Below are 288,358 nucleotides of genomic sequence, written 5' to 3'. Positions count from 1 at the left end.
TCCCCTGCTTCAAGTCTCTCCCCACTTCATTTCATTTTCCTTATCACTGCCAAAGTGATTTTCATTACCATAGATCTGACCATGTAACTCCCCTAGTCAATCAACTCCAATGAGTTCCTCTTGCATCTGAGATAAACGTAAACTTCTCTCTTTAGCTTTTCAAGTCCCTCACCACCTGGCCCCCCAACCCACTTTCCAGAGTCACTAGACATCACTTGCCTTCCTGTACTCTGGGATTCAGCCAAACTGGCTTTCTCTCTGTTCCTCACACACAACTCTCCTCTTGTCTTTTCTCTATGACCAGATGAAGACAGATACTCTCTCACCTCCTCCTCCTCCCAAGTCTTCTCTTCCCCAACTTGAATCATTGAATCTCCCTAATGATTTGAATCAATTTATAGATAATTTGACCTCCAACAACTTTCTCATCCCTGGCAATTTCCTTTTGCCCCATTATCTGTTTCCTTTGTAAAATGTGACCAGAATTAAATACAGTCCTCTAGATGTGGGCTGATTCCTGAAACTGGACCCTGTATCACTTAATATATTACAAGATAGCATGAATTTTAGGGAATTACTTTATCACATGGTTGATTCCCATTAGAATGGCAGACCACTGGAAATCTCAGATCTTTTTTATCTGAATTGCCACCTAGCAATCTCTCTTCCTTCTTATACTTGTAAAATTTATTTTTTAAGGTTTTTTTATTTTAATTTTTATGTATTTATTTTTCTTTGCTTGTTAGAGTATAAAGGGCTAGAACTGGGATGAGGAAATCCTGTGTTCAGTTCCAGTTTTTATAGCTCTATGCCCCAGGACAAGTCACTTAATCTTACAATACCTCAGATTCCAAGGGTAGCTAAGTGGCACAGTAGTTAGAACTCCAAACCTGGAGTCAGAAAGACCTGAGTTCAAATCCATTGTGATACTGGGCAAGTCACTTAAGCTTGTTTGCTTCAGTTTGCTCATCTGTAAAATGAACTGGAGAAGGGAATGGCAAAGCACTCCAGTATCTTTTCCAAGAAAATCCCAAATGAGGTCAGGAAGAATCAGAAATGACTGAACGGCAACTGGAATTATTATTTTTTATGTATGGGTGTGTGATAGACCCATTAGGCAATCCAGTGAAGCCTGCGGTTCAGTGCGAGGATCAGCAAATAGGCAGGTAGGGCTATATTACAGAGTAGAAAGAGCAGAAAGAAGGGAGGGAGGCAGATTGTGAAGAGATTTAAGGGCCAGAATATTTTCTATTTGATTCTGGGGGTTATAATAGGGACTCATTGAGGTTTATTGAATAGTGAAATAACATGGTTAGACCTATGCTTTAGAAAAACTTCTTTGCAACTAAGTTGAAAATGGAGTAAAATGAATAGCTACTTAAAACAATATCTTCTATTCCACCTAACTTAATGTCATATGCAAATTTCATAAATATGGTATCTATCCCTTTATTGGCAGAATACGGCAGACCCTTGGGGGCATTTCCCTGAAGATCACACTCCCAGATGACTTAACACTCTCTTTGAATTTGGCCTCTTAACCGGGCCTGAACTACCTAAATATAGGGTCATCTAGTCCATATTTCTCCATCTTATCTACAAGAATAGAATTTGAGACTTTGTCAGATCCTTTACTAGAATCTAGGTAAACTACAACTTGGCATTTCCTTGATCTAGCTTAGCATTACTTATTCTTGATGAAGTCTTTTTGACTCCAGGTGATCAACACTTTCTTTTCTAGATTTTTACTAAGCCTTCCTTTAATAGTAGATCCAAGAAGTTTTCCAGGAACTAAAGACAAGTTCACCACCCAATAGGTTGCAGCTCCATTCCCTTCTTTTTGGAAACCTTAATGTTCCATATAAATGTTAATATTATGAGTAATGAGAGAATATCATTATCTGCCAACTCCCTAAGGAGGATTTATCAGGGGACATGGATAGGAGCCCATCAGCAAGTGAGGAAATGGAAGGAGATAGACTCTACATGATTGGGAAAGGTACACAGGGATGAAATCATAGATTCCTTCAAGTATTCACTGTACTGAGATAGTAACAATTTATTACCTGAATGTGAAGTGGCACTCTTTCATTGGCTTCACCCCTCAAGGCAACAGTAGCCCCCCATACTCATGGATTTCTTTTTCATATGTAAGTGGGTAATGGTTTAGAAGAATGACTAACCCAATGAGGACCACATCTAAATAGTCAAGTCCTCCCATTATATACACACCATCACCACTAGTCCTGTTTCCTATACTGACAGACCACAAAGTTTAGATGGTTCTGGAAGAAGCAATGAGAAGGATGTCTTGGCACAACATTCCCCTCATTTTAGTCAACATAATGCATGTCATGCCATCAATCAATTATGTCATGGTCTTCCCTGATTATGAAGGACAACAACATGATTGCAATGGGCTGTACAAAATGATGACTATAGTGGCTATCAAGAAGCGTGAGAAGACTTATATGTACAGACACAGGGTGAAGGAAACAGAACTGGAAAAACCATATCCACAAAGACCACAACAATGTAAATCAAAAGATAAAAATAAGGGAATTATTGAAATTGGATGCTGGGAAAAAAAATGTGATGACTTGGCCCCAGAAAAAAGAAAGGTCGAGATCTCCTCCTACATCCAGGGCGATCCTCAGTCATCTTGATCCATATGTGTCACTGGACCTAGATAGCTCTGGAGGAGAAAGTGAAGCCAGTGACCTAGCACCCCCCTCCCTCTTCTAGGATTCAGTCCACTTGCATAAGGCATCACCCCCTTGGCATCATGATCCTCTTCCAGAAGGGGACAAACAACAACAAAGGAATTAGACACTGTATCATGCCAGACTTTTCCAATGTATTGATTATTCTTGCTCAATTAATTTTCCTCTCTTTTTTCTTTTTTGTCAATCCAATAATATGTATTAAGTATGTATTAAAAGTTAGACACCATGTTAAGTACTGGGTATACAATTAATAACAAGGCAGTCCCTACTCTCAAGAAACCTTCAGTCTAATGAGAGGAGACAATCCACTAAAGGAGGCAGGGAAGCAGGGAATGGGGGATGCCCAGGCGCATCTTGTTCTAGAATGGAGTGAGTCAAAGAGTTCAGGCAATGGGAGGAGAACAGATGACATAAAAACAAGCTATAATAAAATAAAAATTTCTGTCTAAAGCAATCTATAATTTTATCTATATATATGCATCCATATATTTATCTAGGCAGTTACTATTTTATGTGTAGGCAGATAAATGTGTACATGTATGTCACTATATGTGTGCATGTGCATGTATTGTGTGTGTGTGTATGTGTGTGTGTGTGTGTGTGTGTGCATGTGCAGTCACTATTCTTCTTCCCAGGGCAGGCCATGTCCCATCTCCACTCAGCCCCTCCCCCTTGGCCTCAGACACCTCTCCCCAGCCTCCACCATCAATCCTGCCTCTACAAACAAGACTCCCTGAGTTTCCAGAGCTATCAACTCCAATCCTCTGTTCCCAACGGCAGGGTAGGGGGTGGGGGGTGGGGGTGGGGATGTGGACTAAGGAAGGTCCCACATAAAATCAGAGTTCCATAAAGGCTATAGGACTGAACTGTTTAAAATATCATAAACACAGAGTGAGGATGAGGCAGGGAGACAGTTCAAAACTGGAAAATGTAAAAAAAAAAAAGTCTACTTTTTTTTTAGTAAATAAAATATAGGCACATGCTTGTGGAGGGATGTGTATAAATCTAGGGAACCATAACTTGGCATTCTTCAAGGACCCCATTTGAAGGGGATGGGAAGAATGAAATACAGAAATCACAAATATCTTAGGCCTCTAGTTCAAAGCTACCAGAAGGACAGAAAGCTTCCCATCTCTTGGCTAACTATGGATCTGTGTTGCTAAGAGCTTTGAACTTTGCAGCTCCATGTCTTCTAATGGTATCACACTGGTTGCCCCCTTGTAATTGCAGCTCTGGATAGAAGGTGATGTAGAAGCAACATCCTAACTCTCTACTCCCTTTACCACCTTCATGCAAGGTATACTACTGTTTCTTTAAATGTTATGGAAAAGGAAAACATAACCAAGATCATGGAGAAAAAGCAGGCACTTACCCAAGCTTCCCCAACTTCTCTTCCAAACAATTTTTAAAAAATGCCTCAAAAGGAATTCTGGAGCAGTAGAACCCACAAAAAGATAGCATAATAATTTTCCAGCTCAAGGTAACTTAGGTCAGTAGGAAAGATCTGGCACATTGGGATGAGAGTGTAGCATAATCCAATGCAGATAGTGCCCTGGCAAGGGAGCAGCAGTTCTTAGGGGCAAATGAATTATCAGCAATAGTGGCTTCCAGTGGTCTCAGCTCAGAGATGACAAGGGGTGGACAACTGGTCAGAAAGAGGTTATGGGGTCCCTTGTCTGACCCTGGATACAAGGCTCTGCTGCATTACCCATATGCATATCCAGGTCCCAGTCCTGAGACCCAGTCCCAAGGCAAGGAGGAGGGCTAACACACAGAAGATTGCAGCTACAGAGTAGAGGACCCTAGTCACAGTTCTAGGGTGGAAAATGTTCTTGCAGTTATTCACAGAATAAAGTACAGGTCGGAAAAGTAGTAAATACAGCTCTCTTTAGAGGGGTGAGGACCCTCCAACCCAGGGGCTGTAGTTGTGCCGGTGGGATTTGAAATTCAATAAATCTAGTAGTTTCTTAGGGGTGAATTAAATATTGGCCAAATATAGTCCTCAAATGATATTATAATTATTCAAATGGCCCTTGGCTGAAAAATGTTCCCAACTTCCCTAGACTCCCAGAAAGTAACTACACGCAAATAGCTCAAAAACAGCTGCACAAAAGCCCAGATAATGCCCTTTCCACCCCAGGAGCAGAGTCCAGCTTTAACACAAAGTTGAAAGTCAAGAAGAAATGTTAGAAAAAAATAGCAAAAAAGAACAAAAAATTTTTGACCAAAGAAAGTTACTTCATTGATAAGGAAAGACCAAAAACATACTCAGAAGTAGATAACGAAGTCAAAACTGCTACATCCAAAGCCTCACAGAAAAATGTGAATTGGCCTCAGGTCCACAAAGAATTCCAGGAAGTTCTTCAAAAAGAATTTTCAAAATCAAATAAGACAGGTAGAGGAAAAGTTGAGAAAACAATTGAGAATAATGCAAGAAAATGATGGCAAAATAGTCAACTACTTGGAAAGGAGGAACAAAGAATGCCAAAGAAAACAGTACCTTAAAAATAAAATAAGCCAAAAAGCACTAAAAGAGAATCCACTGAAGAGAAGAGCTCCTTTAAAAAAGCAGAATTGGCCAAACAGGGGGAAAATTTATAAAAATTAATTGAAGAAAAGTAGAATTTAAAAAGTAAAATTACCTAAATGGAAAAGGAGGTACAAACACTCACTGAAGAACATAATTCCTTAAAAAATTAAAATTAGGCAAGTAGGAGCTAATGACTCCATGAGACATCAAGAAACAAAAAAATCAAAAGAGATATTTTAAAAAAATGAATGTAGTGTTCATTCAGATTCTGTAAGGTTTGGGGGATTTTGTTTTGTTTCATTTCTTCCTTTTGATGGGAATAGCATTGTCCATAACCAGTCTCCTAGGGTTATCCTAGCTCTCTGAACTGCTGAGAAGAGCTGTGTCCATCAAGGCTGATCAACTCACAATGTTGTTGTTAATGTGGACCAATGTTCTTTTGGTTCTGCTCCCTTCACTCAGCCTCAGTTCTTACAATTCATTCCTTGCTTCTCTAGAGTCTGACCATTCATGGTTTCTTATAGAACAATAGTATTCCATCATATTCATATATCACAGTTTCTTCAACCATTCCCCAGTTTGGGTATTCCTCAATTTCCAATTCTTTGCCACTACAAAAAGGGCTACTATGAATATTTTGGAACATGAGAAACTTTGCCCATTTTTTATGATTCCTTCTGGATATAGTCCTAGTATTGGTGTTGCTGCATCAAAAGGTAGGATCAGTTTTGTTGTTCTTTGGGCATAGTTCCAGCTTACTCTCCAGTATGGTTGGATCAGTTCACAACTACACCAAAGGTGCAACAATGTCCCAATCCTCCCACAACCACTCGAACATCGATTGTTTTCCTGTTTTGTCATCTTAGCCAAAAACCTCAGTTGTTTTAATTAATCAAAAGAATTTTTTAAAAAAAATGGAAAAAAGGGGCAGCTAGGTGGCACAGTGGATAGAGCACCAGCCCTGGACTCAGGAGTACCTGAGTTCAAATCTGGCTTCAGACACTTAATAATTACTTAGCTGTGTGGCCTTGGGCAAGCCACTTAAACCCATTTCCTTGCAAAAAAAAAAAAATGAAGAAAATGTAAAATCTGTCATTGAAAAACTGACTTGGAGATTAGAACCAGAAGAGATAATTTAAGAATTACTGAATTACCTGAAAATGATTAAAAGAGAGAGAGAGAGAGCCCAGACAGCATCTTTCAAATTATCAAGGAAAATTGTCTGCTATCCTAGAAGAAGAGGATAAATTAGAAGAACCCACCAATCACCTCCTGAAAGAGATGCCTAATTTGATATCTTGAACAAAGTGCTTCCTGCTACTTGCATGGGGGTTGACAATTTATTTTCATGGAGTGTCACAGAAAGTTCATTTGTTAAACCACTTCTGAAGTGAAGTATGTATGTAGCAGATCAGCTAAAATTATCCTTGTATATTTAGATGTATGTGTGAAATATATCTACAACTGTTAGTGGAAGTTATTTACTATAATGGAGAAAAGCAATATTACTGCATCTTGGCACTATAGTTAATGAATGTAAGATGCCCAAATGAATATTCTCAGTAATATTATAGCCAAATTCCAGAGTTCTATGATCAAGTAGAAAGTATTTCAAGTAGCCAGAAAGAAACGATTCAAATGACATGGAGCCACAATCAGGATAATCCAAGATTTAGCAACATCAATGTTAAAGAATTAAAGGGTTTGGAATATGATATTCCAGAAGGCAAAGAGATAGTATTACAACCAAGAATTACTTCCCCTCCCCAGCAAAGCAGTATTATCCTTCATGGGAGGGAAAATAGATATTCAATGATGTAGAGGACTTTCCAACTTTTCTGATGAAAAACCAGAAGTGAATAAAAGTTTTGACTGTCCTCTTTTTTTTTTTGCTTTACTTGATACTTTGTTTCTTAAATGTTTTTTGGCATTATTAATTTAAATTTTATTTTATTGTATGCAATGGTAGTTTTTCAACATTCATCCATTTGCAAATTTATGAATTCCACATTTTTCTACCACCCTCCCTTCCCTCTCCCTTCCTCATAGTGCAAACAATCTAGTAAAATTTGTGCATGTATTTTCATGTTTAACATATTTACACATTTGTCATGTTGTGAAAAAGGAATTAGAACTAATGGGAAAGAAAAAAAACATGAGGAAGGAAGGAAAAAAAAACTCTGAGATACCACCCCACATCCATCAGATTAGCTACCATAACAGAAAAGGGACAAAATAAATGTTGGAGGGAATATGGAAAAACTGAGACACTAATACATCGTTCAAAGAGTTGTGAACTTATTCAACCATTCTGGAGAAAAATTTGGGACTATAACTAAAGGACTACAAGACTGTATATCCTTTGATTCAGCAATATCACTACTACATCTGTACCACAAAGAGATAAGCAAACAAAAACAAGAAAAACCCACATGTGCAGAAATATTTGCAGCAGCCCTTTTTATGGAAATAAAGAATTGGAAGTTGAAGAGATGCCCATTAATTGAGGAATGGTTGAACAAGTTGTACTATGTCATTATGATCCATCAAAAATGCTAAGAAAATGATAAGCAGGATCTCTGAGAAACACCTGGAAAGACTTATGTACACTGATGCTGAGTGAAGTGATCAGAACCAGAACAGTGTGCACAGCGACAGCAATATTTTACAGTGACCAAATGAGAATGACTTAGCTATTCTCAGCAAGATATTTTCTAAAGGACTTATAATGAAAATGCTATCCTCCTCCAGAGAAAGAACTGATGAAATCTGAATGTAAATCAAAGAAGAATTTTTAAAACTTTATTTTTCTTTTGGGTTTTTTTTTGGTTCTTTGTTTTCTTTCACAAAATTACTAATATGGAAATATGTTTCACATGACTGTACATGTGTATGTATGACCTATATAAAATTTCTTTCCTTCTCAATGAGGGGGGAGTAAAGGGAGGGAGTGAAAGAATTTGGAACCCAGAATTTTAGAAAACAAATAATAAAAATTAATCTTATATATATATATATATATGTGTGTGTGTGGGAATAATAAAATATTACATTTTAAAAAGAATAGTAGATATAAAAATTTTTATATGTAATTTAGAAAGTTAACATATTAAAAAATCATCAAAACCATCCTCAAAACTGAAATGATTGTTGCTGTCAACACTTCCTAGTTACCTGAGTACAAATCAGCCATAAGGAGCTAGTTGTCTTATTTATGGTCAGTGGAATACAGTAATATGGTCAATTCAGACACAGAAAATTTTATTTCTCACAATCAACTCTTGATGTCCTCCAAACATGTCCTTGTTGAACATCTTCTCCCTCCTATAACTAAGTAAATCATTTGTTAACTCTTGAAGAGCTTACTAATGTCTCTTTTCACTCTAATATTATACTGATACTGTCAGGAACCAACCTGAGACATGCCCAGCCTAGAACAATTGCTTGTGGGAAACTGAGGGGCTGTGAGAAAACAGGTTTACCTGTGCATTGTTGGTGGAGTTGGTATAGCCATTCTAGAAAATAATTTGAAACTACTCCCCCCTCCCAGAAATCACACAGAATTGGAACAAAATGAAACCCTGTGGGCCATTCAGGCAGCTCAGAAAAGGCATTTACTTAACCACAACAAGGGAAGAATATTCAAAAAAGGATATGAAATGAGGACACAGAGGGAGTGAGTTGATTCACATCCCGGCTTGACAGACTTTCCCTGGCCTCTGAATTGTTCATGGCTGTCTACCAGCCAAGTATCAGGAAGCCCTTGACTCATGACTGGTTTGGACTCTGGCAACCAGAAAATGTCCAGAGCTTGAGAATCTGGTCCCCTAAGCCAATAAAGAAGTCAGCTAGGTAGCGCATTGAGTAGAGTACGAGACTTGGAATCAGGCTTAGCTCATCTTCATGCATTCCAATCCACTTAATGTCACTTTAGCCTGTGTACTTCAGTTTTCTAATCTATAGAATGAATGGACTAGAGAAGGAAGTGGCAATGCCAATAAAATCCAAAAACTGAGATCAGAAAAAGTCGGACACAACTGAAAACAACAAAAACCAATTAAGTCTGGAGGATGCCTAACTCGAAGGGGAGAATAAAGAGAGAGAGAGAGAGAGAGAGAGACAGAGACAGAGAGGAGATTCATTTATTCTTGAATTCTTTGATGTTTTCTAGTCTTATTTCTCTAATTTCCACTTCTTTCTTTGATAAAAAGGTTTACTAGCTATTTGTGATTGTTGTTTAACTGACTTTTAATGAGAAGGGGCTAAGTGGGTGTTAGATTCTCAGAACACCCACTGTTAAGGGATAACAAACCATCAAATTAGGTGGTTAGACAAGTAAAGAGGAAGAGAATCAGACAGCTCAGACAGATTAGGATACCCAAGATGAAGAGGACAGTCAACAGTGTCAAATAACTCAGCCACAAGAAGGATGAGGATTCAAGAGACTTTCAGGTTTAGTCTCCAGGGCTATTGAAACCTATGTGACACCAGATTGGAGGTTTTCCCCTCAACGGGATCTCTAAAATCACCATGGAGGATGCTTATAAGCATATATCAGTAGGCTTTGAATGGTACTACTACTTTGTACTCTGTGTAAGACAGAGGATCAATATACTTCTCTGTTGTCAAGCCCCATTTTCTGTCATTCCTTTATCAGTTATACCCTTAAGAGAATTCAAGGTCATACTTTTTGTTTGTTTGTCTCCCAGCCTTCATCCTGTGACTACTCACACTCAATCAGGGCTTAAAACTACATCATTTACTTGTACCAATGACCTAGGTTGGCAGCTCCTTTCCATGTCATAGACTACTTTCTTCTACTCTGTGGATTACAATACAGTTTAGGATGCATGAGCTCTACAGAATAGATGGTCCATCTCACTTTGGTCTTCCCCCGCCAATAATGGAACCCTGATCATAGAATTTGCCAGTTGGCTAAGGCTCTTCAACTTTGCATTTTATATTAGTAATTGGATCAGAATCTACCTACCCCTTGCAAATGATTTCAAATGAACAATATTAGCAAAGATTATATCAATGTAAATGACAATCAGTAAAAATAAAAAGGGAAATTGAGTAACTAAAAATATTATTGAAGCTCCCAAGGAGCTAAAAGTGAGAATAAGGCATGAAAGGCGGAATGGAAATCTGGAACTGCAGACACATCAGGGAGGTCAGCCTTCCTTATGTCCTTGACTTCCAGAGCTTACAGTCCTAGAGGAAGTAAACTCCTACTCATTGCCATTGTTTTCATTCCTGATTTGAACTAAGATCTTAACTTCTAGCTAACGAGTCCATTTATTGGGGGCTGCCAGGTGGCACAATGGATACAGCACCGGCCCTGAAGTCAGGAGTATCTGAGTTCAAATCCAACACTTAATAATTACCGAGCTGTGTGGCCTTGAGCAAGCCACTTAACTCCATTTTCCTTGCAAAAAGCTAAAAAAAGAGTCCATTTATTCTTATGTATTCTTTGATGCATTCTAGTCTTGTTTCTCTAATTTCCACTTGTTCTTTTGATAAAAAGATTTGCTAGCGATTTGTGATTGTCTTGTTTTACTAGTTTTTGTTGAGAAGGGGCTGTTAGCCGTGTAAGGTAAGAGCTTAGTCTCCCCCTGGAAACAATCAAAAACTGGCTTTTGTCCTGAACCCAAACTCAGACCCCCTAGGATAAAAATAATTTAGAGTTATTTCTAGCTCTAAATCTTGCCTGATAACCCTCTTGGAAACAGATGAGATTTCCTAGCTTCAGGGTCTGGTTTGTGCCCCTCCTCCTGCTAGGCTACTAGTCTTCATTGTCTTCCTCTACAAATATAAATCCCAGATTATATCTATTCCTTTCACTCTTCAGCTAGCTACATCTCTGTATTGGACAGCAAATACACACACACATAAATATATCTTACAAATAAACATTTCAGTGAGGAGCATTATGACTCAGAATGTCGGAACTTCAAGTCAGGAAAACCTGGTTCAAATCCTGTTTATGATAATTACTATCTGTGGGACTCTGATCAACTCATTAATCTCTATGTGCCTCAGGAAACTCTCCAAGCATCACCTATTAAATTATAGACAGATTGCAAACTGTGGGTGGAGGGAGTTTTCACACTGGGACTTCTTTATGTTGATTAAGCCATGGTGCTCCTACTTATTCAAGTATATTTTAATACATAGGAATATTGGTTTAAGAATGACAACTTGGAATTTGGGGCTGTCTGCAATGGAGAATACCATCTGTATCCAGAGAAAGAATTGTAGAGTTTGAACAAAGACCAAGGACTATTACCTTTAATTTAGAAAAGATTTAGAAAAAACCTGATATCTTATTGTCTGATCTTACTATCTCTTATACTTTATGTTTCTTCCTTAAGGATATGATTTCTCTCTCATCACATTCCATTTGGATCAATGTATACCATGGAAACAATGCAAAGACTGGCAAATTGCCTTCTGTGGGGGGGGGGGGGGCGGAGTGAGATTAGGGGAAAAATTGTAAAACTCAAAATAAAATCTTTTAAAAAAAAAGAATGACAACTTGGGGGCAGCTAGGTGGCGTAGTAGACTGAGCACCAGCCCTGAAGTCAGGAGGACCTGAGTTCAAATTCAACCTCAGACACTTAATAATTACTTAGCTGTGTGACCTTGGGAGAGTCACTTTAACCCCATTACCCCTTAAACAAAAAAAAATTTTAAAAAAAAGAATGACAACTTAGCTTAATGGCTAGATGACTTTGCAATCAAAAAGAACTGGATTCAAATCCTGACTCTGACAAATAATGACTTTGTGACTTTGAAAAGGTCATTGAAGCAGTCATTTTTTACAGTCCAAGACTGTAAGTTGTCATGAGGTACTGATCTGAGTTAGTACAGGGAATTTCTTGATTTAGAAGTTCCCTATAGAAATAAATTGACAAGTCCATTTTCTACTGATCTTAACTTCATTATAAAGAAAGGCAGAGGGGAGAATGACCTCCCAAAAGTAGGAAAACATAGCTCATGAGTAAAAGAAGAAAGAGGTCAAAGGCTTATAGACTTTCCAGAAACCTTACACTTATATTGTCTAATTTTTTTTCCAGGAAGAGAGTCAAAAAAAATCACCAAAAATTATACTGAATATATTTTAAAAGACAGGACATTACTCATTTCTAGTATAGGAGTTATTTTTGAATCAATTTGCTCTCTACAACTGAAATACCAAAAGATCAAAATCAATACCAAATTGTAAGAAAGAAGAAAATGAGAAGACAAACATGATGTGCAATTGAAATAACTCCAGCTTGACCTATTTAAACAATAGTTGACCCTATAAAATGGAAATGAGTAAAAGAACAGACATCAACACAGAGTATCATTACTTCCTAAGAAAGTTTAGCCAATATAAATCAAACCCCATAATGACGAGATTAAAAGGGCCTAGACATCACCTCAGAATGAAACATTTAATCTCCTTGCCAAGTGGTGAGAGATGGCAGCCAAGGTCAGCATTGGTTTAGAATATAAACTTGTTTGTAAAATCTCACAAAAGAGGATAGTGGGAGATTTTGCAAAGTATTACCTCATAAAATAGTGAGAAACACTAGAGGGGAAAGACAAGTTTACAGGAAGCCTCTTGAGACCTAATTACATCCCATGGACATTTAAGGATATAACTGGAAAAATGACAACAAAAAGACAAAAGTGGAACAGATCTGTAAAAATTCCTCTGGCAAACTCTTTTCTTCATCAGTGATAGTGGAACTGCAACATCTGGGCTCTAACATCATAGGCTCTAATATGTTTGTTGTGATGAAATAGAAATGATTCTAAAGAAAACAAAATTAGGAAGCTGGACTACACACCAGGTATTCTCAGAAAATGTCAGAGATGAAGTTGATAAAGCTTAAAGGAGAGATAGCTCAAAGAAGTGAATCCTAATTGCTTAGAAAACATATGAAGTAAAAGAAGACGACAGAAAGGATCAATAACTATGTACTCACATTCCTTCTTTCCTATCTCTGCAAAAGTTTTTTTTTAAAACCAATACATATATGCATCAAGAACATCCTAAGGACCTGGGTTCAAATCCCAACCCTGATACTTACTGTCCACATGACTCTAGGCAAGACACTTGATCTCTCTGAGTCTAGGCTTTCTCAACTGCAAAATTAGGGACTTGGACTAGAAGACCTCAAAAGTCCCTTCCACTTCTAGGGTTATAATCCTATGGTGAAGGGTCAAGAAGGAACAGGCAGAAATTGCAAACATTCACCACAATTTTAGTCACACATAATTAATTGAAAGATCCAGAGAATTACACTGTGCTTATTGGGATTATTGACTAAAACATTTTGATTTGGTAGCACAAAATATTAACTTAAAGACTCCCCTTGAATGAGTTGTCTGTCATGTTTGTGTTAAAATAATTCAAAATTTACTTTTTTAATTTGTTTTATTTTTAATTAACGTGTATGCACTTTCTCTTATGTCCCCTACCCATGTCTCATAATAAATATATTTTATTGTCAAACAAATCAAATTCCCACATTGGACATACCCCAAAAGTTTATCTTTCCAGATCTTGAGCCCATCACCTCTCAGTTATGAGAAGATTATGTTGCTTCATCCTGAATCATCAGGTGGATCATTGCCCCCTGCTCTCCTTTGTTTTCTCTGTAACCGTCCTTTTCATTTCTTATGGTACAATATATTCCACTTCATTGGCATATCCTCAGTTCTTGAACCAAAGCTTTCCTGATTCTGACGTCTGCTAGCCATTCCCTTCACCATTGCTGCCTCTCTACATTGCATTTACAGAAAAAATCCAAATAAGCCCCTGAGCCTTTGGAAAATCTGACCTCCCTGGACTTCGACATTCTCATTTGTATGTTAAGGAGATTGGGTCAAATGCTCTCTTAGTTATTTTCTGAATTTAGAATTTTAAATCTATGAACCTCTGGAAATTCAGCTTAGTTAATTCCAATTAATTTTGAAAAGTTGTGTACATGTATGTGTATGTGTGTGTGTGTGTGTGTGTGTGTGTGTGTGTACTTTTATCTAGTATCACAAATAATGAGCTGATCCTGGGTGATAGAATTCGACTTTTCAACTCCTACTTAGATGTTGCTAAATTTCAATGGCCTGGCACCTTCTTGCTGTCATTTGGAAGAACCCCTTGGAACTCCTGATGTTGGCCCCATAGCAGTACCCTTGTAACAAGGTGAGGAGCTGTTTTTCAGCAGGATCAGTGGGAGCATGATCTGGCCCACATGATTTGAGTTAAAATTAGTATCATTTGAATGAAAATTTATGGATTGTGGACATCCCCAGTGAGCTCACCTCCTTGAGTGCTGAAAGGCAAAGGAAACCAGTTTGAATGGGACATGCTATCCTACAATGATAATTTCTGCCCTTAGAAAAAGAACTGAACTGAGTTTGGTCATCCTTACCTGTGCTCAGGCCAGAAGGTGTGTTGGGGCTTGACATGGATCCAAAGGAGGGGGAGGTCATCTAAAAGCCAAAAAGTGGTTTAAGGCAGGGAGAGGCTTCACCTCGGAGTCCGTGATCTGGCCCACACTTCTATCACTGGAGGAAGAAAACCTCACTGCCAGAAAAATTTGCCTTGGTGGCATTGTACTCCTTGGAACTTGAGGATGGGAGGGTTATGGTGGGAGGGCAATTGGAACAGAGGAGAAAGCAGTTATTCATGACCAGGACTTAAAGAATTCAGGGTCTCTCTCTTTCTATAGAGGACGGCGTTTCTTAAAAATTCATTTAAGACACAAATATATGACAGTACACCATTCCCTAATAGATGAGTGATCAAAAGATCAAAAGAATTTCAATCTATCAACAATGATATGAAAACTGTGCCAACTCACTAATAAGAGAGATGTTATTAAAATAACTCTGAAGTTTAGCTTCACACCTGTCACATTGGAAAGATGATAAAAAACAGAAAAGTGTTGGAAGGGCTATGAAATGGCAGACACACTAATACACTGTTGTTGGAGGTATGAAATTACTCTAACAACCTGGAACATAATTTCAGATTATATTTAGAAAGTCCAACATTCCACAAAGTGACATGTTGTCCATCCCTTCTCCCCTGCCACCACCATCACCACCACTGGGCATATATTCCAAGGAGGTCAAAGACAGAAAGAAAGGTTCCATATGTTCCAAAACATTCACACAAGAATACGATGGCAAAAGACTGAAACAATAAACTGGCGAATGCATGAACAAATTTTGGTAGCTGATTGTAAAGAGAATATTATTGTACTATGAAAAAATGCTGAATATGAAGAATTCAGAGAACTGTAGGATGATTGATACAAAGGGTAGAAAACAGAATCAAGAAAATAATGTACATAATGATTGAAATAATGTGAATAAAACCAACACTAAAAGACAGAATGAAATCTTGGTTCCAGAGTACAGTCAATGAATCAGTACTTCCTTCTGCACAGAACAAGAGAGCAGGTTCTGTGTTGGTCAGTTCTCCGTAACAATTTTTCTTTGTTGTATAGGAAATAGAGCAATTTTGGTTACTGTTGAAATAGGACAAAGGTTCACCATTCCAACCCTACTTGGGTCTCTTCAGTCTTGTTTCTGAATTGATTTTTTTTCATGCAATTAAAAAAAAAAGCAAGGTGCTGGTGCTGGTGCTGTTGAAACGAATCCCCTTATCATAATTCTACCCAGAGTCTTTGCAAATTTATTCAGTTAAGTCTCCAGGATAATTTGAAGGGATTCAGAGTCTGATCCATGGCTATGATGGGAATTAAAAGGAATGTTCAAATCATAACTCAGAAACAAATTTATACCAAATGACTCTCACTGGCAGTAGGGGAAAAAAAAGAACTCAAAAGATATACCTTAAAAGTCTAAAATTTTCTCCAGAAAGTTTTTTTGGAGTCTGCATCACAGAAGAGACAAAATAACCCCTAGAGCTATAAGTTAAAGAGTTGGAATAATCCCCTTCCCCTACAGGAGAATATCGTGGGAACACAGATCTAAGCTAAATAGATCCTTAGAGATTCTCTGGTCCAACCCATTCACTTTGTAGAGGAAACCAGAGAAGTTAAATAACTTTATCAAGGCTACATAGGTCATAAGTGGCAGATAGAGAATGGCAGAGTAGTTAACTCAGAAGAGAGATCCAGAAGAAGACATCGCTTCACAGATGGCATTGCCAGAGGCAAAATTTGAAGAGCAAGTGACTTATGTAATAAACTTCTCCATATACGTTTCCTAGTCATGTATTCTCCTTTTGTGTATTCTCTCTGCCACGGGTGGATTTACAGGAACCTCCTGGAGACTATATATGGATGTATATGGAAAAGATATATTTTTTTAAGTTAGTGGATTCATACTTTTACATTGATTTTATTTTTTTAGGTTTTTGCAAGGCAAATGAGGTTAAGCAGCTTGCCCAAGGCCACACAGCTAGGTAATTATTAAGTGTCTGAAGTCACATTTGAACTCAGGTCCTCCTGACTCCAGGGCTGGTGCTCTATCCACTGTGCCACCTAGCTACCCCTGAAGCATTGTAGCCCCAGTGAGCATGGTCAATATATATACAGAAACATCTGTATATGCACATGTATTTGCATTTATACATAAATGTCTGTATATATATAATCTGCAAATATACATGTATGTGTGTGTGTCTATAGACATATATCTACATATATACATGCCTGTATGTACGGGCATACACACACATATGTGGATATATATACAAATATTTTCTAAAGAAGGAATCCCAGGGTGGGGACACATGGGATAGCAAACACAAGGCTTTTCAAACTGACCACCTTCTTTTTCTTCCTTGACCACCATATTAAAGAGGTCTCTACTTGAATAGGAACAGAAGAAAGTGTTTTTTAGAGGATTGTGACGGGTCCCATGAAGTGAAGCCACATTTCATAGATTTATAGTTATTGCTATTGACAAATGATGCCACAGTTTTTGGAAGATCATATGCTCCCCTCCCCTTCTCCAACAAAATCCATTGATTGATTTGATCCAACCCCAAGAAGGTGTCTAGAGAGACTGAGGATATTCTGGTGAGCATGTTAAAGGATAATTGAATTGACCATATACTTTTTAAAAAATTCTTTTCAATTGATACTTCACTCGACAACAGGGTAGAACAATAACTGGATTGGGGTAGAACCAAGAGGGCAGGGAAAGAGCCAGGAAGTTTCCCTTGAAAAATACATTAAATCAAGCCTCTAAAGGAATTCTGGAGTGACAGAATCCACAAGAAGCCAGAGTGAAATAATTTTCAAGCCCAAGATAACTTAGAAGGACATCAAGATAGGTCTGTCTCACTTGGATAAAAGGGAAATAGAGCCCAGTGCAGGTGGTGCATGGGCAAGCCAGTGGGAGACTGAACCACAGCATAAAATCAGCAACTAAAGTTTTCCAGTGCAGATTCAGTTTACAGAACTGGCCAGGGTACAGCAGGCCAGTTGTGAGGTCTCCAGCCAAGGAATCTAGAGCACAAAAGACCCAACTAGCCAGGTCACCTTAACACAGTGAGCTAGCCACCAACCCCAGACTCCCTGGCACAGTGGGACAGTACCCCCTGTACCCTAGGAGCAGAGTTCAACTTTAAAAATTGAACAAAAAACACAAAAAAGATCTCTGACATAAAAAAAAATTACTATGGTTTCAAGGAAGATCCAAATACAAACTCAGAAGACAACACTGTCAAAATGCTTATATGTGAAGCCTCAAAGGGAATTGTGAATTGGTCTCAGGCCCAAAAAAGCCTTATGGAAGACCTCAAAAAAAGAATTTTTAAAATCAAGTAAGATAGGTAGAAGAAAAATTGGGAAAAGAAATGAGAGTTATGCAAGAGAATTATGAAAAAAGATAATAATTTGGAAAAGGGAACATAAAAATTGACCAAAGAAAACAACTCCATAAAAAATAGAATTGGTCAAATGGAAAAAAAATATCCATTGACGAAAACAACCCCTTTGAAAGTAGAATTGGCTAAATGGAAAAGGATGTACAAAAGCTAACAGAAGAAAATAATTCCTTAAAAAATTAGAATTGGGCAAGTGGAAACTAATGACTCTAAAATACATCAAGAATCAGTCAAACAAAATCAAAAGAATTAAAAAATAGAAGATAAAATATCACATTGGAAAGACAACTGACCTGAAAAAGCAGAACCAGAAAAGATAATGTAAGAATTATTGGACTTGTGTGGCCTTGGGCAACCCCATTGCCTTGCAAAAGAAAAACCTAAAAAAAAAAAAAGGATTATTGGACTACTGGTAAGCCATGATCAAAAAAAGTTACTGGACATCATCTTTCAAGAAGTTATCAAGGAAAATTGCACTAATATCCTAGAAACAGAGAATAAAATTACCATTGAAAGAATCCACTGAACACCTCCTGAAAGAGATCCCAAAATGAAAATTCCAGGGAATTTTTGTAGCCAAATTCTAAAACTATCAGTTCAGAAAGAAAATAGTACAAGCTGACCCCATTTTAGAAATAGAAATTGAACAAGTCATCCATAAATTCCCTATGAAAAAATCTCCAGGGCCAGATGGATTTAAAAGTGAATTTTACCAAACAATTAAAGAGCAATTAATTCTTTTTTACTTTTTTGCAAGGCAACAGGGTTGTGGCTTGTCCAAGGCCACACAGCTGGGTAATTATTAAGTGTCTGAGGCAGGATTTGAACTCAGGTACTCCTGACTCCAGGGCCAGTGCTCTATCCATTGCACCACCTAGCCACCCCAAGAGCAATTAATTCTAATACTATGTAAACTATATTTGAAAAAATAAGCAAAGAAGAAGTCCTATCAAATTCCTTTTATGAAACAGATATGGTACTGATATCTAAATCAGGAAGAGCCAAAACAGAGAAAGGAAATTATAGACCAATTATTTCCCTAATGAATATTGATGCAAAAACTTTTCAATAAAATATTAACAAAGAGATTATAGCAATTTAACACTAGGATAATATACTATGACCAGGTGGATTTTATAACAGGAAGGCAGGGGTGGTACAATATTAAGGAAGCTATCTCATAATCAACCAAATCAATAACAAAAATCATATGATGATCTCAATAGATGCTGAAAAACACATTTGACAAAATATGGCATCCATTCCAATTAAAAAAAACAGAGAGGATAGGAATAAATGGAACTTTTCTTAAAATAACTAGTATCTATCTAAACAAACATTCTTTGTAATAGGGATAAGCTAGAAGCCTTGCCAATAAGATCAAGAATGAAACAAGGATGCCCATTGTCACCACTATTATTTAATATTGTACTAGAAATGTTAGCTTCTGCAATAAGAAAAGAAAAGGAATTGAAAGAATTCGAATAGGCAATGAGGAAACAAAATTAGCACTCTTTGCAGATGATATTACGGTATATTTAGAGAATTCTGAAGAATCAACTAAAAAAAACTATTTGAAATTATTAACAACTTAAGCAAAAGTTGTAGGATATAAAGCAAACCCATATAAATCATCAGCATTTCTATATATGACCAACAAAGTCCAGCAGCATGAGATAGAAATTCCATTTAAAATGACTATAGGCCATATAAAATATAAAATATTTGGGATTCTACCCACCATGACAAACTAAGAACTTTATGGACACTATTGCAAAATGCTTTTGACATGAAGTCAGAGATAAGCAATTGGAAAAATATCATTTGCACATGAGTAGGCCAAACCAATATAACAAAAGTAACAATTCTACGTAAATTAATTTACTAAATTTTTAGTGCCATATCAAACTACTAATATGTTATAGAGCTAGAAAAAATAATAAAATCCATTTGGAAGAAATCCATTTGGTCAGGACTATCAAGGGAATTGATGGAGAAAATATCAAAGAAGATTGTTTGCACTAGATCTAAAACTATATTATAAAAAGCAATTTGGTACTAGCTAAGAAATAGAATGGTGGATAATAAATGACTATGGTTATCTACTGTTTGATAAACTCAAATACTCCTGCTTCTGGGCTAAGAATTCAAGCTGACAAAAATGCTGGGAAAACTGGAAAATAGTATGGCAGAAACTAGGCATAGACTAAGATCTCACAAGTTATACTAAGATAAGCTCAAACTAGATCCATGATTTAGACATAGAATGATGGCATAAGAAAAATTAGGAGAGCACAGAATAGTTTTTCTGTCAAATCTTTGCCAAAGGAAAGACTTTATGATCAAACAAGAGATAGACCCAACATTATTAAATGTAAAATGGATAATTGTTATTACATTCAATTAAAGCAGTTTTGCACAAACAAAACCAATACAGCCAAGATTAGAAGGAAAGCAGAACTATGGGAAACAATTTTTACAGCCATTGTTTCTGATAAACATTTAAGAAGTTAAAGCTATTTATAATCCTATGAAAAAATGCTCTAAATCAATGTTGATTAGAGAAATTCACATTAAAACAACTCACACCTGACAGATTGGCTAATATGACAGAAAGGGAAAATGATCGATGTTGGAGAAAATGTGAGGGAAAATTGGAACACTAATACACTGCTGATGAAGTTATGAATTAATCCAACAATTCTGGTGAGCAATTTGTAACCATGGCCAAAGGACAATGAAACTCTGTATATCCTTTTGACCCAGCAATACTGCTCCCAAGTCTGTATCCCAAAGAGATCATAAAAAAAGGGGAAAGTACTCACATGTACAAAAATATTTATAGCAGCTCTTTATGTAGGGGGTAAAGAATTGGAAATTGAGGGGATGACTATCAACTAGGGAATGGCTGAACAAGTTGTGGTATATGACTGTAATGGAATACAATTGTGCCATAAGAAATGATGAGCAGGCAGATTTCAGAAAAAAACTGGAAAGACTTGCATGAACTGATGCTGAGTAAAATGACCAGAACCAGGAGAGCATTGCCCACAATAACAGTAACATTGTACAATGATCAGCTATGATAGACTTAGTGCTTCTCAGAAATAGACAATTCTAAAAAATGGAAAATGCTAACCACACACAAAGAAAGAGTGAAGTCTGTATGCAGATTGAACCACTGCTTTCTCATTTTTGGTTTTTTGTCACTTTTCCCTTGTGTTCTGTTTCTTCTTTCACAACATGTGGAAATATGTTTACATGATTGCCCATGTATTACCTATATCAAATTGCTTGCCATCTTGAGAGGAGGGGAATGAAAGGAAGAGAGAAAGAAAAACTTGGAACTCAAAATTTTATAAAAAATCAATGTAGAAAACCATCTTTACATGTAATTAGAAAAAAATACCATTTCAAAAGATAAAAAGAACAAAACTGGATTTTCCATAGTGTACTGAACACATTCATTTGGAGGAACATATTCTATCCCTTGTCATCCATCGATAGAAGTGTCTTCATAATGTTCTCCACGCTTTATGATTAGAAGATGGAAAATTCATATCTTGTCAGTGTATTCATTGAAAAAAAAAGCCTCAGATTAGTTGTTTTTTCAATTCCCTAGACATGCCAAATTTTCAAGGGGACAAAGAAGGCAAATATCATATGCTTGACCTCAGATAGACCAAGCTTCCATAGGTTCCCTCATTGCAGGGCTTAGGATCTCTCTTCTAGGTTGTACAGTTTTAGGGTCAATTATTTCTGCAAAACAAACACAAATCAATTCATTGGATTTACAAAAAAAATGTTCACTCATCCTCACTGATTCCTTCGCTGTCTTTCCTTCCTCAGCAAACTCCACTGTTGTTTACCATTCTGTCCTTTAAGAATGCACTGGCAGAGCCCACCTCATCATGAACAGGTCAGTACACTTCTACTTGTCAGGAGGATGTTTCTTGTTACTTAATTTACTGATATTCAACTAAATATCTTTTGCATTGAATTAACATATTGGCGAGTCAAAGGAAATATAGTGATGAGAGTTTGTGAGTCATGGGTTTTATTGGAACTAACCTACAAAATTTCTGAAATATAGGGTAGGTTTTTGGGGACCCATAGGGAAGCAGGATATGGGGCGCTATAAGAGAAGTTTCTATAAACAGAGAGGTGGGTATGATAGGAAATAGCTATCATTTTATATGATGTTGTGATAGGTGGCAAAATGGATAGAGTGCCAGGCCTGGGGTCAGAAAGACTCATCTTCCTGAGTTCAAATCCAGCCTCAGATACTTACCAGTTATGTGATACTGAGCACTTAATCTTGTTTGCCTCAGTTTCCTTATCTGTAAAATAAACTAGAGAAGGAATGGCAAACTACTCCAGTATCTTTACCAAGAAAATTCTAATTGGGGGCAGCTAGGTGGTTCAGTGGGTACAGCACCAGCCCTAGAGGCAGGAGAACCTGAGTTTAAATGTGGCCTCAGATATTTAATAATTACCTAACTGTGTGATCTTGGGCAAGCCATTTAACCCCATTGCTTTCCAAAAACCAAAAGAAAAAGAAAAAGAAAATCCCAATTGGGGTCACAAATTCCACCATTAGTCATACAACCTAAGATCAAGGACCACTGCCCCCCCCATATACAAAAAAAAGGCTCTATCTACACCATTTATAGCAGCACTTTTTGGTGGTTCCCATGAAGAAATGAATGAATGAATATTTTTTTTTCTGTTTACGATTTCTGCTGGATCTCAAACCTAGGAATGCATCCTCTTCATCAGTAGACATATCGATGCCCTAGACAATGAGCAGGAAAAACAAGAAAACTTCTAAAGGTTCATTCTATGTAATTGAAGAAATGAGTTACAATCAGAGAAAGGATGATTGTTGTCATCTGTTCAGGACTACAAGAATAATTAGCCAATCAACCAAATTTAATGAGCACAAAAACCCCACCAGCTGAAGTTTGTCTCATCTGTTGCCAGTTATAATGGTCTCCTAATTGGATTCTTGGCTTCAAGCCTCTCCTCACTCCAGTCCATCTTCCACTCACCTGCCAAAAAAGTGTAGCCTCAACTATTTACTATCTACTCCACAAACTACACTGACTTCCTCTAGGATCAAATATAAAACTCCTCATTGCCTTTTAAAAGCCTCACTACCTGGGTCCAGTGCCCAGATATGGATCGAGTCAATTGGAGATGACCCTGGATGGGAGGCAATCAGGGTTAAATGACTTGCCCAGGGTCACACAGCCAGTAAGTGTCACATGTTTGGGGTCAAATTTGAACTCAGGTCCTCTTGACTTCAGGACTGATGCTTTATCCACCGCCCCATGTAGATGGCCCCTGCCTTTAAAGGAGCTAGCTGTCTTTATTAGAGCAAGTCAATGAGAGGAAGCCAAGGTTGTCGAAGATGCTGACCTAAGTGGACTCCGCACTTCTAGCCTGGTGAAACCCAGTCTCCAAGGGGAGGGGGGGAAGCTAATTCCCATCCGCTTTGCCACCGTACCCTAAGAACCACATCCATCTAATTTATACCTGAAACCTCCTGTATCTGGGATTCCCAACTAGAAAGTAAACTTGAGGGCAGGAGATGGCAGGAAATTTCTGTGTGTATCCGCAGCACTGTGCACATAGCATCACATCTGGTACATAGTAGGGGTGCAAAAATGCATATTGATGACAAGGTTGGCCAGTTGAATGACTGGATGCTGGCATCCATCCCCAAAGATGGAGGGGAAGAATAAACTAGAAAGCTCAAGAACATCTGAGAAGAGCAAACATGTCCCTGAATGTCATTCTGGAGAATATCAACAAATAGCAGAGAAGGGAACCAGAAAACATTTCACCCCTCTGCCTGCAAAGAGCCCAGTGGAAGTGTGAGGAGGAAGCAAAGTGGAGAAAGGAGAAGGGGGAGCTGGGCACCCTGAAGAGCTCTCCTTGGCCTTCCCAGCTTGTGTCGTGGAAAGGGGAGGGCTTGATCCACGACCACACAGCTGGCTCGCTCCTTCAGACTTTTGGGGGTTCTTTTGATGTATCCTTACATGGCAGCATTTCATCATGGGCGGGGGGCGTCTAGCTCAAGCACCAGACTCAGAGGGACAATGCCTCTTTTGAAGGCTCAGAAATGACCAGACACCTCTTGATAGAGCAGACTGTTGTCTAATCTGTCAATGAGAGGCAGGAAAACATCCCAGACCTGGAGAGAATTTCACCAGCAAGACTATGTAACTTTGAGACTAGCTTAGCCCTCAGCAGATAGGGCTCTGAGCCTAGGGTCTGGAGGACCTGAGTCCCAAAGTGGCCTCAGATACTTCCTAGTTAAGTCGTCCTGAGCAAGTCACTTAACTTCTGTTTGACCTAATTCACTGGAGGAGGGAGGGTCTCACTACGGCTCCACCATCTTTTACAGGATTATAGAATTTATAGTGGAAAAGACCTTGGAGGTCATCTAGGTCAGCTTTTATGTGACAGAAGAAGAAACTGAGACCAGGGGAAATGAAGTGACTTATCTAAGGTCACACTGATAGTTTAAACATCAGAAGAGAGGTTTGAAATACCAGTGCACTCTGTCACCATAATTTCCATCTCTATGTCTTTGCTCCTGCTATCATTTCTCCCATTCCACTGGCTCCTTCCCATGGACCTCTATACACATTCCCTAATCCTCAAAAGAAGCATCTCTTCCACCCTTCCACCCCATGTAGTTTTCAAACATATCTCGCTCCTTACCTTAATGATCAAACTTCTTTTTTTCACATTTTTTTAATTTTAATTTTTATTGAATTTTACAATTTTCCCCCCAATCTCACTTCCCTCCCTCCACCCCCCACAGAAGACAGTCTGATAGTCTTTACATTGTTCCCATGCTATACATTGATCGAAATTTAATATGTGGAGAGAGAAATCATATCCTAAAGGAAAAAATAAAAGACCAAAATTACATAAAATAACTTTTTTTAAATTAAAGGTAATAATCTTTGGTCTTTGTTTAAACCCCACGATTCTTTCTCTGGATACAGATGATATTTCCATCCCAGATACCCTAAAATTATCCCTGATAGTTGCACTGATGAAATGAGCAGGTCCATTAAGATTGATGATCAAACTTCTTGAAAAATGGTGCCACAGATGCCACAACTTTCTTACCAACTTCACTCCTCAGATCCTTGAAATCTGGTTTACATTTGGCTGATGTTGTCACTAGTGACCTCCAGCTTATCAGAGCCAATGAATTTTCTTCTTTTAGGCCTTATCCTCCTTGCCCAGGTGGCATCCTTTCACATTGTTGAGCTGTCTCATTTCTGACTTCTTGCCTCTGATCGATTGGCAGGCCATTGCAATAGCCTGGGCTAACCAGAACTCATTAGTTTTCCCCATCTTCTGAACTTCTATATTAGGGTGTCAAGAGCACCACCATCCTTCCAGTCACCGGGTCTGCAGCCTCCTCATCCTATAGCCACATTCAGCTGTCAAATCTTGTCATTTTCTCCCCCCAATAGCTTTCATTTACATTCCCTTCTCTCTTCTCATACAAACTTTACCATAATTCAGGCCCTCATCAGTTCTGGTTTTGGACAAGATTGATTTTGAAATCCCTTCAGGACATGTGGTCCAAGTGTCCGGCAGGCAGTTGGTGATTTACAACTGGAACTGAGGGACTGGAGACAGAGGTCTGGATATCATCTACGTGGAGGTGACTGAACCTCATGGGGAGGAAGAGATCACCAAGTGGGAGAGTATAGTGAGAAAAGAGAAGAGGAACCTGGGAAGGAAGGAGGAAAGGAAGGGGGGAAGGAAGGAAGGAAGGAAGGAAGGAAGGAAGGAAGGAAGGAAGGAAGGAAGGAAGGAAGGAAGGAAGGAAGGAAGGAAGGAAGGAAGGAAGGAAGGGGGAAGGAAGGAAGGAAGGAAGGAAGGAAGGAAGGAAGGAAGGAAGGAAGGAAGGAAGGAAGGAAGGAAGGAAGGAAGGAAGGAAGGAAGGAGGAAGAGAGGGATGGAAGAAGGAAGGAAGGAAGGGAAGGAGGAAGAAAGGGAGAGGGGAAAGAAGGAAAGGAAGGAAAGTGCTATTGACCCCATTTTACAGATGAGGAAACTAAGGCTCCAAATGGTGGAGTCACTTGCCTCTGGTCACACAAAATGCTGGCTAATAAATTAGGGTATTTTTCCTGTCAGTGAGGAGCTGGGCAAGTGATCTGGGGCTTGCTCAGCAGAGGTGATGGAGGGAGGGTCTTTCCTCCTCTAAATGACAGTCCACTGAATGGCCGGCTCTTTTTGTGACATCCAGGAGGAGGGGAAAGAACCCAGGATGAACTGATGGCTCTTGGAGGGGGGAGCTGCAAATGGTAGCATGTGTTTGGAATCCACATTTCTTGTAGCAGAGGCAGTTTGGAGTTATAGCTGGGAGGCCCTGGTGACTGCCCTGAGACTTGCTGGGCAATAGATTGTTCACTGCAGTTGCAGAGATTTAGGTAAGACTTCAGGAGAATTTCCCAGCTCCAAAGCTTGTGAAGCACATTGAATACTGGAGCAGGAAAAGACCTCAGAGGCCATCTAGTGCAACCCTTCCCTTTACAGATGAGGAAACTGAGACCCAGGAAGTCAAGGAGGGGAAGGGAAGGAGAAATGAAATAAGTATTAAATTAATATGCCAAGCACCCAATCATCAAAGTTGGTGCTATTATTATTTCCATTTTACAGATGAAGAAACTGAAGCCAACAGGATTCAGTAACTTGCCCAGGGTCACCCAGCTAGGAAGTGTCTGAGGCTGGATTTGAACTCACAAAGATGAGGTAATGTCAGAGGACCGTTGGGCAGTGCCACAGGGCACAGAGCCAGTTGTTTCCATCTTATCTTCCTCTTTAGAATGGAAGCTCCTTGAGACGAGGGACGTTCTGCCTTTCTTTACCTCCTTAGGGCTTAGAGAAGGGTAGGTACCTAGTCATGCTGGTTGACTGTCTAATTTTCTCTATATGAGTGAGATAAGTGTCCAGTGAAAGGGGCTCACCCTCCCCAGGTCAGTGGAAGCAAGGGTCCAGGTCAATAGATCATATTCTGAGGCTCCTCAAAAGATGAGAGAATCATGGGGAGGGTGAATTCAGGTTCCAGGTCAGCCACTTGCTACCTATGGGACCTGGGGCGATTCACTTAACCTGTCCAAACCTCAATTTCCCCTCTAAAATGAAAGGTGGTCTCAGAGGATCCTTCTTATAGACTTGAACCTTGTAGGAGGGCAGTATTCTGAGAAGCTGAAAATCCATGGTCTATTTGCAGTGCTTAGCAATGCTACTTACTGCTTATTGGTTGACTGGTGGGTTCCCTGGTATATTGGAAAGAGCGCTGATCGTGAAGTTAGGAGACTGGGGTTCAAATTCTACTCTGTTCCCCTCCTGCATGGCCACGGTCAGACCTCAGTCTCTTCATCTGCAAAAATGAAGGATGGGTTTTCCTAGATGCTCTATTAGATACCTTCTATCTTGGCTATGAGTTAAGGTTTTTGGTAGCAGAGATGTGGGTGCTCTAGTATTCATGGGAATTTCTGTGTCAGTTGCCTAGATCCACCCCCCACCCCCCGCCAGAAGAGGAAGGAGAAAAATGTAGGGGAAATGCTGCTTTTCTTCTTCATCTTTCTCCTCTTTTTTAGGTTTTTGCAAGGATAATGGGGTCAAGTGACTTTCCCAAGGCCACACAGGTGGGTAATTATTAAGTGTCTGAGGCCAGATTTGAACCCAGGTACTCCTGACTCCAAGGCCAGTGCTTTATCCACTGCGCCACCTAGCCTCCACCTAGCTGCCCCCTCCTCCTCCTCCCCTTCTTCTTCTTCTTCTTCTTCTTCTTCTTCTTCTTCTTCTTTCTTCTTTCTTCTTTCTTCTTTCCTTCTTTCCTTCTTTCCTTCTTTCTTCTTTCCTTAAGGAAAGGGCTGAGCCAGTCTGGGGGGCACAGCTCAGGGAACAACGGAGAGAGAGAGGATAAGAAGTGGGAGGAGAGTTACATCTCAGTAGATTTCCATTCAGTTGTAAAAGAAATCCCCAGGACTGCTGTGTTACTAAGCCTTGAGCGGGCCTTTCCAGGCCTTTCCGACTTAGTGGGGAACAGTTCCCAGGCTGCTGTCCCTGGGCACAGTCCTTCAGTGCCCCCTAATGCATATTTCTGGAAAACATTTTTATTTGAACTACAGATTCATGTGACTTAAGAGAAAAGTTACTTACTAGCTCCAGGCAAGGCAGAGTAAGGTCTTTTCCTTGCTCTACCCCAGAATTCTCAAAAATTCCCAAACCAAATGGTGAAAGAAAACAAAATATGTCATGGGGAGGGGGACTGCATCTGTGATTTCATAGGATCCCAGCCTTAGGCCAGGAAGGCCCTCAGAGACCATAAAGTCCAACCTTCTCTTTTCACTGATGAGGAAATCACGGCCCAGGGAAGATGAATGATTTATCCAAGATCACACAGGGAGAAAACATCAAAAGGTGGAATATGAACCTGGGTCTGCTATCTCCACTTTATCCCATTGCCACTGGCGCAGGGAACTCCTGGTGAGAACACTGCCCTCTCCATTCAATCAGCAAATTGTTGTGGAAGACCCCAGAGTGGGCAAGAATTAAGGGTCTGGCCCACGGATCATAGAACCCTGAAAGGGGGCTGGAAGAAATTGCACAGTGGCGGAGGACTGGACAAGGAGAAGTGAGAGGATCAAAGGGAAGGGTCTGAGGCAGAATTTGAACTCTGGTCTTCCTGACTCCGGATTCAGCGTCCTGCCCACTGCATCGCTCTCAGGAACTAGATGCACCACCTTCTCCATGAATCCTTTTGTACCTTCCTCTCCCAGAGCTCCTAGCGTCTTACTCTATAAATTCCTTTGCATTCCTTATGTATTTTATTCCTCCCAGGTTAAACTCAAGCACATACATTATTTCATTTTGTACTTTTCCAACACCTGGGCCTCCCACAGCGCCTGCATAGTATACACATGGACATGTAATGCTGCTTGACCAATGGATGGATGGGTTGACGGCAGTAGGGTGGACCAGATGGGACACTGGCTATAGGGTAAGAGAACTGGAGAACTGAGCTCTGTTAAGGGGGAGATGTGCCAACTATGGGCGAGGCACTGTGCTAAGCCAGCCCCTTACAACCTGTGGGGCCTTAGAGAACTTGGGACTGAATCTCAGCTCAGCTGCTGATTTGTGGGACCGTGGGTTCCTCCTCTACACCAAGAGGGGTTTAGACACAATGACCTCATGTCTTGCCCAACCCTGCATCTGTGATCTTATTCCCCTTTCCTCAATACCCTCAATACCTTCCCCCCTTCTTTTAGGTGACCTTAGCTCATTCTTTAATGAAAAGATTGAGGTCATCTGTTGTGAGCTCTTGAGACTCAGTGTGTGTGGTACCCAGAAGGCGGGGGAGGAAAGGGAAGAAGGTTATTTTTCTGATAGCAACTGGGCAGCTACATTAATAGATGCTTGTTGATTGATTGGTGTGGATGCCCAGGTCAAGGTTAGGTTATAAATGCCCTGGAGAGAGTGGGAACTGTAATAGTCCCACAGTGGGGTAGAATGAGTATTCGTAGAAAAGGAAGGTGGCGGTGGCGGTGGGGAAGCAACAACAGGGTGGTTGGGTTGAAATTAGTTCCTGCAAATGGCCATACACCTTCCCTTCCCACCCCTTTATTAGTGGATCACCACCAGAGATCTAAGATATTACTAAACTAGGGTCACTCTTTCTCATTACACACTTCAAATAGTTTCAGAATCACTAGGAATTTTATCCTAAAAATGCTATTCAAACTCTTCATTAAGGGAATCAAAAAACTAAATTCATTGCTGCCTTCTCCCCAAATTGCCATCCTCCATTGACAGCCACTTGACTCTCCATTGCATTTAGGAAGACACGACCTCATCATCATGAATTGCATTGCATTGGGCCCCAGCATGATCCGATTTGGTCATGTAGCCAGTCACCACAACTGCTGCACCATATCAACATAGGATTAATCCATCTGGAGACACACGTCCTTAGATCCTGTCGTCTTGACCCAGGGGTCGGCGGGACACCCCGGCGTCTTCTTACTCCTCTTTGGTCTCATGACCTGAGAGTCTTGCAAACTCTATTCAATCCTGGTCAACCCCCTCCAAGTCTCTTTCTCCTGACCATGTCAACAACTCACTAATTATTTAATCAATGTCCAAACCTGCCCAGGTTTCCTTTGCTTAGCCAGAGAAGTGGAGGTTTTCTCAGCTAGTTCAAGGTGGAGCTTACCTGGAATCAAGTCTCCAAATGCAGTAAAGTGGAGGGATTAACCTTTCCAATAAAGTCTTTTCAGGGAACGTTAAAAGAAAATGGTGGCACTGACAAGTATTAATAGGAAATGACAGACTGAGCTAAGCTTTGAATTAATTCTAATCCACAAGTTAAAGGTTATGTTAACATCTGTCAAAGCTTTGGCCAAGTCTAAACATATCACTCTTCATTCCAAATCAGATACCTCCTTTGGTATCAGTTACCTTTCAGGTAGGACTGACCTTAAGCAATGGAACTGTTTAATTAGTGGAGTTAGTTTCCCAAGTTGGACTCTGGTTCCATACTGCTCTCTGCCCAGTCCCTAGTGCCTAACCCCAAAGCAGGCCTGTCCCACCCTATTCCTCTGATTCCCCCCCTCCATACTTTTCCTTATTAAAACTTAGCTGCCCTGAGGTTCACTCTTTGGTGCTACCAGAGATTAAGGTATTATATAAATGGGATCTGTTGGAGCAGCTAGGTGGCACAGTGGATAGAGCACCGGCCCTGGATTCAGGAGTACCTGAGTTCAAATCCAGCCTCAGACCCTTAATATATTACCTAATTGTGTGGCCTTGGGCAAGCCACTTAATCCCATTTGCCTTGCAAAAACCTAAAAAAAAAAATAAATGGGATCGGTTATCAGATGCAAGCAGCAAATTCCTTGTTATAAAGCATGATGATTTTAACCTGGGGGTCCACGAATCTGGATGGAAATAATTTTTTTGATAATTATTTTTCAATATGATTGATTTCATTTCTAATCTTATCTATTTCATTTTATGCATTTAAAACCATTCTGAGAAAGGATCGACAGGTTTCATCAGATTGCCTAAGGGATCTTAGACACACACAAATAAATAATAATGATAATAATAATTTCTATTGTTCAGTTGTTTCTGACTCTTCATGATCCCATTTGGGGCTTTCTTGGCAAAGATCCTGGAGTAGTTTGCCATTTCCTTCTTGAGCTCATTTTACAGATGAGGAAACAGACAAGTGACTTGCACAGGGTCACACTGCTAGGCAGTGTCTGAGATCATATTTGAATCCAGAAAGATAATCCAAGCCCACCTAGCTGTCCAGAAGGTTTAGCTGATATAAAAACAGAAAAAGACCATGAAATAGATTTTTAAAAGCAATCTGAAGACAGTGAAGCAGAGAACAAAACTGGAATCTAAGGTCCCCCTTCTGTTGGGAGTGAGGGGAGTCAGCAGTCATCTACTCTTCATTTATTCCTATGAATGCTACGGTCCAGTAGGTAGTGAGTTCTTTGACTTCAGCAAGCTTTTCAAGCAAGACTTAGATAGAATAGTCTAGAATAGACATTAGATAGAACACTTGTCAGGTTAGAAGGGCGTGTCTCATGTGGGAATCCCATCAAAGCTCAGATTGAACCATTTCCACGTCCTCATTTTGTAAATAAGAGAACTGAGTCCCAAGTCATTTAGTTGCTTGGGTCCTGAATTCAAGTTATGATCTCCCCCTGCCCCAATTTCTGCTAGAAGCACAATGTTATGTGTCTTCAGTTACTTTACCTTCATCTTTAAGGTATCTCTATTTCCGATGATGCTCTTTCCCTCCTCCCCTCTCATCACCTCCTCTCATTCATTATCCCTTTCCCTTTGGAATTTCGCCTATTAGCTCCTTTTTCTCTCCTGATTTTTATCTAGTATTGTAATTCTCCCCCTTTTTTCTCCTCTCAGTCAAGTAGATTCCCCCTACTTTTCCTCCCCCTCAACTAATCCTGTTCATTAATTTTTTTTTGCAAGGCAATGGGGTTAAGTGGCTTGCCCAAGGCCACACAGCTAGGTAATTATTAAGTGTCTGAGGTTAGATTTGAACTCAGGGACTCCTGACTCTAGGGCCAGTGCTCTATCCACTGTGCCACCTAGCCACCCCTCATTAATTTTTAATTTCATTTTGTTGCACTCCATTCCAAAAAAGGATTTCTCTCATTCTCTTCATTTTATATTTTCTGTCTCTAAACCCTCATTCTCAGATTTATGACCCCTATAATGAACAGGTCTCTCTTTTTTCTCTGATTTCCTCATGCAATGAGAACTTCCAAGGTATCCATTTTAGATGTTTTCCTTCAAGATAGCTTTTACCACTGTTTTGTAGAGTTTGCCCTTTGGATTTCCTTTTTTTCCCTGTGGTTCCCATCCCAGAACAAGGCCAGTTATTGCAGGGTACCCAGTGAAACTTCCTCTCTTCCATCATATCTCTTATAATGGAATCCACCATCGTTCTTCTACTCTTCACTGATTATTTATATTTGTCTCAAAATCTCCTCCTCTGGGTCCATGCTCTCCGAGGTCCCTCAGGTGCCAGTTGTTCTGGGGTCCCAAACCCCCCACTCCCAACATAGGATGGGTATATGTTTCAGGCAGCAAATTCCCCAAGCCACACCCACTCATCTTCTTTCACAGTCCATCTCTGTTCACCATCTTGGGTTCAAAGGATTCCTGGAATCTGGCATAAGAAGTCAACTTATGGTTGGTTTCTTTGAATAAGCTTTACTGCGGTATACATGGAGATAAGAGATGGGTAGACTTTGGGTAGCCCTGATCATCCAAGGCTCTTTCCCATAGTGTGATGGCCCTCCTCAGGCTGGAAACCCAGGAATATCCCAGCTAGAGTTGAAACACTGCTCTATACAGATGGGACTTCTGTTAAAGCTCAGGGTCCTGTCCTCTGAAGGGCAAAAGTGCTCACATAAGGTCTCTAGCAAAGGATTATGTGCAAGATTTGTCCCAAGGTCAGCTTGACCTAGAGGTGGCAATTATCTTTAAGACATCAGCCTGCCTGGACCAAAGCCCACCAAACCACTTCCTGGCCAGCTCCATGCCAAGCCAACGATGCATACCCTCCCTTCACTACCTCCCTTTTTTCTAATTTAGTTACGAGAAGAATAATTAAAATCAACATTAGTATTCCCAGAAAGGACAATATGTCCTATGACCAAAATCATCATTCCTCTCAACTCCCTTGACCACCATTTCCCTACATGGGCTATCTCTTCTCCTCTTAGAATGCAGATTCCTTGAAGGCAGCAATTTTTATATATAGTTATATTCCCCCCCAATTAGCACATTGTAATTACTAAATAAAAGCCTTTCCATTCATTCCTTCAAGAATGCCTTTCCCCATCCTGGGTCTGAGCATCAAGGATGACTGAGATGAGAAGAGCACTTCAAGAAACCGCAGTGATGAACTCTAGGACATTATCTATTCCCATTACAGTGTTAAAGGGACTTTCCTAAGGTCACGTGCTTAATCAGCAATAGAACAAAATGCTCTAACTCCCAGACTAGAGAGTCACAAAACCTGGCTTTGAATTCTGCCCCACACTTATGAGCTATGTGCCCCTGGACAAGTCATTTCTTTGGCCCTTAGCTTCCTCATATGTAAGATAAGGGAGGTCTGACTCAATATCCTCTAAGATCTCTTCTAGCTTGCAATTCATAATCAGTCTTATAATCCTAACATATTTCTTTCTTTTTTCATTTTTAGGTTTTTGCAAGGCAAATGGGGTTAAGTGGCTTGCCCAAGGCCACACAGCTAGGTAATTATTAAGTGTCTGAGACCCAATTTGAACCCGGGTACTCCTGACTCCAGGGCCAGTGCTCTATCCACTGCACCACCTAGCCACCCCTCAACTACTTTCTTATAAGAACGCTGCAGGGTGACCTGGAGAGGGGAGTCATTGGGACAGGAACAAGATGTAAAAGAAATGATTGATTAAGCCTTAATTTAGTTGACAAGTTCTCATATCATTTGTCTCTTAGGAAATTAGTTTAATTTTAAAAATTCAGCTTCTCTAAAGCTCATAAGAACATGTGATTTAAAATGAACCTAGAAAATTTGTTGTTGCTTCACGACCCCATGGGCCATACTGGCCATGGTGTTTTCTTGGCAAAGATACTGGAGTAATTTCCCATTTCCTTCTCCAGTGGATTAAGGCAGGGACAAACAGGAAACCTTTGAGGCTGGATTTGAACTGAGGTCTTTTGGAGTCCAGTCCAGCCCTCTATTCATTGCCCTGACCTAGAAAATACAAAATTCAAATTATAGTCATCCTTAATATCCAATGAGAGGTAGTACAGTCTAAACAATGACCTCAAAGCCAGGGGGACTTGGGTCAAGTATTACATCTAATACATAATGGCTCCGTGACCCTGAGTTTGCTGTGCTCTAAACAACTAAGATGATCAGCTGAAGAGAAGGTACAGATCTACATTGGTAGAAAGTATGCTTGCCCAAGAGTTCTCTATAGCTAAGATACCCAGGTCCAGGCCCCATCACTATAATTAGATTGTGAGTTCCTCAAGAGTTGAGACTGTTATTTGTTTTTGTGTTTTTTATCGTCTTGTTCCCCCAATGCTTAGCATAATGTCTTTCACTTAGGAGGCCCTTAATAATTGCTAACTGTCTGATTGACTAACCCAACATCCATTTAGATCTTCCACCATCCTTTAGGGAGAGTTGTTTCCCATCAGACAGCCTTTCCACTGAAATAGATGCAGACACAAATGATGGACACAGCAAAGAGGAATATTGCCTTTATTTAAATGCTTCAGGCCATGAGGTATAAAAAAGAAACATAACTTAGTGAGCACTGAAAATGATACAGATGTGTGGATAAGGCCAACTTTGGCTTCCTTTCAGCAGAACTGCCCAGGCTTGAAGTAGATATGTGGCTTTGCCTGCTTTCCAAGACTAAAAGGCATTTTGTCTAGCCCATATAACATATAGAAGTTCAGTATCTGCCATAACTTTCCTCACTGGAGAGAGTTGCCACAACATGGTGAAACCCACACAAAACTGAAATGTTTACAGCACACAAAGAAAAACATACAATATATACTCTAGCTGGTTATCAAAGAACCAACTAGTAAACAATAAAAATGAATTAAGTGTTAAACTCCATTATAAAGTATCTCATTATCTTCTAAGTAGCCTTAGTGTAGGTCCCATATAAATAAGAATATATTGTTCATTTTTCTCTTCATAATGGGAAAATCTTGACTTAGGAGTTCATCCCATACTTCAGTAATACTTGGAGATCCTACCATATTATTGCCCATTATGATGGTTCCTGAAATGGCTACAGTTCCCATCTGGAGGAGACAAAGGCAGTCATTTAAGATTGAGAGGAATGCCTGGCTTGGATCTAATGAGTCCCCTCAGCTGAGTGATATCAAACAATCAATCATATAATCTCAGAATAAGAAAGGACATTTTTTTCAACCCATCAATCAACAAAGTCTTTATTGAGCATCTATTCTGTGCTCACCATTTTCTTGATTTTCACCAAGATTAACAACAGCAACAAAAAATAATTGGGCTGCCCTTGGCGTATATCCTGAAAGCTCAAAAAACTGGATCTTCTTTCCCCAAGTTTGGGTGTTCAGTGATGCTAAATGGAGCTTATCCTTTTCTTGATGGTCTCCAGATCAGCCTTAGAGGCAAAAACCTCTTTCTCTTTTGTAATTAGTGTCTATAATGAATCTCCTTTGAATTGAAAGAGGTCGAGAAAATACAGAACTGGTAAAAGTGGTGTGTGTGTGTGTGTGTGTGTGTGTGTGTGTGTGTGTGTGTGTGTGTTTGTAGGTATGGTATGTGCCCCTCATCTTATTGTGGACATATGTTACTGTAAAATAGAAGCAATGATTGAATCTTTGGTCACCCTGCAAATATTGATTTTTTTTAACATTTTAAATGCTTATCCCATATAAGTTTATCCAGAGTTTTATGGTTAATATAAATCATACCTTTCCCATAATCATTTCAAAAACATGTTGGATATGAAATCCAAAGAAAAGTTTCACTTTGTTCTTTTTTCCTCATTCCCCTCACATCTTAATTTAGCCTTGTTGCTGTTTATGAATTAGATTTTAAAATTTCTAATTTGTCATATAGTCATTTGTACGACTAGAAGCTAAAATCTCATGCTAAATGCATAGGATTTCAGAAGTATGGTTTTACAGCAATACTTAAAAGTTAATATGGAATTAGGAAGCATTGACTCTCAGTTATCTGAAAATCTGAAGAGTCCCTTCGTCTAGAGTTATCAAATGTATAGCCTCTAAACTCCTGATGCAACACCAAATTGAAATGAAATTAGGAAATGTTTAGCAAAGTAAAAATAATTATGAAATAGACAATGTTATTGCATGGTTTTTCTAAGTCAATTTGCAGCCTGAAGGCATCCTTTTCTATTTGACTTAGAGACCAGTGACTTGTCAGTGTTAATATGTTTACAAGATATATTTAGAAATATTACAATGATTAACTGGATTTTATAAATGCCCTCACTATAAAATTGGGCAAGCCATTCTCTAAAAACAAAATAAAATTTTAATAAAAAAGAATGGAACACTTGCCCTTTATAAAACTTTAAAAGTAAACAACCACCAAGAATTGGTACAAAAATAAAGCATTCTCATTTTTTGACATAAAGAATCTTCTCTGTGTACCAGTTTTATGTAAGTATATATAATATATATATATATATATATTTTAAATGTCTTAGAAAAATACAAAATATTTCTACAATTTCCTAAAACCTTTTTTGGAAACATACCTTTGGGGCTAGTACAAAAATGGGAGCTTTGGGGAAGGAATTCAAGTCATAAACTTGCTGCAGAGCCCTAAGATCATGTCGGCATCGAAGCCTCATTTCTCTGCCATCACTGGTTGGTACCCTAGTCCATAAGATGCACTGGCTAAAAGAGAATTCTTCTTTCTTCAGAAGTCATTTATTTCTGTAGAAATCCTTAGAGTGACATTCTACAATAAAAGAGAATGAAGGCTGTCAGAGATCTTAGGGCTGACCAGTTGGATAAAGTCAAAAACACTATTCCCTTTCCCACCCCACCCCCATCTTTTGAAGCTTACTCTCTTCAAAGCTTAGCTCAGTGTAGACTTGTGTAGCATCTATCTGAGTTGGTAAGTCAATATTGATGATATTCCTACCCTCAAGGAGTTTGCAATTCAATTCAACAAGCATCTATCTATCCAGGTACCCAAGTATCCACCCTCCCATCTATACATTATCCATCTTTCCTTCCATCTACCTTTCTAACATTTATCCTTTTATCCATATATCCAGTCATCTTCTATCCAGTCATCAATCTTTATATGCTTGTATTCACTCATCTATATGTCTGCTATCCTTCCATCTATCCATCCTTTTATTGATTCGCTTCACTAGCCATATATTCAATTTTCAATTCAATTCTAGTCCATTCATCCACATATTTATTGCTCTTTTCAGTCATCTATTTTCCATCCATTTATCCAACCACTCATCCATCCATCCACCCATCCATCCATCTCTCTATCTCTCTTTCAATCTAGGATACCTGGAGTCCTGATGTAATTGGTTTAGGGAACTCCCGGTGAGGAAACTCCCTCTATCAATCACCAGGTCTTTCTTATTCCAAGGCCATACAACCCTCCACACTGACTCTCATGAGCATTCATGAAGTGCCTATTATGTGTAAGCTAGGTGCTTACACCTAGGTAGACAAAGACAAAACAAAAATTAGTTCCTGCCCTCAATGAACTTACTGTCTCCTGAAGGGAACACAACACGCACAAAGGGAAATTTAAAAGAACATCATTTTAATAGGGAAAAAATAAATAGAAGAATCAGGAAAGATGTCAGAGGTAACACCAGGATTGAGATTCTGAAAGAAGTAAAGAATTCCAAGAGTTTAAAGTGCAGGGAAAAAGACAGGGGACAGGTAAATTTTGATTGGAAAAATTATAAAGAAAAGGACCTACAGGATAGGATCCTAGTGAGAAACTCAGAGAGGAAGCTAGACAGTGGAACATTACAAAACAAACCAAAATACCATGAGGAATCTGAGGGAAAGAACATTACAGATAAGGTAGATCAGAAGTATCTTTTGAGTTGGGTTTTAAAGGACAGAAAGTTAAAACAGTAAGAAAAAAAGGAAAAACACAGTATGTATAGGTCACAGGGTAATCAAAAACATAGAAACATGGAAGCACCATTTTGAGATGCCAGTCAATCAATAAATAATAAGTGACTATTTTTAAAGTTCTAGAGATACAGAAAGAAGCAAAAGAAAGACCTTGCCCTCAAAGAGCTTACAATCTAATGGAGGAAAGAGTAAATAAATACTTATATACAAACAAGTTATATAGGAGAAATAAGGAAATAAATAATAAGGGAGACCCTAGAAGAGTTGGAAAAGGCAGGATTGTAATTAGGACTATTTGTCTACAACATGGGGGTAGGAGAGGAGACACAAAATAAGATTGGAAAGGTAGAGTAGTATAGGGTGTGGCACAGTGAATAGAGTACTAGACCGGAGTCTGGAAGATGTAAATTTAAATCCAAGCTCAGACTCTTAATAGCTTATGTGACTCTGAGCAGGTCACTTAACTTTGTGTGCCTCAGCATCTTCATCTATAAAATGAACTTGGCAAATCTCTGCCAAGAAAACCCCCAAATCGGATCACAGAGAGTTGGACATGATTATTAAAAGAGTCAGAAAACACCTCATATTTTAAAAATTCATAAAAAGTACACAAGTTTCTACTGGTCAGTTTGCAATTTTTGACATGTGACAAATACCCACCTGAAAATCTTGGATGAAAGTCAGGAAGTAGAAAATGAAGCCAAAAGCCACTGTCCACTCACAGATTGCGCTCACTACATGATATATGTAATCCTGTTGGGAATGAGAAACAAACAAAATTCACTGGAGGGTAAATCCTAAACCATCAATGGAGGACCAGAGCTTCCCAGAAAAGAGCATCGAACATACACAAGTCACTTGGGGAGATGGTCAAAGGTGGCAAGGATCCAAGGATCCAAATACCACGGACTCAGAGAATTAGTTATTAGGAGGGACACTAGAAGAGATCTAAGCCAACTCTGTCATTTTATAAATGAGAAAACAGTTTAGGTCTGGTCCAAAATCGAGACTCTATATCAGAGGTTCTTAATCCAAAATCTGTGACTATTAAGGAAACATATTTTTGATAATTGCATTTCAATGTAATTGGTTATCTTTGTAATCTTATTTTATGCATTGAAAAACATTATATATTGAGAAGAGGTCCATAGGCTTCACCAGATACATCCCCGTCCATAACTACTGGTCTTGGTTCTAAAATCCCATCTCCTTAAGGTTATATGATTCTAAGCTCTTCCCTTATTTTATCAAGTTGCTTTGTTTGAACTTTTCTGAAGTCCTGATATGAGGTGAGGAATGAATGAAGAAGAATCATATCTCTAGAGTTGGAAGAGACCTCAGAATCCACTGAGTCCACTCTCCCTTATTTTACAATGAGGAAACTTGAGTCCCAATGAGGGACTTCATTTAATGAGGCAAAATAACTTTCCTAAGATTATCCTTAGCAAAATTGACAAGTCGGATTTAAACCCAGGTCCTCTGGCTTCTGAGTCTTTGGCATACTGATATGCTTTCAAGTTTCCAGGAAAGGATCAGCTAGTGGTATTCTGACATGGGGAGAGTGTATGGTTTTATCTGCTACTTCCTTACATCAACCAAGTTGAGCTTTGAGCAACAATTTTCTAGATCCTCTTTCCCTTACACCCAACTTTTTGGTCTACCAGTAAATCTTTTTTTTTTTTTGCGAGGCAAACGGGGTTAAGTGGCTTGCCCAAGGCCACACAGCTAGGTCATTATTAAGTGTCTGAGACCAGATTTGAACTCAGGTCCTCTTGACTCCAGGGCCGGTGCTCTATCCACTGTGCCACCTAGCTGCCCCCCTACCAGTAAATCTAATCTTTAACTGGTCCCCCAGTAGACAGAAAGCTTTTTGCGTCTTTGACCACGTTCTTGGGATCAGATTCAAAAGCTAAAAGACACTTTAGAGGTCATCTAGTACAACATCAGTATTTTACAAGTGAGAAACTTGAGTCTTGGAGATTAAGAGATTTACCCAGTGTCGCAAAAGTATGTCATAGTGTGATAAATCTAGATCTGCAAGGGACTCCAACTCTTTTGTTTTACAGATGAGGAAACTGAGGCACAGAAAGATACAGCTTGTCATGTAGCCAACTGTTACTACTCTTCAACTTCAATAGTGTCATTGCTGCCACTAGCTGGACAACCATGGGCAGATGGTATCACCTTCCTGGGCCTCAGTTTCCTCATCTGCAAAATAAGTGGGTTGGGCCAGATGGCCTCTGAGATTTCCTCCAACTCTGGCTCTCTGATTCTATGATCCCACAGGGTTGAAATCTCTCAAAACAGCCTGTGAATTTTAAAAACTGATAGAATTTAAACCATGAGCCAATAACGCCACCATTTGTTTCCTTTTCATTTTTATAGTATATTTTCCAGTTACATATAAAGATGGTTTTCGACCATTCATTTTTGTAGGCTTTTGGGTTCCAAATTTTTCTCCCTCCATGTCATCTCCCCTCCCCTAGACAGCAAGTAATCTGATATAGGTTAGATGTGAACAATCATGTTAAACATATTTCCACATTAAAGACCATTTGTTTCTTATCAACAGAGGTAACTGGCATGAAGAAAAATACTTCCTAAGCCTCCAGCTGTTCATTTATCGTTTTTCCTTTTTTTGTCCATTTACTGTTAATAGATTTGGCAGCATAGAGATCTATCCCATTTGTGGGAAAAGGCTGCCTCCTGGTGTGCATTGTGATAAAAACAGAGTTTGAATGACTACTTCACCAGCTGGTAGAAGTTTTCATTAATGAAGATAGAAGAAACTGTATTCCTCCCATTTTAAGTTAAACCCTTTCCCCCTAGAAACTTAAAAAAAAAAAAAAACCCAGCCCCAAACTGCTTTCCTTTTTAGTTCAACCTTAATTTCTCAGTTTAGGAGGCAGAGAAAGCATTTCTCAAAGGCAGACTTCTTCGGTCATCTTTCCTTCTCTAACATCTGGCCTCGTCCCCAGGTCCCTCACCAGTCCAGTTACCCACACTAGGATGGGCTGCAATTGGCATTCTGTCCTTCCTAAAATGTGGCCCCCCAGAACTCAATGCAGTATTCCCACAGCGATCTGACCATGGCAGAGTTCAGCTGGATCTCACTTCCTCATTCTGCACATGATAGCTTTCTTAATACAGTCTGAGATTGCATTCTATGAAAACTCTTCACTTTTTTTTCTTTGATGTTTCATCATCTAATCATGAGTTTCCCAAAGTTGAGGTCCTAGATTCTCTATTCTTGGCAATTATCGAAGTCCAAATATATATTCTATGGTCATTTCCATGCAAATTACTTTTCTATCTTTATGCCTAACCTTAACAAATCCTATTTCCTGCATTCAGAAAACCCAGGTTCAAATCCTGTCTGTAGTGCTTATTACATGCATGATGTTGGATGAGTAACTTAACCTCTCTCAGCCTCAGTTTCTTCACCAGTAACTTGAGTGGTTTTGGACTGGATGGTCTCTGAAACGTCTTCCCCTTCTAAATCAGTAATCTTCTGGGATCTGCCATGTTCTCTCATGTTTCTCTAATAAATAACTCATCTTTGTAGATTCTACCCCAATCTCTACCCCAACACCCACACCCAAAAGGTGGGTCAGTCTCCAGCTAACTCTAGTCACACACCTAGGACATTCTTACCTTTTCATTTGGATTCCATTCCAGTTTTGTTATGGAAATTAGTGAGGCACAAGCAATCACTGAGAAAATAAAGGGTAAAGGAAACAACAATGTGGTAGAAAATGGCTCCTTGGACACCAAAGTTTTGTGGTCTTTTAAGAATATGAATTTTCAGGTTAAATATACACAATAACAAAAATAAACAGTTAAGTCAGTCTCCACACAGTCCTGGGAGAGGTATAAATCATAATCCTACTCGTTCAACTTTTAGAAAGTTCCTTTCCTTCTCTGTGTCCCAGTTTCCTAATTTGTGGAGTGATGATTTTTACTTTCTAAATATGTTGAGAGGAAAAAGGAAAAAAAAAATTGTGAACATTTAATTTTGTGGAAACAAAGTCATCTTGGCTTGGGTTAGACTCTTTAACCAGACATTGCTGGTTCAGAAGAGAAGGAATACTGTATCAGATAAGAAGCTCTGAATTCAAATGTGCCACTTAGTAACCTGGGTTAAGTCCTTTAACCTCAAGAGGCAATCGTTTTGACATTAAATTACCAGACTTGGGAGTCAAGACTGTTATTGTTCAGTTTTTCAGTCACACCCAACTCTTCATGGCCCCATTTGGGATTTTTTTTTGACAGAGATATTGGAGTGGTTTGACATTTCTTTCTCTAACTCATTTTATAAAGAAGGAAATTAAGGCAAATAGGGTTAAATGACTTGCCCAGGGTCACACAATGAATTAGTGTCTGAGACCAAATTTGAACTTCAGAAGATGGGTCTTCCTAGTGTAGACCCAGCGCTCTGCCCACTGTGCCCTGTAGTAGCAGCTCACATTTATATTGTGTTTGCAAACTGATTTACATGCACAATCTCATTAGGCAGAGGTATAGGTCTCACAATAACCTTGTTCGTACCAGAAACATGAGGGTGAGAGAGATTAAATATCCTCCCCAGGATCAGACAGCTTCAAACCCGTCATCCTGAATCCAAGTCTAACATTCTTCTTCCTAGATCATGGTGATTTTCATTTGAAAGTCTCCATCCTTTAGACCAAAGAAAAGGGACTCTCACTCACAAATTACCATCTTAAATGTATATAAGCACTCTTATTATTCCCATTTCACAGTTAAGGAAACTAAGGCAGACACAGTGATCTGCTCAGGGACACAGTTGGTAAGTATTTGAAACTGGATTAAAACTCAGGCCTTCCTGACTCAAGGTCCAGTGCTCTGTTCACTGTGCCACCTACATGGCTACGATATTAGTTGAAGGAATTGGGGATGATTGGTGTAGAAAAGATTGTGGGGAGTAGTATGATCAGATGGGGGTCTTGAATTGGTCGTGTGGAAGGGCCATTAGACTTGGTGTAGCAGAATCAGAATGCCAGGATCTTGGACGGAGGACAAAGAAGGGACATTTAGTGGTCTGATCCAAATTCTTCACTCTGGTGGTTTAGTCATTTGAGTCATGTCTGATTCTTTGTGATCCCATTTGGGGTTTGCCTGGCTCTAAACTGGTTTGCCATTTCCTTCTCCAGTTCATTTAACAGAAGACGAATCTGAGGCAAGCAGGGTGAAATGACTCGTCCAGGGTCATATAGCTAATTTCTAAGGCTGGGTTTGAACTCAGGTTCCTGACCCAGGCCTTGAGCTCTATCCACTCAACCTCCCAGGTGACTCACTTTATAGGTGAAGAAACTGAAAGGCCTTAGGGAGGTTACAGAACTTTCCCAAGACTGGCAAGTAAACAAAAGAACCAGGTTTCAAACTCAGATCTTTAGGTCAAGAGGGAAGCTTAGAAGACATGTAATCCACCCCTTGATTTTACAAAAGAATCAAATGACTTATCTAAGGTCACACAGATATTTAGTAAATGGCCCAGTCAGAATTTAAACCCAAGACCTGTGAATCCAAATCTAGCCCTCCTCCTCACTCTCTCAACGTGCTTCCAGAAAAATGGGTGGACCATGAGGAGCCAAGTTTAGGTTCGGCATCATGAACATAGCTCCCAATAATTATTGTTATCTTATTCAGAGTTCCCTTCTACTTGAGTCTTCTAGCAAAGGTTGGAGGCTGGCTTTCTGAAGATCTCACAGAGGGGATTTCCAGTGAGATATAAGCTGGACTAGAAGTCTTCCATGATCCTTTCCTGAGGTGACCCATGATCTCTAAGTTTTATGTCCAATACCAGCCAAAAAGACTGAAAAAGAACATTTGGGGAGGAAATTGGTATTAGCCTCTTATTCCTTGAACCCAAATGGTAAAGTAATGAGACTGTAGGGGTGTGTTGTGTCTTCTCTCAAGGAAGATGAAGCAGTTAGGGGTCCATGTCAGTCTATCTCCCCCCCCCCAAGAAAAAAGGAACCAAAACTTTCATTCATTTGCAGTCTTCTTTTTCTTGCCTTTCACAGAGAGGCTTGGTCACAGGATGGCCAAGCACATGACCATCATCTCCCTTGAAACTTGCTCATCTGTGAAAACTGCAAACCACCCCCATAGTGATTCACCAGCTTCTCCCCATCCAACCACCATGTTCTTCCACGCTCTCCCCCAAGTTCCTCCTTTTGGTTGAGATTCAGAAGTTTTCTATGATACAGCTGCAAGAGATGTTTTGAAAGATGGGAAATTTTTTTGTTCCCCACCTCCTACATCTTAGAAAGTTTGAATAGACAGATGCAGATGTCAGAAAATTTCCCTTCATTACTTTCGTTTCCCCTATGGCAGGATCGATGTGCATGAGGAACAAAATTCTTTGCTGTTTTTCCATCTTACCTGTGAATAATCACCATTAGACATACCCTCCAGAACATATCTGAACTTGGCTTATTTTATAAACCAAACACACGAGGCTATGTTAATCCTTGGAGGGGAGACCATCTTGGCACCAGAGGATATAGTTTTCTGAAAAGCAGCATGTACAGAGGACTTACGCTCCACCTTTGACATCATTTCCTGGGCTAGCTGTGGGGCAGCTTCACTTCAGAGTAGCCCAGACTTCAGAGAAAGGCAACGGACTGGGAGAAAAATGTAAATCCTCATTATGAGATTATAGATGAAAATAATTTTTAGGGAAGAAACTTGGCTGGGGGTAAAGGAATTGGGCAGAGTTAAAGGAGAAAGAAATGGAAACCCTCAACCCTTAGGCTCTACTTTCATTCACCTTGGTTCATTTAACCTCTCTGGGTCTGTTTCTTTTTATGTAAATTGAGAGAAGATGGCTTCTGAAGTTCTTTCTATATCTAATACTATGATCCTCTGACTTGTAGTTATACATGTAGATTTTTTTTCATTTTTAAAGGTTTTCTATCTGGGTCGGTGATTCCATTTCTATAGGATGCTTGGGGTACAAGGTCCAGAACTCTTTCCAGGGTGCTATGCTGAGACCAAAACTATATCCTCTGATACCAAGATGATTTCCCATCTAAGTATTAACATAGCCTCATGTGCTCTGGATGATATGTCTAATGAGGATTATTCTCAGGTAAGATGGAAAAGAATAGCAAATTTCCTCTATCAGTGAAGATCAGCTAACTATGGGGCAACTTTTAGCTTTAAAGATTTACTTGAGTCATTGAAAGGTTAAAGCAACTTTCTCAGGATCAGCAGTCAGTCTGTGTAGAGGGAGAATTAGAACCCAGACCTTCCTTACTCCAATAATTCCTTTTCATGTCTTAGACCATTGCTGCCTCTCTAAATAGAGAGTTAAGATTGGCAAGTATTTAAACATGAAGGGAAATGTTCAAAGGCTTTTAGATTTAGAAGAGATCTCTGAAGTCATCTACCTCTGGCTTCAAATTCACCCCTGATGCTCACTACACCTGAACTTGGTCTCCTAAATACTCTGTTTTCTCATCTATAAAATAAAAGAGATTGGAGTAGAAAGTGTCTGAGCTTCCTTACAGCTCTCCATCAAAGATCCTCACTTATTCCACTCTTTTTGCAGCAGAGAAAACTGAGGCCCAGACTTGGTTGGGGTTTCCAAGATGGAGCAAGGATCTGAAGTCTTCTCAATCTGATACTCCTCACGCCAAACCCCCTGCTGCCCCCCAAGATTTTAGTTCACTTTAATTCATTCACTAAAGTCCTAATGCTTTATAAAAATAACTGGTGGAAGAGCTTTAGGACTGAGAGCTTAATTGAGCTAATGCCTTAGGAGCAATATCAATATTTGGTGGCTCTCCCTGATGAGAGCCACCAAATATCGATATTGTGCTACAAAGGAAAATGACATGATTCATAAAACTGACCCTTCATGAAGGAAAGTAGAAGTTTAACTGAAGGGTTCTGGGTTTCTCTGTCTCCCTCCTTTTGCTACCCTCAATTCCCCACCCCTCAACCAATTTTCTTCTCCAAAGATTTCACCTAACTGAATTCTAAGGAGATAGTCTCATTATAAGGATTTATACTTTTTCTCTCAATCCTTTGCCTTTTTCTGAAGTCTGTGCAACTCTGAAGTGAAGCCCCAATTTTTAGGATCTTAGATCTAGAACTGGAAAAGGTTCAAAAGGCTATCTAGTCCTACCTAGTCTCATTTTATAGATGAGCAAACTGAGACCTGGGTGGTGAAGTGACTTTGTCCGAGGTCACATGGAGAGCAAGGGTCATGGATGATCATAGAAAAGAGAAGGGATCTAAGAGATTGCTTGGACAAATCCTTCCATTTGACATATGAGAACACTGAGGCCCGGGAAGGGAAGGGAAGGTATTTACCCATAAGTACACTAGTGGCAAACATCAGAGCTGGATCGGGACCTGGGTCTTCTGATCCTAAAACCACAGCTCTCTCTCCATCCCAACACATCCACCCCACATTTCTCTACTTTATTAACCTGAGTTTACAGCGACCTGGTGACCTTGTTTTTCCTATGCATCAGGACAGAAGGCTCTGCCACAGGTCAAAAGGATACTGGGAACAACAGCAGCACATGATATGGTAGAGATGGCCATCCTTATGTGGCAGGTCAAAGGCCTGTTCCACTGCGGACATGACTTGTAAGAGATGACAGACTGAAGTAGGGTGTACAGCACACCACAGACAAAAGCCAACAGGGCACCTCCATCATGGACCACGGGAACAGTCAACTCCTGATGAAAAAAAAATCAGCATAGAGGTCATGGCCAAGGAGACAATGAGTGATCAACGGCTGGGAGCAGAGCAAAGCATTACATTCCAAGAGAAGGGAGAGCAATTTCCATGAGGCTCTCAGATGTTTAATATGCTTCACATCCAATATCATGGACTTGTAAGCAAAGAGAAGGGGTCTTAAAAGAGCATGAAATCTAACATTCATATATCTTACAATCAAGGAAACATAGAGAGCTGAATTGACCTGCCCATCACAGATTCAGAGAACCAAAAGATCTTATAGACCAGCACCCTTCCCATTATACCATCAAGGAAACAGACCCAGAGAAAAGAAATGACTTACCAATGTATGTATATATAAATATAAATATTTATATTTTTATATATGTACATATATAATGTAGGTATGTATATGTATGGTATATGTATATATTATATATATATTTATATACCAATGTGTAGATATATAAATATATATGTTGTATGTATTATATGTGTAGATACATATAAACATTTAAGTATGTATGTATACATATGCATGTGTGTATAAAAGCTTCTATATATGCATGCATGGATATGCAGATAGCTAGATTCATAGGACATGGCTGATTCATGAATTTTGTTTTGTTTGACTAAGCCTATTTTTTACAAGGGTTTTGTTTTATTTTCGTTTTTGATGGAGCAGAGAGAGAAATGAAGAAGACAGTGGATTTGTAATAATTTAAAAAAGGTTAAATAAGTAAAAAATTATTTGTTTGAAGAGATATTTTTCTAAAAGAGGATATGGGATATAGGGAGAAAGCCACACAATGTAAAAACAAGATAAATCAATAAAAATCTGTTTTAATGGTTAAAAAAGACAAAGACTGCCCAGACATAGTTATATCTATCTATTGATTTCTATATCTATATATCAATCTATTTCTATATCTATGATCTATCTATATATCTATATTATCTATCTATAGCTATCTGTCTATATCTATATCTACATATCTATCTATGTGTATATCTATAACTATCTCTCTCTATATGTATATATACATATATATGTATATATGTATATGTATATATACATACATGTCAGGAAGAAATCAAAGCCAGAAGGGATATTTTTACACTGGAAGAAATGATAGACCTTAGGAAAGTTATCTCTCTGGGCCTCAGTTTCCTCATCTTTTACATGTGGGGGTTGGACTTCTGAGGTCCCTTTGACTCTAAATCTAAGTATGAAATGCTTTGTTAAACCAAATCCAACCACTTCATTTTCTAAATGAGGAAACTGAGGCCCCTGAAGGTGAAAGATAGAAAGTGTCAAAGGTAGAATTTGAATTCATGAAGGCTTGTCCCTAGTGACAAAACCACAGATTTAAAGCAGGAAGGAAACTTAGAGATTTTTAGTCTAATTTAGTCTAATCCCCTACTTCACAGAATTAGGAAACTGAGGTCCAGAAATTAAGTATTTTGCCCAGAAATAACAGTGGTAATAAGCGGCAGAGCTGTAATTCAAGCACCCCCCCAAAAAAATTTGTTTTTGAGAGCTCATTAGTGATTCTCCAATGAGATATTGATAAATCTATTGCACCTGTCCCAATGGGAGCACTAGTACACAAAGTCCATAGGATACAGACTATTCCAGGACCTTCCCTTCTACCTGGCTCTCCCAGAGTCTAAGATAGAGCTGAGAACCAACTGAGTCTGTTTGTGGATCACAACACCCCCCTGTTCCTTGTTTTCTTGGGGATGGTAATCTGGTGTGGATGCCCTGGGTTTGCTGACCCACTTGCTAACTCCTACAGCCTGTGCTTCTCAGTGGAGCTCTGAGCTTTGGTTCTGGGATGCTTTTCTGAGGGATCTAAGAGACCTGACATGGGTTTGGAAGTGGGGCAGCCCATGAGTTTTCTTTCTGTAAACGCACAGCTTCCAGACCACAAGGAGAGAACCTGAAGTTCCCTTGGACATGGCAAGACCTAAAAGGTTATCTGGGGTCAACCTCAGAAACAAAGTCCAGTAGATCCAGGTTAGATGAATTAAAATGAATTGGGAAGGGACAACTAAGTGGTGCAGTGGCTAGAGCACCGATCCTGGAGTCAGGAGGACCTGAGTTCAAATGTGACCCCAATCACTTAATAATTACCTAGCTGTGTGACCTTGGGCAGGTCACTTAATCCCAGGGCCTTGTATAACACCCCCCTAATGAGTGGGGGGGAAGCCACAGATAGCACTTGGAACACCTTAAGGCACTACATAAAGGTTAGTTATGAGGAGGAAGAGGATGCATGACAATCATATCCCAATTTCTAGAGAAGGTGATGAATAAAGAACAATCAGAATTCATAGCCCTCAATTGATCCTCTGGTTTAGCTTTGATCATGACCTTCAGCTTCATTGAAATAGACAATTTGGGACTGATAGGGAGTGCAGTAGAGAGACCAGCCCTGGACTAAGGAGGACCCAGGTTCAAATCCAGCCTCCAACACTTACTAGCTGTCCTTCATTCTTTTTTTTTAGTTAGTTTTTTTTTTTGGCAAGGCAAATGGGGTTAAGTGGCTTGCCCAAGGCCACACAGCTAGGTCATTATTAAGTGTCTGAGACTGGATTTGAACCCAGGTCCTCCTGACTCCAGGGCTGGTGCTTTATCCACTATGCCACCTAGCTGCCCCTTGTCCTTCATTCTTGAAGAAGACCATTAACATCATGGAGGGGTGTCAGGACAAGCACTGAATTGAACTTGAGTGAGGAGAAGTTGTGCTAAGTCACCAGCCTCACTTTCTCCTCCAAAACCATTTGGATCCAGAGCCACTGTTGTCAGATATGGATTGGGATGACTGGGGATGGCCCTAGATGCAAGGTATTCAGGGTTAAATGACATGCCCAAGGTCACTCAGGTAATAAAAGTCAAGTGTCTGAGCCCAGATTCAAACTCAGGTCCTCCTGACTCCAGGGCTGGGGCCCTATCCACTATGCCATCTAACTATGTGACCCTGGGTAAGTCATTTAACCACAATTGCCTCCAAGGAAAGAGAGGTCCCTCTACCAATGCAAGTTGGCACTTTGCTACTAGCAGGCTTAGATGTCTGGGGCACTGAGGAGTTAAGTGCCTTGCCTTGGGTCACACAGACAGTATGAGTCAGATGGGACTGGAACTAGCTAGCTCTGCTAGCTCTCTCCCTCGTCTCTTCTTAGCTATCTCTTTAAAATATTTCATATGAGGGGTGACTAGGTGGTATAGTGGATAAAGCACCGGCCCTGGAGTCAGGAGGACCTGGGTTCAAATCTGGTCTCAGACACTTCATAATGACCTAGCTGTGTGGCCCTGGCAAAGCCACTTAACCCCATTTGCCTTGCAAAAAATCCTAAAAAAAATATTTCACATGAAATCTACAGCATATGGTTCCAAATACCAGGATTATAAAGTTGCATGTTTAACGCCAATTTAATTTCATTTGATCTAACATTTATTAAGTGCTTAGTACTATGCATGCTGAGAAACAAGAAAACTCCTCCCACCCCCACCCAGGTGTGTTTATGTTTCGTTTTATACGAGAAGGAAAAGGGTATGTTAAAGATAGCTAGCATTTTATGCATTTCCAAAGCACTTACTAAATTATTTTATCCTTTAGCACTAGGTGGTAGGTGCCATTATTACCCTCACTTTACAGATGGGGAAACTGAGGCAGGTGGGTGAAGTTACTTGCCCAGGTTCACATAACTATAGTAAATATCTGATCCCATATTTGAACTCGAGACTTCCAGACTTCAGGCCCAGACCTCCGTCCATGGTCCCAACTACCTGCAGGACATTTTGTATAGGGGTGGAAAGGACTGACCCTCAAGACCCTCCGGTGACATATACTGGCTTTGTGCCTCCAGGTAACCTCTCAATGCCCAGGAAATGTTCTAGGACAATAAAGGACTGAGCAGATCCTGACCTATCTTGGTTTCAAAAAAAGGACCCTGGGGCAGCTAGAGAGTGTACTGGATACCGGCCCTAGAGTCTGGAAGACCCCAGTTCAAATCCAGCCTCAGACTCTTACTAACTGTGTGACCCTGGGCAAATCACTTAGTCCAGATTGTCCCCCCCCCTGCAAAAAAAAGAGTGTTAAGACCCTATGCCAGTGATGTGGCAATATGGATTAATAATGACAATAATGATACCACTAGTATTGATATTGTACCTCAGAACTTTCAAAGTATTTTTATATGGAATCTCATTAGAATAAAGCTTACATTTCATCTAACTCACATGTAGCATTTGGATATTAATCTTTGAAATTAAGAATTAAAACATTAACCCTCTTATCAAAAGAAAATTCAGCATCCGCCCCCTTTGTTGTAAGAATCAGATGACAGGAAATATACTTTTTTTTTTAGGTTTTTGCAAGGCAATGGGGTTAAGTGGCTTGCCCAAGGCCACACCGCTAGGTCATTATAAGTCTGAGGCCACATTTAAACTCAGGTCCTCCTGACTCCAGGGCCGGTGCTCTATCCACTGAGCCACATAGCCACCCCAGGAGACACACTTTTCAGATCTTAAAGTGCTATGGAGATGATGGCTATTTGTAGTGTTAGTCATAGCATTAGTACTAAAAATTTACTTAACACATTACATTCCCCACCAAGGTTAAATAGGAAATTCTTTTCCTATCGTTTACCACTGAGAAATTGAAGCTACCCTAATACTGAACTGCCTGCGTGTGCCACAAGGTGGCGCCACAGGAAAGCATACAAGCCTGACATCAGGATGAGTTCAAATCCTACCTCAGATGCTCTCTAGCTGTGTGACCCTGAACGAGTCACTTCACCCCGTGTGCCTCAGTTTCCTCATCTGTAAAATCAGCTGAAAAGAGAAATGGCAAACCACCCCAGTGTCTTTACCCCCCAAAAACCCAAACAGGGTCACAAAGAGTCAGAGATGACTGAAATAGCTAAACAACAAATGTTCTTATTTGAAAACTGAGGTGGTTACAATAATTGTTATAATGTGGATGAAGAGAATAAGGATGAGATGCAGAATAGCTGTGATGACAGGTCTGGGCCTCCAACACTAACGGAGGTAGAGAGGAAGTTCAAGTCTGGATAAATGATCTTGGACAAGTCACTACCCCAGGCCACAGAAGAGGAGAAAGGGTCCCTTCTCTTCCCTCCTCCCAGCCCCACCCTTTGCTGAAAAACTCAGGAAATGCAAAGAAAGACATGACCATTAAAATTAAGTCTGTTGGTTCTGAACAATTATCCCTTCCAGATCTGATTATCATAGTAACTGTTGATTTCTCTGGAAAAGGGAATTGTAATCTCAATGATCCAACTTCACTTATCTTTCCAGGCCTTTGTTTCCCTGACCATGCCTTCTTTTATCCACCCGTCTCTCACCGAAACACCAAATTCAAATATATTACATCATATCATATCATAATATGGGTAGTTGCTATTTTTAACTTAATCCTACCTGGAAATTGGCTACAATGCCCATTCCAATACAGCCCACTAATCCAAGGACTAATGACACCAGGTTAATAATCGGACTACTGAAATAAGAAGTTTGATTTTGCTTCTCTACGATTTTATATCTTGTGTACATAGTAGCTGCACCTGAAAAGGAAAAAAAAATTCTTTTAATATTTTTACAAGATTTTTACTTTTTTGAATAAAAAGATATTTGAACAATTCTATAACAAACATTTTGTCAACTTTGATATTAATTTTTAAAATACAGCAAAATATCTATGTCTAAGTAAAAAAAATTCAGATTTCTTTACAATTTAAGATCAAAACAATTTTACTTACAAAGTAGTTTGCTTTATATTTATCCCATATTTTTAAGATTTTGTCCTTAATATCGAAACAGATATTCCTGCCTGCCTATATAACCTGGTATAGTGGGGCCTAATTCAAAGCCTTTCACACCTAGTTTGATTTCACAGTTTGGGCAGAATAAAATAATTTGTCTAGAGCCAGAAGGGACCCATGAGAATATCTGACAGCCAACTCCCTCCTTTTCCAGACCTATAAGAGACTTTGATGACTATATAGCCTGATTCTCATCTACTAATAAGAAATGATCTCATCATGGTACATTGTCCTCCCCAAGGTCACACAAGGTAGCAAAATGACAGAACAAGGATTTGAACTCAGATCCTCTGACTTCAAGAATGATCCTCTTTCTACTGTGCCATCATGCTGCCTCTATACATTTCTATTCTCTCTTTACACTTCCTTTAAAAAAAAAGCAAGAACAAAAAAAAAAACATAGTTCTAAGATCCAGAAGAGACCTCAGAGGTCATGGAGTTCAACTCCATTATTTTACAAATAAGGAAACTGAGGGCTACTGAATCTAGAGATAAAGGAACCTTACAAACAGTCTGTTTGAGAAAACAGGAAATTGAATCCCAGAGACAATAAGTGACCTACCCAAAGCCACTTGGGATTTGAACTTAGGTTCTTGATTCTAATTTTCCACTGTAAACATTGCCTCTAGAAATCCAATCTTCTTACCCAAGGGTGTTGAAAAGAATAATGTCTGAGTGCTCCAAGCTTAGAAGGGCTGAGTTTGGGAAAGAAGCACTTCCCATTTTCATGGAAAGGAAGAAAAGAGCCTCAACCAGGCAACAGTTGTGTTTAATCATTTTAAAAATGAATTGTCAACACAAAGTTAATCTGGTTAATGGATGAACAAGCGACTAGGAAGACAACCCGGTCAGCTACTTAAGATGCATGTTTGGAAAATGACAAACATTTTCTCGTCCAGCAACCAAGTTCCTGTTTTGTCAGGAGTTGGAAGGAGCTTTGAAATTCATAGGATCTAAGGAACTTCAAAGAAGACAGTGACATATTTACCCATGTGAACAAGCTATAGATTAACTCTATGTTTTGTCTTTGTTTTTTTAGGTTTTTGCAAGGCTAATGGGGTTAAGTGGCTTGCCCAAGGCTAGGTAATTATTAAGTGTCTGAGGCTGCATTTGAACTCAGGTACTCCTGACTCCAGGGCTGGTGCTTTATCCACTGGGCCACCTAGCCATCCCTGATTAACTCTATGTTAAGAACAGCAATAATTATTATTAATTGCATTTGAATCGATTTGCAAAGCACGTTACCAATATCATCTCCTTTTATTCATACAACAATCCCAGAAAGAAGAAACTATTATTATCCCTATTTTGTCGATGAGAAAACTGAAGATGAGAGAAGTTAAGGGATTTGGCCAGGATTACATAGCTAGTAAGGGTACGAGGCAGGATTTTTCAAAGTAAAGTCTTCCTGACTCCAAGTTCAATGCCTTACTTAGTATGATTACTCATGTTTCCTACAAAAGATTATGTCTATTTTTTTTCTCACAGGGGGCAATTTGGAGGGGAGAGGATCTAAGGAACAAAGAGATAGAGACAGGAGAGATAAAGAATGAGAAAGGATAGAGGCCGAGACAGAGAGAAGAGGAAAGAAAGAAAGAAAGAAAGAAAGAAAGAAAGAAAGAGAAAGAAAGAAAGAAAAAGAAAGAAAGAAAGAGAAAGAAAGAGATAGAAAGAAAAAGAAAAAGAGAAAGAAAGAGAAAAAGAAAGAGGAAAGAGAAAGAAAGAAAGAAGAAAAAGAGAAAGAAAGGGGTAGAAAGACAGGAAAAAGAAAGAGAAAGAAAGAAAGAGAAAAAAGACAGAAAGAGGAAAGAGAAAGGAAGAGAAAGAGAAAAAAGACAGAGAAAAAGAAAGCAGAAAGGAAGGAAGGAAGGAAGGGGGAGGGAGGGAGGGAGGGAGGGAGGGAGTGAGGGAGAGGGAAGAAAGAAGAGGAAAAGGGAGAAAGGAGAAAGGAGAAAAAAGAAAGAGAAAGGGAGGGATAAAGAAAAAGAGAAGAAAGTAAGGGAGGAAGAAAGGAGAGAAGAGAGGAAAAGAGGAAAGAATGAAGATAGGAAAGAAGAGAAAACAGGAAAGACAAAAAGGAAGGAGGGAGGGAACCTATCAGAAGCAACAGGATGACATTCAAAAGAAAACACAGATGAATTGTTGAAAATAGCATGTTGAGGGCAGCTGGGTGGCGTAGTGGATAAAGCACCGGCCCTGGAGTCAGAAGTACCTGGGTTCAAATCCGGTCTCAGACATTTCATAATGACCTAGCTGTGTGGCCTTGGGCAAGCCACTTAACCCCATTGCCTTGCAAAAAAAAAAAAAAGAAAAAAAAAGAAAATAGCATGTTGAATTTATTATATAGCTTTTAAAAAAGGAAAGCCATGCATAATCGACATTTAGAGATACAGATACAGTCAGTCATCTGTTTTCGATTTTGTTGTGAACATAAAAATATGCTTCTTTTTTCTTTTCTGTTTACAAACAAAGGAGAGAATCTTCTGGCTCTAGAGCCCATTCAGTCCCAGCCCCTCATTGAGAGATGGAGGCCACGTTAGCCCAGAAACGTTGTAACTTTACTAAGGCTGTGTTGGTAGAAAACATGAGACAAGATTTCACTCCGACTGGTGCCTTTTCCACTTGTCCCCCCACCAGGATTTTATAGGTGAGGAAGCTGAGACTGGGCAAAGTTAAATGATTGACCCAGACTTACGAAGCAGTAGGAAAGGCCGCCAGAATCCAGATCAAGACTTCTGATGCTGAACTAGTGATCTTGCCATTGGTCTCCTCAAACCTCCCATATATTGATGGCAAATTACTTAAGCATTCCCTGGTTATGCCTCCAGATAGATGATAAATATTTCCATTTTTTCAGGAAGTAGAGGGGCAAGACATAATCGAGTGGGAGAGCTTGTCACTACAGGTTTCATTCCCTCTGGGCTTTATGAAGTTATTTTGGACAAAAAAATATCATTCCCCCAGATGCCAACCTGGAAGACTGTTTCTCAGATAACATGTACCCTGATGCCTTTCCAGTTAAAGAAAACCTGTCAAGGCTTGTGTTTATTTGAGAACCCGATCTTAGAGAAGCCTGGGCCTCTTCTACATTGCCAAAAGCTTCCTCTGGTGGAAAAAGGACTGGTAGAATGATAGAAAGACTCCTGACTCTGGATGCTAGAGAATCACTTAATACATGTATGATGTTACATGAAGATACACCCTCTTGGGAATCTCACTTTCCTCATCTGTAAAAAACAAAAAGGGGAAGGTTCTCTAAAGTCCTGGGACAAGACATTTTCCCCTCTGAGCCTCAGTTTCCTCCTCTGTAAGAGGAGGCTTAGGGCAAGCTGGCTTCCAAAGTCCATTCTGGCTCCAGACCCACAACCCAAAGTTCTGTCTTTGATGGAACGGATGAGGGAGATCACTCTACCAATGCAGATATAAAGAGTCCTGTTCTCCTGGGATCCTGTTGATGATGATGATGTTTGTCCTTCATTCTTGAAGAAGACCATGACATCAGGGAGGTGATGCCATGACAATTTGGATTTGAGTGAGTGGGGCTGTGGTAAGTCACCAGACTCAGTTTCCCCCTCTGGAGTCACCTGGATCCAGTGGCCAGATATGAATCAGGATGACTAGTGATGGCCCTGGATTCATAGGAGGTCTTGGCCTTTTTTAAAAAATAAGTTAGTCATTTATTAAGTAGAGTGTAAAGTGCTGGGAATACAAAAAAAAAGAGACAGTTTAATGATGGAGACAATATATGTTTAAAAAAATTCGAGGTAGTCTCAGGGAGAAGTCACCTTGACTGAAGAAAAATCAGGAAAGATTTTTTTGTAGAAAGTGAGATTTTAGATGGGATGTCAAGGAAGCAAGGGAAGCTGAGAGGCAAAGATGAAGAAGAGAGCATTCCAGGGTGGTAACAATGCCCAGCTCAGGGAGGCCAGTGTGAGAGCCCAGGACTTCCTCAAACCCACCATTCCCCACTACCTCTCTCTATACTAAACAAAAATCAGGGAGTAAAATAAGCCTAATATCAATTTTCCAAATATTTGGGGTGTTCCTCTTTAAAAAGCATATTATGTTAAACATGATTATTTATTACAACCTATATCAGATTACTCACTGCTGTAGAAAGAAGGGAAGGGAGGGAGGGAGGTAGAAAAATGTGGAACTCAAAATCTTACAAAAAGATGAATGTTAGGGGTAGCTAGGTGGTGCAGTGGATAGAGCACTGACCCTGGAATCAGAAGGACCTGAGCTCAAATCTGGCCTAGCTGTGTGATCTTGGGCAAGTCACTTAACCCCATTGCTTTGCAAAAAACAAAACAAAACAAAACAAAAGGAGGTGACTAGGTGGTGCAGAACCAAGAGAACATTGTACACATTAACAACATTGTAAAGGGCGGCTAGGTGGTGTAGTGGATAAAGCACCGGCCTTGGAGTCAGGAGTACCTGGGTTCAAATCCAGTCTCAGACACTTAATAATTACCTAGCTGTGTGGTCTTGGGCAAACTAAAAAAACAAAAACAAAAACAAAAAAAAGATGATTGGTGAAAACTATCTATGCACGTAATTGGAAAAAAAATAAAAATGACAAAAAAGAAAGAGATATTAGTGCTATAATCAACAGCCTGGAACCTGGAAATTCCATGAAGACCTTTAAAAAATAAATGAATATATTTTTTAAAAGGAACATTTTAATTTTAAACCTTTGCAGACTTTAAAGCATTAGATAACTGAGTTAATTCTTTTTAAAGGAACTTAGTGGCAAATACATGTGAAAAGTTAGGAATGCTTCTTATTAATTATTTACCAGTCTTTGAAAAATGTTTCCTTACTTTTATAAAGTATAGCAAACCTCTTTGCAAATGCTTTTGTCTTTGAAGTATTTTTTTAATCTTGTCATAACCTGTAAATGATAGGTAGGCTTTTTCATTTAAAAAAAAAATTAGCTAGTTAGACCAGTAACATGGGCTTGTTTGTTTGACTGTGTGTATTTTTCAGGGTTTTGTTTGACTTTTTTCTTCCCAGTTAAGGATAAAGGGGCAAGAAGTTACAAATGATTTACTTATTAATTGACAAAATTAACATCAATTGATTATATTGAACTTACCAAGAAATGCAGAAAAGCTGATCATGAATCCAAAAATGCCACTCTCAGGAGGGGTTGTTCCTGTGTCACTACAAAAAGAAAAAAAAAATAGACTGGATTTTTTTTTTAATGCATCTTCCCAAAGAGGAGGGTCTGGGTTCTTTTACAGAATGCTGTTTAGCTTACACAGAGACTTGATTGATCGGTGAGCTCTGCTTCTTTGAGGGTCACAGACATTCAGAGTCTAACATTTGGCTGTGTTTCATTTAAACACATTTCCTTTTCGTTCTGTACACAGATTCACTTTTTTCCCCAAATGGCCTTAAAAAGAATTAATTGTACAAAGTACAAGTTCCAGGACATAATACCAATTATTCATTGTTATTTGATTATCATTGTCATAGTCAACCATAATATTATTTTTATACTGTTATTTTCAAGACAATCTGTCTAATTAAAAGTATTTTTTAAACACCTGGGGCAGTTAATTAGGTGGTGTGGTGGCTTGTAGGCAGAAAGACATCTCTTTCTGAGTTCAAATCTGGCTTCAGCCACTTCCTAGCAGTGGGACCCTGGGCAAGTCATTTCACCTGGTTTGCTCAGTGTCCTCATCTGGAGAAGGAAATAGCAAACTACAGGGAAGGAAGGAAGGAAGGAAGGAAGGAAGGAAGGAAGGAAGGAAGGAAGGAAGGAAGGAAGGAAGGAAGGAAGGAAAAGAGGATAAGAAAGAGAAAGGGAGGTGAGGAAGAAAGAGAGAGGGAATAAGGAAGGAAGAGAGTAAAAAAAGGAAGGAAAGAAAGGGAAAGAAGAAGAGAGGGAGGAAGGAAGGAAAAAGAAGAGTGAAAAATAGCAGGATCTCAGCCAAACAAACCCCATATATGATCATAAAAAGTTGAATACGATTGCAATGATTCAACTCACGGTCCTCAGCTCTAACATTTGTGCCAAAGGTAAAGGAAAATTAACAAAAAAATCCCCTTAGAGACCTAGAGGGAAAAATGTTAAGCTATTTTATACTTTGAAATGAATTAAGTTAAATCTAAGCAAGTTGCATTTAATTAACTGCCTTGACGTTCAGTATTGAGTTTTCAATAAACCATTTACTAAATGGAAGCTCATTTTGTTCTTTTCTTGAAAATGTATTTAGTGCTCTGAAATGTGTGACAAAAGCAGCTCCCCCCCCCCCCCCCCCCCAGAGTGAAACCCTTAGACCAGCTGGGAGTGTTTCTACATTTAGAAACCGTTTTGAAATACTTAAGTAATAAAAACCTGGTGATTTCTAAAAGTCACACTTGAAAACCTTTGAAGATTTCACATGAATTTCTCTCTTCGGCAAGAGTCCAGAAGACACAAATTGAGTCCTTTGAATCCTTTGAACCCATCATATTTTAAGTGCAATTCAAATAGTTTTAAGTTCCTTTTCAGAGGACATATCTCAACTGCATGCCCCCCTTCTAAAGCCTTCTGTAAACAACCAAAGGAAGACTCTAAAGATTTAAATGCCTAGTTTTCTTTCCTTTTTTTCTAAAAAGATCTCTTTTCTAGAACACAAAAAACACAATGTGGCTAACAATGATTCAAGTGCCCATATTTCATAGATATTCATCAATGTGATGTCTGAGAACTATATTTTTGAATGTCTAGCCAGGTTTTAAGGTTCAATTTAAAAAAAACACCTCTTCTGTGAAGCCTTCCTAGTATTTGTTAGGACTTGAACCCAAGATTCCCTGATACCAAAAAATTATTGTTCTTGCTGTTACTCAGGTACGTCCCTTTCATGACCCCGTGGACTGCATCAAGCCAGTACTACCACGGGGTATTCATGTTTTAAAATATTCTCTCCCAGTTATTTGTAAAAGCAATTTTAAATATTTGTTCTTTTTTTCTTGTTATACATTCCAAAATCTATCCCTCCTTTACCCACTCTATATGCAATCATATAAAACATTTCCATGTTAGTCATTTTGTATAAGATGATGAGGCAAGGAAGGGAGGAAAAGAAAAAAGGGTGAGAAAGAAAGAGAGAGGGAGGTGAAGAAAGAGAGAGGGAGTAAGGAAGGAAGAGGGTAAAAAAGAAGGAAGAAAGGAAGCGAGGGAGGGAGGAAAAAAGAAAAGAATGGAAAAAATAGCATGCTTCAGTCTATTCAAATAATATCAGTTCTTTTCTGGAGGGGGAAAGCAGGAAACCTTTGGGACAATCTTAGATCACTCATTGAATTCCTGGGAACAGCTAAGTCATTCACAATTCTTCATCAAACAATATTGCTGTTAATTGTATACAGTGTTCTCCTGGTTCAGCTACTGCACTTTGTATCAGCTCCTTTAAATCTTCTCAGGTTTTGGGGGACGGCTAGGTGGCACAGTGGATAGAGCACCGGCCCAGGAGTCAGGAGGACCTGAGTTCAAATCCGACCTCAGACACTTGATAATGACCTAGCTGTGTGGCCTTGGGCAGCCCACTGAACCCCATTTGCCTTGCAAAAAAAAAATAATAATAGCTAAAATCTTCTCAGGTTTTTTCCTGAACCCATCCTGCTCATCATTTCTTACAGCACAATAGTATTCCATCACAATCCTATAACAGCTTGTTCAGTCATTTCCCAATTGATGGGCATCGCCTCAAACTTCCAATTCTTAGCCACCACAAAAATAACTGCTATAAATATATTTTTTTATAAACAGGTTCCTTTTTCTTTTTTAAAAATCCCTTTGGGATATAGACCTAATAGTGATATTACTGTATCAAAAGAAGCGCACAATTGTATAATCTTTGAGAATACTTTCCACGGATTTTTCTTGGCAAAGATACGGAAGTGGTTTGCTATTTCCTTCTCCAAAGAATAATGACCATTACATATGAGGTAGTCTGATTTGCTGCTAGCCATGCTCTGAGGATCATAGGACTTTTTGATCTGATCTGCTGCTGAAACTTTCTCTCCCATTAACAAGTAAGCTCCTTGAAAAGTCTTCCTTTTCTATTTGTACTTCCAGCAACAAGCAAAATTCTTTGTCTCTAGTAAGCAATTAATAAATGCTTTATTTATTCCCTCATTCACTCTGAAGAGGCTACCACTCTGTGAATTCTTTGACAAACTTAGCCTGTAGCCAATTCAACTTTCTGTTTTCTTTGGGTCACTCATGACCTTCATATATGTTTTTGTTTGTATTCAGTAAATATTATACAGTCATATTTATAAATGTGGGGAAAAGGTTAGATAAGCTTTATCTAAACTAGTCCTTCACCCAAGCACCTAGTACCAAGCTCTGGCCACAGAAATGACTGCTAAATGTTTCCTGCTGTCAGAACTGAAGGAGGCAGCAGCCCCCATCCCCTCAGATGAAGACCACTGGATGAGTCCAGAGGTTGCCAAAGGCAAAACTCACTTGGCTTCAAGGTAGTAAAAATGTCAGGGATGAGGGACATCAGCTGGGATGACCAGTGCCACCTTGTCCATCCCTTAGGAAGAACATCAGAAGGGAAAGGAGCACACAGTCATATTTATATTACTATGTTATTACTATTAATTAATTAATTAATATTACTATATTACTATATTACTATGTTAACAGCCAGGGAAGAAGGAAAAGGAATATTAAGTATCTGTAAAAAAAAAGAGAGAGAAGGGAATTAAGGGAGGCCAGGAGGGAAGGGTTTCATTAAGTGGCTACTGGGAAGAAATTGTAGAGGTGGGATGTAGGCAAAGATGGATTTTTCCATAAACATAACCTCAAAAAAATGCAATTCCTACTGACGCCGAGTGAAGGGAGCAGAACCAAGAGAACATTGTACACATTAACAACATTGTAGGGGCGGCTAGGTGGCGCAGTGGACAGAGCACCAGTCCTGGAGTCAGGAGGACCTGAGTTCAAATCCAACCTCAGACATTTAATAATGACCTAGCTGTGTGGCCTTGGGCAAGCCACTGAACCCCACTGCCTTGCAAAAACTAAAAGGAAAAAAAAGAAAAGACAACATTGTGAGCTGATCAACTGTGATGGCTGCAGCTCCTCTCAGAAGTTCCAAGAGCTAGGCCAGCCCTGGGAGACCTGTTATGGGCAATGCCATCTACATCTGGACAAAGAAGAGCAAAACAAAACAAAATAAACTGTGGAATCCGAATGAACACTATGTTCACTTTTTAAAAAATTTTCTTATATTTTCCTTCCTATCTTATGGTTTTCTTTATTTTTCTCTTGGTCCTAATTTCCCATACAGAAAATCACTAATCTGTAAACATGTTATTCACAAGTGTATATGTACAATGGTCTTCAGATTGTTCACCACTGAGGAGAGGACAATGGGAAAAGAGGGTGGAAGGAAATTGTGTAACTTATAAATATGCATATGTGTGTGTGTGTGTGTGTGTGTGTGTGTATGTGTGTGTGTGTGTGTGTGTGTGTGTGGATTAAATGTTGAAAAGCTTTCATAACATGTCACTGGAAAATTTAACTAAAATATCATTTAGGGGAAAAATACAATTGCAAAAATCTAGATTTTAATTTCTTTTTTTTTCCCCCAGTTTCCATAGAGATGGAGGCTGGATGGTGGAGATAGCCAGCCTTGAAGCCACAAAGTGCCATTTCTCACATATACTGGCTTGTGTGACCCTGGCCAAGTCATTTAATCTTAGGGCAAATCTTTAAGATTAAGATTTGCAGAGCAGATTGCCCATCTTCGTTGGCAGATGGAGTTTCCTCATTGGACATCCTTATACCCAGTCCCTCCCCCTGTGACTAATGATAACAATAAATAGCTAACAGTTATGTAGCACTTTTTTTAACTGCATTAAGCAATTTACAATTATTCTCATGCGATCCTCCCAACAACTCTGGGAAGTATTACTATGATATCCCCATTTTACAGTTGAAGAAACTGAGGTAAACAGAGAGTAAGTGACTTGCCCAGGTCATACAGCTACTAAGGGTCTGAGGTTGGATTTGAACTCAAGTCCTCATAACTTGAGACCCAACATTCTATCCACTTTACCACCTGTCTCAGAAAAAAAAAAGGCACATAAAATGTAAGTAACTATAGGGGGGGAGACATTTCAAAATGAGGCCTATGGCTCTTCTGTTTGGTCACGGTCCTAATGCACTCCTAGGCCCCGGAACGTAACAAAATACTATTCAGGTCAAATTTGGTGACTTGGTAGAAAGAACATTGAGAGTCAGGAAAACCCTGGTTCAAATTCTGTTCCAGAAACTTACTGACCTTGTGACCTTGGACACTTACTATGTTGACACCAGGTCATAAAAAAAGATTTTTTAAAAAATGTCAGTGGGAAGAGGTGGCTAGGTGGCACAGTGGATAAAGCACCGGCCTTGGAGTCAGGAGTACCTGGGTTCAGATCCAGTTTCAGACACTTAATAATGACCTAGCTGTGTGGCCTTGGGCAAGCCACTTAACCCCCTTTGCCTTGCAAAAAGCTAAAAAAAAAAAGTCAGCGGGAAGGGGTGGCTATCAGAAAAGGACTCATGCATTTGGTGCGGACAAGGGCGAGCCATGGAGGGGCTGCCCGTGCCAAGGTAGGAAGGGCAGAAAGGAGGACACAGTATGCTTCAGTAGGCGGGGAGTAGCAAGTTGACCCGTTTGACTGGACTGTAGTTTTTTTAAAAGATCCTGTTTTCCAGTAATATGACAAAGAACTATTTGTGTAGGTGTGTAACCCTGGACAAATCACTTGACCTCTGGGACTCAGTTTCCTCACCTGTAAATGGTTTGACCAAGGTAATCTACCTTAGGGTCCCTTCCAGATCCAGCATCTAATAATGCTTCTGAATAGTTATTTCCTAAAGCATAGCTGTGACTAAGTCACTCCCTGGTCAATAAATTGTAGTGATTTTTCTTTCTCCTCTAGAATCAAATGGAAATTCCTTTGTTTTTCATTTGAATCTAATCCCCACCTTCCCTACCTTCTCACTACTCCCCATTTCTTAAGCACTGACTCAGTCTCCCTGACCTGTCTGCTGTTTTGAACACTATTCACTGTTCCCTTGACTACAATTACCCCCAACCCTGACAGTGAGGTGCATAAGTTAACGTCAGAAAGGTCTGAGTTCAAATCCAGCCTCAGAAAGTTGCTAGCTGTGTGACCCTGGGCAAGTCACTTATCCCCATTACCTCTAAAATAAGAAAAGACTAGACACTCCCTTTTCAGCTAAGCCCCTTCAAATCTGATTTCCTTCAAGATTCAGCTGTATGGCCACTTTTCACAAGCAGGTTTTCCTGGTCTCCCCAGCAACTAGTGCCATCTCATCCCAAACTGACTTGCATTTGTTTTGCATGGATTCTGATGACCTGTGCTCTTTAGTTAAAATGTAACCTCTTTGAGAGGAAGAAATTTCATTTTTATATTGATATTTCCAGGCTGTGCCAAGCTCATGGTAAAAGCCCAATAAATGCTTATTAGTTTGATTCTATGACCTAAGAATAACCTAGAAACAGGGTTGAGGGCCTTGGAAGCAGGTGGGGTGGGGAGTGGGGATGGAAATGGTAGGATCCTTCCATAGACTTTGTACTGTGACTGGGATACCACCCTCCCTCCTTTCCTTCCTCCACCCGTTCCTCCCCACCTGGCTCTGGTACCTGCAGCCCAGCTACAGGAGACTCAGAAAAGCAAATTCTCATCACTGAAGTCTTCGAATCAAACCAAAAAAAAAAAGATACAGTTTTATCAGTGAAAATGATATTGGAGCCCAAGGACTGTGGACCCTTTTCCTCTTTCAAATAGCTAAAATCTACTCTATATGTTATCAAGATCTCATTAGAATGTGAGCTTCTTAAGAACAGAGACTGTCTGACTTTTCTTTTTATTTCTCACCTCTTAGCATGTGTTCAGTCATGTCCAATTCCTTATAACCCCATTTGGCATTTTTGTGGCAGAGTTAATGGAGTAATTTTGCCATTTTCTTCTCCAAATAATTTTATGGATGAGGAAACTGAGGCAAACAGGGTAAATGACTTATCCAGGGTCACACAGCTAGGACATGTCGAAGTCATGGCTGTCCAACCTTACTTTTAAAAGTTTTTATTGAGCCTTCTGTGGGGTGTGGGAGGGGAGGGAAGCAAGATGGGGAGGGAACTGTAAAATTCAGAAAACAATAAAAAAAGTTTTTATTGAAACAATAGACAATATCTTTTGATTTGCCATTTTAGTGTAAGTTCTAAGGTAACTCAGCTTCATACTGTGGGCCGCATTGTGGACAGCCCTAGTCTAGGTCATGGGTTCTATCCACAATAGTGCCACCAAGCTGACCACTTTGTACCAAGTAATCACTTAATAAATGCTTTTTTTTCCTCTAATATTAATCAATTATTCAGGGTTCAGTGGCTTGCCCAAGGCCACACAGCTAGGTCATTATTAAGTGTCTGAGACCGGATTTGAACCCAGGTACTCCTGACTCCAGGGCCGGTGCTTTATCCACTGCACCACCTAGCCACCCCCCAATTATTTTTATTGGGAAGTTGTTGACGGCTAGCCTGGATTCAAGAATAAATGGTAAGGGAAGAGAAAGGAAAGAAAGATAAAATTGGAACTCAAAACTTTTTTTAAAAAAAAGAATATTAAAGTTATTTTTACAGATAAAATATTCCCCCCCCCAAAAAAAAAAGAATAGCTAGGAAAAAAGTAGAATCAAGTGGATAGTGGAATAGTGGAGATAGTGGAATTTATGAGATAAAAACCTTCCTTTTTAGTTTGTGGGGACAAACTCCTAATTATTAGCTAGTATGAGTTTGCTATAAGCTTCATAAAGGATTTTATATATTTTAACTCATTTCATCCTCATAACAATCTTATAAGGCAGGTGCTATTCATATCCCCATTTTACAGAAGAGGAAGTTGCAACTAAAATATTAAGTGATTTGTCCAGGTCATACAATTAGGAAATGTTGAGGCCAAGTTTGAACTCAGGTCTTCCTGAGACCAGACCCAATACTCTACAGCCTTAGCTTAGGATCACTGTGGGTGTTTAATTAGTGAGTGAGTGAGGAGGAAAATAAAATTATCCTGGAAATACAGATTAAAACCAGATTGTGACAGTCTATAAATGGAGAACCCAGAAGTTAGAATTTTATCCAAAAAGTAACATGAAGCTTCCATGTTACTGAGCGTGATCTGCTTAGAGACCTGTTTTGTTTGAAGGATAAGAGGCAGCATGACCAAGAACCTAAAGACTTGGGTTCGTGTCCAGCCCTGGGAAAATCCCCTCACTTCTCAAGGGTCCAGACAACTCTCTGAGACTAATTTGCAGTTAAATTCCCAAGCTGCATGGGCAGAAGAATTTTCACCCCAAAGCGCTCCCTCTATTAATGAATTCATAAGTCTGTTCCCTATCGCTTTTCCTTTGAAAGATGGATTGGAGCCAAAGAAGACAGGATGCAGGGAGACCAATTTGGTCATCATTGCAATAATTCAGGCCAAAGCCATGTATGGCCTTGGTGTAGCCAGATTCTTTTCTTGTGTCCATGTGATCCCAATCATTCAACTTTTTAGAAAATGTGGGGTGTCTGATTATTGGTTTGGTTTTACATGATATTTAAAATCAAATAGGTACAACCAAAAAGATTAAAACAAGGTAGGTATAGGGGCAGCTAGGTGGCGCAGTGACTAGAGCACCAGCCCTGGAATCAGACGGACCTGAGTTCAAATCTAGCCTCGGACATTTAATAACTGCCTAGTTGTGTGACCTTGGGCAAGTCGATTAAAACCCCATTGGCTTAAATAAATAGAAATTTTAAAAAGAAGGAAGGTATAAAAGATGATGATGATGATGGACAAAAAGAAAAATGAAACTATATTCTATCCTAAACCAGCACTTGTTCAAGAGTACCCCTTGCTCCTTTTCAGAGACTGGAAGGGAGAAATTGGATCATAGACAGGAAACACTTCAAATTTTTTTCCATTGTTTACTGGTTCTGCTGGAGATTTTTTTCTTCTTCATCTTAAAAAAATCCTTTGTTATAGTAAATGATTCTCTTGGAAATGGGAAAGGGGAGATACTGAGGGAAATCTAGGCAGTGTAAAAACAAAAGATATTGATAAAATCTGGCATTTTTTAAAGAGTGGATTAGGGATGCCAAGGAACTCAGTTTATTTGTACATTTCCTGTATTTACATTTTTATTACTTTAGCTGAGCCTGAAAAGTTCCAAGTAGTTCTTGTAACATCCTTCCCCTTCTTATAACTGAACAAATTTATGAGGCTAAGCCAGCATACACTTCACGTCCTCTCATACCCACAGGAATAAGGCAACTTTGAAACTGCAATTAAAATGTGTTTGGTAAAAAGAAAAAAAGAGCACTATGTGCCAGAACCGTGAGAATTTCAGGATATTGGTCAAAATTTCATTGACTCATAGAATCTTCAAAACTGAAATGAATTTTGAGGCTCTCTAGTCAAACTCTCCCATTTACTGATAAGGAAAATCAAAGTCCTAGAAGTCAGCCCCAAGATTTGTCTAACCCCTTAGGTGAGCAATGTTCCTACCTTCCTATAATAATCTATTATTTATTGATTTATTGATCTGACTTCTGAGAATTTATCTGAATCTGTTTCATGAAATAACCTTTAAGAGAGGCAACATGGCTTAGGAGATACAAAGTAAAAATAATTTATAAGTTTGGACTGTGAGATCCTGGGTAAATCATTTAACCCATCTAATTGAATGACCCAGGCAAGCATCTATGGTTTACAAAATAGTTGTTAATTTGCATAAGTACAAAAGAAAGTTTCTTAAACAGACTAAAATAACAGAACTAAGCAAAAAATAATGACTCAAGGCATCTTTCAAAGTTTTGTGGAGTGTTTTGGATGTAAGATCTATATAAGCCAGTTTATACCTAACATGGGACAGAAGAAAGCTCATCATGGAGAAGTAAGAGTTCACATAACTACAGATGCTAAGGAATAACATCATTTCCTAGCTCCAATTTACAAATTGTTCTGCCTTCCTGAAAGCCAGAAAACAATTTTTACAGTTGATATTTCTGATGAAGACTTTATTTCTAAAATATAGCGAGAGAACTGAATCAAATTTAGAATATTACAAGTCATTTTCGAATTGACAAATGGTCAAAGAATATGAAAAGGCAATTTTCAGATGAAGAAATTAAAGCTATCTATAGTCATGTACAGATGCTCTGTCATTATTGATTAGAAAAATGCAAATTAAAACAACTGCTGTATCACCTCACACCTATCAGAGCTGTTCAAATGACAGAAAAGAGAAATGATAAATGTTGAAAGGGACCTGGGAAAAGAGGGTCACTATTGTATTGTTGATAGAGTTATGAACTGATCCAACCATTCTAAATTCTTTTTTTTAAGGTTTTTTGCAAGGCAAACAGGGTTAAGTGGCTTGCCCAAGGCCACACAGCTAGGTCATTATTAAGTGTCTGAAGCTGGATTTGAACCCAGGTACTCCTGACTCCAGGGCCAGTGCTTTATCCACTGTACCACGTAGCCACCCCTGATCCAACCATTCTAAAGAGCAACTTGAACTATGCCCAAAGGAAAATGAAATTTTGATCCAACAGTACCACTACCATTTCTTTCAACCATAGAAATCACAAAAAAGGGGGAGAGACCCACATATACAGAAATATTTATAATAGTTCTTTTCATAGAAGCAAAGAATTGGAAATTGAAGAGTAGACTATCAATTGAAGAATGGCTGAACAAGTTATGGTATATGAATGTTATGGAATAGTATTATTTTGTAAAAAAAACATGAACAAAAAAAATTAAAAATAAAAAAAGAAATCATGAACAGGTGGACTTCAGAAAAGCCTGAACTTAATAAGACTTACATGAACTGATGCTGTGTGATGATAGTGAATTGCTCCTCTCAGCAATTTAGAGACCAAGAACAATTCTAAAGACTTATGGAAAATGTCATCCATATCCAGAGGAAAAAACTATGGAGTCTGAATACAGACCAAAACATACTATTTCCACTTTTTCTTTTTTTTTTTTTGTTTTAGGTTTTTGCTAGGCAATGGGGTTAAGTGGCTTGCCAAGGCCACACAACTAGGTAATTATTAAGTGTCTGAGACCAGATTTGAACCCAGGTACTCCTGACTCCAGGGCCGGTATTTTCACTTTTTCAAACTTATTTTATGTCCCCCCCCTTAGTTATGATTCTTTTTTTCACTACATGACCAATATGTTAATATGTTTTGCATAGTTATATATGTAAAACCCTTATCAGATTACTCATTGTATAGGGGACAGATGCTGGGGGGGGGGGGAGAAAAATATGAAACTCAAAATATTAGAAAAAAATGAATGTTGAAACTATCTTTGCATGTAGTTGGGAAAAAATTAATTAATAAGATTGTCATCCACATCCAGAGAAAGAACTATGGAATTTGAATGCAGATCAAAGCATATTATTTTCATTTTTTTACATTTGTTTTTTCCTATTTTCTTATGGTTTTTTCCTTTTTATTATTCTTTCACAGCATGACTAACATGAAAATATGAGATATATATATATGTATATATGTATATAACCTATATCAGATTATTTGTTGTCCTAGGATGGGGAGAGGGAAGAGTAAAAGGGAGAAAATTTTACAAGAACAAGAATAAAAGTTAAAAACCATCTTGAAATATCATTGGAAAAAATAAATGATAAAAACCCTAAAAATGTGTTCTGCCCTCCTTTTGGTTAAGGGGTTTCATGACCTAGACAAACAACAATTGACAGCCCCTTCTTCAATTTTCACCCCTTCCCCTTGATTCCTATCAATTGAGCTAATACAACAAGGCTGGCGTGTCTGGTCCTCCAGTATGGAGTCGTGTGGGAAGGACTATCATGGGATTTTGAACAACTCCATTAGGTATCTGAGACCTAAGGCTCAGACCAGTTTATTCTTATGGTTTTCCATAAAAAGAATAGAGTTAAGAACATCAGAGACAATCTAATTAGTCTGATTTAATCAGAAACTTGGCTCTCATCCCAGACACAGTAATCAGCTATATAAAGATTTTTGGAATCATGTCTCAAAAAAACACTCAATAAATGCAAGTTTTCAATTAAAGGAATTAAAGGCAAAAGGAATCAGATTTTCAGTCATACCAAGATCTTATATTTCTCCAAACAGGAAGCTATTGTCAAGAGGATTCCTATCCAGATACTGATGAGATGATAGGAGCTCCAAGATCCTTTCAAACTCGGAGATTCTAGGATTTCACAATTCTTGAAGAATTGAGGGTTATTTATTTTTTAAACAGTAAGGAGAGAAAAATGAGAAGATGCAAAAGGATGCTCCATTTCTAAGAGGTCAGATTAAAAAAATAGATTGATTAAAATTATGGAAATTCTCATTAAATTAGGGAATGGGATATTAGACCAGATTTCATATGCCTAATCCAGTCATCCACTAAGACATCCTCTTCCTCCTGTTCTGGAAACAATAATCAAATCCTTGTTCCTGAGAAGGAGTGATGATGATCAAACAAGTATTTCCTAAGGCAATTCAATTCACTGACAATCCTTGTTCCAAATGCCTTTCCCTACACACCATTCCTGTATTCTCGATGACTAGCACAGAACTTGGCACAGAGTAGGTACTTTTGTTGTTGAGTCATTTTAGTTTTGCCCAACTCTTCCAAGATGTCATTTGAGGTTTTCTTGGGAAAGATACTGAAGTGGTTTGTCATTACTTTCTCCAACTTATTTTACACATAAGGAAACTAAGGCAAACAGGCTAAGTGACCTGCCCAGGGTCACACTGCCAGGAAGTGTCAGACTAAATTTGATTTCAGAGCCTCTTGACTGCTGGGTTAGCGCTCTATCCCTTGTACTATCTAGCTGCCCCCAAATCAACGTCTTAATAAAATTACCTTAATAAGGTTCTTTTGCATTTTATAATAATTACTATCACCATTATTGTTATAAAAAGATACACAGATAAGTAGAAAGCACACTTACAAGTGATATGTTATTTGTCTCCACCAATTAAGAAACAATACTTCTTACTGAGATAATAGTAGATTTGTTTCTGGCTCTTTCTTGTAACTCATTCTTTGGTTTTCATTTCCTCATCTCTAAAAACAAGTGAACTCAAGGATCTCTTAAAATTTCTTCTAAACCTTATGGTCTGGGGCGGCTAGGTGGCGCAGTGGATAAAGCATGGGCCCTGGAGTCAGGAGTACCTGGGTTCAAATCCAGTCTCAGACACTTAATAATTACCTAGCTGTGTGGCCTTGGGCAAGCCACTTAACCCCATTGCCTTGCAAAAAAACAAAAACAAAAAACCTAAACCTTATGGTCTTCTGACTTGACCTCTTGATGTTCTAGGCAACTCTCTAAGATTCTAAGTATCAGAGAAGACAGAACTCTTATTGGTAGCTAGAGTTTAAATTAAATACTAGGTCCTATATTTTCAAGAAAAAGTCATGGTTTGGCATTCTCTTACTAATGGATTTCCAACACAGATGCTGCATCTGATCCAATGCCAATATTTGGGGCTGACAGAAAAAAAATGGAGGTTGTACCTCCAATTGTTGTGAAGTATTGAGAGGCAATAAACATACAAAGGGTTTGGGGTCAGCTAGAACCATGAGCTCCCTGGATTCCATATTAATATGAACTTGGTTCAAATCTTGTCTCCTGACTCTTACTGGTTATGTGATACTAAGTTATGCAATCCTAGGAAAGTCATGTTATTTCTCTGAGGCTCATTCATCGATAAAATAGGGATATTAATAAATAAATTAATAAATTAATAAATAGGGATATTACACCTACTTCAGGGGTCCTTGTAAAAGCTAAGTGAAATGGAATCAAGTAGAAATTTAAAAATTACTCAATGACTGATCAACTATTGACTCACTCACAACCAATCAATAAAGTATTTATTAAGTGCCTACTTGAGACAGTTCCAGAGGACCATCCTAGCTAAGTATGGAGAGGTTCTATCACCAGCTCGGTTAAAGATGAATGAATTATTCTCGCACACATCAGAGGAGTTAAGAGTTGGGATTGGCTTCAGGTGATAAAAGTTCCCAAAATGCTGAAATCAAAGGATCATAGACTTGGTGCTAGAAAGAAACTTAGAAGTTATTTACTCCAATCATGTTCGCTAGACCAAAACATCCTTCCCTGCCTATCACTCTGCTCTTTATAAGTTTTTTTCTTCCAGTCATGATGGAAGCTGACTACCTGAATGGAGGTACCAAGAAGGATAGCTATATGAATGAAGCTGGCTGCCCAGTTCCCCCATACCTACTCCAGAAAAAAAAAAGAATGAAATGCATATCAGGTTAAATAACAATCTAGAATTAGAAACTACAGGAAATTCTTTATTCTACCCCAGAACTGAATGGAAAGTTCACTGGCAATAGAAATAGGACCGCAAGAAAAGCCATCGAGATTGAGACATAGGCAAAAACAGAAAAAAAAAATGATAAATGTTGGAGGGAAGGTGGAAAAACTGGGATACTGCTGCATAGTTGGAGATGTGAACTGATTGAACCATTCTGGAGAGCAATTTGGAACTGTGCCCAAAGGGCTATAAAAACATGCATGCCCTTTGATCCAACAATACCACTTCTAAGTTTGTATCCCAAAGAGGTTTTTTTAAAAGAGAAAAAGAACCTATTTGTACAAAAATATTTATAGCAGCTATTTTGGGGGTGACTAAGAATTGAAAATTGATGTCCATCAATTGGGGAATGGCTTTACAAGTTGCGATGTATGAAAGCAGTAGAATATTATTGCACTATATGAAATGATGAACACAGGCAGAGTTCAGAAAAACCTAGACTGACTTACATAAACTGATGCTGAGTGGAATGAGCAGAACCAGGAGACAGATGATCAACTATGATAGACTTAACTTCTCAGCAATATAGTGATTGAAGACAATTCTAAAAGACTTGTGATGGAAAATGTCATAAACATTCAGAGAAAGAACCTTGGAAACTAAGTGCAGATTAAAGCTTACTATTTTCATTTTTTAAAATTTATTTTTTTTTCTTCCTTGCAGTTTTTTCTCTTTTGTTCTGATTCTTCCTTAGCATGACCAATATAGAAATATGTTTAACATGATTGTTTATGTATAACCTTTATCAGATTGATTGCTATTATGGGGAGGGGGAAGGGACTTGAGAGAGGGAGAAAGTTTTACAAAAATGAATGATGAAAACTATTTCTACATGTAATTAGAAAAAGAATACAATTAAGATTTTTCTTTTTAAAGAATCATAGTCTGGGGCAGCTAGGTGGTGCAGTGGATAAAGCACTGGCCCTGGAGTCAGGAGTACCTGGGTTCAAATCCAGTCTCAGACACTTAATAATTATCTGGCTGTGTGGCCTTGGGCAAGCCACTTAATCCCATTTGCCTTGCAAAAACCAAAAAAAAAAATCATAGTCAAAGAAGTCTGTAGTCTCCAAGTGTGACCAGAAAAGGGGTAAAAATGCACATTGCCTACAGGGTTCTCTGTCTAAAGGCAAAAAAGGAGAAATAGTTCTCCTTAAAAGCCCCCTAGAGCATGTAAACCAATAGGGGAGAGGAAGGGGAGCCAGAATCTTGAAGAGCAAAAGCATTCAGTGTAGACACAGCAACGCAAATGAATAAATAAATAAAAATTCTATAGAAAAGAATTAGAAAGAGAATAGCTGAATAAAGACAAAGTGGAAAATCTTCCCCAAGAAATTGTCTCCCAGAAAACTTGAATAAATGAAAGAGAAATCAAAAACTTCATAAAAGCATAAGAAATATTAGTTCAAAATCAATGAACTGAAAAACTAGAAAATGTAATGTTATTTTACAACAGTCCTGGTAAATAAATCAAGAAAAAAAACATTTAAAAATCACTAAACCACTCAAGAAAATAAAAACCAGGGGCAGCAAGGTGGCATAATGGATAAAGCACCAGCCCTGGAGTCAGGAGTACCCAAATCTGGTCTCAGACACTTAATAATGACCTAGCTGTGTGGCCTTGGGCAAGCCACTTAACCCCATTTACCTAGCAAAAAAAAAAAAACCTAAAAAAAAAAAGAAAAAGAAAATAAAAGCCAAAACTTCCCTCTAAACTATTAGGTTCATAGAGCAGAGTGAAGAGATAGAAAAATCATCTACTGAAAGAAACACCCAAAGGGAAAAAAGCCCCCCGCCCCGAGTGAAATGTTATAGCCAACATTCAGAGTTCCTCATGTTAAAGAAGAAAATACTGCAAGGATCCAGAAGGAAGCAGCTCAAATATCAACAAACTACAAGAGGATCACACAGGACATGGCAGCTTCTACTAAAACAAGAGATCTTGAAATGTAGGAAGAGTTGGGAGGCCTTCGGCATCACATGAATCTCATTCTTATCTGAAATGAACAAAAGAAGGTTTTATACACACATACACACACACACACACACACACACACACACAAAGTTTTGTGTATAAATCCATCAAACTAACAGGGAAACAAGGATGGGGATGGCAGCTAAGGAAAGGAGCATTGAGAGGAAAAGTAGAAGTAAGGCAATATAGCATGAGAAAGACACTGATCCTGAAGATCCTGAAGGAGGTAATTAAAAAATAAGGTTAGTTATATGCTATATAAGGGGGTGCCCATCAAATAAAGAATGAATCACGGCATATAAATATGATGGAAAATTGCTGTATGTATAAGAAATAGTGAAAGACACCTATCAGATTAGCCAAGATGAGAAAAAATGGAAAATGATCAATGTTGGAGAGGTTGTGGGAAGATTGGAACATTGATGCATTGTTGGGGGAGTTATGAATGAATCCAACTTTTCTGGAGAGCAATATGGAACTATGCCCAAAGAGCAATAAAATTGTTCATACCCTTTGACCCAGCAATTCCATTCTAGGTCTTTATCCAGAAGAAATTATAGAAAAAGGGGAAAAAGTCCTACATGTTCCAAAATATTCATAGCAGTTCATTTTGTAGTGGCAAAGAATTGGAATTTGAGGGGATGCTCATCAATTGGAGAATGGCTAAACAAATTATGGTAACCATAGACAATAAAGTAATTTCAATACTAAATATGTATGTACCCAATGGTATAGCATCCAGATTCTTAGAGGAGAAGTTGAAGGAATTGCAGGAAGACATAGACAGCAAAACTCTAATAGTAGGAGACCTCAACTGCTGGCTCTCAAATTTAAATAAATCTGACTATAAAATAAACAAGAAGGAAGTTAAGGAGGTAAATAGATTGTTAGAAAACCTAGACATGATAGACTTATGGAAGAAACTAAATGGGGATAGAAAGGAATATACTTTCTTTTTCTGCAGTACATGGGACTTACACAAAAATTGACCATTTCCTAGGGCATAAAAACCTAATAATCAATTGCAGAAGGGCAGAAATAGTGAATACATCTTCCTCAGATCATAATGCAATAAAAACATGCAATATTGAGCCAGGGAGATATAGAACCAAAACTAATTGGACACTGAATAACCTCATTTTAAAGAATGAGTGGATCAAGCAACAAGTTATAGAAAGAATTAATTATTTTATCCGAGATAATGACAATAAGGAAACAACATACCAAAACCTATAGGATACACTCAAGGCTGCTGTCAGGGGATATAGTATATCTTTAAAGGCTTATGTGAATAAATTAGAGAAAGGGGAAATCAATGAACTAAATATGCAAATAATAAATTAGAGAAAGAACAAATCAAACCCCCCCCAGTTAAATACCAAATTAGAAATTCTAAAAATTAAAGGAGACATTAATAAAATCAAAAGCAAGAAAACTATTGAAGTAATAAATAAAACCAAGAGCTGTTTTTATGAAAAAAAAATAAAATTTATAAAGCTCTGGTCAATTTGATTTAAAAAAAAGAAGAAAACCAAATTGCTAGTATCATAAATGAAAAAGGTGTACTCACCACCAATGAGGAGGAAATTAAAGTAACAATTTGAAATTATTTTGCCCAACTCTATGCCAATAAATTCGATAATCTAAATGAAATGGATGAATATTTACAAAAATATAAATTTCCCAGATTAAATGAAGGGGAAATTAAATACCTAAACAACCCTATCACAGAAAAAGAAATTCAAAAAGTCATTATTAAACGCCTTAATTAAAAATCTCTAGGAGCAGCTAGGTGGCGCAGTGGATAGAGCACCGGCCCTGGAGTCAGGAGTACCTGAGTTCAAATCTGACCTCAGACACTTAATAATTATCTAGCTGTGTGGCCTTGGGCAAGTCACTTAACCCCATTGCCTAGCAAAAAACTAAAAACAAAATCTCTAGGGTCAGATGGATTCACAAATCAATTCTATCAAACGTTTAAGGAACAACTGGTTCTAATTCTATATAAACTATTTGGAAAAATAGGGGAAGACGGAACTCTGCCTAACTCTTTCTATGAAACCAATATGGTGCTGATACCTAAACCAGGAAGAGTTAAAACAGAGAAAGAAAATTATAGACCTATCTCCTTGATGAATATAAATGCCAAAACCTTAAATAAAATCTTAGCAAAATGACTACAACAAGTTATCACTGGGATAATACATTATGACCAAGTAGGATTTATCCCAGGAATGCAGGGTTAGTTCAATATTAGGAAAACTGTCAGTATAATTAATTTTATCAGTAACAAACCTATCAGAAATCATATGATTTTTGACAAAATATAGCACCCATTCCTACTAAAAACACTAGAGCGTGTAGGAATAAATGGACTTAGAACTTATTCCTTAGAATAATAAACAGTATCTATCTGAAACCATCAACAAGCATTATATGCAATGGGCAGAGGCTAGAGGGATTCCCAATAAGATAAGGGGTGAAACAAAGATGCCCACTATCACCACTACTATTCAATATTGTATTTGAAATGTTAGCTTCTGTGGGGAGTGGGGGGAGGGAAGCAAGATTGAGTGAAAAATTGTAAAACTCAAAATAAATAAAACCTTTCTAAAATTAAAAAAAAAACAACAAAAAAAAATATGGTACATGAATACTATAGAATACTATTGTTCTATAAGCAACCATAAATGGTTGGACTCTAGAGAAGCCTGGAATGTCTTATGGGATCTGATGCTGAGCAAAGGGAGTAGAACCAAGAAAACATTGTATGCAACATTATGAGATGAACAATCTTGATGGAAGCAATTCCTTTCAGCAGTCCAGAAAGTTAGGACAACTGTATGAGAATGGCTATGGACTATATTATCCCCATCCAAAGGGAAACACACAACACACACACACACACACACACACCTTCAGAATCTGATGAACACTTTATAAAAATTAGCTCCTATGCATCTCTTTCCCTTTATCCTAATCCCTCATACTGAAAATTACTAATCTATAAACATTTTTATCAAAAATATGTATGTACAACAGGGGCGGAGCCAAGATGATGACAAGAGCAGATTGTGTTTTAGGTGCTCTCTCATAAACCTTCGAAACTAAGGACTCTAAACTTTTGAGAGACAGAACCCACAGAGGGACCCAGTGAGGCAGTGCTCCTACTCAAGGTAACCTGGAAAAGAACAGAAAGGCTCTGCTCCCCGGGGTCAGAGGGGCGGCCTGCCAGAGGGGTGGCCCACCAGAGCGAAAGAACTTCAGCCTCCTGGGGGCAGCCCCAGGGCACTGGGAGCCTTGGCTCACAGCAGCGGGGGAGTCTCCTGAGCTACGCCCCGGGGGAGCACTGGGCACAACCTAGGGGAACAGCAAGGGGAACCTCTGCCAGAGCGAGCACGTGAAGCCCAGCCCTCGGGGCACACAGCAAGCAGTGTGGCCACTGCAGCCCAGATCCAGGAAACAAGCAGGTGGAGCCAGTAAGCAGGAGCCCCCAGGGCATGAGCCCATTGAACCTAGGGAGGGGAGTGAAGAGAGAGACTGCCGAGCTCTGCCCCTGGAACAGGAGTCTGGGGCTCTGACCAAATTCAGATCCTGATTGAAGTCTAGGACCCCCCCCCAATAGAACAGCAGGAGCACCCCCCCACCTTAGCCCCATGGCAGAGGGGGTGCTTATGGTCATTCACAGACCAGGAGGGAGGACAGAGCCTTACACATTGAGACCCTTGTGGGAGTGTCCCAAAAGCTCAGGAAGCGCCTCAAAACAGGCTGAGCAAGCAGAGAAACAAGAGGAACACCATTGAGAAATACATTATCTATGATCCCAAGAAGGATCAAAATACTCAGTCTGAAGATGAGGAAGCACAAGCTCCTGCATCTAAAGACTCCAAGAAAAACAGAAATTGGGCTCAGGCTATGACAGAGCTCAAAAAAGACTTTGAGGGGCAGCTAGGTGGCATAATGGATAAAGCACTGGCCCTGGAGTCAGGAGTACCTGGGTTCAAATCTGGTCTCAAATACTTAATAATTACCTAGCTGTGTGGCCTTGGGCAAGCCACTTAACCCGTTTGCCTTGCAAAAACCTAAATAAAAAAAAAGACTTTGAAAATCACATGAGGGAGTTAGAAGAAAAACTGGGAAAAGAAAGGAGAGAGATGCAGGAAAAACATGAAAATGAAGTCAGCAGCCTAGTCAAGGAAATCCAAAAAAAATGCTGAAGAAAATAGCATGCTAAAAACAAGCTTAGGTCAAATGGATAAAACAGTTCAAAAAGATGTTAAGAAGAATGCTTTAAAAAGCAAAATTGGCCAGATGGAAAAAGAGATAGGAAAACTCTCTGAGGAAAACAAATCCTTCAGACAAAGAATAGAACCCAGGGAGATTGATGAATTTATGAGAAATCAGGACTCAATACTTCAAAACCAAAAAAATGAAAAATTAGAAAAAAATGTGAACCATCTTACTGAAAAAACAGCTGATATGGAAAACAGATTTAGGAAAGATAATTTAAAAATTATTGGAATACCTGAAAGTCATGATCAGAAAAAGAGCCTTGACATCATTTTCAAAGAATTACTACAGGAAAATTGCCCTGATATCCTAGAAGCAGAGGACAAAATAGAAATGGAGAGAATCCACCGATCCCCCCCAAGAAAGAGATCCCAAAAAACCAACCCCTAGGAATATTATAGCCAAGTTCCAAAACTCCCAAGTCAAAGAGAAAATATTACAAGCATCCAGAAGGACACAATTCAAATACCCTGGAGCTGCAATCAGGATCTCACAGGACTTAGCAGCAACTACATTAAAAGCTCTTAGGGCTTGGAATATAATATACCGGAAGGCAAAAGAGCTTAGAATGCAAGGAAGAATCAACTACCCAGCAAAACTGAACATCCTCTTTCAGGGAAAAAGATGGACTTTCAATGAACCAGGGGAATTTCAAATGTTCCTGTTGGAATGGCCAGAGCTGAATAGGTTTGATCTTCAAATACAGGACCCAGGTGAAGCATAGAGAGTGGAGGAGAAGGGGAAAATATGAGGGACTTAATGATGATGAACTGCATGTATTCCTGCATAGAAAAATGATACTGATAATACTCATATGAACCTTCTCAATTAACAGAGCAGGTAGAAGGAGCTTTTATAGATGAAGCACAGGAGAAAGCTGAATTTGAAGATAAAATATGGGGTAAAAATGGAGTCAATAGAAAAAGGGGAAATGTAATGGGAGAAAGAAAAAGGAGAGGGGGAATAGGCTAAGATATTTCATATAATAAGATTTTTTTTTATTACAATGAGCTATTGCAATGATATGGAAGGGGGGAGGCAAGGGGGAATGAAGGAAACTTTGCTCTCATCAGGGGTGGCTAGGAGAGGAAACAGCATATATACTCAATGGGGTATAGACAACTGGAGTAAGAAGGAGGGAAGGGGGACGGGAGAAGGGGGGGGTGATGTGAGTGATGGAGGAGAGGATGGACCATGGGGGGAGAGTGGTCAGATATAACACATTTTCTTTTTTTTTTTAGTTTTTTTTTTTTGCACGGCAAATGGGGTTAAGTGGCTTGCCCAAGGCCACACAGCTAGGTAATTATTAAGTGTCTGAGACCGGATTTGAACCCAGGTACTCCTGACTCCAGGGCCGGTGCTTTATCCAGTGCTTTATCCACTGTGCCACCTAGCTGCCCCCACATTTTCTTTTTTACTTCTTGCAAGGGGCTAGGATTGGATGGCCTGCCTGGGACCATAGGGACAGGTGGATGCTGGGCCTAAGGGGTGGTAGGGGGGCTCAGGGCCTCTTGGCTCCAGGGCCATGGATCTATCTGCTGCACCACTCAGCTACCCTACAGCAGAGTCAGAGTGAAAGGAGAGAGAAAATAGAGTACATGGTAGTGGAGAAATATGAAAGGAGGGAGTTGCAATCAGCAATGACAATGGTAGAAAAATATGGAAGTAACTTTTGTGATGGACTTATAAAGAATGTGATCCACCCGCGGGGGGAAAAATATGTATGTACAATGCTAACCTGACTGTTTGCCGCTGAAGGGAGGAGGCTGGGAAGGAAGGGTGGAAGGAAATTTTGTAACTTAAAAATATACATGTGCATATGGATGAAAGTAAATAAATTTAAAAAAAAGAAATAGTGAAAGAGATGACTGCAAAGTATCCTGGATAGTATGAATTGATGCAGAATAAACTGAGTAGAACCAAGAGAGCAGACACAAGGACAACTATATTGTAAAGAAAAATAACTCTGAAAGATTTCAGAACTCAAATCAATGCAATGACAAACTATATATGACATGTCCAAAGAACTTATAATGAAGCATCCTATTTACATCCAACCAGAGATGATGTCAGAGGCCTGGGTTCAAATTCCATCTCTTTCATTTATTACAAAGAGTCTCATTTTCCTCTTCTAGAAAATGTGGGAGTTGCACTGGAGTAACACTAAAGGTTCTAGCACTCTTGGTCAGGAACATATGGTGTTTAAGATTGGAAAGGGAAGCAGCAGAAGCTTAATGAAACAGGCAGTGATAAGGGTAAAGATGGATTTAGGGTCATGGAATCAAAGAGCCCAAGGCAGAAGGGTTTAGAAATTAAGAAAGTCCTAGAACCAAATGCAAATGGCCCTTGAACTAAATTCCAGGCTAAATATAGTCCTTTTCAGAAAGCCTAAGGCTAGGTATCAGCTCTTTAGCATCAATTCACTCCCAGAGGCTCTAGGGCCATTCACAAACCAAAGCCTCTGCTGGTTCCAGATCTCCTTATGTCATTTCCACTATTAAATAAAAGTGATTTAATTCCTATAAGTAGATGTTACTATAAGTCATGTTACTAATCTATTAATTTTTTAAAATTTTATTTTATTTATAGCAATGGGTTAAGAGTGGCTTGCCCAAGGTCACCCAGCTAGACTTAGTATTAAGTATTAAGTATCTGAGACTGGTGAATTCGGGTCCTTCTGACTCCAGAGCTGGTGGTCTATCCACTGTGCCCCCTAGCTGCCCCTAATTTAACATATATTTTAAAAATATATATAAGAGAAGTTCATAGTTTTATATACAATGCTCTATTTGTATTATTTGTATGTTGAAATATTAATGTTCTGAAGTTCATCATTTAAAAAAAAGAAAAAACAGATTTTTTTGAAGGTAGAAATGATTTAGCTTGTATAGTTGTATCCCAGTCCATGAAGTCTAAGCACCTAATAAAATTCATTTTTATTCAGTCTTTCTTTCATGTATTCATTCATATGAAGACTTTGAAATTGAGTATCAGAAACTACCTTTCTTGTTCTCAGTTCTAAAGAAACTAAATCTTCAGACAGACAGTAAATGATAGAATCTTAGAACTGGAGACAAGAACTGAGCAATCACTTCATTTCTCTGCAGCCTCAGTTTTCTCATCTGTAAAATGAGATTAGATCAGATGGCACCAGAAGTACCAAGCATTTCTTAATCTAAATTCATGATCCTCTGACAAGGGCTAACTGGTGGGGAGGGATCATTTAATCATTCAGCCTCGGGCTTATCTCCAAGTTCAAGATGGTGGGTGCCCACATCAATGAAATCACAGGTCCTTGAAGGTAGTTAATATTTAGCCAGGATCATGCATTATAGAATGGCTGTTCTATTCCTTGAAAAACTGCCTCAGACAATCTAAGTAATATGGTCCAGAGCTGATCCTGGTCTTTCTAGAAGTCAGACTGCTAATCCAATCCATCCCTAATGGATGAAGCAGGTATCTCTCTCTTCAGGACCTAACAGACTCTAGAGTCATTACCATTCATCTGTCTGGCACATGAAATATTGCCCATATGTCCTTCCTTGCTTCTCTCAACTCTATCCACCTTAAGTATTTCTTGCCCTAATAGGAATAAAAAAAAGACACACACAAAGGCAGGGAAGGCAGTAGATTTAATTCATAAAACTAGAGGAAGAAATCAAAATCTTGAGGAGATAGTTGATTATATATATATATATATATATATATATATATATATATATATAGAGAGAGAGAGAGAGAGAGAGAGAGAGAGAGAGATGAAAGGAATCTTACAAGCCACCTAGTCTAACCCACTTTACAGATGAGGAAACTGAGATCTAGGGAGATGAGGTGACTTAGGGTTATAGTTGTGGAACCAGAATGGAACCTCAGAAGCCCCCTAGTCTAATCCACTTTACAAATGAGGAAACTGAGGCTCAGAGAGGTTAAGTGACTTAGGGTCATAGATCTGGAGCCAAAAATGGAACTTCAGAAGCCATCTAGTTCATTCCCTTCTAAAAATAGGGAAGCCAAAGTCTTGGGGAGATGCTTTGACACGCTCATGGTCACATAGGTAATAATTATCAAAGGAAGGATTTGAACCAGGACATAGGATCATAGATCAAGAGCTGGAAGACAACTCAGAAACCATTTAAAACCTTTCCTTTTACACATGTGGAAATGTAAGTCCAGAGAGATCTGGTTTATTTTCCTATAAAACAGTAGAGGTCACTTTGCCTAAGGTATATCAGTGACAATAGTATTTATTGAGCCTTTATCTACTTACAACATAGGGTCACAGTAAATCCTAAAATAAAGCATTATATAAATATGAACTATTATTCACCTCACTGAGCCTCAGTTTCCCCATCTGTTAAGTAAATTGTACCTAAAGTTCCTGAAAATCTGAGCCAACTCTACTTCTCTGATCGTGACTCAGGCAAATCTTTTTTTTTTTGACATTTAACTGTATGAGCTTCATCACTTCTAAAATGAGGGAGTCTGGACAGTATTGCCTTTGAGGTTCCTTCCAGTTCCAAGCTATGATCAGATAACGGCTCCAAATTTTGTTGTATTTCTAGAATTCCAAGACTGAAATATACTGCCCTCCCTCCCCTTGCTTCAATGATTATTATACACTGCTATGATAAGAAGGGAGGGGAAAACAAAAAAAGAATGAAATTCAATCCATGTCCTCAAAGAGCTTACACTCTGGTTAAGGAGAGGATAACAAAAAAGTATCCCAACAAAATGGTGCGATTTTGTTTTGTTTTTAATCTGACTAGAGGAAACAGAAATTGCTACAAATTCAGAGATAGCAGAGATCATTGTCAACTCAATCCACACCTCCTGGGTGCTGGCACCAGGCAAGGTACCGGAGTCTCAAGAGAAAAAACAAAACTGTCCTAGTTCTCAAGGAATCTATATTCTACCCAGATAAGCAATATTACAAAAAGTTATTTCAAGAGAGAAGAGAAGGGGTGGCTAGGTGGCGCAGTGGATAGAGCACGGGCCCTGGAGTCAGAAGTACCTGAGTTCAAATCCGGCCTCAGACACTTAATAATGACCTAGCCGTGTGGCCTGGGCAAGCCACTTAACCCCCTTGCCTTGCAAAAAAAAAAAAAAAACCTAAAAAAAAAGAGAGAGAAGAGAGAGAGCTTGTACTGGGGGCTTCGCACTTAAGTTGTGCTTTGAAGTCAGGGAGTCTAAGAGGTGGAGATAAGCAAAGAGGACATTTCAGGTTTGGGGAACCATCTGTGCAAAAAAGCACATAGAATGGCATGTACTGGGAACTTACAGAAGGACAATTTGGCCTCTTTCTGCTAGCTTCCCATGGCTTCCTTCAAGGCTCAGTTTACCCCCAGTACCTCAGCTCTTCTTCAGCCAGATTCCCAGTGCCCTTCCCTAGAGCACCCTGGTCTACTCCATGTCTCTTTTTTTTTTTTGTTAGGTTTTTTTTGCAAGGCAAATGGGGTTAAGTGGCTTGCCCAAGGCCACACGGCTAGGTCATTATTAAGTGTCTGAGGCCGGATTTGAACCCAGGTACTCCTGACTCCAAGGCTGGTGCTTTAATCCACTATGCCACCTAGCCGCCCCATCCATGTATCTCTTAACATAAATTCAACTCTCCCTTGGTGTACTCCATGTATCTCTTCATAGATAAAACTCTATCTTGGTCTACATTATGCTTCTCTAAACATAAATCAAACTCTACCTTGGTCTATTCCATATATATATATATATTCTTTAACATAGATAAAACTTTACCTTGTTCTACTCCATGTATCTCTCTTATCTCTCTCTCTCTCTCTCTCTTTCTCTCTCTCTTGCAAGGCAATGGGGTTAAGTGGCTTGCCCAAGGCCACACAGCTAGATAATTATTATGTGTCTGAGGCTGGATTTGAACTCAGGTATTCCTGACTCCAGGGCCCATGCTCTATCCATTGCATCACCTAGCCACCCCCTGTTCCGTGTATCTCTTAACAGAGATTAGACTCTGCCTTGGACTAATCCATGTATCTCAACCTTGATCTACCCCATGAATCCCTTAACATATATATCTCACCCTTGGGCTATTTCATGTATCTCTCTTTGTTTTTGTTTTTTACAAGACATTGAGATTAAGTGACTTGCCCAAGATTTCACAGTTAAGCAATTAAGTATCTGAGGTTGGATTTGAACTCAAGTCCTCTTATCTCCAGGGCCAGTGCTCTATCCACTGTGCCACCTAGATGCTCTTACTCAATGTAGGTCTTAACATAGATTAAATTCTACCTTGGTCTACCCTATGTATCCCAACATGGAAAAAACCTGTATCTTGGTCTACCCCATGTATCTCTTAACATAGATTAAACTCTACCATGGTCTACCCCTATGGTATCTCAACATAGATAAGACTCTATCTCGGTCTACCCATGTATTTCTTAATTTGGGAAAAACTCTATCCTGGTTTACTCCATGTATCTCTTAACCTAGATTAAATCCTACCTTAATCTACTCCATTTATCTCTTTAACACAGAAAAAACTCTTCCTTGATCTATGTGTCTCTTAACCAGAAATACTCAACTTTGGTCTATCTCAAGTATCTCAACATAAAACTCTACCTTGGTCCACCCCGTGTCTCTTAACAGAAAAAACTCTACCGTGGTCTATCTCATGTATCTCAACATAAAACTCTACCTTGGTCCACCCCGTGTCTCTTAACAGAAAAAACTCTACCGTGGTCTATCTCATGTATCTCAACATAAAACTCTACCTTGGTCCACCCAGTGTATCTCTTAACATAAATAACTTCTCCATTCACATGTGAGCTACTAGTGGGCAAAGACAAGTTTTGCCTTTCTGGGTAGCCCCCACACTTAACACACAATAAACACTTTAATAAATGATTGTTGATGCATAGGAATATCAATTGAAGGGGAAGCCAGGCTGATTTTGCATTTTCTTCTAGAAGCAACTGGGAACCATAGTTTTTGAGGTCAAGAGAACAAAAGCACAACATAAAAGGAACTCAGAAACTAATCAACCCTCTTGTTTTACAAAAGATGAAACTGGGGCCCAAGGAAATTCAGTGGTTTCCCCCAAGTTCCCATAGGGAGGAAGAAGCAGAAGCAGAATCGGTATTTAGAAGCAGCTCTGTACTTCTAGGGTGAGAACAGCTCTGTGACTGGGAGAGAGAAAACCCTGGAGACAGGGATGTGAGTAGCAGGCCACTGCTGGAATCCAGGCAAGAGGTTAAGAGGTTCTAGTTGGAAACCTGGGTCACAAGAGCATGGAGTGGTGCCCCCAACAGAAAAAGAAAAGTTAAAGATGGTTTGGGGAACTCTCTCCTGGATACACTGAGCTTGGGAGGGAAAGGAGTTTGTGCTTCAAGGGTTTGGATTGGTGGAATCTATCTTTAAAAGCTCCAGGGAAGAAGTTCAAAGCAGAGGTCCCCCAGTTCTGACCAGTCAAAAACATGAAGCTCCTTCCTGCCATTCTGAATCCCACTTTCCTCCACTCCCCCTGTCTTTTCGAAAAATAAACAAAACTTGCAGTGTTTTGCTAGGATTTCTCCAGTTGGTGTGTAATTCTAGGGTTCTGGAGGAAATCTAGGCGCCTAGTCTATCACCTAACCCAGATGCCACATCTTACAAGTGAGGAATATGAGATCTGGAGACTTTGTCCAAGGTCACCTGGGCTTTCCGGCTTAGAGAAGTTGGGGATGGCTACGTCCAGTCCTCCACAAACTGGGTCTAGTCCCAGGTCACAACACATTTCTGATCCGCTCTTCTCAGCATCAGAGGGAGGAGCTGGAAGAGTCGGTCCTTCAAGGGCACCTGGCCCAAGGTGGCATCTTACAGAAGAGGGCACTGAGACTCAGGGAGGTGAAGGAGAGAGAGTGAGGGGGGCACAAGATGGGTTCTCCCTTGCCCCCGAGGTCAGGACTCATTTTGACTTTGCTGCTTCTGTGTTTTCCGAACCGACTGTGCTCCCCGACCTGGACTAGGAGGGTCCTTACCTGATGTAGGGAAGGAAGGGGTTGACGTGTCCAAAGACCACGGCGATCACGTAGGAGATGATGAAGGCGGCAGAGGACCAGGTCACCAGCAGGAAGGGCACGAAGGCCATGCCCCTGAGGAAGCAGAGCATCCTGCCGTCGGGAGCGGGCCGGGCCGGAGCTCCCGGGGGCGCTGGGCAGCTGCCGGGAGGCGCCCCGGGGTGGGGGGCGGTCCTGGATGGGGGCGCCCCGGGGTGGGGGGCAGTCCTGGATGGGGGGCGCCCCGGGGCAGTCCTGGATGGGGGCACCCCGGGGGAGTCCTGGATGGGGGCGCCCCGGGGTGGGGGGCAGTCCTGGATGGGGAGCGCCCCGGGGGCAGTCCTGGATGGGGGGCGCCCCGGGTGGGGGACAGTCCTGGATGGGGGGCGCCCCGGGTGGGGGGCAGTCCTGGATGGGGGGCGCCCCGGGTGGGGGGCAGTCCTGGATGGGGGGCGCCCCGGGGGAGGCCGGTGGCAGGAGGGGGCGCGGGGGGCGCGCTGGGCAAAGGGGGCCAAGTCAGACAGAGTGGCCCCGGGGAGGGGGACGGCCGCGATCGGGGAGCCGCGGGCCGCGGCCTCCTTTCACTTTTGCTTCTGGGCAGCCACGGGGGTGGGGTCAGACCTTCCCACCCCGCGGGGGGCGGAGCCGGGCCCGGAGCCCCCTCCCCTGACCCGCTCCCCCAGGGGCCCCACGCCCAGCCCCGCGGATTTCCTCCCTGGGTAACCCCGCCCCTGCTCCCAGGGGTGCGCACCCGCGAGGGACCCCGAGATCTCCCGCGTCCGCCCCCTCAAATCTCTCGTGAATTTGGACCCTCGGGGGTGGCCCCACCCGCTCATCCCCCCAGAAGAGCGGAGTCTTGGGGGGCCGCAGGAGGGGCCCCTGGAGATCTCCGCTGGGTCCCGCGGGTGCCCGGGCGTGGACGGCAACGTGAGACCCCGCACCCTGGTGGCCCCCACCCTGGACCCTCTCTGAGATCTCCTAAATCCTGAGGGCTCACCCTTCACCCCCAAGCCCCTGCCACCCCTCTCCCTTGGCTCTCTCCTAAGGTCTCTGTGGATACCAAGGGGCTCATCCTTCACCCCCAAGCCCCTGCCACCTCTCTCCCTTGGCTCTCTCCTAAGGTCTCTGTGGATACCAAGGGGCTCACCCTTCACCCCCAAGCCCCTGCTACCCCTCTACCTTGGCTCTCTCCTAAGGTCTCTGTGGATACCAAGGGGCTCACCCTTCACCCCCAAGCCCCTGCCACCTCTCTCCCTTGGCTCTCTCCTAAGGTCTCTGTGGATACCAAGGGGCTCACCCTTCACCCCCAAGCCCCTGCTACCCCTCTACCTTGGCTCTTTCCTGAGGTCTCTGTGCATCCTGAGGGGCTGATCTTTGACTCTCAAGAGTACACTCCTCTTTTACCCCCTTAAGTTGGGCACTGCCACCGAGGAACCACTGACTCTCAGTGGTAGGTCAAGTCAGTATTCACAAATCCTGGAAATCTTGCGTCCAAATAGAGAATCTTGGGGTTGCATAGTTCTAGGACCCTCAATTCATATCTCAGCTCTCTGAGCGCTGCAGAATAATTTTTGACGATTTTGATCAATGTATAGCATTGAAACAATGTAAAGACTATTAAACTGCCTTCTGTTAGGGGGAGGATGGGAAAATTGTAAAATTTTTAAAAAATTAAAAATAAATCAAAATTTAGAAAAAGAGTAATTATCGATGAACTTTTTTTTTAGTATTTGCTAGGCAATGGGGTTAAGTGGCTTGCCCAAGGTCACACAGCCAGGTAATTATTAAGTGTCTGAGGTTAGGATTTGAACTCAGGTCCTCCTGACTCCAGGGCCGGGTGCTCTATTCACTGCACCACCTAGCTGCCCGGAAACATTGTTAAAAGACATTCTCAGAGGTGGCTAGGTGGAGCAGTGGATAGAGCACCGGCCCTGGAGTCAGGAGGACCTGAGTTCAAATCCTAACCTCAGACACTTAATAATTACCTGGCTGTGTGACCTTGGGCAAGTCACTTAACCCCATTGCCTTGCAAAAACTGAAAAAAAAAGACATTCTCAACACTTCTGAAATCACAAGTCAGACTCACATAGAAAATAAAAATAATAGGCTATAATAGATTAGGATTTAGATGGACCTTATGGGTCATCTCCAAACTCCTCCTTGTCAAAGAAATTTGATATTTTTCAAATTACTGAGCTTTAAATGTGATTTATCAATTCATCATTTTTTTCCCCAAGTGGGAAAAAGATTGGATTGTTTTTCTGAATCCCATAAAGAAGACTAGGCTCTGAAAATTGGCTTTGGAGTGAATGTGGAATGATGGAAAAGCACCACATTTCTTTTTTTTTTTTGTTGTTTGTTTTTGTTTTTGTTTTATTTTATTTATTTTGACTTTTACAATTTTCCCCCTAATCTTCCCCCCCCCCCAGAATGCAGTTTGTTAGTCTTCACAATGTTTCCGTGGTATACATTGATCTAAGTTGTATGTGATGAGAGAGAAATCATATCCTAAAGGAAGAAAAATAAAGTATAAGAGATAGCAGAATTACATAGTAAGATAATGGGTTTTGTTTTTTTCCTAAATTAAAGGTCTTTGGTCTTTTTTCAAACTCCACAATTCTTTCTCTGGGTACAGATGGCATTCTCCATCACAGACAGCCCCAAATTATCCCTGATTATTGCACTGATGGAATGAGCAAGTCCATCAAGGTTGATCATCGCTCCCATGTTGCTGTTAGGGTGTACAGTGTTTTTCTGGTGCTGCTCATCTCACTCAGCATCAGTTCATGCAAATACTTCCAGGCTTCCCTGAATTCCCATCCCTCCTGGTTTCTAATAGAAAAATAGAGTTTCATGACACCACAGTTTGTTCAGCCATTCCTCAATTGAAGGAGATTTACTTAATTTCCAATTCTTTGCCACCACAAACAAGACTGCTATGAATATTTTTCTACAAGTGATATTTTTACCCTTTTTTCATCATCTCTTCAGGGTGTAGACCCAGTAGTGGTATTGCTGGATCAAAGGGTATGCTCATTTTTGTTGTCCTTTGGGAGTAATTCCAAATTTCTCTCCAGAAAGGTTGGATGAGTTCACAGCTCCACCCACAATATATTAGTGTCCCAGATTTCCCACAACCCTTCCAACATTGATCATTGTCCTTTCTGGTCATATTGGCCAGTCTGAGAGGTGTGAGGTGGTATCTCAGAGATGCTTTAATTTGCATTTCTCTCATAAGTAATGATTTAGAGCACTTTTTCATATGATGGATTGTTTTAATTTCCTCATCTGTAAATTGCCTTTGCATATCCTTTGACCATTTGTCAATTGGGGAATGGCTTTTTTTTTAAATTTGACTCAGTTCTCTGTATATTTTAGAAGTGAGTCCTTTGTCAGAAATACTAGTTGTAAAAATTGTTTCCCAATTTACTACATTTCTTTTGATCTTGGTTACAGTGGTTTTGTCTGTGCAAAAGCTTCTTAATTTAATGTAAGAAAATTATCTAGTTTGTTTGGTGACGTTCTCCATCTCTTCCTTAGTCATAAACTGCTTCCCTTTCCTTGGATCTGATAGGTAGACTAGTCCTTGACCTTCAAGTTAAGCACTGCATTTCTAATCAGAGAGCCTGGGTTCAAATCCTATGTTTCCCACTGTGTGATCTTGGATAAGTTGTGGAAACTTGCTCTGCCTCATTTTGTACTAGATGACCTTTAATGCCCTCTCCAGCTCTGACATCCCTGTGTGGCCACAGGCAAATAATTGTTTCTACACTTCAATTTCCTTATTTATAAAATGAAAGGTCTGGGCTACATATCCTCTGAAGTCCTTCCCTTCCAGCTCTAAATCAATAGTCCTATGAGGCCTGAGTTGAAATCTTATTTTATTTGTCACCTTAACTTATGGTGCTGTAATGATTTATGTTCACTACTAACAAAATAGAGAATTATTGCATACTCTGAACTTCATCTATACTTCTGGGGGAAGTTGTTAAATCATTGTTTTTTTACAATTTACAAAATACAATCAATTGTCATGTGATGTCTCATATCCATTAACCACAGAGACCCAACTTCCCCGATGAACTCAAGAAGAAAAAATGAGAATTGAAAAGCCTTTTTAAAAGAATATATACACTTTTTTTTTTAGCTTTTGTTTTTGCAAGGCAATGGGGTTAAGTGGCTTGCCCAATGCCACACAGCTAGGTAATTATTAAGTGTCTGAGGCCAGATTTGAACCCAGATACTCCTGACTCCAGGCCCAATGCTCTATCTACTGGGCCACCTAGCCACCCCAAGAATATACATTTTTTAAAAATAAAAGAATAAACATTTAATTTATTCTACAAGTATTTGTTAGATACCTAACATAAACTAGAAGACAAAGACAAAACTTTATGAAAAGCTAAAAGAATTTTGTAACATTAAAAAAAAGTTAGCTGGTGATTTCAAGGCACCCATTTCCTGCAATCTGATTGGGGTAAAATTAGTCTAAAGCCGAGAGAACTGGAGGAAGTAGTAAAAAAAAAATCTTTGAACCTGGAATTAAGAAAATCTAAAATCAAATTCCAGGGCAAATAGGTGACAAAGTGAAAAGTTGTATCAGGTCTACAGTCAGAAAGACTCATCTTTTTAAAGTTCAAATCTAGCTCAGGAACTTGCTAGCTGTGTGACCCTGGGTAAGTCACTTAATCCTGTTTGCCTCAGTGTCCTCATCTATAAAAGGCACTGAAGAAGGAAGTACTAAATCACTCTGATATCTTTACAAAGAAAACCACAAATGGAATCATGACGAGTCTGAAACAACTGAACAAGAAGTTTAAATATAACCTAAGATATTTCTTAGCTGTGTGACAAACTGTAGGCAAGTCTCAGTTTTCCATGAGCCTGCTTAAGTGAAATTAATAGCAACAACAACAATAATAATAATAATAATACCTATAGGGTGGCTAGGTGGTGCAGTGGCTACAGCACAAGCCTTGGAGTCAGGAGGACCTGAGTTCAAATCCGGCCTCAGACACTTAATAATTACCCATCTGTGTGGCCTTGGGCAAGCCACTTAACCCCATTCCCTTAAATAAATTTAAAAAAATAATAATACCTATCTTATAGGGTGGTTTTAAGGGTTAAAATATAAATTTAGGGTATCCACAAGACCAAGATGATGAAGAATGCTTTTTGTCCAGATTTCAACATAAATTTTATTTATTTATTTATTAGGTTTTTGCTAGGCAATGGGGTTAGGTGGCTTGCTCAAGGCCACACAACTAGGTCATTATTAAGTGTCTGAGGTCAGGATTTGAACTCAGGTACTCCTGACTCCAGGGCCGGTGCTCTATCCACTGCACCACCTAGCCACCCCTCAATATAAATTTTAAATTCAATGTCTTTTTAATCAAAAAATCAATTTTTCCTCATTTCAAACCTTCCACCACTGCAAAAAACAAATAATCAACATCATTTTAACTAATACGCATATTCAAGAAAAAAAATTGACCATGTCCCAAAAATATGTCTCATTCTGTATTCTGAAGCTGTCACCTCTCTTTCAGGAAGATAGCATACTACATCGTTGGGTCTCTGGTTGGTCATTGTGTTGATCAGAGTTTTTTAAAGCTGATTTTGATATTGTTATTATATAAACTTTTCTTCTGATTTTGCTTAATTCTTTCAGTTTGTACAAATCTCAGATTTTACTGAAACCATCCCTTTTGTCATTTATTATGGCAGAATTGTATTTCATCCTATTTGTATTCCCAATTTGTTCATTGAGTCTCCCTAAAATATGAGAATCCCACCTTTTCACTTCTTTATACTACTAAAAAAAAAGCTGCTATAAACATTTTTGTTCATGTGGGTCCTTTCCTCTATCTTTGATCTTTGTGCCTTATAGGCTTATAGGGTGTGGCACCATTTAATAATCTTGGGGGTACAGTTCCAAATTGGTTTCCAGAATGGCTGACCCAATTCACAACTCATCAGCAATGCATTATTAATATGTCTGTTTTCCCATAAACCCTCCAGAATTTATCGTTTTCCAATTTTGTCAACCTTGTCAATCTTATACGTGTGAAGTAGAATCTCAGTGTTGTTGTAATCGACAATTCTTTAATTATTAGTGATTTAGAGTTTATAGTTGATCATAAAAGCAATAGAGAGAGTCACTGGAACATTCTTAATGTTCTGCTTTTGAAGTGAGTGTGGTATGATGGAAAAAGCACTGCATTTCAGAATATTCTTTAAAAAATCACTTTGCTAATTATGTGGAGGATAGCTAGGAGAGGGGAAAGATGAGATTGGAAGACTAATAGGAAGTCATTGAAATCCTTCAGGCAGCAGTTGATGAAGGCTTGAACTAAGGTGATAGCTGTGCGAGAGGAGAGGAGAATCCAGATGTGGAAGATGTCTCAAAAGTAAAAATTAAGTGGTAAGATTTGGCAACTGATTGCATCTGTGGGTATCAGACTAAGAGGAACCGAAGATAACCCAGAGGTTACAAACCTAAGAGAATGAAGGAATGGTGGAGTCTTTGACAGAAAGAGGGAAGTTTGGTAATGTGGGGTGGGGGGAAAAATTAATTCTGTTATGAACATGTTGATTTTGAGGTGTCTAAGAAATGTTCAGTTTGAAATGTCTAATAGACTATGGTAAGGTGAGACTGAGGCTTGGGAGAGAGAGTCTGACTTGTTACAGTAAAAAGAGCATAACTTCATTTTGTCTTTATCTGTCCTTTTGTGAAATGAGGTTTCAACTTCTTGTAAATTACCTGATCATAGGAAAATTATAAGAGAGGAAAATCCCAAGACTACCCCAAACTCTCACCTCACTGTTTCCTGATCCCTTCATCAAAAAGAAACCAGATGTCTCCAATATGATTAATGTGGAAATATGTTTATATGATTGCATATGTATTACCTAGATCAGATTACTTGTTGTTCTGGGAAGGAGAGTTGTAAGGATGGAGAGAGAAAAAATTTGAAACTCAAAATCTCATTAAAAACGAATGTTGAAACTATCTTTATATGTAATTGGGAAAAATACAATAATATTTGCTCAAAAAATTGGGGGGGGGAAAGCTGCTATAAAAATTCCCTTCAATTATATAAAAACTGTAGAAACCAAGGTTCTGGATTCCAAAGGACATGGGACTTGATTTATTTCTGCAATTGCATGTGTTGCTAAAAAATTGTTGTCTGGCTCCAAATACTTGGTGTCTTTATTCTACCGTAACAGTTATGGAGATCACAAAAAGATTGAGACTTTGAGTCTCTGTGTGGCAATTGAACCTTTGCCAAAAGGTTTTACAGCAGGTTTCACTCATAAAAGTCTCATTTCTCAATGAAGATCAAAGCTATCAATAGTTACATTAAAATGCTCTAAATCATTATTGATTTGAGAAATGCAAAATAAAACAATTTTGAGGTTCTAGTCCACATCTATCACATGGGCTAATAAGTTAAAAAAAAGGAAAATGACAAATGTTTAAGGGGATGTGGGAAAAATGAAATATCAAGGGTGGAGTTGTGAACCGATCCAATGATTCTGAAGAGCAATTTGGAACCATGCACTGGTAAGAATTCTATCTGTAGACTTCATTGGCTTCATCCCCAGACCTCAACTTCTTTCTGAACCACATCTACATGGTGACCATATGGAAGTTTTTATTGACCCTTGGGATCAGGGGAAGCTTCCCATTCAGAAGATGACAAAAATAGAAATCTCAAATTATGCAAAGATCAGTCTAATACATACATACATACATACATATATAAAATATAGATAGATAGATGATAGATAGATAGATGATAGATAGATAGATAGATAGATAGATAGATAGATAGATCTCAATGGGTCCCAAATTTAGCCTGAAGAAGGGACTTTCAATTACTGCACATTAAAGGAAGAGTTGATTAAAACACAAAGGAATTGATTTTGATTACTGAGTGATTTTGAATGAACCCAAAAGATTATATAAATGTTAGTAAATGTAACTACTCTATATTGATCTTGCATGCCAATCATTTTTAGAATGCCAAAAGGGATAAAATTAATTATTTTCTATTTAATTTAGAAATGCATTCCACTGAATTGTTGTCACCTGACTGGTAGCAAATTTTGGTTCATGTTTTAAATACATGATCTGATATGATATTGTGATTCTATCATTTACTTCTTCTTTTTATTTTTTTAGGTTTTTGCAAGGCAAATGGGGCTAAGTGGCTTGCCCAAGGCCACACAGCTAGGTAATTTATTAAGTGTCTGAGGCCGGATTTGAACCCTGGTCCTCCTGACTCCAGGGCTGGTGCTTTATCCACTGTACCACCTAGCCACCCCTATAACTTATTTCTTAACTTGTGATAGGGAAACCAATGAATCAGAAATGCTACTAGAAAAGTAATTTCTCTTTTTTAATCTGAATGCTGTTAGGTTATGAATTGAGTAGTTAAAAGATTGTGATAAAAATGTTTGAGAATTGTTAAATATTTGAGTTCTCCTTCTTTGTGACATTCCTTGGGATGTCTTGTTAGCACCTACTGACAGTTTGTGATAAAGTTCTAAACTACTGAAGTTTGAGAAACAAGGACCAACTCCGTCAAAATGGGGAAATTTATTAATTAGCTTATAGTAAAGAGTGTTATCTGACAGATTATGTGACCATCACTTGTGAAAATTATGAAATTGTATCTATTAATAAATAATATGCACTGAAGTTGAGGTTTTGATCCAACATAGTAATAATAGACCTTAGATTCAAAGATTTCAATCTTAACTTAGGGATAAATAGGAGATAAAGATTGGAAGTTTATTATACTCAACATTTTTCTAGTGGTTTTGAGTCAATTATCATTGATTCCCTATATGAAACTCCAGAATGGGATAATGTTTAATCAAAGAAGCATGAAAGAAATGTTCTTATATTTGCTCATTTTTTTATGTAACTTAATATATATTCTTAATATTTTATATTTTCTAATTATATGTAAAAAAATTTAAAACTTTTTTTAATTTTGAAGCCCAAATTCTCTCCCTCACTCTTTCCTCTCCACCCTCTTTGAGAAGGCAAACAATTTGATATAGATTAGACATATATAGTATTGCAAAAACATATTTACATGTTTATCATGTTCTGAAAGAAAATACATACCTCTTCCCAAACCCCCCCCCCCAACAAAAAAAAAACACAAGAAAAATAAAGTTAAAAGAAAAAATTCTTTAATCACCATTCAGACTCCATCAATTCTTTCTCTGGTTAGATTTTTTTCACCATAAGTCAGAATTCTCTTGGATCATTGTATTGCTGAGAATAGCTAAGTCACTCATAGTTGATCATCTTACAGTACTACTGTTAGTATGTACTATGTTTTCTTTATTTTACTCATTTCCTCTTGGCATCAATCATGTAAGTTTTTTCTGAGAACACCCTGCTTGTCATTACTTAAAGTATACTAGTATTACATCACAAATACCACTTTTTGTGCAATCATCCCCTATTTGATGAGCATCCCTCAACTCCCAATTCTTCACTGAGACAAAAAGAGCTGCTATAAATATTTTAATACATATTGGTCCTTTTCATTTTTGTTTTTCATCTCTTAGGACTATGAACCTATTGTGCTATTGCTGGATCAAAGAATATGCAGTTTTATAGCACTTTGGGCATGGTTCCAAATTGGGTCAGTTCACAACTCCACCCTTGATATTTCATTTTTCCCACATCCCCTTCAACATTTGTCATATTCCTTTTTTTTTAAACTCATTAGCCCATGTGATAGATGTGGACTAAAACCTCAGAATTGTTTTATTTTGCATTTCTCAAATCAATAATGATTTAGAGCATTAAATATAACTATTGATAGCTTTGATCTTCATTGAGAAATGAGACTTTTATGATTGAAACCTGCTGTAAAATTTTTTTTAGTTATAATTACTTTTTGCCCTCCATCCTATTTGCCTGCTCTCTAGCTATTCTCACTCTTCTTTAGTCTTGTCCATCCCCATTTCTAACTTCTCTCCCCCAATCCACCCCCTCTCTAGCATCCTTCCCTTCCCAATTTTCCTATTTTCCTGTAGGTTATGGTAGATTTCTATAGCCAACTGAGTATGCATGCTATTCTCACTTATAGCTAATCCCAATGACTATAAGGTTCAAGTGCTCCACTCCACATCCACCATCTTCTCCTCCATTTTAAAAGCTCTTTTGCACCTGCTTTATGTGAGATAATTTACCCTATTTGACCTCATTTTCCTTTTCCCAATGCATTCCTCTTTCTCACTCCTTAAATTTTATTTTGTTTAGATATCGTCCTATCCTGTTCAACTTAAATCTCTGCCCTCTTGTCTGGGTACATTCTTTCTAACTCCCTAATAATGAGAAAAGAATTACCAGTTTCATCTTCCCATATAGAAATGTAACATCTTCCCATAGGGAATATAAACTTTTTAACCTTACTAAATCCCTTATTATTTCTCTTTCTGGTTTGCCTTTTTATGCTTCTCTTGTGTCTTGTATTTGAAACTCAAATTTTCTATTCAGCTCTGGTCTTTTCATCAGGAATACTTTGCCTCCAGGAATATCATATTCCAAGCCCTCTAATACTTTAATGTAGAAGTTGGTAAACCTAGTCTTATCTTGACAATGATATTTGAATTGTTTCTTTCTGACAGCTTGCAATATTTTCTATCTGAGCTGGGAACTCAGAAATTTGACTATAATATTCCTAGGAGTTTTCATTTGGGGATCTCTTTAAAAAACATGATCACCTGATCCTTTCAATTTCTATACTACCCTTCGATACTAGGATATCAGAGCAATTTTCCTTGATAATTTCTTGAAAGACAGCCCTTTTTTTGATCATGATTTTCAGGTAGTCCAATAATTCTTAAATGATCTCTCCTGTATCTCCTGTAATATCTTTTTCAAAAAGATATTTCACATTTTCTTCTATCTTTTTTCTTTTTTTCTATCATATCACAATGTCTCATGGTTGAATCCAAACCTGGCTATGAGACCCTATGAATAATGTATAACTTTGTTACATGATTGACTGTAAGCTAAACTGTTGCCTGGAACCAGAATTCTTGGAGCTTTACCTTCTTATGGCTTATATCAGTTCAATAAGTGCCCTTAAAGGGTCAGTCTTGAAGTTCTTCATAACCATATCCTTTTTTTTCCTTTTAAAGCACATTTCTATAATCAGAGCAGGTGAGCAGCAGATTTTTGTTGTTGCAGTACCAAATCTATTATTACTAAATTAATTCCTAAGTATCTGAATTACTATAATAGAATGCAAATGGGAAAGATCTTACTATTTTAAATCTGAATTTATAGCTAATTCCATATCCTAAGAAACTGAGGAAATGAGCTCTTGGGCTTGTCATAATCATATATAAGATTAGGCCCTTGAGGTATCTCATTTTTTTTTAGAATAATATGATGATAATATCCCCAAAGAGCTGAGGGGAGTAAGACAAAGATATAAAAATTTTCTAATTAAATAAAACATTAATTTGTGAGAAAGCAACAGAACCAGACTTTTTTCCCCTAAGAACTAGTGTACACACACACACACACACACACACACACACACACACACACACACAATTGGTTCCCATATGTTTCTAATGGAATATACAGATTTTGAGTATGCTTTAGGAATTAGTTCTCAAAATTGGATTAGAGATTTTACATATAAAATTACATTGATAATTATAAAGAAAGTGAAATGGTTCCTATTTTCAAGAATCTGTTATGATCATTTTAAAGGGCAGAAAGACTCCTTTTTCAGGTTAAACCTTTATGGATCCTGCTAAGATTCTTCTGTAAGCTTGATGCTGGCAGTGTCCATATCAGGTACAATATTTAGGAAAAGGTAGAAAGAGTAAGTGGTATGTCAAAAAAAAAAAACTGAAATTCTCTCAGTTCTGATGAATTATATATAAAATTAGATAATTTGATGTTCTTTTAGTTCTGTTAATGGAGTCAGAATCATAACACTTGAGCTGGTTTTCACTACATGAACCAGTTGTTGAAAAATCAAATTTAGGAGACTGTTTTAAATTTTATTGAGGCTTGTTACTGACATATTTTAGCAGAATTCCGCCCCCCCCCCCGCCAAAATATCTCTTGGAATCAGCCTTTCAGAGTTGTACTATTCTACAATATCCAAGGGAAGAAGTTTTGGGGGAGTAAACAACTACCTGGGACATCTGGTACTCAAGTAATGAGAAAATCAAATGTACTACAGGAGTATGTTACCATGTAATTTAATATTTATGATTGCTAGCATATTACTTCAGCTTTCTGATTCATAGCATTTATGTTTACTGAATTTTCTTACTTAGTGACAAGTAAATCTCCCCTCTCAAATTAGTCCATGGAGAACAATTTAAGAATTTTTATTTGTAGCCTGACTTAGTTTACCTATAGAGTCTATTTAAAAAGGATTAGCTATAATCAGGGTCTATTTTAGGGGATTTGTGATGGAGAATGCCATCCATATCCAGAGAAGGCACTATGGAGTTTTTAAATGAAAATCAAAATTTATTATCTTCAATTTTTAAAAGTTGTCATATGTATTATGCCATTTTGTTATCTCTAATGTTTTCTTTCTTCTTTTTGGATCTGATTCTTATCTCACAATGTGTTCATTTTTTATCTATATTTAGCGAAGTTACAAATGTAAAACATGCTAGATTACTTTCTGTACAGGTGAGGTGGGGAGGGAATAGAGGGAGGGAGAAAAATTGTAAAACTCAAAATCTTGCAAGAAAAAGATTGATAGAAATTACCATTGTATGTAGCTGGAAAAATAAATAAAATGTCATATAATGGAAAATAAACAAAAAAGATTGCCTTCTTAGGGGATGTATGAGAATAGAACTCTGCTTGGACTCTTTGTTCCTTTTACGGTACCCCTATCATTCCTTTTAGAAATTCCGAGATAAAATGTTTAAATAAGTGACCCTAGGGGCTTAGAATCCCGGGATGAAAAGGGTGGGTAGGTGTATTACATTAAAAATACACATGTAGGGGGAAGCTGGGTGGTGTAGTGGATAAAGCACTGGCCCTGGAGTGAGGAGTAACTGGGTTCAAATGCAGTCTCAGACACTTAATAATTACCCAGCTGTGTGGCCTTGGGCAAGCCACTTAACCCCATTTGCCTTACCAAAAAAAAAGCTAAAAAAAATACACATGTAATTTCCATTTTGCCTTTATTTACCATTTTGTGAAATTAAGTAACAACTTCTGGTAAGTCACTTAATCATGGAAAAGTATCAAGACTATCCCCCATTTACCTCCATGTCTCCCAATCCCCTTCACCAATAAGAAACCAGGTGTCTCAATTCCTGTAATTCTGTTTTTCCATTTCTTCATTTATATAATAACTATAGAAATGAAGGTTCTGGGTCCCTTGTGCTACCAAAAGGCTTGGATTTGTGTCAACTGCATGCATTGATTAAAAAAAAAAATTGTTGTCTGGATATGACTGCTCCATGTCTTGATTCTACTGTAATAGGCTGGATATATAATGTTTTAGTCATCTTCATAGAGATGAGATAATTACATCAATGGAAGCTGATGAGGTCACTGAGAAAGTATATAGAAGGAAAAGAGGATCCAGGAAAGAGCCTTCAGGGAACCACAGTTAGGAACTGTGACATGGATGATGGAAACAGAAGAGTGATCAGACATATAGGAAAAGAACCAAGAGAGTAGTGGCAAAAATAAATAAGTAAATGAACAAACAAATAAATGACTAGATGGATGGATGGATGGATCAATGGATGGATGGATAAATAAATAAATAAACAAATAAATAAAAGATAAATAAATAAATAAATGAAGGCACGAATGAACGAATGAATGAATGAGTAAATAAACAAATAAATAAATAAATGCATCAAAGGAAATAGTATGGTGGTCAGCAGCATCAGATGAAATTGAGAAGTCGGGGAAAAAAGAATGACAAAAGATCACTAGGTCCAACAACTAAGATATAAGCCAGTTTAACTATGAATTCATTGGATTTAAGTAGCACAGCATCTGGCACATAGTAAACACTTAACAAATGCATGTTGTGTTCAGATTGCTTGCTGAACTATATATATTTATGATGCTTTGTTTTTCTTATTTTTCCTTAAAATCTCAAGGCAGAAGCTAGAAGGAAGAAGAGGAAGAGATGAGAGGGGTGGAAATTAGACCTAAAAATAAAAGAGAAATTTTTAAATATTCTAATTATGGAATTTATGAAATATTTGTGGAATGAATTGTTTTCTGACTTAGGGAAATGTTTTCCTGAACTACACATTTATAACCTATATCAAATTGCTTGCTTTCTCAATGCCAGGATAGGGAAGAGGAGGGAGTGGGAGGGAAGGGAGAAAATTTGGAACTCAGTTTTAAAAATGAATATTAAAAATTGTTTTTCCAATGTAACTGGGGAAAATAAAATAACAAATAATTTTTTAGAAACAGAAATGACTTATTTTCTTTGGTATCATAGAATTTAGAACTGGAAGGGTAACCTTAAAGGTCATCTAATTTTAAAGATGAGCTATCTGAGGCAAAAAGCAGTTTGCCCAAGGTCACTCTGAGATAAGTTACAGGGCTAGTATTTGAAGTCAGGTTTTCTTTCACCAAATCTAATAATATTATAAAACAAAATATAATAATTTCATATTTATAATTAATAGAGTTCCATTAATCTTACACCTAATAACAGTTTAGATATAGCTTTCTTTACACAAAAGATACTTTTCTGAAAATTGAGTGTGAATTCAACTTTTGTAAAGAAATGGTTTTTATTTATGATAAAATAACTCAGATTTTTATGTCTTTGGAACATAGTATGAGGAACAAAGTATTTATTAGACCCTTTGAATGAGCTACTTTCTGAGAATGCAAATACAAGAAAACAAAGCAGTTCCTAACATACTCTAAAGGGGAGGGGAAATTTTGGAGGAGACAATAACACAAGTCAGGGCATGGTTTGGAGATAGCTAAGAAGTGTCTATGGCAGCCTGGTTCTGGGGAAGATAAGGTCAAATCTTACAATCAGAGCTCAGAGTGACTCTAGAGGCAGAGTTCAAGGTCCTAGTAAGAGGAAGATGAAGAAGATGAAGAAATTAGTTGAAGAGCAGAAGGCAATGGCCAGAAGTAATGACTTTATAAAGGCTTTTTCAATTATTCACATAGCATTTCAGGCTTCCAAAGCACTCTTCTCAATGATGTAAAGCGAATTTAATTAGTATTATTATCCCAATATTAATATCATCGATCGATTACATGGCACTCTAAAGTTTGCAAAGTGCTTGACATATATCATTTGATCCTTGGAGTCATTACTGTCATTTCCCCCATTTTAAAGATGGAGAAAAATTGAGGGTTAGGAAGTGATGGAGAGGGTAGAGAGTTAGCCATCTAGCCAGGAAGACCCAAGTTCTACTTCCGACATTTTAGCTGCATGACTGTAGGCAAAGTATATGACCTTCCTAGGTAACCATCTAAGATTATAAATAAAGAAAAGTGCTGGGCCATTACCCTTAAAACAATAAACTTACAGTTCTAGTCCCTAGTTTAGAGTTAGAAGGAATTAAGGATCGGGAACGTGAAGCCATTTCCCTGAGCTCACACAGGTGGTAAGCACCAAGAAAGGATTCTGAACCCTAAGGCTCCTGATTAAAGTCAGTGTGTTCTTTCCACCTCACCATGATGCCCTCATATACTACTTCTTTGGAACTCAATTGCTCTCCATTGGGTTTATTTCCATTGGAATCCTGCCAAATTGAGCTACTCACTGTTCCCTTGAACTTGCTGTTCCTTCTCAATCATGCTTGGAAAGCACAACTTCCTCATTCCACCTCTCCTCCTCCTTGAGATCCCCAGCTTCCTTAAAAGCTTAAAAGTCTCTCCTGGTCCCCAAGTACCTATTACCTCTTCTCCCTCCCATTTTTTTTTTTTCATTGCTGTCTCTGCTATCATAATGCACAGCACACAGTTGGCAATTAATAAATGTTGGAAGAATTGAATTGAATCTGGAAAGAAATTTTCCTTCCAATAAAAGGTTCTAAAAATTTTTTTTTATAAATTATATTTCAGGGGCGGCTACGTGGCACAGTGGATAAAGCACTGGCCCTGGAGTCAGGAGTACCTGGGTTCAAATCCAGTCTCAAACACTTAATAATGACCTAGCTGTGTGGCCTTGGGCAAGCCACTTACCCCTGTTTGCCTTGCAAAATCCTAAAAAATAAAAATAAATAAATTATATTTCAACATAATTGGTCTCCTTTGTAATCGCATGGACTTTATTCTAAATACTTAAAAAATATAATTCTGAGAAGGGGTCTGTAGGCATCCCCAGACTGTTCAACTAGACCCAAAAGTTGGGATCCTGTTCGTTCCTTCTCATCCCGTGCCACTGTTTTTGTAAATATCCCCTTCATAGAGGATCTACCAGCATGCTGAAGGGCTTCTACTAGCTTTCCTAATATAACTTGGGTACCAGTGTCCCATTTCCACTGATCATTAGCCTATCAGCTTACAACATTGCCAGGCTCCCTACTTTTCAGATTCCCAGAGGATACCTTTAATGCCATTTTTCATTTGTAAATAATTCAACAACAAATCATTTCGATGAGCATTTATTAAACTTCTACTATAATATGAATACTTTGGATTCCAAGATAAAAAGAAGAAAAGGCACTCAAGAGTGCTTACATTTTAGAGGGACAGATGATACAATATTTTTATATCTAAATAAACAAATAAGAGAAAGTCTTAACAAATGGAGATGGGAAAGAGTCATGTAAGGGTTCCTAGGAGGTAGTACCCTGACTTTAACCTAGAAGGAAGATAAGGATTTTGGGAGGAAGGCTTAGTAAATTCAATGCAAGCCTTAGAGATGGCCTGGACAAAAGCATGAAGGTAAGCAAAGCAATATGGTAGAGAAGTAGACCTGGTTTTAAATCCCGTTTCAGAGTTACTGACCATGTGACTGTGGACAAGACACTTAACTCCCTAAACCTCAGTTTTCTCATCTGAGAAGGTTGGATTTACTGAAATCTTTAATTCCTTCCAGCTCTAAATCTGTAATCCTGTGATTTGTTATTCAGTTGTGTCTGACTCTTCATGACCCCATTTGGGGTTTCACTGTGATTTGCCGTTTCCTTCTGCAACTCATTTTACAGATAAGAACACGGAAACCAATAGGGTTAAGTGATTTGCTCAAGGTCAGATTTGAACTCAGGAGGTTGAGTTCCAGGCTTAGCATTCTATCCACTGTGCTAACTAGCTACTCTTCAATTTATAATGGATTATTGTAATTTTGGAAAGATGTTTTATTTGAGGGATGAGGTCAGAAGTCAAATGGCAAAATGTTGAAGGGGGCAGAAGGAAGAGGAAATTTGGCTGAGAAAGGGAGGAAAGGGGCCACTAGGTAGTGTAGTGGATAAAGCACCGGTCCTGGAGTCAGGAGGACCTGAGTTCAAATCCAGCCTCAGACATTTAATAATTACCTAGCTGTGTGACCTGTGTAACCCCATCGCCTTGCCAAAAAAAAAAAGAAAAAAAAAGAAACGAAAGGAAAAAAAGAGAAGAAAGATATAGAAGGAGGGCCTGAGGAAATGTTTATTATTGATAAGACAACCTTTTTCTACCAATTATGTGTCCCTCCATTGTCTTGTGTGTCACTAGGAAGCCTAAATCTTCAGAAATTGCTGTATTCTATAATTCACAACCACATTGCATAGAGAAAAAAGATTTCTAATATTTTGATGCATCTGTGTCCTCATCAAAGTGGGAACTCCCTCCCACAATACAAATCATATCACAATCTACTCACATTATCTCATTGCTGCCCATGTTTTCCTATAAATTTTCCACAAATACATTCACCCAACATATTGGAGGCCTTAGATTGTAGGTCAAGAGTTGGAAGGGTTGGGGTGGCTAGGTGGTGCAGAGGATAGAATACCGGCCCTGGAGTCAGAGGTACTTGAGTTCAAAGCCGGCCTCAGACACTTAATAAATACCTGTGTGGCTTTGGGCAAATCACTTAACCCCATTGCTTTGCAAAAAAACCTTAAAAAGTTTTTTTCAAAAAGAGTTGGAAGGGACCTCAGAGGCCTAATACAATTCTCTCATCTTATAAATGAGGAAAGTAAAGCCAAAGGGTTAGATGACTCACCCAAGGTCACCAGAAAAGCAAGTGGGAATTTGAATTCAGATTCTTTTTCAGTCCACTAGTATGCCTTCCTTTAGACCATTTGACTTGCATACATACTGGTGGACAGTCACACAATTCCCATCAGTGACCCTTCACCAGTGCAATTGGTCCTTATCTTTGTTTTTCCATCAGTCTTTCAAACAGATTTAGCTAACATGCTATAGGCCTTTTTCCATTCATAGAATTAGCAACCTAAGGTAGATGTGATGCCAGAGGTCATTAGATCCAACTCCCTCATTTATAGATGATTTACAGATTGAGACTGAAGGAGATAAAATCATTTGCTCAAGGTCACACAATTAATAGATACCAGAGGAAGGATTTGAATCTGGGCCCTCTGCCTCTGAAACCACTAGACCATGTCTGCATTTGTTTTACATTTTGCACAATCTGCAGAGGTACCCATTGTGGGTCATAGTTGATTTGTACATTACTTCCTAGGCTCCTATTAGAATCTGAGATAAATTGTTTAAGATTTTTTTAAAACTACCATTTTTAGGAGGGTTAAACTGAAGACAAACATTTTTAAGAGAAGGAAATAGAGTAATTATGGCAAGACAGGAAGTTCATTAATGAATAAAGTAGTTGGTAAAAGGGTAATTAAGAGGAACATGTTACTGAGACTGTTTAAAAAATAAATTCAGGGATGTAGGCCTAGGTTGGGAAGGATCCTTCTATTAAATGATTAACTCAAAGCCCCAGGATAAGATTGCTCTCCTTCTCTTTCCTAAAAATCCAAGAACTTGTTAAAGTGGAAAGACCTTTATCCTTTAGAAACCTAAGATTAAGTAAATAAATATATAATTAACTATTACTGGAGTCCTTTCTCAATTTAAAAAATTATAAATGAAGGAATATTCTCTTTAGATGAGAGAAAAGGTAAAGGTGACATTGGAGCCCTACATTCTTATTTCCATGAAGGAGCTATAGGAAAAAATATGAGTGAGAGTTGTGTTCTATTTTTTTCCTCTTGAAGATCACTACGTCAAGAAGCCATTAGAACATTGATCTGGGTTCAACTCTCATTTCTGCTACTTAAAACCTGTATGATTTTCACTTCAATACTCTGAGCCTCAGTCTCATCTGTAAAATGAAAGCTTTTGAACTAGAGAACCCTAGTCTATGATCTTGTCTGGGGCCTCTAATGAGTAGCAAAATGTCCCCACTAGGTCCCAAATCAGATTAAAATGCAATTGAGAAATGTTTAACAAAGTCAATAAAAATATAATACAACACAGATGATGTTAATTTGTGATTTCCTAAGGCAATAGGCTGGGCAGCAATGTGGCAGAATACTGAAGCTGTAATTAGGAGAATCTGAGTTCAAATCCCATCTCAGACAACTTAACAAGTTGTATAAATGTGAACTTCAGTTAAATCTGTTTGTCTTGGTTTCCTCATCTGTAAAATGAGCTGGAGAAGAAAATAGCAAGTCATTCCCATTATCTTTGTCAAGAAAACCATAAATAGGATTATGAAGAGCCTGAAAAGATTGAGCAACAACAAAAATATATGACCTTCAAGGATCAATTGTGTGTGTGTGTGTGTGTGTGTGTGTGTATTAGGGAAACAAAAAGAGGCAAAAGACAGTTCCTGTCCTCAAGCAGCTTTCAGTCTACTGGAGAAGACAACATGGAAATAAATATGTGCAAAGTAAGCTATATACAGGAAGAATAAGAGATAATTAACATAGAAGGCACTGGAATTAAGAGGACTAGGGAGGGTTTCCTATTAAAGGTTGGATTTTAGTTGGAACTTAAAGGAAGCCAGGGAAGGTCGGTAGTTGGAGTTGTAGAGGGAGAGCATTCCAGACATACACAGTCAGAGAAAAAATCCAGCACTGAGAGATGGAGTGTCTTGTTAGTGGAACACAAAAGTCAATGAACTTCTGTTTTCTCTTTTTTAGGTTAATGATCAGTTTCAGTGTTCTTTGGTTTCTTATACATTATATTGTTCCATATACAAGATAACATTGTAACCATGTTGGGGGGGAGTAATAAGGAATCAAGAATAATCTTTGTGGTATTGTTATTTATTTATATATTTATTCTCAATATTAATTTTTTAAAAATTTTGATTTCTAATTTTCTCCCTCTTTCAAGAGGGAGAAAATTGTCTTCTCTCTTGAGAAGACAAGCAACATGATATCAATTATCCATGTGAAGTCATATTTCCACATCAGCCGTGCTATTTTTTTTAAATGGCAAGAAAAATATGCTTCGGTTCACACACAGTGTTCATCAGTTCTCTCTTTGGAAGTAGATGACACTTTTTATCACGAATCTTTTAGAACTGTCTAATCAAGGACAATCTTCATAAATTTTCTAGGATTCTCACAAACTATTAGAGCTTGGACATTTCTGTACTCTATTTCTGACTTTTCATTTTTTTTTCCATCACTTTCATTTGGCTGATATTCATTTCCACAATTAAGAAGGAAAGAATTCAGGGGATTTCCAATTGGGTCATATAATGACTAGTAAAAAAAGAATTTGCTTTAAGAATTAGCTTGTGGTTATGTTTTATTTGCTTCCTTTGCCCAAAGTTCAGAATTGACAATTAGTCTCAGAACAAGCTTGAGAATAAATGAATTCTAAACAAACTGGTAGATCTCGGAAATGAGGGTTCTGATTTGCACTAATTAGCATCGCCGGTTGTTGTTACTTGTCTTTCATTCTCCAAGGGAACCATGACATGCCAGTGAGTTGGATTTAAGTGAGGGAGAGCTGTGAAGACACAACCCTCAATGTCTCCTGAAGACTCAGAGCCCAGCTGTCTGGGGCCAGTGTCAAGATATTGATCTGGATGAGACGGTCCCGGATGCAGCGGGAGACCTTTTTAAGCTGAGGTCTTCATGCTCAAATTGATTCTTCTAAAAAACCACCCACATTCATACTTCAGATGCCATAACTTTTGGGAAAAGGACTTCCATTTCCCCCCAATAGATATGGTCAAGGGGTATGAATAGCTTTTAGAAAAGTGTAATTGAGCAATAACCATCCAAATGACTTAAAGAGGAAATCAAAATAACTCAGAGGTTTTATCTCACATTTAGAAAACTATTGTTTGTTGTTGCTCAGTCCTTTCATTTGTATTAAATCTTTCTGATTCCATTCGATATTTTCTTTGCAAAATATTAGAGTGGTTTGTCATTCCCTCTTCAGTTCATTTTACACTTGAGGAAACTGAGGCAAATAGGATTCAGTGACTTGCTTAGAGTGATACCACTAATAAGTGTCTGAGGTTAAATTTGAACTGAGATCTTTCATGCAAGTCTCTTCCTTCTAAAGATTTTCTCCCATTTATCCTGTATCTATCTTGTTTGTACATGTTATTTGCATAGTATCTCCTCTATTAGCCTGTGGGCTCCCTGAGAGCCGGGCTTTATCTTCTAAAGTTCCTTGAATCCCTAGCTCAGACTACATACAGTGCTTAGATTATTTGTCGTGTTTCACTCTCTTTCAGTTGTATAGAAACTTAATAAATTCTATTATTGATTGTGTCTGCTCTAATTGTTCTGGAAAGCAATTTGGAATCAAATGAAAAAGAGTCACTCAATTATGTTCTTTCTCCCGGTTCCCCCATTGGCCATACCTGTGGAGATTAATGACGGAAAATTCTCATCTATAACAAAATATTCAAACCAATATTCTTTGCAGCAGCAAAAATAAACCAAAAAGGAAATAAAGGCAGTGCCCACCAGCTGGGGATTGGGAGAAGTGGGTTATATGACTGTAACAGAATAGTATTTCATCTTTTTTTAAACTGGAGATGTCAACCAGAGAGTCAAATTCTTCTTTCTATCTTTACAAACCATCTTCTTAGTTCAGACCCTCATCACCTCTTACCTGATTATTTATTTTCCTGCCTCATAGACCTTCCCATTATAATTCAAGCTTAGCAAAGCTGCCAATGTGATTTCCCTTAAACCTAGTTTGGAATCATACTACTCTTGAAGAGTTGAGCTCGGTCATCTCCTGTTGACTCTAGAAACAAATAAACAATGCTCTCTGGTTTTTAAGTATCTCACAACCTGCCTCCATCCGTCTTTCCATCCTCTTCGGACTTTATTCTCCCTCTCTACTCTGGGATCCGAGCTAACCTACTTCAGTTTCATCTCATAGAATTTCTTTTTTCATTACATCCTTCTAGATCAGGTGTGGGTGCATATGGCCTTCAAAGCCAATTCATGTGACATTTTTACATTTTATTATTATTCTCATTGGTAATTTAGGTTATAGTATAATATTAATGATATTATAAATAAATATAAATGCTATCTATGGCCTTTGATGTTCTTTTGTTGGGTGATGTGGCCTTTCTAATGTTTTAATTGTAACTGTCCTTGTAAGGATCTGATTCTAGAGTCAATAGGGAAGCCCTGGAGTTCATAGAGTAAGGGAAGGTTGTGGTCAGAGTTATGCTTGAGGAAAATCATTTTAGACTCTAGATTGAGGATGACTTGGAGTGGGGGAAACCTTGAAGCAGGGGAACTAATATTCTAGGTGAGAAATGATAAAGTGATGACTTATTAAGCTTGACAGAAAGGCTTGGAAAATTCCTTGTGCTGATTTTACATTTACTCTGTATAGATTTATGCAAACTCTGAGGTTCTCCAACTCCCATTCTCCCCAGTGAGTTTCAGGACCTGAAGCAAAGACTATATTTCCCTCTCAAGATTCTAAGGATATTTCTGAGAAGTCTGGAATAATTCTCTACTGCCACTGATTTGAGCCTCCACTGTTATGCTTCTACTGCCCATAAGTATTTTGGAAAAGGGCATTTACTATAATGGTACAAAACAAATAGTTAGTCAAAACATCCCTCTGTATGTCTGCAGCACATTTTCTGATAAGAACATGGAGTCCAGGGAGTGTGGAATTTAATTTAAGAGAACATATGTAGCAAAGGAGTAACTCCACCCCACCCCATTTGCTGGAGATCTTTTTCTCCCATTCTTGGGAAACTCAATAATTTCTCCTTAGGCAAGGAGTGATTCTCTGCCAAACTGCCATAAATCTAGTCTCTTCTGGGCTCCCAACTAGCGCTGTCCTGGGGGAAAATATTTAGGTGCTGATAGGAAGATAGGAAGTTCAAATCCTAAGAATTGAACATATAATCCTTATTATATTATTTGGTCCACTTGCCAAATGGGAGTAGGGAAGCAAAGGACTCAGACCCTCAGACCTTTATTTGTCTGCATTCATCAACTTGCTTGTTAATGATTTGCCTCTTGAATAAAGGAATTTCAACATGAAAAAAAATTCACAAAGCCCTCCTTAAACCTAGTTGAGGGCGGGGGGGGGGGAGGCCTATGGCTCCTAGACATGTTATGGCAATCAAATTAGGTATGTAAAGCTCTTAGCGCCGGACCCATGCTTATATTACACATGCTCATTATTATTATTATTATTATCATTATTTCTATTATTGCCTAAAAATCTACAAGGGAAACAAACCCAAGAGGAATGAGGACCTCTCAAAAATAAAATTTCTATAACACAAATGCAAATTTTTTTCAATAGGGCAAAGCAGTTGCTTATCTAATGATATTAATGTGAATACATAAGAAACTCATTGAGTAACTTAGATTTTTAAAAGACAAGTAGAGAAGATAAAAGTCCATGCCAACAAACTGATGATGAAGCCTGAAAAACAGCATGGGTTTGATTGGGTTTTTTTTCAGCAACGAAGGTCAAAAATAACATAAGAATCTTTTTTTCAGCTATGTAAGAGGTATAAAGAAACTCTAATGGAAAGGGCTACTGCCATTTTTTTTAAGATTCTTCAAGGCAATGGGGTTAAGTGGCTTGCCCAAGGCCACACAGCTAGGGAATTATTGAGTATCTGAGGCCAGATTTGAACTCAGGTACTCCTGACTCCAAGGCCAGTGCTCTATCTACTGCACCACCTAGCCACCCCATGCTGCTATATTTTTGAGGAAGATAGTCTATATTAGAAAGAGGGCATCATTACTCAATCCTTGTTTTAATTTTCTATGCCAAGGGGTCCTAGGATCATGGATTTAGAGCTGGAAGAGACCTTAGAGGTCAACTAGTCCAAGCCCATCAAGAATTTTACAGATGAGAAAACAGAACCAAAGAGTTCTTGTAATTTATTGAGAGTTACAGGATCATAGATTTAAAGCTGGCTATAGATCTCGAGTTATGGCTGTAACTTTAGAGATCTAGTCCAACATCCTCATTTTTATAGCTGAAGAAACTGAGGTCCAGAAAAGTTATTAGGGTAGGTGAAGTATAAGAGAGCTTACTGGGTAAGTTGACAATGAATTTGGGTCCTGGCACAACATAATAGCTAGGATTTATTTAGTTAAGGTTTACAAATAAGAATACTTATGTTATCTCAAAAGATATCTAGATGATCCCAAAAGTTTGTTGTTAATAATAGAAGAGTATTATAAAAACTTCAGAAATCTTATCTACCTGAGTTCAAATCAGACCTCAGACACTTAATAATTACCTAGCTGTGTGGCCTTGGGCAAGTCACTTTAACCACATTGCCTTGCAAAAACCTAAAAAAAAAAAAGAAAGAAAGAAATCTTATCTAGGCAAAGATTCACAATGATTTGATAAAGCAAATATTCCTGAGTCTAGAATGCTTAGAATGCTCTCCATCCATTCTGCCTCTGGGCTTCCCAGGCTTCCTTCTAGTCCCAGCTAAAAACCCCACTTCTACAAGAAGCCTTTGCCTTTCTCCTTTCCCTTTTGCCTGTGGTTTCTTTCCCATTTATCTTATAAATAGCTCGTTTGTATGTAATTATTTGCACTGTCTCCTCCATCAGACTGGGACCTTCTTATGAGAAAAGATGATTCCCAGGGCTAGGAGGAGCTTAATTAGTGTTAATTGACTGGCTGTCTGACTTCTAGACCAAGAAGTGATAGATTTAAGGTGCATAATGACAGGCAAGGTCAATGGAGAGGGGGAATTTGGGGTCATTTTAGCAAAAGATTCTTTCACTAGCTCATTTGACAAATGAGGAAACTGTGGGAGACAGAAGTGAAGTGACGTGTCCAAGGTCACACAGCTAGTTAAGTGTCTGAGGCCAGATTTAAACTCAGAGAGATGAGTCTTCCTGACTCCTGAGACCAGCTCTCAGTTCACCTAGTAGCCCAGCTTATCTCGTCCAAGGGATTTGTTTTTCTTTCTTTCTGTTGTAGAGGGGGAAGGTTGGAAATCTGAAAGAAGATTAGGAATAAAGTTAACAAAAGTGAAACAAAATAAGAAAATTGCTCCTGAGGCATTTTTAAGTGTTTTTTTTTTTTTGCAAGGCAAATGGAGTTAAGTGGCTTCTTCTAGGCCACACAGCTAGGTAATTAGTAAGTGTCTGAGGTCAGATTTGAACTCAGGTGCTTCTGACTCCAGGGCTGGTGCTCTATCCACTGCACCACCTAGCCACCTCTCCTGAAGCATTTTAAAAAAGAAATAGAAGAGAATCAGATCAAGACTCAGGTATGATTTCCTTGTCAGGTTTGTTTCATTTATTTGTTGTGAACAAGACTTGCTTTTTATTTTGAGCTATTTGAGATTGGCAAATATTTCAAGAATTTTTGTTTAAGAATTGCATACAATAAACTAGTAAAAAAATTTTTTTAAAAACCACAAAGAATTCTAAATAGATACAAATAAAAAGGAACAAATAATCATAACTTTGTGGCAGCTTGTTGGTATATATTTGGTTGCAGTGGACCATGGGATCAGGAAAAATGAATTCAGATCTGGCCTAATATACTTATTAGCTGTGTGACCTTGGGCAAGTCATTTCACTTTTATCTGTCTCAGTTTCCTCAACTTTAAAATGGAAATAATAATAATAATACCAATCTCATTGAGGGAGTACTTGGTAAATAAATGCTTATTCCATTTCTCCTTCCTTCCCTCCTTGATTTCTCAGGCCTCAGTTTCCTCATCTATAAACTAGATGGCCTCTGAGGCAGTTTCCTGCTCCAGTATTCAATGTGTTTCACAAGTTTGGGAAATCTAATCTAAATCAACTGCAGTGAACAACCTATTGCCCTTCCCTTAAGGAAGAGGGAAAGCAGTCGTCTCGGGGCAGTCACCAGGGCCTCCCAGCTATAACTCCTAACAGTCTTTATTACAAGAATTGTAATACATGCTACCATTTGGAGCCTCTCCCATCCCAGAGCCATCAGCTCCTCCTGGTTTCTTTTTCCTCCCTCCTCTTGGATGACACAAAAAGAGCCAGCCATTCAGTGGCTTGTCATTTGGCGGAGGAAAGTCCTCCCTCCAGCACCTCTGCTGAGCTGACCCCAGATCACCTGCCCAGCTTCTGACTGATAGGAAAAGTCCCCCAGTTTATCAGCCAGGATTTTGTAGAGCAAGGAGAATCAGGTTCAGATTCCTGTCCTGGTATTTCCTGCTGTGTGACCAGAGGCAAGTGACTTGATCATTTTGAGCTTTAGGTTCCTCATCTATAAAAATGGGAACAATAGCGTTTTCCTTCTTTCCATCCTTACTTTCTTTTCTTCCGTTCTTCCTCCCTCCCTCCCTCCCTCCCTTCCTTCCTTCCTTCCTTCCTTCCTTCCTTCCTTCCTTCCTTTTCTTCCCTCTCTTCCTTCCTTTCCCATCCCTTCCTCCTTTCCCTTCTTCCTCCTTTCCTCCATTCTTCCTTTTTTCCTTCATTCTTTCTACCTTCCTCTCCCTCAAGAGATAATACATAGGAGCAGCTAGGTAGCATAGTGGATAAAGCAACTGCCCTGGAGCCTAGAGACCTGAGTTCAAATATGATCTCAGATTCTTAACAATGACCTAGCTGTGTGACCTTGGGCAAGTCACTTAACCCCATTGCCTTGCAAAGACCCCCCCCAAAAGAGAGAGATAATTTACATAGTGTTTAGCAGTGACTCATAATATAGTAGGCATTTTAATAAATATCTCTTGGCTGACTATTTTGCTGGCCTCGAAGCACTATATAAGAACTAATTATTAGTTTTGTCAATCCCATATTGAGTTGATTTTATATTTAAAAGCAAAGCAAACTTTTCATTATACAGATTTGCAATGTCCTATACCATCCTCTTTTTTTTTTTTTTGTTCTCTTTCTCACATACTAACTCTTCTTTTATTTGGTGTTATTTAACATCTGATTTTTTTTAAAGGGGGGGGAAAAAGTTATTCGATAGGATTGCTGAATCATCATCAGTGATGTTTGGAAAATTGGGGAAAATGGAACAAAGAACAAAGAAGGGCAAATGTCCTCATTTAAAAAAAAGAAGAGCTGGGAGTGGTCAAAGATATGGGAGTCCTGAAATTATAAGCTAAGGAGTTTGCCCTGGATCCTAGTTGAAATTCTAGAATCTCTTACTCTTGTAAAGTTTTATTGATGTGTTTCATCTTTAATGATACAAGTAACTACAGATTATATATACTTGCTTAACATGTTATTAAAAGGGTCATCTGTAATCATTTAGAAAGGGAAGTGCTCAATGAAATTGTCTTTAACCTTGTGTTATTTTTCTTCTTTTTTTTTTTAAGTGTCTGAGGCCGGATTTGAACTCAGGTACTCCTGACTTCAGGGCCCATGCTCTATCCACTGCGCCACCTAGCCACCCCTCTGTGTTATATTTATAATAAGGATTTGAAGATAGGAATAGGATTAGGGTGACTAAGGGGCACAGTGGATAAGGTTTTGAGTTTGGAATCATAAAGATTCATTTCCCTGAGTTCAAATATGACCTTAGACACTTATAGGTATGTGACCCTGAGTAAATCACTTAACCCTGGTTGCCTCAGTTTCCTCATTTGTAAAATGATCTGGAGAAGAAAATGGAAAACCACTCCAGTATCTCTGCCAAGAAAGCCCCCAATGATGTCACAAAGTCAGACATAACCGAAAAGACCAAACACCAAATGCTTTTTTACATCTTAATGGTAGGGGTGGCTAGGTGGCTCAGTGGATAAAGCATCGGCCCTGGAGTCAGGAGTACCTGAGTTCAAATCCGGCCTCAGACACTCAATAATGACCTAGCTGTGTGGCCTTGGTTAAGTCACTTTAACCCCATCTGCCTTGCAAAAACCTAAAAAAAAAATCTTAATGGTAGAATCAATATCTAAAATGATCTTGACAAGCCAGAATTAGATGATTCTAATAAGATGAATTTTAATATACATCAATAGAGAATCTCACCTAGGATTTTTCAAAATCCACTGTACCAGAGCAAGACAAGGAAGGAAGGAATGGCTGGAAGGCATTCACTATGAAAAAGATGTCTCAGAGACAGCTGGACTACAAGGCCTGATTCAGAATTAGTCTCAGTAGCTATAAAACCTTGGACAAGCGACATAAACTCCGTTTGCTTCAGTTCCTTATCTGTAAAATGGAACCAAAAACAATTCTTACCTCTTTGGGTTATTGTGAGGATTGTATGAGACCGTATTTGTAAATTTCCTGACATAGTTCCTGTACATTTGCTGAATAAAAGTTTATTCCATTCTTCCCTTTACCCTTAATGGATTCCAAGTTTAACATGAGTCATTAGTATGACATGGCAACCAAAGAAGCTGACATGTATTTGAACCACATTAAGCACAATATGATCCTCTGGGGACAGGGAAGTTTTGATTCTGCTATACTCCACCTTGGACAGATTGAAGGTATAGCCCTGTGTTCTGGGTTCTTCATTTAATGAAGAAGAATAAATTGTAATACATCAAGCAGAGCGTGGCTAAAAGATGAAGGAAGGGAAGAAGGAAGGGATGGAGGGAGGGAAGGATGGAGGGAAGAAGGGATGAAGAAATGGAAGGAGGAAAGAAGGAAGAGTGGAAGGAAGAGGAGAAAGGAAGGAAGGAAGGAAGGAAGGAAGGAAGGAAGGAAGAAAGGAAGGAAGGAAGGAAGGAGGAAGGAATGAAGAAGGAAGAGGAGGAAGGAAGGAAGGAAGGAAGGAAGGAAGGAAGGAAGGAAGGAAGGAAGGAAGGAAGGAAGGAGGGAGGGAGGGAGGGAGGGAGGGGAGGGAGGGAGGGAGGGAGGGAGGGGAGGGAGGGGAGGGAGGGAGGGAGGGAGGGAGGGAAGGAAGGAAGGAAGGAAGGAATTCAGGTAATTAGAAGATATTGTTTTTCTCCAGAAATATTGAATTGACTTCCCCTCACATTCAGTTACTGTCCTTTAAACCTCTATACAAAATGAGCCCCTACATGTAGAAGATAGCATGGCATATGGTGCCACCTAGTTGTGAAATATATAATTGTATTATAGGACAAAAACCACCAGTAAAGTTGTAAGAAAGACATCAAGTCCAAGTGTGTTCTGAAGCATGAAATCTCCCTACGAAATCCCTGTGGAATCGTTACTAAACTTCCTTGAAGGTAAGAAATGTGTTACACTATATAGCGGCAGTTCATTCACTATTCTGACTGCTCTGATTCTTAGGCAATTCTTGCCATCCATAGGTTCTTATGCTCAGCAGTTATATGACCCTATGATTTCTTTTCTTTGGACTAAACATCCCAGGTCCACCACCCTGGTCATTCTCTATTGGGAATCAGGGTCTCTAAGCTGTTTGACACAGTTGCGGCAAGAAGACTCAAGGCGGCCACACCGCCTGATGGAACAACAATTCCTTCTTCAATATATATATATGGGGATTCCATGTATACCCATATTTATAGGTCTATTATTGATTGCAAAACTTACTCATCCCAATAGTGCAATGACTATAAATGAAGGATTTCAGAGAAATTTCTTGAATAAAACAGATTGTGAATGCTGTCCAAATTTAACAGGACTGCCTCTCCCTGAGGCATAAAAAAAGGCTTCAACATTATGAAATCTTTAGAAAATACAGCATTGGGAGCTCCAGGGAGACTTTAGAATATATACAGGGGGAAAACAAATTCAAGATGGGTCAGATAGAATTCCAGGGAAATTAACAGTTTTGCCCCCCTTATCATACACAGGAATATATGATACAGATGGTGAGAGAATAGTTAGTATAGGTGACCAATATGTGAACTCTAATGGCCTTAGTTTATTGGTAAAGAATAAAAAGTCATAGAAACCATAGCATCTACCAACAAGGGCTGAAAGGAAAATTGGTTATTGAAGGAGTCAATGGACGGGTGGACAAACAGCTGCCCTTACTGTAGGTTGTCAAGGGAGCATATTGAAAAACATTACATATGCAGCACAAAAACATAAAAGCATTCCATTAAACAAATTATATCAAAGATTATTATCAGGAAAGTTCTGCTTAATTAATAACTTTACTATGCAGCAACAAACTAGGCAACAGGCAGGTTGAGGTCATCGTGGTGTGAGCAGGGACAAGAAAATTAAATACATAATTGATAATCACATTTGTAACCACTACATGATCAAACTCATAACCATATAAACTATATGATTAAGGATGAAAATTGTACACTTTTGGGGGGCAGAGCCAAGATGGCAACAGGAGCGGATTGTGTCTTACGTGCTCTCTCATAAATCTTCAAAACTAAGGACTCTAACTAAACTTTTGAGAGACAGAACCCACAGAGGGACCCAGTGAGGCAGTGCTCCTACTCAAGGTAACCTGGAAAAGAGCAGAAAGGCTCTGCTCCCCGGGGTCGGAGGGGCGGCCTGCCAGAGGGGTGGCCCAGAGCCAAAGAACTTCAGCCTCCTGGAGGCAGCCCCAGGGTGCTGGCTCACAGCAGCGGGGGAGTCTCCAGAGCTGCACCCCGAGGAGCACTGGGTACAAAGTGGTGGAACAGCAGGGGACCTCTGCCAGAGCAAGCACGGGGAGCCCAGCCCTCAGGGCACACAGCGAGCAGCTTGGTCTTTCCACAGCCCAGATCCAGAAACAGAAGCAGGCAGAGCCAGTAAGCAGGAGCTCCCAGGGCATGAGCCCATTGAGCTGAGGGAGGGGAGTGAAGAGAGAGAGACTGCCCAGCTCTGTCCTCTGCCCCTGGAACAGGACTCTGGGGCTCTGAACACATTCAGATCCTGATCGCAGTCTAGGCCCCCCCACAGAACAGCAGGGCCCCCCCACCTCAGCCCCGTGGCAGAGGGGGGCACTTATTCACAGACCAGGAGGAAGGACAGAGCCTCACACACTGAGACCCTTGTGGGAGTGTCCTAAAAGCTCAGGAAGCACCCCAAAACCAGGTCCAGGCTGGGAAAATGAGCAGGCAGAGAAATAAGAGGAACACCATTGAGAAATATTTTGCAAATGAGCCCAAGAAGGATCAAAATACTCAGTCTGAAGATGAGGAAGCACAAGCTCCTGCATCTAAAGACTCCAAGAAAAAAACAGAAATTGGGCTCAGGCTATGACAGAGCTCAAAAAGACTTTGAAAATCAAATGAAGGAGTTAGAAGAAAAACTGGGAAAAGAAAGGAGAGAGATTCAGGAAAAACATGAAAATGAGGTCAGCAGCTTAGTCAAGGAAATCCAAAAAAAATGCTGAAGAAAATAGCATGCTAAAAACCAGCTTAGGTCAAATGGATAAAACAGTTCAAAAAGATGTTGAGAAGAAGAATGCTTTAAAAAGCAAAATTGGCCAGATGGAAAAAGAGATAAGAAAACTCTCTGAGGAAAAATCCTTCAGACAAAGAATAGAATTCAGGGAGATTGATGAATTTACCAGAAATCAGGAATCAATACTTCAAAACCAAAAAAATGAAAAATTAGAAGAAAATGTGAAATAGCTCATTGAAAAAACAACTGATATGGAAAACAAACTTAGGAAAGATAATTTAAAAATTATTGGAATACCTGAAAGTCATGATCAGGAAAAGAGCCTTGACATCATTTTCAAAGAATTACTACAGGAAAATTGCCCTGATATTCTAGAAGAAGAGGGCAAAATAAAAATGGAGAGAATCCACCAATTCCCCCGAGAAAGAGATCCCAAAAAAACCAACCCCCAGGAATATTATAGCCAAGTTCCAGAACTCCCAAGTCAAAGAGAAAATATTACAAGCAGCCAGAAGGACACAGTTCAAATGTTGTGGAGCTGCAGTCAGGATCACACAGGACTTAGCAGCAACTACATTGGAAGCTCGTAAGGCTTGGAATACAATATACCGTAAGGCAAAAGAGCTCAGAATGCAGCCAAGAATGAACTACCCAACAAGGCTGAATGTCCTCTTCCAGGGAAAAAGATGGACTTTCAATGAACCAGGGGAATTTCAAATGTTCCTGTTGGAATGGCCAGAGCTGAATAGGTTTGATCTTCAAATACAGGACCCAGGTGAAGCATAGAGAGTGGAGGAGAAGGGGAAAATATGAGGGACTTAATGATGCTGAACTGCATGTATTCCTGCATAGAAAAATGATACTGATAATACTCATTTGAACCTCCTCAATTAACAGAGCAGGTAGAAGGAGCTTTTATAGATGAAGCACAGGAGAAAGCTGAATTTGAAGATAAAATATGGGGTAAAAATGGAGTCAATAGAAAAAAGGGAAATGTAATGGGAGAAAGAAAAAGGAGAGGGGGAATAGGCCAAGATATGTTATATTATAAAATTTTTCTTTATTACAATGAGCTATTGCAATGATATGGAAGGGGGGAAGCAAGGGGGAATGAGGGAACCTTTGCTCTCATCAGAGGTGGCTAGGAGAGGAAACAGCATACATACTCAATGGGGTATAGACATCTGGAGTAAGAAGGAGGGGGAGCAGGGGGAAGGGGTGGGGATGTGAATAAAGGAGGAGAGGATGGACCATAGGGGGAGAGTGGTCAGATATAACACATTTTCTTTTTTACTTCTTGCAAGGGGCTGGGATTGGATGGCCTGCCCAGGACCATAGGGCCAGGTGGATTCTGGACCTAAGGGGTGGTATGGGGGCTCAGGGTTTCTTGGCCCCAGGACCAGGGATCTGTCTGCTGTGCCACTCAGTGACCCTATGGCAGAGTCAGAGTGAAAGGAGAGAGAAAACATAGTACACGGTAGTGGAGAAATAAGAAAGGAGGGAGTTGCGATCAGCAATGGCAACGTTGGAAAAATATGGAAGTAACTTTTGTGATGGACTTACCATAAAGAATGTGATCCAACCATGATAGAGTTGTTGGTGTTGGAACAAAGACTGAAGCACATTTTTTATTATTATTATTTGGGGGGGGGTGCAGGGCAAATGGGACTGGGTGGCCTGCCTGGGGCCACATAGCGGGGTGATCTTTGGGTGTCTGAGGCCAGATTTGAACCCGGGTGCTCCTGGCTCAAGGGCCAATGCTCTGTCTGCCACCCAGCCACCCCTACTATTATTACTATTTTATTTTATTTTGGGTCTTTTTTTTCCCTTCTTTTTGGTTTTTGCAGGGCAGTGGGGATCAGGTGGCTTGCATGTCACATGACTGGGTGATTGTTGGGTCTACAGGGCTGGATGTGGGCTCGGGTGCTCCTGGCTCCAGGGCTGGTGCTTCGTCCATTGCGCCACCTGGCCATACCTACAATTATTACTATTTTTTTATTTTAATTTTTTTTCTCTCCCCTTTACTTTTTCGCTCAAGCAAGTCTATATTTATGGGAGGAGGGGGTATTTTGTTTACTCTTAAACAAGAATATTTTATTAATGTAAAAAAAATTTGTACAAAATGAGAATAAAAATAAAATTAAAAAAGACTGGGGAGAAAATTGTAAAACTCAAATAATAACTTTAATAAAAATAAATTTAAAAAAATAATAAAAGAGATGGAGGTGAGACTCTTAAAAAAATAAAGGAAAGCACATGGAGGAAAAAAAAAGAAAATTGTACACTTTTGTAACCAAGGAAATGCTTTTAGCTTGCTTGTTTGATGTAATTCTGAGACTATAAAAATAAACCCATGCAGCTGACAGTCAACTTGCTCCTGCCTTTACCCCTTTGTTGACCCAACTCATTTCTCGGACTCTATCCCTCCTGTCAGGTTCCAAGGACCCCTTGGAGGCTGGACCCCCTGCAATTCTCATCTGGGCTCATTCTGATCACTCTCCTTTCAAATAGTAGTGATCAGAAGGGAATATATTAGTCCACATGAAGAATGACAAAGGCAGAGGTCAACCTTTCTCTTACTGGGCAGGATGGTGTGTATTTTGTTAAATTTTCACTCATTTGTTAAATATTTAGCTAATGCTGCAAGATGATTCCATGTGTCTCTTGCTATAGTCAAGATCCGAAGGACTCTACATTCTAGGAATTTATATTCTAGTTGGAAAGAGATGTGTTATCACAGTGACAAAATAGAAAACAGTGGATATGAGGCTAGATAGATGGGGGGGGTAGATAGGTGAATGGTCATACGGACAGAGATGTGTGTATCAATGCATAGAAGCCAGACCTCTGATTTCATTCAGATAGGGAGCTCTCAGTGAGGAAAGTCCCCTACTTGTGCAATTTGGTTTCTATAATGAATAGACTTAGAGAATGATGTGGGGTAGTGATGTTCAGTCCTTTTCAATCATGTACAAGTCAAAGACACTGGAGGGATTTTCTTCTCCAGCTCATTTTACAGATGATAAAATTGAGGCAAACAAGGTTAAATGACTTGCCCAGGGTCACACAGCCGGTAAATGTCTAAGGCCAGATTTGAACTCATGAAGAGGGGTCTTCCAGATTCCCAACCTCGTGCTCTATTCACTGTACCACTTATTACCTGGAATATTGGGTGTCAAATTATTTGTTCAAGGGGGAAAAGTCTCAGATAGGTGGGCCTCGAACCCAGACCTGAGTGACCCTGAGGCAGGTTCCATATACAATATACCAGATGTCATCAATATGGGTATGTGTATATGATATATGAGCTCAGTGGTAAGAAGGCAGAATCCTGGAACTGGAGTCGGGAAAACCCAAGCTAGAATCCTCCTCAGACACTCAATCAAGTTCTCCTGGCTTCAGTTTTATTATCTGTAAGATGGCAATAATAATAGCATCTACCTCCCTGGCTTAAGGTGAGTATCAGAAGAGATAATTTATGGGATACATTATGTAAATATTAACTCTTATTTTGCAAACAATGATGCTACGTTTGCTCAGTTCAAATCACTACAGACTTATGGGATTTCTAAGGTTTCGAACTTTGAGAATGACTTTTAGGACCAGTATAAGGTGAGTTCAGTTGTCAATGTTTTGAATTTGAAGCAGCAAAGGGTTGCCCATGACACCCCTACAGAAATATGCAATAGCCAATGAGAGATTTGAAATTATAACCCAGAAGACTTGATAGCTAAATGGATCATTAAAGAATAGGCTCACAGATTTACAAATGGAAAAGATCTTAGAGATCATTAAATTCAATCTCATTTTGTAGAGCGTGAAATTGAGCCCCAAAGTGTTTGTGACTTGAGCTGGTTTATGATATATGATTTGAACCCAGATTTCTACTATACCACATTGTCTCTATGGTGAGCTCTGAAGCTATAGAAGTGGGTGAATCCATCATAGGAAAGGTGTGTCGAGAAATAGCAAAATTCATTGGTCCTTATGCTCATCGGTTATATGCCCCTTACCTTGGCTGATTGTCCTAAGTACTGAGGCAGAAGTTAGAGGAAGAATATGGATTTTTTTTTAAACCATCCAAGAGGTAAAAATAGAAACATGGTTCCAGAGTGTCAAGAAATTTCAAGAATGTAACAGGATTTTCCTTCTGCTATGTCTCCCCTCTATCCCCACTAAAGCTCTAATTTTTGTTTGTCCTTCAAAATCTGACTTAAATGACACCTTCTCCATGAAGTTTTAGTTGATCTCCAATAGCTGGATGTGACCTCAGCCTTATCTGGATCCTCATAGCCTTTTGTTTTCACCTGTGCCATGGTGCTGACATGGCTGATATATCCACTGACCTATATTGCCCCCAAATTATAGCTGTAGTTTTGGAACATAGAATGGATGTGTCCAAATGACAAGAACCTAGCTTAGCAGAGAGACAGGAATCCCACCGCAGCTACCAATTGTATTCATAGAATCACGGGATCTTAGGTTTTTGAGTGGGAAAGGACAGATTACAAAACTGAATTACAAAGAGGTTGTGATTTGCCCAAAGTCATACACCTGATAATTGTCTGGGACAGGTTTTGAATAAAGCATTTTCTGACTCCCAATCAAACACCCTATCAATTAAGTAAATCAAGCTATCTCATTATGAACTAATAAGGTTCAAAAATTTAAGTTTCAGACTGATGGAATAAATTATATGTAAGTATCAATGGAGATAGAAGTTGGCGGCCTCTAGATGGTCTTTAATCAGGCACAAATGTTCTTTTTCCCCTTGTTCCTGGACCCCTTCAAGTTTTGTAGATGTATTAGACCAGTTCCAAGAGTTTGCTAACCAAGAAATATAGTTGAAAAATCTACCTTGTGGGTTCCTGATTGAAGTGGATTCAAGATGTGTTGAATGACCAGATCCCCAAAATGTTAATTAATATATTAGTGTCAATTAGAATATGGACCTTCGTAGAGTATCTTGTTTCTTTCTTTGACTTTGCTTTTTTCTTTTTACTGTTTTTTTTTATCAATAATTTAGATGAAGGAAGAGATTTTTTTTACCAATTACTTCAAAGAAGGAATATTTGTCTTTCATATCAAATTTGCATTGGTATGAAATTGGGAGGCACAGCTCACAATCTAATATATAGACCTGAGATCCAAATGGGAGACCTCCTTCCCTATGTATTGCTTTTAAATTTTCTCCTATGCAATTTTTCTCTGATTTCTCTTTTGCTACCAATTTGGATAAATGGATTTTTTGGCTAAGTGCTATGTATTTTCTTTGGGAAACTAGTATTTGGTGAGAAGAGAGTCCATATGTATTTGAATATAAGGCTTCCCCAACAGTGATCAGAAGTTAGATTAGCCCTAAAAATCACATTCTCTAGCCTAACCAGATTTTAGGGAGCAGATAGATAGAATTGAAACCTGGTCTCTCCTCTCTCTCTGAGAAGAGCAGAGTGCTGGTCACCAGTCTCCAACTTTCTGCTTTCCTTCCTGACAGGAATTAAAATCTTCCTGGGAGAAACTGTGGGGAGAAGCTAGAGGTGTCTGTTCTGTCTTTTGTCCCTTTCAGACACAAGGATACCCCCGTGCTACATGTGGGAGACAGCCCTCATCACAATTGGATCATAGATTTAGTGCTTGAAGGAAAGAAAGGAAGAGAATAGATCCAATTTCTCATTTTACAAGCAACTTGCCCAGCTAATGTCTAATGTCTAAAGCCAGATTAAAGTGCAAGTTACCCTGGGAAGCACTAGATGGTGCCATAGTACACAGAACTACTGTCCTTCAGTCAAGAAGACATGAGTTCAAATTCATTTCAGGCCTGGGCAAGTTACTTAATTCTGATTGCCTCTCAACAAGATAGAATTCAAGTTATTCTGACTCCAAGCAAGTCCTTGCTGTTTCTGTCTCTATTATGTCTGACTGAATCTGGGGTTTTGTTGGCAAAGATACTGGAGTAGATAGCATAACATGTCACATCTTGGTAAAATTGTGTGCTAAGACAGGCTAACTGAGATTGCCTCTATACAATGGATAGATGATATCAGGGAAGCAAGGAACAGGAGCTTAGACAGAGAGGGTGGAAGATAAACATAAACATAAACAGATAAGTAGAGAAATCTATATGAGTATGGGGATTTTTTTCCTCTTAAATCACTAGTACTTATAAAAAAAAAATAAACAACTCAATATAATGACCAAGAGTTACATTTGCAAAATAAATCCAAACTAATTTTGTTTTTAGAGGAGGAAAGGCTTTAGTATCTGAATGGTTGAGGAAAGGTCTCATGGAAGAAGTAGTTTTTGAGGTAAGCTTTTGAGAAAAGCAGGAAGTTTAGTCCTTCTAAGCCCTAATAAATGGTTTTCCTGAGTTTTAGGGTTGAAAATTTCATTAATTTATTGATGATGAGTTTTTTGACTTGGACTGGACACCAAATGATGAACCTGCTCTAATAGGGGCCATGATCAAAACCTTTCCAACTTGACATAATGCCTTACCCTCTTTTACCCAGCCCTCTAGCTAATGATCCTTTTTTCTTATTGAAATAAATTCATGTACTATTTTTCCAATTATATGTAAAGGTAATTTTCCACATTCATTTTGTAACTTATCTCTTTCTCACCCTTCCCTCCCCTAATAATGTAGCATGTAATCTCATATAGATTATACATGTATAATCATGTTATACATATTTCCATATTAGTCACCCTGTGAAAGAAGGATCAGAATAAAAGGCAAAGACCACAAGAAGGAAAAAACAAAAAATAAATTTTCAACAATGAAAATGGTATGCTTTGATCTGCATTCAGATTCCACAGTTCTTTCTCTGAATGTGGATGGCATTTTCCATTACAGGTCTTTTACAATTGTCTTTGATCAGTGTATTGCTGAGAGGAGCTAAGCCTATCTTAATTGTGGTTGTTAAAGTGGACAACGTTCTCCTGGTTCTGCTCACTTCACTACACAGGAGTTCATGTAAGTCTTACCAGGTTTTCCGAAATCCACCCACACATCATTTCTTTTAGAGCAATGATATTCCATTACATTCATATACAACTTGTTCATTGATTATCCAACTAATGGGCATCCCCTCAGTTTCCAATTCTTTGCCTCCACATGAAAATACTTATACATGTGGGCGTTTTTCCTTTTCAAGTAATCTCTTTGGGATATAGACCAAGCAGTAATATTGCTGCATCAAAGGGTAAGCACAGTTTTATTGCCCTTTGGGCGTAGTTCCAAATTGCTGTCCGAAATGGTTGGATCTATTCACAACTCCACCAACAGTGCATTAGTGTCCCAGTTTTCCCACATCCCCTCCAACATTTATCATTTCTCTTTTCTTTTGTATTAGTCAATCTGATAGGTGTGACTAATTATTAGTGACTAATTAATAGTGACAGAGCATTTTTTCATATAATAGCTAACTTGAATTTCTTTTTAATCTGAAAACTGCCTTTAACTGAAAAGTGTCTGTTCATATCTTTTGACCATTTATCAGTTGGGAAATAACTTGTATGTTTATAAATTTGACTCAGTTCTCCATGTATTTTTTTTTTTTTAGATTTTCTAAGGCAATGGGGTTAAGTGGCTTGCCCAAGGCCACACAACTAGGTAATTATTAAGTGTCTGAGGCTGGATTTGAACTCAGGTACTCCTGACTCCAAGGCCAGTGCTCTATCCACTGTGCCACCTAGCCGCCCCAGTTCTCCATGTATTTTTAGAAATGAGACCTCTATCAAAAACACTGGCTATAAAAATTGTTTTCTAGCTTTCTGCGTTCCTTCTCTTGGTTGTATTGGTTTTGTTTGTGCAAAAATTTTGTGCAATCAAAATGATCTATTTGGCATTTCATAATGTTCTCTAACTCTTGTGTGGTCATAAATTCTTCTCCTCTCTATAGATATACAATACCTTGTTCTTTTAATTGGTATGGGGTATGAGATGTTGGCCTGTCTAATTTCTGCTATAGTATTTTCCAGTTTTCCCCAGCAGTTTTTGTCAGATAGTGAGTTCTTAGCTCAGAAGCTGGAGTCTTTGGCTTTATCACACAGTAGATTATGATAGTTATTTGCTCCTGTGTCTTGTGAACTTAACCTATTCCACTAGTCTACCACGCAGTTTCCTAGCCAGTACAAGTAGTTTTGGTAACCGCTGCCTTATAATATAGTTTTAGATCGAGTGTGGTTAAGTCACCTTCCTTTTCATTTTTTCATTAATTATCTTAATATTCCTGATCTTTGTTCTTCCAGATAAATTTTGCCATTTTTTCCTAACATTATAAAATAATTTTTGGTTATTTGATGTGGCACCGAATAAGTATATTAGCTTAGGGAGAGTTGTCATTTTTATATTTTAGTCCAACCTACCCATGAGCAACTGAAAATTTTCCAGTTGTTTAGATCTGACTTTATTTGTGAGAAAAGTTTTTGTAATTTTATTCATATAGTTCCTGGGTTTAATCTTGGCAGGTAGACTTCCAAATATTTTGTGATTGTCTACAGTAATTTTAAATGGAATTTCTCTTTCTACCTTTCTGCTGGACTTTGTTGGTGATAATTTGTGTGTTTATTTATATCCTAAACCTATATTGCTAAAGCTGTAAATTGCTTCTAGCTGCTTTTTAGTATATTCTCTAGAATTCTCTAAGTATACCATCATATCATCTGTAAAGAAGCATAATTTTGTTTCCTCATTGCCTTTCTAATTCCTTTAATTTCTTTTTCTTCCCTTATTGTTAGAGTCAACATTTCTTTTACAATATTAAATAATATTGGTGATAACAAATAGCCTTGTTTCACCCCGATCTTACTGGGAATGCTTCTAGCTTAGTTCCATTGCATATAATGTTTACTGATGGGTTTAGCTAGATATTGCTTATCATTTTAAGGAAAAATGCATTGATTTCTATGCTCTCTTGGGGTTTTTAGTAGGAAAGGGTACTATATTTTATCAAAACATTTTCCAGAATCTATTGAGATAATCATGTGATTTCTGTTAGTTTTGTTATTGATTTGGTCAAGTATATTGATTGTTTTCCTAATATTGAACTACCCCTGCCTTCATCAAATAAACCCCACCTGGTCATGGTAATAAATTGTTATAATCTCTTTGCTAATATTTTATTTAACATTTTTGCATCAATATTCATTAGGGAAATTGATTTATAATTTTCTTTCTTGATTTTGACTCTTCTTGGTTTAAGTATCAGCACAATATTTGTGTCATAAAAGGAATTTGGTAGGGCTCCACCCATCTTTACAAATAGTTTCTATAGTATTAGAATTAATTATTCTTTAAGTATTTTTGTAGAATTCACTTATGAATCCATCTGGTCCTGGAGAATTTTTCTTAGGGAATCCATTGATGACTTCTTCAATTTCTTTTTCTTTTAATAAGATTATCAAATTATTTTATTTCAGCTTCTATTAATCTGGGCAATTTGCAATTTTATAAATTTCACTTATACTGTCAGATTTATTGGCATAGAGTTGGGCAAAATAGCTCAGAATTATTGCTTTAATTTTCTCATCATTGTTGGTGAATTCATCCTTTTCTTTTTTTTTTTAAGAAATTACCCAAATTAAATTAACCAAATGTTTATTCTGATGGGGTTATTTTTTTTTATCACAAAACCAACTCTTAGCTTTATTTATTATTTCAATAGTTTTTCATGATTTCAGTTATGTTAATCTCTCTTTTGATTTTCAGGATTTCTAACTTGGTATTTAATTGGAGATTTTTAATTGCTCTTTTTCTAGTTTTTTAGTTGCATGCCCAATTCATTGATCTCTTCTTTTTCTATTTTATGCATATAAACATTTAGAGATGTAAAATTTTCCCTAAGAACTGCTTTGGCTGTATCTCATAAGTATATTGTCTCTTTATTGTCATTTTCTTGGATGAAATTATTATTTTTGTATTAGTTATTTGACCCATTCATCTTTAGGATTAGGTTATTTAGTTTCCAATTAATTTTTAGTCTATTTTCTATGGCCCTTGATTGCATGTAATTTTTATTGCATCATAATATGAGAAAGATGCAAATAAGATTTCCACCTTTTGCATTTGATTTTGAGATTTTTATGTTCTAATACATGGTCAATTTTTGTGTAGCTGCCATATATTACTGACAAAAAAGGTATATTCCTTTCTAACTCCATTCAATTTTCTCCAGAGATTTATCATATCTAACTTTTCTAAGATTCTGTTCACTTACTTAATTTACTTCTTGTTTATTTTGTGTTTAAATCTGTGTAATTCTGAGAAGGATGTTGTGATCGTCTGCTAGTATAGTTTTGCTGTCAACTCATTTAACTTCACCAATAAGAATGCTGATGCTGTGTCCGCTTGGTGCCAATAATTTAGCATTGATATTGTCTATGGTGCCTTTTATTAAGATGTAGTTTGCTTCCTTATCTCTTTTAATTAGGTCTATTTTTGTGTTTGCTTTGTCTGAGATAAAGATTCCTATCCTCTTTTTTTTCTAATCTGGAGCAGAATGTATTCTCCAGACTTTTACCTCTCTGTGCTTCAGATATGTTTCTTGTAAACTATACATTGTAGAATTCTGTTTTTTAATCATCCTGCTATCCACTTCCATTTTATGGAAGAATTCATCTTATTCACATTCACAAATATGATTACTTAATGACCTAGCTGTGTGACCTTGGGCAAGTCACTTAACCCCATTGCCTTGCAAAAACAAAAAATAAAAATAACTGCCCATGCAGACTCAGAAACTCTATGAAAACAACTATAAAACACTTTTCACACAAATAAAATCAGTGTGGGGCAGTTAGATGGCGCAGTAGATAGAGCACTGGCCTTGAAGTCAGGAGGACCTGAATTCAATAGGACCTCAGACACTTAATAATTACCTAGTTGTGTGACCTTAGGCAAGTCACTTAATCCCATTGCCTTGCAAAAACAAGAAAAAATAACTGCCAATGCAGACTAAGAAATTCTATGAAAACATCTATAAAACACTTTTCACAAACAATTATGATTACTAATTCTGTATTTCACTCCATCTTATTTTTCCCCATTTATACTTTTCTCTCTCCTTTTCACCCCATCCCTCCTCACCAGTATTTTGCTTTTTACCACCTCCTTCCTCAATAGCTCCTTTCCTTGCTGCTTTCCTCTCTTATTACTCTTAGCATAAGATAAATTTCTAAACCCAATTGAGAGTGTACCTTATTCACCCAAGCCAAATCCATTTAGAGTAACATTAAATCAATGATCCCACCTTCTTTCTTTCCTTTGTATCTCTTGATGTGATGGGATTTACCCTCTTCTGCTTCCTTCTCACAGTACAATCCTTTTATTAATGTCTTATTTTTGTTAAAATAATCATACCATAATCAACTTATACCTACACCCTCTGTCTAAGTATATTTCATTTAACTGTCTTAATAGAAATAGTTCACAAGAGTTACAAGTATTATCTTCCCATGTAGGGATGTAAACAGGTTACTCTTATTGGATCACATTTTTTTTTCCTTTTCTGTTTACCCTTTTCTGCATCTCTTAAATCTTGTATTTGAAGATCAAATTTTCTGTTGAGCCCTGGTCTTTTAATCAGGAAAGTTTGATTGTCCATCTTTTCCCCTAAAAGATTATGCTCAAATTTCCAGGGTATTTTATCCTTGATTGTCTCCAAGCTCCTTTGCCTTCCTGAATATCATGTTCCAGGTCCTCCAATTTTTTATCTTGAGTTATCCTGTCTGTGGCTCCTTGATATTTGATATATTGACTGCTTTCAATATTTTCTCTTTCGCCTAATAATTCTGAAATTTGACTAGAATATTCCTTGGAGCTTTTATTTGGAGACCTTTATTAGGTGGTGATTAGTGGATTCTTTCAAGGCTTATTTTACCTTCTCATTCTAAAACTTCAGGGAATAATCCTGAAAGATTAAAAGGCTCTTTTTTTAAAAAAAAAATCATGGCTTTCAGATAGCCCAAGAACTCATGAGTTTATCTCATCTGGATCTATTTTCCAGGTTGGTTGTTTTTCCTATGAGGTATTTTACATTTTCTTCTATTTTTCTGGTCTTTTTATATGGCTTGGTAGAATCTTGATGGCTTATAAGTCATTAGTTTCCACTTGCCCAATTTTAATTTTTAAGGATTTTCTTCAGTTAGCTTTTGTAGCTCCTTTCCCATTAATTCTACTTTTAAAGCTATTGTTTTCTTCAGTCAGTTTGTGTGCTTCCTTATCTAAGATGTTGACTCCTTTTCCTAATTCTCCTGCACAACTCATTTCTTTTCTCAATTTGTCTTCTACCTTTCTTAATAGATTTTTAAAATTCTTTCTAAGTTCTTCCAAAAGCACTTTTTAGACTTGAGACCAATTTATAGTCTCCTTTGAGGCTTCACATGTAGATGTTTTGCCACTCTTTTACTCTTTTGTTGCTATAGTAGTTTTCTATGGTAAGGGTAAAGGGTAAATCTTTTTAATTTATTTTTATTTTTTTGCTCATTTTAAAGCTCAATTTTTAATTCTGGGACACATAGGAAACATAGTCCTAAGTTTTTTATGCTGGGGGCTAGGGATCTAGTTGCTGGTTGGCCATGATGGGGCCTCAGGTGCTGGGAGCTTGCTCCCTGTGTCAAGAGAGACCAACCCAATCTCACCTGTGGTATTCTGGGGCTCCCAGTATGCCTTCTGTGCTGGGGCTGGCCTGCTGATCTGGTACCCAAGAGTCTCAGTTGCTGATCTGTGCTTTGACTAAGAGCCTCCTGATGGTTCCCCCCCCCCCCCCCCCCCCGCCTGCTCTGGGGTATGCTCCCCTTTCACCCAACAGAAATAGACTTTCCCTAAAGTCCCTCCAAGATATCTTGAGCTGAAAAATTGTTTCTCACCAGCTTTTTGTAGGTTATGTCACTCCATAGTCTGTGCAGAGGCTTCATTTAAAGTTGTTTCAGAGGGAAACTAGGAAAAGCTCAGAGAGCTTCCTAAATTCTCTCTGCCATATTTTCTCTATCCAGGAAGTACCCATCTCATGATCTTGTTTGAATCAGGATACCTTCCAAACCTGAAGAGATATTAGAGTAGAACTTCAATTAAGAGCCAAATATATACAAGGAGAAATCTTTTTTCTTGATTTTTCTTTCCTGAAAATATGTGGGAGGTATTAAGAAATTTAAAAAAAAACACTCTAGTAAATATGATAGAGGGATATTTCATATGTCCATTATCCTTAGGAAATGTGTTCCCCATGAGTGACTTTTCTGAGTTTTTCTTCTTATGTCAAACACTTGTTTTCATTTTATTCAGTTCATTTATTCAGTTTTGTATAGAACTGATACATTGGAGAATAAGTTTGAACTTTGGAGACAGAGATCTGGGTAAAACCCTGACTCTACCAATTATTGTCTATTTGATCTCGGGCAAATCACTTTATAACTTTAGGTCTTTGCTTCCTCATTTATAAAATAGAGATGTTAGAATACTCTGAGTGCATATGGCTTGGGACTAGCAATAATTCTGATGTTTCTTTTTCTGACTATAAACATTATTAGGGTTAGGGTTAGGGTTAGGTCTTACATGTCTGCATCTGATGACAGTAGGACAAGATGATTTAGAACTTCTGACCTTAACTAGATAAAATAAGATTGAGTTGGTTTGCCTTTTCTTTAGCTAGTTTTCTATCATTTGAGGGCTGGATTTCATTTGTGATTCCATTTAGATTTTCCTTGGCATAGATACTGGAGTGGTTTTTGATGAAACTGAGGCAAACAGAATTAAATGACTTGCTGAGGGTCACATAGCTAGTGAGGCCTGATTTGATCTCAGGAAGATAAGATTTTTTGACTCCAGGTCTGCCATTGTCAGAGCAGTGCTCTATCCACTGTGCCACCCAGCTGATCCAGTGAAAATGAGATTAGTTGCAATGAAGTATAAAAGGAAAAACTCATTGAAAGCAAATGTTAAAACAAGCAAGAACTGACAAACCACTGATGAAAAATTGCTTAACAAATCTTTAGGGGGAAAAAAAAAGCCAGTCTTCTCATACACCTGATGATTGAACAAGTCAACCTGATATTTTGAAGTTAGAGAAACAACATGAAGATCAGAAAAATAACAAAACCAACTGCTAACTGCTGACATGAAGAAAAATATGTTTATCATGAATAAAGACAGTTCAAAAGTTAAAAGGACTGCTGATTGGAGAAAGATGATTTTTATTAATAAAACTTCATCAAAATTACTGTGAAATGAACTCCAGATATGTCTATAAAAAATGAGCATCTTCATTGTGAAATAGTCACCTTCCAAATGCTTTGGAAATTTTTCCTCTCCCAATTGGCCTGCAAGTCTTGTCTCCACACTCTGCCTGAAACATAGATTGAAATACTGAGAAGCAACATTCTTTCAGATTCATAAAAATTCCCCACTGGAGATAGAATGCTTCAACATGACCTTGCATCATGCTATACATCACAAAAGATTAAAGAATTTATTTGAGATGGAATTATATACTCCAATGAGCTAGAACTTATTTTTTTGGTACCCTATTAAAAATCAATGGTCCCCAGATGTGAAGAGCACATAACTGCAATCCATAGCATTGGGAAGTCTGAAACTGGTGAATCATTTTAGCTGGAGGTTCTAGGCTGCAGTGGGTTCCAATCAGATATCTATACCAAATCTGGACCATTTTGGTGACTAGCCATAGAATTGAGGGCCACTAAGTTGACCAAGGATGGATAAAAGGAGATCAAAATTTCCATGTGCATCAATAGTAGCATCTTCAGGTGAAGGAATGGCTATTGTGCCTTCAGTCTGGATGAAATAGAATATCTAGTCTCAAACAACAAAAATCTGTGATCTATAATCAAGGCTATTCTGGGCGGGGGTGGATGGTTCACCAAAGATTTGCTTAATGTTCAATGTGATATGTGGTTTTATGATGAATTTTAAAATAGGTAATGCAGGGGATAGAGTGCTGGAGTCAGGAAGACTCAACTTCTTGAGTCCAAATCAGCCACTTCCTAGCTATGTGATCCTGGGCAAGTCACTTAATTCTTTTTTTTCCTTAATTTCCTTCTCTGTAAAATGACCTGGAAAATGAAATGCAAATTATTGCAGTATCTTTGCCAAGAAATGGGTTCAACAAAGAGTTAATCACAACTGAAATGATTAATACCAATTAGAACACTCGACATCTTGGAAACTCAATGCCGACTTGTGTAAAATAATAACTGTGAAAGACACAGTAACCTTTGACTCTGGCTGATAACAAAATGTGGCAAGTCCTCAAAGAGATGGGGTACCAGATCGTCCTGTTTATTGAGGAATCTGTGGGTCAAGAAGCCTCAACTGAAGCAAATATGGAACAAGTGATTGGTGTGATAATGGAAAAGGAAAATTACAAGGTGAATGTTTTAGTATATTGTGTGAAATTCCAGACTGGATAAATCAAAAGTTTGAAATAAGTTTGCTTGGAGAACTATTGGCTCAGAGAGAGATCCTACTGCTCTGATGGCAGAAAGTGAAGAAAAATTAAGAAGTCTCATGATAGTGCATTGATAGAGAGCACTGCTCAAATCTGGCCTCAGACACTTAATAATGACCTAGCTGTGTGACCTTTGGTGAGTCACTTAACCCCACTGCCTTGCAAAAACTAAAAAAAAAAGTCTCATGATGAGCATGAGTGTAAAAACTTAACATTAATATATATACACACATATATGTGTATATATCTATATCTATATAGCATCTATATATCTATCTATATCATATATCTATATCTATCTCTATTTATATCTATATCTGTATCTATATCTAAATCTATATCTATCTATATCATATATCTATATCTATCTATATATCTGTATCTATATCTATATCTATTTATATGTATATCTATCATCTGTATGTATCTATATCTATCTATATCATCTACATCTAAATCTATATCATATATCTATATCTATCTATATATCTGTATCTATATCTATATCTATTTACATGTATATCTATCATCTGTATCTGTATCTATATCCATATCTATCTATATCTATATGCATATCTATCATCTATATCTGTATCTATATCCATATCTATCTATATCTATTTATATGTATATCTATCATCTGTATCTGTATCTATATCCATATCTATCTATATCTATTTATATGTATATCTATCATCTGTATCTGTATCTATATCCATATCTATGTCTATTTATATGTATATCTATCATCTGTATCTATATCCATATCTGTCTATTTATATGTATATCTCTCATCTGTATCTATATCCATACCTATGTCTATTTATATGCATATCTATCATCTATATCTGTATCTGTATCCATATCTATCTATATCTATTTATATGTATATCTATCATCTGTATCTGTATCTATATCCATATCTATCTATATCTATTTATATGTATATCTATCATCTGTATCTGTATCTATATCCATATCTATGCCTATTTATATGCATATCTATCATCTGTATCTGTATCTATATCCATATCTATGCCTATTTATATGCATATCTATCATCTATATCTGTATCCATATCTATCTATATCTATTTATATGTATATCTATCATCTGTATCTGTATCTATATCCATATCTATGCCTATTTATATGCATATCTATCATCTGTATCTGTATCTATATCCATGTCTATCTATATCTATTTATATGTATATCTATCATCTGTATCTGTATCTATATCCATATCTATGCCTATTTATATGCATATCTATCATCTATATCTGTATCCATATCTATCTATATCTATTTATATGTATATCTATCATCTGTATCTGTATCTATATCCATATCTATGCCTATTTATATGCATAGCTATCATCTGTATCTGTATCTATATCCATATCTATCTATATCTATTTATATGTATATCTATCATCTGTATCTGTATCTATATCCATATCTATGCCTATTTATATGCATATCTATCATCTGTATCTGTATCTATATCCATATCTATCTATATCTATTTATATGTATATCTATCATCTGTATCTGTATCTATATCCATATCTATGCCTATTTATATGCATATCTATCATCTGTATCTGTATCTATATCCATATCTATCTATATCTATTTATATGTATAGCTATCATCTGTATCTGTATCTATATCCATATCTATCTATATCTATTTATATGCATATCTATCATCTGTATCTGTATCTATATCCATATCTATCTATATCTATTTATATGTATATCTATCATCTGTATCTGTATCTATATCCATATCTATGCCTATTTATATGCATAGCTATCATCTGTATCTGTATCTATATCCATATCTATCTATATCTATTTATATGTATATCTATCATCTGTATCTGTATCTATATCCATATCTATGCCTATTTATATGCATAGCTATCATCTGTATCTGTATCTATATCCATATCTATCTATATCTATTTATATGTATATCTATCATCTGTATCTGTATCTATATCCATATCTATCTATATCTATTTATATGTATATCTATCATCTGTATCTGTATCTATATCCATATCTATCTATATCTATTTATATGTATATCTATCATCTGTATCTGTATCTATATCCATATCTATGCCTATTTATATGTATATCTATCATCTGTATCTGTATCTATATCCATATCTATCTATATCTATTTATATGCATAGCTATCATCTGTATCTGTATCTATATCCATATCTATCTATATCTATTTATATGTATATCTATCATCTGTATCTGTATCTATATCCATATCTATGCCTATTTATATGCATATCTATCATCTGTATCTGTATCTATATCCATATCTATCTATATCTATTTATATGTATATCTATCATCTGTATCTGTATCTATATCCATATCTATCTATATCTATTTATATGTATATCTATCATCTGTATCTGTATCTATATCCATATCTATATCTATTTACATGTATATCTATCATCTGTATCTACATCTAAATCTATATCTAATCTATATCTATTTATATCTATATCTATCATATATATCTGTATCTATATCCATATCTATGCCTATTTATATGTATATCTATCATCTGTATCTGTATCTATATCCATATCTATCTATATCTATTTACATGTATATCTATTATCTGTATCTACATCTAAATCTATATCTAATCTATATCATATATCTATATCTATCTATATATCTGTATCTATATCTATATCTATGCCTTACATGTATATCTATCATCTGTATCTGTATCTATATCCATATCTATCTATATCTATATGCATATCTATCATCTATATCTGTATCTATATCCATATCTATCTATATCTATTTATATGTATATCTATCATCTGTATCTGTATCTATATCCATATCTATGCCTATTTATATGTATATCTATCATCTGTATCTGTATCTATATCCATATCTATCTATATCTATTTATATGTATATCTATCATCTGTATCTGTATCTATATCCATATCTATCTATATCTATTTATATGTATATCTATCATCTGTATCTGTATCTATATCCATATCTATGCCTATTTATATGTATATCTATCATCTGTATCTGTATCTATATCCATATCTATCTATATCTATTTATATGTATATCTATCATCTGTATCTGTATCTATATCCATATCTATGCCTATTTATATGTATATCTATCATCTGTATCTGTATCTATATCCATATCTATCTATATCTATTTATATGTATATCTATCATCTGTATCTGTATCTATATCCATATCTATCTATATCTATTTATATGCATAGCTATCATCTGTATCTGTATCTATATCCATATCTATGCCTATTTATATGCATATCTATCATCTGTATCTGTATCTATATCCATATCTATATCTATTTATATGCATATCTATCATCTGTATCTGTATCTATATCCATATCTATGCCTATTTATATGCATATCTATCATCTGTATCTGTATCTATATCTATACCTATACCTGTATCTATCCTGGCAAATGGAGAAGAGACGGCGGCAGCGCGGGATTTGCAGCCCCCGGAGGTGCCCGTGGCCGCAGCACGCTGTTCCAAGGCCCGCGGAGACGGACGGACGCCCGGCTGCAAACGCCGGATTCAAGGGAAGGCTGAGCGCCGGGGCGCTTCGGGACGGGGGGCCGGAGAGGTTCAGTCCCACTCCCTAACTTTAGGGGACTTTCTGGGGCCACGTGCGCGCGGCCTTGGCACCCCTCGAAGAGGTGTCGTTGCCCGGGAACCCGGGCCCCCGGCTCCGCCCGCGGCGCCCCCTCGAGGGGCGCTCGGCATCCTCCGGGAGGAGCGCGCTGCGCAGGCGCGGGCGGGGCCTCGGAGGACGCCGCGCCGCGCCGCTCCGTGCGCCGGGGGGCGGGGCCGGCCGAGGGGAGGCGGAGCCCGCGCGGGCCCCGCCCCCGGCCTCGCTCCGGCCGCGCCGGGGGCGGGGCCGGCGGCTCCCGGAAGCGGCGGCGGCGGCGGCGGCGGGCGCGGGGCGCGGGGGGCGGCGGGGGGCGGCCGGGCCGGGCCGGGGCGGCCATGAGCGGCGGCGGTGGCGGCGGCGGCGGCGATGCTGCTCAAGCTCCTGCAGAGGCAGACCTACACCTGCCTGTCGCACCGCTACGGCCTCTACCTGTGCTTCGGGGGCGTCGTCCTCATGATCGTCTCCGCCTTCCAGTTCGGAGAGGTGAGTCGGCGGGGGCGCCCACGTGGGGGCCCGGGGGCAGTGCCCCCGATGCCCGGTGCCAGTGCGTCCGTGGGGGGCCCCCAGCCCCTCCCTGGGGCTGCTCAAGCCTTGCCCGTGTCTTTTTGCTTCATCGAGGCCACGGGGCGAAGGGACTGGGCCGAGGCCCCACGGCGCGGTCATTGCCAGGTGCCCGAGGCCGCACTTGGACCCGGGGTCGCCCCGGTCCTCGCGCTTCCTGGCCGTCCTGCACCCAGGCGGCTCCGGAGGAGGAGGTGGGCTGGGGGCTTGGCACACCCCATGCCTGCCCCTCTGCACCAGTGAAGCACAGCGCCGAACCCCATTTTCCTTGCAAAAACCTAAAAAAAACCCCCAGAATGCCGGGCAGCTGGGCAAGCTGCCAGCCGCCGCCGCCGCTTCCAGGCTTTAGACTTTTTCCCACTTATTTCAAACAAATGACTCGGTGTAGGTCACCCAGAGCTTTCCTTGGGAGTCTCAGCCCAGGATCACAAGCTCCGATGTCAGAGACTGGACTTGAACCCAGGTCCTCCGGCCCCTGTCCGCTGAGAACGTGGGACAAGCATCTTCCAGCAGCATGCTAGTAAACATTTAGCATCCAGCTCCAGGGACACACGTTTTAAATTAATCTCTAGAGGTTCTCCTAGGGCAAGTCCCTGGACCCTGATTGCCTTGAAAAATTAGGTGATTCATTATCTGCATTATTAACATTCTTGTTTTCACTTAGGTCTGGTGACCTTCAAAACACCCGGATTTTTAACATTTGTTGAATTCCAAAGAACAGTTCTTCATATAAAAAATGTTAACTATCAGCTTCAAGCTGATGCAAGTTAACTCCAGGATGCTCTTCTGAAACTCAGAAATCCCACCATTCTCATTATTCATTTCCCCCCAAAATGCTTATCTAAGCCTTCGAGTGGGACAGGTGAGCTCTGTTTCAGATAGCACTTCCCCATGGTGTCCTCCATCCATTATTTATTCCCTCCGCCATTCTGGTTTTTTGGTTTGTTTTTTGGTGAAGAGAAAAACGCATTTTGAAGAAATTAACCCCTTACTACCTCCCCTACTTATTTCCCCAAATTTCCATCTTCCAAAGCTACTCTAAACCCAGGTAGACTTCTCAACTCAATCCTGTCTTTGTTCTTTCTTGGCTCAGCTTTCTACTTTAGAGTTCCTTCCAGGGACCCTAAGAACCTCTGAACCCCAATTAATCTTATACAGATATCCCCCATACCCAATTCCCCTTGACACGGACTCTCTTGCCTTGGTGGGGAGAGGAACATGCCTCAGATCGGCTTGTAGAGGTGAGTTTTTGACTACAACGTCCATAGTATCTTGGATGTCCATCTGGAAGGGGTCAGTGTGTAATCCCCTCATTTTGCAAAATAGGGAGCTGACTCTTGTCTCTGCATGTTCCAACCTCATTTCCCTCCCCCTAGTGTGTATGGGGGGACCTTTCCGTGTTATTCACTGTACAAGGTATAGACCTGTCTCCTTTCCTGGACTGTGGCCTGCCAGTCTGAAACTTCCTTTTTCATCACTTCTTTGATCCAAGCCTCCTTAAGTCCTGTTTCCCTCCCTGTCCTTTCAGCTCCTGGAATATTTGTCTCCTCAGGGCCTTTTCCCCACCAAGGTTTTCAACTCCTTCATCACAAGTCCTTGTTTGCTTCTGAAAAGCCTTGTCCTCTGTCCATTTTACTGCTAGAGTTCTTGCCAAATTTTCCACCTTTCCTGGCCAGCTTTGCTCCCTTGCCCTGCCCTCCTGTATTCTCTGCCCCTTATTTGTTTCTTCCTAAGCCTCCTCTTTCCTCAGTCCAGTGTCTGGAAACTTTTGACCTTTAGTCTTTTAGAAGTGAGTTTGGGCTTGAATTTTGAGGGTTTCCATCCCACTGATGGATGAAGGAAACCTGGGGACTTGGTGCTTTCCAAACCTTTGCTGCCACTTCTAGGTTTTAGACTTTTGTACGCTTATTTCAAACAAATTACTCAGTGTAGGTCATGGAGTGGTCTAACCAGAGTTTTTCTTTGGATTTGTGTCTCAGCTCATGATCACAAGACCTGCTCGCCCTCCAAGTTATCTGACTTTATGAGGCCAACTCCTTTGGACTTTAGCACAAGTCATTGTGGGGTATGTTACAAGCAGTTAGAGGGAGAATACAGAAATACTCCCCAGTAACATAGAGATCAGTCGAGTTTGAAATTCCTTAAGAGTCATTGTATGGTTAATATTACATTTAGTTGAATTAGAAACTGTTAGAGGAGGGTCTGCTTGAGCAGCAGTTGGGGATCCTCTTAATAGTAACTTTTAGTTGAGTCACTTTTCTTGCAGTTGTTTTATTTACTTAAAATTGAATCAATATTTTCCCTTGGCAAGATTTTTATTGAGGTAATAAGGAGTTGAATTATTCGTAGAATATGTATCCAGGTGCAATTTATCTCAAATTTTTGAGACTTCCTTATCTAACAGTATGATTTGCAGTACTTTTTTTTCCAGTACTCTTTGGGTTGTTTAAAACCTGCCTTTTTGTTGAATTGAATTTTGGCTATAGGGCAGACAAAGATTGTAGGACACAGCCCAAGCGCTTTGCCAGCCTTGAATTCCTACCCTCTGTGAGATATTAATGAACACATGGTGCAGATAATGCACCTCTTCTCTAGATGCCTTTCTGTGGCCCTTAGAATTCATGTTTTGACTCTTCTAAGGGGTTTTAAATGGTAAGAAACCATAAAGTTTTAAAGTGATTCCATTGAGATTTATTAATACATTTATTAATGTGCCTGACAGCCAGCCACTTAAGAAATACTTGGTGATTGATTTATTATATGCTTCAAGGAACCGCTTTGGCGTGTGGCATGTCTCCACTGAGACCAGTTGTACTGGTGTCATCCCTTTGTGACTTACATGATTTCACAAATATTTGGGTCAAAAATGTCATCCCTGGAGGCTACCTTCAGAGGCAAGCCTCTCTGCATTTGGCTAGGCTGACTTTCATTTTCTAGGACCAGAGAGACGTTACCTGGGACTGCATGACTGTCCATCCAGATGCCCACCTTCAAGGCCTACCTCATGCTCTCCTGCACCTTAAAACCCCGCCTTGCCCTCATTATAAAAGCTGCTGCTGCTGCTGCTATGACTACTAGCTCATACTTACAGAGTGCTTTAAGGTTGTATAGTATTGTGCCAAGCATCTGTTTGATCCTTAAAGTAATCTTGTGAGGTTGGGACTATGATTACTCTTATTTTGTGGTGGAGGAAACTAAGGTTAAATGGCGTGACCGGGCTACCCAGGCTACCCAGCTAGTGTCTGAGAGCATTCCAACCCAAGTCTTCTGTATGCTTTTTCAGTGACCCTTTGGAGTAAACAATAAACCAGTTTATTCATTTTCCTGCTTCAAAAGGGGAGATTTACCAGAATATGTAGAGGTCGTCCCTTGAGCTGCTTCAGGTGGCCATTCTTGTTACAGAGGTTCTAGTTGAGAGTAACCCTGGCGGTGATTCAAGACTGTGTAAGATTAATGCATACACTGTGAGCAAGAATCCTTAACAAAAATGGAAAAAATAAGCATTTTATTGGATTGAGAAATATTGGAGCCTAAAACAGTACTCTCAGCTACTTCCCATGACTGTTCTGCTCAGTTGTCTTCTCTTGGCCACCCTTCAATTTGATGAATGTAGAGTGACTAAATGTAGAGTGACTAAAACATCCCTTTGCTAACTTTACTAAAATTAAGTTTTTTTCTCCTTTTGTGCTCTTTGCCTTCCAGTGCTATTTTTTCTTTATTCTTCTTCACTTATTTTTGAGTGTCCCAGGGTAGGACAGCATTCCTTCATTTAATTCTCATTATTTGCTAAATGAGATACTTTTTTCTTTAAAAAAAATTATTTATTCTGATTTTGAAAAATGCCGACATGCATGAATATATCTATTTACAAAGAGAAAAAAAAAGATGGCATATGAAACTACATATTTTTAAAATTAATTTTTTCCAATTTCTTGTAAAGACAATTTTTAACATTAATTTTTTTAATAGTTTTGAATTCCAAATTTTTTCCTTTCTTCCCTCACATCTTTCTTTCCTCTCCTCCTCCCTAAGCAATTTGATATTGGTTATATAAAACCACATTTTAAAAAATTTTTTTATTAGGTTGTTTTTTTTTTTTTGGCAAGGCAATGGGGTTAAAGTGGCTTGCCCAAGGCCACACAGCTAGGTAATTATTAAGTGTCTGAGGCCGGATTTGAACTCAGGTGCTCCTGACTCTAATGCTCTATCCACTGCGCCACCTAACCACCCCCCAATATACAGCTTTTAAAATATTCTCGGAGGCAGTTGAGGTTAAGTGACATGTTCAGGGTCACATATGTAGTAAGTGTCTGAGGCTTGACTTGTAATCAGATTCTCTTGACTCTAGGGCTGGTGCTCTCTCCATTGTGACACCTAGTTGTCCAGCTTGGATTTTCTTTAGAAGAATGAAATACCTGGGGGTGAGTCTTCCTGACCTCTGGTCTGGCATTGTGGGCACTCTGTCCCCTCTGCCACCCAGCCGCCCCTCTGACCCATGCCAGTTTCAAAACTATCCTTGGTGTCTGTGGCTCCCTTTGAACTTTCTATTCTCTTCTGTGCATTTTTTTTTGACTAGACAATGGGGTTAAGTGACTTGCCCAAAGTCACATAGCTAGGTGATCATTAAGTGTCTGAGGCCAGATTTGAACTCAGGTCCCCCTGACTCCAGGGCCGGTGTTCTATCCACTGTGTCACTCAGCTGCCCCTCTTCTGTGCATTTTAAAGAAGTGCTGCAAAGACATTCCCTTCTTTGTCTTTGTTTGACTCTCCTTCTGTCCACTTCTCCCACATTTCTCTCCAAATCAAGACCAACCCCAGTCCCTTATAATAAGCATGGTGAAGTATAACTAATCCACAGATTTACTGTGTTCAAGAATGTATGCTTCATTTAGCACTGTCCATCATGTCTTTGGCAGGAGTTGGGGAACTTAATATTTATCTGAAAGTGCATCATTTTTATTACCAAAATCTGATTCTCTGTTATCTTAAAATTGTTGAGAAAGTAAGTGGCTAGACCAGTTTACCTAGAATAAAGACTATGTACTTTTCATTTTGAAATTAAAATTATACAATCAACCCAGTCATTGAATGTGACAAAATTTGTTGTGTGTGTTGGTTCATATTTAGTTCTATATCATATACACACAGATCTACCGATGTACACACACTTACTGCTGATTGCTTCCTGCTGGCCAGATGTCTCCCCCGCCTACCCCCACATGCACACCTCTGCAGTGCTAACAGTAGCCTTGGTAGAACTTTTGTGATAGTCATCACCCCGAGTGGTCTACCATTTAAAATGTCCTCTAATCTGAACCCTGCATCATAATGAGTCTTAGGTGGTCAGCTGCTAAACCTGGGCACCCCATGGAGAGTTGAAGCTGGTTTTTCGTTTTGAGACAGTTTTTGTCTTTTCCTTGGTACATGTTCCTTTTTCACCTAAACATGTGTTTGCCAGGACACAAACTGCAGCTTCCTCCTTTGCAGTGTCTCTCCTTATCTTACTTCACTCCCTCCATGAATGCAAATTCTCTAGTCTTTTTAAAAGCTTTATCTAAAAACATACTACAGCCAGCTCCTCTTACCCCTACATTGCTTTGATTCTCTCTTCTTTGCCCTAATCTCAGACCTTGGTTACTCTATTTTAACTTACATTCATATGTTACCATGTAAGAGGTCCAAAGGATTTCCATTTCTGTAAAGTCTCAGCTTCTGGCAGGAGGGAGCAGGGTCGTGAACCTCTTTGGGCCTCAGTTTTCTTACTTGTAAAACAAAAATATTGGGATAAGGAATCTTCAGATTCTCTCCAAACCCGATCATCTTCCATTGTATACCATTTTACAAGCAATTAAAAAAAATGCCGCCTGTGGAAGGCATATAAAATTTTATATGATACTGCTCAAAAATTCAAAATCTAGTTGTAGTGGAAACACCCTAAAAGAGTATTACTCTCCATATGGGAAAGGAATAAAAGACAAGCATTGACATAGACCATCACCATTTCCTATCTATGAAATGTAAATCCATATAAACGGATCCCTCCAAAAAGGTCAAATCAATCTAGAAACTCATTTAGACAGCAGACATTTATCTCCTTCTCAGGTAGAGAGAGCAGCCACAGGCAATAACAATTTAGAACTTCTTTGAAAAATTTAATAGAGCATTATAGGAGACTCTTGACTATTACATCTTCTTAACGTTTTTTTCTTTTTTAGTGGAGAGATCAAATTTTCAGAAAGTTTGTGAATAGATCTAGTTAAATTTGAACATTCCAAGAATATTTAGAATGACAATATAAGGAATTTAAGGAGTAAAAAAAAGAAAAGGTGACAAAGATATTGCTATTAACTTTCCTCTACCTCTTTCATAGTCTAACCTGCTATGCCACAATATACTGCATGAGGAAGATATAGGTCTAATGAAAACAAAAATTGAAATAAAGGCAGTTTTTCTTTGTTGAATGTGAAATAATCTGAAAGTAACTAAAATACTAAAAATTTATTAAAAATCACTGACTCTTTTTCAAAAAAATGATCTAGAGAAGAATACCATAACTGTAACTTCCCCTTCTGAGTCAGACTATCATAGCAAGGATATTTTACAGCAAAGCACAGAGTCGTGTAGTCACAGAGGGAATCCTTTTGTACTGATTGCTGCAGTGGAGCAAATATCCCCTTACATACTTTCCAACAAAGACAGCTGGTGGGGCAGTAGATAGAGAAGCAGCCCTGGAGGTGGGAGGACCTGAGTTCAAATGTAGCCTCAAACATTTATTAGCTATGTAACCTTGGGCAAGTCACTTAACCCCAACTGCCTCGCATCCAGGGCCATCTGTAGTTGCTCTGTTCCATATCTGGCCACTGGACCCAGATGACTGGAGAAGAAAGTGAGGCTGGTGACTTAAGCAGTTCACTTGCTTGTTATGGCATCTTCAAAAATGAAGGACAAAACATCATCATCTCTGGAGTATGTTAAGAATATATAAGAATTCTTGGGCAGCTAGGTGGTGCAGTGGATAGAGCACCAGTCCTGGGATCAGGAGGACCTGAGTTCAAATGTGGTCTCAGACACTTAAAAATTACTTAACTGCAAGACCTTGGGCAAGTCACTTAACCCCATTGCCTTAAATTAAAAAAAAGAATATATATATATAAGAATTCTTTAAAGTAGTTTCCACATCTGGAATTTTGCTTAAATCTCTGATGATAGTTGTATTCAGTGAAGATTAAAATAGGGAGACATGCCTGACAAGTATTTGCTACCATACTGAAGGATACTCAATTTAGAGACCAAGAAGGTGACTTCCCTCCAGGTCATAAGGTCCTTTGGGAACATTATATAGGTTGCACCCAGCTTAAGAACACTACATAACCTCCTAAATGAGATCTGTCATCATTCAAGAGTTTGACTTGATCATCCTTATAGGAAAAACCAAATGACCTCTTGTTCAGTTTGAAAGATGCCAGGAGATGGACAACCTATAGAACTGATAACATAGACGAATAATGAAAGGGGAATCAAACAGGAGGGGAAAGTAGAATAGCTTGCTTTGGGGGAATTGCCTAGTGTTTTTTGTGAGCCCAAGCGTCTCACTTTTAGAAAGCTCTGTTTTCCCATTGATACTGTTTGACAGGGAGCCATGGCATATCACTACATCTGAAAAATTCAAATTAAAAGACACAGTCAGCCTCATCCAGATTAAATAATTTGAATTATATAATTAGAAGAAGAAAGGGGAGTTTGGGAAATAGCATTCTATAGTGGTATAATAGTGTTTCAGGGAAAATGTTTCTTTGTCATAGTATTTTTGATTTTTTTTTTCAATTTTCTTTTGCTGGAGACTCATCAAAAGCTTTATTCACTACCATCTTACTTCTTACTACACCTTTTGATAAGGGCTTCATATGATCCCATACTGGGTTCTTGAAGACTATTGAACAGGATACACTTTCTGTGTTCACAATTAAGAAGAGAGATTTTATTATCTAAAATTCTTTTTTTTTTTGTTTTTAGGTTTTTGCAAGGCAAATGGAGTTCAGTGGCTTGCCCAATGCCACACAGCTAGGTCATTATTAAGTGTCTGAGACCGGATTTGAACCCAGGTACTCCTGACTCCAGGGCTGGTGCTTTATCCACTGCACCACCTAGCAGCCCCATCTAAAATTCTTAAGCATAAGGATAGAATTTAAAAATTCAGAGCTAATAGATTGAACAGTTTATGAGACTTCTTTGATATATATTAAAGTAGAGAAGACTTAAATTATAAGCAAATCTTAGAACTGGAAGAAATCTCTCAGGGTACTTAATAACCAGTATTTGAATAAGACTCTACTCTTCAGAGTTTCCTGCCTCAATAGTTGGTCATTCCTCATATTCATTTTTTCCTTTGATCTTGCATTAACAGTCACAGGGCACAATTCAGTTATTTCCTAATTGACAGGGGCCTATTTTGTTCCTAATTTTTTGGTTGCCACAAAAAACATTATTCTAAATGTTTTGTTTTTTGTGAGGCTTTATTTTTTTTTTTAACAAATAACTTAGCTTTTCCTTCAAGAATTGAGAGCCTACCTCATTTGAAAATATGGGTTCACGTCCCACTCGTGACATATACTGGCTATGTGACTCTGGACAAGTGACGTAACCTCTCAGTGTCTCTGTTACTATAATTCCACAGTATGGCAGCCGATAGAATGAGTGCCTTCACTGAGAGTTCTACAAGCCAATGAAATCATGGATCTAGTCTGAAAAAAAGAAAGAAAGAAAGAAATATTTATTTCTATTTCCCAGTAATCCTGAATGGATGCATGGTTCTCTCCACCTTTATTCAGCAGCTTGTTTTAGGTATGAAGGTGGTGAATGGGATGAATCCAAGTCTGAGGCTTGGCTGAGGATAATCATGGATATGGGGGGTAGGTGGGATAGGGCTTCAGAAGAAGAGAACCGTGTAGAGTTGAATTCATTGACCAGAGGATCAAGATGAGAAGACAAGGTGTGGGTGTCTAGTACAGAGGAGATGGGATGGGACGAAGAGAAAGGTTATATAAAAGAAGGTAGAGGCAGAGGTCAAATGCCAAGAGGTTATGATTGGATACGGGGATTTTACAATTCTTGAACAAAGAGATGGTACTTTGTGAGTCATGGTAAGATCAAGGACATAACCAGCTTTGTGTTTATCTGAGGTTGGTGGAGGGATAGTACACGGGAGATGAATAAGTAGAGAAACCCAGTAGTCAAGACGTTTGAAATAGAGTCTTTATGAATATAGTATGTGGGGAGAAGAGAAAAATTCGAATTCTTCCCAGTAGTGTTCCTTAAAACCCTCGAAAACTCTTGTCATGCCCCTTGTAAATCTTCTCTTTGTTGGTTAGCTATCTTCCTCCTTGCCTCTTTCCCTCCTGTAGCGACTCCTTGGAGCAGTGTGGGACTCACCCCGAGCACATGCCTCAACCTGTGGTCTGACCACAAGATTGCTCTTCAGGCAGCTGCAGATCACAGCAGTTTTTCTCGTTTCATTGTTGACTCAAAAGAGATTGTAGTTTACTGAAACCACGAGATCTTTGTCTCCCAAGCTTTTGTCTAGCCAAACCTTTCCCCCATTTTGTACTCCCCAGTAACCTGCTTGGGACATCTTAAAATTTTATTTAACCTCAGTGTAGGATTAAACCTATCATCTTCACCTTTGAGACAAAGACTAAGCATTTACTGAGCACTTAGTATATTCTTTTGTATGGGGAAGGGGTGGTGACACAAATGCTAAGAATGATATAAATCCTACTCACAAGGAACTTAGTAACATTCTGATTTTTTTGGATCTTGCTTTGTCATCCATTATTTTACTTATCCCTTCCAGATTTGATGATCATACTATCATTTTCTTCATCCTAGGTCATGATAAAAATGTGAACTGGCACTCCAAGGACAGCTCCCTGGGAAACTAGCCCACTAGAGTTCCTTCTCCAACTTGACAAAGTCCTCAATGATTAATTTTGGGGATCTGGTCCTTCCTCCAACTTAGAATCCACCTGGCTTCTTTGCACCAGGCTAGTCATCTTACCCACAACTTTAAAAAGTTTGTCAGATATGTTGAAATTTGCCAGGACTGGAATATTTTCCTTATCTAATAGATTGTAACTGTTTTTTAAAAAAAAAAGGCAGTGGGGGGGTATTGAGGTCTGGGGTAGGGGAAGGAATGTTAGACATGAAGTCTGGAGACTTGAGTTGTAATCCAACTTCAGACAGGGAAGTGACTGGGAAAGGTGCTTAACCTCAAGTGTAAAAGGGAGGCTATTAAGGCTCGCATCACCTCCCTGCCTTAAGAGAGTTGGGAGCAACACATTTTGGCAGCCTTGAAATGCTTTAAAGAGTTGTGAGTTGTGGCTAGTGTTCTGACTTGTTAGGGATGAAACCTTTTAGTGATCACAACTTTCCTCTCTAAAGAGTCACAAACCATTCCTGACTTCCCTTAATTCCTAAGTAAAATTCCCCCTTCAGTTTAGCTCCTCTTCATTCTAGGGTTTCCCCTTCTTCAGTTATCTCTGTTATTGCTTATTGACTTCCAACAGATTATAAGCTTCCTGAGGTCAGGGACTGTCTTTGTCTCTTTTTTATATTCCCACCATTAGGACAGTTCTGTCCCATAGAAGGCATTCAATAAACTTTGACTGATTCTTAATTTTTTTTTCAGTTTTTTTGCAAGGCAATGGGGTTAAGTGGCTTGCCGAAGGCCGCACAGCTAGGTCATTATTAAGTGTCTGAGTCCAGATTTGAACTCAGGTCCTCCTGACTCCAGGGCCGGTGCTCTATCCACTGCACCACCTAGCCACCCCACTGATTCATAATTTAATCACTTTAGAATATTTCCAGTTATCAAAGTCCAGCTCCGAGAGCAGGACCACATTTTACCTCTACTGGTCTTGAAGCATCTCCAGTTACCCAAGCTTGTTTGTTCCAAATCCTCTTAATCCTCTATTCTAGGGTTTTTATTTCCTCCTTCACTACTTTTGTTCTTTATTTTCTGCCCCTAGATCCTTCAGAAGTAAGATGAGGATTGGGAGGTTCTGACTTCTCCCTCCTCCCCTCTTCCTGCCCTCCCAGTAGTCTTATCTTCTTTTCCCAGGGCAGTTCACCTTTCCTTCTGTCTTCTTGCTACTTAATTAACTAAGAAAAGTGTTTCCTTGTCTCTAGTATTTATTGATAACTGTTAACAGTGCTTTTTTTGAAGGAACTACCATTCTCTTGCTATTGAGACAAGCTATATAACAGAATAAGGCTGCTTGACTGACCACATTTCTATTGTGTAAGTTATAAGTCTGACCCTATGTTCTGTAAAGTGGAAAAAGAGCAAATGGTCTTGGGTAAAAATTATCACCTCATCATTTTAGATGTGGAAGGGGAGCTGCCCAAGGCCGTACAGGCTCCATCCTAAGACCCCAAGCCTTATGGTAGTTTGGTAGTTACAAAAAACTAAAGTAAGGTGTAAAATGGAGAGATGTGCTCATCAAAGTGTTTGTTAAGATTGTGGGGAATATTGTGCACAATTTTAAAAAGTAAAGGAATTCATTCTCTAAATGATGATGTTTGTCCTTTATTCTTGAAGAAGACCGTGACATCAGGGAGTGCTTTAACAAGCCCATGAATTGGATTTGAGTGAGGGGGTATGTGTTAATTCCCCAGCCTCACTTTCTCTTCCAGAGTCATCTGGGTTCAGTGGCCAGATATGAATCGGAATTGGAGATGGCCTGGATGTGAGGCCATCAGGGTTAAGGGGCATGCCCCACCATAATGAACTTGGGTCCCAAGTCATCTAAGATGGGCGACATCTGGGCAACAGTGTTATACAGTCTTTACAGCTACCTGTGACTAAAGGTCAATTTTTTTAAGACCAGTATTCTCCTAGTTAAATTGTAGGTTTGCAAATCTTGACCCCATGATGTCAGAAGCATAGCAATTACAGGCAGGTATGGACAGGTATACAGTGTGTGTGTAACTAGACAGCCTGGTGTGACCAATGGTGAGTTATCTGTCAGAACTGTCTTAAAAGGCAGAAAAGAAGGGATAACAGATGGACACCCTGAGGATGAAATAGATGGCCACAAGAAGCAGAAGAAGGATTCACAGGATTTGTGGAGGCCAGGAAGCACACACAATCTACATATGATGCGTTGCAGTCAGTGGTAGCAGAGGGAATAGTTGCACTTCTGTATTCAGAGAATTTTATGCTACGTGAAAAGCACTCTACTACCATTTTAGGATGTATCTACCAAGAAGAGTAAGATTGGGTCTCAGCCTTCAAATAATTTATGATATAACTGAACAGACGGGGAGTCCTCAAGGAGGGGGGCTGCAAGTCAGCACTGGCATCTCTATTAGGTTGTTTCCAGAGCATTGAGTTTTAGTGACTTGCCCAAGATCCTACAGCCAAGTGTGAGTCAGAAGCAGAGCTTGAATACAGGGCTTCTTGGTTTTAAGGTCAGACTTCTGTCACTGTGACAAAATTTCCTTTCTGGGAAGACAGATAAGGTACACAAATGTGAAAAGTATATCCACATGATTAGAGATAGAGGATATGACAGTACAGGAAATGTCACAGGGGAATCCTTGTGGGAAACAGACAGGTGAGATCCCTTGTGGGTCAACAGCATCGGAGAGACTTTCTGCCCGGGAGCTCCTGCTTCAAACATTTGTAATGTTGTGGTTTTTTTCTTGTTTTTGTTCCCTTTGAATTATATCTCACGTTTGTAGATATATGTTAATTTGGGGAGGCAGCATTGAAATTTTTGTGGTTTGCTTCAACCCCAGCATCCCTTAGAGTCAGTGCTATCTCTTTGTAAGTAATGGGATAAGTTTTCTAAATGAGATGTTTCTCTTAAGAAATTACTTTGTAAAGGCTCGTTTTGCTACTAACTAGTTTATAGTGGCTTTCAATTCTTAGGGTCTCAATTTGTTGAGTAAGGAAGCTCAAAGTGTGGCACATTTCCCTGAGAAGAGCTGAAGAATTGAAGAAACCTAAGCTAGCTAGCAAAGCTCAGACAGACAAGGGGGAAGGGGTTCCTTGGAAAGACCCAGGAGTAACTCCATTCTTAATAGCTTTTGTTTTCTTTGCCAAGGAGAATGGATTTAGGTCCAAAAGGACCAATCAAAAATGTCTAAGAAGGGAGCTTTTTCTTTCCATGACTAAGGTCACTTTTGACTTCTGATAATTGTGATTCAAGTGTCTGGGCCAGATCCATTTGCATCCTAAGGTATTGGAAGGAATGACCATTGGAGTAACTGCTGTGGAATACAGGAGAGATATCACAGAAGTAGAAAATAGCAAAAGTCCTGCTGATTTTTCAAAAGGGGGCCCTGCCAACTAGAGATGGACATAGTGAACATCTGGAAGAGGACCCAGTGGGTCACTGCAAGCTGGTATGATCTTGTCAAGAATAGGCCTTGACAAGCATACAATGAAGAGCTTTTACAGTGGAGGGGAAAATGGAGAGAAGAGGTTCATAATGCTTGGTTCAAAGTGGGAATGTATACACATTCAGTTGTATACTGAAATCTGGGGGGAAGGGAGAAGTGAGGGAGAGGGAAATGATGAAAGGCAGATTTAGGGAAGCAGTGTTTAGAAGTTAAATAGATTTTTGAGGGATAATCACATTTGACAAATCTAAGAAATTTTTTTGGAAGCAATACTTCTCCCCATCCATCCTCATCACCCCTTTGGGTCCAGGCAACCTTGGGAGTGAAGGGGCAGAGATAACAATTCTGTTATCCCTTGATGCTAAGAAAATGTACTATGATTTAATAATTGAATTTTTCTTTTTTAGGTTGTTTTGGAGTGGAGTCGGGACCAATATCATGTTCTGTTTGATTCATATAGAGATAACATTGCTGGAAAGTCTTTTCAAAATAGGTAAGCTTTAGTTTGAAGATGATTATTGGACTTCTAGAACACCTTCCACCTTGCACCGTTTCTTGTGTGTGTGATCGAACAGTTCTTTGCTATACATAGTAATGTAACTGGTTCCATTTGATACACAAATTTTAGTGCTTGGTGGAGTGCTAAAGGAGTTATGACATCACCCATGCATTTGATCCAAATCTGAATGTGGATTGGATGTGGAATTCTCTTAGAATCTTGATCTATGATGTAGGGTAAGGTAGCTTCTTCTCTGGAGTAACCACGTTCATGTGTTTCTTCTACTTAGTGTTCATTGTTTAGGCTTATTATACTTTGTTGTCTGTGGTTGCCCTGTAAAATTTCAAAATATAAATTGGAGATGGCATGGAACAGTGCTTTAGATTCTGGCAAGAAGACATGGATTCAGATGCTACCTCAGACTTGTATTAGCTGTGTGACTCTTACTTAAATTTTTTTAACCTCAGTTTCATCTGTAAAATAAAAGGGGGAAGGGTTAGGGTTCCAGTTCTAAATTTTTTTATCCCCTGATTTTTTCCAAAGAAACAAGATGGTCAGAAAACCAACTATTAAGACAGTCTTTAGGTTCATATATTTGTCTTAAGTGTATCTATCTATATTTCTCCTCATTTTGGATAGAATCAAGCGTCTTTTTAAGACAGTGTGTTTGATTAAATTATATTTCAGTAAATTTCTAAAAATATTGTTCTGTGGACCTTTTCAGCTTTAATAGAGAGTGTTTAATTAAGATTATATATATTTTTTCTAATTTGAATATCTTAGAAAAATATTCTAATATTTTTATTTAAGAGAATTTAACATATCTAGATAGATATATATCTATACAAATGTTCTTTTCATTTTTTCAATTTCTTGTTGGAAATCCTGAAATCTAACTAATCCTTTTAATTCCTCAGGCTCAGTGAAGAAGGCTTTTGTCCTCTTCTTCACTAAACCTTCCACCTTGCTCATTTCTATTGATGGTCTTACCTAGTCCCTCATCTCCTCCCCTACCCCCTTGTCCCCCCAAGTGCTGTTGGACTTTTTTTTGGCAAGGCAGTCAGGTCTAAGTGACTTGCTTAAGAACACACAGCTAGTAAATGTCAGTTATATGGGACCAAATTTGAACTCAGATCCTCCTGACCCAAGGGCTGGTGCTCTCTCCACTGCCCCATCATCAGCTGGACTCTTTTTGAACCCTTCCAGCCTGAGGTCACCCAGAGCTCTTTTAGGGATCTTAAATCTGCTCATCTGTAGCTTCTCAACAACTGCCCCTCATTCTGCTTTCTGACTTCAAGCAGGATAACTTGGACCTCTCTTCCATGGCAGCTCATCACATTTTTGGAGGCAGCTGGGGCCCCCAACCCCTAGCCCCATCCTGAAGTTTTTTCTATTTCTCTTCTTGTGGCATAATTGCCAGTTCTCTTCTCCAAGCTGGCCAAGCTTGGCTGCACTTGCTCATAGGTAAGCTTATTCTTCCTCTACTCTGATGATACCTAGAACTGAACTGTTCGAATTTGCAGTGCTGATTTCTTCCCTTCTCATTGGTCTTTCTAGATGAGCGCAGTCTTTGTCCTCTTTGAATCTTGCGTGTCTCACTCTGTCCCTTCTAGTTTCCTTTTCCTCTTCCTCGCCCTCTCTCACACACAGACACAAACCCGCCATACTCCCACCCTTACATTCTAGTTATTTATGTGGCCCTATGCTTTGTAAACCTGAGCTTGTATCAGGAGAGGATGGTGCCGCAGTGGAGAGCACCTGGGCTTCGGGGTCAAAGATCAAGGCTCAGGTGCTGGCCCTGACACTGTCACTGGGGCCTTGCTTACTGTGCTGCTGGGCTCTTCCTACAACTATATTACCTCTCAATCAGAGCCTCAGTTTCTCCAGTTGGAGTGTAGGGGTAATGAGAATACCTGTCTTATGGCTGTGAGGAAAGTACTGTACAAAGTTGGAAGTGTGGTATAAATGTAAGTGGTGGTTTATGCCCCCACCTGCCATCCACCCCTAGACTGATCTCGTGGAGGTCATCCCTCCCTTCAGTATTAAGTAACCCTCCAGGCCAGGCTCAGGCTGGAGTGCTAGAGATGAAAGTACAGAGGAAGGATGTCCAAGACCCACATTCAGTGCCGGGGCGGGGGGACAATGAGGACCTATTTTAGATTTCATAATAAATTCAAATAGAGAACTAGCTGTTAAATTACTCAGAAAGTTGGGGGGGGGGCACCAGTGCTCGGAGGAGAAGCTTCATGACCAAGGCTTTGCTTGGGTGAAGGTGAGGGATGAAGAAGGTGGGGGACTCTGAGAAGCAGAAGCAGGAGGTCATGTGCTCAAGGCAAAGGCTACAGTCAGGCCAAAGGCATGGAGGGAGAGAGGGAGGGATATGTGGTGTCAGAAAGAGAGACCAGTTTGGGGGAGGGCATGGAGGAAGAAGTGAGAATCTAATAAGATCAAAACAATGATTGGGACCAGACTGCAAAAGACTCTAGAATCTAAAGCAAGGTGTTTATGGCTAACCCTGGAGGCCACCGGGGACTGTTGGAGTAGGGGGAATGTAGTCAGATCTGTGGGAAGGAGACCTTCTGTGGGAGAGTGGGGAGTGGGAGGAACTTAAGCTAAGAAGACCAGTTGTGACTGGAATGAAGGGGCGAGGTGGAAATGAGGGGGTGAAAAGGGAAGAGCCATGACTAATGCTGATGATATGAACCCAGAGAATAGGAGAGTGGTGCCCATGAGAACTAGGGATGTTTGGAAGAGAGGAGGGAGGTCCGTTTTGGGGGCATTGAATCGGCCGTGTCTCTGGGATGTCCAGTTTGAAGTGTCAGTTGATGACGTGGAACTGAAGTCCAGGAGGGAGACAGACTCTTATCTGTGGGTCATTTGACTCCGAAAAATGGTTTCATGTATGAGCTTATATCTTAGGCGATTACTGAGCCAGAGTGTAAAGGGAGAAGAACAGAAGATCTAGCGCAGAACCTTGGCCAATACCCACAGTTAGTGAGATGATGAACGATAAACCAACGTGGGCTGTGGGGGTGGGAGGAGAAGCCAGGGAGAAGAGGATATCCCAAAGAAGAGGCTTGTCCTGGTTAGGGGGAAGACTGAGAAAAGCCATTAGATTTGGCCGTGAAAAAGTTGATTGTCAAGGAGAGAGATTACTTCCTTTGGTGTGATGATGAGATTGCAGTGCGTTATGGAATGACAGGAGGCCTTCACATACATCCAAAGGGTCACTGAATTGAAACATTCCTCATTTGTATAATGGAAGGTCTTGTGAGTGAGTTCTACTGTATTCCGTGTGGCAAGTTTTCTAAGGGCCTTTAGAAAAATCTTAGTTTTGCCAGAAAAAATTCTTTTTTCAAACGATAACGATCGAGCCTGAATCATAGATAAGGCTGTGAGACATACTTGTTTCTGATGGTTTACTTATTCGGAAACTGAGATAGTGGTTTAGTGGTTGGAACAAAACCTCAGATGGAAAAGCCAGAGTCTAATCTTAGAGAAACTGCCAACTGACTCACTGACCTTGAGGAAGTCATGTGACTACAGTGTGCGCAGGAACGTTACGGGAACGCTCTTTGTCTGCCCCAGAAGCATGAATGTTTGGTAGGAGCCTCTTTGGCTGGCATATTGCGATTTTGATTCATAGCCCGCCTAGCGAAAATCAGGGGTCAGAGCCTTTGATTTCGGGGGGTGGGGGCTGGGGGAGATGGAGAGCCGAGGATTAAGACTGTCCATCCCAGATCACTAAGCCACATAAAGACCATTGATAGGATTTTATGGATACCCTACCAGAAACAGTCATATAAATATAAATATAAATAAATTTGCAGATTAACTATATGGGGATACTGACTTTTTTAGTTTTTAGCAAACTGGAGTTGAGAACTTTGTGAAGGAACCTATTGCTGTGGCTTTGAGTAGGCCACTCGAAGATAAGGAGCTCTTATTTCAAAACTTGGAGAAGGAAAAAGTTGAACGAGATTAGATAACCCCTGTACTTAAAGTCTGCAGTTGGAAGCTTCCAAAAAGGTTAAAATTTGCATTAGGAAATATTTCACAGTAGTCATAATCAAATATCTATGGAATCAGCCAAGCTGGGCAATTTATGGTATTAGATTTAGGGGCCCTCCCAAAGCACTTTAGGATTTAAGCACCACTGTTTGGGAGGGTCTCCTCTCCTTTCTTGCCTCCCAGGGCTGTGGGAGGCAGTGGAAGGCCATTCATTTGAACTTTTTTTTTTAGATTTTTGCAGGGCTTAAGTGACTTGCCCAAGGCCACACAGCTAGGTCATTATGAAGTGTCTGAGACCGGATTTGAACCCAGGTACTCCTGACTCCAGGGCCAGTGCTTTATCCACTACGCCACCTAGCCGCCCTTCAGTTGAACTTCTAAGTGAAATAGAGTCTTGGAAAAGGGATTCTACTAGAACATGAATCTTTCCTTATAGTACCCCCCCAGTTATCATCCAGCCTCTCCTTAAAAGATCTTCAGTGATCACCCCATTCTGCTTTTGAACCTCTCCATCCTATTGAGAAGCAATAGTTTTTATGGTGTGGAAGAAAACTGGCTTCAATTTGAAAAACCTGAACTCGCATCCCATCTCTGTCACTTTCTAACCATGGGACGTGGGTTGAGGCACTGAGTTCTTAACAAATCTCCACTCCCTGGAGCTGCTGTTTTGGGAGAGGGTATTTCCTCCCTGGGAAGTCACAGGGCCAGACCCTTGTTAGGGAATTCTTTCAGCTCCTCCAGTCCCTACCCGATGTTTGGTTCTGTCCCTCAGACCTGAGCAGGACCAGCTGAACTCCTTCAGAAGCTTGAAGCCCTCCCCGGTGGGGCGTTCCTTTCCCTGTAGAAATGGCAGACATAGGGGCAGCTAGGTGGCACAGTGGATAGAGTGCCGGCCCTGGAGTCAGGAGTACCTGGGTTCAAATCCGGTCTCAGACACTTAATAATGACCTAGCTGTGTGGCCTTGGGCAAACCACTTAACCCCATTTGCCTTGCAAAAACCTAAAAAAAAAAATGGCAAGACATGCTCTCCAGGCCTTTCACCCTCTTAGTCCCTGCCTTGGGACCAGCTCCAGTTTGGCCATGTTCTTTTTAAAAGTATCAGGCACAGTCCTGAACCTAGAATTTTGAGATCTGACCAGGGAGAGGACAACAGGACTGATCCCTCCCTCCTTCCTTCTGGACATGCCTGATCATGCCATGTTCCCTTGTCCCCCCCCCCCCCACACACACACACCTTGTTCTCATTGACTTATTTAGGGCTTAACAGTCCACTCAGATAAATTTCACATGGAATGTCATCTGACCGTGTTCTTCCCCATCCTGTCCGGAGAACTACATTGTTGGTAGATGATCTCAGGAAATTATACTAGGAACTTTAGTGATTCTGTTTATCCTCACTAGAAGATCTGCTGTTTCAGAAATAATCCTTGAGTAAATGAGAAATTTTTTTTACATCTGACTTTGCAGATTTTTTAAAGGCTGATATTAAGATTAATATGAACCAACTCCTATAATTTCTTGGAGCTTTGGTTTCTTCAAGTCAGCAAGCATATATCCTCTGTGGAGAATTTATGTGAGGACATGAGCAGAAAATTCCCATAGCTTGAGAAATCATGGGGGAGAGAGAGAGAGAGAGAGAAAGCGAGAGAATGATGGAGGAGAATACTTGCATCTCATTGGAAAACCCAAGTCCATTGACCCATTTCAATATTGAGTTCCTGCAATCCTTTTGTATTTTTTGCCCTTGTACTTTTTTTTATAAATGAAGTAATGAGAACTCCCTTTGTAGCAACAACACTCTTTTTAATTGTTACTTTAATTTTTTTCCCTGACAGGATCATTCGTATTTATGCTGTCAAAATTTAATTCTTTTGGACCTCTCATTGCTTTTCACCCATGTAGAATCTATGGCTATGAAATATTTATAATTTTGCACTTCATTGCAATTCAGATTTTAGAAAATAATTTTTTTTCCTTTGGACCTGAATTTCCTTATCTGTAAAAAAATGGACCTTAGTCGGGGGAAAGAGCATTATTAACAAATATATTGAATGCTTTCTTCCTTTTTTATTATTTATTTATTTAAGGCAATGGGATTAAGAGTGACTTGCCCTGGGCCACATAGCTAGGTATTTATAAGTGTCTGAGAGCAGATTTGAACTCAGGTCCCTTGGACTCCAGGGCCAGTGCTCTATCCACTGGGCCACCTAGCCACCCCCATTGCATGCTTTCTATGTATTGGATTCTCTTGTGCAACGTGGGGAGAGAAAAAGTCTTCAAAATAAAAGGCACCATTAAATGGTCTTCACTGTTCTAGGGGGAACTTTACATTTAAATTCATGACTCATTTTATTCAGTCTAATTTTGATCACAACAGGTTAGACTGGCTATTAACAAGATGATTTTACGAGGTTTCACTGTTTTTGAAAATGTGTATATTTGCTACTTTTCAATGGAATTCATTATTGCTCAGCAGGCACTTCAGAGCTTTAAAAGTTACTCTTTAAAAAGTTTTTGACCCATGTAGAAAATCCAGTCTCCAATATTGTATGGACCTTTCTCCTTCAGGCTGTGTTTGCCCATGCCCATCGATGTGGTCTACACCTGGGTAAATGGCACCGATGTTGAACTGCTCAAAGAACTGCGGCAGGTGAGAGAACAGATGGAGGAAGAGCAGAAAGCAATGAGGTAAGAGTGTAATCCTCTCCTCCATTGCCTTCCCGAAAGCCTCTCATCAGCATTTGGAGAGATAGAGCTCCGAAGAGGATCGGCACAAAATATCTTAAGATAATTTTGAACATGTGAACATGTCCATTTTCCACTCAGGGTTGTTGCATTTTAAAAGGTAATCCCTCTAAGTTTAACTAGTATATAGATTTTAGTTCTCTTCCTATAAACAGTGACTAGTTTGAAGTTGAAAAGCTAATGTTTTGAGGCATTTAGGGGTGGTGCACACAGTTCGTGTCTGTGGCCAGATTTGACCTCAGGTCTTCCTGACTAGGGTGGTGCACTATAACACCTAGCTGCACCCCCATGTGTCGTGCTTTCCAGAGAAACTTGTCACAGTGTAGCTCCCCAATTAAAGACTATTGGGATCAGCATTTGAATCAACCATCTCGGACTGGCAAGGACTTGAGAAGCCCCTGTGGGCCAGTCCCTTCCTTTTATGTCCTGCAATGAACCACTGCTATCTTATTGGAGATGACTTAAGCTTCTCCCTTTATGTTAAAATTACTTTGATAACCTGATAAAAATGATTTAACAAAATTATAAGGCTAGATTTTTTTTTTGTTTTTTTTTGCAAGGCAGTGGGGTAATTATTAAGTGTCTTAAGTCTGGATTTGAACTCAGGTCCTCCTGACTCCAGGGCCGGTGCTCTATCCACAGCACCACCTAGCTGCCCCACAAGGCCAGATTTTTTAAAAAATATTTTTTAAGAAAATAACTCAGGTATACTAAGAATAACAGCCTTGTTGTCAGATCCTAGCCATGATAGCAATTAGCTCAAATGTGTAATTGTAAAATGAATTTTACAAAGCACCATTAGTAAAACTCCTTACCTATAATTATAATACAGTTATCTTGATCATGAAAAGCAATCTCTACTCAAGTTTTTCAGGTTTATTTGAAAACTCTTACTTTTACAAAACTTAAATAAGAGGAGAGTGTTGTCTTCTTCAACTCCTCATCCTGTATATTGCATTCAGGCTCACTCCACCCAGCCAGTCTAATGCTAAATCTTGTGGGTTCGGCTTTCACAACATCTCCTGTGTCTTTCCTTCTCAAATCCTGTAGCCAGAGCCCTAGTTTAGGCCCCGTCTCCCCTTGCCCCAGGTGACCGTGTTGGCCTTCTGGCTGGCGTCCTGGCTGCAGATCTCTTCCTGCTCCAGTTCATCTTCCTCTTGGCTCCCAGAGTGATAGAAGCCCAGGTCGGACTGTTGTCACCTTCCCGGTCAGTGGTTCCTTGTCACCTCCAGGTCCAACACAGATGCTTCACAACTGGCCCGGAGCTCTCTGCCCCCTCACCTGTCTTGGTGCTTCTCTGACTTCCGTTAAGACTCTGCTCAAGTGCTGCCTTCCCCAGGAGGTGGTTCTGGTCCCTGCCATCTGCTCCTGCCCTCTCCTTTCAGATTGTCTTCGTATTCTTTCTATTGTGCATGATCTTAGGGGTATTAGAATTACTCTTTTGAGAGAAGGGATGGTACTTTTTTTGCTATTATCCAGTGACTGGTACAAAGTTTAATAAAGGCTTGTTGACTAAGTGGGACGGTGGAATGACTCCTCCTTGTCATCCTTCATGGCTTGGAATTGGCTCATTCCACAGTCTGGGTCCGTGCCTGTGTCTTCTGGCTGACAGCAACTGGCCTTCCTCGTCTATGTGTACTACTCTATGGTGACCTTAATTTTATTGTTTCTATTTAGAGAAATCCTTGGGAAGAACTCTACAGAACCCACAAAGAAAAGGTAAACTGTTGTTTTCTCTCAATAAGAGTTGAAAAATAAAAGTAATTTTATCATTACATATTAGGTATGATGTGTGCATTGCTCAGTATGTTTATGAATGCATGAAGTCTCCTGCCATTTAGGAATCTGGCACAACTGGATTTGGCCACATCCTGGTTCAGTGACATATTCTGGCCCCAGATTCATGGGGAGGGAAGGGTAGGTAGGAGTTGGGATGAATGTGAGAGGATTCTGGAAAGGCCAAGGAAAGCTGGTGGGGAAAAATACAGCCTTACACGATGGGAGGAATCCTGCTTTGTGGACCCTGGAAGTTGTGACTGGAAGACCGGTCCCTCCCAGCCTCAGACTCCACTTCTGCAAAATGAGCTACCCTTGCACACAGAGTTGGTTTTTGTGGTTGTTTTTTCTTTATAAGCCTTTGATGCTGTGAGGATCTTTCTTTGACAGCTTGCAGTGAATAAATGTTTAAGAATGGTTTTAAAAATGTTAATTCACATAGGTAACAAGAAAAATGACAGAAAGCTCTTAGCCTTAAATTGTCCTTATCTCCTTGAATCTCCATGTTCTTGATAAAAATGCTGCCCTGTTAAACCATCCTGTCTTTTCATAGGATACAAAGAAAAAGCAGCAACATTTGACAGCATTACTGTAATTGTCATTGTCAGATTGGTTTTACAAACTGTTCATGATAATGTTGACCTTTCTTTCCAGTGAAAAGCAATTAGAATGTTTGCTAACACACTGCATTAAAGTGCCCATGCTCATCCTGGACCCTGCCCTGCCTGCCAACCTCAGTCTCAAGGAGCTGCCTTCCCTTTATCCTTCTTTGCAGTCTGCTAGTGACACATTCTATGTTGCAAAACCCAAAAACCCATCGACTAATGTTTCCGTCATCGTTTTTGACAGTCAGAAGGAAGGTAAGTTCTTTTTATTGATATGAAAAAAGATTTAACAATGACTTGTCTGATATTTGCATTAAAATATTTTGCATATTAAATCAATTGCAATTGAATTAATGTTAAAAAGCAGCAAAAAGAGAGTAGCAAAGAGGAAATTTAGAAGGTGATTAAGAAAAGCCTGTGCTTTCATTTCCATCTGAGGGAGAAACAATTTAGTTGATTTTATTTAAGGACAGGGACTGGACCTGGAGCTTCCTCAGGTACTTAAATAATTACTAGTTTCCATCCCCCTTCCTTTACCCAAGAAGGTCAATGCTTTCCCTGTAACTTAGGAGTTTTAGAGACTGATCTAAAGCAGAGGTGTCAGTGTTCATGACTTACTGAAGGTCACATGACCTTTATGTGTCAGAGCCGGTATCTGAACCACCTTATGCCTGCCCTAAAAGTGAAGAGAGCCCTGCATCTGGAATTAGGAAACTGGAGTTCTAACCTAGCCCCAGACATTTACCAGTTGTAGCAGGTCACCACATGTCTGCCTCAGTTTCCTCATCAGTGAAATGAGCTGGAGAAGGCAATGGCAAATCACTCCAGGATCTTCTCCAAGAAAGCCCCATATGGGTCATGAAGAATTGGACATGATTGAAATAATCAAAAAACAAAAGCATTATAGTTTATTCTCTCGCCCTACCTCCCGCAAATGTGGCAGCAAGGCAGCTCTTTGATTCCTTTCTTGTTGACCAAGTCATGTGGTGCTCCCCACAGCTCCTCGAACCCTCTTCTCACTTGACCCACCCCAGCCACAGCAAATGACCTTAGCCTACTACATTATAGACAGATCAAAGCCATCAAACATGAATACTGAAAACTCCCCTCTTCCCTTCTTCCAGAACCTTTTGTGTTCCCTTCTTCTCCTCCTTCACAGAAGTGCAGGAAGCCATCTTCCTTGCTAATAACTAATAATAATTCTAACCATAATTGTTCCTTATATATCTTATATATGTTATCTCATTTGAGTCTCACAACAGCCTAATGCAGTTAGGCTATGAATATCATTGTTCCTATTTTTGACTCACTCATGGTTGCATACCTTGCCAGTGTCATAGGTGGGGTTCAAACCCACGTATCCCTTCTTCTGTGTTTGTTTGTTTTTTTAGATTTTTTCAAGGCAATGGGGTTAAGTGGCTTGCCCAAGGCCACACAGCTAGGTAATTATTAAGTGTTAAGTGTCTGAGGTCAGATTTGAACCCAGGTACTCCTGATTCCAAGGCCGGTGCTCTATCCACTGTGCTACCTAGCCGCCCCAGGAGTGAGTCTCTTAATGGAGCTTTCTAATTCTGCTTTTTGGCATAAGTTCTTCAGAGGTGCCTTGGCTTATTGGGAATAGTCAAATCACACACACACCCTAGCTGACCATCTTAGAATATTGCTTTTACGTCGAACACAGTCCATTTCAATTTGCCTCACCTCCTGTAAATCTTTCCAGATTTTTCTGAGAGCATCCTGCACATCATTTCTTGTAACAGAAGAGTTTTCCAGGGGATTCAAGGGTGGAGAGTAGCAGAGGATTGAATTGATGCTAATAGGATCAAAACTCCAAAGAACTGAATATAGTCCAGTATGAGCCCAGAGGGAGGAATTTCAGAGTTCTGAATCATAGACAACTATTGTGGCCTTCTGAAATGGGTATTATCCCATCTTAGACAATCGCTCTCATCCTTAATCATAATGGGAAAAGCAGAGGTTTGCAAAACCAATCTCATTTTAAGTTCATCTAAATTCATCACTATAAAGAAATTTTAGATTTTCTATCAAGACAGATTTTTAAATTCAGTCACTTTTTAAAGTTTTATTGAAAAATAAAAACAGTGCATGATTAGGTTGTGATGTATTAGTTTTGTGAAGTAGACATCGTTCTCTATCGATTTTTGTGTCACAGCTGCCATTGAAAGATTTTGAGCTTGTGGAGAGATTGAAGTCACCTTAGTTTCATTTTGAGATTGAAATATCAGGATGATATCATTTCTTTCTTACCCTTGACTCCCTTATCCCTATAGTCATCCTGCACAGGATTTTCAGATCTTTTTTTATTGTTTTGTCTGGGCCTGGGCTTTTTTGGTCCTGGGGATCTTGGTGAGGAAGTTGCCTCTACCAAAGCAGGCACCTTAGGCTGAGGTGCCTGTGGCCCTGAAAGGTTAAGGAATTTTCCAGTATTTGTGAAAGGTGGAATTTGAGTCCCATATGTTCCTGTGAGACTCCCTCTCTCCGCTATCCCCCATTATTGCTCTTTTTGTGATTCATCTTCCCCAGACTTTATTCCCTTTATTTTCTCCCCTCTAGAAACAAGAAGCAGCTTGGGGAAATGGGAAATCTAGACTTAGTCTGAGAGGATCTGGATTCCATTTACTGTCTAGTCCTTTCTCTGTCCCTTTCTCTTAGGGTCAGATGTTAACCTCTGAGGTCCCTCTGAGTGTCTGATTCTGTGAGCCCTCCCTGGGCCTCAGTTTCCCAGTCTGTAAATTTAAGGAGAGCACTAGATAGCCTTGAAGGAAACTCCCAGTTCTAAATCCCAGATTCTTTGAACATGATAGTCTCTTTATTGTCTCAGGTGTAAACTGCTTTGTTTGACTTCCAGAGTGCTTCATCATTCAATTCAGTCTGAATTCTCCCTGGACCTCTCTGATGTCCCCAAGTGGCAGATTGACAAAGAGTTTCATCCCTTTGGAGTTCTCTGTCCCCCTAATTTTCCACGCTATCTTTGTCTGAACTTCTCCCCCCAAATATATAAAATCTCCCTAATTTCTCATGGCAGTAACTTGGCTCTTGTCCCTGCTCACGTCCTGCCCCTCCTTTCAAAGCCTTGTTTGAGTGCCATCCCCTCTTAAAGTCTTCCTGGACTGCTCTGCTCCTGGCCCATGCCTCCAGGCTCTCAGCTCCTTTCTCACTGATTTGTATTGGTCCAAAAGGCTTACACAACCTTTTTTTTTTTTTTAAACTGTCAAGTTCTGGCTTTGTTTTCAGTATTTGATGTTCCAGATTCTGGACTCTTTCAGCCATGCAGGATCCTTGAAAGTAACTAGATAAATTCCAGTATCCAGGCCCTTGTCTGGCATAAATTCCAGTATCCGGGCCCTTGTCCCCACATAAGCCTGTTAACTAACTTCCAGAAATGTATCCAATGAGTAGAGGACCAAACTGGGAAAAGCTTGCATTCTTGTCACCTATAGACCTTCTGCACAAGATACAGATTTTTTTTTAAAAAAATGAAAAGTCAAAAGTTTTATTTTGAAATAATTACTCAGTTCTCTTAATTGCATAATAATGATGTTTTCCCCCCAATATCACTTCCCTCCCTCCACTCACCCACCCCCGAAGGCAGTCTGATAATCTTTACATTGTTTCATGCTATACATTGATCAAAATCGAATGTGTTGAGAGAGAAATCATATCCTTAAGAAAAAAAATAAAATATAAGAGATAGCAAAATTACATAGTAATTTTTTTTTTAAATTAAAGGTGATAGTCTTTGGTCTTTGTTTACAAGATACAGATTTTTGTGATTCCTTGTAAGGATTTTCTATTGGAACTAGCAGGTTTTCATTACTGGCCTCTTTATGCTGGGAACGACTTCTCTAAAGTAGCAGGCTGAAGCTCCCTCTAGCTCGGCCAGTGCACCCACATGTTTTAGCGTCTCCCTCCCAACCGCAAGATAATCCACCAGGACCACCCTGGTAGACCCAGTAGTCTTCCTTCCTTCACTCTCAGCAGTTATATATCTTCATTTTTTCTTTCCATCTTGCTGATCAACTTTCTGAGGCCAGAGGTCATTGTCTCCTCCTAGTTTTGTCTGTTCCGCACATAGTGAATTCTCAATTCATATCATCCTTGTATTTTGTAGTTGAAGATGCCCAGGCTGGAATGGTAAAAGGAGTCGGCAAACTGTCCGTATGGAGGGGCTACCTGGTAGGTTACCTCCATTACTTACTTGTGATTGCTTCAGTGAGAGATGCTCTGCTGCTTTGAGAAGCCTATTCTCCTCTCCCTGGTTGCTAATATTAACCCAAATTACTTCTGGCCTCGTGCCTTGTCCAGAGTAGCATCTTTATCCATTTTCTCATCCCACAGGCCACAAATACAGCTCAGAAGGGTCAAAAGGGGGAGAATTGGGTGGAATATATTTGTCTTTTTTCCAGACAACAGACAAAGAAGTCCCTGGTCTTGTGCTCATGAGGGACTTGGCTTTCCTGAGTGGATTTCCACCGACATTCAAGGAAACAGAGCAACTGAGAGCCAAGCTCCCTGAAAACCTATCCTCCAAAATAACACTGGTAAGGACTGGGAGATGAGGGCAGGTGAAAAGAGGGGTAACCCATTGCTCAGTCTGAATTTAAAGAACTAAGGAATGTAGGCCCCAGCCCCCTTGGTGGATGGAATGGGGTCCAGCCTTGGTCCCTTGGTCCTTGTGGTCACGGCAGCTCTCCAGAACAGGGTCCTGAACCAAGACAGACGCCAGTGAGGGTCTGGGAGCAACCAGTCTTCTGTGATCATGTTTGTACATGTGTGTACATGTGTGTGTGTGTGTGTGTGTGTGTATGGGGGGAGGGTTGTCACCAAGGCCTCACTGCTCAGTATGTGACACTGGAGGAGAAAGGTGACTTCTGCTTTATTCTTTGTCTATACCCAGTTCTTGTCTTCTCTGCGCTCAAAAATAGAAGATTGGAAAGGGGAAGAGGGTGTACTTTTAGAGAGGGGTCTTACAAATGGCAGCTAAGAGTATTGGGCAGGTTCCCTGTGGCCCCCGCTCCCACATCATGTGCGGGGGTCCGCTGCTTGTTCTCTCTCCAGAGCTGGTGGTGTTAGCTCAGTAACAGAAGGGCCAGAGGAGATTCCAAGTTGAAACAAGGCAAAGTCCTCTCCTTCAGGGGCTGATAGTTTCATAATTTAGAGTTTACCTTTTATGGAAAGGACATTAAAGCTTCCCCAGGTCTGTTGTGTCTTGACGTTTTGAACCTGTCAGAGATAAGGCTTGGAAACCAGAGATGGACCAGTCTGGGAAGTACTGGAAGCAGAGCCCAGACAAACCTGCTGAGGTGGGATGGTCATGTCTCTGCTCTGAGGGTAGCTGGAGCAGCTGGCGTGTTTGGTGGGTGTCATGTGGCAGCTGGCCAGGCCAGGGCTCAGTGTGCCCTTTGTGGGTGGAGCAAGGCATTGCCCCACGAGATTTGTGGCAAACAAAGCAGGACTCAAGGGAAACCCAACAGAAACCCAGTGATCACGCCAGGGTTCCATGGAGCCTCGAAGGGGAGGGGGGCTAGCGGACGAGTAGCTGCTCCCAGGGCCTGCTTTTGTTTGCACAGATTGGGCCCGGAGTTTGGAGTAGCACAAGCCGGCAGGAGGCCCTGTCAGGGAGTAAGGCTGGTGTTCCCACAACTGAGGCATCCTTATTTAACACTTCCTCCTTCTGACCCCTCTGGATGAGGAGCCAGAAGCTCATCTGCAGCCTGGCTCAGTGCAAGCACCCCAGCCACAGGATTGTAATGGCCCCCAAATGAGGACCCCCGAGGACCTGTAGGTCCTTGCCTTGACTTCCACTCTAGGTAAGCCCTGGCTTGTTTCCAACGTCTTATAAAAGCTTGTGCCCCTCTTTTCATCACTCCCAGGTTATTTAGGCTCTCCCCTCCCCCCCCTTAAAAATGCTTCCTCCTTAGGAACAGGTAGGTGGCACATGAACAGAGCACCGGCCTTGGAGTCAGGAGTGCCTGGGTTCAAATCTGGCCTCAGACACTTAATAATGACCTAGCTGTGTGGCCTTGGGCAAGCCACTAACCCCATTGCCTTGTTAAAAAAAAAATGCTTCCTCCTCAAGACAGATGTCAGGGTCTACATCCACCTTGGAGGCGAAGACTGCAGGCCGTGGACACTCGCTGAATCCTGCCTCTTGCTTCTCCTATTACTTGGGTCAAGGAGCAGGTGGCATGGAATTAGCTCATGGTTCTTTTCAGACCTGAAATGGCACGATCCTGGCAGCTACATCGATGCCTTTCTTTTCTTTCTCAGTGGGATCATTGAGGATTGTATAAAATTCACAGTGACCCAGATTAGGCTGTGCTGCTCAGTATGTGACGCTGGAGGAGAGAGGTGACCGTTCCTTAGGGATTCACAGCTCTGATCTGCACAGGTTTATTCCTGGAGAAGCAGGAAAATTGTCTTTGTGTACGTACATGATGATCACAGGTTAACACATGAGCGACTTTGGCCATTAGGCCCCCGCTCATTTTACACAGGAAGATGGTTCTGCATTCACACCTGGAGCTCTTACCCAGGAGGCTTGGCCTCATGCTGGGGTCCTCTTTGGTCCTGGGGATACCAAGAATTGGGGAGAAAAGAAGCAGCCCCTTTTCCTTCAGGAAGGAGAGTGGGGGGGAGGGTGTGTGTGTGTGTGTGTGTGTGTGTGTGTGTGTGTGTGTGTGTGTGTGTGTTAGAGGGAAGGGATTGGGGCCTGGGCCTCTGACTTTCCATGGCAGTGCCCGTCCTGCAAGGCAGGGTCGTGGGCACCTTCTTTGTCGGTCTTCAGTCCTTCTGAGCAGAAGAGACGTGCCCACAGTTTGTGTGAGGGGAGAATCGAACCCAGGTTTTTTGCCTCTCAAGCTGGCACTCTGGATGGTTTTTTCTCAGGAACTTGGTACTTTTGTGAAGATTTCAGTTACTTCTAGAAAGCTTGGGAGTCAGGTGTTACTGTGGACAGAATTGTGTATAGTGCTGAGGGTGAAGCCACATTTCACTCAGGGAGCTGGAAGACTCCCTGTGATGGGGGAGTGGGGTTCCATACTCTGTCATGTAGACCGAGGCAAGAGAAAGTAGCCTCTGGGTGCAGTGGGCCAAAGAGGGGGCCAGGCAGTGGAGGCCAGTGCTGCCATGGCCCTTCAGTGTAGCTAGGCTGATGTGAAGCCTGTGGGTAGAGGGCTGGGAGGTGGGAGGGTGTGGAAGAGGGTCTGGGGGCAGTAGGGGCAAAGGCTGGGAGGTGGGAAAGGATGGCAGCACCAGGGACGTGTGGTTGGCATGTCGACAACAGAGAAGAGTGGTGAAAACAGTTCTGGAGGACTTGGGTAGTCAAGCAGAGAAGAGAGGAAACATTGTTGGATGAGCTTGAGGTTCAGGGAAAGGCTTTGATGAGGACCCTGAGCACATTGTGGGCCCGGGAGAAGGTGCTGGTGGAGCGAGGAAGAGGGAATGAAGCAGAGCAGCTCAGGGTCTCCTCTGAGACCGGGAGACCTGGGCTGGTGAAGGGTGCTGAGGAGGGAGGTGGAAGAACCCCATGCTAGGCCACTTGATCTAAGGGTCAGGTTGGGCAGCAGTAAAAATGGAGTGCCCTGTGAGGCCTGCCTGCCCTGGGAGGAGGCCCTAGATTTCAGTCAGATCTTCGCTTCCTTTTTCAGTTGATGTCCCATTTAAATCTTTTTTTCCTTCCAGCCTGAGATCCTATTGACATAGGAGACTCACAGTAGGGAAACCCCTTGGAATAAGGACAGGAGCGGCCCCTGCCCCGCCGCTTCTGGTCTCAGCCATGGGGCCCAGGCTCACACTTGCCAACATGTCCCTCCAAACCTTTTTGAAGTCTGCCATCCCAGAGTCCCAAAGACTGGCACATCATCCTTAGTAATTCCCAGAATCCTTCTCTTGGGCACCTCAGGCTTCAGGGTCACTTTGGGTCTCCTTAGTGAGAATGCATAAGAGTCTTTCCTGCCTTATTTCTTCCTTCTCCAAGCCAGAGATTTCATCTTTTTTTTTTTTGAGGGGGATGGCAATTGGGATTAAGTCTCAAAGCTAATAAGTGTCTAAGGTTGTATTTGAACTCAGGTCCTCCTGACTCCAAGGCCAGTGCTTTATCCCCTGGGCTGCCCCCAAGAGATGAAATCTTAAGCCAGACAAGTCAAGAACTTATCTCTCTCTGAAGTCCCTTGACCTTTGTCTCTATTCCCATTGGTTAATCACATTCTGGGTCTGGTATCTGTCCCCTTCACTTGTATGGACAGTCATATTCTGTAGGACATCTGATTTATAGCAGAAAGGAACTTGAGATCATTGAATTTCCCCCTTCTCTCTCCTCCATTTATTGTGCAGCTATGGAGAGGCCTAATGATAGTATGGGACATATTCAAGGTTAAGGTTGGCTAGTGAATAGCAAAGCATATCCTCTAATGAACTGATTAGTTCTCTAAGACCCTCAGCCCAATGCTTCTGTCCTCTGGTACTTGTTTTGTACCTAGTTGTTTGCATAGTGGTAGCTTAGCTGGTAAGTTGTCTTACTCCTCCTGTGGCATAAAATAACCTTTCTAGGCCCAGCTTGGACTAACGCTCCAAGGCCTGCTCTCCTTTCCTCTCCTTTTTTTTACTTCTCTTCCAACTTTTGTTTATTAATTCAGAAAATCTCCCCGTTTGTCATTTCATTTGTGAGTCCCTAAGATGACCTAATAATGACTGATAAGAAAAGTAGGAATGGTAGTGAATAAACTCATATGAAACTAAAGGAATTTTGGGGGGTAAATTTTTTTTGGGAAAAATGAGCTCTATTAATCAACCAGAATATTAGCAGTTTCTTCCATCTCTACCCAGCCTATCTTGTAGGGTGCTGTTTGGAATTCATCCTCCTCTGGAGACCCTTACTTAAACACATGTCCACCTTTCATCCCTAATACCTTTCATGATGTTCACTTTGGCTGTGCCCCTGAAGACTGAGCTATGGCTTTGATTGAACCCCAGTGTGCAGGCCATGTGGGGAGCCCTCCATGGAGTTGTCCAGCTAGCTCTTGACCTTGCATGCAGGCCGTGTGTTACTTTGGCTTGTTAGGACCCTTGGCCTGAGAACATTCTGGTCTTCCTGTCTTGGAGGATTGTTCCTCCACAATTAACAATGTTGAGGAAATAGTCTAAAAATGTGAATTTGGACAGATGGAAGTGACTCTGTTTTTTCTCCTGCACACATTCCCATGATCACATTTTGTTCTTCTGTAGCTGCAGTTATATTCAGAAGCCAGTGTAGCCCTTTTGAAATTGAATAATCCCAAAGGTTTCCAGGAATTGAATAAACAAGCCAAGAAGAACATGACCATCGAGGGAAAGGAGCTGACCCTCAGTCCAGCCTATTTATTATGGGATCTCAGCGCCATCAGTCAGGTAAGGAAGGAGGGGGATTTCTGGAAGTTAGAATAAACTAAAATCAAGAATCTGAAAGCAAAAATGAGGAATCAGCTGGCCATGATGGATAAATTCCCACTGTAGGCAGATGATTGTCTCCTTTTATTTCTCCAAGTTCCCATGCTATTCCTGCTTCTAATCCTAGCTTCAACAGGGGCCCATGGAATCACTAGGGCAGGAGCAGGAGGTGGGGAGGCCAGGGGTGGGGAGAAGGGAAGTGACTGCCAGGGGAGAGTTAGTTTTGTTGTGACCTGGTAAGTGGCTGCTGGCGTGCAGGCCCTGCTGTCCACCCTGAGCCAGATCATGGTCCCTGGGCGGCACTGGTGCAAAGCTTCCTTCCTTGGCTCTGTGGGGGAAGTGTCTTTGAGGTAATCTAACAGGCTCAATGGTTCTTGCAGTCCAAACAGGATGAAGATATTTCTGCCAGCCGTTTTGAAGATAATGAAGAGCTGAGATATTCTTTGAGGTCTATAGAGAAGCATGCTCCGTGGGTGAGAAATATCTTCATCGTAACCAATGGGCAGATTCCCTCCTGGCTGAATCTTGATAACCCTCGGATCACTATAGTAACTCATCAGGTAAATGAACTCCCATCTGTCAGTCAGTCACCAGGCCATTATTTGCATGCCAGTCAACATTCCCAGAATACAGTCAAAGAGTAGACCATCCCCTCTCATAAGAAGCCCCATCTGTCATTTCCTTTTCATATATTCTGTTGTACCACAAGGATTGTTTCAGTCACTTCAAATTACATATGCAGATTAGCAGTCTTTAAATTTGGGTTCTGATGTGGAATTTATCTCCTGTTCTATAATTGCTCCTCAGAATTAGAAAAGACAATGGCATATTGAAGTGGGGAGGTGAGGAGGGAAATCTCCTGGAGATACCCCTACCCTGCAGGGAAGGAACTTAAGGGGAACCCCCCTTGGTGGCAGAAGGGTCTCCTGTAAGTGAAGGAAAATTGGTCCTTTGGTAATTGCTAGGGTAGGGTAGGTAATTGCTAATGATTCTGACAAAGGACTCATTTCTAAAATAAACAGAGAACTGAGTCATATTTTTAAAACAAAAAGCCATTCCCCAATTGACAAATGGTCAAAGAATATGCAAAGGCAATTATAGATGAGAGCAAAGCAATCCATAGCCATATGAAAAATTGCTCTAAATCATTACTTATTAGAGAAACGCAAATTAAAGCTTCTCTGAGGTACCACCTCACACCTCTCAGATTTGACAATATGACCAGAAAGGATAATGATCATTGTTGGAAGGGTTGTGGGAAGTCTGGGACACTAGTACACTGTTGGTGGAGCTGTGAACTCATCCAACCTTTCTGGAGAGAAATTTGGAACGGTGCCCCAAACTGCAACAAAAAATGTGCATACCCTTTGACCCAGCAATACCACTACTGGGTCTCTACCCTGAAGAGATGATGAAAAAGGATAAAAACATCACTTGTACAAAAATATTTATAGCAGCCCTGTTTGTGGTGGCAAAGAATTGGAAATCAAGTAAATGTCCTTCAGTTGGAGAATGGCTTAGCAAACTGTGGTCTATGTATGTCATGGAACACTATTGTTCTATTAGAAACCAGGAGGGATGGGATTTCAGGGAAGCCTGGAGGGATTTGCATGAACTGATGCTGAGTGAGATGAGCAGAACCAGAAAAACACTGTGCACCCTAACAGCAACATAGGGGTGATGTTCAACCTTGATGGACTTGCTAATTCCATCAGTGCAACAATAGGGAACAATTTTGGGCTGTCTGCAAAGGAGAGTGCCATCTGTATCTCCAAGATTGCTTTCTGTGGGTGGGTGGGGGGGGAGGGAAGTAAGATTCGGGGGGGAAATTGTAAAACTCACTATCTTTAATAAAAAAACGATAAAAAAGATGACAGAAAAAAGAAACTATAAAGAATGTGTTGGCTTGTATTCAAAGAGTCTTTTAATAAAATAATAGCGAGCAACCCTTTATCTGCTTTGTCTTTATAGGAGGTGTTTCGAAATTTGAGTCACTTGCCTACTTTTAGCTCCCCTGCTATTGAAAGTCATATTCATCGAATTGAAGGGCTGTCGCAGAAGTTTATTTACTTAAATGATGATGTGATGTTTGGGAAAGATGTCTGGCCAGATGATTTTTATAGTCACTCCAAAGGTCAGAAGGTGAGTATAACTGGGAAGAGGATTTCTACCGGGGGTGGGGCAGAAGTCAAACCAAAGATGAATTGATCAGACATTTATTGAGTCACTTCCAGACCTTGCTAGATCCTCATTGCCTGAATTCTGAGTGTGAGCAAATAATTTTTTGCCACAATAATGAACAAATTCCTCTTTTATGGAATAGAGGGGTCAACCCTTCATTAGCAGTAAAAGGATTTTTGAGGTGCTCTGAAAATCAGTAGTAAAGAACAAGAGAAGACAACTGAAAATGTGCCTCTGCCAAATACTTTATCTGCTCTTGTCCTGATCCTCTACATCCCTCCTGTTCAAAGGGAGAACTGCCATTCCATTTAAAGGAGTGAATGTCAATTCTGTAGATTTCTTTTTTTAAAAATATATTCTAGGGGCGGCTAGGTGGCACAGTGGATAGAGCACTGGCCTTGGAGTCAGGAGTACCTGAGTTCAAATCCGGCCTCAGACACTTAATAATTACCTAGCTTTGTGACCTTGGGCAAGCCACTTAACCCCATTGCCTTGCAAAAACCTAAAAGAAATTCATATTTTCTGGTTATTCCAATAATTATCACATATATAAACAAATTTATTGTTTTTGAAAATAGCTTTTTTAAAATTGGAAAAAATTCACAGTTCCTTAGTTATTATGAGATTTTCTATTCAAATTTATGTTCAGATCTTAAGATTGAAAGGGTTAATATTGAGCTTTCATCTAAATTTTCACCAACCATGAGAGAGGATTCTATATTCAGATTTTCTAGAATAGTCTCAATTTCAGGCAAAAATTATACATATTTATTTTTTTAATTATAAAAATTTTTTAATTATTTCTTTTGAGTTATACAATTTTCCTCCTAATCTTATTTCCCTTCCCCATCCCCAAAGAAGACAGTTTGCCAGTCTTTACATTGTTTCCATGAGTATACATTGATCCAAATTGAATGTGATGAGAGAGAAATCATATCCTTAAGGAAGAAACATAAAGTATAAGAGATAACAAGATCAGACAATAAGATATCAGTTTTTTTTTCTAAATTAAAGGTAATAGGCCTTGGTCTTTGTTCAAATTCCACAGTTCTTTCTCTGGATACAGATGGCATTCTCCATTGCAGCCCCAAATTGTCCCTGATTGTTGCACTGAAGGAATGAGCAAGTCCATTAAGATTGATCATCACCCCCATGTTGCTGTTAGGGTGTACAGTGTTGTTCTGGTTCTGTTCATCTCACTCAGCATCAGTTCATGCACATCCCTCCAGGCTTCCCTGAATTCCCATCCTTCCTGGTTTCTAATAGAACAATAGTGTTCCATGACATACATATACCAGTTTGCTAAGCCATTCCACAACTGAAGGACATTTACTTGATTTCCAGTTCTTTGCCACCACAAACAGGGCTGCTATGAATATCTTTGTACAAGTGATGTTTTTACCCTTTTTCATCATCTCTTCAGGGTATAGGCCCAGTAGTGGTATTACTGGATCAAAAGGTATGCTCATTTTTGTTGCCCTTTGGGCGTAGTTCCAGACTGCTCTCCAAAAAGCTTGGATGAGTTCACCAACAATGTATTAGCGTCCCAGATTTCCCACAACCTTCCAACAGTGATGATTGTTCTTTCTGGTTATATTGGCCAGTATGAGAGGTGTGAGGTGGTATCTCAGAGATGCTTTAATTGGCATTTCTCTAGTAAGTAATGATTTAGAGCAACTTTTCATATGACTATCTCTCTTGATTGATTGATTGCTTTGATCTCCTCATCTGTAAATTGCCTTTGCATATCCTTTGACCGTTTGTCAATTGGGGAATGGCTTTTTGTTTTAAAAATATGACTCAGTTCTCTGTATATTTTAGAAATGAGTCCTTTGTCAAAAATATTAGTTGTAAAGATTGTTTCCCAGTTTATTACATTTTTTTTTGTTTTGGTTACAGTGGTTTTGTCTGTGCAAAAGCTTTTTAACTTAATGTAGTCAGAATCATCTAGTTTGTTTTTAGTGATGTTCTCCATCTCTTCCTTAGTCATTACCTGCTTCCCTTTCCATAGACCTGAAGGTAAACTACTCCTTAATCCTCTAGTTGGCTTATAATATTGTTTTTTTATGTCTAAATCCTGTATCCATTTGGATCTTATCTTGGTATAGGGTGTGAGGTGTTGGTCTAATCTAAGTTTCTTCTGAACTAACTTTCAATTTTCCCAGCAGTTTTTATCAGAGAGAGAATTTTTATCCCAGTAGCTGGACTCTTTTGGGTTTATCAAACAGCAGATTACTATAATCATTTCCTGCTATTGCGCCTAGTCTTTTCCAATAGGCTATCACTCTATTTCTTAGCCAATACCAGACAGTTTTGATGGCTGATGCTTTGTAATATAATTTTAGATCTGGTAGGGTAAGCCACCTTCTTTTGCACTTTTTTTCATTGAATCCTTGGAAATTCCTGACTTTTTATTTCTCCATATGAATTTACCACTTTTTTCTAATGCATTAAAGTAATTTTTTTGCAATTTTGATTGGTAGGGCACCAAACAGGTAGTTTAGTTTTGGTAAAATTGTCATTTTTATTATATTAGCTCTACCTATCCATGAACAGTTGATGTTTGCATTAACTTTATTTACATCTGGTTTTATTTGTATAAGAAATGTTTTGTAATTGTTTTCAAAAAGTTTCTGAGTCTACCTTGGTAAATAGACTCCCAGTTATATTGTCTGAAGTTACTTTGAAAGGGATTTCTCTTTCTAGCTCTTCCTACTGCATCTTGCATTTTTGTGTAAGTGCCATATATAGAAAAATTGAGGATTTGGGGGTTTATTTTATATCCTGCAACTTTGCTAAAGTTGCTAATTGTTTCCAGTAGTTTTTTTGGATGATTTCTTGGGATTCTCTAGGTAGACCATCATGTTATCTCCAAAGAGTGAGAGTTTTGTCTCTTCTCAATTTGAATTCCTTCAATTTATTTTTCTTCTTTAATTGCTGAAGCTAACATTTCTAATACGATATTGAATAGTAGTGGTGATAATGGGCATCCTTGTTTCACCCCTGATCTTATTGGGAATGCCTCTAGCCTCTCCCCTTTGAATTTAATGCTTGTTGATGGTTTCAGATAGATGCTGCCTATTATCCTAAGTCCATTTATTCCTACTCTTTCTAGCGTTTTTAGTAGGAATAGGTGTTGTATTTTGTCAAAAATTTTTTCAGCATCTATTGATATAATCATATGATTTCTGATAGGTTTGTTATTGATATAATTAATTATACTAACAGTTTTTCTAATATTGAACCAACCCTGCATTCCTGGGATAAATCCTATTTGGTCATAATGTATTATCCTAGTGATAACTTGTAATCGTTTTGCTAAGATTCTATTTAAGATTTTTGCATCTATATTTATCAGGGAGATAGGTCTATAATCTTCTTTCTCTGTTTTAACTCTTCCTGGTTTAGGTAACAGTACCATATTGGTTTCATAGAAAGAGTTAGGCAGAGTTCCATCTTTCCCTATTTTTCCAAAGAGTTTACATAGAATTGGAACCAATTGTTCCTTAAATGTTTGGTAGAATTCACTTGTGAATCCATCAGGCCCTGGAGACTTTTTCTTAGGGAGTTCAGTGATGGCTTGTTGAATTTCTTTTTCTGAGATAGGGTTGTTTAGGTATTTAATCTCTTCTTCATTTAACCTGGGCAACTTGTATTTTTTTTTTAGGTTTTTTTTGCAAGGCAAACAGGGTTAAGTGGTTTGCCCAAGGCCACACAGCTAGGTAATTATTAAGTGTCTGAGACCGGATTTGAACCCAGGTACTCCTGACTCCAAGGCCAGTGCTTTATCCATTATGCCACCTAGCCACCCCCGGCAACTTGTATTTTTGTAAATATTCATCCCTTTCACTTAAATTGTTAAATTTATTGGCATAGAGTTGGGCAAAATAATTCCAAATTATTACTTTAATTTCCTACTCATTGGTGGTGGCTTTTTTTCATTTATGATACTGGCAATTTGGTTTTCTTCTTTTTTTTAAATCAAATTGACCAGAGGTTTATCAATTTTATTGTTTTTTTTCATAAAACCTTGGTTTTATTTATTAATTCAATAGGTTTTTTGCTTTCAATTTTATTAATTTCTCTAATTTTTAGAATTTCTAATTTGTATTTAATTGGGGGTTTTAAATTTGTTCTTTCTCTAATTTTTTAGTTGGACATTTAGTTCATTGATTTCCTTTCCTCTAATATTCATGCAAGCATTTAAAGATATAATATATCCCCTGTCAGCCGCTTTGAGTTAATCCTATAGGTTTTGGTATGTTTCATTGCTGTCATTATCTACGATAAAATATTTAATTCTTTCTATAATTTGTTGTTTGATCCACTTATTCTTTAAAATGAGATTATTCAGTTTCCAATTAGTTTTGATTCTGTATCTCCCTGGCCCAATATTGCATATGATTTTTATTGCCTTATGATCTGAGAAAGATGTTTCTGCCCTTCTGCAATTGATTATTAAGTTTTTATGCCCTAGTACATGGTCAATTTTTGTGTAAGTGCCATGTACTGCAGAGAAAAAAGTATATTCTTTTATATCCCCATTCAATTTCCTCCATAAGTTTGTCATATCTAGGTTTTCTTTTTTCTTTTTAAAGGTTTTTGCAAGGCAATGGGGTTAAGTGGCTTGCCCAAGGCCACACAGCTAGGTAATTATTAAGTGTCTGAGGCCAGATTTGAACTCAGGTACTCCTGACTCCAGGGTCGGTGCTCTATCACTGTGCCACCTAGCCACCCCCATATCTAGGTTTTCTAACCATCTATTTACCTCCTTAACTTCTTTCTTGCTTATTTTATAATTTGATTTATCTAAATCCAAGAGCAGGAGGTTGAGGTCTTCCGCTACTAGAGTTTTACTATCCATGTCTTCCTGTAGATCTTTCAGCTTCTCCTCTAAGAATTTCGATGCTGTCCCATTGGGTGCATACATATTCAGTATTCAAATCATTTTATTGTCTAGTACTTTTTAGGGGGATATAGTTTCCTTCCTTATCTGTTTTAAAGTTTTCTACTTTTGCAGCTGCTTTGTCTAAGATAAGGATTGCTACCCCTGCTTCAAAAAAGTATATATCTTTAATGAGTATTTTTTTTTTAATTTTTACTCTTTAGGGAATTTAGGAGGAATTGAACTGACCTAGATTAATTTTACTCATTTTTGGTTGAGATACAATCCTACTAGTCCATGCTTATCAGAGAGATGAGCTCAAATTGTCACATGGTTGATCTCTTGTAATGCAAGTGTGATCCTTAGGCACATTATCATGTCCACAATTGCATCTATTCATAAAATGTTAGAGCTAGTGGACCTTAGAAACATGGATTAGACCTATTATTTTACTAAATGAAGATATCAGAGCCCAGAAAGACTGGTGTTATTCAGCTTACCTATTCTGACACCATTTGGAAAGAAACTTTTTTTTTTTTTAGGTTTTTTGCAAGGCAAATGGGGTTAAGTGGCTTGCCCAAGGCCACACAGCTAGGTAATTATTAAGTGTCTGAGACTGGACCTGAACCCAGGTACTCCTGACTCCAGGGCCGGTGCTTATCCACTACGCCACCTAGCCGCCCTAAGAAACTGTTGAAATCTCCAAAACAAATGAGAGAAAAGGGAAGGCTACAAATGGTCTTTGGGTCCAAGAATCTTGGATTTAAGACCTGAACCCCAGACCAGGATTAATGAGAGACCAATCCTGTCCAGTTAAGGAAGAGCCTCTCTTGATTTATATGTGACATTGAAAAAAGTAATTGTTTTAAAGAACAAAATACATTCTACCCTTGAACCTGCCTAAAAATAGGCAGCATTGGTGCATGCAGTGGGAGAATCATTGAAGGATCCTAGATTTAGAGTTGGAAAGGATTACAATTGGAGAAACTGAGGTGCATAGGAAAAAAATTGACTTGGCTAGGCTCCCACAAATCCTATTTGAGTCAGGATTAGCATTCTCTACCATGCTGCCTCTGGCTGAATCATTGAAACTCTCTTGGCCTCCATTTCTTCACCTGTCAAATGAGACAAATGACTCAAAAATGCCTTCAGTTCTAAATTTTATTCTATGATCCTAACAGTCTAGAATTTCAAAATTCAGTTTGCAAGGAAATGTGAAATCTTGCATGTGGGCAAGATTTGGGTACCAGTAAGATCTGAGTGATCATGGCAGCAGGTCAATGGTAAAAGACTTGGGGTCTTAGAAGGCCCAGCCTGTAAGGAGAAGTAGGTGTGTTGAGGCAGAGGCTGGTTGGGGGGCAGCTTGGGATGCTTGGGCCAGCAGAAACCCTGGATGAGCCCTGGACAGGGAGGATTCTGCACTGTGACACAGTGGCACTTCACTGCAAGGAGATTGTTCCTTTCTGAGTGCTAGGAAGCACTGGCATTTACAGGTTTATCCCAGTTTTTCCAGACTCAAGGATGGTCATTAAATGTTTAGATTTCAAGAGGCTGGCTTATTGAGACGCTGGCCACAGGCAGAATAATGAAAAAGGGGAAGGGGAAGGGGAAGGGGTTGGGAGCTTTGGGATGGCAGAGTGGGAGGGATGGAAGGGAGAAAGACAGATAAAGATGGGGTTAAGGGGCGGCAGAAAGAAGGGATTGAGAGCGATTAGCACAGTAGCTAAACCAAAGGCCCTAGTTGCTGTTCATGAACTTGGAAGCTATTTAGCCTTTGGATGATTGAGATTTGATGGCATCTAGCACTTGCCTTTTTTCCAAGTGTCCATTAGATCTTTAATTGGAATCCTGACCCTGTTGATAGAGATAATAGAAGTTAAAAACAGTTCTTACTCTTCTTTAGGTTTATTTGACCTGGCCTGTCCCCAACTGTGCAGAGGGCTGCCCTGGTTCCTGGATTAAAGATGGTTACTGTGATAAGGCTTGTAATAATTCAGCATGTGATTGGGATGGAGGAGATTGCATTGGTAAGAATGGGTGCAAAAGCACTTAGGGGATAGTTCTTATTTCCAATTGTAAAGCAAACAGCAGGAGAACTTGTACTGTTACTCAGACTTTAGTCTCATCATTTACTTAGAGGGCATTTTCTGTGTTAGTCTGCAGTCTGAGAAACCTTTGTCTTTAAAGTGAGTTAATGTGGTCTCAGATAATGAGCCCAAATTTCTGCTAATTATTTCTTTTTTTTTTTTTCTAATTTTGTTTATTTAAGGCAGTGGGGTTAAGTGACTTGCCCAAGGACACACAGCCAGGCAATTATTAAGTGTCTGAGGCCAGATTTGAACTTCAGTCCATCCTTACTCCAAGCCTGGTACTCTATCCACTGCACCACCTAGCTATTGATCTCTTAAAGAATGTTTTAAGGTTTTAAGGTCTTGAAAGCACAGCTAACAAGCATGGTAGCTAGATTACCTTGCCTGGACTCGGGAAGACCTGAGTTCATATGGGACCTCAGACATTTCCCAGCTGTGACCCTGGGCAAGTCACTTCACCTTCTTCCAGTTTTCTCATCTATCAAATGAACTGGAGAAGTAAATGGCTAACTACTTTGGTATCTTTGTCCAGAAAACCCCAATGAGGTCATGAAGAGTTAGACCCAGTTGAACAACATCAAATCAGACTGAAACTGAAAAGGCTAAACAACAAAACAACAAAAAGAAGCTCAGTCCTAAACCACCCAAAGCACATTCCTCACTACAGCCTGGTGAGATAGGGATGTGGGAGTGCCTCTCAATCGGTGGTACTGATGAGATGACTGAGACTTGAGGGCGATCTGCCTGGAGTCACATACCTAAGTCAGGACTAGAACCTAGAGTCCCTAGAGCTTTATGTACCATAGTAACTGCCTGCTTTTCAGGGTCTTTGCATTCTATTGAGGAAGACAAGGGCAGATAAGAAGTAAATGGGGAATAAACTGAAAAGAGTAAATCCAGGGCAGTTAGAGGAGGGAGAGCTCTGGCAATTGTGGCAGAAAGGAGGGCGGTTAAGTTCCATCTTGAAGGAAAAGTGGGATTCTGTGAGGTAGAGGTAAGTTGGACAGCATGTGAGGATCAGGACCAGCTAGTGCAAAGACCCAGAGGTGGGGGGTGAGTCAGGGTAGATTCCATTTTCAAAAGTGTAGTGAGAATCAGTCTCTCCTCTTTCAGGTAACAGTGGCAGCAATCGTTATGTGGCTGCAGGAGGTGGCCACGGCGCTGGGGCAGCTGGGCCACCCTGGAACTTTGGTGGTGGAATAAGTGGGATCTCTTACTGTAACCAGGGATGTGCTAATTCTTGGCTCGCCGATAAGTTCTGTGATCAAGCATGCAATGTATTGTCTTGTGGCTTTGACGCTGGTGACTGTGGGCAAGGTACGTGACCTGTGGAGGGAAGGGAGGGCTTGTTGTTGAAGAGTGTTGGGTGGTTTTTTAAAGGGACTTTTCTGTAAAGTTACATTTTGGCACAAATTTCTAAGTTGGGACTGAGAGGAGGACATGATCCCTTAATGCCCCTGGAGAAACTAAGCAAGTTTCTCTTCCTGCTATTCCTGGCTTTCAATTTCTTTAGACAAGTAGTCTGTCTTAGCTTTCAAAAATATTAAGTGTGGGGTGGCTAGGTGGCGTAGTGGATAAAGCACCAGCCCTGGAGTCAGGAGTACCTGGGTTCAAATCCAGCCTCAGACACTTAATAATTACCTAGCTGTGTGGCCTTGGGTAAGCCACTTAACCCCGTTTGCCTTGCGAAAACCTAAAAAAAAAATTAAGTATGCATGCAGGCATGCACACACACACACATACACACAAATAACAATGATGAAAAGTTTCAGGAGGGGATCACATTGATAGCTCTAGAATTTTGCTTGAATGTATTGCATTAGAAATGTGCAGAAAGATGAAATTAATTATTAGAGTCCTGGCCATGTCTTGTCTCCCTGGGTTCCATGTCATATCCGATGTTTATTAAGCATCCACTACATTCAAGGCAGTGGGGACTGGGGATAGAGAAGTGAAAACTTACTGTTGGCCTGCCTTTGGGGAGCTTACATTTTCATGGCAAAATACACACGTGTATCTGTGACAAGTCCCAATGTTCCAAGTGCATCCGAGGGGTCATCACAAAGAACTCCTGAGAGGGGTTGGAAAAGGATCATTTCTAGGTAGGGTGGATGAAGAATCTCGAGGGCTGAGGCGCAAAGGAAGGGTTGCAAGAAGCCCTAGTGGTGATGGCAGAGTCAGTCTCAAGTGCACCTGGTGTGCTAACAGTGAGAAGTAATGAGAAAAGAACAGAAAGATCTGCCCCCTTTTTTATGCCAAATTTGTGATTTCGTTAGTGCTGGAAACCTCTAGGACTGAGCTTCCCTCTACCAATACAAAACATTCAAATGTTACGGTATTTTTTCCTAGATCATTTTGATGAATTATACAAGGTGACTCTCACCCTGAACCAGACTCACTACATTATCCCCAAGGGAGAATGCCTCCCCTATTTCAATTTTGCTGAGATAGCCAAAAGAGGAATTGAGGGTGCCTACAGTGACAATCCAATTATCCGCCATGCCTCTGTTGCCAACAAGTGGAAGACAATCCACCTCATACTGCACAGTGGCATGAATGCCACTGTCATCCATTTCAACCTCACATTTCAAAATAAAAACAACCAAGATTTTAAAATGCAGATCACTGTAGAAGTGGACACAAGGGAGGAACCCAAGTCCAATATCACCACCCACAAGCCACATTCAAGCCTGGCTAGTCCCACCACACCTCTGCCAGAGGCAGAAATCCTATTTGAAGATGTTCCAGAAGAAAAGCGCTTCCCACAGTACAGGAAACGAGCAAATGGCTTTCAGGAGACTATAAAAATACCCTTTGTAAATGTCTCCCTGCTTCCAGAAGAAGTTCAACTGAGTCTAAAGAAACTGGATGTAAAGCTGGAGGATGGTGACATTACCCTGAAGGGCTATAACCTGTCCAAGTCTATGCTGCTGAGACCATTCCTGAAAGGTGCTCAGGTCCTTGATGGCAGAATGAACCAAACTGAACAAAGGAACAAAAGTGAGCCTCACATTGACCTCCCCAAACAAAATGCAGCTAAAGGTGCGGGTGGGACAGTGGAGGCAGAGGAGAGGCTGCAGGATCACACTTCGCTGCTGAACCGGACCAAAGCTGCAACTGCAACTCCAAGAGCTGGAGATGGTGTTGGCTTCAGGGGAATGACTCTTGTCCCACCAGGAGACCAAATGGTCCAAGAAGAGGAGCTCTTGGGGGAAGCTAAGGAGAAGAGGGTCATGGGGCCTGATGAAGGCCATGCAGCTGGAACAGGGCCTGGAAGAAAGCTTCAGGAATATGCCGGGAGCTATCCAGGTTTCCTGCCTTGGGAAAAAAAGAAGTATTTCCAAGACCTTCTTGAGGTAAGTTGCATTCAGCATCATTCTCTCTTGTTTAGCAGGAAAAAGAGATCACCTTTCACATCTTGGGGTCCTTCATTCAGAAGATGGAACTTGAATTTTTCTCCCAAAGGAAGGGAGGAGGGCTGCAGAGGAGGAGGAGGAGGAGGAGGAGGAAGTGCAGGCAGAGGCATGAGAGGAGAGAGAATGAAAAACTTGGTGTGTGATCTGGTTAGCTCTTCTTGGTGCAAGGGAATATCTGGGACTTCCTAGCTTGTAGTCTTGGGGCATGCTGCTTGGTGCCTGAGTGGTTGAATGATTTTCTCAGGATCTTGGAGCCCCAGGTCACTTTGATTCCAGAACTGCTTCTCTCTTCAGTGCCTCCCAGTGCCCTGCTTGCCTCTCTCTCCTAAAGGATTGATAAGGGGCATAGCAGTGTCAGGGGAAGGCAGGCCCTGGAGTGCCCTGGTGAGAGCCCTTGGCTGAGGACCTGAAGACCTGACCAACTCTGGGTTCTGGGCCTTTGTTTAGGGCTTAATTGTGGACCAAATGATCTCTGAGGTCCCTTTTTGCACCAACATGGTTAGTGGTTTCTCCCAGTTGGGCAGCCTATAGCAAGAGGACCAAACTTCTTACACACTCCTTGTCAATAGTTCAAGCTTACACTCTTTTCAAAGTGAAGAGAGATTATGGATGTGTCATCTGCCATATTTATGTGTAATTGGTCTTTCTCATTTTGTATTTGCCAAGGCAGGATACTTTGATAGCTCCCAATGGACTGTTGAAGTCTTCTTTCATTTAAGCTACCTGAAGCCTTCCTTTTTTTATAGTAACAGTTCTTAGCTTGAATTTAGTGCCTTCTGATACTGTTTTGTTCCTCCATGTAAACACACAGGTTTCAGTATCAGCAGAAAAGCAGAAAATGTGTGCCAGTCCCGAATAATGTTGGCAAAATGATTGCTCAGGAACAGCCCCTTCAAAATACTCAGTAAAACTATACTCTGCAATTCTTGCTGCGCAGACAGACTTAGTATACTTAGAATGTTGAATTTTTCTTTTACTAATCGTCATTATTTCTTTTTATAGAATATTACCTAGTTTTCTCCTTTTCAGTCATTTTCATTTTACAGTCTTCACTATTTATGGATTTCTTAGGAAGAAGAATCATTAAGGAAAGAGTTGTTGTACTTCACAGATAGCAAATATGTTGGAAGACATTTGAAAGATACATTTGCTGATTCTCTCCGATATGTGAATAAAATTCTAAATAGCAAGTTTGGATTTACCTCTCGGAAAGTCCCTGCCCATATGCCTCATATGATTGATCGCATTGTTATGCAAGAACTACAGGATATGTGAGTAAAAATACCTGTTTCTAGGCTTCAGTGTAGAGTTTATTGGATTTGTGCCAGTACTTTTTGATGTATTGAACTTGTCATGTAAACCAAGACAAAGTCAACTCAACACAAATTTCTTTTCACTTTTTAAAAAATCAATTCCAAATATGCCATTCTTTCTCACCCTCCTACCCAGTGAGCTATCTCTTACAATATTTAAAAAATATTTTTAAAAGTAATTCTTTTCTTTCCCAGGCCCACCCGATTTACATATAAATATAATTTTTAATATTGGGGTTTTTTTTTAAGTTTTGAGTTCCAAATTCTATCCTTTCCTCATCCCTCCCTGAGATAATAAGCAATCTGATATAGGTTATATGTGTACAGTCATGTTACACCTAATATAATAAATTTTTTAAAAGAGAGATGGAGGGAAAAAAACTAACCACCATGTCTTCTGTGTCTGACATTCCTCCATTTCTGCAAGGAAAGGAGTAAGTTGATTTTCTCAGCTCTTCTCCAAGCCATCCTTGTATAGGATGTGGTTGTTCCTATCCATCACATTACAGTGGCCACTGAGTATGCTTTCCTAGCCTGACCGTCTCTCCATTTAGCAATAATCTGGATGGAGCCAGTTCTGATTCTCTTATATTTTATCGGACTAGGTTTCCTGAAGAATTCGACAAGACTTCTGTTCATAAAGTGCGCCACTCTGAAGACATGCAGTTTGCCTTTTCTTACTTCTACTATCTCATGAGTGCGCTGCAACCACTCAACATTGCTCAAGTTTTTGACGAAGTTGATACTGACCATTCCGGCATCTTGTCGGACAGGGAGATTCGGACATTAGCTACAAGGATTCATGACTTGCCTTTAAGCTTGCAGGTATTAACTAGAGATGCTGCTGCTCAGGGTGGTGGTGTTCTGGGGAGGGAGCATTTGGGAAGAAGAGAGCGTAGATCTTTGGGTCCTACTTTAAAGTAGTTATGGGCTATGTCTTTAAAAAATACATTTAATGTGTTAGAGTATAGATTGTGAGCTAGGTAAGATAGCAGTGGTTACCTCTGCAAAATGACTACTTGGATACTTAAGATTTTGCTTTTGTTTCACCTGAAAGATTAAACTTTTCTTATGACCCAGCTGCTGCTCTTTTTTTAAAAATCCAAATTAGAACATAACCTAAGTTAAGATTGGCTGTTATTTAAATATTGTATTTTTCTGTTTGCTTCTTTAAGCAGGACAGATTTTTAAAGTTCCAGCACCTGGAGAAGACCTGAAAGTTGTATTCCATTTCCCTTTTCATGGGGTAGAAGGTTTTGGTGCTCTCTGGCTTGTCTCAGTCAAGCCTTGGGCTGTTCTAGGCACAGCTGGGTCCCTAGATCTAAGTTGTGTGCCTGTCCAGTTCAGCTTCATTTTAGAACTGAGTAAACTGAAGTCTAGGAAGATGAAAGGATTTGCCTGAAGTCACACAGTGCTGGGGTTGAGCCCAGATCCTCTGCAGAGTCAGTGTTCTTTCCTCTGTTCCATTCCTAAAATGGAGAACGATGGGAGGTGGATGGAGCTGAAGTGCTATGGTTATGGTTAGCCACAAGCTGAAAGAGGATGGCCATGGCCACCAAGCTATGAAGCACATACCTCTCCTTTCCCCTCCACAACCACATTCAAAATTCCATCCATTTGGAAGACTGCCTGGATGCTTGTATGAAATATTTTCTCTGCCTTACTCTACATTGGGCTTGGGAGGAGAGGGCAAGATATCAGATCTGATTACCCTGGGATAAGGACATTCTTCTAGGAGATGCTTTCAGCCAGTACAGATCAGCAATTGTTTTGCAATTTGATGTCTTAGAAAGTTGCATCTCAGAGGCCGGCTCTGAGAAAAGTTGTAGTCTTCTATGTTTAATGGGTTTCTTGATGTTTACCTCTGCTGCAAAGTCAACTCTAAATATATTATTTTAGCTATTTTTGGATACTTCACTGAATAGCATTTAAAAAAACAAAACAAAACCAAATGCCACTACTCCCTGAAATGCTTATAACTTGTTTGTTCTTCTTGTTTTCTCATGTTAGGATTTGACAGGTCTGGAGCACATGTTAATAAATTGTTCTAAAATGCTCCCTACTAACGTCACTCAAATAAACAACATCCCGCCAACCCAGGAAGCTTACTACGACCCTAACCTGGTAAGAGAATTTCCTAGAATAGCATTTCTCAAGACTTGAATTTAAACCCAACAAATAGTGGTTTCCTTGGCCCTTGTAATCATCTCTGTAGTGTTCAGCATTGGCCATTCATGATGGGATGCCACTTGCCATGTCATGCCATGGCATGGATGGCCCACAATAAGTTCTATCTGACTCTGGTGTACCTTGTGTTTCTTTTTTTCCCAAGACATTACATCTTGACCTTTGTTTTGGTTAATATTTTAGTTGCTTTGTTTATGCTTCCTCATTTCACAGAAATAATGGGGGAAGGTGACTAAAATGTATCCAAAAATAAGGAAAAAGCATGGCCAGGAGTAAAAAAATGTATCATGGGAAATCTTTATGGAGAGATGATTATTGACTATGCATTGAAATATCTTAGAGAAGTGGAATAAAACTGTTTAGACTTTCTCAGTGTTTAAATTATTTATTTTGGATAAGAACAGTTGTCTACATGAATAGACCTCACCAAGAGCCCATTATCCAGACATTTAAATGCCAACATGGATCAGTTGAGGGTGTTGGAAACTGAGGGAGAGGGCAATTTTTTGTTAACTGACGGAATACAAAGCAGAATTCCTTTAATGAAGTATATCTAATTATCTTTTTATGCCAGAGTTATGTTAGCATATTTTAATTTATACAGTCATTGATTATTTCTTGGTTTTGCTATAAAGAACAACAAAGACACTTTTAGATCATTTGATCTTTTTATTTTTATTAATATCTCTAGGATGTAGTCCCCAAAATGGCATTATCGAAGCACAAGTTTGACCATGTTTGTGATTCATGTTATGACCTGTCTCCGACTCAGCTTGCTGTGTGATGCAGAGCATGCTGCTTTACTTGTCTCTCGTGACCTCATGGGAAGGAAGGCCAGCATCCTCTTTGTAACCAACCCATGCTCTAGCAAAGGGTGGTTGTATCGTAGGAGAGCCCTCTCTAAAGTGCATGAACTCTGTCAGCATGAGATTCCACTCCTGGAATATGGGCCACCTAGGGAATGCCTGTCTGGAAGCCCCCAGCATTACAGATCAGCAACCCATCTGTAATTTTTTTTTTTTGAAATTGAATGTGTCGTGAGAGAAGAATCAGATCCAAAAGGAAGAAAGGAAACATTAGAGATAGCAAAATGATGTAATACATAAGACAACTTTTAAAATTTGAAGATGATAAGCTTTGATCTTCATTTAAACTCCACAGTTCGTTCTCTGAATACAGATGGTATTCTCCATCACAGATCCCCTAAAATTGTCCCTGATTGTTGTCCCTAAAATGAGCAAGTCCATCATGGTTGATTATCGCCCCCTGTTTGTTGTTAGGGTGCATACAATTCTTCTGGTTCTGCTCTTCCCACCTAGCATCAATTCACGCAAGTCTTTCCAAGCACCCTCATGCTTTCTTATAAACAATAATGTTCCATCATGTACATATGCCACAATTTGTTTTAGCCATTCTCCAGTTGAGCCCATCTGTATTTGAGATGCACCAAGAGCTTAAGGGACCTGACCAGGGTCTCCTAGCTGGTGTTTGTTAGAGGTTAGATTTGAACTCAAGTCTTCTTTCTCCAAAGCTAAATTCACTCTTCCGTGCTGTGCCTTGCATCTCGCTCACTAACTTGCCAGATTGCTCTTCAAAAAGCTATGAAATTGTCTACAGTGATACCTCAACACTCATGGGCTTCATAACTTTTCAGACCTTTTACTTGTTACATTTTGACAAGAAAAAAATGTTATAGCACTCCCCACTTGTTCAAGACTCTTGCTAGAGCTTGTATGAGTCACGATGCTCCCCACTCAGTGCCCTCTCTGCCCCTCTGGATAAAACAGCTCTAGGGTCAGTCTCACAGTAGCTCATGAACAGTGCAGGACCCCAGGCTAAGCCCATTTGATGACTGCTCTAGATCTGTACCCATTTCCCTCTGTAGTTCAAGTAAAAGTCTTTGTTTTTTCTAGATTTAGTTGTTTTAATCCTTTATAAACCCAGCATTCATTTCTTATACATATTTGATTGTGTTTTAGGATTCTCCATTTTGTTCCATTGATTTACTTTTATGTGTTTTTGAATCTAACATCAGACAATTTCAGTAATCACAGCTCTGTGTCAAGCTTAGATATTTTTTTTCACCTTTAACAGTTCCATTTGTAAGATAAACATTTCTTTGTTCCTTCCCATAGTTCTTTTCCCTAGAGCTCCCCTTCTTGATCATCTCTGCTTTTTTGTTCCCTGTGAATTCTCTTAGGGTTTTATTGGATTTCTGTCCAATGGTATTTAAGGATCACATTAAGTCTACATATTAAATTTAGGAAGTGCTGTTATTTTTACTGTATTTGCTTAATTGGGGTCCTTGTTTACTTATTTATATAACTAAAGGGGACCAGATTCCTTTTTCAGTCTAGAACCTAATCTTATGATTTGTGTTTGTTTAGTGCTCTTTGCACAATTATCACAAAATCCCTAATTGTCACAAACGAGTATTTTTTTTAAACTCCCCCCTTTACTCTGAAAGAAGTAGAGTCAAGCTAAACAAATCCACATGTTCACATGCCCCATTATATTTGCCTAACATTTTCCACCTTGGGTCCTTTGCCACCTTATTAAGAGGAGAGAACGTCTAATATACTGAGCAGGGGCCAAAGGCTTCCATTGTTTTTTTTTTCTTTACAGTGTTTTTGGTATGTATAAATTGTTCTTCTGGCTCAGTTCCCTTTCACTCTTTATCCTTCAAAAAAGTGTCCCCAAGATTCCCTTTTGTTGTTTCCTCAGTCACATTCTGATCCTTTTCTAGGCCAGATGTTCAGATGTTCCTTAGAAAGTGGGTGCTCTTGTCATTCCCCGTCCTTTGCTGCAACAAAAAAATTGCTATAAGGCTTTATACAGACAGGTCTTTTCCTTTTTTTTTTTTTTTGGAATAGCTTTCGAGTATAGGCTTAGTAGTGTTATCTCTTTACAGTTAAGTGATTCGGGGGAACTTTGTCATTTTCCTTTTGTCATCTTTGCCCAATCAGATGAGTGTTGTTGTGAGACCTCAGAATTGTTTGAATTTGTATATCTAATTATTTAGTGATTTGGAACTTCTTTTTTTTAAACAGATATCTGTTGATAGCTTGAATCTCTTCATTTGAGAACTCTGATCAGTTCTCTTGGGAGAATGGCTTTCATGCTTATATGTTTGAATCAGTTCCTCATTTATCTTGTATGTCTATTATCTTGGATGGAGCAGTGGGCCTGGAGTCAAGAGGATCAGAGTTCAGTTTTATCATCAGAAACTTAGTGCCTGTGACCCTGGCAAATTATTTAATTTCCATTTCCTGCAGTTTCCCTAACTGTAAAGCGATAACCCTCATTTTACTGGGTTGTTGTGAGGACTAAAGAAGATGATAGATTTGTAAAGAGCTTAGACCACTGACTGGTCTAGTTTCTGGTACATGGTGGGTGCTTCTAAATTATTTGCTGAAATAAAAGTGGACCAAGTACTTTATTGTTCCCTTTTTTTTATGTTTTTGTTTTTTTGCAAGGCAATGGGGTGAAGTGGTTTGCCCAAGGCCACACAACTAGGTCATTATTAAGTGTCTGGGGTTACATTTGAACTCAGGTCCTCCTTACTCCACGGTTGGTGCTTTATCCACTGCACCACCTAGCCACCCCTTCTCATCAGTTTTTGATCAGAATCCTCATTTGGGTAGTTACAGTCTCTGGTTTTATTATGCATTATTACTATGATCATTTTCTTCTCTATTATGTCACTAATGACTTTTCTGTTTTTTGGCCAATACCAAATATTTTTTATTTTTATTCCTTTGAAATCTGGTATTAATAGACCTTCTTCCTTACTCCCCCCCCCCCCCCATTATTTCTCTTGAGAATCTTTACCTTATTCTTTACAACAAGCATTATTGTTGCTGTTTTCTCTGTCTTTCTAATACACCATAAAAATTTTGATTGGTATAGCACTAAGTAAGTAAATTAGCATAGGTAGAGTTAGGTTTTGTAAAAATGTTTTGTAGTTATATTCATGTAGTTCCCATGTGTGACTTGGCAGGAACATGCATAAATTTGTTTTATATATCTTTTAGTTGTGAATGGATTTCTCTTTCATGGCTCTTCATGCTTGGTTTTACTAATAATAAATAGAAAGGCTGATGGATTTGTGGGGGTTTATTATCATGCTACTTTGCTCGTTACCAATTATTTCAATTAATTTTTTTAGTTGACTATGGAATTTTCTATGTAGATCATCTTATCATTTGCAAACATGTTTTGTTTACTTTTTGCCTATGCTTATTCCCTCAATTCCTTTTTCTTGTCTTATTATAATCAACATCTCTGGGAATATTTAAAGAATAAGGTAATAAAAGGCATTTTTACTTTATTTCTGATCTCACTGGAAAGTTTATTCCCATGATATATAAAGTTAGTCTTTAGATAGACACTATTTGCGTAATATGGAAAGTCGCATTTATTCCTGTGCTATTTAATGTTTTAACAGAAATAGGTGTTGCATTTTATCTGATATTTTTCTGCATCTCTTCATATGTAATTTTGATTGTTATTTAATATGGTCTATTAAGTTCATAGTTTTCCTAATATTGAACCAACTTTGCATTCCTGGTATGTAAATTTTATGGTTAGAAGGTATAATTTTTTTTTGATTTGTTGATGTAGCTGCTTTTAAAATATTTGTGCCAATATTCATTAGTCATTGGGCTTTAGTTTTCTTTCTCTGATTTTTCTTTTTCTGGTTTAGGTATCAAGAACATATTTGTATCATAGAAGGAATTTGGTAGGATCCCTTCTTTTCCTATTTTTGCATTCAGTTGCTATAATACTGGAATTCATTGTTCTTTAAGTGTTTGATCAAATTCAGTCTTAAATCCATTTGGTCCTAGATTTTGTGTGTTTTTTCCTCCCTCTTTTGGGATCTCATTAATGGCTTGTTCAGTTTATTTTTCTGAAATTGTGTGATTTAAGTTCTCTATTGTTTTCTTACCTGAATAAATATTTTTGTAGTTATTAATCCATTTCATTTAAATTGTTAATATTTGGGGCAAAATAATTTCTAAAAATTCCTTTACTTCTTCAGCTTTTGTAATTTCTTCTTTTTAATTTTTAAAAATTGTGATTCCTTTTTTTCCTCATTATATAAGACTATCTTACGTTTTATCAGTTTTATTAGTTTTGGATTTTTGCTCTCAATGTTGATTTCTTTGATTTTCAGTATTTCTGATTTGGTATTTTAATTGCACTTTAAATTGGGGTGGATTTTTTTTTAGTTGCATGCTAAATTCATTGTTCTTTTCTTTCTCTTTTGTTATGAAAATGTTTAGAGATTTAAATTTTTTTCCTCAGGACTTCTTTGGCTGCATTTCAAACATTTTGGTATGTTCATCTCTTACCATTTTTTTATGACATTTTCTGTTTTTATATATATATATATATCACTAATTCATATATATATATATATATATATATATATCACTGATTATTATTAAAGTCAGTTTCCATGTTTTTTAGTATTTTTGGCAGACATGAGTGTAGTATTTTGTGGAAAATGTTCTATAGTATAGATTATAATATAATATAATTTTGAGATATAATCAAATTTTATATCTCCAATTTTTTATACTTTTATCAAAGACCTTTTGCTAAGCATAATTTTTATTACTTGTAGTTCATTAAGGACATAGTTAATCTTTCTTATTCTCTTGCATTTGTTTGCAGTTTTTATGCCCTAATACATGGTCATTTTTGAAAAGGATCCATGCTTAGTTGTGAAATATGTAATTCCTTTCCCCTCACATTTAATAATCACTAATAATTTGTTGTCATTGGTGCCAATTATGCATAATGTAATCTCTGCTTGTCTCTTTTAATCGTGTCTCTTTTTACTGTTGCCTTGTCAGAGATCATGATTTCCATTCTTGTGTTTTTGCATTCACCTGAGTTATAATTAATTCCTCTCCAGCCTCTAATCTAAAATGTTTCTTGTAAAACATATTGTTGGATTCTGCTTTCTAGACCCATTCTATAAACTTTTTTCATTTTATAGGTGAATCCATCCCATTGTTTATTATATATTCTCTGGTTTTTCCTCTTGTACCTCTACTCCCTTCTTTATAAAGAAGGTGGTGAGGGAGAGGGTGCTCTACTTAGTGAGTGACCTTCCATTTTACTGCTCCCCTAGTCTTCAACTTTATCAGATGCAGATCACAGTTTTTTGCCTTTTCTTTCCCTTTCGCTCCCTCTCACAATCCACTCTCCAGTGTTGGAATTTATTTTTATTATGACAAATTCCCTGGGTTGTTTCTCTTAAGTTTTCTGTCATTCCCTGTTCTCACCTGTTTCTCTGTTGGATTTGATATTTCATATACCACAATGTATATATGTTTCGTCTTTTTCTTTTGTTCTCTTGAATGTGGCAAATAGTAAGTTCCTTTTATTAATTTCTTTTCTACCTCTTTTTTCTTCACTTTATATGTCATTAAATCTCAATAAATTTACCTGCTGGACTGGAGTCTCCCTCCAGACTCTTGAAGTCATTAGGGTTCTGAGGAACACATATTTCTTCCTCCCCTATTAAATTATAAAAATTTAATGTGTAGACCCTTCCAATTGCTTGCTTTACCTTTCTGGTTCTCTTCATTGGTATTCATGCTCTCATCTTTTCATCAGGAATGATTGGGTTCTTCTTTCATTGAATCCATTTTTTCCTCTTCCAAATTTATACTCAGTTTTACTAGGTAAATTATTATTGATTTAATGCTTTTTATCATTTGTGTTTTGTAATAGTATATTTCAAGCTCTCCTGTCCTTTAAAATCATAGCTACCAAGTCTTGTTTAATCCTGATTGAAGTCCCTTGGTACGTTTCTGTATGGCTACAGAGTATTTCTTCTTTCTTCTAAACGTTTTGGATTTTGACTTTTCCATTGCTGAGAAGTTTCATTTTAGGAAAGTAATTATTGTATTCTTTTATTTTTCACTTTTCCCTGTGTTTACAATAGTTATAGATGGTTTTCATTTATGATTTCTTAGAATGTGACATATAGGACTTTTTTTTGAAGAGGAGGGAAGTGGGATAGAAGGTATTCATGGTTTTCTGGTGATTTTATAATTCTTTGATTATCTCTTCTTGACCCATTTTCTATGTTATTTGCTTTGGATAAATTTTTTTTCCATTAAAAAATTTTTTTGTTATAACATTTCTTCTTGTTTCACTTATTTCTCATCAGTTCATTCTAATTTTCATAATCTGTTACTTGAATAAGAATTTGCACATTCTTTGTTAAGCTGGTGGTTTTCCTTCTCATTTGTTGCTCTAGAGCTCTCATTTTTACTTGTAATATTAGATTTTTTTCATCTCTTCCTTGAATTCTAATAGAGTCCCATTTTAGCCAATATCAGTTATATGCTCAATGTGCATTATTATTATTATTTCCCTTTGAGGTCTCAGTGGGTCCTGGACACTTCCCTCTAGAATCAGGAGTCTTAGCCCAACCCTCAAGATCCAAGAAATGAGGAGCAGTCTTGGAGATCCCAGACTTGGGTTCCAGTCAGAGCTGGGGTCTCTTCCTTCCCATCTCATCTAAGGTTCTCTCTATATATATTCTCATTTTCTAAGCTTATGCCCTGAAGATCCCTGGATGCCCACAGTTTCTTTATCATTGATTCCTTCATATTTTCTTTATATTCCTAAGCTTTTTGTCGATCCAAGGTCTGTCTCCTCCCACCTACTTGGGTGGGATGGTGGACCCTGTTTGACCTCCATTTATGGTATCAGTTCTATCACTGACCCTCCCCTCAGCTGGTTTCTGCCATGTATAAAATGCTGGCAGCTCCCGGGTGCCCCTGGATCCTCAGGGTGCAGAAGGCTCGGCTAGCTCCTTAAGCCTGTTGGGGGGCGCTCAGGCCAGCAGCTAGGCATCCTTCGAGGACCTTGGGCCTCCAGGTTGATGATGCACTCTTTGGGGCTCTTTGACCTTTTGGCCTGGACAAGTTTTCACTGGAAGCCTCCAAGGCCCGGCCCCTTACCTCCCCCTGACCTTCTGGCTTTTCTCTCCTTGACCTTGACTGGATGAAACTCATCACTTGAGTTTTCTTTGTCTCCTCATTCTTTCTGGTGCTCTGATTTGATTTTTCCTGGATCATATGCACTGCTCCTGTGCCCTCTGCCTTCTTGAGCAGGCCTAGTTGGTTTTAAAACATGTCTAAAGCCCTTAGGGCTCTGCTTGGTAGACAGTGACCAGGCCGCCCTACCCTTTAAAAAAAATGTATAATATCATAGAGAATTTTATTATTGAACAGGACAATTAAAGTCTTGTAATCCATGTCCTAGGAGAAATTTTTTAAAAAGGAAGAAGAAACAAATAAATCAAAGATATGTACCAAGCACAATGCCTTCTGTGGGGTAGTCACTTAATAAATTTTGTTGACTTAAATTGAAGAGATGGATGTGTGATGTGTGTGTGTGGGGGGCATAGAGACAGATGGGAGGGTGGGGAGAGAGAGAGAAAGAAACAGACATTTATGATTTTGTCCAAGTGGTTAAAAAAAATATAGATCCAATGACAGATGCCTTAGGAGGAAAGACAGACAGCTCTCTGTTGATGGTTTTATCTCAGTACATCTTGTAACCTCGACAGCAAATATTCTTGATGATTTAATCATGGTTGAATTTAGGCATCAAGTAATGAAACACAGTGGCTGCCTTTTTCTCCCTTCTGCCTGTCCATATCCCCCACCTTGCTCGGGAGGAGTGGCAGGACAGATGCATGGAACAGCTCCCCTTCTGCCTGCTGGTCTGTATGTCAGAACCCAACTTGTCTTGGAGGTCAGTGCCATGGGCCTCCTGAATGGACTGGAGAGCTAACTTTAGGGGAGAAGCTGGGTGCAAAGGGGTCGATTCAGTGACCTTGCCATCAAGGTGACCGAAGAAGGATGAACCTCCTTTGTCTCCTGAAAGGGGAAAACAAAGCTGCCAGCAGTTCATTCCTTTCTGGGTTCCTTGTGGAGGAAAGTTAAGATATCTAGTAATTGGGGCAGTTAGGTGGCGTAGTGGATAAAGCACCAGCCCTGGAGTCAGGAGTACCTGGGTTCAAATCCGGTCTCAGACACTTAATAATTACCTAGCCGTGTGGCCTTGGGCAAGCCACTTAACCCCATTTGCCTTGCAAACCCCCCCCCCCCAAAAAAAATATCCAGTAATTGGAAAACTTTTCCCAGTAGTTTGACTTTTTACTTTTAGAAAGACTGTAAACACTTTAAATAAATGAATTCATAGTCACTAGTGGAAGAGCTGGAGGAAGGTTAGGAAGTGCCCAAAGAATGACAGGGCTCACTCAGGAACTTGGTGCAGAGCCCTGCCTTTGCCACCCATCTGCTCAGACCCTGCCTTGGATCTTGGATACTCACAGTTTGGGGAATCTTTGGCCAGAACCCTTGTTCTCATTCATTCTCATTCTCTCTCTCTCTCTCTCTCTCTCTCTCTCTCTCTCTCTCTCTCTCTCTCTCTCTCTCTCTCTCTCTCTCTCTCTCTCCACTATGAGGGCCTGGCCAACTTCCTTGAAGACCCCCCCCCCCCCCCCAGTTTGTGGTCTCTACTTTGGTGTTCTCACTCTTTCTGCTCCAGATCCTAAGTTCTTGGGTAAAGCTGACAGGTGAAATAGATGACTAAGAGAAGGGGAGAAGGAGGAGGTAGTGTTAAAAAATGATCGACCGAGGAAAGATACCTGGCTGCGGTTTTGTGGGGAAACTTTGAAGTCATTTCTTTAGTGAGCAGAGCCCCTCTCTCCCCACTGATCAGTCTGCACTGCTTTTCAACAGAGAGAGAACCTTCTCAAAATAGATTGAGCTTTATTTCTGTCCACATCCCCTTCCTCCCTCATTTAGGCAGCAGTCTCATTACAAAGAATAAAAAAGAAAAGGAAAAAAATATTTTAGCACAACTAACCACTGGTGTTCTGCAGCCACAGCCCCCCATCCCCCTTCTCTCCGATGTCATTCTTTACATGTCCACTGTTGCATTTGTGTTTACTGCCTTCCTGTTGATGCTTCCTTCATTTTGAAATCTAGGTTCATCTACACCCTGGCTTGTCTGTCTGTTCTCATCATTCTCATCGTTTCTTGGAGCCCAGTAATCCACGCACCACCGCAGCTTTCACTGTCCCCCAGTTGTTGAAATGTCTGTTGTTTCCTGCCACAAGAATCCACCCTGTAAATACTTTGGTGTTTATGGGGTTATTTTTTGTGTGCATTGACCTCCATGGAGCATATGCACAATTGCAGAATCTCTGGGTCCAGGGACATGGATGATGAGTTTCTTCCAATAACTCCCCGAACCTGTGCATTAGGGTGCCTACTCCTCCAGCACTGGTGATTCTCCCCATTTGCCATCTTGGTAACTTGCAACCCAGTGAAACCTCAGTTTGATTTGCATTTCCCTTAATAGTTGGATTTACATTTCCCTTAGTAGTTGCTATCTAGTGTATTCTTTCCTATGGACATTAACAGTGTGCAGTTACTCTTTTGATCATTTATCTGTTGGGTGTGGGCTTTGGCTTTGGACCTTTCTGTGTTTGCCTGTATCACTTGGATATCAGATCTTTATCAGAGACAGCTGGTACTGAAATTTTTCCCCTTCTTAACTACTTCAAAAGGAAACTTATTAAACCATATCCTGAACCTTGCAGGCAGAATGATATGCTGACTCAAGTTTGAGTAAAACCTTTCCTGCTCTGTTTTCATGGAAGGATGTGAATGGTCTTAGATCCCTCAGGGCCACATGCAGTGTTATTTACCCCCTGAGAGGCTGAGGAAGGGGAATGACATCTAGGATGTCTTTCCTAGATGGAGGGAGGGAGAAGCTTTAAAAGGATGACTAGGGATTCCACTGGGAGAGATTGGTCAGGGAAGTGAATAGACCAGCCATACAAATGGGAAAGTATGGGCCACACAGGTAGGGGATGGGCATTTTAGTCAGAGAGTAGATTGTATAGAGAGGAAAGGCAGCAAGGCCGTAGTGGACCTCAATTGCCCATCAGAAAAGGAATACAGCTGATATTTCAGTTTAGGAAACTAGGAAACAGTGGATAGAGTATGGAGTCCAAATCCAGCCTCAGACACTTAATAGCTGTGTGACCCTGAGTAAGTCACTCCTCCTTCCTCAGTTTTCTTATTTGATGGGGCTAATAATAGCACCTACCTCCCATGGTTGTTGAGGACACAAATAAGATAAAATTTTCAAAGCACTTTGGGAACTTTAAAATGATATATAAATCCTAGTTAGCTATTATTGCTATCATTATTATTATTATTCCATGTTCAAAGATGATTATGAATCCACATGGATCCTGGAAGCTCTGTCTGTAACACCATTTATTATATTGCATTTAGTATAAGGTAACTAATTTGAGGCCCAATTGAAAGCAGAAGTGTTGCTAAAAGACCATTGTCCAAAAATGTAGTCCTTCAGAACATAACCCTGTCCACAGTTCTGTTCAACAATTTCTTTGAAATAAATCACAAACTCAGCCAGCCACTAGACTTTTCCTAGAAACCCTGAGCTGCAGGCAGGTAAGGGTCCATGGGCTACTTAGAGAGCCCGGTTTTGTCAGCTGACTGCATTCCCTAAGTGAGGCTTCTGTGTCCATCCTTTTCCTACCCTCCTCTTTTCACTCTATAAGTCATCTAGACTTAGTCTTCCGGCTACAGAATTAAGAGCTGACAAGGGGTAGAAATGAGAAGGAAGCAGATTTAGCTCAGAGTAGACTTGATCCCTGCCCTTGGCTATCTTATAGAGGGCTTGCAGAACCATTGATGGGAATATTGGAAAGGAGTCATTCTCCAGCCGAGGGTTAAAGCCACTCAACCTCTGAGAACCTTTTCTGCGTCAGGACAAATTAGACTCTCAGCCCACTTCACTTAGAAAACAAGACTATCTGGCAGGTCATCAGGACCCTTTCTGGCAGGTCATCTTGACCCTGGATCCAGGCCCAGCAGACTTCCCAAGAGTCTGTCCTAATGTGTTCCATCCTCCTCAGATTCTCTGGCCACACTTGTCTTTAATGAATTTCTTTCCCTTGCTCATCAAGCCTAATTCAGCAGCAACTGTGCCTTTTTCTTTTTCTTTTTCTTTTTCTTGCTCTTGAATAATCTCTGTTTTCTCCTTTGTTCTTCCTCAGACTATGGAATTTTAGAGGTCATCTGGTCTAGCCCACCAAAAAAAGTAATGTCTTTTTTTTTTTGGTTACATCACATTAATTTCTGAATCTGTCCTTTTTCCTTGCCTTGCACACCATCTCTTGTAGCAAAGATTTTTTTTTTTATAAAGGGATAGAAAGGCAGTTTAGGAAAACCAATAAAAAACCATGAACTGTTTCTGACAGTATTTACTATATCCATACTTTTATAGTGTTTTACTTCTACAAAAAGGGGAGAGAGTCTCTCCTCTCTTCTTCAGAATCAAGGAATTAATTAATAAATTAAACAATTCAGATTTGTTGCATCTATTCAGGGATTGTGTAGGGCTTTTCCTGGTTCTCCTTACTGAACGCATTCTGTAATTGGTGCAAATCACTCTGGTTATGCTTCTGAATTCTTCACATTCCTCATTTATTACAGCTGGGGAGCATCCCATTGCATTCATGTATAACTGTTAGGCATTCTCCAGACTGTGGGTACCTTTTGTTGTTGATTCTGTTACCACAAAAAAGCAGATTCTGACATCAATCATCCCTTTCTTTTTTTGTCATTGACCATTTTGGGGGGCACCATGGGCCCAAAGGATCTGAAGGAATTTGTCATTTTCTTAGCATGATGCTCCATAGTGATTCCCTCAATGACTGGAGCAATCATCCACCACCAACGTGCACTAGTCCGTCTGTCTTTTCTCAGTCTCATCCCCAAGGTCTTCCCTCATTTGTCAGCTTTGTCGGTTTGCTTATACTAGCTATATTGATTTTGTTCTTGTCAAAGATTTTCATCTTCATGTAATCTCAATCATATGTTTTTGTTTTTTAATCTCCTGAATCCCATTTTTAGTTAAGAAAGAATGCTCCCCCTTTACAGAGCCATCTGCTTCTCATTCTAGTCTTCTAATTTGTTTATATGCAAGTCACATGCTCATATATGTGTGTGTATATATATGGATTGAAGTATTTGATTAAATCTCATTCCAAACTGCTTTTTGGAATTTTTCCAGTATTTCTTATCCAAGAAGGAGGTTCTTTCCCCAAGTAGTTGATGTTCTCAGATTTATCCTGCTCTAGGTTATTGAATTGGATTTTTTTCATTGTTCTTCTTAGGTTTCAGTTTTTTGTATTTGAATCTTTAAAATTGAGCATTAGTACAGTGATTGGCACACAGTAAGCCCTTAACATGTGCTCGCATGGAATATTCTATTCTACCCATCTTTTCTATTTTACTACCATCACTAAAGATGATTACTGCTTCATAATTTGAAGTCCAAAAATAATGTTCTGACTTAATTTCCTTTTTGTTCATTATTTTCATTGTTAGACCAGACTTTTTGTTCCCTCAATTGAAATTTGAAATGATCTTTTTTTCTGGTACAAAACCCCCTTAAATGGTTAATTGTGTAAATACCTAAGTATTTATTTACAAATTTATAGATCATTTTAGATGGTGTCATCATTTTAATAATATTGACAAAACCCAACCCTGTGCTGTGAATACTCCTTCAATTATTTGTCCCTCGTTATTTCTGTAAATAATACCTTATAATTATATCTATGTTAAATTTGAATCTGTCTTTGTAGATTGATTACCCAGATGTTTTTGTATCTCTTAGTTCTTTTGAATGATACTTTGATTCTTTTATTTCTTCTTGCATGGTGCTATTGCCGTATCGAAATGCTTATGATTTTTGTCAGTTTCTTTTGTTTGCTGCCATTTTACTGAAACTATTCATTGTTATGGTTTCTTTTTGATACTCTGGAATTTTCTAGATAAATCATCATTTCATCTACACTTAACCCCTTCATTTTGTTTTATATTCAACCAAAATTTATATTCTCTTCTTAATCTTTCCCACCTTCATGGGGGGAAAAATAAAGGGGAAAAAAATCCTCTTGCAACAAAAAGTCTGTTTCATTATTCACTTCTCCATCAGTGGGGAGAGTAGTATTTTTTTCTGTGAGGAAGCAGGGGAATAACAGTAATGATGTCTAATAAACAATAGCTTTTGAACCTTTTTTAATGTTTCATAGAAGATATAGGGACAGACAAGAAGTAGTTTTTAAATTATGTGGAATTATGTACTTTTAAAAAAGGCTAGTTCATTGGTATGAAATGGCAGCTTATGTTTTCAGAGCAAATCCTTTTTGTGCTCCATTCCGTGGGTAGAAATGCTACTTTATGTAGTTGTTCAAGTTCAGAATAAAAAGTTTTTTATAGAATTTAAGCCCCTTACACACTACAGCTGTTTCATTTGGTGTTCTTGTATCCCCAGTGTCTGGGACACAGTGGGGACTTAATAACTTGTTGATTATCATGATGTAGAGGACGCCTAGTGAGGAAAGTTCTTCTACCAACAATTCTTTTTTTCATTCCTTTCATTCATTTATTCATTCATTCATTTATTTACATTTATTTATTTATTTATATTTTTTCATTTATTATTTTGCAAGGCAAATGGGGTTAAGTGGCTTGCCCAAGGCCATACAGCTAGGCAATTATTAAGTGTCTGAAGCTGGATTTGAACTCAAGCACTCCAGACTCCAGAGCCAGTGCTCTATCTACTGTACCACCTAGCCATCCCTACCAACAATTTCTATAGATTGACTTATCTAGAGTCACATAGCTAGCCTGGGAGAACACAGGACCTAAATGCAGGAGGACAGCTCCTACTGACTGTACCATGCTCAACATTCCAGTTTAGCATTGACATTGAACTGTATAATCCCTAAGAGATGAGATTTTTAATAAATTCTACCATAATTTAAATTTGAAATATAAAGTTTATTTTGAAAACATCTCTTTTTTGTGTAGGAAGAGCACGTTTTTTAGTTATTATCATGAATAGATTTTCCTCTAGAAATGTCTGTAAGACTGTACCTATTATTATTGGTTATAGTTAGAGGTGCAGAAAATAGTTAGAAATTAGGATTGGAAGTTAAGTAATGTGGGCATCTGTAAATTCCTTTGGGTTGCAGCAGAAACCAAGATCAGTTTTGCTTTGTGATAAAAGAGGATATTCTTTCCACTGATTGCACCCCTTAAGAGGAGAAGGCTTTTGCATTTTGTTTGTATGTTTTAACATCTGATATGTCTTATATTTTCTCACAGCCACCCGTGACTAAAAACCTAGTGACCAACTGTAAACCAGTAACTGATAAAATCCATAAAGCATATAAAGACAAAAACAAATATAGGTATGTAATTTATGTGTGGTATTGTTGAACTTATTAAGCATGAAGTGGACAATCATTTTTCATTCTTTTAAAAAGATATCTTTTTGTTGACTAAGCATTTTTAACTAAAATCTTTTTAAGACTATGTACCTGATTAAATATTATTTTGACTAAGTAACTACAGTTATATTAAATCTGTATAAATATTTTTCTTCATTATGTCTTGGTAATAATTAGGTTTGAAATCATGGGAGAAGAGGAAATTGCTTTCAAAATGATTCGCACCAATGTGTCTCATGTGGTTGGCCAATTAGATGACATCAGGAAAAATCCCAGGTACTCATTTCTTAATTTGCAAATGAAAATTTAAGTAGTCTTTTCTTCTTCTTTTTTTTTTTTAGCAAAAAATGACTTAGAATAAATCAGGAAATATCAATTATCAAAAAAAAAAAACCTTTCAATGAAATAAAAAATGAACCATCATCCACAAGGTGATGATGTTATTTAACTGGTTTTGAAGCATGTACACTATTGTGTACATGTACATTATTTCAGATATCATCTTTGGTTGGCCTTTCCCTCAATCATGAATGTAATTATATAACTTAATTCCAAGGGATTTTTTTTTCTGCTACGATATCTAAAACAGTCATGAGTGGTTTTGTACAGATAGAAATTAACTCTTATAGTTTGTCCTTTAGACTGGTCTTGACTTTTATTTTAAAATGTGGTAACATTTTGTTGTGTAACAATTATTTTCTTAACGTTCAATCCACAAAAAGAGCTATTGAATGAGTATCTACTACTGCTCACCCAATGAGAGAAATAAGTTATGCCACTATTTTGTATGTCTCCATAATTTGAGATGGTTGAGTTCTAAACATATTTTGTGCATCATTGGGACTCCTAGGATGCAAAAATTCTCCTTGAAGAAACATTAAGAAGAAAGGAGCAAACTTCAGTTCACCTTATAATTCTTTTAGATCTTTGAGCAATTCAGATGCTTGAGAAGTAAAATAAATGTTTCAGGACATAGTTCCTTGTGCTGAGTCAACCAGTCTACTGCTCAAAATTGATGTGTAAGTCTTGGAGAAAAGTACTCTTCCCAAAAGTATTTGTTCCCCAAATTCCTTTAATCTATGGTGAGTTCCATAGTTATGGCCACAAGTCATTATCCTATGTTTGTTTGCCTCTTTGTTCTGTATTCCTCAAATTCCAAATGCAAATTAAATTGACAAGCTTTTGCCTTTACTTAAGATTAATAGTGATGTGTCCTTGGCCAGATCTGTAGTATATCTAATAATGACTGAATACCCAACACTTATTTTGAGTAATTGAAAAAATTTTCAGCAATTTAACATTAAAATTCAGTTTGGGGAAAGAAGGAAAACCTGTCATGAATGAGAAAAAGCTATAAAGAGGACCAGTATACATACTCTGGTTTCTCTTCAGATCAAATAAATCTTTCACCTTTTACTAAAGAAGACTAGTATATTATAGAAAATATCCAGGAAGAGGGATAGGAATAATCTTCCCAGCCTCACATAAATATACTAAAATGCATGGAATGTGAGTAGTAAACAAAATGGATTAGAAATCTTCCTACAGAGGGTATATTCCACCTCCTAGGTATCACTGAGCCTTGGTAAGATGGTTAGATTATGATCCAGAAAGCATATACTTGAAAAAAAAGAATTGGTTTGATAGAAATGCAAGCATCATTAATTGCTGTCATTGAAAATATCACCCATGAGACCATGCAAGAACAAAGATGGGCTTGGAGGTGGACAACATAGACTGTTCTCAGTAATGTTCAGGGCAGTAGAAGGGGAGGGGAACTAGACAGGTTGGGGTATGTTAAAGACCACTTGGTCAAAAGGAGAGAAATGGATGAGTTTGAGTAATTTCGCAAATTTGGCATAGAGGCATAATAACACTCAACCAATAAATATCTGCCAGGTACCTACTATAGGCCAGATTCTGTGCTAATGATGGGGATGCAAAGAAAGACAAGATAGCCCCTGTTCTCAAGGAGCTCACAGTCAAGTGGAGGTGACAGCATGCCAATTATGTCCAGATCTGCTACAGAAGGATAAATTGGAGAATCGTCAGCAGAGGGAAGACTCTAGTCCTTTGAGAGTTCAGGAGAGGTATCCAGTGGGTGCAATTTTGGTTGGGGCTTGAAGGAAGTCAGGTAGAGTTGGGGAAGGAGTACATGGTGGACAATATTCAATGATGGAGCATTTTGTTTAAGGAATGGCAAGAAGGCAGTAGTTGCTGGATCATAGAGTAAAGCAGGGCAGGTTATAAGTTGTAAGAAGACTAGAAAGGTAAGGGAATGGGGCTTAATGTTTTAAGAAAGCTTTGAATTCTAGTGGATTTTCTGGTGAACCAGGGAAGTTTTTAGAGGGAGGGGGAGTGGCAGAAGGTGTCAATTGCCTATCTTTTTTTTTTTTTTTTTAGTGTTTTGACTGCTAAAAAAGAGAACAGCAGATAAATTACTGAATTGCCTTTTTATGATGAATGAATGAGGGGAAGAGGGATAATTAGAACTCTTATTCCACACCTGATTCTGATAGTGAGGTGATTACCAGTTCAACACATTGGGAACCTTGTGAGAAAGTAGCCTCTTTGTCCTAATGGTTTGTGATAGGTACAGGGGTGGCTAGGCTTAAATTGATAGCCACCCTGTGTTTGGCATTTGAGCGAAGGTCTGGTATAGTCCCCGGCTCTAAATTCTATGGGATGAATTAGCCGCAAAAGGAGGAGATAGGACAACACTTACATTTCCACTAAGTATCAAAACAAAAAAAAGAACTGATTAAAAGGTAATGATGTGGATATACATTTAGTTCATTGACTAATAACCATGTGTACAGGAAATGAGGTTAGATAATTGGTGAATACAAAATGGTAACCTAGCCCTCTGAAAAAAAAATGAGGGCAGTGTCAGAGGTCAGAGCTCCTTGAAACTGGTAAACCCCCTGAGGACCACCAGAACAGCTTGCTTAACTATTTGGGAGAGAAAGGAATGAATGGGACCATTAGAATCCTGAGCTGAGAGGAAGACAGAACTGATCAAATCTTTTGCTTCTTGCATATTTTAATTTTACCTCTTCCTGCTGGGACAAGCAGACTACTGTATTCTTGGAAAAGGTATCATATCTGTCTTGTAACAATATAATAAAGTAGAGGTTTTTGGTGATATATAAGGCATATTGTAAAATCATAATTCAATGCTATTATTAACTTTATCAGCATGTAATTATGTGACTAGTTGAATTCTCAAAGACAATTGTTTTCATTTTTCCTTATGCTGATAATCTAAGTTTCTAAAACTCTTTTTAAGAGCCAGTTTTTGCAATATTTTTCCTTTTGCTATTAAACTCCTTAATCATACACCAGGCTAATGCTTTGGGGTCAGTGGGGGCCTTCTCCTTTACCCACTGAGAGGATATTCTATATGTGCTCCAAATTGTTGCAAGATTTTAGACTCTTTTCTCTGTATGGTGCCTGCTTCAATCACACAATCATTCTGATGCAGGCTAACTAATTGATGCCCAGTGTTCTGGGTCAGGCCAGGCTCCCAAGCCTATTTCTTCCAACTAGGGATTGAGATCCAATGTAGTGCTCAAGGTCCATATAATGAAATAAAAATTGCTTTTATAGTGAAAGCATTACAGAGAATATAGTTACTAAAAAGCAAAATGCTGCCATCTTCAACCTCCATATTAACAGGGCAACAATACAGGATCAAATTGGTGTCTTACAGGAATACCCCCTTCACTCCGTAAGGGTGGGCTTTTTTATATTTCTGTTCCCTAGATCAGTGAAATCCTTAAGTTGACTTCTTAAAGGGAAACCATCTTAATTTATGCAAAAGAAATACTGTTTTTTCTACATGGCCCCTACCAAATTGTAAAATATTATGGTGTGTCTTTGGGTGGATAAATTGTCTATAGTCTGAGAACTGGCTTCATTAAATTTGGGAAAGTTAATCACTTGGTTGGATACAACTTTTTTTTTTACAGGACAAGTTTGTTGTATGAGGAATAACAAGTTGAATGTAGGTTTAAAAAAAAACCAAAGAATGAAGTTATGGTACAACTAGTTAGTATAAAACATTCCCTTCCCACTTAACTCCAACTGGGCCCCACTCTTACAAATACTCAGTGTCCATGGTTAAAGTAACAAACTTAAAGCCTAATGGTAATAATGACCCCCTTCCAACATTCAGGACAAAGGAGTGTCTCCCAACTTTGGATCCTTTTCTCCCTTCATGGAATTCTTCCACAGCTCTCCTTAAGTATAGCTCCCTGCTGGGCTCAGGTGGTCAGTGCCTTTCTTTTTTCTTTTTTTGTTGAATGTTATTTCATCTTATTTTTTCCAGTTACATACGAGAGTTTTCAACATGCATCTTTTTGTAAGCTTTTGAATCCACATTTTTCTACTATCCTTTCTTCTCTCCCTCCCCCTTGAGGAAACAGTAATCTGAAATAGATTATACATATACAGTCCTGTTTAACATTTTCATACTAATCGTGTTGTGAGACAATAATCACAGTTGGGGGGGGGAGTCATGAGAAAGAAAAAAACATAAAACAAGTTTTAAAAAGTGAATATGGCATACTTGGTCCACATTCAAACTTAATAGATTTTTTCTCTGATGTAGATGACAGTTTCCATCACAAGTCTTAGAATTGTCCTTGATCCCTGAACTGTTGAGAAACTGCATCTGTCATAGTAGATCATCTCACCATGTGCTATTAATGTGTACAATGTTTTCCTGTTTATTATCCTTTCAGCCAGCATCAGTTCATGCAAGTCTTTCCAAGCTTTTCCCCTCTCACGATTTCTTATAGAACAATAGTATTTTAACACATTCATATACTACAATTTGTTCAGCTATTCACCAATTGATGGACATTCCCTCAATTTCTAATTCTTTGCCATTACAAAAAAAAGAGGTGTTATAAATAGTTATGTACATTGCGTATTTACCCCTTGTTAATGTTCTCTTTGGGGGATCATTGATTAAGAGCATCTATTAAATTTTAGACAGGACAGAAATAGCATGGGTGGAAAGGATACCCTCACTAATGACTTTGTTCATCCGTAGCATCTTTCTTAGAAGATTTTAAGAAACTTTTAAGCTTGGATCTATTTCCTATGTTTTCAGAAATACTGTAATAGTCTACTCAATAAGGCATTCATGTTTTATACAGATTATTTCTTAGGAAGAGATTCAGAAATGGCTAGTTTCATTCCTTTGTACCAATTTTCAGTTTCCATTTCAGAATGTGATAGACTTTTTTTCTCATTTTAAAGGTGTAACATATTGGGTTGGCTAGGTGGCGCAGTGATAAAGCACCGGCCCTGGAGTCAGGAGTACCTGGGTTCAAATCTGGTCTCAGACACTTAATAATTACCTAGCTGTGTGGCCTTGGGCAAGCCACTGAACCCCATTTGCCTTGCAAAAATAAAATAAAATAAAATAAAATAAAATAAAATAAAAAGGTGTAACATATAAATAACAGTGAATGCTTTTTCTTTCAGAAAATTTGTTTGCCTGAATGACAATATTGATCACAATCATAAAGATGCACAAACAGTCAAAGCAGTGCTAAGAGATTTTTATGAGTCCATGTTTCCCCAGCCATCCCAGTTTGAGCTACCACGAGAATATCGGAACCGTTTTCTTCATATGCATGAGCTCCAGGAATGGTAAATTCTTCTGTCATATAGTGATCATACAATTAGACAGCAATGATCGTAGAAAGTATAGTATTGTTTTCCTTCTTCGAGTATTCATTTGAAGGGGCGGCTGGATGACGTAGTGGATAAAGCACCGGTCTTGGAGTCAGGAGTACCTGGGTTCAAATCCGGTCTCAGACACTTAATAATTACCTAGCTGTGTGGCCTTAGGCAAACCACTTAACCCTGTTTGCCTTGCAAAAACCTAAAAAAGTAAAAAATAAAAAAAAATATTCATTTGTTCTAAGGAAAAAAATACCCCTTCAAATTGAAGGCATTTTAAGTATCATAAACAGCAAGGCACTAATGAAAAGAAAGACAGGTATAGATGGCAAATGTACCAAAGATCAAGAAGATAAAAACCAAGAAGCGTATTTAGTTTTCTGGATCTGGAGTTAAGAGACAGAAATGAGGATACATCAGAAATTTCCCAATTATCTAAGAATGTAAAGCAATGATGCTTACTCTCTGATTATATTTGATATAATTCTAGAAATGCTAGTGATAGAACCAAAATAAAATAATTGCAAGGTGTAAAGAAATGAGGAAGTCAGATGGGAAGTAGATTTGGGAGGGAAAATGTTCCATTTGATTATAGCTTAGTCCTGTGGGCAGTCACTTGTACAGAGATAAAGGGGGAAGCCAAGACCATTGGTGAATGAGTTCTCCAGAGGATGGGTAAGTTTAAGAGAAGCATAAGATTAAGGGACCAAGAAAAGAGGAGAGGAGCCAGCCAAACATGGTCTTCACCTAGAACAATTCAGCACCAAGGAGGAAAACATGTAGATTAAGGAGATATGTGTCCTACATTGTCTTAGTGACTTGTCTTGTCAGTGTGGTCAACTTTGAAATTTTTTCTTTCTTAATAAGGGGAAGTTGTTTGTGGGCCGTAGGCCTCCCCCCCTCCCTTCTTTTCCTTCCTTTCTTCTTTCCTCCCTTATTCTTTCTTTCCTTCCTTCTTCTCTCACTCCTGCCTTCTTTCCTTCCTTCCTGAAATTTAAAGAATTGGCTTAAGACATTTTTGCTCCCCCTCCATCCAAAGAAGGAGGATTGTAAGATACTTTTCAGCCTTCCTTTCCAATAGAACCCTGCTAACTGTTGAAATGCCTTTTTTTTTCATTTTATAATGTGTCTGTCTTTGAGGACAAACATAATTAAAGCATGATGGGAGACATGGCTTATTTGTGTATTGACAAAAATGAAAAGTCAAGTTTCATAGAAAACCTTTTTGAGGTCAGACTTGAGAACTTCAAATACTTAGTTTCTCCCTTGAACAATTCCTTTCACAAAGGGAAAGTAATAGTATATGACATTGGGGTGAACAAATGTTTAATGTTTGCTTTCTGAGATTGTCTTTAAATTTTGAAAAAATACCTCCCAAAGGAGATGGTACAGATGATGTTTTTGATTTTGAAGTCTTTATAGATTTAATAGCAGTAGGATTGCTTAGTGAATAGTGCTCTAGCTGGACTTAGCATCAAGAAAATCTCAGTTCAGATCGTCCCTCTGACATTGACCCTTAGACAAAGTATTTCCCTCCGGTGTCCCTGAGGCTATTCCCAGGACCACTCAAAGAAGGTAATAACAGATTGCTTTCTGCGTTGGTGGAGGGCTTTTCAACACTGGAAATTCCCCGCAGCAGTGAAACCACATAACCTTCCCATATTCATTTATCTTATTTGAAGAATGATAACTATTTGACTGCAACTTGAATACTGGTAGGAATAAGTATCTGAAAGTACATAATTGTTTTTCTCTTTCTCTTTGCAGGAGAGCATATAGAGATAAATTAAAATTTTGGACCCATTGTGTACTTGTAACATTGATCATGTTTACTGTATTCTCGTTTTTTGCTGAGCAGGTAAGTTTTGTGAGCTTTAGCTACTAGCAAGCCTTATTTGTTGACACACTAATATCTGATAATTTTAAGAAAGTGATATAAATTTATAATCTATGATATCTTGAACATTTTAACAACATTTGAGGTATATAGTATCCAGATATCATCAGTATACCCCTTTTTACTTAATTAACCTCAAAACTTATTGCCTATAAAATTTTTGACCTGAAGACTTGACAGACAATCTTCGGTGACTCAAGCTATAACCCTAAAAACATTCTCAAATGGAAGGGATATTAGAACCTTCCTAATTCTGATGCTAAATCTGCACAATCTTAAGAGATACTTGATTTTTTTTTTCGTTATTTCTATAATTCTATTTCTAGAGTGAGTTTTTCATGTCATCTGATGCCATTATATTTTGTAAGACTTGATCATTATTCTTTCAATATATATATATGCATATATGTATATATATAATAAATATTTTCCAAAACTTTTAAGCAGATGACCATTTCTTATGCATATTTAGATGTAGAAAACTCAGTTCATTTATTGTTTAAATATGACAATCATTTTTTTCTTTTACCTAATAGCCATCAATTTCCTTAAAAAAGAGGACGTCTCCTAACATAGCCAGACATGGGCTCTAAGACCCTGAAGAAATCAGACTTATCGATAAATTTATTTTAATGTAATGTATCAGTCCAGAGTTTAAATTCTGCACTTCTTTAAATTTCTTAGTTTGATTCAGATTATGGGATGGACTTCTAGACATTCTACAGTCTGATGAAAGTTTTCTCAGTTGACTGGATTAAAAATAGTGGTGGAGAGGGTTGGCTTGCTGAATTTGATGTGCAGTCGAGGCTGCCATGCCTGCTGTCGCTTAGTGTATTTTAATCCTCATTAAGGACAATTAAGAGCCATGTTCTGCCTTCCTTCCACTATTTAGCTAATTGCACTCAAACGGAAGATTTTTCCCAGAAGGAGGATCTCCAAGGAAGTTGGTACTGAACGGATCGGGGTGTAGGAAGTGAAAGGAGCATTGCCTCCATATGGTTGACTCAATGACAACAACGTCTTAGTGATGTGATACTTCGAGATTCAGGCCTGAAGAAATGAAGTGAAACACCCTAAAAGACAAAAAGGTGTGGCCACAGAGGGTGGCATCCAGACCAGTCGGCTGTTTAACAGGCACTCAGCAATACTAGGCGTGTTGGGCAGCCCTCAGCTGGAATTTTACTTTGGAAGCATTAGCTCATGGACATGTTATCCTTTTTATAAAAAGGGTCACCAAAAGGGAGACAGCTGCCTTTATTGCAGTGGACATTGCCAAGTAAATTTAATATCTGAATCCTAGGCCTGTGTGGGAGCAGTTATGGAGAGGTCTCACTCGGCCTTTGCATTCCAAAGCATTCTGCTCTCTTGCTCTGGGAATGCAGTTTCTTTTCTGTTTTTAAATAACAACTAAGTTAACTCTTTTAGCTGTCCTTGTGTCTGACCTGTGATGCAGAAACTTAATTGTGAATGTATTATTTAAACACAGCCTCATATTGGGAGGATCCAAAAAAGGACCTGAAGCATGTTAGTGGGGTTTGACTATGGAAGATCTCAGCAACTGACATCTGAAATATCTTGGGTTGAGTTTACTTGAGCCCCTGGGAGTACAGGGATTGTGCTTGGCAGCCTGCGCACAAAAGGGCTACTGACCAAGGCTACTTGTGTTTTGGAATTGTTGTAAAATGCAAACAAAAGTGCCTCATTGTAGAAATTAGTGAGACTGTCCCTAACTCACTGGCAACTCACCAGCTACCAAGGGCCCCTAGTGAAAGAATCTTTAGGTTTGGGCAGGCTCTAATATTGTGTCATATTGTGTTATGACATTAATAGGGCTACAGAAGACTTGGGGAGAAAAAATCTTTTCAAGTTGATATTTCTGACATGTTCTTTAAATCACAGTCATAGCAGTATTCTTTCAAAAATCACAATCATTTTGTAATAATTGTAAGATTTGGAATTTGGAATGTACAGAATGTGTTTGTGTTGTCACTGGTTAAAAAGGCTCACTGGAAAAAGTCATTTGTCTGATACTTCCCTTACATTTTTAACAAAAACTTTATGAAGTTTTTCTAGACCAGTTCTTTGTTCACCACTGAATATTCTTCAATATTTAAACAGCATTATGTATCAAAAGGTGCTAGTTGGAGGTGGGAGGGAGGGTGATTCTATTCTAGAAGAGAAATGCTATCCAAGTTTTCTGGCGTGGGGGGAAGAGTTTTCATACATATATATTTTCAGGTTTCCTATCAATTAACATGCGTGTGTGTGTGTGTGCGCACACACGTGCATACCTATGTATACAGTCATATACACATACATATATATTTGTTTATTTTTTAGCATTCTTTTTTTATTCTCCTTCAAAATCCTCCCTCCCCCAATGAGATGGCAAGCAACATGATGCCAGCTATCCTTGCAAAGCCATGCACAACCTACTGCTGTATTAGCCAAGTCAACAAGTATATCTTAAGTGTACCTACTCTCCTCCAAGTACTATACTAGGCTCTGGAAATAAAAGGGCAAGAATGAAGTGTTTGATAACATTCGAATTAAGTAAGTTAGCACAAATATTAAAGCATCCCAGTTTACAGATTAGAAGCTTACCTTTAGCTTAGATGTGTCTTGCTCAAGGTTATTATACAAATGGAAGAACTAGTGTTTGGATTTTAATTTCTTCAATTCAGTGCTCTTTTTACCATAGGAGACCTTGCTAGTCTCATGTATGAATAGGGACTTAGTAGATACTTGGTATAATGATAATGATAAATTATAGGAATTTGGTGTTGGAGATACCATGGAGGAGTCTGACTCAGGAATGCAAGTCTGAACTAGAACTTATTGGCATTTTCTTTCACTTTTACAGGGTTGGGGGAGAAGAGGGGAAGAGTGTTTTGGTTCAGTATTCCCCTTACCTCCTAGACTTGGATCGTGTTTATGGTTTTGGAATGGGAAGCTCTCCTTATAGATATACTTGCTCAACTTTTTGAAATCTGCCTACCAAATTATGACATATGCATGTCAAACTCAGTGTTATTTGGATTCAGAATTCATAATAATTGAACCAGGACTGGACTGGTTTTTCTTTGTATTTTATACCCAGTTGTGTTTGAAGGTTTAAATGGAACTGATTACTATTGGAGCAAGATCGCAAGGAAAATAAACACCTACAGCAAAGCAAGTAAACATGGATTCCCAAGATGAAGAAACGTGAGCCAGTAGCACTTGGCAGATTCAGTTACAATTCTAAGTGTTTGAGCATTTTAGTTTAAATAGTCCACTAATTCATATGTCCCCCAGTAACTCCAAATCATCTAAGAAATTTTACTCCACACACTTACACAAAACCACCATGTAAATCATGGCCCTTGTGTTTGAAAGTGATGTTGACTCTCATTCAGATATCCTTAAAGACAGATCCTTTGGTCCTTTTCATCATCCAGACTTGCCTTGCTTTCTGCCCCACACATGAGGCATAATCTGGGGTAATTCTCCACCATTTGACATTCTGCTGAGGAAAGTCATTATCTCCACCATCCCAAGTGGTGATTCATGACCCTGCCCTTGGACATCCAGTTCACGGCAAAGACCATCATTTCTGTGCTTTTCTCCTGGCTCCCATGTGAAGCCATGTGCCACATGCTGGTGGTGCGTGACAGTCATAGAGTCCTAAAATAACCTGGCACTGCCAACTGTTCTGTAAGCCTCTAGTTGGGTCTATCTCCATGTGTTTTCCATGGAGCTCAACCCTAGGATCGTCCTGTGAATTTGGAGAGGTTTGGGTTCAAGAGGGAAGAAAAGTGGGAGAGTCTCACAGAGGATGACAACTCTCCTGGAGCCCTGGTCTACAATTGGTGAGCACTTTCCATAGCTAGTCCCACTCAAAACCAGTCTGGGAAGATTGATCTGCTGTCTGTTTTCACTCTTGGCCTTGGGAGCATACTCTTTCTCCTCCTCTTTCTGCTTCCCCTGATGGTTCCACATGCTGTCTCTGTGACTTCTTTGGTTTTTGCTCCTGGAGGGCAGAGGGTGTCATGCTTCTTGGATCCATGTTCCCAGTACTTGTGTCCGTCTTGTGGAAGTGCTGCTTGCTTCATTCATTCATCTGGCCAAAACAGTACAAATGTGAAGGAGAGACCTCTGAGTGATAGCTGCAGGGGGAGTATCTCCAAAGAAACAGGGAGTAGGGTCCATCCCTTCTAGCCTAGGTAGAGACAAGGAGGTGACAGGAGAGAGAGACCAATAGCCTTAGAGGAGGGGGACCAGAGATGCAATACCTTCCAAAGAGAGACTCATTGTTCTTCAAAGAAATCAAGAGCAAAGCTAAGCTTATTAATGACAGAAGGGAAGATGCCGAAAACAACGAAGAGGGAAGACGGAAAAGGAAAGGGGAAGAGTCTCGGAAGAATTAACCAGGAGGACATTTTCATTGTAGGAGCTGGCAACCAAATCAAAGGGATGGGACCTCTTACCTTTAATAGCTCCTTTGGAAAATTTAGAGGAGAACCTGGATAAGAACTAAAAGAAGAGATAGTCTGCAATAGTGGAAGGAACATCGGTACCCATGATCATACAAATCTTATCAGAGGGTCCAAGGAAGCTGCATACTTGTAAGTTCTACTGGATTCATTCCACAGGTGTACCCCCTGACATTGTGAGAGGTGCTGGGGACGATAATATGATGGTCCTTGGTTTTAGTGAGCTCACAGGAATTCAACGTTTATTGAGCACCTGCTTATTTCTGCAAGCATACATCTAAGAAATTATACCAAATTGAATCATTAAGGTGAATTTAAGCATAACATCAAAATATCTGTAGTCCATTAGGATTTTTAATGATAATTCTCCTAATCTGCTGCAAAACTGGGAACCGTTGAAGCCAATTCAAATGTAAATGTTCAGTTTCTCACTTAGACCCAGCCCCTTCTCCCTCCCATAGCATTGAAAAAATGAAAACAATTTTTCATTCATTCATTCATTCATTCATTCATTCATTCATTCATTTTAAGTGTTAAGCTCAGCACTGATATTACAAATGGAAAAAGTAGGAGAGTCACTACTCTTAAGGAGTTTACATTCTAATAGCTGAAGACCACACATAGAGGCTGGTCAAAGAGGAACATTTTGGTTGCAAAAGTGGTTGAGTTGATGAGGGAACTATAGGGCAATTGGTTGACAGAAGAATAATAGAATTTTGGTAGTAATTTATATTTATTTGTTTTAGTTGTTGACTTTGAACCCAGTTTGGTGTTTTGACAAAGATATTGGAGTGTTGCCATTTCTTTCATTTTACAAATGAGGAAACTGAGCCAGACAAGGTTAACTGACATAACCAGGGTCGCTTGGCTAGTGTCTGAGGCCAGATTTGACTTCGGGAGATCAACCTTTCCAACTCCAGGCCTGTGCTACCACCTGACTTTTCTTCTTAGGGCTTTATAGGTGATCTCATTTGATTTCTGACATGCCCTTCCAGGAATGTTAGTGTGAATTTGAAACCAATACTATGGCAAGAGAAAAAAAAATCACATGTTACCAAAATGGTACAATCTCAGTCTTTCCCCCCTTCCTGTCTCCCTTCTACCCTCAATTACTTTGGAAGTAAACCCCTCCAGGATTCGTATCTTCACAAAAGGGGGGCAAGATGCACAGTCTTGGTGGCTTGTCTTTGTGCTAGATGATCTGGTCTGAGTCCTGTCCCTGCCATTGCAGGGAACTCAAGAGTGCAGTTAGGGTTAGTCAGCTTTTCAAAGGTCAGGATGTTTCCTTGCTTCATCCTTGCTATCAATCATAAGATTAAAAAACAAAACAAACAAAACCTGCTAGTCATTCTCAGAAGACTCTAATAACCACATGTAGCTATGAACTGTCTTCTCCATTCTCTCACCTTCCAAACAATCATATTACAGGTGCATGCATTTTATGGGGACTGGAGTTCTTGTATTTTATCGAATGATTTCAGGGATCATATATCTAGGGAAGCATTCTTTCCATCACCTGAGTTATGGCTCTTCCATCATTTACCTAGAGGAGGATAAAATTATAGATGTAGAACTAGGAGCTTGTAAAGCCACGTTCAGTCAAAATTCCTGGGGGGGGGCGGTTTGGTAGCATCAGTGCTGATCTTATTAGGAAGAAACAAATTGTGACTTGCCCACGGTCACAGAAGTAGTCATCAGAAGTGGGTAAGAAGGGAGAGATAGAGGGAAGGAGAGAAGAGAGAGGGCACATTTATTCAATAAATGCCTGTTAAATATCAAGCACCACTCAGTACTGGGGAATACAAGAAAACAAGGAAATTCCTACTCTCAAGGAGTGTACTATGGAAAGATGAAGCATCAAAGGGATTATAGGCAAGCATAATACCACTTAATTGAATTATCTACTATACTCTCTACCAGCCACTGGACAGTGGCCAGTTCCATGTATAACTTGTTCATTAACCCTCAAACATCCTACGTTAGTCTGGCCCTGGTTCTCCTGAAGCCACCTTCTGCTGCTTCTTACTCCCTATCCTCCACACTCTGTTTCATTGGGCTGGTCCGGCAAGCCATCTGAGTCCGTGAGTGATGTTCTCTAGTTCCAAATGAATCAAGTTCTGCTGATGAATTCAATTCCTCTGGACCCCAGAAAACTGGAGTCCCCAACAGGAAAGAAAAGGGACCACTCAGTCTGGAGAAGTGTTATCAAGCTTCTCCAGTGGCTGGGGAAGAACAGGCATACATCTTAGTCTTTATCCATATATTTCCCCTTATAAACCACCATTCATTGTCAACAGTCCATCTCTAATGGGTGCCCAGGGACTTTTTCTCAACTAGCCCTTGTTCTACGTTGACTCCAATCACAAATGCTACCATTTTAAATACTATTTGTTTTCCAACTACAAGCAAAAATGGTTTTCTACAGTCATTTTATTTTGAAAGGTTTTGAGTTTCACTTTTAAATGCTGCCATTTTTGTTGCCATTGCTCATTCCTAGATTTTTCCCTTGCTTCTTTCCTGTGATCATCAAAGCCACATGGGGACTTTCCTTCCATCTCCTTCCATGTTTCATGGGAATCCCAGTGCTCTAGTCATCTGGGGAAATGCCCTTTCATTCATTTCTCTAACCCTCTTCCAGGTTGATTCCACCAAACAGACACTGCTGAAATTCAAAGTATTAGATCTCCCTCCATGAATGGCAAGTGGTGATTTATATATTATGTCTCTAAAAAAATGAAAATTTACCTTGAAGATTGTCTCTTGTAGAATTAAGAAATAAATGTTTAGGAAAGGCACTTTGGAGATCATTTAATCCAATACTTCCTTTTATAGATGAGGAACATGAGCAGGGACTAAAACAAAAACCTAGGCATCCTATGCCTAACCTGGAGCTATTTCTAGATTCAGTTTCTTTTTCCCTTTAACGTTTACTCTTTGCCAATGACATTTAAAATCGACTTAATTGAATATCTGATGTGATTTCATCATATTTACCATCTACAACATGGCCCACTAGTGCCAGCTAGTGGTCTTTTCACAAATAATAGAAATATTCACATTTCTCACTCTATTTATAAATGTTTTCAACATTCAAACTGAAATATTCATTTCAGCTCTTCCCTCTGGACAAGTGGGGACAGTTGGAGAAGTATAATTTTCCCCATCTAGAAGGAGAAACTTTGGAATTAGACTGATCATCCCATTGGATGTCTTTTTATTGGACTTTGATAAAAGAATTAGCTAATGATGGCTGATAGTCATCCTACGGTTTTAGATTTACACATTGCTTTACATAGGTTCTTTCCTATGATACTCACAAGGTCAGTGGATAGCACTCAGAATGACCTGAGTTCAAATGGGACCTCAGTCAACAATAAACCCTGGGCAAGTCACCTTACCTCTGTTTTGCCTCAATTTTTCCTCATCTGTTAAACAGAGATAATAATAGTACCTACCTCCAAGGGTTGTTGTGAGGACCAAATGATATAACACTTGTAAGGTGCTTAGCACATAGAAATTACTATATAAATGTTAGCTCTTATTTTTGTTTAAAGATGGAGAAATGAAGGAGCAGTTAGGTGGCACCAGTGGATAGAGCACCGACCCTCGACCAAGAGAACCTGAGTTCAAATGTGGCCTCAGACACTTAATTAGCTGTGCCCTTGGGCAAGTTTATTAACCCTATTGCCTAAAAAAAATGGAGAAACAGTTAACTAAGAGACATTAAATGATTTGCTCAGTCATTAAATGGTTTGCCTAGAGTCACATGGCTAATAAGTGTTTGAAGTAGGATTTGAATTTGAGCCTTTTGGACTCCAAGTCAATTAAAAAGCATTTATTAAGTGCCTGCTGTATATAGGACATTGTGCTAAGAAGATCTCAAGGAGCTCACTGTTAAGTAAAGTTGTTTACTGGTGTTTTTTAAGTCTGGGCTCACCAACAGTCATTCATTACTTTATCAATGCACTCAACAATATTCAACAAATTATTTTTGTTTGAGTTTGCTATATGAATAGTATGCTTTTTTTTAGGTTTTTTTGCAAGGCAAACAGGGTTAAGTGGCTTGCCCAAGGCCACACGGCTAGGTAATTATTAAGTGTCTGAGACCGGATTTGAACCCAGGTACTCCTGACTCCAGGGCTGGTGCTCTGTCCACTGTGCCACCTAGCCGCCCGAGTAGTATGCTTTTTGATGAGAGTACTTTTAAAGCTGTAATTTGTTCCACCAAAACTAATGATTTTTGTCAACAATAACCTTTGTATTAGTGCCTTTCAGTTATATACATTTTTGTTTGTAAAAACATACCCAGAATATTCTACTACCTAGATCAAAGATACCATCAAGGTATGGGTAGATTATTCTTTTTAAAAGAGAATGGAGTGGGAGTGGGGGGAATAAGTATTATATACTAAGTATGATGCTGTTCTTTTTACAAATATCTCATTTGATGGGACAATAGGTTATGGTTTTACAATACTGATATTTGTTCCCTTTTTATCGTTAATAGTAAGTCCAATTTTTTTCCCCCACATCTTTAGTGTCTTTTCCCCTTTCAAACAGTCTTGAGAAATGATCCCTCAACCATCTCCCATGTTGCCTCTATCATGAACCTCCTTCCATCCTGTTTTCTTGGTTTGATATAGCTACTCTTTTGGGGGGTTTTTTTGAAGCAAAATTTCTGCATCCTCATATAGCATATTTCTAGGATTGCAATGTTAGAGTTTAAAGATGGAGGCTCCACCAACGTTGATGGCAAAAAAGAATTTATTATAAAAGTCTTTGTATATCTTTTTCATTTTTTTGTCATTCCTGTCCTACTTTGTCTCACCCTTAAATAACTCAAGACTACTTATTTGGGCCTTTTGCCAAATTTTCTTCAATTTGGTTTTCCCTCCATAGCTTCTTGATGTTTGATGAGATGATATTGCTGATGACTTTCCATGATCCTTCTGTGTTGAATTTTACAAACAAATTTATATTTCTTTATATTAGTTTTATATGTATGCATAAAAATATATAAGTATACACACATACATATGCCAAATTTTCCTATTATTTTCCCTCCATAGCTTCTTAGTTTGATGAGATGAAACTGCATATGACTTTCCATCTGTAGGATTTTACAAATTTATATTTCTTTACATTTGTTATTATATTAAATATATAGGTATATGCACATACATATACTAGTATACACATTATATATATATCATATATATATATATATCATATATATATATACACACACACACACATATTTACATACCAGTGTTGACCATAGCTATTGTAGATTTCTCTTTGGTAAAGGAGGTCAGTACTCATGGGCTGAAGTGGTTTCTAGACTTCTGCAATAGCATCTTGGTTGGCACAGGAGAACTCTTTTGTTTTCCTTATGATATAATCTGTAATGATGCCCATTCTTCCACCTATTTTACACTTTGTGTAAATTGTGTAAATAATGTGTTTAAATAGGTCAGGATGGAGTTGTTTTAATTCTATGTAATATACATTTCTTATTGTTATTCCTTCTGGAATATGGGTGAGTCTTGATCTTTTTTATAAGAAGGTAGTGGTTATATTATTGTATAAATGATGTGTGTATAAATGACTATACACATTTGATTTGGAAACCATTAGTTAGCTAGGTTGTGTCACAGATATTGGATCCAGAGTCAGGAAAACTCTTGCCGAGCTCAAATCCAGCCTCAGATAATTCCTAGCTGGGCAACCCTGGTCAAGTCTCTTTACCCTGTTTGCCTCAGTTTCCTTCTCTGGAAAATAAGCTGGTGAAGGAAATGCCAAACCCATTGAGTTGCACTGTCTTTTTCTCTTCTAGTTTCATTTCCATAAAGAATGTCAACATGGTTATTATCCACCACTGGGCCTCAGAAACCAACTCTATCCCTGTAAGTCAGGTATCCTTCCTCTTGTGATCACCCCACCCCCATCAGAGGGCTCCTCCCAGTCTCCATTTAAGGAGGGTACCCAGGCTGTCTGTGTCTAATTTTTTTCCTCCTACAGTTTAAACTGCATGTTTCTAAATATTCTGAAAAGCAATTCCTTTAAAGGAGCAGTACTAACTGGTCTTAGTTCTCTTCCCTACCCATCCTGGGGAACTTTAATCCCCCCCCCATTAGAATCAGCAAGCTCCTCAAGGTCAAGAACTATGGTTTGTATTTGTATCATAAACAAACCATAGATGTCTGTTAACCAGCTGAGGTTTCCAGCTTTGAGTAGGAAGATGGAGAAGATGGACAATGATGATGATGATGCCAACCCCAACTCTGGGAAGAAGCCACCCAGAGAGGAGTGGGATATGTCCATTATGTCTCTCTCCCTGGCTTGCTATGCTAGAGACCCTAGGGAGCTTCTCCTTGGGTAGGTGAGAGATCCAACTGGGGCAAGCCAAGTTATTATGTAGACTTTCTCTGGTTTCTATTTTTCTATGATTTGGATAAATAGGTTTCTTAGGTAAAAAAACCAAAAACAACCCTGAAGGTCTATAGACACTAAAGGCTGCTCCTTGTCTTAGAAGGCTGGGCCTGGAGTCTGGAAAACCTGAGTTCAAATCCATCTTCAAACATTTAATTATTGGGGGAGCCATTTAATCATTGACTGCCTCAGTTTCTTCATCTAAAAATTAGAATATGGCTAGCATCTATCCCCCACGGTCATTTTTTTTTTGTTTTTGCAAGGCAACAGGGTTAAGTGGCTTGCCCAATGCCATACAGCTAGGTAATTATTAAATGTCTGAGGCCGGGTTTGAATTCAGGTCCTCCTGACTCCCGGGCCGGTGCTCTATCCATTGGGCCACCGAGCTGGCCCTCCCCCACAGTCATTGAGAAGAATCAGTGAGATAATATTTTAAACTACTTTGTAAACCTTAAAGCTGGATAGAAATGGTAGCTATAATTTTTATTAGTTTTTACTAGTCAGTTGTAGTTGCGTGTACATTTTCTGAGCCCTGTAAGGACCACATTTATATTTTGCTTTAAGATTTTCAAGGTATTTTACACAAAAATTCTGGTAGTAAGGACCTCTTATTTAATAAAATCACAAGTCCAAATAATTCACTCCTGATTATTCAGACTGAGCTAATATCAATCTAGAACCTTGGCTGTCTCCTAATTAAAAACATTATTTTAGAATGCCCAATAATACCTGGCCATAGCTCCATCAGGACACCAGAGGGCAACATTGAGCCATCCTAATGAAAAGACTGGTGGTCCCCTTCATTTTTAATTTTAAGAAATTGGCTTTTATATTAATCACCTACTATGTGTCAGCCCTACTTTAAGCCCTAAGGTAGAAAGACAATAATGAAAGAAGAAGCAGAGAAACTAAGTCCAGTTAGTAGCATTCTTTTTTTTAGAAAGATTTTGAGTTTTACAATTTCCCCCACATTCTTGCTTCCTTCCCCTCCCCCAGAAGACAGTCTGTTAGTGTTTACATGGTTTCCATGGTATTCCCTGATCTCAGCTGAATGTGATGACAAGTAGCATTCTTCCTGACAGGAATTTCTGAGAATATTCAGAAATGTGTAGTTTAAATTGATGACTAGTTTCTAAATTGATATTTGCTTTGAAATATTAATGTCAAGTATCTTTATAATGTATGTATAAGAAAAAAGGGGACAGGAGGGAGAGAAAGAAGAAGGAAAGGAGAGGAAAGACAGGGAAAGGGTGAGAGGGAGGAAAGGAGAGAGGAGGGAAAGAAAACAAAATCAGGACGCTTGTGACTATTTAACACTTTTATTTTCTTTTTTCTTTTTTTTTTCAATTTTTCAATTTTTTTTATCTCAGGTATTTAAATCATTGACATCTTCCTGAGTCTCAACAGAGGAGGTATGTGTTAGAGTAAAAAGAACCTTTAAAGGACTTCATTTCAAGTGTGGCCTCTTGCCGAAGGCCTTTGTGATCTTGCACAAGTTATTTTTCCTCTCTGGGCCTCAGTTTCCTCACCTGTAAAATTCATGAGTGGGACTTGTAAAGCTCTTAAATCTCTAAAAACAACCAGGTCATTAAAAATAACTATTCAGTGATTATGTAAAATGAAATTTTACTTATTTAGACAATAACTTTTTTTTTTGCAAGGCAATGGGGTTAAGTGGCTTGCCCAAAGTCACACAGTAAGTGTCTGAGGTCAAATTTGAACTCGGGTCCTCCTGACTCCAGGGCTGGTGCTCTATCCACTGTGCCACCTAGTCACCCCTGCTTATTTAGAAGTATATTGTTTCCTAGCATTAACTGAGGCACTTTATTTCCCTCTCTGGGCCCACCCTACCCATTCTCATCCCTTCTTCCCATTCCCCTTTGCACCCCTCTCACCTTTTTCTTCCTCTCATCATACCCTCCCCCTCATATTCCATCTCTTTTCTTCCTCTCCTCCCTTTCCCTTTTATTTCTCCCTCCCTTTTTTCTTCTTCCCTCTTCCCCTCCTCATACTTCTTCCTCTCTCCCATTCTCTTCCTCCCTTTTCTTCTTCCCAATGCTTCTCATCCCTCCCACCCTTCTTTCTCTTCTCATTTTCCCTTCCTTTTTTTCTCCCTTCCAATCCCTCTCCCTTTCTCATCTTTCTCCTATCTTTTTCATCTTTTTTCTTCTCTCCCCCTTCTCTCTTTTTTTCATTTGTTATGGGAGAATGATCCATTCATTTATGAATGAATCAATGAATCAATCAATCAGTAAGCCTTTATTAACCATCTGCTCTGCGCCAGTCACCAGCTGATTTGATAGGGTTACACCAGGAGCCAGGCACTCCCTGGCTTACAGTCTCATGGGGGAGAGAACATGCAGACCTATGTATAGGAAGCCAGTATGTAGAGAATTGACAGGACATAACCTAGAGGGGGAGGACCCTGCCAAGCAGGGGGGTTGAGAAGGCTTCCTCTGGGTCCAGGAGGTAGGATTTTGGTTGGTGTTATAAATGGCTCAAGAAAACTTAGTCTAGAGTGATTAAAATGATTTTTATTAAGATATCTTAACAAAATGGCACACCTCTCTCATGGTGGGAGAGAGGGGCAGGGAAACCCCAACATACCAGCTCTTTTATGCACTTTAAAAGACTTTGTTCCTGCCCCTTCATGCCAACCACAGGCTGGGGTCACAAATCTAATCGATACATTGGTTCCTATATATTTCTCCACCCTGCTCATTACACTAATGAGCAAGAACAGATAGATCTCTTTGAGCATGTGCAAAGGAGAAGGTCAAGACTAGATTACTTCTAAGGCCTAGTTTCTTCCAATCTAGTTTGTCAGTTTTGGAATGAGATTAGGAGAACTCTCCCAGTTTTGTGATTGACTGGGGCCATTTCCCCTTTGTATTGGATTTCAAAGGGGGGCCCCTCCCTACCCTGTGAAGACCAACAATGCCCTTCATTCCTCACAACTCCCCCCCTTTACTTTTTAATAACAACTTGGTCTTCACACTTCTGCAGTGTTTTCCTCAAATTAATTCATAATCTTCATCCTCGATAGCACTACTGACTTTTTCTATCAGTATTTTTATCTCTTCATTATTAGAGCCATACACCAGTCTTATTTGCACTGAGTTATTAACTGGATTATACATGGGAGACACACGGCTAGTAGGATTATCCCACTTAGGGCCAATAGTAAGATTCCCAGTAACTGTTTCCACCATGAACCAGTCAACGCATTCATCCAAAGAGGTACTAAAGGGGCTTGTCCAGGTTTGGACGGGAACATGTGCCAACTATCTGATAGCCCTGGTTATCTCCTTTACCACCTTCCCATTGTCATCTACCTTTAGACAACAATTTGATAAGAAACTGGGGTTCCATAGCCCCAACTCCCAACCTGTGCCCAGGTAGTAGGCCATTAAATCTAGATAACAATTACCTGACCAATTCTTTGGACAACTGGGTCTAGGCAGTAGTCGTACAAATCCAATAATGTCCCTCTAGTGCTCGTTGGTCTTCCAGGAATATAGTTACCAACAAATGGATAATATTGTTCTTCCTTTTTACTTCCAAGGGGCACTCTTAAATAGGCCACATAATCATCACGATAATAGGCACATTTCCCAAGTTGCTGTACCTCCTTCCACTGCAAGTTTTTGTACCAATGTCTTTAGAGAGGTCTTCCTGGCTCCAAAACTGATCAAACTAAATTCCTGATTTTGGGCCACTGGATCAACCCCAAGAATAGCTAATATACTTAGTGGTGTTCCTTAAATTATTTTTCTTGCAAATGGCCATTTCAGCACTTTTCTTACAAGTCCATACTAACTCATAATCAGAGTTTCCTTTAACAAATGCCCAGTGTGTGCATCTTTACAAAGGATCCAGGTACCATCATTAATCTCACACGAGTCCAAGGCCACCTGTCTCTAAGTTGTACGATTCATATGTACCCCACTTCTGGTCATGGCCAGACATTTGCTACTCCCCAAGCAAATATCCTGGCCAGTCAGTTATAAACAACAGTCGCCCAGAACTGACTCAGTCACATGCCACCGGTGTCTCTCTCCTCTGGATGAGAATTCTGTACCACAGTGCACTTCTGACCAGGGACTGAGAATCTAGGCTAGACCCAGGGATAGTCACCCAAGGTCAATTCTCAAATTGCTGTGAACTATGGCAAGTCCAGCAGCTACACCAAAAGACTGGACATTGACTTCTGCCAGCTAGACTCTCCTCCCACCTTTGCTAACACCCCGTTGTCTAAATCAGAGATAAGGCTCACTCCCTAGATAGGATATACAGACTCATGTAGATATAATGCCACCCAATAATCTCCCTCTTTCTCAATGGAGAACATTCTCACCCTGACTCCCCTCCTCCTTTCCATAAGAAGGGCATAAGTAGAGGTGTCATTCTTAGAAAGTCAAGGGGAAGTTATGGATAAGCAATATACACATAGGTGAGAGATAGTGGAGATGAACTGGTCCAGTGTCTCTCCTCTCTCCTCCTCTTCTTCCTTGGAGGCATCCAATGTCCTTCAGCATCTTCTGAATCTGTTCCAAAAAATCCTCTCCAGCTCTGGTGACTAGTTGAGACCTTGTCTTCTGGTAGAGAAACTATTTAACATCTTATTCAGATCAAAACCCATGTTTCCATCACAAAACAATGAGATTCTGGAACTTATTACAATTTACATTTTGCCTTATTGACACACATGCTTCACTTTTAACACAAACTTCCATTAGTATTTTACTACATGAGCAAACTTCCAATGAGAATGATCACATTGACTCAGGTTTGTGACATATACATTCAACACATCTTTGTTCTAAGACTACCCAGCATCTGGTTTTAAAATAAAACAATTTTAACCTTTGCTCTCATTACAACAATGACTCAAACATCCTTTACCAAAATAAATTTTCCCAAATATTCCCATATTTTCCTTTTCCTGGTATACTTATCTATCTCACGCTCCTTTCTTTAAATTAGAACTTGAGACTGTAATTATCCTAAGAATTTTCCATTCTTCTCCTTACCTAAATATCCCCTCTAACACAAAAACTAAGGAACTTAATTCCTATCTTAGCATGTAGTTGATAGCAGGTATCAGAGCCAGAAACCTAACTCATCTCTGGCTATTAGAACCAATTCACCTAAAATTTCTTTTTCTGGATTGCTTAGTAACTAACTATAAAGATCCAGGCCATTAAAGGAAATTTCCTTTATAGATATAAATATTGAATGTCATTGTCCAGGAAGAGGTCATGTGGGTAAGTCAAATGTCTTAGGCCAGCTTTGTTCTTCCAGGTGAGATATTATCCAAATGTCATTTTGAGGAAATTGAGTCAAAGGGGTCCAACCTCAGCCATATTGAGAAGCTGCCCCTTCAGCTGCCCATCCCTATCACCCGACATCCTTGGCCCATTGGCTTCCTTGGCTCCAAGAACATGACATTTACCCAATAGCATTTCCTTTTGTTGACCATCCTGGTATCTGACATAAGAGAAAATGAACTAAAAGTCCCATGATCTAAAATAGTTGATTTACCTAATTAGGACTTCCAGTCAATGCAATGCACTAAATTCCAATTATAATCTTAATGGAGTCCCAATTAATGAAACCCTGTCTAAAGCTCTGAGTATCCTTCCTGGGTCTTTCTAACTATGGCCCTACAGGCCTCATCTACTTCTTACTAGAGATATCCCTTTTTCTGAAATCATATCTATTCTATCTGTATATAAAGATGGTATATCAGATTCCCCTTGGCTAGAGAAACCTCCTTCTAGCCTGTTGTATGTTACAACAAATGAATGCCTCTTTTGTCCAGGAGATTTCACAGAGAAATCTCAAATTATCTTGTGTTTATCTTTCCCATATTACATGCTTTTACTTTAAGACAGACAATCACCCTTTGGAATATACACTATAGACCCAAAATATCCCCAATTCACATACATAGCTAGAAACTTCTATACATAAACTTGTTTGCTTACTAGCCATCCTCAACACACAAATGGTTATTTTTGGCAAGGCAATTGGGTTAAGTGACTTGTCCAAGGTCACACAGCTAAGCAATCACTAAGTATCTGAATCCTTATTTGAACTCAGGTCTGGCTCCGGTACCTAGTGCTCTATCCTCTGCACCACCTAGCCACCTCCTAACATACAAATTACTTTTCAGAATTCTTTAAAACATTAGAACACCTTAGGTAGCTTTAAATTTCCAACATGCATTATTAATTTCATTATAACAGAACAGTAATAAGAGTAACAGAATAATACACAAATTACTAGATTGTACAAAGCAATCGCTCCATGGTTACATTATTCATGAACCCATAGACCTATCCCAAAAAGGGTCATACTTTTCACATTTTCCTTATTGCCCTTCAAAGCAATCACACATTAATCCCAGGCTTTAAGAATACAGTATTTAAATAACATTCACAAGAGATAAATAAATATTGCAAATATAATCTTTGCAGTTACAAAAGAATATCACATAACTGATAAACACATCTTATTCATCAATAAGTTACCTTACAATAGGGCCCACAATTGCAATTTGTTCAGAGCCCCCCCATCAGCTGTCTGCAGTTACCAAGAGAGAAGTCCATATTCTTTACTTCTTTAAAATTAAACATACATTGTTAATATACATTAATCATAAGATTCCTGTTTAAACATCTCATTTCCCTTAGAACAAGAGCAACATGAATATCCCATGATCTTTTACACTTTCCTCTTTTCCCAAATTCTCAGAATCCAATCCCATACAGGATACATTTAAACTAATGCAATTACAACTAAACTTTCCAACTGTTTAGTTTGATAAAAACTTGAGTACCTTACACAGAGAATCCAGCACTCACATTTCAAAAGCTCCATCCAAAATAAAAATACAATTGTTAGCATTATTACACTTAACATTAAAACCAATTAGAGCTTTACCTCAAAAGAAATCAGTAAACATCCCTGATAACCTAGGTATTTCTCTTCTTAGTGAGACAAGGCCACTTTTCTTTAACCCAAAGGTTTACAATAAAGTTTTAAATCCCAAACCACTTAACTCCTCACAATCGTGTTAAAATAGTTTAATCCCAAACTAATTTAATGATCTAGGTTAATTCCTCCTGTTCTGTACAGATTTCATCAGAGTGTTACAACACCAAAAACCCTCAGCTTGCTTCCCAAAACTCCAGTTCAGAAATTTTAAATACAATGAGAGTCATCACTCAGGTCGTGGCCCGCGGATATTCATTAAAGTGATTTCCTTTCAATAAAGGAGTCTCTTAACCCCTGGGTTTTATATATTTTTTCCCCAATCACACATATCCCACCCGTGGAGGGGTCTCTTCCCCTTAAAGGCTTAAGCCCTTGAGCTCTCCTGTCTATGCCCCCTCCCCTCCGCGGGTGGGTGAGGCACTTAGGTAGACTCAATCTAGGGTTCAAGTCTTAACAAGATGATGGATGGGATTGAGACCACCACGTCCAACCCACCACCCCTTCCCCCACCCCAGGGAGACTCTCATAAGGATAAAAAAGTCGTCCCTCTATATCTTCTCAGTCTTTCCCTTAAAGGCTCTCTCTTCTCTTAAACTCTTCTAAACTCTCCCCAAACCACAGCTTTCTCTCTTCAGGAATCCCCCCGCCCCATGGCTCGGTGAGGGAGGGGCTGATGTCCACCTGGGGGGCCGCTGCACACTGCTTCCTTCTCCCCACCTTCTGAAGCTCCCGGGCCCAACTCCCACCTTTCCCTCTTTTAAGACTCAAATTGGGTCCTCAGACCCAGAAATGCCTAAAACAGGCCGCGGGAACATTGGGGCCCACTCCCGCATCGCCTTCCTTTTGGCTTCCAATAGCAGCCACGTGGCCCCCTTGCCCCCTAAGCCTGGAGGCAACCTCCCCCTTTCAGATTTTGGGGAAATTCCTGGAGAAGGGACCCAAATCCCCCTCCTGGGGCACCCTTCATCCTCCGCCTCTCCTTCGGGTTAGCTCTCCCACACGAAGGCCTTCTCAGCCAGTCCGGGGTGGTTCTGGCCATCGATGCCACCCTGGAAATCGCCCCTTTATTGAGGTTCTACTTCCAGGACGTTTTAATCACTCTCGGTTCCAAATTCGGGCCAATCTTCCCAGGAATCTCTGAGATATTTCCCCAGCAAAGAACACCAAGAAAGTGGGCTTGAAATCAAGTCATTTGTGCGCATTATTTTCTTGCCTTCTTCCTGGAAAATACCAAGAAAAGAGATTTCTGTTAGTATCACAAGAGGAGCCCCCAAATTGTTATAAATGGCTGGAGAGTACTTAGTCCGGAGGGATTAAAATGGTTTTTATTCCGATATCTTAACGACGCGGCGGCCTCTCAGGGTGGCAGGGGGCGGAATCCCAACGTACCAGCTGTTTTAGGCACTTTGCCCCCTTCATGCCAGCCACGGGCCGGGGTCACCACCTGACTGATGCCCGGCTCCTATGCCCCCCTGCTCATTGCGCTAATGGGCAAGGTCAGAGCTCTTTGGGCATGCGCAGAGGGGAAGGTCAAGGCTAGGGCCTTGAGGCCTACTTTCTCATTTTTGGAGTGGGACTAGGAGAACCCGCTGGGCCATTCCCCCTGCCTAATGGATTTGAACCCAGGACCTCCTGACTCCAACCCATCCCCCCTCTGCCTTCATTGGTCGCCCGCGCCCCGCCCCTCCCCCCCCACCCACGTGGCTGGTCCTGCGGAGGAGACTGAGGCCTGACTGACCCGCGCATGCGCGCACGCGGCCCGCCCCCGCTCCCTCCTTTTTCCTGCTTCCTTCCCCTCCCCCACCCCAGCCCTCGGCGCCTGCGCAGTGGGTCAGGCGAGCGCGCCGGCGCGTGCTTCCCTTCCCGCCTTGTGCTTCGCGCAGGCGCAGTCTCGGACTCGCCTCGGGGTTCCGGCGCTCGGCTCCGACCGCGCGGCTCGAGGAGCCCCTCCGGGCCGGGTGCGAGGAGGCCGCCCCCCGCGACCCAGGTAACCGCGACCCCCGCCCCGCGGACAGAGGGGGAAACCGGGGCCGGAGAGGCGCCGCCGGCCTTTGTGCCCGGAGCGGGGTCCTCAAAAGCGGGGCCCGAGCCGCCCCACGGCCATTTTGCTCATTCCATTGCAGCGTCGCGAGTTTCCCCTCCTCCCCTCCCCCTCCCCACCCTCATCTCCCCCCCTCCCCCCCCTCCCCCCCTCCCCCCCCTCCCCCACCCTCTCCTCCCCTCCCCCTCCCGGGAAGGCGAGTGGGACCCGCCGCTGTCAATCAAGCCTGCCCGGAAGTTCCGGCGAGGCCGGGGGCGGGCCCCTTGGCGCCGCCCGCCTCCTCCCCTCCCCCCCTCGGGCCTGGCCGCGGAGACTTTGCTCCCCGCGGGGCCGAGGCCCGTGAGGCCAGAATGCCACCTTGGGAGCCGGGGTTCATTTAAACGTGGAATATTCACTCGTCACGATGGCCTTCGAGGTCCCGGGCCAGGACGGGCCCTCCCGCGCTTAGCCAGCCCCTGGCGACAGCCCCGGGTGGTCTTTCACCCGCGCCTTGGGCCAAAACCTTTTTTTTTTAGCTTTCTTTGCAAGGCGGCGGGGTTCAATGGCCCAAGGCCACACATTATGAAGTGTCTGAGGTCGGATTTGAACTCAGGCCCTCCTGACTCCAGAGCCGGGGCTCTAGCCGCCCCCAAGACCTTTCTTAAAAATAAAAGCAAAACAAATAACTTACAAACACATTTTCTCGTAGAAGAATCTAAGAATATTTATTATGAAATCAAATTTATGTTACCATTTTTCAAGTACCTAAAATTTAACACGGTAATGGCAAAGCTGGCATTTTTTTTTATGTTCCCTCCTAGACTTTTTGTCCTCTCCTTGGTGTTTTATTAATTGTTTATTGACCAACTCAGTTTTAAAAAATTCTATCATCCTTTCAATGAGCCCCCTTCCCTATGTGGGACTGATAAAAGCACACTACGGAAAATTTTCAGAAACTGAACAAAAGAACGTCTTTACCCTTTCTGGAGAGAACCTCCCTGAAGCATGGCAAAGCAAGTCCTTTCAGATCCTACCTGCAGCTTCCCCTCACCCTAACCCCCTTCCCTTCCCGTTCAACCCATTGGCAGGACTTCATTGGGGTACAGTCAGTCTTTTGCAGAAAGTCCACCCCAGCAACAGGCAAAGAAAAGAATGAAACGTTTTCATCATATTTTTTTTCCCACCAGATGGTGAGGTAACTTAAAAGTCTTAGCGACCTACATTTAACTATCTTAACTAAAATGTACTGTCTATGGTTAGAATGTCATCCCAGTTAGCAAAAATAGTTTTATTGCAAAACAGGGGGCTCTGGGCCTCCTCTGAAATGTTTTCTTAACATAAAAAGTTTTTAACTCTGAGAAGGCTTCACTAGGCATTTTCTCACACACCCAGAAAATGAAATCTTTTCCTTAAAAGAAATATTCAGTAAAATAAAAAGAAAATTTGACAGCAAAGATCTTTCACACTTAATTTTCTCAGTCTACAAATGTTGATTTGTTTTATTGCAAATTTTTTTCACTTAGGAAAAATCCACCTGCTTTCTTCCTCCCTCCCCCCCCCCCAGAAGAAAAGAAACACAAAATCCCTGCTGCAAATGTGTATATAAATTCCTGCATTGGCCATATCTTATAAAGGCACAGGAATGTCTCATTCTGCACTCCGAGTCTTTTACTCTCTTATCAGCAGATGGTTTCATCATTCATCTCCTGGAATCCCAGTTAGCCATTTAAGGCAGAGTCCCTAATTTATCAAAGTTGGTTTTGGTTTTTGTTTTTTGAGGTTTTTGTAAGGCAATGGGGTCAAGTGGCTTGCCCGAGGCCACACAGCTAGGTAACTATTAAGTGTCTGAGACCAGATTTGAACTCAGGTACTCCTGACTCCAGGGCCAGTGCACTATCCACTGCACCACCTAGCCGCCCCTAAAGTTGTTTGTTTTTACCACATTGTTCATGAATAAATTGCTCTGATTCCAGTCATCTCATCCTTCAAAATCTTCCCAGACTTCCCTGAAACCATACCCTTCATATCTGAAGTGCAACAGCTTTCTCTCCCATTTATAGTTTAACTTATTCAGCCATTTCCTCACAATCCCATTCTTTGCTTCACAAAGACTGTATTTTTGTACATTCTTAGTTTTGCTTAGAAATCCCTTAATCATATCCCTCTAATTCCCCCTGTCTTATTTCCCTTTTGAGTAATATTCAGCTCTGTATATATTCCATCTTTTGATCAGTTCAGATAAAAATGAGGTTCACATGTCATTCATTTTACCTTCCTCCTTGATTGTAAACACATCCACTTAGTCACACTATTTTTGCAACAAATTTTTCCTCACCATCCCCTCCCCCACTCCTAGTGTATTCCTTTTTCTACTCTTTCTTAAGATCAAGACATAACAGAATCACTTCCAGGCCTTCTATTTGATTAAATAATTCCCTTAATATAGTTGATGATGATAGGGTTCCAAGGAGAAATGCATTTTTCCCCATATTTAAATGTAAGCAATTTAATCTTGTTTTAGTCCATTATAATTCTTCATTCTGTCCATTCCTGTATTTGAACTTCACAGTATATATATATATATATATATATATATATATATATATATAAATACACACACACACATATGTATATATGAGAGAGAGTCATACTTCAGCCTTCTATTTCATTAAAGGTCTGTTTTTCCTCTGTTTAATTTTGCTGGTTTATGTTTTATTTTAATTTATTTTTTCCAACTTCATGTAAAGATCGTTTTCAACATTCATTTTTTTGTAAGGTTGTTTTTTTCCCTCTCTCCCTTCTCACCTCCCTTTGGCAGTGAGTAATCCGATACATACATATATAACTATGTTGAACATATTTTCATATTAGTCATGTTGTGAAAGAACAAAAGAGAAAAAAACACAAGGGGAAAAAACATAAAGCATAAAACAAATTTTAAAAACTGAAATAGTATGATTTAGTCAGCATTCACATTCCATAGTTCCTTCTCTGGATGTGGGTGATATTTTCCATCACAAGTTTGTCTTTGATCATTGTTCTGTTCCTTCTTTCATAGAGGGGCCAATATGGAAATAAATGTAAGGCATATGTACAGGTATAACCTAAATCAGATTACTTGCTAGCCTGAAGTAGGGGAGGGGGAGGGAGGGGTGAAAGGGAGAAAACTTTACAAAAATAAATGTTAGAAATTATCTCTACATATAATTTAAAAAAATAAAAAGCTGAAAATAAAATAGGCATAACTTAAAAAAAAAGAGATTTGTTTGCAGGCATATTTTTAAAAAGAAAAATAAAGTTTCTCTGATCAATTTAAAAAAATGATAATATCCAAAACACTGCTGGTAGAGTTGTAAACTGAAGAACAATTTGAAACTACATGAAAAGGGCAATACCACTAAAGATTTATACATAGAAAAATAGTTATAGCAGCTTTTTTTGTTGTGGCAAAGAATTGGAACCTGAGGGATTGCCTTTCAGGGTAATGTTTGAGCGAGTTGTGTGGTATATGATTGTGATGGAATGTTATTGTGCTGTAAGAAATAATGAAGGGGATGGTTGCAAAAAATCCTGGTAAATCTTAAATGAACTGATGCAAAGTGAAATGAGCAGAAGCAGGGAAACAATGTACACAGTAACAGTAATATTATAATGATGATCCATTATGGAAGACTTAGTTATTTTGATTAAGACAGTGATCCAAGATAATTTTAAAAGCAACATGATGAAAAATACTGTCCATATCCAGACAGTGTGCAGATTGAAGTATCCTTTTTAAACTTTATTTTTCCTTTTTATATGTGGTTTCTTTTATACCATGGTTAACATGGAAATATATTTTGCATGATGTCACATGTATAATTGTTAATATATTCTCACATTCTGTGGGAGAAGATTGGAAAATAAAATTTTTTTAAAAATCAATGTTAAAAATTTTTTGCATGTAATTGAGAAATGTAATATATATTTTAAAGAGTGATGCTAACCAGAAAGTAAAAATCAGGAGAATAAACCTCAGGGCAGGGTCGACTCCAACTGGACAAGATAACCTGTAGGAAGGTGGTATAGTCCAGAGGATGTTAAGTAGGATATTCTTCCCCTGGACTCTTCCAGAGGCCTCCTGATTGGTCTGCTCCCTCAGGTCTCTCTCCCACTCCTATCTCTACTTTTTGTAGCAGTGCCAGAGTGGATTTCAGTGGCTCCTGAGGCTCCTCTAGGATGAAGTGTAGAAGTCCTGTTTGGCTTTCCAGCCCTTCCCAACTCGACTCCAACTTCTTTAGTCTCCTTCCCATTTTTTAATCCCAGCCAAACTTGCTTTCTGCTTGTTCTGACAGCTTATTTCCCATCTCTAAACCTTGGTTGTCGTCTGCTAATCTTAGAATGTGCTCCCTTTACCTTTGTGCTTGTCAGGTTCCTCACTTCCTTCAAGAGGAATGAAAGACCACTCTTACAAAAGATGTTACCATTCTCCATAATCATTACCACATAATTATTTTGTATGTCCATCGGCATATTTATCTAATGTGCCAGTTTGGTTCTAGCAGAATGCAAATGCTTTGAAAGTGAATTCTTATGCTTTATGTTTATACTTTACTTCTAATACCTTCCTTGCCCATAGTCAAATTTTAATATGTTGGTTCATAGTCCGATTATTCCTTATCTATGCCCACCTCTTATATCTTTTTTTTAGTTTTTTTTTCAAGGCAGTGGGGTTAAGTAGCTTGCCCAAGGTCACACAGTTAAATAATTATTATGTGTCTGAGACCGGATTTGAACTCAGGTGCTCATGACTCCAGGGCCAGTGCTCTATCCAAGGAGCCACCTAGCTGCCCCACCTCTTACATCTTTTATGATATATATGAGATATATATATATATATGTGTGTGTGTCTTATAGCTCTCAGTTTAATCTTTGAAATTAAAAGGTTAAAAATGTTATTTTTATTACAGTAAAAAATTATATAGTTATGGCACCTTCAGGAAGAAAACATGCAGGGAAATCTGGGAAACCAGCAGTGGAAGCTCAGGTGAGCAGAGCTTATGACTTTGACAAAGAAGACAAGAAAGATCTGAGTGAGTCCGAGGAAGATGCTAGGGAAGGTATGTCACATTTATATCTTGATAACAGTAGAACATACTACTACTATGAATTGCATTGCATTGAGTAATTTGTAATACATAAAATGAAGTTTATATTCTCCCCCAAAGTTGCATTTATTTCATGTGCCCTTAATATATGTATGTTTGTGATGTGTTGTCATAGCCTTTAAGTGCTCAGTTACCCTGTGATAAATCGAGTTACAGATAAGTGGAATATCCATACTTCACGAGGCTGACTCCCAGGTCTTTTTCAGTTGACATATGCCACATCCCCTCTCTGCCTTAATAGGTATGAAGTTACTGTGATTAATCATCCTAGCTGGTCGGGCATTGAGCCTCTCCAGATTTATTAGCTAGAGTGGGCCACCCATAAAGCCTATCCATTTTGGTAGGACTTCTCAACTAGTATGCCAGTGGTATAGTCTTTGAATACTTGAGTTACCACCACACCACAAACCTGTAGATGTGGAAACAAAAGAGTTTTATAAGTCCTGACTGTCAGTAGCCAAAAAAGGTCACAAGGTGAGAATATTATTTATGAGAATCTTCCATAGTGAACTTGATTTCAGATTCTTCTCTTTTGTTATAATTCTAGGAGAGACTGCAGTAATTGAAAAGCATGGGAAAAAAAGACCTTCATCAGTCATTTCTCATGGAGTAGTTGAAGAAGATATGGGGTAATTAAAAGTTTATTTCTTGAAATTATTTTTTGTAAAATTAGCTTATATCATAATTTTCTCCAGGATCCCTCCTCCTCCCCGTCCTAGACAACCATTCATAGATCAAATAATCTTGGTTAAGATTTCCCCAATCCCCCCCCCCCCAAAAAAAAAAGAAAAGAAAAAATCAGCACAGCTGAGGAATATTTTGGAAATGTCAAAAAAAAAGTATAATGTACCACACCTGTGGGGTTCCCCCCCCCCCCAACAGGAGAAATGTCTTCTTTGTTCAGGTCATGCTTGATTGTTATAATTTTGCTATATTCCCTTGTTTTGTTAAGAATATATCCTCCTACCCAAAGTTGTAAGAACTATATGATCTACTTCTTTTCTAATTTTTTAAAGACTTTAATATTAAGGTCATGTAAGGTATTGACCTAATTTCTGCTCCACTGCTTTCCAGTTTTCTAGTTTGTATCAGAAAGATTTTTTCCAAATAATTTGTTTCTCAATTTATGGTACACTGGATTATTGAGTTCTGTTGTTTCTGATTTTTTTGTTTCTCATCTGTTCCATTGATCTCCTTTTTCTATTTTTGATCAATACCAGATGGCTTCAGTGACTTCTGTTTTATAATATAGTTTGAAATATGAAAATGCTGCTATTCCCCCTTCATTGCTGTGTCTTCTTTTTTTTTTTTACTATAAAGATTTTATTTATTTTGAGTTTTACAATTTTTCCCCTAATCTTACTTCCCTCTCTGGGGAATTTGTAGGCTTGCTAATTCACTAACATTTCCCAAGGATACCATCATATCAGCCAATAGAGAGTTTTAACTCATCTCTACCTGTTTTTTATGCCTTCAATTTCTTTCTCTTGTCTTATTCCTGTTGCTAGCATTTCCAGAACTGTAACAAATAATAGTGGAGAGAGTGGGATCCTTGCTTTACTTTTGCATTTAGACATAGTGTATCCTCATTATGTATGATGCCTGTCTTTGGTTTTATATAGAAGCTTTTTATGATGTGAAAAAAATAACCCTTTATGTCAGTACTTTTTGAGGTTTTTTCATTAAATATTTTAATAGAAATCTACTTTGCAAATAGAAATGCTTTGTGAAAAATCTTTACAAAACATTTTTAATGGATAACTAAATTCTGATTTCTTAGGGGTGAAGTACAGAACATGTTGGAAAGATTTGGAGGTATGTGTCAAGATTCCATTATATTTAAAGAAATTATTTTGTTGAAAGCCTAGGTTTAGTAAAATTTGTAGAAGATAATGATAGAATGCTAAGATTGCCAGACTTCAAGAGGCCCTTAGGAATTATTTCATGTGCTTTGGATTTTAGAGATGTATTTGGTATGTATCTTAGGTTTCCTCATTGTCATTTGCTTATTTTGAATGTGGTGACTGAATAGGAGCTATGCCAAAGGGGGGCACTTAGTAGGAATGTACTTTTATATTCACATTTAACTTAATCTAGGAAATACTGTATGGAGAAGAAATACTGGGGAAAGGTCCAGCTGAAATTCAGTAACAATTTATTAAATGTCTACAGTGTTCCAGGCACAATGCTAGAAACTGGGGAAGCAAAAAAGAAAAATGAAGCCAATCTAACTCTCAAGGTGGACTCATTGTCTCCCAAAATGATCTGGGACCATTGATCTGGAGCTAGAGGTCACCTCAAAGGCCATTTTAGTTCATTCTCCACCAGGTGGTGTTCTGATTAGGGCATGAGCCTAGAGCTAGGAATATGGCACCAGACACTTCCTAGCTATGTGATCGTGGGCACTTCACGTAGCCTCCATTTGGTCGTCTGTAAAATGTAGATAATAGAAGCACTTGTCTCTTAGGGCTATTGTAAAGATAAAATGAGAGGTTGGTAAAAACCCTTAGCAAACTTTAAAGTGACACATACAGCCTATTATTAGCTAGTACTGTTTTTCACAGAGAGCAAACTGATATTGTTGAAGGTCACAGTGTAATGTCAGATGCACATGACTTTTTGATTCCAGATTGAGCTTTTTCCATTGTACCACACATAGCCTAAATAAATTAAAGTATGTATACATATACATACAGAGGATAGACTGCCTCTTCATAGATGCCACCAGTAATAAATTAGTTTTGTTGGTTCCATTTAATTTATGTTGTGGTATATATGATTTCTGGTGGGATCAGATTTGGGTTAATTAAAAGCTTTCAATTTAAGTATGCTTTCATTTTCCAGAGCTCCTTAAATTAATTGATATTTTATATCTTGAGTAGGAAATTTCATCAAATTTATAACTTAAAAAAGTGAAAAAGAGTTAATCCTTAAAATCCTTTATATTCATATATAATCTGGGGATGGGGGAATGAATGTTACCCTTTACTCAAACCTATTCCAAAATGGAGTGTGGGGAGGGCAGATAAGAATATAATCTGAGGTTAGAAGCTGTGTTTAGATGACACTGTGGAAAAGTTGTAAGAATTCCTATAACCTACATGAAGCATTTTTTTAATTACGAAAAAGTATAAATTAGAGAAAGAGTCACCTTTTGGCAACAGTTGGTACATTTAGGTATATTTTACATTTAAATATATCAAGGCTTCCTAGTATTAATGAATTGAATATTCAAATCAATTTGCTTAAATTTGAATGTAATTATGTAAACTTCACATCATGAAATTTTGATAAATGTTTCATTATAGCTGATATTAATAAGGCTCTTCTTGCAAAGAGGAAAAGATTGGAAATGTATACTAAGGCATCTCTTAAAACTAGTAATCAGAAAATTGAGCATGTTTGGAAAACACAACAAGAACAGAGGTAAGGATTTATTTTTTTAGTAACTATTTTTTCAGCATGAGCACAAAATGTATTTTGCATATAAAAAAAGTAACTAGAAGAGAAAAGAGAATAAGAATTTATATATCAACTGTCATGTCTCAGGCACTGTGTTAAACACCTCACATATTTTAATCTCACAACTTCCCTCCAAAAATTAATGGTAGTATTAATGATTTACCCTTTTTTATATTACATTAATTTCTTCTGTTTCAAGGATCTTTGATTTTATCAATTTGGCTAGTTTTCCTATTGGTACAGATTGCAACCATTTAGTAGTTTGTCTTAATTCATTAGTTGTTGTGGGAAGAAATAATGACCACCTGGTGACCACTCTTCTGGCAGTCTGATTCCAGATGGGTGGATCTGGTGAGGGATGACAGTCCATTGCTGGGTGTTTAAAATTGGAGTTCACTTGAAGTTGGGCTCCACTGGCAGGACGTCACCTCCTCTTTACCCTGGAACACTTAATTAGTTCTGTAAAGGTTATTAGTTTGTTCAAGTACTCCAGAGAATCTAATTTTAATAATGGTAAGCTGGTGTTCTTAATTCTTTTAATAGGCAGAAACTCAACCATGAATATTCTCAGCAGTTCCTGACATTGTTTCAGCAGTGGGATGTGGATGTTCAGAAAGCTGAGGAACAGGAAGAAAAACTAGCTGTCAGTATCCTGCTTGGTCTCCTTTAGAGCTGATATGTATAGAAAATACAAATGATTGTCTGGGAATAATCCTGTGGAATTGACTGAGCTGCTCTTGCCCAAAGCTTGTTGTGTGTTCTGTGGTCTTGTTTAGCAGTGGGACCCTCCCAGATTCAGGGTCAAATGTAGGGGTCCCAGAAAAGGGAGTTTTCTTCTCCTTCAAAGGATCAGAGGTCATAATTTTAGCATTGACTTACTTTTGTAGAGCAACCTCATGCAGAGATTGTCCCCATTTTAGAGATAAGGAAACTAAAACTCGCTGAATTTTGATGAATTGTCAATGTTCCTAAAGAAAAGAGGTGCCAGTGCTCTTTCCTTTGCAGAGGCTAGAACCCAATACCCTTTCCTTTGCATGTCTGTCTTTTCATTTTATCTTGCCTTCTTTCCCTCACTTCTTAAAAAAAAAAAAAACAAGCAACCAGGAGAGTGATAGACTACCACTAATATTGACTGTCACTTGAAGTAAATGTGTATGATTTAATGTGTATAAATGTCTTTAAATCACAGTGTATAGAATATTTTAAAGTTTTTCCTGATTCTTAAATACTCAAAATATTTATACTTCCTTGTCACTTAAAAAGTACTTGTGTATTAAGTTCTCCATGGAGGTGTCTATGGAATAGCTTTTCTTGTAGGATTTTAAATCAAGGACTTTTACCCATCCATTATATTTTGGTCATTTGGTCTTAAAGAAAAAAACATTGTTTTCAGGGCTGTGGTTGTGTTTGTTCCAGCTCTTCTCTCTTCAGGAGGGCCCAAGGTGCTGGCCACGTTTGCTGTTGAGGGCCCACACTAGTCGGGCCACGGGCATCCATCTTGCTCATCTCTAACAAGCTGCTTCATGCTAAGAATGATCACTTTTTTCTCTTACAATACCAAGCTTCATTGTATTTTCCCATAACATTTAGCATAGCCTTACAAATGTACACACAATGAATGTGAATGGGCACATTTAGCTAGGGTGTATTTTTCTCTATATCTAAATGACTTAGATAAACTGTAAATATGTCAACCATTCACCAAATATTGAGCACTTCTAACTTGCATTTGCTGTGGAAGGATATAAATAATGTTCATATTTAGCACTTTAAATTTTACAAAATATTTGACATAGAATCTCATTTGATCCTCTAAACAATCTTATGAGATAGGTGCTATTTCTACCCCCATTTACAGATAAGAAACTGAGGCTAGGAGAGCTTCAAGGCCTTGCCCAGGGTCAGGCAAACAGTAAGGGTCTGCTGCTCTCTCACACCTCAGGAACCCCAGCGAAGCAGAGATCCCGCTCTTGGAATCTGTTATCTCAGGAGAAAGAAATATGAAGAAATAGGGCGACCCAGTAGAAAGGAGGAGGGAGCTTGGATAGAGTAGGGAAAGCAAGAAGGGAAGCTGGGAGTCTCTGGCCAGGTGGGAAGGGCGCCAGCCCCAGGGAAGGATCTGTGGGCCAGGATGGCTGTTGCCACTCTTGACTCTATACTATCCATCCTGCTCACCAGTTCTTCCAAGCCACTCTTCAGTTCACATCCATGGCTACTGGAAGCTCTTCTGACCAGATCCTGTTGGGGAATGAATATTACCTCATTGCTTTGTGTCCCTGGGGCATCACTAAACCTTGACCCCCTCATCTGTAAAAGGAGAATACTTCTCAGGAATAAAATGAGACAATATAAGCAAAGCACTTTGCAAACTTTAGAGTGTGTTCTAAATAGTAGCTTATTATTGTATTTTTATTGACCACCTAATATGTGCTGGAAAGGTAGACAATTTAATAAAATGTGATCCCTATATTTCTGGGTTTTATAGTCTTAGTAGAAGAACACGACAAAGCAAATAGTAAAAATCAATGCACAGTAGATGTGCAAAAGAGGGTAAACAGTTCTATGCGTATGGAACAAATAGTGAGTGAAATCATGGGAAGTGCTTCCGTGGAGAACTTGACATCACTCTCAGATCTCTTTCCAACTTCCCTGTTGCTAGGGAGGCACCTCTGTCTTAACCCCCGGGTTTGCTCCCTCAAAGTCATCTTCAGTTCAGATAGAAATAAAGAAGTCAGAAGGAACAGGTTTGGCTGGAAAGAGAGTCACATCTTTCTTTGCTGGTCAGGGCCCAAGTTAACATCCCTTCGGATCTTTTAGTAGGGCTCCAGATGCTGTTCTTTTCCTCTTGACATACTTTAAGAATTGTCTTTTATAGTGACAGGTAAATGGGACGATCCGATCATTGTAATAATGAATTTGCTGCTATTTAGTTATTATTGAATCTAATGTTGAATTTTTAAGTCATAATTTTCATTCTGTTTTTGCTTTTAGAATATGTTTCGACAACAGCAAAAGGTTTTTCAACAAGCCAGAATAGTTCAGAGCCAGAGGCTGAAAACGATTAAACAACTCTATGAGCAGTTCTTGAAGGTCTGGTATATGATTCTCTTCATGGATTTTTAAAACATGGATTTTTAATTAGTGCTTGAACACTTTTTTGAATTGATGAAAAATGTTTCCAAAAGTTCTATTTCAACACTTGGCATCCTCCAGTCACCTGTTCAGCTGCTTCTTGACACAGTATTCTGGCTGCCTCTTCCTCGTTAAGTCCCACTGTTTGTCTTCCATCTTGTTATAGGCCCTTGACATTGGAGCAGGGGACTCTGGGCACGAGGGTTGGAAACAAAGATTATTTTTCTGTGCTGTTCATTTTTTTTTCCTTCATGCACAGCAGATTCCACATCACTTTCCTCCCACCACATGAGCAGATTTAGAGGGGGGCTAGACTCTACCCTCAGCCGCTCCCCTTCCTCTACTCTGGACCTGGCCCCTTGTTACCCTGCCTCTGCTTTCTCCTGTGCAGCAGCGAACCAAAGAACCAAAGCTTCAATCTAATCATTGCCTCCACTTCACATTCTTAAGGGATAAAGTTTATATGGTCTGATAGTTTCCCCTACTTTCTTCATAAATCTGACTTTTGCAATTAAGAGGCTCAGGATCTGAGCCAAGGCTCCAGGTCTTGTTTGAACTGACTTTATGGAGCTCCACCTTTAGCTGCAAGAAAATAATTGATCTAATTGATCTAATTTTGATACTATTTGATGATGTCCATGATGAGAGTATAAACCTCAAAAATTCAGAGTTAAAATAAAATGACAGAAAATATAAATTAGGTAGGAAGTTTTATTTTTTTAAATTTATTTTTATTAAAGATATTATTTGTTTTACAATTCCCCCCCAGTCTTGCTTCCCTCCCCCAACCCCCCACAGAAAACACTCTGTCAGTCTTTACTTTGTTTCCATGTTGTACCTTGATCCAAATTGGGTGTGATGAGAGAGAAATCATATCCTTAAAGAAGAGAAGTCTAAGAGGTGACAAGATCAGACAATAAGATAACTGTTTTTTTCTAAATTAAAGGGAATAGTCCTGGAACTTTGTTCAAACTCCACAGCTCCTTATCTGTATACAGATGGCATTCTCCTTTGTAGACAGCCCAAAATTGTTCCCAATTGTTGCAGTGATGGAATGAATGAGTCCTTCAAGGTTGATCACCACCCCCATGTTGCTGTTAGGGTGGACAGTGTTTTTCTGATTCTGCTCATCTCACTCAGCATCAGTTCATGCAAATCCCTCCAGGCTTCCCTGAATCCCATCCCTCCTGGTTTCTAATAGAATGATAGTGTTCCATGACATACATAGACCACAGTTTGCTAAGCCATTCCCCAATTGAAGGACATTTGCTTGATTTCCAATTCTTTGCCACCACAAACAGAACTACTATGAATAGTTTTGTACAAGGGATGTTTTTACCCTTTTTCATCATCTCTTCAGGGTATAGACCCAGTAGTGGTATTGCTGGGTCAAAGGGTATGCTCATTTTTGTTGCCCTTTGGGCATAGTTCCAAATAGCTCTCCAGAAGGGTTGGATGAGTTCACAGCTCCACCAACAGTGTAATAATGTCCCAGATTTCCCACAGCCCAGGAAGTTTTATTTAGAAAGTTTTATTCAAAAACTTGTAGACCATTACCCCAAATGGAGAGAAAGGGAATATTTTACCCATAAACAAAAGATAGGGAAATCTTTAACCTCCTTGGAGATCCATTAGGCTGTACAATAATAGTAAGTTTAATAATAATTGTATTCAGCAAATTGTTCTCTCTTCTTGGATTTGAAGCATAATGAGGGTGGGACAATTTTTCCCACTTTTCTAATCATTGTCTTCCTGAGTTTGTAATTAATATGGGGGAGAGATAACATTCCTGACAACAGAAAGAAATCAGACTGTTATAAAGTTTGAAATATTTATTAAACTTTTCAAGAGTTACCTTTTGGGTTGAGAAAGAATGTTTGCTCTGCCCGGTGAGTTCTCTTGACCAGGTCTGAGGCTCTGACTGATTGCTAGTAGCTTGTGATTCCTATTTCCAGTCCCCTGGCATGACTGTGACATCTTTTTTGGGGTCTCATTTCTAGAAGATGATGAGCCATAGTAGGGATGTGAGGAAGGGTGTGTGGAGGAGACTCAGGCTGGGTTTCAGAAAAAAGCCACTGTCCTAACCATCAGACTTGACCAAAGTGGGATGGCAGGCTTCAGGAAGTGATTGATCTGCCTGGTTCACAGCCCGCCACCCCCCTTTCCACATCCCAGCCCCCTCCATGCAGGGGCCTGTGGTCTTTCCCCAATGGGGGTGCAGCTGATACTCCAACTCATACCTCCAAGGTCAAAGAAGAAATCCTCTTTTGGGCTCTTGCTCATCTTAACCATCTCTTTCACTTGACTCTCCTCCACATCCTCTGTGACCTCACAACTTGTACACACTGTCCTGAGGCTCGTGGTCACGGGAACCCGAGGGCAAATCACTGTGGGTGGAGGAGTCTGGGGCAACTGTCAACATGGGGAAAGGAAAGAAAGACTGACCAGTCCCCCCCACCCCCAGCAAGTCTGTGGATGGTGAGACTGGGAGATCGTCTTGTAAGTGCTGTGTCAATCTCCACCATTATTAATCATTAGATAAACACTGCTGGCTGACTTTTTCCAAAATCATGTTTTTAAATGCATGAAATAAAAAAATTAAAAGGATACTCCTGTTTAAAGGAATCCCTGGTCAGACCACATTCTGAGTGTTTTCAATTCTAGGCATCATTTTAGAAAAGAAACTATGAAGTCTGGAGGAGAACTTTGGGGCTGTTTGTACTTAAATCACTATTTGTTTTGATGCTGCTAGAGACAGACACTCAGGCTTTTGGGACATGCCAGGGTGATTGATGTGGGGTCCCTGGAGTGCTTTAGGTTGAAGCTGGCTTTTGTCAGGCATGGTCTCAAGAGTCTTAGCCTATGAAATCCCTTTGAATTCTGAAGTTAATGTCATATATTGAGCTATTTTGAAAAGCCTGTTGGAATAGTTATTAAGAAAGGATAGAATTTCCAAACCCGGAGTCAAGCAAGATCTGAGTTCAAATGAGGCCTCAAATATTGATATATAGCTCCAGGGTCCTGATAGGATATATATTTGAACTATTCAATACATTTGTATTGATAAAATATTACTGGGTCCTCTATAAATCACTAACTGGCTGGGAAAGTTGAAAAATGTTTAAGTTACTTGGCCTGGGTGGTCGTCTTCAGATGATATTATTTGGGAAAACTTTTTTTTATCCCCTTCTCCAGTTTGTTAACTTCATCTGTATATATATATATATACACACACACATAGTATTTAAGATTTTGTAAGGCTGATGAAAAATGGCATGGTAGTCTCCCTCCCATGGAGCCTTGAAGGGGCCGGCCTTCTAACCAGGTTTTTGACTCCACAGGAGCACATTTCAGGGTAGGTGGTCCTTTTTATAAGCATTACACAGTGATAACAGACATCTCTAACAGGAGTCCTTCACGCTTTGTCTCCTGTCTCTCCTTATCCTGCAGATAATGGTGTGTGCTTGACTACAAAGAGTTCATTTTAAAAGAATTTAGAACAGTTTTACTGAGTATTTTGTCTGCCTTTTTTACTTGGTAGAATATGGAAGATTTAGAGAAGAATCATGAAAACCTCCTCATGGGTGCACAAAATGAACTCAAAAAAGAAATGGCCATGTTACAAAAGAAAATTATGATGGATACTGTAAGTAAGGATATGGTGTAAAGTATTAATATTTCTTACATCAAATAAAACAGTATATAATTAAAATCACTTGTCAAAATATTAAACATTTCTTTAATATCCTTTCTTGTAACAGCAGCAGCAAGAAATGGCAAGTGTTCGAAAATCTCTTCAATCCATGTTATTCTGATGGGTCTTTGAAGAAAGAACTTGGACCTGAGTAATATGATACAATTACATCCATTAGCTAAAGATCTGTGCTGTGGCTTAAGAAAGCTAGTTTAAAGGTTATTGTTGGTAAAAAACAAGCTTGTTTCTGAAAGCCAAGATAATCCTCTCTGTATTTTTATTTTGACTGAAAACTATAGCTTCTAGCAATAAAGATTTAAATTGAATTTCACCTTTTTAGTCTTACTAAGCTTTGTTAGCTGCATAAAAATACTACTAACCATCACAACTGCTAATTAGACCAATCAAGTGCTGAGAAACATGTTTATAATGTTTGTTTTGTAACCAAGTTAATGAAAACTATATATTAATTATATAACAAAACAGCCAAGAAAATATTTGAAAGACTATCTGAATTTCAGTTCTAAGGAATGAAAGTTATTTACGATTAAATGAATTGCTCCTTGGCATGATTGAAAGCATTTCACAAACATATGTACATTTTTACAGGTTGCTGGAGGTATTTCATATGTACATAAAAAGTACAAGGAATTTTGATTTTACATTCTTATTCAAGTTTAAGTAATATATTTTTACCTGTGCAGCACTTTTTACATATTGCATATATTTGAAAATCATTTAAGCTTGTTTTATTTCAGTTAACTCTAATATAATGTGCCCAATAGGAGGAGAGGAGTGACTTTTATTTTTTTATTATTTCTTTTCATATTTTCCCTCTCCCCCCCCCCCAATTTGAATTGTTCTAGACTACTACAAGTCCATACAGATTCTCTGTGGTGGTTTACAAACGAAATTATTATTTTTATCATTAAAGATAATTTTACATTATGAATGAAGGGAAACAAACATTCTTTCTAAAGAAATCTTTAGTTCTGTTTCAGAAATTGACTCTAGTCCCTCCCTTTTGGGGAGGGGGAGGGAATGTCCAAAAGTTCTTTATGATTAGACTATCCATCTGTAAGCATTTTCACCATATTTATAGTTCCAGTAAGGAGAATTTTTTTCACCTTGTTTATATGTAAAGTAATTCTTTGAAGTAATCAATCAGGGCTGGGAGAATAATTTAAGACTATTTGTTAAAAGCTGGCATTCTGTTGATGCATTGCTAACTCTATGTTGCCTGGATTTTAAGAATTAGGATTGTTCTGCTGTAGTGGTTTTTCCTTGTAAGTCAGTTCTTGCTTTTCTGTGGGTAATACAAATTCCAATAATTTCTAAACTCTATATATAGATAATAATAGTTTTAAATGATTTTTATCAGTTACTATTACTGGAAAAAAGATTAAAAGACTTAGAAACTAATAGGTAGGAGCTAGTAAATTTCTTTTGGACTGGGAACAGTGATCACCTCTTGCATTTGTTGATAGAAAAATGAAAAACAATAATAAATACTTTTGGTTGATGCAAAACATGATTTTGATTGAACTTGAGATGCACATCTTTACCACTCTTTCGACCATTAGTAAGACACAATTATAAGCCATGCACTTACATCTAAAAAGTAAACTGCCTTAATTAATTCTTTGTGGTTTAACCCTAAAATTTTGGATCCAAAGTTGTTTTTGGCAGTTAAAGATGGGTAAAATGTAAAAATGACTATTAAAAATATTTAAAGTAGCCATTTTAGTTAATTTCTTAGAAGCAAACATTACTGATTATCATACTCTTAGTGTTGAATTTCTCTGTTCCCAGCCCAGTTATGGAACAGATTTATTTTGCTTTAAGACCCAGTCTCAATGATGAAAGAGAATATAACATAGGAAGGGGCTTCACAATTGAAACAAACACACAATAGAATCTGCATGACTTAGTTTTCTTTATAATCTTATCTGAGAGTTAGGGTCACATTAATGTGCTTTTCAAGGGCTTGGTTTTTCTTGAAAAGTTTATCTGTATCCTAAAAGCAGGGGTTCCCTTAATTGCTTCTCCTCCTCTTCTCCTTGGGCTATTTAGTCAGTCCTAATGGTTTTGAACCTGTTCGGGTGCAGGAAGATGTGGAATCCTGAAGATGTGTAATTGAAAGTGATTTGCAATCTGCAAGATGACAGCGGTGGAATATCTCAGCAAATCAAGTGAAGAGATGAACTTGAAAAAGAAAGAGACAAAAAAGATCATCACCAGCATTCAAGTAACAAAGTGCCCTAAATTGGGAGCAGACCCTTGGATTGCACCGGGCTCCTTGAAGTAGGGAAGCGTGCCAACTTACAGGAAAGAGGAATGCTAGGTAGTGAGTGAATTATAACCTAATTTTACTAATAAAGGTTCCCTCCTACTCCAAATGGGGGCTGTTAGAGGAGGCACATAGGCCTGTAAAACTCAATGCTTTTCTGGATGAAATAATCAAGAAAGGATATTAGTATTAATGCATCAGAAAGACCAAGCCATCCATTGTTCATAAAGTTTAAAAATTTGGGAAATTACTGGTGGCAGAGGGAGGGAGCTCATTCCAACCGCTCCAGCAGAGAGGACAAGATGTCTGGGGTGGTGTGGTGAGGGGAGTGGGAGAGCTCTGAGAGGTTAAGGGAAGAGTTGGCCCTGGTCACACATTTAGCACACACCTAGTGTGTATGATGTACCCTGGACAAGTGACAGGCCGCAGAAATCCAAATGTCCTCCCCAACAGAGATGAGGAAACAGATGTACTAGAGTGGTTTGGGGAAGCCTGGGATGCTCTAGCTACAGAAAGATCAAAAGCTTTGCACCAAAGTGTTTACTCACCATCGCTGCCCACAGAACAGTATATTCATCTATAAAATTGTTGAAGTATTGGTCCAAAAACAGAAGACCTGGCCCAATATATGCGGGGTCCTGTAGAGTTAGTCTGCTTTTGGTCATGTGAGCAACCTATTTAATAAAAAGGGCAAACAAATGATGTAGAAATAGTTAAAGGACACAATTTGATGTAAAACCACATTTGAATAGCTTACCCTTTTTTTAATTTATTTTTTTTAGGTTTTTGCTAGGCAATGGGGTTAAGTGGCTTGCCCAAGGCCACACAGCTAGGTCATTATTAAGTGTCTAAGGCCGGATTTGAACTCAGGTACTGCTGACTCCAGGGCCGGTGCTCTATCCACTGCGCCACCTAGCGGCCCCTCTTACCCTTTATTCTTAGGAAAAAATATCAAATTTTTCCTATTAGGACAGAAAACGATTCCAAAGATCACTTTTGTGCTTATACTAATAGGAATATTAGTTCAAGTGTTGTATTACAGATCTACCTTATTCGGTTCATTTGTATTTAAATTCCCTGAGATCATCATGAACCAATGAAGTAACAAGGTTTAGATGTGTATTAATTTAATCTAATTCGTTACTAAATGGTTCATATTAGGTTCCAGTTTGATTCTTATACTTTGACCAGTGGTTGAGGAGCTGTCATGGTGACTTGATACAACACAACCTACCCTGCTATGTGAAATACTACACAGATGTGTCACACGCTCACTACCTTAGCTGCTGTGCCAATTACTTTATTTCTCTTGAGGACCAAATAAATACATATAAATACATATAAAATTCAAACACACCCAATTTTAACTAAACTGCTTACCACCAACTTACCACTAATTTTTGTGTGACTTTGGCATATACACACCCAAACATTATAATGTAAAGACAGGGATGTTTTTCAAAGAGCTGGGTTGAAGATTTTTTGCAGATCATTATGGCTAAAAGAATAATTAATCCTATATGGATGCCAGGTGACAGAACACTGGTGCCCTAAAAGAGAAAGCAGGAAAAGTTTTTACATTTTATCATCCATTCTGTTATGCTATTAAAGCAGCACTTACTCAAATTAGTTACTCAGAAGTAATAGCAGTTTTCTTCTTACTCTAGTTTTTTTTTTTTTTGCAAGGCAATGGGATTAGTTGACTTGCCCAAGGTCACACAGCTATTAAATATCAAGTATTTTGAGACTGATTTGAACTCGGGTACTCCTGACTCCAGAGCCGGTGCTCCATCCACTGCGCCACCTCGCCACCTCATTAATTCCTTAAGCATCTACTGGGGGTTTTTCTTCCTTTGATATATTCTACAGACACTGGCCACCACTACAACCTGTTACTTCATCCAAATAAGTTAATCACTTGTGTTGGATTCAAGCTCCAGTTTACCAACCAACCTAATAATTGTTGGGGTGTGCTTGATCTATCCAGAAGCCTTGGTGAGAGGATAGGCCAACTATAGATAAAAGACTGTGATTTTTTTTTAAACCCACATTCCAGGGGTGGCTAGGTGGCGCAATGGATAGAGCACCGGCCTTGGAGTCAGGAGTACCCGAGTTCAAATCCAGCCTCAGACACTTAATACTTGCCTAGCCGTGTGGCCTTGGGCAAGCCACTTAACCCCATTGCCTTGCAAAAACTAAAAGGAAAAAAAAACCCACATTCCAGATGAGGGTTGTTCTTTACAATCCGTGAAGATTCAGGAGGCTATTTTATACACTTTTCTTGACAGTACTCAACAAGAAAGCTATTATTACTTACTAGTCTCTGCCTTAAAGTTTTGGTTGTTTCTAAAAATTGGAAACTGAAGCTATTGCAGAGAAGGGATGACTGCAGACACTAGTGGTTCTCAAAAAGTTTGTTCCAAAGATGTTTTGAGCAATGGCATCATCGCTGAAATAAACATTGAGGTTTTGGGGTGATGGCAAACTCCAACGCAGGCAGGTCTGGCTAAGAAGCCAGCCATGTTTTTGGTCATAGCACAGGCATTGCAGTACTTTCTGGTTATATCTCCAAGAAATGGAAATCCTTAATGATAGTATTTCATTTTTTCCAATTATATATAAAGTCAATTTTTCTAAGATTTTGAGCTCTGAATTTTATGAAAGTCCCTTTTAAAAATTTCTCTACTGTGGGTGCACAAGGCTATTCTAACAGCCATGACACAAATCATTCCCAAGTAAACCGCCACCTGTACAATCTCAGGAGCTGGCAAGCCGCCCTTAGAGATAAAGGTGTGCCGGAGTCCTTGGGAGCTGGACATTCCGCGCCACTGACCAAGGGCACTAGACACGGCTATGCCTTATCACTTCCTCCCTAACATACCCGCCTATCCTGTAATGCAAGACGCTGCATGTACACACTGCTTGCATCCCGAATTCCCTCATTATTCTTTGTTCTACCCCCCAGAAGACCTAACAGTATATATGTAATAGCTAAGCAGTAATAAAATTGAGCTGGAGGCATAAGGCAGTAGTAGTTTGACTCCTTATTCTCAGCTCCCCTCCGGGAGGGAGGTCACTGCTGTGAGCCCCAAGGAAGCGAGCCACAACACTCCACCATCTTTTTGAGCACTGAACAGAACAAACAAGAAGAGCATCACTCTTCGCTTTACTGGTGAAGAAGATGGATTCTACATCAGGTCCAAACCCCCACCCAACGGGGGCAGGTCTGCCCTGCCAAGGACCCGCTTCAAGGATGCAGTCCAGCATGGTAAGCATTCAGGCCCTTTCTAGCTCTCAGTCTTCAGGTCCTGGGATGCAGATGACATGTCTATTCCTACAGATTGATTCTACTTGTAAAATTAAGAGACAACATAAAATCAATGCTTTAGGAAAATGAAATGCTCTTACTGCTATTGTAGATCCATTCTTGCCAACTCCGCCATTGAGGATGGTATGGAAGGAATTAGAACAGGAAAAAAAGGCTCCTACCGCAATCCCAAGAAAAGGAAAAACCTTCAGTTTTATTCCGATCACAGGGAGCTTGGGGGGAGAAGAGAAATTTTAGCTATTAGGTATACCAACATTCAGGTTTTCTTTGGAGATCATCACACTTTATCCATGTTTAAATTAAATCAGACATTCACCTTAATGAAGTAAATGTTTTTCTTGGCTCTTTCATTATTAATATGGAGACAATCTGTCCACCACATTCTGCTGCACTATGGTGAAATGATAGAGTTTGATAACCATAAATAAGGACTATTAACATCAAAGAGAAGGCAGAAGACTGCCTGTTCATGACATCTGGACACGTGCATATATGGAATGTTTTGGATCACAGATCAGCAGGAAGTAATGCCAATGGTATTACCTTCTAGCCACCAAATGCTGCTTCATGAATGCTTCCAAAGGCAGCAAAAAGGGGGAAAAAAGTTGACAGTGAATTACCACCAGTCCCTCTTTAATATTTCAAAATTATAGCAACATCCTTTAAAAAATCTGTGGGGGTTGACACAGTCCCTGGCCATGCCACAGACCCAACTGGCCAAGTCAGCCAAGCAACTCTTGCAAAATCCCCGAACAACATTTTGAACTAAATAGCTCCTTGCCCCATTCCTCCCTAGTAGAAGAAGCCTTTTACATCTAAAGACTTGCAGATCACCCTGCTCCGCACCTGCCCTTTCACTCAATCCCTGAGCCCCTCCTGACAGAGGACCAGGGGCCCACACACTAGCACCCGCTGGCCAGGAGCTCATCCATGGACACCCCATCCCCAGCAACTTAAGGGAAGAGGGGTGGGCACACCTGCCAATGCTAGAACACCAAGTGTCTGGTCTCATGACCTGCGTATGGTAATACAAATACTTTGAAAACATCTTAATTTTTTTTCCTAATGAAACTTTTTATTAACTACATTTATTGCTTAATTTCTTTGTAAAAATATCTATCTTACATAATAAATCTAACACTTTAGGTCTGAAAGAGTGATATCATTTAAATTTTATTAGGCAGAAGGCAGATTTTTTTTCCTCTAAAGCAAAAGATGCCTTAATAATATGAACCATTTTAAGGGAGAAATAACACGTTTAAGAGACCCAATACTTAACTGGTGTGCTGCTTCTCTGAGGCAGTATCCAACTACTCTAGTGTCCTTTTCACCTCTTGGGGACCAGGACTACAGGACGATCCCTCTCCTGTCTTTCATTTTTTTCTCTTCATGACCAGCCCACCATTTCTTTCAATCACAAAGATTTTCATCTGAGATTTGAACACTTTACCATTTTGCATTCACAGAGCCCAGTCAAAGGACTGGCCAATCCATCAGTGCTCGTAGAAGGGCTGATGGCTAGGTGATCCTTAGCACCCTCCTCCCTTTCCTTCCCAGTCACTATGGAAACAGGGTGGCTTCTCTAGTCACTAAGACCAACTTCTGACCCAGCTTCCCACACTTAGGCAGGCTGGTCCTTGGACCATCAATGCAGTGTGCATTCACTATAATTCCAGCTTTTACATAATAAAAATAAACAGCTGTGTCTCAACATATAACAAAACTAGGCAAAAGAGCTAAAAATATGGATATGGTTGGTGGTTCTCGTCCTTTGTTATCAAAGAAGACCAACATGACATCACTATGCTTGAGAAAAATGTCAGTGCGTCCGACTGTGGCTGATTAGACTAATATGAGCTTGGAAGGCTCTACCACAGGTTGGGCACAAATAGCCCATGTGAACACCTGGGGTGCCCACTCTAAACTTACATGGGTCACATTTCCTTTGAGCTGCTTCAATTCTGCCTTCCTCATGGAGTGCAGCCCCCTCTCTGATGAGGGCATGCCATGCTGGGTGGTCCTGTGCCAGTGTCTCCCATGCTATATAGAGTCAATTCTAAAGTTCTTCAGAGACCTACAGGATGTCTTGGTATTGCTTCTTCTGACCCACCTTGTGAGTGCTACCCTGTATGAGTTCTCCATAAAATAACTTTTTTGGTAAGCATATGTCTGGCATTCTAACAATGCGTCCAGCCCATTGTAGTTGTACTCTCTATAGTAATGTTGGAATACTAGGCAGTTTAGATCAAGAAAGGACCTTGGTGTCTGGGATCTTCTCCTGTCAGGTGGTCTTCAGAATATTCCTAAGAGAATTTAAATGGAAGCGATTCAGTTTCCTGACATGGCTCTGGTGGTTTCACAGGCATATGGCAATGAGGTCAGCACAACAGTTCTGTAGACCTTCTGTCTGGTAGTCAGTCTATCTCTCCCATACTTTCTTTGGAGCCTCCAAAATACTGAGCTAGTTCTGGCAACCTCATTGTCAATGCGGACCTCCCTGGAAAGGACACTGCCAAGATAAGTGGACTTGTCTACAGTCCTCAAAACTTCTCCATTTGCTGCAATTGAGGGTTCCCCATATGGATGATGTGGTGCTGGCTGATGAAGCACCAATTAGCCTGCATTAATTGTTAGACCAAAATGAGCACAAGCAGCAAAGAATCGATCCATACTTTGCTGCATCTCTGCTGAAGAAGCTGCTTTGATGCACAATCATCCGCAAACGAAGATCCTGCATCAACACTCCTTCCACTTTGGTCTTGGCTTGAAGCTGTTTCAAGTTGAAAAATTTGCCATCAGTGCAGTAGCTGACCATGAGGCCATGTTCATCCTCAGTGAAGGAATTTGATAACATGGCTGCAAACATCATGCTAAAAAGTCTGGGAGCAAGGACACATCCTTGTTTTATTCCTCTGTGACTGGGAAATCTTGAGAGCACTGTCTACTATCCAGAACCCAGGTGAGCATGCTGTCATGAGACTTGATGGACAATACTGATTCTCCAACAATCAAATTGTGACATCATTTTCCATAAACTCTCATGACTGACGGTATCAAAGGCCTTGGTCAGATCTCCAAATGTTGTCTACAGACCTCTCTTCTGTTCCTGGCATTTTTCCTGGAGTTGTTGGGCAGCAAGCACCATATTGACTGTTCCTCAATATTTCTGAAGTCACACTGGCTCTCAGGGAGGTGACCTTCTTCGAGGTGAAGGATCAGCCTATTGAGAACGATTCTAGGAAGAATCTTAACAGCAATGACTAAAAGAGAAATACCCCTGTGATTGTCAAAGAACAATCTAATCCTTTAACCTTTATAGAGATGGAGAATGGAGGCATCCTTGAATTCTTGGAGGATAATCTCTTCATTCCATATAACCTGGAAAATTTCAGTCAGTTTTTGGATGAGCGATGGGTCCCCCATTTTGTGGATCTCAACTGGAATAGAATCAGCACCAGGTACTTTGCCACTTGAAAGGAGCCTAATGTTACAAAACCTCTTCTTTAGTTGGAACTTCAGCTAGGGACTGATTGGCTTCAACTTGAGATAAACAGTCAATGACTTCTGCACTGATTGATGATGATCTGTTAAGAACACTATGGCCTTTGGGGTGGCTAGGTGGCACAGTGGATAGAGCATTGGCCCTGAAATCAGGAGTACCTGAGTTCAAATCCGGCCTCAGACACCTAATAATTACCTAGCTGTGTGGCCTTGGGCAAGCTACTTAACCCCATTGCCTTCAAAAATCTTAAAAAAAACCCACTATGGCCCTATAGAAGCAGAGCAATGCTTAGTCTTTTAAATGTATGTAGGGGTGAATCAGCTGGCAGGTGGGAGATTTTAGAATTTGAAGACAGCAAAATAAAATGAGCCAGGTTTTCTTTGGAACAGTATGTTCCCAATATTTTTGTTTTAACATCTAGAAAAGGGGTCAATTTCTCATTTCAATTCTTAGATGAAATATTTGGGGGGTAATAAGTCACTCATTTGCCTATGAACTTTTAGAAAAGTTGTAGTTTTGTTAAAATACTCTACCTCTACCTAATTTTTGCATTTACTATGTTTTAGTGTATTTATAAATGGTGAACATTTAAATTAAAATTAAACATTTGCAAAAAAAAAAAAGAACACTATGGAAGTGTTCAGCCCATCTCTCTAGGATCATGTCCATATAATTAATCAATGTGGATCCATCAGCACTGAGTAGTTGAGATGCACCATAGGTCTTTGGCCCTTAAATGACCTTCAGGACATCATAAAAGCATTTTGGTTTGTTACTGTCTGCATAAAATTGAATTTCATCTGCCTTCTTCCTGAGCCAAGTCCTGCATCTCTCTAATCTTCACTTGGACTTTACTTTTGATGGAATTAAATGCTGCCTTCTTAGAAATGGATAAATTATCCTGTTGGGAAACCTGTGGAATTCTTATTTTTCATTTAGCAGCTTCTGTATTCCCCATCATTTTCATCAAACCAGAGTTGGGGTGTGTGTGATTATTCTGACCCGAATGAACAAATGCAGTGCTGTACACCAGCTCTCTGAAAGCTGCACACTCTTTTTCTGCTCCACTGCTGCCAATTGTGTGTTGGCATAACTTTCCTTCCAAGTTAGCAACAAACTGTTCCCAGTCCAGAGACACTCTAATCTCTGAACATTAATTCTACTGGTCTTCATTTTGTCTTGGGGCTGCTGCTTTGGTTGAATGTGAATATTTAGCTTGGAAAGGATGAGTCTGTGATCAGTCCAGCACTCTGCGCCACATATTGTCTTTGTCACTCTCACATCCTGTCTCTTCTCTTATGATCACATAGTCTATTAGATGCCAATGTTTGCCTTGAGGGCCCACCCATTCTGTTTAGGTAAACAGAAGAGAGTGTTTGTGATGAGGAATTCATGAGATGCACAGGTCTTCAGTAGTAAGTGACCACTGATGTTGCTGCTTCCAACTCCATTCCTCCCAAGGCCTACCATGTCTGGTATTCAGAGCCTACTCTAGCACTAAAGTCACCCAGAATTATAAGCTTGTCCTCTTTAGATCCATTGATGATAAGGGTCTCCAGGTTTCATAAAATTTTTCTTTAACTTCTTCAGTGTTCATCATGGTGGGAGCATAGGTGCTGATGATGGTGGCATGATGATGGAAGTGGCAATGTCATCATCATGAGCTTGTCGTTCACTCCTTTTGGTAGGCATTCAAGAATATTGTCTAGTTTCACTGTTTGACTGTTCCCCGTCACTGCAGCCTCTCCAGAAAAATGTGTATCCAGATCTGACTTCAGTAAACTGGCCTTCATTTGCCAGCCTTGTTTCGCTCAAGGCGGCTATTTGGATATGATACCTGCTGAGTTCTCTTGCAACAAGACCTACTATTCTTTCAGGTCTGTTGAGTCTTGTATTGTCTGTGAGTGTGCACATGGTCTATACACCGACAGTGAGGGGAATCTTCTTTGAAGAAATTTTTTGTATATTTTTTGGTGTCTTGACAGCACGGTGGGATCCTTTGCCTGCCTTGGTAATCCAACCAGGGTTGGGTAAGCAGAAAATTTTTAGAGCATCTTTTCTAGCCCCTTCCTTGCATCAGGAGGTGAACAGTGTGATCCTTAAAAGGGCTGCTCAGGGCAGCTAGGTGGCGCAGTAGATAGACCACTGACCCTGAAGTCAGGAGGACCTGAGTTCAAATCCAACTTCAGACACTTAGTAATTGCCTAGCTGTGTGATCTTGGGCAAGACAATTAAGCCCACTGCCTTAAATAAATAATTTTTTTTTAAAAAGGGCTGCTCAGTCACCCAGGGGGCTGCTGAATCCCACTGTTGCTTTTGGTGAAGAAATGACCCTATGGCCTGGGCTGCTTGTGTGCAGGGTTGTGACTACAGCTTCCACTGTATCTGCACGGGCTGCTTCACCTCTTGCCTGTCGCCATGGAACTTTGAAGAATGGTAAAGTCTGGGTGATGTCTTTTGTTGTGTACATAAATTGGATTTAAGGATTTGAGGTAGAGCTGCATGAAGTCATCCGCCTGACTCTCTCTTCCAAAGTCATCATGATCCAGCATAGGAAGACAGAGTCAAGACAAGTGATGACTCCAGATGACTCTAGTGGATGACCTTGGCTTCTTCCATGTCTAACCAAGCTCTAAGTCCACAGCACCTGCCTTCAGCTGGCTTTGTGGCCATTGGAACGAAGTATTATCATCCACTTACTCCACCAGTAGAAGACTTCACATGCTTGGGGTAGACACCCCCACTACTCACTGATGAGTTTGAGACTCCCTTGGTCACCCTCAACCTGGTGAGCTTGCCAAAACAGTGTCCCAGGGTGTGGCTGCTGTGCCAGCTACAGCTTAAAGCCACAGCTGAGAGTTAGGTGGCTCAGATAGACATCAAAGGTGGAAAGCAGCCCTCGCACCAAGGTACTAGTTTTCCCTGAACAGCCCCCACCCCCCCAATATAGATATGAATACTCACAGAATAATCCCACATTGCTGATCCTCCAATTGAGGTTATAAAAAAGATGACAACTATAGCCAGTTGAACTTCAGTTACATCCACTCTAAAGAAAGTTGGAAGGAAAGGAAGGAAAAAAGATCAAAATATTTATAGACTTTGAATATGCAAATAAACAATTTAAACACGGGTTTGGAAACAAAGATCAGCAGAATTAGCAGCTCTGAATAAGAAAATATGGTGAAGAATTTCAGACTAATTCTGCTTTTCTCCCTATCATTAAATGAGTGAAAGAGCCAATTCATTCAACCAATCTTGACCCTATTCAGTCCTTCCCAAGTGTAGTTAGTCTAGTGTTCATAAGCTGGGGTCACCCAAAGCTCCTGGCTTTTGTGAAACTTACTTTTTGGTAGGGAAATAGAACAAATATAGCTAAAATGCAAAATGTTACCTGAGAAATGCATCAAGAACTTCATAGGAAAGGGCCGTGTGAGGTCTAAGGGGGGCAGGCTGCTAACACTTGGGAGGTTCAGCAAGCCCTTCATGGAGTTTTCATCAGTTTGGCTTTAAGTCACAGATAGGCATTCAGTCATTGAAAAGGTGAAAGGGCATCTTGGCATAGGGATCAGCATAAGCAAAGGCCTGGAGGTAGGGGAACAGAAGGCTCGGTGGAGAGTACTCAGATTGGTCTTTGTTAGGTGGTGAGTATGAGATCAGGGCAGTTAGGTAAGGAGGATAAGCAGGCAGGAGCCCAAGGGGGTGAGCTGTGGAGCAGAAAGGCAGGAAGACCAGACTCTTCTCCCACCCCCCAACACACACAGAGGTTACATTCAGGAAGGAAGATGGGGCCATGCTAGGGTGGGGTCAGTGGGACTAGAAGGGAGGGAAATTGCCAAGGGAGATTGCGAGGGTCTCCCAGTTTTACACAAAGGAAGACATCATCATTCAAAATAACCTGGAAGACAAGGCTGCCCTACCATCACAGCCCCGAATGCCACTGTCAAAAATCCAAAATTAGATGGACTATGGGTCTGTCTTCTTATAATTCTACAGAGTCAAACAGGCTTGCCTTGTCTTCTCTTCACATGCCAGGCCATTTCCCAACTCCAAGCCTTTGGCCAGGTTGTTCTCCATGCTTTCCATACCCTTCCCTCCCAAGGTACCCTACTCCCTAGAATCCTGAAGGCTCAGCACAGGTTGTCCACCCTACTCCCCAGGGCTGCTGATATACTCCCTTCAGAAACTGCTCTCTATGTTTTATATTTAACTGTCTGCAAAGATGTTATCTTTCCTCAGTAACAAGTTATGTGGATGATTCTCAGATCCAGACAGCCAGCCCTCATCTCTCCAAGGAGAGACATGTCTCTCTTAGACATCCTCAGCTAGATGTCTCATAGACATTGCAAACTGACAATCATGATTTTACCCCAAAACTCATCCCTCCAGTCCTCTTAGTCAATCAGGCCCATACTTGGTTTTCTCCATAATTCTTCACTCACTGACTGGTTTTTCCTTTCACAATGTTTCAAACTTATATTACTTTCTTCCCAGACTATTCCAACAGCCTCAAGTCCTTTGTCTCCTCAGCTGACAAAGTAATTTTCCTAAATCACAAATCTGACCATTCCACTGCTCAATGACTGCCAGTGACTTCCTATCACCTGCAGAATCATTTCCTAAATCTTCTCTGAATCTTTATATTCACTATTTCTTAGAATGTTGGAATATTTCATGATGTTCCCATCCCTCAGTTTGTTTGGCCATTCCAGAGTCAATGAGCATGCACTTCGTTTCCAGTTCTTTGGAATCACAAAAAACTTTTCTGAGTATTTTAGTGTATATGACACCTTTTTGCCTTGGTGAGCTCTCCTGGTCAAAGGGCTTGGGCACCTGATACACTTTGTAAGTCTAATTCCAAATGACTTTCCAGAATGGACCACTCCCAGCTCCAACAGTGTGTCCAAGTGCCTATCTTTCCGAGGATTCTCTTAATATTGACCATTCCCATCTTTCATCACGTTTGACAATTTTTTAGGTATGAGATGAAATGTCAGAGCTGTCTGTCACTATTGGTGATTTGTCGCACTCTTTCATATAACTGTTAATAGTTTGCTATTTTTCTTTGGAGAGTGGTTTGCTCATTTCCTTTGATCAGTTTATCAAGTGAGGAATGAATCTGGATGGTCTAGATCTTGATTATTACTGCCCCCCCCATGCCAGCTTAACTTCTTCCACCTGCACAGATTCTGTTTGGGCAAAAGCCTGTCAGCTTCATATAACAAAACTCATTACTTTGTCCTCTGTGATCACCTCTCTTGTTTGATTAAGAGCTCCTTCACTAGCCAATCTCATTTAAGCCATACATCTTGATACAGCTGGCATATAGTACATGCTGTTGGCTTAAACCCAATTTCTGCCAAGCTTGTTCTTACAAAGGCTGGTGGGTCAAAGGCTGCTTCTCTAATACATTACAAGTGGATGGGAACAAGCTCACCAAACTCTTTTGCTTAGGAGATGCCTGTGGAACAAATGAATTACACACAGGGCAGTAGCTAGGGCAGTGACTAGGTAGGGTCCTGGACTAGCCTCTGCCCCCTTGCAAGCTTCTCCAGTGGGACCCCAGCTGGGTCAGATGGCTCCACCTTGGAGATGCACGACAAGGAGGAGGGGGATCAGCACCTGCAGCTCCTCCCAGGAGCACCAAAGAGCCTTCCCAGGCCCAGAAAGAGAAAAACACTGGGAATGCAGTCGCCAAAATGGGCTCTTTGGTCAAAGTGTTTGTCAGGAGGGATCCCAGCACAGGTGCCTGTGGTTGATGCCTCTGTCCTAAGGAGATTCATCCCTTAGGTTTCCCAGACCATCAAACTCCCAATTGTCTGCTTACAGAACCTGCTTTCCACCAGCCTGGAATGGAGGCCCCTTGCTGAGTCCTGGACCCCTCAGGCAGATGGGGGCCCTGCAGGAGCCTCAGGACCCCTTCCCAGAATCATGTGTTTAAATGTCTATAACAACACACACCAACTCTGTGAACTGCAGCAATCCAATTATTGGAGAAAACAGGTTGTGCATGAGACCCCCCCCCATACACACCAGTGAAGCATCCCAGTGCCTCAGCACCCCAGGGTGGCCGGAGCTCCCCAAGGCTACTTACTTCCTAAACCTGAGCACACCCGAGACGTAGGTTTCCCAATGAGCACAATAAAACAAGAACATCCCAATGAAGCAGCAGAAAAACAGCCAGTTGGGGTGGGATCCCAAGCCAACAGCGATGGAGGCTCCCAGGGACACAAATACTGCAAGACAAAGTGGACAGCTGGTGAGGAAGTGACTGGAGATGTGGCACCAGGTCAGCAAGGCTCAAGGAGCTCCAGGATGGGCAAGGTGGACAGCAAGTGGGTGCCTGACCTGTCACAGACATGGCAGGAGCTCAGCTGAAGCCAGAGTGACAAGTCACCTGTTGAAATCAGGAACCTGAAGTGACCCCACCTTAGGAACCTGTTAAGTTCCATCCATGAAGCACTTTTGCCTCTCTACTCACACATGGGTCTCCAAGCCAGTGATGACTCTCTTCCACCAGCTGACCCTCTCCTTCCTCCTCACTTTCCTACCTCATATTCCTGAGTCTCTAAGCGGGGGGGAAGGGGGGGTCCCTCAGGGACTGTGTGAGAAGGCCAGCCAGCCCAGTCAGGGAGGTTCAGTTGGGGCCAGGTTTAGTAGGGCTTTAAAAAGCCAACCAGAGGAGTTTTTCCTTTATCCAAGAGACAAGAAGAAGCCACAAGAATCTGAAACACAATTCTTTAGAATTCTATAACTTAGTTTGAAGTTTTCCTTAAAATAATCCTTTGTTAATTATATTTATTATGTTAGGGGTGGTGAAGGCTGAATTTACTATCTCTGCTTCTCTGTATTTATAAGGTTCTTATTTTTCCCTTGTGCCCCAAAGGGGGAGATGCAAAGCCTACAACCAACAAGCACAGGTCAGTGCCCCTGCAGCTGTGCTCCTGGCTTTCTGGACTTCAATGCCAGGCCCCAACTTCAGCTTTGCATGGGTCATCCTTCATCCCCTGCCACCTTCTCTCCCAAGACCTTCTCTTGGTCAAGCTAGCCCTCTCTTCCCATTGTGGAATTGTTCCTGGGGTCTCCACCAACCTGCATCCTCCTCCCAGCTGAGCTCCTGACTTTCCAAACTTCGATGCCAGGCCTGCAGGCTGGTCCTCTTCACCTCACCCTCCACCCCTCCCCTCCTGCTTTCCAGCTGCTTTGGAGGGGGTATCTTCCCCTATTAGGGTGAATTAGACAGAAATTTCCTCAAGGGGTGAAGCTAAGATGGTGGAGTCTAGTCAGCTATTTTGCTGATCTTCCCCAACCTGGGAAGGCAAGGACCGCGTCTTTCTTTGGCTTTGTCCCCAGCTCCTCACCCAGGGCTTCACACACAGTAATGTTAAGGGTTTAAAAAATGCTAATTGTTTTGCCTTCTAATTCCCACTCAGTCATTGGAAAAGGTCTATTAAACCTAACTTTTCTAAAATTCTATTCTGCTTCTTAACTTTTTGTTATGGTTTTCTAGGTCTGAAAGGCAGATATTATGGTCTCTGCCTCCCCTTTGCCCATGTCTGTCTCTCCCCAAGCCAACCTCATCGCCAAACATGTCGCTCAGCACACCAACCTTTTTTACATGTTCTGTGCCATCTGTAGCAGCCTTCAAGCTTTTAATGTGATAAAAACTGAATTAAAAATCTTATTGATTTACCTGTGGAAATCGAATCACAACCATGGTCTATAAGTTCCCCTAGAGGAGAACAGCAGTTTGTTCTTCTGGCTTGTTTCCCATCAATAGCATCCAGGGATTGGTAGATAAAGATGGCCAGGCCACAGGTTATGTACATCCATAATGGTGCCTAAGTAGAAATGTGTTACAAAGACCATTAAGTTCAACTAATTGGTTTCTGGCCAAATGAATTAAAACTCTACCGAGCCAATCTATACCTTACCCTTTCCTTTGTTTTCCTGTTCTGTTTCCATATGATCATTCATTTGAGAGCATTCAATACATCTTAGGCAGACTGAGTAGTCAAAGCTTAAAAAGGAATCTGCATTCTTCCCATTCCCCTAACTTTCCCCATTCTTTCCTGGGGGGGGGGGGAGGGAGGGAGGGCTCCTCTAACTGATGCTAACTCACCATCTTTTCTTGATTGACAAAGTACTCATTAAGGGTCAGTCTTCAAATCAGAAGTGGCCTAGAGATGACCTAGCCCAACCCCTTTCCTAAGTCATTTTGATGGGTAGCCTGTGATCACACAACACCTCGACTCCTGTGTTCATCCTCCTCCTCCTCCTCCCCTCCTGCCTGGAAGAGATGATTTCCCACTTGGATTTATAAGAGATTTCACATCTCCCTCACTCTAATCCTTGTGCAGCTAATAATCTGTTGAATGTCCACTTATTGTGCAGTGCCGTCAAAAAAGGAAGTGACTTTTGTGCTGGAAGATGCCATGCACATCCAGAGAAGGAGCTGTGGAGTTTAAATGAAGACCAAAGCTTATCATCTTCAATTTTTTTAAAGTTGTCTTAAGTATTTTTTCTCTCTTAATTTTTTTCCCATTTTGATTTGATTCTTCTTTTACAACATCATCAATGTAGATCTATGTTTTTAGCATGGTTATACATGTAGAACCTATATTAGATTGCTGTCAGGGGGTGGGGGGAGGGAGAAAAGGAGTGGGGAAAGTATGAAGCTCAAAACTTGGCCAAAAAATGACCTGAAAATTATTGTTGCATGTAGTTGGAAATGGCTTCAGCAAGGGTTGGTTTGGATCTAGACAGAAAAACCTCCTCATTAGAAGGCTGGGCATTTGATCAGATTTCTTAGCCAGGCTCATTCCATGGTCAGAAAATAAAAAGACAGGCTGATCACAGAGAGCAAGAGGAAGAACCGATGGTCAGCCCTGGAGCTTCATGGGTATCCAGGAACCAATAAGATTACAAGAGGAGAAAGTTTCTTCCCACCCCCGGGCAAATGGAGCTCCTCTGGGGACAGATGGTTTGGAGGACACCTGGACAAGAGGTACCAGATGGGCAGCAGGGAAGGGAACACCACAAGTGGGGCCAGACCTACTCAGTGATGTCAATGACCCATCAGAACAGTACAGGACAAGAGAACTCACAGTTACCCATTAATTTAATCTGCTGAGATCCTTTAGATCCCTATTTTATCATTAATTGTTTTAGTGATCTTAGATAAATTGGATAAAAATTAACAACATTCACAAGCCCATTTGCCTTAGGGTTAGGCACAGAGCTGGACAGTGGGGTAGCCCATCAAAAATTCTGACTTTCAAGATTCATTCATGGTAATAGATCTATGGTTTCTATCACCCTTCTAAATATATGTATATGGATATAATTTTGTAGCTACAAATTCTGTGGACTCTAAGTGAATTGATATTGTTTGCAAAAAATATATACATTCATATTTAGGTGCATGGAGGCACACAAAGCCATATGAGTGAATTGGGCCTTTTACCCTTTCCTGGGATCTTTGTATTTTGGAATTTCTTTCTTCTTTTGTGATTCTGGATTATCATTGCAATGTAGAATTCTGAGGGGAAAAGCCATGCTTTGGATTTCTCATTAGAGGAAATAACACAAGGGGAAGATTGATGACTAGCTAACATTCTCTAAGTACTGTGTTCAGTTTTCCTTGCCTATAAACAACTTAAAATTTCCTCTTTTCCTAATAATCCTTTTACAGATAAATTCTATCTGGGTCCAAAAGACCCATAGTACATGGACACATGAAGAAGATGCTGCACTCCTTCCTGATGACCTCATCTTAAATGAATGAGGACATCCTGACATTTCATACTCTTACTGCCCAAAGTCTAATGGAAGAGCCCATACCTAGACTCTCTTTCTTCACTCCCTGCTTCCTAAAGGGACATCATCTCCCACAGAGAGAGAGGGTTTCTGATTCCATTAAAGGGGAGTTGGGAAGCCATGTGGAGGGAACAGCCTGAAGGCTGGTCGGGAGAATGCCTCTTCATTTTAACAATCACAGAATTTTATGTAACTTCTGTACATGACTCAGACTCACCCAAGTCACTGTTGCTCCCACAGAGCATACAAACCATACCCACATGATTACTTTTCAAAGAATTAAAATGCAATTTTACACAAACCATCCAAGACAAAATTCATCCATCCATGGCCTCTGGCACAAATGTCATTAAAAACTGTCCATCACAGAGATAACAAACTCCTAAGAGATATTAGGAGAATCAGGGATCTTTCTGAAGGGTCTTGGGCTATTTCATGAACTAATCCATCTGCAGTCAGATGAAGCAAAACTATCAGAAAGTTCCAACAACATCAAAACATCAAGACATCAAAAAAAAATCAAAATAATGGGAAAAAAAAGACAATGTGAAATATCTTATTTAACAAACAACTGAGCTGGAAAATAGATTGAAGAGAGATAATGTAAGAATTCTTGGACTACCTGAAAGTCAAGATTCAAAAAAGAGCCTCGACATCATCTTTCAAGACATTTAAGGAAAACTGTCTTAATATTCCAGAGCCAGAAGGTAAAATTGAAATGGAAAGAATATGGGGCAGCTAGGTGGTGCAGTGGATAGAGCACTGGCCCTGGAGTCTGGAGTACTTAAGTTCAAATCCGGCCTCAGACACTTAATAATGAACTAGCTGTGTGGCCTTGGGCAAGCTACTTAACCCCATTTGCCTTGCAAAAACCTAAAAAAAAAAATCCCCTGGAAATTAAAAGTCATTAGAGAAGATTTTGAAACAAAAACTAGGAAAATTCCTTATTTAATGAATACACTTGAGAAAAGCTGTGTGTTTGGTGTAAGGGGTTTTGAATCCACATCATACATCTTTTATTTTGGGAAATTTTTAAAGAATTCTAGAACATTTGGAAGAAAATGGAATCAAGTCTTTATCTCAATTGAGGAATGAGGAAGGAAATTTTTTTCCTTGATTCAGCAAATAGAAGGACTTACTGGACTGGAGTTAAATATGCTTGATTATGTTGAAATAAAAAGTCACAGTGATTTGCCACTATCTTTTTCTTCACCCGTTTTTCACATAAGTTAGCACCAAAAATGGATGAGCATCCATAAAAATCTTAAAAAGTAGTTTTCTTTTTAACATGGGATCAAATACTGAGCCCAGAGTCTGAAGACCTGAGTTCAAATCCAGCCTCATACCATTATGTAGCTGCTTGATGCAGTTGTACAACAAACTCTCTGCTAACCTTCCCCCATCCTCCATTCCACCCCGCCTTCTCCAGCAGTTTGCACCTTTGATCATCCCAACTCTCACACTAATCTACGGTCTCTCCCTACTGCAGCTTCCTTCTCACCATCATGTATAATTATGCCAAACAAACATAGGCCCATATTAATCTTGTTATGAAAGAGGAATCAAATCCCAATGAAAGGAAAAAATATGAGAGGGAAAGGTGACATAATACATAAGACAACTTTTAAAAAATTGGAAACAGTAAACTTTGGTCTGCATTCAACCACCCCAGTTCCCTCTCTGGATATGGATGGTATTTTCCATCACAAGTCCCTTAAAATTGACTTTGAACATTGTGTTGCTGAAATGACAAGTCTGTCAGAGTTGATTGTCACCCATGTTGCTGTTAATTGTTGTTTATGTGTGTAATCTTCTGGTTCTGCTCACTTTTTCTCAGCATCAATTCATGTAAGACTTTCCAGGCTTTTCTGAAACCCCATCCCTCATGATTTTTCTTTCCCCAAGGCAATGGGGTTAAGTGGCTTACCCAAGGCCACACAGCTATTATTAAGTGTCCGAGGCTGCATTTTTGAACTCAGGTCCTCCTGACTCCAGGGCGGGTGTTCTATCCACTGCGCCACCTAGCCTCCCCCCCCTCATGATTTCTCATAGAGCACTAGAGTTCCATCACATTCACATGCCATAACTTGTTCAGCCATTCCCCTCAATTTCCAATTCTTTGCCACCATGGAAAGAACTGTTATGAATATTTTCTACATGTGGATTTTTTTTACCCTTTTTTTGTGATCTCTTTGAAGTACAGACCTAGTAGTGGCATTGCTACTGGATCAAAGGCTATTTGTACATTTTTATTGCCCTTTGGACATAATTCGAAACTGCTCCCCAGAAAGGTTGGATCAGTTCACAACTCCATCAACATGCATTGGTGTCTCAGTTTTCTCACATCCCCTCCAACATTGATCATTTTCTTCTCTAGCCATATTGGCCAATCTGATAGGTATAAGGTAGGACCTCAAAGTTGTTTTAATTCGTACTTCCCTAATCAATAATGATTTAGGGCAGTTTTTATACATCTATAGTTAGCTTTAATTTCTTCATCTGAGAATTAGTCCCCCTGTCTTCTGAACTCTTTGCGGTCTCTCTTCCAACCTCATCATTTAATGAAAACTGCCCTTTCCAACTCCCAGGGAATCTCTTAACTGCTAGATCTAATAAGTCTTTTCTCCATACCTCATCAGCCCTGGATATTATGGATCATCCTGTTCTCCTTGTTTTTTGGGGGTTTTTAGGTTTTTTCAAGGCAAACGGGGTTAAGTGGCTTGCCCCAGGCCACACAGCTAGGTAATTATTAAGTGTCTGAGACCAGATTTGAACCCAGGTACTCCTGACTTCAGGGTCGGTGCTCTATCCACTGTGCCACCTAGCTGCCCCTGATCCTGTTCTCCTTGAAACTTACTTCTCTCTGGTTATTAATGACAAAAAAATTAATATTTTCTCCTGTCTCCTACTACTCATCAGATTCCCTTGCTAGATCCTCTCTCATAGGTCAGGCAGACGAGGTATAGGAGCCTCCCCCCCAAGGCTCTCTCCTGGTCTCACTTCTCTCATTCTATTCTTTGTTTGGTGATATCATAAGCTCCTATGGTTTAAATGCAAAATAATTCCCACATCTACTTATCTAGCTCTAATGTTTCTTGACCCTTGTTTTTGAGACTATTAAGCCTGTCTGATCAGGTGATTATTATAAGTGATCCCCTGAATTGTTAACCAACTTTAGGAGATGGAACTGAGATGTCCAGAAAACTGACAGCACAGTAACATCCAGATGCCTTCCAGGTATGTTTTTGAGGTCTTTCATTCCAAGATGCTATTTCTGGGGGTCTTTGATGTTATTCCTAGGAATGACTCTGGGCTCAGGCTCCCCCTGCTGAGAGCTCCCCTGAGGAAGTCCTGGACTGTCACTCTGAATCTGCTGGGGGGACTTCCCCAAAGTTCCAGGATAGGCCTATGCCATGCCATATGTCAACAGTCAAATCCTAGGGAGGGATGGAAGGAGATGATAGGTGGCTGCCCCACAATTCTCTAATCAATCCATCAACCAGCATATGTTAACCAAGATAGGACAGGACCAGCCCCATGGCATTCATACACAGATAATAAAGTTTGGAGGTCTGTCTCATCAAACAGCAAAAACTGGGCAGTGACTACATGCTCCCATATTGGGTGCCCATATGTATACATACATTTGGGGGTGATGATGGAGAGACAGAAGCAATGCAGCACAAGACACTGTTCTGATGACCGATGAGCAGAGGAAATGGGGTAAGCTAAGAAATGAGGTGCCTGTGGGTCTTGCTCAAAACCTTATCTATGCCCACAAAATAGAAAGACCTCACCTATCATGGATCACAAAGCTAAATTAACACCTGAGAAAGAAACCTTAAGGTTAATTCATACCATTTGTAAAGCCTATAAAGGCAGGAAAGATCTTAAGAAAACTGGGCAATAAATATATTGCTTTTGAACATGAGAGGGATTTTCCTCATCCTTCCATTTTAAATCAGTGAGAACAAGAGTGGAGAGTCTCTCTACTCCTTTATTAAGGGAGGGTGAACCCAGGAACAGCAATCAGATCTGTAAGAAAACCACATGCTAAATAAAACTGGGATATCCCTCTCATACATTTATCTTTCTCTTTTTCATGTGATCTTCTTAAAGAACAAGTCTTCTATTGAAAAGAAATCAACCATGTCATGGAACACTACTGTTCTATTAGAAACCAGGAGGGATGGGAATTCAGGGAAGCCTGGAGGGATTTGCATGAACTGATGCTGAGTGAGATGAGCAGAACCAGAAAAACACTGTACACCCTAGCAGCAACATGGGGGTGATGATCAACCTTGATGGACTTACTCATTCCTTCAGTGCAATAATCAGGGACAATTTGTGGCTGTCTACGATGGAGAATACTGTCTGTATCCAGAGAAAGAATTGTGCAGTTTGAACAAAGACCAAGGAATATTAACTTTAATTTAGAAAAAAACTGCTATCTTATTGTCTGATCTTTCTTATCTCTCATACTTTATGTTTCTTCCTTAAGGATGTGATTTCTCTCTCATCGCATTTAATCTGGATCAATGTATACCATGGAAACAATGAAAAGACTGGCAAATTGCCTTCTGCTGGGCGGGGGGAGTAAGATTAGGGGAAAAATTGTATAACTCAAAATAAATAAAATCTTTATAATTCAGAAAAAAAGAAAAAAAAGAAATCAACCTACTTAAACGCATGCACACCTCTCCTGATATCTGTCTTTCCTTTAATAGCACGGGGCAATAGAAGGAGAGAAGGTGGATCTTGGGGTGATGACGGGCCAGGAGCCTCAGGCAACTAATCCCCTCAGATTGGACACTGTCTGTATCAACAGAGTTTCCTTATGTTGGGAGCCAGGGTCTCTAAGCTGTTTGACACAGCCTCAGCAAGAAGACTCAAGGCAGTCACACTGTCTGATGGAACAACATTCCCTTGTTCAATATATATAGGGATTCCATGCATACCAATATTTATAGGTCTATTATTGATTGCAATATTTACTCACACTAATAGTGTAATGACTATAAAGGAAGGATTTCAGAAAAATTCCTTGAATAAAGCAGATTGTAAACTCTGTCCAAATTTAACAGGACTGCCTCTCCTGAGGCATACAAAAGGCTTCAACATTATGAAATCTCTGGAAAACCCAACACTGGGAATTCCAAGGAGATGTCAAAATATATACAGGGAAAACAGATATAAGATGGGTCAGATAGAATTCCAGGGAAATTAATAGTTTTGCCCTCCCCCTTACCATATACAGGAATATATGAAAAAGATGGTGAGAAATAGTTAGTACAGGTGACTGAGATGTGAACTCCAGCAGCCTTAGTTTCATGGGAAAGAATAAAAAAGTCACAGAAACTGGCTTCTACCAACTAGGCCAGAAAGAAATATTGGTTATTGTAAGAGTTAACGGATGGGTGGACAAGCATAAAGACCCTCACTATAGATTGTTAAGGAAGTGCATCTAAAAAACATTACCTACACAAAAAAATATAAAAAACTTTCCATTAAAAGAATCGCTTAATTAATAACTTTAAATGAATTAACAATTATACAATGTAGTAATAAATAAAGTAACAGACAGGTTGAGGTCATTGTGGTCCGAGTGGGGATGGGAAATCAATTAACTATATGATTATTACTTAAACTTGTAATCACATGATTAAAACTTGTAACCATATGAACTGTATGATTGATGATGAAAATTGTACACTCTTGTAACCAAGGAAATGATCTCAGCTTGCTTGTTTGCTTGAAACATACATGATTTTGAGACTATAAAAATAAATCCAAGCAGCTGACAGTCAACCTGCTCCTGCCTTTACCCCTGTGTTGACTCAACTCATTTCGCCAACTCTATCCCTCCTGTCAGGTTCCAAGGACCCTTCAGAGGCTGGACCCCCACATCCTTACCCATGAGTTCCCTTACACAAGGAAAATTCATAGCTCCACCAATCCTATGAAGTGTGGAGACTCAATAAATGTTTTGAAATAAAAAAATTCCACTCAAACTCACTAAGTTGACCCTGCAACAAGCACGTTTATTCTGGAATGCTTAGACTATTTATTTTTGTACTTTTAAAGTAATTCTTTGTTCTTAGAAGTCTTCAGAAATGAATCAACTAGCATAATCCAATGAATGAATATACAAAAAGATTGATGGCAGATGGTTAATTATAGACCAAGTGATAAGAATAAGGAACTCAAACATCCAGACAAGACAGGTGTTTCATTAACATACGGAGCATCATAAACCTATTAACCAGGGCGGTTAGGTGGCGCAGTGGATAAAGTACTGGCTCTGGAGTCAGGAGAACCTAAGTTCAAATCCAGCCTCAGACATTTAATAATCATCTAGCTGTGTGACTTAGGAAAGTCACAACCCCATTGCCTTAAATAAATAAAAAAATTTTTTTAACCCATTAACCAGCAAATAGAGGGGCAAGCAGCTCAGTTCTAATCATTGATCTATTCATTCAAAAAAAAAAACCCAAACATACCAACCAAAAAAACCAATTATGAAGTACCCACTAAATATCAAATATCAAGTTCTCTGCTACACTGCAGAGAAAAAATAAAAATGAAAGCACCCTTGCCCTCTCAAGAAGCTTAAATTCTATGGCAGGCAATAAATACTTCAAGGTAGAAAAGGCAAGTGGTTTTCCTTTAACCTCCCCCCCCAAATATGAGAGAAAACTCACAAAGTCTGAACATTAAAGGACTCCCAAGCTCATTCCAGAAAATGGAACTATTTATAATGGATAAATAGTTTGAATGAGTCATAGTTATACCTAACTGCAAGCACTTGCCTAAAATAAAGATTGAATACGACTACATCTCAAAATAAGAGGTGGTCAAGTGTTTCAAAAAGAAAATCAGATCAACCCCAAATCCCTGCTCTTCCAACCTGACAGATTCAATGAACTGTGCAGAGTGCTGCCTTGGTAGAATTTGCAAATATTACTCTTCACTCCACGGTCTAAAAGAAGCCACAGTCTGTCACTGACATGATGCTTGGCCCAGGGTCCAACTTCCTTTCCCATCGATAAGGAGAATTGAGCAGCCCCTATCCCTGGATAAAATCCAGGCCGCCACCTCACAAAGCTCAGCTCCTTCCCGGCTTTCTGTAATTGTTGACTCAGGCAGCTTCGCCACCCTGGATGGATGTACTAGAGCTAGTCTTGGCTGAGAAAACCATCTCACCCACCCAAAGGAGATCAAGAACTATGATTCTGACGAAGCTCAGTGCATAGCCTTGCTCCCATGGAAGCTTGTCTTTAGATCAGTCCCTGAGCACAATCTGGCTCTGGGTTTGAATTCCACATGGAGTGGTCCTCCCTGGCAACCTCAAACAAACTTCTTCACCTCTGGGCATTAGCACCTCTGTCCGTTGGACAAGACAGCCTGGGAGGCCCCTTTCAGCTCTTCATTCTAGCATGCCCCTCAAGAAGTAGCAGCTCACTTTGAGAAAAATCTGAGTGTTTGAAGGAGTCAATCCTTTTGATGATTCTGTGAGGGCCCAGGATTAGGAGACAAGGGGGTGGCAGGGTTCCATTTTCTGAGCTCTTCCTCTCTCCATCTTCTGACCCCTTTCCGAGAGCCACCCGACAGCTACCTAATCAAGAATGAGAAAGCTAGAACCATTCTAGTGCTGCACTCCACAAATAGTTAACAATGGCTGCCCATCACAAGGATGACCCCCCAGAGGAGCAGCCCTCCTTAGAAGGGTCAACTTTCCAAGGACCCTTCCCAGGGCTTCCAAAGATGTGCCTCCTCCTCAGCCTCAAGGGCAAAACAAGTGTTTTTATTGTTAATATGTTCACCATTGGGGTGGCTAGGTGGTGCAGTGGATAGAGCACTGGCCCTGGAGTCAGGAGTACCTGAGTTCAAATCTGACCTCATACTCTTAATAAGAACCTTGCTGTGTGGCCTTGGGCAAGTCACTTAACTCCATTTACCTTGCAAAAAAACCCTAAAAAAATATGTTCACCATCATCTGAGGTCCATGTGACCTTATGAAAGTTATCACCCCAGCTGGTCTCCAGCCAGCCCAGTAAGTTATGACCCCTGTCTGGCCCTGTCCATGACATCCTTTATTCGCTACACAAATTTTCTGAGCAGAGGGGTTGTAGATTTGGGGGCTAGTCTCTCTGACTGTGTCCCATGGCTAATCAAAGTCACTTCAAGTGACTCCTACATGGAATGAGAGACCTTCTCCCTCTCATGAATCCATTCAGTCTACAATTGGGGGCCAATCCATATGTCAAACACTCTGCCAAACCCCTGGGATAGAGAGAAAAATGAAATTGTCCTTGTGCTCAGGAAGCTGCCATTCAGCTGATGAGAGACAAACCTGCTAATTAGTAGTATGAGCAGGGGCTAAACTTTGGGGTTACAAAGAAAATACCCCTGACTTCAAGATGCTTCCATTTTGCTAGGAAAATGGCAAGTTCAGAGAGGAGGAGGTCATTTCTAGGTTCAGGAGGTGCTGCAGGAGGACTGCAGGAGGGGCTATACTGTGGGGCAGGAGCCCATATAGCCATAGAGCAGGTCCCTGTCATCTGGGGGGACCTCAGAGTAAGTCAAAGATAAGCAGCATTTATTAAGCATCTACTGTATGCTAAGCACTGGGGACACAGAGAAGGCACAACCGGGCCCTACCCTACTCCCTACTCAGGGAGTTTACAGCCAAAAAGGGAAGAGGACAGGCAAATGACTGGATAAAGTGGAGACCTCCTCAGAAGGCAGCAACAGGATTAGGCAGCTGGGGCCAGAACCAAGGGGGTTTTAAAGGCCAAGCAGAAGAGTATGTGGGGCCCCTGGAGCTTCTGAGCTGAGGAGGAACACATTAAATATGGCCTTGTCTCCAGGAAAAGGAGAAATCTTCATTAGGATCTTATGGGAGCAGATGTGGCCCTCATGATTGAGTCTGATCATCCATGATTTAAATGGCATAATCTACAACTTACAAAGGTGACTACCCTGGCAAAGTTTAACTCCCAAAGATTAAAAACACCAAGTGAGTTCAATATATTGTGCATTTTGTTTGTCAAACAACTTCTCTCCTCTCCCTTATTCCCTACTACAATACTCTAAAAAGTTGATTTTTACTCATTTCATGTTTGTCCCTACCAGGCCAAAACTTCACTAATTGAACCCATCAAAAACATCCAAATTGTGAAAGTACTATGAAAGCACTATTTCACAGGATAATCTGAAAAGTCTTTTCAAATAATAAATAAAGATTATTTTGAATTTCTAATCAGCAATAGTAAAGTCAGTGGACCTTTAAAAGACAATAACAGAATGAAATTCTCTACAACTGAGTTCATTCTTTCTCTGATAAGCCTAAAGGAATGCCCAAAGTAAAGGCCAATAGTTATTTCTAATACATATAATGAAGCATGGTCAGGGCAAACAGAGAGGAGGAAATCTAGGGAGAAGGGCATCCTCTGGCACCCCCCCCCTTTTTTAAAAGCACAAGATAAGTAGGTGTGTCCATATGTGTGTATGGATGCGTATGTGTACAAGGTGTTTCAGGGAAGCTATATTTAAAAAGAAATCTTTGATAAGGGGTACCAGGAAATACACGATTTTCCAGAACTATAAGCAACAAATAGGGTTCTGAAAGTGGTCAAAGGGCATTGTTCAAGTCTTGGGCAATAAAGTCAAGACAGTCCTGAATGAGGATGCAAAGTCAATATTCAAAGGTGGCAGAAAGGAGAGAGAAGGTCTCTGCCTCTTCCCAGGCCAAGGTGACTTTGGTCCAGATGTTTCTCCCATCTATAAAATGAGGGCAGGAGGGAGGGTTACATGAACTCTAAGGTCCCTTTCTAGCTTTCAAGTCTATATTAAAAGTGGGTCAAGCACCAACAATCCAGAATCCTACAGGAGGGGAGATGAAGAGGTTCTCAAGCCAACTAATTGAGTGACCAAGGGTTTTCTAGGGACCTCAGTTCCCTAATCTGTAAAAAAGAGGACTAGACTGAACCATCTAGCTCTTTTAATAAAGAAAACTCACTAAAGAGTCAACTAAAAAGCTACTTGAAATAATTAACTTGAATGAAACTGCTGGATATAACTCACATAAATCATCGGCATTTCTATTTATTACCAACAAAGCTCAGCAAGAAGAAATAAAAAGAAATAACTAGAAAATATAAAATTTGGGAGGCCTACTTGCCAAGACAAAGCTAGAAACTCCATGAACACAATTATAAAACACTTTTCACATGAATAAAGTCAGATCTAAACAAATGGAAAAATATCAATTGTTCATGGGTAGGCCAGGCTAATAGAATAAAGGTGACAATTTCACATAATTAACTTACCTATTCAAATATCATACCAAACTACCAAAAATTATTTTATGAAGGTAGAATAATATCAAAATTCATCTAGAAAAACAAAAGGTCAAGAATATCAAAGGAATTAATGGGGGTAAAAGTGGCAAAGGAAGGTGGCTTAGCCTTATCGGGTCTAACTAGATTATAAAGTAGCAATTATCAAAACTATTTGGTACTGAAATAAGAAACAAGGGTGGTGGATCAGTGAATAGGTTAGATACACAAGACAGGTATTAAAGAACTATAATAGTCCACTGCTTGATAAACCCAATGACTTCACCTTCCAGGAAAATAAATCACTATTTGGCAAAAACTGTTGGGAAAACTGGAAAAGTGGGCACAGACCACCATCTCACACCCTGCCTATAACAGGATACAGTCAAATGAGTAAATGATTTAGACATAAAGGGTAATACCATAAGCTAATTAGGAGAGCAAGGAATAATTTACTTGCCAGATCTACAGAAAGAAGAATTTATGACCAAACAAAAGATAGAGAACCCTATAAAAGAAAAATGGTAATTTTGATTACATCAAGTTAAGAAGTTTGCACAAACAATACCAGTGCAATCATGATCGGAAGGAAAGCAGAAAGAAGGGAAGCAAACTTTAAAGCAAATGTTTCTAATAAAGTTCTCATTTCTCAAATATACAGATGACTGAGTCAAATTTATAAGAAGTCATTCCCCAATTGATAAATGGCCAAAGGATATGAACAGCAGTTTTCAGATGAAGAAATTAAAGCTATCTGTAGTCATATGAAAAAATACTCTAAAAATCACTTTGGGGGCAGCTAGGTGACATAGTGGATAAAACACCGGCCTTGGAGTCAGGAGTACCTGGGTTCAAATCTGGTCTCAGATACTTAATAATGACCTAGCTGTGTGGCCTTGGGCAAGCCACTTAACCCCATTTGCCTTGCAAAAACCTAAAATAAATAAATAAAATATCACTTTGGATCAGAGAAATGCAAATTAAAGCAAGTCTGAGGTACTACCTGATACTTATCAGATTAGTTAATAATATGACAGAAATATGAAAAAATTGGCTAATATTATAGAAAAGGGAAATGACAAATGTTGGAGAAGATGTGGGAAAATTGGGATACTAATGCATTGCTGGTGGGGTTGTGAACTGATCCAACTATTTGGGAGAATAATTTGGAATTACACCCAAAGGGCAATGAAACTGCCTACCTACCTTTTGATACAGCAACATCACTACTGGGTCTGTATCCCAAAGAGGTCATAAAAAGGGAAAAAGACCCCCACACGTACAAAACTATTTATAGTAGCACTTTTTGTGGTGGCTAAGAATTGGAAAAATACCACTTCTAGGAGATGGGTATAAAGAAATCATAAAAAAGGCGAAAGGACCCACATGTACAGAAATAAAGCAGCTCTTTTGGTGGTGGCCAAGAATTGGAAAGTGAGGGGCTGCCCATCAGCTGGGGAGGGGTCGAACAAGTTGGGTATATGACTGTGATGGAGCAGGATGAGCAGGAAAGCCTTGTGTGAACGGATGCGGAGGGAAGGGAGCCGAACCAGAGAACATTGTAACACATTGTAACACGTTGTAACACGTTGTAACACTGAAATACCCGCTAAGGCATTGTGACACGGGGATACATTGTAACACATGGTAACCCCGAGAGACACTGGAACACATCAGAGCATGGGGATACGTTGTAACGCATTGTGACACCTGAATACATTGTAACAACACGTTGTAACACGATAATAGCCACGTGGTCCGATGGTCCCTATGGGGGCGATCAAAGCTAATTCTAAACGACTCAGGACGGGAACTCCGGGCCCATGGGGCAGCCTGAGCGCGGATCCGCGCAGGCTCTGCCGCTTCACTGCGGGTTTGCGGCTTTCTCCTTGGTCCCGTTTCTGTCTCTCACAACACGACTGATGTGACATGTGCTTAGCATGTTCGCCCGAACGCGGAAGCCCACCTTTCCGTGCCACTGTCACCGTTAGGAAAAATGAATGAATGCGGACTGGAAGAAAACAGGCCCCAGAGTCCCGTAACTTGGGCAAGGGAAAGAGAAGGGCTGAACTGTGGCGGAGCCCTGCCCTCCCTTCCCATCCGCGGCTGGCACTGGCCTCGGCTTCCCCGTTGGTCCCCGAGGGGCCCAGCCCCAGGCTCCCGCTCTGGCGCCCAGGCAGCCCACCTGCGGGCCCGGGGGAGCCGCCTCTGACCTGCTCGGTGGCCGTGGGGCAGTAGCAGACGAGCAGCAGCGTGCTCAGCAGGTTGACCAGCAGCCCGGCCACGGTGATGGCGTTGGGGGCCACCCAGAGCGGCACCAGCGTGACGAGCCAGCGCCAGAAGGGCTGCAGCAGCGGCTCCAGCAGCGACGTGCCGGCCGCCGAGTAGCGGTGCTCCTCCAGCCGCCGCAGCTGCGCCGGGCTCAGCGGGGCCGCCGGGGCCCAGGCCGCCCGCAGGCCCGCCGGCCCGCCCGCCCGCGACGCCCCCGAGGCCTCCGTGGCCGCCCGCCCGCCCGGCCAGCTCGGCCCCCGCGGCGCCAGGGCCCGCGCGGGGCCCGGGGGGTGGGGCCGGGGGCGGGGCCGGGCGGGGCCGTTCGGGGCCCGGCCCCGCCCCCGGCGCCCGCCGGCCCAGGAGCTCGGCTGCCCAGTGGCGTGGGGCCAGGCTGCGCGTTCCGCCGAGGAGGAGGAGAGGGAGGCGGGTGCGGAGAGGGCCCTGCCCCCGCCGAGTCCCAGCAGCCGCCCCTGAGCTCACCCCTAGTGGTCTCCCCCTGCAGTCTCCCCTGCGGTCGCCTCTAGGGTCGCCCCTGCAGCCACTCCTACGGTCGCCCCCCGTGGGCCCCCCTGCAGTCTCCCCTGCGGACACCTCTCTGGTCCTCCCGGCAGTCGCCCCCCGTGGGCCCCCCTGCAGTCTCCCCTGCGGACACCTCTCTGGTCCCCCCGGCAGTCGCCCCCCGTGGGTCCCCCTGCAGTCTCCCCTGCGGACACCTCTCTGGTCCCCCCTGCAGTCTCCCCTGCGGACACCTTTCTGGTTCCCCCTGCAGTCGCCCCTGCAGCCTCCCTGGCAGTCGCCCCCCGTGGGATCCCTGCAGCCTCCCCTGCGGACACCTCTACAGTCACCCCCACAGTCAGCTTTGCAGGCTTAACTCTGTTGGGACTAGAGAAGACCTCTCGGACCTGGCAGCTCAGTGAGCTCCAGGAGCCTCCAAGTGGGTCCTCCGTCTCCTAGAGTGGGGGCAGCCCTTTGCCCCTTTCAACAACAGACCTGCCCCGCCCCCCCGGGGGGGGGGGCTTCAAGTTCTTCCTCACACAGAGCTGCTGTCTGCCCTCCCTACAGGTGGCTCTGAAGCCCTGGCACAGAGCCTTCTCATTTCCATCAGCCAGCTGGCATCTTACTGTGGGTACTTAATGTTTATTGGTGAATTGATTGGCTTGCTGTGTAAGGAGCTAAGGCCTGGCCCATGTAGGACCTGGAAAGGAAGCTTAGAGACCACCCGGAGAGAAGCACACACACAAGCCCAGACAGCTGAGTGATTTGTCCAGTGCAGAACCTTTTTTTTATTTTTGCAAGGCAATGGGGTGAAAAGTGACTTGCCCAAAGTCACACAGCTAGGTCATTCTTAAGTGTCTGAGGTTGGATTTGAACTCAGGTCCTCAAGGCCACCTAGCTGCCCCACCAATGCAGGATCTTAATTTCAAGGCTGTTGTCTTTCATTTAAGCACAAAACACATGGGCTTCAGCCTTGTGATAAGACCTCAGACCCCACTCAGAGGACACAGAAAAGCTGAACTCTTAGCATTAAAGACAAAGGGGAGCCACATTTTCGCCCTTAAGATAGGCCTCCATAGGGAAACTCGGGCTCCGAGTCTTACTCTGAGAACAGATCTATGGTCTGGATATATGAGGTATATGGAGTCACAGAAGCTGGGTTAGGCAGCGTCCTGGACAGGAGGACACTGGCTGGACTGGAAACCTGAAGGCCTGGGCCTCCTCCTTCAAGAAACAAGTCAAGTTCTGAGGGTCTCTATTTGCAAGGTCTCTCGATTTTGAAGGTCTCTCTCTTCCTATCAGTCTCTGACCCCTTGATCTCCACACAGCATGAGCACCATAGCCCACCTAACCTCCAGAGACCCCACACCTCACAATGGAACTGCTAAGCCAGGAGAATTCCATCACAAACCTCCTCGGCTGCAACACCTCAAATGAGGAGGCCTGACTGTTCCTGCTCTGGCTCTGTCCCCCATGGGGATGGGTCAGTACTCAGTGTTCCAGGTTAGAGAGCAAGCTCTGGAACTGCAAGGGAAGCAGTTCTCTACTGGGCACTCTCCATGCCCCAGAGACCACCTCAGCCCCAGCCACTGTCCGAGGAGGGCCTCACCGCACCTTAGGGAAGAGGGAGGCTCCTCAAGGCCCAGGCTTTCTCCTGGAAAGTTGCTTACAGGTGCTGCTCCTGGCAAGATGATGGGACTCTGAGGACTGGAAGCCAGCTCTGAGGTTCACGGCTCACGGTTCCTGTGTGACTTTTCACCCACTTTCTAGCTGTTCCTTTCGGCAAGTTTCCATGAAATGTTCCATTTTTCTTAAAGATCTGAATCAGGCACAACAGAAACAAGTAAGGAAGTCACCAAAGACCTAACCCTCCTTGGGAACTGAACAAAACTGGGGATTTCAGTCTAGAATCTGTTGAAGACATATTTCTTAAAATTAAGTTGTATTTTCTTTTCAGATCTGAATTATATCCCTCCTCCCCTTCCTCTAGCCAGTGAGAAGGCAAAAAACCCCAACTAAACCCCTTCACAAAAATGTGTACATAAAAATTCCTACATTAGTGATCAAAAAAATGGAAGGAAGGAAGGAAAGAAGGAAGAAAGGAAGGAGGGAGGGAGGGAAGAAGGAAGAAAAGGGGAGGGAGGAAAAGAAGCAAAGAGAGGAAAGTAAAAGAGAGGGTAAGAAAAGAAAAAAATAAAAGGGAGAAAAGGAGGAAAGAGATGAAGAGGAAAAAGAGGGGGTGAAGGAAGGAGAAAGCAAGGAAGGGAGAAGGAAACTAAAATCTGCTTCAGTCTGTACCCTGGGTGTGTCAGTTCTTTATCTGGGGGTGGATATCAGGTTTTGTCACTAGGCTTTTGGAACTGATTGGTCATTGTGTTCCTTTCAGAGAAGATTATCTTTATAACATTGTTTAAATTGTTCTGGTTTTTTGCACTTCACTTGCTATCAGTTCACACACATCTTCCCAGAACTCTCAGAATCCTTTTCATCATTTCTTACAACCCGATGGAATTGCATCACATTTCTCTCCCATTGCCCCCTCAGTTTCTAGTCCTTTGCTACCACAAAAGAGCCACCATCAATATTTTTGTATATAATTGTCATTCTTTTACTATCTTTGATCTTTTGGAGAACACAGACTTAGAACTTACTAGAACTATGCACAGTTCATAGTTCCAAATTTCTCTACAGTTTGAATTGGACCAATTCACAACTTTCTCTACCAATGGTGTATTAAAGTACCTGTTTTCCCATTGTCTCTTCAGCATTTTAGTGAATAGTTTACAATCAATCACAGTGTTAATTATTCCTAAAAAATAGGCTTATAATGTGTCTGGTAAAAACCTGTGTCCCAAACAGCTTGCAAAAAGAGTTATACTATCGTAGATCTAGATTACAGAGGGCATCTTATTCAGCCTTTCTCATTTTATAGTTGGGAAAACTGAGGCTTAGGAGGTCCAGTGACTTACCTAAAGTCAACCAATAAGAAAATAGGTTGCATTGTTTAACACCATATGCTTAGGATAATAGAATCATGGAAGGAACCTCACAGGCCATCTAGTGCGGTTCTGTCAGATGAGGAAACCTCCCAGGGAGGTTAAGGAACTTGTCCAAGGCCATACAGATCATTATCAGAGACTTGAACATCATTTCTCCATCGGTGGTATATTTTTTTCATGATTTCATCATAAAAGTTCCTAGGATGAGGCAAACTTTTGTGATCTAGGGACCCTTCCTCAAATCAAGTATTTTATGGGATTGAGGACCCTCAAGTAGATCATGATTTTTTTTTCTCTTCCAAAGGGAAGGAACCTGGGGAGGGGAAGTGACCATATAAATTAGAACCTAATCTCTGAGCCAAGGGAATGGTAAATTTACTTTCTAATCTCCATTTGAGGAAGTAATTCAACTGTTTTTAAGAAAATGGATTGTCAGAGAATCAACTCTTATCAGTCCAATAGCTTGTGTCAAGATCTCTTCAACTTGTTCCCTCTTTATCTTCCCAAAATGATGATGGGGTTGGATTCATTGCCTCTAAGGTCCCTTCCATCTCTAAATCTATGAGCTTGTGACCCTACCTACTGACTGTGTAACCCTGAGCAAGTCACTCAATTACTCCTCCGTCTAGGTACTTCCCTGAGACTATAAACTGCTGACCTATTGTTAGAGCTTCCTCAGTGGGGAAGCTCCCTGAACACTACCCCCCCCCCCCCAGATTATTAGGTTTAACAAGGTTAGTAACAAAAGTGCTCTATTCCCTTTCTGATCTTTTTTTTCCCTGTGGATTTTTTTTTGCAAGGCAATGGGGTTAAGTGACTTGCCCAAGGTCACACAGCTAGGCAATTCTTAAGTGTCTGAGGTTGGATTTGAACCCATGTCCTCCTGACTCCAGGGCTGAGGCTCCATCCACTGTACCACCTACCTGCCCCACTGTGAATTTTTTTTTAAAAATTAAATGTCTTTTTTCATCATGCTCAGTCAACAACCATCACAAATGTGTCAATGCTAAAAAAAAGCATGAAAGAGATTTTAATAAGAATCAATAGACTTCTATTATGGATAGTCTTGACTCCTCTCTAATTAGATGCCAAATCTTATTCTTTCTACATTCATGACTTCTGATCTCTCCTCTCGGCCCTCTATAATTCAGACCTTTTAGCATCTCTTATTTGTATCATTTCACTTGGTCTTAACTAATCCTTCTGTTTTATGTTCTCTCCCTACCTCAATCCCTCCTTCCCACGGCTGTCAAAGTAACCTTTCTATGTGAATCTGAACTGTTCAACCACATCGAATGGTTTTCTATTAGTTCTCAGTTAAGTGACTGTCTTCACTGCTCTGGTCAGCTTTTACAGTCCCACACAAGCTGGCTCCACAGCTTCACTGGAGGTACTCCCCCTCCTGCCCTCTGCAATCTGGACAAACTGGACTTCTGACTCATGTGCCAATTGCATCTGAGTGAGGCAGAGTTGCACAAGGTCATTGTCCTCCCTCCTCCAATGCCATAGGAGTCTAAGTGGTAAAACAAAAGTCAAGATGACTTGTCTAGCCATGGTGATGAAAAGCAGGCTCCTGGCATTAGCCTAGAAGAAATACTATGCAACAGAGTTAAGGGGCTTGAGGTGTCCTCATCTCCCTTCTCTATGCCTTTGCACTGGCCGTGCACTCTCCTTGCTTCCACATCACAGTACTACTTTTCCTTCAAGCAACAGATTCAACACTCCCCCACCCCCACATGACTTTCCTGATTCCTCTAGTTTCTAGTGCCCTCCCTCCCAAATGATCTTGTATTTAATTATATTGTATATATATATATTTCAATCACTCTGAATACATTAAAGCTGCATGTATTTCTATGTATTCAATATATAAATATCAATATCTGTAGTCTTCACCTTCTGAGTGTGTTTCTTGTGAGTTGGGATCACTTGATTCTTTGTGCTTGCAGCCCTTCAAGAGACTTGAGGTCACTTTTGGTCATGGCTTTGATTAGAATTCTAGGGTCTCTCAAAGTTGGTTTCCCTCATATTATTTTTGCATTTATGGTTTGAATTTTTCTCTTGTTTTGGCACATTTCTCTGTCAAATCATGTCTTCTCATGTTTCTTTGAATCCGTCAAATTTGCCATTTCTTTTTTTGGGGGGGGCAAGGCAATGGGGTTATATGACTTGGCCAAAGTCACACAGCTAGGTAATTATTTTCTAAGGTCAAATTTAAACTCAGGTCCTCCTGACTCCTGGGCCAGTGCTCTAACCATTGCTCCACCTAGCTGCCCCAAATTTGTCATTTCTTTTTGTAAATATGGAACTTTTCTATTGTAGACTTTTTTTAGGTTTTTTTTTAGATTTTTGCAAGGCAAATGGGGTTAAGTGGCTTGACTAAGGCCACACAGCTAGGTAATTAAGTGTCTGAGACTGGATTTGAACCCAGGTACTCCTGACTCCAAGGCCGGTGCTTTATCCACTATGCCACCTAGCCGCCCCTATTGTGGACTTCTTTGATATATATATATATATATATATATATATATATATAGTCCTTCTCTCTTTGGGATAACACATGCATCTTCTATGTGAAAAGGGGTTTTTTGAAGCTCCTTTAAAAATGTCATTCACTATTCTTTACCCTCCTTTCCAAGCACCAAAGTGAAAGCCCTCCCATATATGTATGTGTGTGGCATGTGTGTGTGTGTGTGTGTGTGTGCATGATGAAGCTAAACAAATGAACACATTGGCAATGTTAGAGAATGTCTCTGATTCCAAGAGAGTGTAGTCTCTCTCTACCAAGAGGTGGGAGGGATGTTTCATCAGACTTGTCAAAACAAATCAGTGCTTTGGTCAGAGTTCTGAAGTTTTCCAAAGCTGTTTCTCCTTCATAGAAGTTGTTCTGATTCTATTCATTTTACTGTGTGCTAATATACCATACCAGATTTCTCTGAATCTGTCCTATCCATCAGTTCTTATGGAAAAATAGTGTCCTATTACCTTCAATTACATCCATATTCTATAATCTTTCTAGCCATGCCTCAACTGATGAACCAGATCTTCACATTCCCACTGTATTTTCCTGCAGTCATCTCAATCTGTTGTTCCTGATCCCCTTTAAGCTAGAAATTATCTTTTCTTCTGAAAAGTATTTTATTTATCCTTCCTTTCCTTCCTTCCTCCCTCCCTTCCTCCTTCCTTCCTTTCCTTTCTTCCTTCCTTCCTCCCTCTCTTCCTTCCTCCTTTCCTCCTTCCTTCCTTCCTTCCTTCCTTCCTTCCTTCCTTCCTTCCTTCCTTCCTTCCTTCCTTCCTTCCTTCCTCCCTCCCTCCCTCCCTCCCTTCTTTGGTCTTTCCTTTCTGAATGGTTGCAGTTGGTGTACATAAGAGTTCTGGTTTTGCTGACCTTACTTTGCATCACTTCCTTCAAGTATTTGTTTTGTCTGTGTGTGTGTGTGTGTGTGTGTGTGTGTGCGTGTGTGTTTATATGGTTTCTATTTTTTATGGTAAATAAATATTCTATTAACCTATGGTCATTTATTGAGCCATTCTCCAATTGTTGAATTATCGGTATCATCCAATTTTCTACCTATTACACAGAACAGCTATTAATATTTTTGTACATGTTTTTCCTTTTTTGGGGGGGGGGATGTATTTTTATTTTTATGACAATTTTCAGACAGATTTCCAAGGAAGGGTTGTTTGACATAGTAGATTTTTATTCACATGGATTAGAATATGATATAAAAATTTAATTACCCTTAATTGATCCTTAAGTTGCTTTGATGAATTGATTAGAAATAAAAACAGTTCATTAAATTATATTATTCAAAAGTTGGAAGATTTAGAGCTGTAATGGACATTTGAGGTCATTGTCTCTAACCCCCTCATTTTACAGATGTGGAAACAGGACACAGAAAAGCTAAATGAGAGGTCCAGGGTTACAGAATCAGTAGGTGACAATGAGTATCTACTACATTCAGGGCACTGCCAAACCCCAAGCAGAGTAATTCTATTTGGGTGGAAAAATGAAATCTCCTTTTCTACCCCTGGAGGGATCCAATTCCAGTTAAATACCAAGAAGGCACAGCTCAGAAGGGAGATATTCCATTTAGGAAGAGGGAGGATGGAAAGAGGAATCAGCTAGAAGCTCCAGATATTCCCAGAGGTCAATACACTCCTTAAGGCCTGACCTGATGTCCATGCTCCCTCCACAGTGGTTGCAAGAGATTTTTCACTGATTCTTCAATGGGCTCCACATTTCTCAAATCAGTCTTAAGGATAGTTCCTGAATGCAATTTCAGTCTCAAAGACAAGGGTGTAATAGCTGGACCGATGCCCAACACAGACCACCCTTACCAACACTGGCCCAGTATGGACGTCTTCCCTGGGATGCTGCCACTACTTCTGGGATATAAGTGTTCAACCCTTTGAATGTATATGACATCTCAAGGCAATATCCTATTTTCATGTATTTCTCAATTTCATCCTTTCCTCTTCCCTTACCAGAGTTCCAGGTTTCCACTAGGAGTATAGGAATATAACTTTCTGGGAGCGAACCAAGACCTTGTCTTTATAACAAAGGTGAGTCAATCAGAAGTTTGCACTACGGTTCAGGAAATTTAAGGGGCACCAATGTCACTTTTTATATTTCTTTACCAGATAGAAAGAAATATCTTGTCCTAGGAGAATTACCAGATACTTCCAGTTGTTATTCCTCATGCTCCAGACCACATGCACCTCTGCCCTAACTGGCCTGCCCTGCCCTGGCCTGCCCTGCCCTGGCCTGCCCTGCCCTGGCCTGCCCTGCCCTGCACTCTCCCCCAGTGGCTTCTTCCCCAGCACTGCTGGTCCAAGGTTTCTTTCCCACCTCCTCCCCTGAATATGCTTTGTGTTTGTTGTGCTCCCTCTATGTTTGAACTAATAGGGACATATTATATATTTTTTCTATTCCCCTCAGCTTTGTTCACCACTGAAGACAAATAGGCATACAAGTGAGTGTCTATTAATTGAACGGTGAGAAGAAGGATCCAGAAGGAACAAGAATTTACTAACATCTACCTTGAGCAGGTCACTGTTCTAATGACAACTTATTTGTCTTTGGATATGACTTAAGCCTTTGAAATTTTTTTATTTTTATTTTTTATTTTTTATTTTTTAGGTTTTGCAAAGCAATGAGGTTAAGAGGGCGCTGGAGGCGGGGCGGCTGCTGAGTGCGAGATGTGTAAACATGGCTATTGACTGGATTGGTTTTGGATATGCTAGCATAGTAGCATTTGGAGGCATTTTGGGATATCATCGCAAAGGAAGCATTGTATCTTTGGTTGCTGGTCTTTCCTTTGGCTTGTTGTCGGGTTATGGAGCTTATCGCGTCTCCCGTGACTCCTGGGATATCAAAATATCACTATTGACTACCTTTTTTCTGACCCTTATTATGGGAATGAGGTTCAAGAGATCCAAGAAACTAATGACAACAGGAATTATAGCTGGCCTAAGCCTCTTAATGATCTTGAGACTTGTCTTGATGGTCCCATGAGAAGCTTCAGCTATCAAGGACGTATTTTCATCCTTCTGCTACAACAGACTAAATATATTCTTTATACTTGAAAGATAAGTTTCAACAAGAAATGTCAAGCATCTGTAAGGAAAAAAATAACTAACAAATGGACACTTCTTCTATTAATATTAGTTTGCAAGCTTCTTTTTTTAAAACAAAAATTTTTTTCAATTATTTCCTAATTGACAATCAGCATTTCCTAAAGGGTACTTGATAAATCATGTCTCATTAACCCCCATTTTCCTTCTTTTTTATCATTATAGAAGGTACAAAGCCATTGTCCACTGTTATAAATTTTAAAAGTCTTTCATATTTGTTACTGAAAACTCCCAACACTGATGTCACCAATCAAAAGTTTACATGAAAATAAAACTTTGTCAGATAATTAAAAAAACCAAAGCAATGAGGTTAAGTGACTTGCCCAAGGTCACACAGCTAGGTAATTGTTAAGTGTCTGAGATCGGATTTGAACTCAGGTCTTCCTGACTCCAGGGCCAGTGCTCTATCCACTTAAAAACAGGCTGACTTTTTCCAGATCTGTGGGCTGGTGGGACCAGTGGGAGGGCTAGAAGCATCTATATTTGCAGAAAGGGAAAAGGGTCAAGTTATTTAGAATAAAGATATAATTACTGAACATATATCATGGCTTCTTTAAAGCCCAAGGCTGGCTCCTCTACACGTGGGTCACATTGCATCTCTAACTGGTCCTATGACAGATCCATGGGGACCAGCTGTGCCACATCTGGTGGGAGCCAGTGCGACACACCGAGAATCTTTGATTTCCATGTCTAATCCACCAGGTACTATTGCCTGGACAGTACATTTAGGAGCTCCACAGAAGCCTCTGCTGTCATGAACATTTGCTAAGCCACTTCTGAGCTCTTCTATTTGCCAGGTCTACCTCTCTCTCAACACATTGGTGCTGAATTTGGAATCAGGAAGACCTGAGTTCAAATCCTGATACTGACCCTTACTAAATCACTTAACCCTTCTTTGCCTGAGTTTCCTCATCTGTAAAATGGAGAATATAAATATCACCTACCTTACTTTGTGGTTGTTGGGATCAAAAGAAATAACATTTGAGAATCACTTTGTAAACCTTAGAGCTCTATATAAATGCAGCTATAGTATTATATTATACCTAATCAAAATGAGCTCTGAGCCCAGCACTGGTAAACTCCATTTCTTTTACATTGTCTTCACTTTGGTAAGCATTAGTTATATAAGTTTAGTGTAATGATTTGGGTTTTAAACAGCAGCAGATATACTTAAATATAAACTGCAATTACTCTTAGTATAGAATTCTTAAGCAAAGAAATAGTATCTAATGAACAGAGAATACAAAGCATAATAATAAAAATAATAAACCTGCTGTTCTTCCACAGACTGGAAGTCTTGTCAAGCTAGGATTAGACAATTGTACCTAGGATTGATCTGACCCTAGCCTTCTAGTCAGTGTTTCATTGGATTCCTCCCTTAAACAGGCAAAATAGTATGGTGATAGTGCCCACGTATGTACAACTCACCTTTCTAGTCGGAATGGCCATCACCCCTACACTCTTCACATAAACTCTGGGGTTGGGCTCTTAGCTTATCCTGGAGTGTCGAACTCACAATCTGCTGCCAGCTGGTGATGATTTCTCCAGTTTCAGTCTTAGCCGGATTCTCTGACTTTTGACTTTAGCTTATGTCTGCCACTGAGGAAGTGGCCAGTCCTGGTAGTGATCCATAGCTTTCTCTTAGACCTTCAGTAGGTCCCATTTATGTCTCACCATTTGAGTTTCCATAACCTCCTTTATTCCCCACTGTTCCTCTTAATTGAGTAGGAGAGTCAGGCGATTATGTTTAGTTCAATTCAAAACATTTTTTAAAATGCTGCTTATGTGGAAGGCACTGGTTGGTGCTAGGGATAAAAAAAATGAAACAATGCTTTCAGAGCTGTTATATATGATGGTGTCTGTGTGTGGGAATATTTTTTTGACCCATTAGGATAATATGCAAATGTGCTGTGGGTAATGATGGTCTTTCATTTTTAAAGAGGAAAAATTCTATCCCATAATGATGTCTTATGTGAGAATTAGATTTAATTGAGACAGAATTGTGCAAAGTTGTCCTCACTTTCTTTCAGAGTCATCAAAAGTCCAGCAGCAGGACAAAAGTCAAGATGATTGGTGATGGCCTGGGAAACAGTGGATGACCTTGGCATCTTTGATGTCTGGCCAAACTCTGATCATTCCACAGAGCCTGCTTCAGAGGCCTTCATGGTCATTGGAACAATTGTTCCCATTTACCCATTCCGCTAGTCATTCCCTTAATTTGTATTAAATTCAAAAGAGATACTAAGACAAAATACTCTAAAAACTTTGTGCAGAAAATACTTCTAACTTGGGGGCAGGGAGGAGTTAATGAAGGGACTTTAAGCTGAGATTTGAGGGAAAAAGATTTCAGCTAGTGGAGGTGAGAAGTATTCTAAGTCCCAGGGATGGGCTCCATGGATGCATCAAGATGAAAAAGGGCAGAATGAGATCAGACAGCAGCTAACAGTACAAATTCAGAATGAGTGGAGGGGAATAGTGTGAAATATGGTTAGAAAATTAGTTTGTAGATCTGTCATAAAGAAGCTCAATTGCTTGGAGGTTACATTCGATCCTATAGACGATTGGGAGCCACCGAAAATTTTCGAGAAATGGTGTGACAGGCACGTTTTGAAGATTATTTTGGCAACTCTATGTAGGATGGAATGGAGAAAGGATTGATTTGAGGTAGGTAGATCATTTCTGAGACAATTTATAACAGCCTGGATAAGAGGTGATGTGTACAATTTTCCTTGTTACAAATATAGAATTTTATCTATTATA

General features: G+C 39.7%; 4 protein-coding genes and 1 pseudogene across 8 annotated transcripts; 3 read left to right on the top strand and 2 right to left on the bottom strand.

Annotated features, from left to right (window-relative positions):
* Positions 1-34,300: 34,300 nt before the first annotated feature.
* DRAM1 (DNA damage regulated autophagy modulator 1) lies at positions 34,301-86,741 on the bottom strand. Its single transcript, XM_074226707.1, has 7 exons — positions 86,582-86,741; positions 58,024-58,091; positions 52,525-52,667; positions 46,897-47,074; positions 42,011-42,069; positions 39,017-39,109; positions 34,301-37,193 (listed from the first exon to the last, which is right to left on the bottom strand). Exons 1-7 carry the CDS (start codon positions 86,710-86,712, stop codon positions 37,152-37,154), a joined length of 714 nt encoding a protein of 237 aa, XP_074082808.1. The 5' UTR covers positions 86,713-86,741; the 3' UTR covers positions 34,301-37,151.
* A 51,051-nt stretch (positions 86,742-137,792) lies between these two features.
* Positions 137,793-211,721, top strand: GNPTAB (N-acetylglucosamine-1-phosphate transferase subunits alpha and beta). Of its 3 annotated transcripts, none has more exons than XM_074226701.1 (21): positions 137,793-137,936; positions 151,826-151,911; positions 158,498-158,617; positions 160,352-160,393; positions 161,105-161,310; positions 165,188-165,252; positions 165,483-165,617; positions 170,302-170,463; positions 170,883-171,062; positions 172,474-172,644; positions 179,472-179,595; positions 180,772-180,975; positions 182,008-183,014; positions 184,146-184,345; positions 184,993-185,212; positions 186,398-186,511; positions 201,835-201,920; positions 202,137-202,235; positions 207,456-207,623; positions 209,424-209,514; positions 210,446-211,721. In XM_074226701.1, the coding sequence occupies exons 1-21, from the start codon at positions 137,820-137,822 to the stop codon at positions 210,521-210,523; spliced, it is 3,675 nt and encodes a 1,224-aa protein (XP_074082802.1). In that variant the 5' UTR covers positions 137,793-137,819; the 3' UTR covers positions 210,524-211,721. The 3 variants fall into 3 exon arrangements, with proteins under 3 accessions (XP_074082802.1, XP_074082803.1, XP_074082804.1); XM_074226702.1 differs by lacking the exon at positions 210,446-211,721 and adding an exon at positions 210,090-210,437; XM_074226703.1 differs by lacking the exons at positions 137,793-137,936; positions 151,826-151,911; positions 158,498-158,617 and adding an exon at positions 159,848-159,881.
* A 10,111-nt stretch (positions 211,722-221,832) lies between these two features.
* Positions 221,833-245,248, top strand: SYCP3 (synaptonemal complex protein 3). Of its 3 annotated transcripts, none has more exons than XM_074226704.1 (9): positions 221,833-221,872; positions 234,432-234,581; positions 235,177-235,258; positions 236,410-236,444; positions 237,938-238,055; positions 238,635-238,734; positions 241,083-241,181; positions 244,765-244,869; positions 244,985-245,248. In XM_074226704.1, exons 2-9 carry the CDS (start codon positions 234,449-234,451, stop codon positions 245,036-245,038), a joined length of 726 nt encoding a protein of 241 aa, XP_074082805.1. In that variant the 5' UTR covers positions 221,833-221,872; positions 234,432-234,448; the 3' UTR covers positions 245,039-245,248. The 3 variants fall into 3 exon arrangements, with proteins under 3 accessions (XP_074082805.1, XP_074082807.1, XP_074082806.1); XM_074226706.1 differs by lacking the exon at positions 221,833-221,872 and adding an exon at positions 229,319-229,449; XM_074226705.1 differs by lacking the exon at positions 221,833-221,872 and adding an exon at positions 229,368-229,449 and having other exon boundaries at positions 244,988-245,248.
* On the bottom strand, positions 244,936-278,302 carry CHPT1 (choline phosphotransferase 1). Its single transcript, XM_074221070.1, has 10 exons — positions 278,273-278,302; positions 277,016-277,417; positions 276,410-276,688; positions 261,731-261,878; positions 260,132-260,273; positions 257,002-257,086; positions 250,616-250,747; positions 248,599-248,757; positions 247,756-247,881; positions 244,936-247,122 (listed from the first exon to the last, which is right to left on the bottom strand). The coding sequence occupies exons 1-10, from the start codon at positions 278,300-278,302 to the stop codon at positions 246,997-246,999; spliced, it is 1,629 nt and encodes a 542-aa protein (XP_074077171.1). The 3' UTR covers positions 244,936-246,996.
* LOC141515270 (transmembrane protein 14A pseudogene) lies at positions 277,472-285,891 on the top strand (annotated as a pseudogene).
* Positions 285,892-288,358: the final 2,467 nt, after the last annotated feature.

The sequence above is a fragment of the Macrotis lagotis genome, chromosome 2 (genome assembly GCF_037893015.1).
Source record: "Macrotis lagotis isolate mMagLag1 chromosome 2, bilby.v1.9.chrom.fasta, whole genome shotgun sequence".
Taxonomy (NCBI): domain Eukaryota; kingdom Metazoa; phylum Chordata; class Mammalia; order Peramelemorphia; family Peramelidae; genus Macrotis; species Macrotis lagotis.
This window is presented reverse-complemented; position numbering and strand designations above follow the sequence as displayed.

What these genes read in the sequence shown, in the direction of transcription:
- DRAM1 (XM_074226707.1), bottom strand. Translation starts at nt 86,712, where the DNA reads ATGCTCTGCTTCCTCAGGGGCATGGCCTTCGTGCCCTTCCTGCTGGTG. An exon ending in CCCTTCCTTCCCTACATCAG is followed by an intron (nt 58,092 to 86,581) that starts GTAAGGACCCTC and finishes TTCTTTTTGTAG; the next exon opens with TGACACAGGAACAACCCCTC. An exon ending in GCATTGTAGCCAATTTCCAG is followed by an intron (nt 47,075 to 52,524) that starts GTAGGATTAAGT and finishes TTTTTTCATCAG; the next exon opens with GAGTTGACTGTTCCCGTGGT.
- GNPTAB (XM_074226701.1), top strand. Translation starts at nt 137,820, where the DNA reads ATGCTGCTCAAGCTCCTGCAGAGGCAGACCTACACCTGCCTGTCGCAC. An exon ending in ATCTCAGCGCCATCAGTCAG is followed by an intron (nt 170,464 to 170,882) that starts GTAAGGAAGGAG and finishes TGGTTCTTGCAG; the next exon opens with TCCAAACAGGATGAAGATAT. An exon ending in ATGCATGAGCTCCAGGAATG is followed by an intron (nt 207,624 to 209,423) that starts GTAAATTCTTCT and finishes TTCTCTTTGCAG; the next exon opens with GAGAGCATATAGAGATAAAT.
- SYCP3 (XM_074226704.1), top strand. Translation starts at nt 234,449, where the DNA reads ATGGCACCTTCAGGAAGAAAACATGCAGGGAAATCTGGGAAACCAGCA. An exon ending in CATGTTGGAAAGATTTGGAG is followed by an intron (nt 236,445 to 237,937) that starts GTATGTGTCAAG and finishes GTTTCATTATAG; the next exon opens with CTGATATTAATAAGGCTCTT. An exon ending in AGAAAATTATGATGGATACT is followed by an intron (nt 244,870 to 244,984) that starts GTAAGTAAGGAT and finishes TTCTTGTAACAG; the next exon opens with CAGCAGCAAGAAATGGCAAG.
- CHPT1 (XM_074221070.1), bottom strand. Translation starts at nt 278,302, where the DNA reads ATGGTGCTCATGCTGTGTGGAGATCAAGGG. An exon ending in TGCTGTGTGGAGATCAAGGG is followed by an intron (nt 277,418 to 278,272) that starts GTCAGAGACTGA and finishes CCCCCACTCTAG; the next exon opens with GAGACGGAGGACCCACTTGG. An exon ending in AGAATGGATCTACAATAGCA is followed by an intron (nt 248,758 to 250,615) that starts GTAAGAGCATTT and finishes TTTCTCTTTTAG; the next exon opens with GGCACCAGTGTTCTGTCACC.